Source organism: Chiloscyllium punctatum, chromosome 1 (genome assembly GCF_047496795.1).
Source record: "Chiloscyllium punctatum isolate Juve2018m chromosome 1, sChiPun1.3, whole genome shotgun sequence".
In the NCBI taxonomy this organism is placed as follows: Eukaryota; Metazoa; Chordata; class Chondrichthyes; order Orectolobiformes; family Hemiscylliidae; genus Chiloscyllium; species Chiloscyllium punctatum.
Window position 1 is genome coordinate 145,305,557 of NC_092739.1, and position 264,168 is coordinate 145,569,724.

Here is a 264,168-nt window from a genome sequence, read left to right on the forward strand (position 1 = left end):
ATGACTACCTGGTCAGGTCCACGCCCCCCTACGACTCACCCTCCCATCCTGGCACTTTCCCCTGCCACCGCAGGAACTGTAAAACCTGCGCCCACACCTCCTCCCTCACCTCTATCCAAGGCCCTAAAGGAGCCTTCCACATCCATCAAAGTTTTACCTGCACATCCACTAATATCATTTATAGTATCCGTTGCTCCCGATGCGGTCTCCTCTACATTGGGAAGACTGGGCACCTCCTAGCAGAGCGCTTTAGGGAACATCTCCGGGACACGTGCACCAATCAACCACACCCCCCTGTGGCCCAACATTTCAACTCCCCCTCCCACTCTGCCGAGGACATGGAGGACCTTGGCCTCCTTCACCGCCACTCCCGCACCACCAGACGCCTGGAGGAAGAACGCCTCATCTTGCACCTCGGAACACTTCAACCCCAGGGCATCCATGTGGACTTCAACAATTTCCTCATTTCCCCTTCCCCCACCTCACCCTAGTTCCAAACTTCCAGCTCAGCACTGTCCCCATGACTTGTCCGGACTTGTCCTACCTGCCTATCTCCTTTTCCACCTATCCACTCCACCCTCTCCTCCTTGACCTATCACCTTCATCTCCTCCCCCACTCACCCATTGTACTCTATGCTACTTTCTCCCCATCCCCACCCTCCTTTAGCTTATCTCTCCACGCTTCAGGCTCACTGCCTTTATTCCAGATTAAGGGCTTTTTCCCAAAACGTCGATTTCGAAGCTCCTTAGATGCTGCTTGAACTGCTGTGCTCTTCCAGCACCACTAATCCAGAATCTGGTTTCCAGCATCTACAGTCATTGTTTTTACCTTATCCATACATTCAGCTGAGGTGTCAGTGGAGCCCACTTACTGCGTGGGCCCCCTGTTCTTAAGCAGGCAGACGGTACACGGTGGTCTTTCCCCACCGCACCTTGGCGGCAGCTGCCCCAAGCTTCAGCGCGTCCCTCAACCCGTAATCCTGGACCTTGGAATGTGCCAGTCCGCACCATTCAGTTGGGGTCAACTCCTTCAACTGTAAGATCAACAGGTTTTGGACAGACCACAGAGCGGCTTTCACCAAGTTGATGATCCTCCAGGCACAGTTGATGTTCGTCTCGGTGTGCGTTCCAGGGAATAGACTGTACAGCACAGAGTCCCATAACGGAGCTGCTCGGGACGAACCTCGACAAACACCACTGCATTCGTCTCCAGACTTCCTCTGCGTAGGCACATTCCAGAAGGAGGTGCGTGACAGTCTCGGCCTCCCCACAGTCGCTTCGGGGGCAGCGTGTGGTGCGGCAGAGAGTCCAGGCCTGTATAAAGGATCTCACTGGCAGAGCCGTTCTCACCAGCCAAGCCATGTCTTGGCGCTTGTTGGCACCCTGACCAAACCTGTGCTTGCAGGAAGATCACTGAGAGTCTCACACTCCTCAGGGACACGATCGCCCATGCGCAGGACAGGGGGTTGGACACCTGCCTCATCAGCCTGGACCAGGAGAAAGCCTTTGACAGGATATCACATACGCATTTGAGAGATGTTCTCTCCAAAATGGGCTTTGGGGAGGGAATCTGTAATTGGATCAGACTGCTCTACACCAACTTTGTCAGTGCAGTCTCAATCAATGGGTGGGAATCAGATAGCTTTCCAATCAGATCTGGAGTCGGGCAGGGCTGCCCTCTCTCTCCTGCCTTGTTTGTGTGCTGCATACAGCCATTTGCCGAGTCCATCAGGAAGGATGCAAGCCTGAGAGGGGTGACTATTCCTGGCAGCGGGGGCCTGCAGGTTAAGGCCTCCCTGTACATGGACGATGTCGCTATTTTCTGCTCGGATCTGCTGTTCGTGCACAGACTCTTGTGCATATGTGACCAGTTCGAACGGGCCTCGGGGCCAAGGCCAACCGAGGCAAGAGTGAGGCCATGCTCTTCAGGAACTGGGCCGACCAATCCTTCATCCTCTTCACCGTCAGGACTGACCACCTGAAGGTACTGGGTATTTGGTTCGAAGGGCTGGGGCATGCGCCAAGTCTTGGGGGGAGCGTATCAAGAAAGTGAGGCAGAAACTAGGCAGATGGAAGCTATGGTCGCTGTCCATCATGGGTAAAAACCTGGTCATCAGGTGTGAGGCACTGTCAGTGTTATTATATGTGGCACAGATCTGGTCTATTCCCAGAACCTGTGCCGCCGCAGTCACCCGGGCCATCTTCCATTTTATATGGAGATCAAAGATGGCCAGGGTCCGAAGGGTCTCGATGTACAAAGCTCTGGGCAACGGGGGACAAAACACACCAAATGCTACCCTCACCCTGATGGCCACCTTTGTGTATGGCTGCATCAAGCTATGCGTGGATGCCTGGTAAGCAAACACCATGTACTGAGGTTCTACCTGTCCCCTGTGTTGCGAAGGATGGGCCTGGCCTCGCTGCTGCGGAACGCTCCAAGTAGTTGGACCGTTCCATATCACCTGTCATTAGTGGAGAAATTTATGAAGAAAAACACCTTTGACCACAAGTCCATCAGGAAGTGGTCAGCACGTAGTGTCCTTGAGACCCTTCGGGAAAAGGAGAGGGCGGATCCTGTTGAGCGGTTCCCTGGGCAGACTGTCAAAGTCATTTGGATGATGCAGGTAAATTTGATTCAACAAAATGAAAAATTATCTAAAAGCAATCTAAGGAAAATGGAAGAATCTTGCTTCCTATTTTGTTCTATTACCTTTAAATATGTGGTGACTAAAGCATCTTGCATTGTAGCTCAGGCATACCACAAGAAACAGGATAAATCCTTGCTGGCCCAATTATTACAATGGCCTGCTCATATTGCTGGTTTGGTCTCTGAAAGACCACACAGCTCCTAACCTCATTACACCTTGTTCCAAACATGGACAAATGAGCTGAGCTCCAGAGATGAAGTAAAAGTGACTGCCCTTGATGTCAAGACATTATTGAACTAAGCAAAACTGAAGTCAATGAAAATCAGGAGGAAAACTGGTTGCAGTCATACCTCACACATAGGAAAATGGTTGAGGTTGATGGAGGTTACTCATCTCAATTCCAGGACACCTCTACAGTTCCTCAAGGAAGTGACATAGGCCCAACTATCTCCAGCTGCTTCATCAATGACCTTCCCTCCATCATAAGATCAGAAGTAGGAAAGTTCGACGATGATTGCACAATGTTCAGCAGCATTTGTGACTCCTCAGATACTGAAGCAGTCCATGTTCAAAATGGAATAAGACATGGGCAATATTAAGATTTGAGCTGACAAGTGGCATGTACCACTTACCATCCTGACTTAGAAATGCATTACCATTTCTTCACTGTTGCTGGGTAAAAATCCTGGAACTCCTCCCTAACGACACTGTGGGTGCACCTACAATGGTACAATGCCAAATAGATCACCGCCATTCAACAAGACAGCTCACCACCACTTTCTCAAGGGCAAGTAGGGATTGGAAATAAATGCTGGCCCAGCCATTGAAGCCCAGATTCCCTGAATGAATCAAAAATACCCTGGGCCAGAAGGGCTGCATACCAGAGGTGAAAGTAATGGTGATTGTCATTCTGAATTCTATATATTCGGGAAATTAACAAATGTAACTCCTGATTTGGAAGGGAAGGACAGACAAAAAATAGAAAAATGTTAAACTATCAGCTCTGTAGAGTCATACAACATGGAAATAGGCCCTTCGGTCCAACTCATCCATGCTGACCAGGTTTCCCTAACTGAACTCGCCCCATTTGCTTGTGCTTGGCCCATATCCTTTAAACCTTTCCTACCCATGTACCTGTCCAAATGTCTTTTAAATGTTGTAATTTTACCCACCTCTACCACTTTCTCTGGCAGCTCACTCCATATACACACTATCTTCTGGGTGAAAGACACTAGAAGATGATAAAGAATATGGTAACTGCACACTTAAATATTAATGATACGACTGGGCAGAGGTCACTGGATAAGGTCCCACACAAGATGCTAATAAAGATAACTCGTGGGATTAGATAGTGAGTATGGAAAGAGACAGACAGAAAGCAGAGCGCAGGAATAAATAGATTGTTCTCAGGATGGCAGGCTGTTGCCAGTGGGGTGCTGCAATGTTCAGTGTTCAGGTCTCTTGTATTCACAGTCAAGATAAATGATTTGGCTGTGGGGGTTAGTTGTTATTTATGTTCCCTGTAATTATTATTCCGCTGCACCTTGTCTTCCAGAAGTCAATGCAAAATCTCCATCTTAGAGGAAATGTTGGTTGTAATATTACCTAACTTTCTAATACCACAAAACTAGGTGGGAATGTAATTTGTGAGGAGATTGCAAGAAGATTGTGAGGGCTTGAAGAAGAGTTTTATTTTATAATGTTCTGTAGTAGCATTCTGAAGAAGAAACATACCAGATTTGAAACATTAATTCTGCTTCTGTCTCTACAGACCCGCTGAGTTTCTCCAGCATTCTTTGTGGATGTTTCAGATTTCAAGCAAATGCAGCACAGAGGAACCTTGATTATCTGGCATTCGATTACCCAGCAAGATCGCAAGGTCCCAATGCTTGATTGTCCAAACATTCTATTATCTGACAAAATGCTCCCTGTCTGTGTCTTTCGAATAATTGAGGTTCCTCTGTATTTTGTCTTTGTCTGACAGTATGTATGCAAGTTGTTATCACCATTGATGGTGGAGATTATCTGCGCACATTAGGATACATAGTGATGTTGCTGCATGCATGAACACAAGGATCAGAAAAGTATGCAGCAAATATTTAATAGTCATAACGGGATATTTACATTTTCACAGATGTGGAAAAACAGGCAGCTCACATTGTAAAGACAGCAATTTGTTAGATTGTATCAAGGACTTTTTTTAATGGCGACAATGAGCTGGGTTTTGCCAGAGTCAGGCACTTCTTATTGCATCCTATTGGTTAGAAGTGTTCAGCTCAAAACTAGTTTGTGTTGCACCTTACTAGAAATGTGAGCTGATACTGTGTGGTAACGACAATGGGACATCTGGAGATACATATTCCCTTAACCAGTGCAAGCTATTGAATCAGGAGAAAATCTTTGCTTTGATTTGATTTATTGTAGTCACATGTATCGCAGTACAGTGAAAAGTTTTGTTTTGCTAGTGGTACAAGCAGATTATAGCAAACAAGGATAGACAGATTATAAGGTGCTTAGACAAGGCAAGGCACACAAGCTTACAACTGTATAGGAGGAGGTGCACAAAGAACAATCAACATTAGCAAGATCAACATTATTTGAAATTAGAGAGTCCATTCAGCAGTCTAATAACAGCTGGGAAGAAGCTGTTCTTGAACCTGTTAGTGAACGTGATCAAGCTTCTGCATCTTCTCCCTGATAGAAGAGGTTGGAAGAGAGCATTACCAGGGTGGGAGGGTTCTTTGATGTTGGCAACCTTTCCGTGGCAAAGAGAAGTGTAAATGGAGTCCATGGATGGGAGGTTGGCTTCTGTGATCGTCTGGACAGTGCACACAACCTTCTGCAGTTTCCTACGATCCTGGGCAGAGCAGCTGCAGTACCAGGCCATTATGCACCCAGATAGACTGCTTTCTATGGTGCATCTGTAAAAGTTAGTGAAGGTCCTCATGGACATTTGGAATAGTTGAGGAGGAAGCTGAATAAGATCCAAATCAGGAGTGCAAACAGAAATAAATAGGATAAGAAAGATTGAATTAAGTTATAAAGAAACTAAAAGGAAAAGTCAGAAAAATCTCAAATTTAAAACTTGACATGTTTAAAAATCTCTGCATACAACTGAACAGCCAAATTAATTCACTCCCACTGTTTAGATTTTTGTCTTTTTGGATCAGCAAGTTGACCAACATTGCATTAGCTATTGTTAAAAAGGTGCTACACTGTCAATTACCAGACCAATCTTTCTGTGGAAAGGTTTTTGGGAAATTAATATGCGAATCTTGCAAACTATTGAAAGCAATTTTGAAGCTAATGGCAAGATATTGTCTTGCACATTCTGAAGATCCGTAACTCATTAAATATCTTTAAACTCTTCAATTTGTTGGATGATTTGCATATAAATGATGATGTATATCATGAATCCAAATACTTTAGGGTAAACAAGGGAACAGGCTATAGTCAATTTAATGATAAACCAAGACAATAAGATAAAGGGGAAAACACCTTTCAAACCGTGAACATGACATGGTAACAAATTGAGGGAGAGCTGGGAGAGTCAAAAACAAAGGTTTGAAATTTAAGAACAATTTTGGAGGAGTGAGAGTGCTTTAACTGAGATCAATGGGTTAACCAATAGACAGCAATTGGTGGCATTCAATTGGTGCAACACATTGTAGATAGTCCTAAAAAATCTAAAAACTACACTTGTACAGGTAAGTAACTGTGATCACTGAGTGCAGCAAGAGACATTATCAAGCTAACAGAAAAGGATCACACACAGTCAAAAAAAAACAAATGTAATCCAGCAGACTGGGAGACATATAAAAATAACAGAGTGACACAAAGAAAGCATTAAGTGTTTCAAAACGGAACAGAGAAAAACTTGCAAGAGATATCAAGGCTGAACGACCGACCAATTGGATAAATTTGTACTGATCAGAGAATTAATATAGAATGTAAAGGGTACATCATTCCTGCATAATTAGTTACAATTTAGTGATGAAGTCACTAATATGGCGGATAAAGGAAGGGATGTGACAGCATTATGACAATGCAACAACTGGACTAGTAATCTGGACCAGTAATCTGGACCAGTAATCTGGATACAAGAAGTCAGAAGCCACTTGTTGTCACCTGCAAAAATCACTTGCTAACGAATCTGATTGTTCACCGAATAAATTTCATTTCACTGGTAATGAGTTCTGTGGGTCATACAGTTATAGAGTCATAGAGACGGACAGCACAGAAACAGACCCTTTGGTCCAACTCGTCCATGCTGACCAGATATCCTAAGCTAATCTAGTCCCATTTGCCAGCACTTGGCCCATATGCTCTAAATCCTTCCTATTCATATACCCATCCAGATGGTTTTTAAATGCTGTAATTGTATCAGCCTCCACCACTTCCTCTAGCAGCTCATTCCATACACGCACAACACTCTGAAAATGTTACCCCTTAGGTCCCTTTCAAATTTTTCCCCTCTCACCCTAAACCTATGCCCTCTAGTTCTGGACTCCCCCACCCCAGGGAAAAGACTTTGTCTATTTACCCTATCCATGCCCCTCATGATTTTATAAACCTCTACAAGGTCACCCCTCAGCCTCCAATGCTCCAGGGAAAACAGCCCCAGCCTATTCAGCCTCTCCCTATAGCTCAATTCCTTCAACCCTGGCAACGTTCTTATAAATCTTTTCTGAACCCTTTCAAGTTTCACAACATCCTTCCAATAAAAGGGAGACCAGAATTGGCACTTGTCTGTTCTTGTGCTGTGAGCTCTCCCGCACAGCTTCCTCCAAAGTCAGCTGTGAATGTCGCTGTTTGATAATTTTCCCAGACGATCTCTGATGTCCAGTGATACTTGAACTCAAACAGCAAAGGCAGTAACTATGCAGATTCACTGCTGTGTCAGTTAGCAGTGTAGGTTTCTTTCTCTCACTCCCTCCCTGACCATGTGGTTGCTACCTTTTGTCTGTCTTCCTCCTTTTAAAAAAAGTGTCATTGTTTGGATCTTTTTTCTCCAAAGTTTCAAAACAATTCAACAGTTTATAAAACAGAAATCACTGCTCCCAGAATTTGAGGAAATCACCTCCAACATCTAAAGTACTTCAAAAAAGGAGCAGCTCTTACAGCGGCAATTTTTTCTCATCCTCCATCTTGATCTTTGCGGTCCTAGAATCTGATGAAGCAACGCTCCGAAAGCTAGTGCTTTCAAATAAACCTGTTGGACTATAACCTGGCGTTGTGTGATTTTTAACTTTGTCCACCTAGTCCAACACCGGCTCCCCCACAACATTTCTTGAGGGAAGTCTTCTTTTTTAGATTAGATTCCCTACAGTGTGGAAACAGGTCCTCCGGCCCAACCAGTCTACACTGACCCTCCAAAGAGTAACCCTCTCAGTCCCATTTCCCTCTGACTAATGCACCTAACACTATGGTCAATTTAGCATGACCAATTCACCTGACCTGCACATCTTTGGACTGTGGGAGGAAACCGGAGCACCCAAAGGAAACCCATGCAGACACAAGTAGAATGTGCAAACTCCACACAGACAGTCGCCCGAGGTTGGAATTGATCCTGTGCTCCTGGTGCTGTGAGGCAGCAGTCTTCAGGGAATCTTTGAAACACTTCCTTCTCCTCCTCTCATTTAAGGGCCTTCCTTGAGCTGGGCAGAGAAGATTTCCTTTGGCATTTGGAACTCAGGTATCCTGAGCACACGGTCTGTCTGGAGTTGGTTTCGGTTGATCATGGCCCTGATGCTGATTAGCTGCTTCAAGGATGCTGATGTTAGTCACTGTAGGCTACTGGGAAAGTTAAAGTCACTTAATTAAATAAATTCCAAATATTCTTTTGAAAAGTAGAATCTGTCTTGTGAGCCATATTTGTCATTAAAATCCATTTTGGTTTGCAATTGGCCTTTAGGGAATGAATCCTGCCACATTTACCCAATGGGTATGGACAAGAATTCAGACCTACAGCAATGCGGCACAAGACACTGACTTATATCCCAAGCACCTTCTTAAGGGGAAAGTGGTGATGGACAATAAACATGGCTCTTGCACAATAAATGCTGTACTCACCCGTCACATCACCTCCCATGAATGAACAAAATCAAAAATGCAAAGGGATTTAATAACAACATAATCATGAGGGCAAAACTGTGGCAAATGAAGCTCAAGGTAAGAAAATGTGAGTTTGTTCATTTTTGATCTGAAGAAGATCAATCAGGGTGTTTTCTAAATGGTAAGGAATTGGATGTAGGTTTGCTGGCTGAGCTGAAAGATTCGTTTCCAGATGTTTCATACCTTACTAGGTAACATCTTCAGTGGACTTTATGCAAAGCAATGCTGAAATTTCCTGCTTTCTATTTATATGTTTGGGTTTCTTTGGGTTGGTGATATCATTTCCTTTGGTGATGTTATTTCCTATGATGAAGTCACTTCCTGCTCTTTTTCTCAGGGGGTGGTAGATGGGATCTAACTCGATGTGTTTGTTGATAGAGTTCCGGTTGGAATGCCATGCTTCTAAGAATTCTCGTGCATGTCTTTGTTTGGCTTGTCCTAGGATGGATGTATTGTTCCAGTCGAAGTGGTATCCTTCCTCATCCATACGTGAAGATACTAGTGAGAGAGGGTCATGCCTTTTTGTGGCTAGTTGGTGTTCATATATCCTGGTGGCTAGTTTTCTTGGGAGAAGTAGAGGAGGAGAGCAGCGAGGAGGGGGTTTAGCAGGGTGCTAGTTCATCAGATTGATCTTGGGATGCTTAATTAACGGGTTAAGTTTGCATCAACTTGATATCTTGAATAGTAAAAGGGTTCAATGGGGTAGTGCAAACAGAAACTATTATCGGTGAGTTCTAAATATAGAAACATCACCTTAAAATTACAGTTAAGCCATTCAGAGGTGATGAACTCAGATAATTGGAATAACAGTTCAGTCTAGGACCAAATGAGTATGGTTTGTTCCCCTTTCTGACTCAGGATAACAAGTGGCTTGTCTCCTTGCTCTATCCTGTATCACGATCACAGTGGAGGCCATGATTCAGTGATCTGGAATCGTCAAGAACGCTATCTGGAGAAGCAGTCTTTTTCCCACAAAGGGAATTAGAAATCTGGATCCCTTCCTCTTAAAAAGCTGTGAAAACTGGGATAATTAAGGTATTCAAGATAGAGATCGGTCGAATTGTGTTCAGTAAACAGAGTGAGTAAAGGCAGGTAAAACTGGCTCTGTGGATCCCTTCGTTGTCTTGCTGTCATTTTTTTCTCATTCTGTTGTCACATCTCTGGAGCAGTCAAGCATGCCAAATCCAAAAACATGTTAAAAGTATCAAGCTGCTTCTGTTGTTAGCCTTTAGGGCACTGCCAAAAGGTAGCAATCCCTCTTCTCTCTCCTTGCTTTCATCACTTTTCCCTTCTGATTTTTCTTCTCTTCCTTTTGCTCTCTGGAGTGTCTTATTAAATGAGAAAAAAGATTAGAAGCAGCAGATTCATCGCTGACCTATGCCACAAATTGAACTGGGTTGAAAGGAATTGCTCCTTATTTCCTGATGAAGGTCAGTTCTGATGGATGTTCCCTGCACAACACAACATGACCTTTCCACTTGACAGACGCAGGAGGACATGCACTGTAGTTCCAGTTATTGTTTTTTTCAATCGTCAATTTTCTTTTCTCTTTTGATGTCCTTTAACAATCTCAGATTTAATTTACCTGGGCAGGACAGATGGTCAGGCTGCTCGGTTATTGGAATGATTTGATCGTACTAGTTGGAAAGTCCCATATGTCACTGGATCTGTTACATGTTAAGCTGAGGTAGATTTCTCTACCATTGTGACAGTTTATTTCATAGGGAGCTATCTCATTTTAAATGAGCAGTCTGTTTATCACAAACCCGTTCACATAACATATTGTAGCAGCCGTTTTCATTGAGATATAGACATGTGCTCTGCAATTAGCTGAAATCCACTTTAAGCTGTGATGTCGATAAAGTGTTGCGGCAGATGTTACGAATGTAAATTGCGATCTTAATATTTGATTTGTAGCAGCCTGCTCTGCTGAGATGGTCAACTCTCTAACACAGTGTTTAATTTATTTTACAATGCATCATTTTGCCCCCACCAACTTTCTCCTTCCACTTCCCTCTAAATTTACTGAGCAACAATTCATCAAGGTGATTGCAACTGATGATGTCCTTCTCTTGACCGAACCTCCAAACCCATTAGATTGCAATCTGCAGTAGGAATCTGGAATGTTGTTCTTTTCACTCCTTAAAGGAGGGAGCTGACACCAATAGTGGGCCTCACAGGCCCCAGGTAAGAAAACCTAACACAGGCACAGTGCAAAGAACTGAACCACAGACTAGGATCATAGTGGTACTATTACTGGACTAGTAATCCAGAGATCCAACTAATACATGGCTTTAAATCCAACCACAGTAGGTAGTGGAATTTGAATTCAACAATATCTGGACTTGAAAGTCCAATGACAAACAGGAAAACATTGTCAATTATCAAAGAAAAAACCATCTGATTCACTCATGTTCTTAGGGAAGGAAATTTGATGTCCTTACTTGGTTTAGACCACACGTGACTCCAGGTCTACAGTTTACCTGCTCTCTGAAATGTGAGAAAGTGAGGACTGCAGATGCTGGACATCAAAGTCAAAAAGCACAGCCTGTCAGACAGCATCTGAAGAGCAGGAGAGTCAACGTTTCAGGCATAGGGTCTTCATCAGGAGTGTGGGAGGGGGTGGAAAAAGGGGCTGAGAGATAAATACGAGGTGGTGGAAGGTAGCTGGGAACACAATAGGTGGGTGCAGGTAGGGGTGATGGTGATAGCTCAGAGCAGTGCATGCAGTGGATAGGTGGGAAGGAAGATGGACAGGTAGGACAGTTCAAGAGGGTGGTGCTGAGTTGAGGGATTGGAGATGCATAAACAGGTGAAATCGACATTGATGCTGTGTGATTGGAGGGTCCCAAGGTGGAAGGTGAGGCGTTCTTCCTCCAGGCGTCAGGTGGCTAGGATTTGCCGCTGGAGGAGGCCCAGAACTTATCCTCTGAGATAGCTTAGCAAGCCTCTCGGTTATATCAAACTGCTATAAAGTTTCAACAGGAATGAAACCCAACAGGTCACCTAACATTGAGCACTGGAAATGACAATGGACCAACATCCAATAGATTGTGGCAGATTAAGAAGCAGCTCCTCAACACCTTTTCTTAACAAATTTAGGATGAGCAATAACAAATTGGGATAGAGACATGAGCCTCAAAATGCAGTGGGATGGGAATTCTGCTCACTGTCCAAGGTGTCTCAAAGACTGATCCAGAATCTGTATTGGGTAGGTACCACTGTTGCATCCACTGCATGAACTGAGTGGGAATGAGTGAATGCCCAGCCAGCAAAGTCCATAAATGAAAAGCAGGTTTGGTTCACTTTCAAACCAGGCAGTGGACTTAACAATGGAGCCAGGAGGATATTTCTGATTAAATATCTCAAAGGAACAATGTTGAGTAAAGTTTCATGGACTGGGGTTATTTTGACACCTCCCCCCCCCCCCCCACCCCACCCTCTGGTCCTCACCTTTCACCCTACCAACCTTCGCATAAACTGCATCTTCCGCCAACATTTCCGCCACCTCCAAACGGACCCCACCACCAGGGATATATTTCCCTTCCCATCCCTTTCCACTTTCTGCAAAGACCATTCCCTCCGTGACTACTTGGTCAGGTCCATGCCCCCCAACAACCCACCCTCCCTTCCAGGCACCTTCTCCTGCCACCACAGGAATTGCAAAACCTGCGCCCACACCTCCTCCCTCACCTCCATCCAAGGCCCTAAAGGAGCCTTCCACATCCATCAAAGTTTCACCTCCACATCCACCAATGTCATTCATCGTATCCATTGCTCCCGACGTGGTCTCCTCTACATTGGGGAGACTGGGCGCCTCCTAGCAGAGCGCTTTAGGGAACATCTCCAGGACACCCGCACCAATCAGCCCCACCGCCCCGTGGCCCAACATTTCAACTCCCCCTCCCACTCAGCTGAGGACATGGAGGTCCTGGGCCTCCTCCACTGGTGTTCCCTCATCACCTGACGCCTGGAGGAAGAACGCCTCATCTTCCGCCTCGGAACACTTCAACCCCAAGGCATCGATGTGGACTTCACCAGTTTCCTCATTTCCCCTCCCCCCACCTTACCCCAGTTCCAGCCTTCCAGCTCAGCACCATCCCCATGACCTGTCCTACCTGCCTATTTTCCTTCCCACCTATCCACTCCACCCTCCTCTCTGACCTTTCACCTTCATCCCCACCCCCACTCACCTATTGTTCTTTATGCCACTTTCTCCCCACCCCCACTCATTTATCTCTCCACCCTGCAGGCTTCCTGCCTCTATTCCTGATGAAGGGCTTTTGCCCAAAACGTCAATTTTCCTGCTCCTTGGATGCTGCCTGACCTGCTGTGCTTTTCCAGCATCACTCTAATCCAGACCTGGAGGTACTTTCAGTACAAGAATAAATGGGGACTCCACTCTGAAAAGTGGCAATTAATCCAAGAGGAATTTGGAAAGGAGTCAATTATCATTGATGTATCAACATTCTGTTTCAACAACTCCTCTGAGGAACAACAAATTGGATGTAACAAGGCCAGAACATTCATTCCCACTCACTCAGCTCATGCAGTGAGTGCACCAGTGGTGCCTACCCACTACATACCTTGTATTAATCTGTGGGAGAGTGAGCAGAATTCCCACCCCACTGCATTTTGAGGCTGATGTCTCTATTCCAGTCTGTTATTTGCAGATAGAAATCATGACCATAACTCGTTTATGCTTTTTTTTTGCTATTTGCAATGAAACTATAATCAAGTATATAACCACATTTCAGATTTGGATTCATTAACATACAGAGAAAATCGGTCCCTTCATCCACGATTAAAAGGTGAAATCAAGATTGTCAAGAGAAGTGTTTTTGAAAATGAATGAGTGCAATGGTCTGTAACTGAAAATTGGTCTATTATTACATAGTTACCTAACAGGAGTATTGACCAAACATTATGAATCATAACTATGGTAACAACATTCATAAATGGTGTTTGTATTTATGTAAGCATTCTGAGATGCTTTACAAGCATCTTTGCACTATAAAACAAAACAACAATGAAAGCAGAGAATTACTCTTGGATGCCACAATGGTTAGTGCTAGGAGCACAGAATTCAAAATCAATAGAACGGATTTAAATTTGGGGACATTGTCATACTTCTAAATATACTAATGTCACAAAACTGGGTGTATTTGAGGCCCTCTCGAGGCACATGGTAGTGTCCCTACCTCTGGACTGAGATACTCGAGGTTAAGTCGCACCTTCTCCAGAAGTGTATAATAATATCTCTGAACATGTTGATTAGAAAAGTATCAGGTAATGTTTAACAGTGAGCAACAGGAGATGAGGTTGATTATGCTAATCAAGCAGCTGGGCATCATGGTCGAGTAGTTAAGGTGATGGATTTGAAATCCATTCGGGTCCCTCCACGTCAGTGTGAATCTTGCTGACTGCGGTTGTATATATGTGGAGCTTTTGTGATGGTAGTGGCAGTGTCCCTCCCTACCTCTGACCAAGAACGTCTAAGTTCAAATCCCACTTGTCATAACATGTCTGAACAGGTTGATTAAAATACCTACCACAGTTTGATGCCAAGTTCATTGATGCATGTTTTGAGTACAATATGTCGGGTTCTTGTAGCACAGTGGTAGTGTTCTTACTTCTGAGCCAGGAGGCCTGGGTTCAATTTACACCGGCTCTGGAGATGTGACGTATCGTGTTTGCACTGATTGATTTTAAAATATCTCCATGTAAAGTAATTGTGGAACATGGGAGGTACGTTACGAGGACAATGCAGCAAGATTTCAGAAAGACTTGGATGGCTAAGTCATTGAGCTGGAACATAGCAAATCGAATATAAATTGGGAGAGAAAATAGACACTTGTTACATGATGAGAGGCTGGGAAGTGCAGGTGATCTTGTTGGTGAATCTTTCAAAGTTAGCATGTGGGTGCAGCAAGCAATCAGAAAGGTAGATGATATGTTGGCCTTCATTAGAATGGCAATGAAGAATAGAATTTGCTTGCGGTGTATAGACCCTTGGTGAAATCTTGCTTAAGTCTTGAGTATAGTTTTGATCATTTTATCTAAGAAAGGATATACATAGAGTCATAGAGATGTACAGCATGAAAACATACCCTTTGGCCCAACCCGTCCATGTCGACCAGATATCCCAACCCAATCTAGTCCCACCTGCCAGCACCCGGCCCATATCCCTCCAAACCCTTCCTATTCATATACCCATCCAAATGCCTCTTAAATGTTTCAATTGTACCAGCCTCCACCACATCCTCTGGCAGCTCATTCCATACACACACCACCCTCTGAGTGAAAAGGTTAATGGAAATGAGATGCTTTGGTGAGAGAGAAAGAGTGAGAACACTGACCACAGTGAAGAAGTGAGCTGCAGAAACAGTTGGGAAATCTCAGCAGGTCTGTGGACAGAAAACAGAATTAACATTCGGGTCCAGTGACTCTACTTCAGACTTTGGCAATGAATTTTGCGGAGTGAAAATCAACGAGCACTTCGTGAAAATGGGAACACACATGAACGATGTAGGGGTCCTGTGTTGTTTGACTGGGAAGGCGGAGGGTGGGCAAGTGCACAGGGAGGGAGCAGAGGAGGTACCTGCCTTGAGCAGCCAGCCGGTAACAGCGAGCTGGCCTCTGGAGCCGCTGATAGGCTGGTGCTGCCGGGGAGGCAGTTCCCCGAGCAGCGGCGGCGGCGAAGTGACAGGAGCCGGCTGCTTCCAATCCTTCCCCGGACAGCGCCGGAGGAACCCAGCGTGGCGAGCTCTGCAATAACCCCCCCCCTGCTCTCCCCGGCTGAGCTCTCAACAACTCTCGGCACAATGAATGGTGAGTGCACTGCTCCCTCTTTAATCCAGTTTCTCTCCCCATCTCCTCCTCCCGTTTAACAAAAGACAGTGTCTTGGGAACACCTTCTCCAATGTGTAGCAGCTTCGCTGCAAGTGGGAGATTTAAGTTGCTCCTAAGTTTAGCGGCGAAACTCTGACTGAGGAACGGCTGCAAAGCTGTGATAGGTGGAAGGCATTAAGAGGTGTGAAATATATGCACAGATATTCAGGGAGGGAATCAGACCCATTTGCAGGGGTTGTAAGTTGCACGCACATTTACCCCTGCTGAATGTGTGCATTTTATCCAAAATAAAAATCATTGCTGTGATGGAGACAAGGAAATGCAAAGATTGGACGCAGCAGGTAATGCATGGTTTATTTCTAATGTGGTTGTCAAATGTATGTGAGGTGAAGTTTGGCTAAATGCCTCGGTGATGTAAGCGGCCTGTGTACGTGATATGATTTAAAGGACTCTCAACTTCTTCATTGCCATTTCGGGAAGGGGAGGGGTTGACTGCACTGCACTGCACCAGTAACACCGCTGGCTTGAAAGGGGGAAAAAAAAAGCTTGAGTTTGTCTCTTTTTTTTCCCATATCAATCGTTCCTGAAGATTGTTCTGTTGTTGCAGCAATTGTTATTGCTTTGGGCTGATCCTCCTCCAGTTTTGTAAATATATAAACCAGAGGTTACATCAGGTTACAGCAGTAATTTACTACTCTTTCTCTCCCCTCTTTCCCCCCCCCCCCCCATCCTTTTTGGGAATTAAACTAAACTAAGGAAATTAAGCTGTCTCTTTGATAGTAAAATAAAGTTGGGACTGTGACCATTTCCTCGTCTCCTTACCGGTTTTTATGTGCCTGAAATGTTGATTTATTGGGAGGGGCTGCTGGTTTGGAGTGACGTGAGTTTGGCGGCTGTCAAATCCCTCAGCGAAGTCAGCAGACCGTGTGGAATCATTTTTCAGGAGGAAAAGAAATCTAGGGCAAGATTTATTTTCAAAATAGAAATTTAGTTAATTCATGGAATGTGTCGGGTTGTCTTTTGCAAGTTTATTACCCATTTCCCCCAGAATGGGGTGCTCTACTCTAGAAAGTAGCCAAGGATGGAATATTATAGGGAGGTCTCTGTGATGTGGGCTAATGGCAGGAACAGGCAAGAAGTCCTTTCTGATACGAGGAGCAACTCGTTGCATGTTTTAGTTATGATTTGGAGATGCCGGTGTTGGACTGGAGTGGGCAAAGTTAAAAACCACACAAGACCAGGTTATAGTCCAACAGGTTTAATTGAAAGCACTAGCTTTTGGAGAGCAGTAGCCAGTTCTTCCAATTAAACCTGTTGGACTATAACCTGGTGTTGTGTGATTTTTAACTTTGTACATTTTTAATCATCCTTTTAAGACACGCAGGAGGGACTTGAACAGAAATCTTCTGGCTGAGAGGTAGGGACACTACCACTGCACCACAAGACCATACCTAAACTACAGTATGGTGAGGTGACTGCTAATGCAGAGACCCAGAGAATGTTCTGTAGACCTGGGTTGGAATCCCGCCATGGCAGATGGTGGAATTTGAAATCAGTAAAAATTTGGAATTAAGCATCTAATGATGGTCATGAATCAATTGTCAGAAAAGCCCATCTGATGTTCTTTAGGGAAAGAAATCTGCCATCTTTACCTGGTCTGGCTTACATGTAACTCCAAACTTGCAGCAATACGTTTGACTGTAAACTGCCCTCTGGGCAACTAGGGATGGGCAATAAATGCTGGCCTAGCCAGTGACACCCTCATCTGTGAATGAGTCTTGAAAACCTTTACTGTGGTGCCATTTGAACTCATGTCCCCACAGCATTGCTTCATCTTTTATGAACGGCGAGATGGGTTTCTCACTGTCACCAGTGAGCTGCTAATTCAGTCAATTTATTGCTTGTTAGACACCTTGTTGATGATCCAACTCACCTCATTATTAATCATTGTTCTATCCTACCAAAATTGCCAAGCAAGGCACATATTAAGCAATCTCAACATGGAAATCAGAACAGATACCTGGTGAGTTCAGCTAGCTGCTTCCTCTGATCTTCCTCCATGTTGGACACTAGGCACCAATATCTTGGCATGAACCATCTGCATCAGCTATGTCCCTAGACATTTGCATCTGCTATCAGCTGGTCTCTTAAGAATCCTCATGGCTCACCATCAGTTCACTTTTACACTTCAATCATCAGTTATTGTTGTAATGCTTCAGCAAAGACACTGTCCGCACAGGGACATGCACCCAGCATATGGACTGGACCAGGCAGCATCTTCAGATATAGTGCTGTTTATGTGCTCACTCTCACTGAGTTTGCACATCCCTGCTTTGCAGTGTCTAGCCTTGCCCTTCTGAATCCACAACTCTGACTTAGCCAAAACAAAAGCAGCAAGGTTCAATATTAAACGTTCAGCAGATCAGTGTGGGTCTGGAGTCTTCCTGAGTAACAGCTTAGACTCCCTTCTGTACATAACATTAGTGAACCAGATGGGTTTTGACAACAATCCAATAATTTAATGGTTACCAATATGGTTTACTTTTTTAAAATTCTGAATTTTTAATGGTTGAATTGATGTTCCTAGTTATGGTGGGATTTAAACTCATGTCTCTTGGGTCATTAATGCAGGTTTACTCAGGAGCATAACCAGTCCTCCAAGTTCATATTGTAGTTTCTTCAGTGAAAATTGAAATTGTGCAAGTCCACATTTGTCAAGGATTATTTAAGGTGTAAAATTGATTTCTTTTGACAAATAGGTAATGGCTGGGCGAATATATTTCAACTGCATTCTTGCCTTTGGTGTCACTTTGACTTGGCACATAATGTGTTCTACATATTGACAATCTCTGTTACTGTTGATGTGTGAACATTCAGCTACTGAGGAACATCTTATTTTTTAATGTCAAGGAAATCAGTGAGATAGGGATATTCAGTAAAATTGGAGACAGACAATGGTATGTCTGGTTTGAGCAGTGTTTACTTTCAACTCATACTTTAGAGAGTTGAGGAATAGAAATTGTTTAGGTGGAAAATGCAAGAGGATTATGATGTCTTAAAATATTTGCTTTGGACACTAAAAGTTTTGACGTGTGGCTGAGATCATTGGTTTTCATGGCCAACTGACACTGAAATATCTACCATGGATTTCATTTGCTTTCCTCTCCTCTACCCCCTCCAACCAGCCCTTCATCGGGATGCTACCTGGCCTGCTGTGCTTTTCCAGTGCCACACGTTTTGACTCTGATCTCCAGCATCTGCAGTCCTCACTTTCTCCACATGAGTCTTCCCCCAACCTTCTTCATCAAATCTCATCAGTTCAATTTTCTACCCTACTCTCACTTGTGCACTTATCTAGCTTCCCTTTAAAGGCTTGTGTTCCAACTGCCTGAACTGCTCGGTAGTAGCACATTTCAAATTCTAACCACTGTCTAGGTGAAGAAGTTTCATCTGAATTTCTTACTGAATTTGAGTGTTTTCTCTTATAAGAGAATCTGAGGGTATGATCCAGAATTTTTGAGACCACTACCCATGCAAGTAGAAGGTTGTTAATTACTAAATCTGTTTGAATAGTTCCTTTGTACTTGATATCATATTGCTCATTGCACATTACATTGATACTTCTCTACATATATTATCAACGTTATAATGATCCATGGTCAAGTTATCCTCTATATTGCTTTCCTGTTTTGGAGCTTTGTTTTGAAACTGCCATATGTGACATGATTGCTTTCATGGTTTTAAATCTTCTTTTCTCTTTTTTTTTGTGTATACTGATTTATATAACAACTTATAGCCATCCGACTACTTCATCTAACCCTATCAGTCCCCTTATTTCTATCTCCTTTTGAATGTTTATTTACATCACCCAAAATGCTTTTGTGCTCTGTCTCCACTACTTTGTGTTAGCAAATTCCAATATTTTCACATTGAGTAAACCTGTATGCCCAGTTGAATCTATAAACAGCTTTCTGATACTTATGATCCTTAGTATGGACTCTCCCTACAAGTGGAAACATTTTCTGTATATCTACTCTTTTTATGACTTATAAGAGCCCCTATTTTGTCACCTCACAGCTGCCTGTTTTCTCAAAGGCTTTCATGAAAAGCATACCATTTACCTTATGGTATTGTTCCTGTGTATCATTTTTGTATCTTTTGTATTCACTATCTCTATATCCTTCTTGTAAAGTAAGACTGGAGTGCTGGATAGAATACCAAGTGCTGTCTAACAAAGGTTTCATACAATTTTAACATCACTTCTTTGGTCCCTATCTAGAGGGTTAGAATATAACAAAGGCAGTGCTGGTTTCCTTTCTAATTTATTGCCTTATTAATCTGCACTGTTACTTTTGTGTATTGATATTCCAGATTCATTTCTCAAACACCCCATCCAGGCTGTCATTTTCCACGCAGCATGTGGCCTCCTTACACTTGTAACAGAAATAAACTACTCTCAGTTATCTATGTGGAAATTAATTTACCAATAACGTAGCTGTTCTCCAAGCTTATTTATAACTTTATACATTCTATTGCAACCATATTTTCTCTTAAATATATGCCCCAATTTGAAGTCATTGACAAGTTTTCGGTCTTGATCCCAAAGACCAAATCATTAAATTTGAACAATGGTAATCCCAGTATCAATTCCCATTTATGCAGAAGCTATTTTTAGTCTCTTGGCCTTTTATTTTGTTTTGGAGCAAGCTTGCCATCAATTCTGCTATGTGCCCCCTGACTACAAGTGCACTGGCCATTATAAGATGTGCATAGACTCATAACTAATGCTTTTTGAATACATTTGAAGTTTCAATCTCGCCCCTGTCAACTTGTTCTGTTTTTACTTTGAATAATTCAATAAGGTTGGCCGAGAATGATCATCCCCTTCAAATCCACATTGTTTACTTCATTTTGGATTTTCTAATTTCTGTTATATGTTTGACATTCCTACCGTTGGCACGAATCGTTTGATGATTTCCTTAAGGTTTTCCCGTTTTTAAATATTGGAACATCATTAGCTGAACAGCTTTACAAATGAATTACTTAATTTGTCTTATTGCTGGCATGTAAACCAGCATTTATAGCATGTCCCAAGTTGCCCTTGAGAAGGTGATGGTGAACAACTTTCTTGAACCCCTGCAATCAACATAGATCCACAATGCCATTAGGGAGGGATTTCCAGGATTTTGACCTAATGACCGTGAACAGTGGTGATATATTTCCAAGCCAGGGTGGTGGATGGCTTGGACGGAAACTTTTATGTGGTGGTGTTCCCAAGTATCTGCTGCCCTTGTCCTTCTAGTAATGGTCATGCATTTGGAAGGTGTTGTCTAAGGAGCATCAGTGAATTTCTGTAGTGCATCTTATGGATGGTATACACAGCTGCTACTGAGGGTCAGTGGTGGAGGATTGGATGTTTATGGATTGTTGCCAATCAAGTGATGTGTTGGTGTCCTCGATGGTGGTAAGGTTCTTGTGTTGTTAGAACTGCACTTATCCAGGCAAGTACTCCTTCATACTTCTGACTGTGTTTTGGAGATGGTGGACAGGCTTTAGGGAGTCAGGAGGTGAGTTAATTCCTGTAAGACTCCTAAGACTCTGACCTGCTCTTGTAGCCACTATGCGTATAGTTGTTCATTTTCAGTTTCTGGTCATTAACAACCCCTGAGAAATTGGGGGCGGGGGGGGGGTTGATTCAGTGATGGCATTGCCATCACTGAAGACAAGGGGAGGGCGGTGGTTAGGTTGTCTATTATTGAGATGGTCATTGCCTGGCATTTGTATGGCGTGAATGTTTCTTCCCACTTGTCAGTTTAAGTCTGGATATTATCGAGATGTTGCACTTGAACATGAACTGCTTCAGTATCTGAGGAATCATGAATGGTGCTGAACATTGCACAATCATCACTGAACAACCCTATTTCAAACCTAATGATGGAGGGAAAGTCATTGATGAAGCAGCTAAAGATAGTTGGTCCTCTGGCACTATCCTGAGGAACTCCTGCAGAGATGTCCTGGAGATGAGAGAGAGCCATAGAGGTATACAGCATGGAAACAGACCTTCTGTCCAATCCATCCATGCCGACCAGATATCTCAACCCAATCTAGTCCCAACTGCCAGCACCCAGCCCTTGGCCCTCAACCCTTCCTATTCATATACCCATCCAAATGCCTTTTAAATGCTGTAATTATACCAGCCTCCACCACTTCCTCTGGCAGCTTATTCCATACACGTACCACCCTCTGCGTGGATATAAAAGCTGCCCCTTAGGTCCCTTTTATATTTTTCCTCTCTCACCCTAAACCTATGCCCTCTAGTTTTGGACTCGCCCACCCCAGGGAAAAGACTTTGTCTATTTATCCTATCCGTGTTCCTCATGATTTTTTAAACCTCTATAAGGTCACCCCTCAGCCTCGGATGCTCCAGGGAAAAGAGCCCCAGCCTATTCAGCCTCTCCCTATAGCTCAAATCCTCCAACCCTGGCAACATCCTTGTAAATCTTTTCTGAACCCTTTCAAATTTCACAACATCCTTCTAATAGGAAGGAGACCAGAATTGCGCACAATATTCCAAAAGTGGTCTAACCGATGTCCCATACAGCCACAACATGACATCCCAACTCTTGTACTCAATACTCTGACCAATAAAGGCGAACATACCAAACGCCATCTTCACTATCCTATCTACCTGCGACTCTACTTTCAAGGAGCTGCACTCCAAGGTCTCTTTGTTCAGCACCAGTCCCTCGGACATTACCATTAAGTGCATAAGTCCTGCTAAAACTTGCTTTCCCAAAATACAACATTTATGTAAATTAAACTCCATCTGCCACTCCTCAGCCCATTGGTCCATCTGATCAAGATCTTATGACTGACCTCGAATAACCATAACTGGCTTCCTATCTCTCAAGTCTCCAATCAGCAGTGAGTTTTTCCCATGATACCCACTGATTCCAGTTTTGTTTCTCGATGCCACACTTGATCAAAGGGTCAGTCACTTTCTCCTCACCTCTGGAATTCTGCTGTTTTGTCCCTGTTTGAACCAAGGCTGTAGTGATGTAAGGAGCTAAGTGGCTCTGGCGGAACCCAAGCTGGGCGCTGCTGAGCAGGTGCTGCTTGATGGCACTGTTGATTATATTCTATTACTTTACTGATGATCGGCAATAGACTGGGGCAGTAATTGGCTGGTTTGGATTTGTCCTGCTTTTTGTGTAAGGACATACTTGGGAAAATTTCCATTCTGTTGGGCAAATGCCACTACTGTAACTGTACTGGAACAGCTGGGTTAGGGGAGCAGCACATTCTGGAGCACAAGTCTTCACCGCTATTGCTGGAATGTTGTCAGAGCCCATAGTCTTTGCAGTATCCAGTGTCTCCAACCATTTCTCGACATCACATATAGCGAGTGAATCGGCTGAAAACTGGTAACTGTGACTTGGGGACATCTGGAGGAGGCCAGAATCTTCAGCCTTTGTCTTTGCTCTGAAGTGTTGGGCTGTTCCATTATTGATGATGGGTATATTTGTGGAACCACCTCCTCCAGTGAGTTGTTTAATTGCTCACCATCATTCACAACTGGGTGTGGCAGGATGCAGAGTTTAGATCTGATCTGATCTGTTGGTTGTGGGATCATTTTGCTCTGTCTATCACCTTGCTACATATGATCTTTGGCACACAGGTAGCCCTGTTTGGTAGCTTCACCAGGTTGATGCCTCATGTTTTGTTCTGCACTTATCAATATTCTAAATATAGAAATATGAACTATTATATATAAAATATTAAAACATGAACTATATCAAAGCCGAACAATTCGGGAAGCTTTACTCCAGAAGCACAACAGTAGTTTTGTTTTTAACAAGACACTAATCCTTTTTTTTAAATTCATTCTTGTGATGTGCATATTGTTCAAGAGACAAAGAATTGTCAATCATTTCTCATTGTCCTTGCGAATGTGATGTTCTCATGAACTATTGGAGTCTACATGGTGTAGGTACCCTTGGTCCTGTTAGGAAGAGATTTCTAAGCTTTGACTCAGTGACTGTTTTCCAAGTTAAGAAAGTGAACTGTTCCTTGCTTCTGCTGCCCTCCACTTTCTAAGTGTTAGAGGTCACTGGTTTGGAAGTGCTATCGAAGGAGTCTTGGTGAGTTGCTACTGCTTGTTGTAGGTAATATATATTACTGCCTCAGTATGTCAGTGTTAGGTGGCTTATATAGTTCACATGATTGTTGAGGTGCCTATCCAAGATTCTTGTGTTGCTGAAGCTGCACACATCCAGGCTACTGGAAGTATTCCATCACGCCCATGACACATGCCTTGTAGATGTTGTTTCTACAGAATGTTTAGTCCTGTCCAATATTTACATGGAGTCCAGTTTGGATCTGATCAATGATAGCTCTGTGTTAAAGTTGGGGGCGGGGTTCAATAATAGCAATCCTGTTGAACATCAAGGAGAGTTTGTTAGGTTCTTTTTGTTCTTTATTATGAGACATAGATAATTTCTCATTGGTCAAAGGGAATGTGCCTGTTTATAGAGGGCTTAAAGGAAACATTACCGCACTGCAAAATGTCACTATCGGATTTGCAATAGTTCCATGACATTTGGCCTCTGCTTATACAATCCAGGATCAATTGAAGGTTGTTTCGCTTGGTAGCGGATAGAATCATAGAATCCCTACAATGCAGAATGAGGCCAATCGAGTCTATATCAACTCTCGGAAGGATGTCGCACCCAGACCCAGTTCCCTACCCCAAGTCCATAACCCAGCTTTAACCATGGCTAACATGCCTACCCTCTATATTACAGACAATTTTACCATGGCCAATCCACTTAACCTGCACATGTTTGATTGTGGGAGGAAACTGGAGCACCCAGAGGAAACCCACATTCACCCACGGGGAGAATGTGCAGACTCCACACAGACAGTCAGCTGAGGCTGGAATCGAACCTGGCTCCCTGGTGCTGTGAGGTAGCAGTTCTACACCTAAAACCACGTAGACCCCCTTGTGAACTGACATGTTGTTAACATCACTCACAGACGTTGGGGACTGGGAATGAATTTAAATTATGATGGCTTTTCCCCTCCCAAGCCCTTCAGTGAGGTATTATTAGATTTACTCCTTTTTCCCTTTTTATTGCTGGCACTTAGTGATATAGGGTGTTCTCCAAAACCGGTTTCCAGATTCCAATTATTGAAATAAACTCACAGAAAAATTCCTTTACGTTTACTAAATCAAGAATTAAAGTGCAGGGGATTGCTTTGGGACTCCACACAGAAGTAATCAGGAAATTAAAGATGACAAGTGATGAGATTAAAGAATCATAGAATCCCGACAGTGTGGAAGCAGGCCATTTGGCCCATCAAGGCCGCATCGACCCATTGAAGAGCATCCCACCCAGTCTCAGCAGCCTTCCCTATCGCTGTAGCCCTGTATTTCCGACGGCTAATCCATGTAGCCTGCACCTCCCTGGACACTGTGCAATTTAGCATGGCCAATCCACCTTCTCTCTGTCTCTCTCTCTCTCAACATTGGCAAAACTAAAGAACTGATCATTGACTTCAGAAAGAAAGGAGGAGAACATGTCCAATCTACACCAATGGAGTGGAGGGTGAGAGGCTGGAGAGCGTCACGTTCCTCAGAGTGACGATAACCAACGACGTGTCCTAGACTTCCCACATAGATAAGACAGTCAAGAAGGTACAACAACCTCTCTGAAGTTTTCTGAGCTGCCCAAGGAAGCAAACTTTTACAGCTACCCATTTGAAATCCAGGTGCATAGCAGCTGCTGTGTCCAGGACTGTACAAAACTACAGAAGGTTGTGTGCACAGCCCAGACCATCATGGAAGCCAACCTTCCATCCATGGACTCCATTTACATGGCTTGTGCTGTAGAAAGGCTGCCAACAACCTCAAAGACTGATCACACCCAGTAATGTTCTCCGACTACCTCCTTGATCAGGCAGAAGATACAGAAGACTAGATTAGAGTGATGCTGGAAAAGCACAGCAGGTCAGGCAGCATCCAAGGAGCTTCATTCCTGATGAAGGGCTTTTGCCCAAAACATAGATTTTTCCTGCTCCTCAGATGCTGCCTGACCTGCTGTGCTTTTCCAGCACCACTCTGCTCTCCAGCATCAGCAGTCCTCATTTTTGCCTAGAAGATATCATAAGACCATAAGACATAGGAGTGGAAGTAAGGCCATTCGGCCCATCGAGTCCACTCCGCCATTTGATCATGGCTGCTGGGCACTTCAACTCCACTTACCCGCATTCTCCCCGTAGCCCTTAATTCACCGAGACAACAAGAATCTATCAATCTCTGCCTTGAAGACATTTAGCGTCCCGGCCTCCACTGCACTCTGCAGCAATGAATTCCACAGGCCCACCACTCTCTGGCTGAAGAAATGTCTCCACATTTCTGTTCTGAATTTACCCCCTCTAATTCTAAGGCTGTGTCCACGGGTCCTAGTTTCCTCACCTAACGGAAACAATTTCCTCGCGTCCACCCTTTCCAAGCCATGTATTATCTTGTATGTCTCTAAGTCTCCCCTTAATCTTCTAAACTCCAAAAAATACAATCCCAAGATCCTCAGCTGTTCCTCATATGTTAGGCCTACCATTCCAGGGATCATCCGTGTGAATCTCCGCTGGACACATTCCAGTGCCAGTATGTCCTTCCTGAGGTGTGGGGACCAAAACTGGACACAGTACTCCAAATGGGGCCTAACCAGAGCTTTATAAAGTCTCAGTAGCACAACGGTGTTTTTATATTCCAACCCACTTGAGATAAATGACAACATCGCATTCGCTTTCTTAATCACAGACTCAACCTGCATGTTGACCTTTAGAGAATCCTCGACTAGCACTCCCAGATCCCTTTGTATTTTGGCTTTATGAATTTTCTCACCGTTTAGAAAGTAGTCTGTGCTTTTATTCTTTTTTTCCCAAAGTGCAAGACCTCGCATTTGTTCACGTTGAATTCCATCAGCCATTTCCTGGACCACTCTCCCAAACTGTCTAGATCCTTCTACAGCCTCCCCACTTCCTCAGTACTACCTGCCTGTCCACCTATCTTCGTATCATCGGCAAACTTCGCTAGAATGCCCCCAGTCCCTTCATCCAGATCATTAATATATAATGCGAACAGCTGTGGCCCCAACACTGAACCCTGCGGGACACTGCTCGTCACCAGCTGCCATTCTGAAAAAGAACCTTTTATCTCAACTCTCTGCCTTCTGTCAGACAGCCAATCCTCAATCTATCCCAGTAGCTCACCTCGAACACCATGGGCCCTCACCTTGCTCAGCAGCCTCCTGTGTGGCACCTTATCAAAGGCCTTTTGGAAGTCTAGATAGACCACATCCACTGGGTTTCCCTGGTCTAACCTACTTGTCACCTCTTCAAAGAATACCAACAGGTTTGTCAGGCATGACCTCCCCTTAGTAAATCCATGTTGACTTGTTCTAATCAGACTCTGCTCTTCTAAGAATTTAGAAACCTCATCCTTAATGATGGATTCTAGAATTTTACCAACAACAGAGGTTAGGCTAATTGGCCTATAATTTTCCATCTTTTGTCTTGATCCTTTCTTGAACAATGGGGTTACAACCGCGATCTTCCAATCATCCGGGACTTTCCGTGACTCCATCGACTCTTGAAAGATCTCAACCAATGCCTCCGCTATTTCCTCAGCCACCTCTCTCAGAACTCTAGGATGTAGCCCATCGGGGCCAGGAGATTTATCAATTTTAAGACTTTTTAGCTTTTCTAGCACTATCTCTTTTGTAATGGCAACCATACTCAACTCAGCCTCCTGACTCCCTTTAATTGTTGGGATATTACTCCTGTTTTCCACTGTGAAAACTGACGCAAAGTACTTGTTAAGTTCTCCTGCTATTTCCTTATCTCCCATCACTAGGCTTCCAGCATCAGTTTGAAGTGGCCCAATGTCTACTTTTGTCTGTCGTTTGTTTCTTATGAATTGAAAGAAACTTTTACTACCGTTTCTAATATTACTGGCTAGCCTACCTTCATATCGAAGCTTGAACACCAGCACCAGGCATTCTTCCCTCTTATTAGACTGATGAATGCACTCTCTAACTTCTAATAATGCTGATCTTGCTAATGTTGATCTTGCCTGGTGCGCGCACTGTGCGATGTAACCTGTATGCTTCTAAGTTTTTTTTTCACCCTATGCTCTCTACATTCCTGCTGACTATGATCTGTCTGTACTGCTCGTAAACAGACCTTTTCGCTGTACTTAAGTACACGTAACAATAAATCAATCAAATTGAATCAAACCAAATCAAAGCACCCAGAGGAAGCCCACACAGACACTGGGAGAATGTGTGCAAATATCACACACAGTATCCCGAGACTGGCATTGAACCCAGGTTCTGTGAGGCAGCAGTGCGAGCCACGGAGTCACCTCCAGCCACTGTGACACACCTGGATAGGTTATAAATTACATGTTTCGGTAAATCGATTAGTTTAGGTGAGTGGCAATGTCCTGAGGTTTCAGTCTACAATAATAGTGTCCTCAGTGAGTTGGGCCCAGTAGTTTCCCGTCTCGTCGACAAAGTGTAGGCTCCTTTCCTGCCGGTGACTTGGAGACAGAGATGGACGTTCCAGGACGGACTACCAACTCTACCTGAAGTCCTGCTCTCCCTCTGGAGATCAAACAGCAACTGATTTGAGAATCCCTGAATTGTATATTGAAACAATTCAGCAAGCTCAGGTCTGTCATATGACATTGCCAGGTATTTCAGCCTGTCACCCTGTGCTAAGTGGGAGGTCATTAAGCTACAGACCTTTACCCATTTCTCTCTCTCTCCCACCCAACTAATCGTCTTAGCACTCATTTTAGCATGATGGATGTTGATGTTAACTCTGCTTTCTCTCTACAGATGCTGCCAGATCTGAGGTTTTCCAACAATTTCTCTTATTGTTCGTGAGTGTTGATGTTCTCCTGTGCCCAGAATTGACTGGAGGTTGACACCTCATCTCCAAGTTCTATGTCTTGCTTTAGCTGGAATGCAATGGGTTCAGAAGTTTCTGGAAAGGTGATCATGTGATCAGCTTCAGCCATTTTGAGTCTGGCACGGGTTAACATTTTTAAAGGAAACAGGGATTAAACATAGAAATGGAGAAGAAGGTACAGTATTCTTTGGGAGTTCTCTTCAACCCTGTTGGCCACGACACATCAAAAATAACTTATATTTACTTAGCGCCTAATTGTGCGGTAGCTTTAAATTGTGGTCGATGGTGTCAAGCAGGTAAAGCAGCAAGGTTCTACAGATAGAAAATTAATGAGTAATATGTAATAACAGGTTGAGAAAATATCTACAATTATTGACGGTAACAGTTGAGAATGAGTGTTGTCCTAGACTACAGACAAAACTCTTGAACATGGGCACTGCCACATCCCCCGGAGTAGATAGCTGAAAGCTTGGAGGAAGGCCGCACCTGAGTGATAGTAGCTTTCCCTCTCCCAACAAAAACATTGAGGCGCAACATAGAACATTACAGCGCAGGATGTTGCCTGGTATGGTAGGAAGATCATATGAGGAAAGGCTGAGGCACTTGGGGTTGTTTTCATTGGAGAAAAGAAGGTTTAGGGGTGACTTGATAGAGGTGTACAAGATGATTAGGGGGTTAGATAGGGTTGACAGTGAGAACCTTTTTCCACTGGAGTCAGCTATTACAAGGGGCATAGCTTTAAATTAAGGGGGGGTAGATATAGGACTGATGTTAGGGGTAGGTTCTTCACTCAGCGAGTCGTAAGTTCATGGAATGCCCTGCCAGTAGCAGTGGTGGACTCTCTCTCTTTATGGGTATTTAAGCGGGCATTGGATAGGTATATGGAGGATAGTGGGTTAGTGTAGGTTAGGTGGGCTTGGATTGGCACAACATCGAGGGCCGAAGGGCCTGTACTGCGCTGTATTCTTCTATGTTCTATGTTCTAACTGGCCTTTTGGCCCTTGATGTTGCGCCGACCTGTGAACTATTCTCAGCTTGTCCCCCTACACTATCCCATCATCATCCATGTGCTTATCCAAGGATTGTTTAAATCTCCCTAATGTGACTGAGTTAACCACATTGGTAGGTAGGGCATTCCACGCCCTTCCCACTCTCTGCATAAAGAACCTGCCTCTGACATCAGTCTGAAATCTATCACCCCTCAATTTGTAGTTATGCTCTCTCGTACAAGCTGACATTATCATCCTAGGAAAAAGACTTTCACTGTCTACCCTATCTAATCCTCTGATTATCTTGTACGTCTCTATCAAATGCCGTCTTAGCCGCCGCCTTTCCAATGAGAACAGACCCAAGTCTCTCAGCCTTTCCTCATAAGACCTTCCCTCCAGACCAGGCAACATCCTGGTAAATCTTCTCTGCACCTTTCCCAATGCTTCCAAATCCTTCCAAAAATATAGCGACCAGAACTGTACACAATATTCCAAGTGTGGTCAAACCAGTTTTTTGTATAGTTGCAGCATGATATTGCGGCTCCAGAACTCAATCCCTCTACCAATGAAACCTAACACACTGTGTGCCTTCTTAAGAGCACTATCCACCTGGGTGGCAGCTTCCAGGGATCTATGTACATGGACTCCAAGATCCCTCTACACATCCACACTACCAAGAATCTTTCCATTGACCTAGTACTCTGCCTTCCTGTTATTCTTCCCAAAGTGCATCACCTCACATTTAGCTGCATTGAATTCCATTTGCCACCTCTCAGCCCAATTCTGCAGTTTATCTAAGTCCCCCTGCAACCTGTAACATTCTTCCAAACTGTCCACTACTCCATCGACTCTAGTGTCATCTGCAAATTAACAAATCCATCCACCTATGCCTGCATCTAAGTCATTTATAAAAATAACAAACAGCAGTGGTTCCAAAACAGATCCTTGTGGCACACCACTAGTAACAGGACTCCAGGCTGAATATTTTCCATCAACCACCATTCGCTGCCTTCTTTCAAAAAGACAGCTTCTAATCCAAACTGCTAACTCGCCCTCAATCCCATGCCTCTGCATTTTCTCCATCAGCCTACCATGTGGAACCTTATTGAAAGGCTTTATTGAAATCCATGTATACCACATCAACTGCCCTACCCTCATCTACATGCTTGGTCACCTTCTCAAAAAACTCAACGAGGTTTGTGAGACATGACTTGCCCTTGACGAAACCATGTTGACTATCTGAAATCAAATTGTTGCTTGCTAGATGATTATAAATCTTATCTCATATAATCCTTTCCAAAACCTTTCCTGCAACAGCAGTAAGGTTCACTGGTCTATAATTACCTGGGTCTTCTCTGCTGCTCTTCTTGAACAATGGCACAATATTTGCAATCCTCCAGTCCTCTGGTACTAAACCTGTAGACAATGTCGACTCAAATATCAAAGCCAAAGGCTCTGCTATCTCCTCCCTAGCTTCCCAGAGAATCCTCGGATAAATCCCATCCGGCCCAGGGGACTTGTCTACTTTCACTCCTTCTAGAATTGATAACACCTGTGCGTAACTAACCTCGATCCTTTCTAGTCTAATATCTTGTACCTCATTCTTCTCTTCCACAATATTGTCCTTTTCCTGAGCGAACACCGACGAGAAACATTCATTTAGCGCCTCTCCGATCTCTACAGTGTCCACACTCAACTTCCCACTTCTGTCTTTGACTGGCCCTATTCCTACCTTAATCAACCTTTTATTCTTGCCTTGCATATCTTCTTTAAACTCTCTCTCTCTCATCTTAAACCTATGTCCCCTAGTATTCCACATTTTCACTGAGAAAGAGCCTCCGACTATCCACTCTATCTAAGCCTCTCATAATTATACACCTCTGCTTTTGTCCTTTTCGATATCTTCCATGCGATACTCCTCTCCATTAGCGGTTTGTTTCTCCTTTTGTATGATATTCCCAGGAAGAAGAAAGCAGGCAATGCTAACATGATTCCTGATGAAGGGCTTTTGCCCAAAATGTTGATTTTCCTGCTCCTCGGATGCTGCCTGACCTGCTGTGCTTTTCCAGTACTACACTCTCCACTCTAGTGTCTCGCATGTGCAGCCCTCACTTGCACCCAATGCTAACCATAGTCTAGACAGCACATGCCAGCACAATCCAAGCATCATTCCTCCTGGATTGTGACTCCAATGGTGGGAAGAATATCACTACAATGTCACTCCTATACTCTGAGCCTCTTGTTGTTTTCCAAGAGACAAATGAATATATGATTGCACTGAAGCAAACACAGGTCTGGGCAGAGGGGTGAGTTGTGGCATGCACACTCAGGTCTGCTATGTGCATATAGTTCCTGGTGTGTTTTTGGACCGGTACACGATGCGCCAAGCATCCCACACAAATTATGCCTTTGTTCAGTTCCTTCAAACTGGATGAGTCATACCTGGTGTTATGATTGCTGCTGGCTGTGTTTGGAAGCCCACCTCAGAAGCAGAATTTGATAAAATCTACCCTTAAGTATGTGGTATCCCTCTAAGAGTTACTTTGAGATAGATTTTAGGCCCATATTTGCTCATGACCAAACAAACTTATTCAATTATCAGTCCCTGCATTTATTAGCAGTTCAATGAGGATGACCACTCTGTGGTACAGTCTCAGGAATACATTAACTAGACTCCCAAAAACAGCAGCTTTGTAACATTGCAGATATCAGCTAATTAAACCCCTCTGGACATACATAATTAAATCCAGGCTGGATTTTCAGGAGCAACTAAACAACATAAACATTGCTTCTGAATCGGGTCACTGCACTGTTTACAAATATTTTTACTACAAACATATCGTTGATAACTTATATTAACTGTGACATAGCTAGAGTGCCAAAGTGTAGATATAAAGACGACATAATTAGTCTGCATCATCCAGATTTAATTGGACAAAGGCTAGTGACTTTCTCAAAGCTGGCTTCAATAACATCCAGACAAAGCACCTTCAAAATCAACTTCCATGGACTGCCTGGAAGGCTTAAAGTGCCTCACCTACTAGGTCCTTTTTCCGACAATTCTCAAATAGCCAGTGACCCAGTAGAAAACAAACAAAAATGCTAGATAGCATATCTAAAGCTCATCTTGACACACAGAAGCAATGAGGCTAATGGGTGAGAGGATTTTGCTACCAATCCTTCAAAATCACAACAACTTGATCATTGAGCTACATCATCTTCTTTGAGATGGTGACCAAACAGGTGCATAAGGGTAAGGCAGTTGATGTGGTCTATATGGATTTCAATAAGTCATTTGGTAAGGTTCCCCACAATAAGCTATTGCACAAATTACAGTGGCATGGGATGGAGGGTGATTCGGATCAGAAATTGGCTAGATGAAAGAAGACAGAGGGTGGAGGTTGATGGGAAATATTCATCCTAGAGTTCAGCTACTAGTGGTGTACCGCAAGGATCTGTTTTGGGACCACTGTTACTTGTCATTTTTATAAATGACCTGAATGAGGGCGTAGAAGGATGGCTTAGTAAATTTGCAGATGACACTAAGGTCGGCGGAGTTGTGGATAGTACTGAAGGATGTTGCAGGTTACAGAGATACATAGATAAAGGTGCAGAGCTGGGATGAGAGGTGGCAAATGGAGTTTAATGTGGAAAAAAGTGTTAGGTGATTCACTTTGGAAGGAGCAACAGGAATAAAGAGCACTGGGCTAATGGTAAGATTCTTGGTAGTGTAGATGAGCAGTGAGATCTCAGTGTCCAGGTACACAGATCCTTGAAAGTTGCTACTCGGGTTGATAGGGTTGTTAAAAAGGCATACAGTGTTTTAGCTTTTATTGGTAGAGGGATTGAGTTTCAGAACCATGAGATCATGCTATAGCTGTACAAAACTCTGGCGCAGCCACGTTTGGAGTATTCCATACAGTCTGGTCCCCACATTTTAGGAAGGATATGGAAGCTTTGGAAAGGGTTCAGAGGAAATTTACTAGGATGCTACCTGGAATGGAGGGAAGGTCTTAGGAGGAAAGGCTGAGGTACATGAGGCTGGTTTCATTAGAAAGAAGAAGGTTGAGAGGCAATTTAATTGAGACAGAAGATAATCAGACGGTTAGACAGGGTGGACAGTGAGAGCCTTTTTCCTCAGATGGCGATGGCTAGCACGAGGGGGCATAGCTTTAAATTGAGAGGTGATAGATATCGAACAGATGTCAAAGGTAGTTTCTTTACTCAGAGTAGTAGGGGTGTGGAATACGCTACCTGCAACAGTAGTAGACTTGCCAATTTTAAAGGGCATTTAAATGGTCATTGGATAGACATATGGATGAAAATGGAACAGTGTAGATTAGATGGGCTTCAGATTGGTCCCACAGGTTGGTGCAATATTGAGGGCTGAAGGGCCTGTATGTGCTCTCATGTTCTGTGTTCTAAGATTTTGAAATCCAAAATCCTTAATGAAGAAAAAGAGTGTTAGCAGTTCTGAAGAAGTGATACTTGAGTCAAAATGTAACTCCATTTCTCTCTCTGCCAATAATGCCAGATCTACTGTGTCTCTACAGGACTCTCTCTTATTTAGAACACCAGTATCCACAGAACTTTGCTCATTTCTTTTTTAATTCATAGGATATGGGTATCACTGGTTCGACTAGCATTGAGCCCTATTCCTAATTGCTCAGAGGACAATTAAGAGTGAACCACATTGCTGCGGTCTGAAGTCAGATATAGGTCAGACTAGGTAAGGACAGCAGTTTCCTTCCCTAAAGGACAAAAGAGTATAGAATTGAAAAGATTGAGTGTAGAAAGCAGACATGGACCATACACAGGCAGGTGGGAATAGTTTACCTTGAGACCATGGTCGGCATATACTGGTTGGACCAAAGGGTCTATTGCCACGCTGTAGGAGAATATGTCTGTCTCTCGTGTTTAGTTTAGCTTTGACATGGACAAGGCTGAGATTAAGGACTTTTCAATTTAGGTGATATTTAATGCTCACACCAAATGGTAGAAAGTTAAAAATCACAACACTGGCTATAGCCCAACAGATTTATTTGGAAGCACTAGCTTTCGGAGCACAGCTCCTTCATTAGGTGGTTGTGGAGAATAAGCTTGTAAGATACAGAATTCATAGCAAAAGTTTACAGTGTGATGTAACTGAAATTATATATTGAAAAAGACCTAGATTGTTTGTTAAGTCTCTCATGTTTTTAGAATGACCATGTTGGTTTCAGTTCTTTCATATGTAAATTGCAAAACTTTTTTTAAAAGTTACATTCTCAACTGAACTTTCACAATTGGTGTCATGTCAGACCAGATAATGTATTGAAGGTGTGAGCTTCCCTGTGTGAGGTTGTCTGTACTACAGTGGGCATACGGATTCTAATTCTAATCTAAAAAATGGATTTACAGAATCTTACATGGATTCATGCAGTTTTTCAGCAAAGTGAAATGTAATTCTACAAGTACAAATTCACCCCACAAACTTATAAGTGTATATGTGCATGTGGGCGGGGTGGGGGGGGAAGTTTGAGTGTCTGTGAGAGCGTGTATGTATAATGTGTGAGAGTGAATGTAAAGGGGTATAAGTCGGTGAGAGGGTGTGTGTGGGAGTGTATGTGTGAGCGTATGAGTGAGGATCTGCGTGAGTGAGGGTGTGTGTGTATGTAGGCGTGTGTGCGTGCACATGAGCTATTTGGAGACCTCTTTTCCCCCCCCCCCCCCCCCCACCCCCACCCCAAAAGGCAGCAACTGCAGCAGTCTTGCTGTTGGTGTCCAGTCCGGCTGCCCCACAGAGAGGGTGCGGGGATGGAGGTGGATGGAAGGGCACACAGGGATGGGGGTAGCATTGGACAAGGTTGGAGGCGGTTGGAAGGGGGGGCTGTTTTGGAGGGCCGGGTGGCGGAGGGGGGGGGGGGGTGGTGTTGGACCGGGGGGGTTTCATGCACTGTGTGCTGCTACCTAGTCTCCTGAACGGGGAAAGACTTAATGGAAAACTCCGAGCTGCAGGAGAGGCTTTGAATCAATTAACCGAATATTCAATTACCCGAATGAAATAATGCCCCCCATCTCATTCAGATACTCAAGGTTCCTCTATATCGGACTCCTATCTAACCCAACACATAAAAATAGACAGACAAAGGAAGAACACAAACTGGGAATGAATTAAAGAATTAAAGAAAGAATTAAAAGTAGGGAACATGTAGGAAAACTTGAGTATACAGACAAATGCAAAGCAGCTGGATTAGAACATGGATAAATATGAGGTTTTCCACTTTGGGAACAAAAATTGAATGGCGATAGACAGGGAAAGGGGAGGTGCAGTGAGATCGGTGTGTTCTTGTACACCAGTCGCTGAAAGTAAGCATTCAGGTGTAGCAGGGTGGTAAAGAAGGTAAATGGTGTGCTGGCCTTCGTAGCAACAGGATTAGAGTACAGGAGCAGCGATGTCTTGCTGCAATTGTATAGTTTTCATTACCTCAGTTGGCTGGACAGCTAGTTTGCAATGCAGCGTGATGCCAGCGTGGCTTCAATTCTTGCATCAGCCGAAGTTGCCAAAACAGACTCTCTATCTCAAAGGCATAGATACTCTCTGGTTAAACCACCACAAACTGTCTCTCTCTTGAATGAAAGCGCAAGACCGTGGCAACTTTATCTTTGACAGGGCCTTGGTGAGACACCATCTGGAGGATTGTGCACAGTTTGGTTTCCTTATGTGTGGATGGATGTTCTGGCTATAGAAGGAGTGTGACAAAGGTTTACCAGATTGATTCCTTGGATAGCAGGAATGACTTATGAAGCAAGACTGGATCAGTTAGGACTACTGTCACCAGTGGTTGGAAAAGTGGTGGTGGAGGAATCTCTAAAATTCTGATCAGGGTAAATGCAGGAAGGATATTTCTGATGGTGGCTGAGTCCAGAACTGCTTGAAGGATATAGGTATCCAGTTAGGTCTCAGACGAGAAACGTCTTGAGCCGGACAGTGTGCAGCCTGTGGAATTCTCTGCCATAGAAGGTGGTTGAGGACAAACATTGCAGGTTTTCAAGGAGGAGTTAGATATAGATCTTATCGAAGGAATTTACATTTGAAGGGCCATTTAAGAGCAAAATAAAGAATGCACTTTATTCTGCATTATTGGAAAATGATTAAGTTGTTTCAAACCCAAATGCACAGTCTATTCCTGTATTAGTGGTCAAACAATTCTATCACCCACACAAACATTCCTGAACTGGTTCTGAATATACTTCAGTCTTACTACTGAACTTGCGCATTGTAGCAAGTTAATGATGGTTTAAAATTATATATTTATTTCTTGCTGTTCTGTAATACTTTTTGAGTTTCTGTAGTTAAGTTGCTCTCAGCTCTGATCAAAAGTGGCAATACAGGGTTGATTGTAATGATATAGATATTGGAAAATACCAAAAATGCACACTGAAAAGTAACGCAGCATCTGATGGATTAACATTCAAGGTATGACCTCAGAGCAGGTGGCTCAATAGTTAGCACAGCTCTCTTACAGCACGATGGATCCAGGTTCAAGTCCAGCCTCAGGCAACTGTCTGTGTGGAATTTGCACGTTCTCCCGGTGTCTGCATGGGTTTCCTCCTGGTCCTCCCATTTCCTCCCACAGTCCAAAGATGTACAAGCTAGGTGGATTAGCTATGGGAAATGCAGGGATACAGGCACAGGGTAAGTTAGTGAGTCTGGGTGCTCTTTAGGGGTTGGTGTGGATTTGATGGGCTGAATGGCCTGTTTCCGCAATGTAGGGATTCTATGAACCAAAACCAAAGGAAAGGAAAGAAAAGGAAATTGGTGTAGGATTGCCTTTTATAGGACTTACATCCTGTAAGTAGATATCTACATCATCTCTTGGCATTCTTCTATTCTCTGAATCAAATAATGATGATGAATTTGAGCATCTACTGGAGTCATTACATAATAAGACTTGTTGCTTTGCACAATGTTCTGTTGTAGACAAGGTTTTGGAAAGGATTATAAAGGTAAGATTTATAAGATAAGAGATAAGATTTATCATCATCCAGCAAGCAACAATTTGATTTCAGATAGTCAACATGGTTTCGTCAAGGGCAGGTCGTGTCTCACAAACCTCATTGAGTTTTTTGAGAAGGTGACCAAGCATGTAGATGAGGGTAGGGCAGTTGACGTGGTGTACATGGACTTCAGTAAAGCCTTTCAATAAGGTTCCACATTGTAGGCTGATGGAGAAAATGCAGAGGCATGGGATTGAGGGCGAGTTAGCAGTTTGGATTAGAAACTGGCTTTCTGAAAGAAGGCAGCGAGTGGTGGTTGATGGAAAATATTCAGCCTGGAGTCCTGTTACTAGTGGTATGCCACAAGGATCTGTTTTGGAACCACTGCTGTTTGTTATTTTTATAAGTGACTTAGACACAGGCATAGGTGGATGGATTAGTAAATTTGCAGATGACACTAAAGTCAGTGGAATAGTGGACAGTTTGGAAGAATGTTACAGGTTGCAGTGGGACTTGGATAAACTGCAGAATTGGGCTGAGAGGTGGCAAATGGAATTCAATGCAGCTAAATGTGAGGTGATGCACTTTGGGAAGAATAACAGGAAGGCAGAGTACTGGGTCAATGGAAAGATTCTTGATAATGTGGATGTGCAGAGGGATCTTGGAGTCCATGTACATAGATCCAGCAATGCAGCAATATCATGCTGCAACTATCGAAAATACTGATGTGACCACACTTGGAATATTTGTGTACAGTTCTGGTCGCTATATTTTTGGAAGGATATGGAAGCATTGGAAAAGATGCAGAGGAGACTTACCAGGATGTTGCCTGGTCTGGAGGGAAGGTCTTATGAGGAAAGGCTGAGAGACTTGGGTCTGTTCTCATTGAAAAGAAGAAGGCTAAGGGGGGATTTGATGGAGACATACAAGATGATCAGAGGGTTAGATAGGGTAGACAGTGAAATACTTTTTTCTAGGATGATGACATCAGCTTGTACGAGAGAGCATAACTACAAATTGAGGGGTGATAGATTTAAGACCAATGTCAGAGGAAAGTTCTTTACGCAGAGAGTGGTAAGGGCGTGGAATGCCCTACCTGTTAAAGGTAGTCAGCTCAGCCACATTAGGGAGACTTAAACGATCCTTAGATAAGCACGTGGATGATTTGGGAATGGTGTAGGGGGACAAGCTGAGAATGGTTCATAGGTCGGCACAACAATGAGGGCCGAAGGGCCTGTTCTGCGCTGTGGTGTTCTCTAAGAATTTTTTTTAAAAATGATGGTAGGTGCCTGGAATGCACAGCCATGAGGGGTGGGAGAAACAGATATGATAGCGACATTTCAGAGGCTTTTAGACAGACACATGAGCAGGCAGGGGATAGAGGAATGTGGGCTATGTACAGCCAGGTGGCACCATGGTCAGCACAGACATAATGGGCCAAAGGGCCTGTTCCTATGCTGTGCTGTTCTATATTCTGTATTCTAAGCTCTGTGATCCATGCAGTCAGTGTTGCCAGGAAAACAGGAACTGAAAACTACATCCAGGAAAAGACACCTCCTCCCACCTACAAGTACCATCTTTTATCACATTCTCAGCCTCAAAGTAGTGGTTGCTTCACAAACACCATATTCGCTGATGATGTGCTAAATTGGCAATTTGCTTTTTGCTGCTGAGCTTATAATCTTCCTACAGCTATGCTTTCCCTTGGTAACCAAAACCTCATTTGTAGATGTATTCCTTCCTGACAGATTGCTCAGGGTGTGGAGTGCTTTGGAGGCCGTGATATCATTGAGTCTTAATCTTCTGAATTATGGTTACCTGGTCTGTTCTTATTCCCTTCCTGCCACTTCATGCAGCTTTGGCATAATAATGAAGGTATTTTCTTCAAGAAACATGTTTGCAGCCAAAGGATGGATTGCAATGTGACTTCCATTGAAAATTTCATAATTACACTAAGATGTCAGGTTAACATGGTTCAATTATGTGATAATCATACAATAACAGAAATAGACTAGCAAATTCAAAAGGTAACAGCGTGTTTGGGATATTTATAAGAAGAAATCTTGAATAAAGTTATACTAAAATTACAGATCAATACAACATCCCATGTTATAGATAATTACAGATAAATGTCATGATTTTAAGTATTTCACTGAGGACCCAAAAGTCTTATGAGGTTGGATATAGTTATATCTCAGAGGTTTATAAACTCATGAGCATCCTGGATAGGATGAATAGCCAAGGTTTTTTCCCTGAGGTGGGGGGAGTCCAAAACTAGAGGGCGTAGTTTAGGGTGAGAAGAAAAAGATTTAAAAGGGACCTAAGGGGCAATGTTTTCACACAAAGGGTGGTACATGTATGGGATGAGCTGCCAGAGGATGTGGTGGAGGCTGGTACAATTGCAACATTTAAAAGGCATCTGGATGAGTATATGAATAGGAAGGGTTCACGGGGATATGGCAAAATGCTGGCATTTAGGATTTCTGTTTGTCATGGGCGAGTTGGAGTAAAAGGTTTGTTTCCGTGCTGTACAGCTCTATGACTTTTGAGAAGTCTTGACTTCACTGGGCTTGATGGTGGTAATCCGTTCTGAAATTGAATAGTCTGCCTAGACGAGTTAGGTCAAGTACTAATTCTTGTTTGTGTGGTTTAAAATGTTGAGGCTTTCACCACTGTCAGGGTGTAATTGCTTAACATTATAGCAAGGGGTGCCTGTTCCTGTCCACTGAGGTCCACCAGCTTGGCATTCCATTCAGGAGCATTTACCTGCATAATGTTTACATACCATGGTATCTGACTCTGTCAGCAAAGATGTGAGCAATCCATTGGACAGAAATCTCTTGTACTTTGAACTTAGTCAATTTCTTAACTACATCAGAATGATCAACAATGCCAGACATCTTTGAAAATATTGTTGTACTAAGGTTGAGGTTGTACACAGCTTGTTGGTGTTTCTGCAAAGGATGTTCACAGCCTTGATCAGACAGTCGGCTATCAATCATCCTGACAGGCAAATAGGCCTTTGATGTCTGATAATCACTTAGTTGTAGGCTGCTGCACAGTCTTAGCTCAGTGACCTGTCAGGATGATGGGATGGCATTGTCCTCTGTTGTTGATTGTTGCTTTGGGCTGGATTTGCCAGTCACTTGCTTCATTTGACATGGAACACTGGCTAGCTATGACTCCCCTGAAGTCTTGTTTTATCACTGAATGCTGGCTTAATAACAAATCAGTTGAATCCTTTTCATTCAATGGGTTTCTTCGTTTTTCAGTGTTGCTGCGCTCAAGAAGTGTAATATTGTGCTCGTACAGCATTCAGGAACTTGCATAATCAGCAACTCAACCCTGCCTCACTTAACAACACTATACATTTCTACCAGATCTATGAGGGAGTCTGGATCCATCTTCCCCCATTAGCTCCGATATGTCTCAGGAATTGTTTGCATGCACTCAGCCCCTAGTAACACTAAGGAATCTGAGTTAATAGAGAACCCGATCAATATAAATGAGTGAAATTCAATTTCACCACCCAGAAGATGGGTGATTTCAGTCAAGTGAGTGGTGACCTGGTAGGTAGTAATATGAGCTGTCAACAGTTAGTGGATTAACCTTATGAGATAAGTAGCATCTATCAATCCTATCTGAAGGATGTTGTGAAACTTGAAAGGGTTCAGAAAAGATTTACAAGGATGTTGCCAGGGTTGCAGGATTTGAGCTATAGGGAGAGGCTGAATGGGCTGGAGCTGTTTTCCCTGGAGTGTTGGAGGCTGAGAGGTGATCTTGCAGAGGTTTACAAAATTGTGAGGAGCATGGATAGGATTATTAGACAAAGTCTTTTCCCTGGAGCGGGGGAGCCCAGAACTAGAGGGCATACGTTTAGGGTGAGAGGGGAAAGATATAAAAGGGACTAAGGGATAATTTTTTTCATGCAGAGGATGGTGCGTATGGAATGAGCTGCAGACGAAGTGGTGGAGGCTGGTACAATTGCAATGCTTAAAAGGCATCTGAATAGGTATATGAATAGGAAGGGTTTAGAGAGATGTGGGCTGTGTGCTGTTAGGTGGGAATAGATTGGGTTGGGATATCTGGTCGGCATGGACGAGTTGGTCCGAAGGGTCTGTTTCTGTCCTGTACATCTCTGACTCTATGACTGCAGCTATAATTCTCAAACTTTACACCTCCCTCTAATTATGACAAGAACAACAAACTTTACCTTCAAACATGCCTAAATGTTGTACTTTTGTTTAGACAACCCATTGTTAGTCCTTTTCATTGATTTTTAATTCTTTATTCATTGCTCTCCCCCTGTTCTGTACCTCACTTGGGCTGCTTGTAATAACATGTGTTTATAACACTTATTACTGGCTGCTGGGAATCATTTGGATTTATGAGGCAGTGACAAGTTATTTTGTTGATAAATGAAGTGAGTTGCCTTCGATGCTTTAGCAGTGTTATTGAAAGCCTCATCCAGGTTGAATCATGTCACTTGTTGTCTACATTTTCATTCGACGCATGGACTGGTCTTTAGCTCGTGTGATGAGTGACATCTAAACCTGCAACTGCTTCATTTCTCAGTGGCACAGGATCAATATGCAGACACAACATTCCAAACCCGTCAATCAGCTGAAAACCACCTCAGCCAATGTAAGGCGTAACTCCTCTGGTATTGGGGGCGTTTGTATTGCAATAAACTGCTTCCACTTAATCTGGCTGGAATTATTAGCATTGTGCAAGCAGCCATCCCACTACAAATTCAATCCGATTTTTACATTGAGCAGACTATGGCTCAGTTCCCAAACCTGTGCTGGTGTCCTGCTGTCCATCAGTCTGCTTCCAGGTCAGTTGGAATAATGTGCAAATCTCAATGTGTTGTTACTAGCGCACCACTTTGGAAACATAATCGACTTAATTTAAATAGAACAGCCCAGTTTCTTGAGGAAAACTGAATAAATTGCTGCAGCAAGACACTCTCTCTTTCTTCTGTGTTTGTCCAAGTTCAAAGGGGGAGGGTGGTTGCTGGACAGATTACCATTCTGTTAATGCAGTGTATTCATTGGTAGCTCCTAAGGAACTGATAGTCAATATGTCAAGTTGACAACTGTTTCTCTCCCCACAGGTGCTGCATTTCTTGTTTTTTTTTTTCAGAATTCCAGTGTTCACAGCATTTTACTTTTACCTGAAACATGTCTGATTCAGTTTTCCAGTCAGTGTGATGGTATCGAACATGAAGTCCCCATTATTCTAACTAGCTTGAAGGCAGATTCAAGGGAAGTGGGACCAAAGCAGATCAGGGGATTTGTACCTAATTTGTTTTCAATACCAAATCGCTTTATACAAGATGATCTTTGTAAATCTGAGCCCTTCAAAGAATGAGGAAGCATTAACACAAACTGCACAGTTAAGGTCTCTAAAAGTCAAACATAAGTGGTACTCAAACAGAACATTTGCCTGGTGTTAGGGACAACAGCAGATTAATCACCCACATAGATTGAAATATTGACGCTGTTTTTCAGATGGGCTGCGGTACAAATTTCCATTGACTTACCGATTAAGCCACAGAAAACAGAAAAACAATTGCCATAATTATTGATGAAATTGTTGTAGTCCGTTACTGATTCAGTCACCATTAATAGCCAACAAAACCAATAAGTGATGTATTGGCCATCACAAATCTGTTAGGTCCTAAGCTTCAGACCAAACTACAACAGTTACTGCTGTGTTACTATTGTAAGACTAGTCTGAGATTGCAGTACCTGGTTTATGCACCACAAATGAAAGGTGCAGGATCAGACTGTCGTTTTATTAATTGTAAAGGGACCAAACTTATTAAGAAACCCCTTAATATTACTTATTAGTTTTATATCATATATTAGAGATGTTGAACTCAACTTGCTTCACCTTCCAACTCCAATTACAATCTCACCCCTTTTTAGTTTGAACAACATTTTATTTCTCAACCTTCAGATGTTTTGCATCAGTTCCTTTAGTCAAGCCATTTGAGTCCAGTGACAAGACTGACATTGAACTTGTGGTGTGGAAAATTGCTCACTGGTATTCAGTGTATAGGGTTGTTAAGAAGGCATACAGTATGTTAGCTTTTATTGTTAGAGGGACTGAGTTTCTGAACGGAGGTTTTGCTGCAGCTGTACAAAACTCTGGTACGGCCACATTTGGAGTATTGCATTATAGGAAGGATGTGGAAACTTTGGAAAGGGTCCAGAGGAGATTTACTAGGATGTTGTCTGGTGTGGGAGGGAAGGTCTAATGAGGAAAGGCTGAGGGTCTTGAGGCTGTTTTTGTTAGAAGAAAGTTAAGAGATTACTTAATTGAGACATATAAGATAATCGGAGGATTAGGTCGGTTGGACAGTGAGAGCCTTTTTCCTCAGATGGTGATGGCTAGCATGAGGGGCCATAATTTTACATTGAAGGGTAATAGATATAGGACAGATGTCAGATGTAGTTTCTTTACTCAGAGTAGTAGGGCGTGGAATGCACTGCCTGCAACTGTATTGGACTTGCCAATTTTAAGTGCATTCAAACAGTCATTGGATAGGCATATGGACAAGAATGGAATAATGCAGGTTAGGTGGGCTTCAGATTGGCTCCACGGTTCGGCGCAACATCGAGGGCAAAAGGGCCAGTACTGCCCTGCAATGTTCTATGGTCAAATCTAATTCCAGCCATTGCCGCCCCAGGAGTCGACCGCAATCGTTGCCAAAGTCATGGAAAGTTTCATTGGCACCAAGAAGGTAGGATTGAAGCATGAGCAGAGTTTGGGTCAACTTAGCCAGTTCTCACAGGAGTGCAAGGAGACTGAGAAGGTATCTCATTGAATCTTATAAAATCCTAACAGGGCTGGACAGATTGAAAGCAAGGATGGTATTGCCCACTATCTGGGGTCTAGAATAAGGGATTCCTTTTCTCAGAATATAGGTTAGGGCATTTTGGACTGAGATGAGGAGAAATTGCTTATCTCCAATGGGGGGGTGAACCTATGGAGCTCTCTACCACATAAGACAGTGGAGGCCAAGTCACTGAATATATTTAAGAAATAATTAGATTTCTGTCGGGAAAAGGAAATGGGAAAAGAGAGGGAGATACAGGTTCAACCAAGATAATGTTGAATGGGAGCACTCACTCAATGGCTAACTCTTGCTCTTTGTGTTTTCATCAAGTAGCACTTGCTCAGCAAGAGCCTGCTCCATGATGCTCAGTTTGGGTTCTACCAGGGCCACTCAGCTCCTGACCTCCTTACAGCTTTGGAGAATACATGGACAACCGAGCTGAATTCCAGAGGTGAGGTGAAAATAATTGCCCCAGTCGTGAAGGCAACATTCGATCAAGTGTAGTCCACAAAGAGCTCTAGCAAAAGTGGAGACGATGGAAGTTGGGGGAGACTCTGTGCAGGTTGCTGGGGTCCTACCAGGATTGAGAACACAAGGGCACAGATTAAAGTTAATTTGCAAAGAAGCAATGGCATTGTGAGGCTGAATGCAGTGCCTGAAGAGTGTGGTGGATGCAATTTTAATCGAGGCATTCATGAGGGAGTTATTGAATATTAGCAAGGTATTTAGAATAATCCTGTAGCTCTGTGGTAATTATCAATGAAAACATCAATTTCTCTGAGGATTAACTGAATGTATATCCACTCCCCACCTCCCCACCCCAGCCAATACAACTTCTAACTGGCTGTTGTGGTGAGATTTGAACTTGTGGCTCTTGGACATTTAATTTGAGCTTCTGGGTTGCTAAAGTAAAGCGGAGTGTGGATGCTGGAGGTCTGAAACAAACAAAAAGGAGATGTTGCTGGAGAAACTCCGCAATTAACTTGAAACATTAACTCTGCTTCTCTCTCCATAGAATTTGCCAGACCTGCTGAGTTTCTGCAGCAGTTTCTGATTTTGTTCGCTCACCTGCAAACATCATAATGCTGCTCCTTGGGATTATCTTGGCAGCTACAGCACAAAGTCACTTTCATCCTAAGCTTGTGTGGTAGAGATCCCAACTGTGTTTTTGTAGAACTTGAAACATATTTTGAACATTACAAGAAGATACAGTGTTGAATTTTGCATAAGGTGACATTTTCTACTGCTGGAAACTGTCCATAAGGCTTACAATCAACAGAGCAGTGAGTGTTACGCTGAACCAATGTGGACAAAGGGACAGTCTGTCTGCGAGAATGTGTGTATTAAGAAGGTTTTGTCGAGCTAATGTCTGGGATCAATGCTGTTGTATATTTTACATCTCGGAGCTGTGCATTGATTTTTACTTGTCCCACTGGATTTATTGTGCTTCAAAATGTTTACTGCATTTCTTTTACTATTCACTCATGGGACACAGGAATAACAACCTGGGCCAGTATGTATTGCCCTTGAAGAATTGGTGGTGACCTCCCTTCTTGGATTGTTTCTGTCCACAGGCTATAGGTAGAACACAGGGAGGGAGGGAGTGCCAGGATTTTGACCCAGTGATGGTGAAGGAACAGCGATCTATTTCCAAGTTAGGATGGCAAGTGACTTGGAGGGGAACTTGCAGGTGGTAATGCTCCCATGTATCTTTGCTGCTCTTGCCCTTCTAGATGGAAGTGGTCGTGGGTTTGGAAGGCGCTGTCTGAACTTTGGTGGACTTCTGCAGTGCAACTTGGAGATTGTACACGCTGCTACTGCGTGTTGGTGATGGAAGGAGTGGATGCTTGTGGATGTGGTGCCAATCAAATGGGCTGTTTTGTCCTGGATGAAGTTGAGCTGCTTTAGTGTTGTTGGAGCTGCACCCATCCAGAACAAGGGGGGGATATTCCATCACGCTCCTGACTTGTGCCTGTAGATTTGGAGAGTCAGGAGGTGAGTTACTTGCTGCAGTATTCTTAGCTTCTGACTGGCTCTTATCCAACAACCACAGCCATTTAAAATAAAACAAAGATCTCTGGATGTTGGAGATCTGAAGCAAAAGCAGAACTTGCTAGTGAAACTCAACAGGTCTGGCAGCATCTGTGGAACGAAAACCGAGTTAACATTTCAAGTCCAGAAGGGTCACTGGGTCCGAAACATTAACTCTGCTTTCTGTCCATGGATGCTACCAGACCTGTTGAATTTCTCCAGCAATTTCCATTCCTAAACAGCATCCACCTTCCTATGTGCCAAGCAAGTCTCAAACGTCCAGCTTAATGGCTTTAATTTTCCTCCGTCCAAACCTGGGCTTAACCACTCAAACATAGTGAACACCAACAGACTTGCATAATCAAAGACAGAACAACTGATCACTACAGAAGGACCAAGAAACGGTAATGCGATCCAACAAATCCATTCCTTCTTCAGCTACTTTGGCATTGCAAGCAGCCTGTATTATAACAAATCAAACTCCATAAACTGCTGAGGAATGTTTGTACAGGGTTTGACTCTGCTGCCTTCTTTTCCACACACACTGAAAACTTCTGAAGATCATTAACTTAGTGCTTTTTTAACTGGCTGTCTTTCTTGGCATGGAATTTCATGAGGCACATGACTGTGCAAGTTGGCCAGCACATAACACCAAAACCAAATAATGTTTAATCTCTAAACAGACCAGTTGATTTTATGATCTTCCACAGATTGGCTGGTTTTCTTCCACTGGATCACAGGTGGTTCTTCCTGAAGTATCCACAAGGTGACCTGCGTTTTATTTCATTCCTTAGATGGTCAACTAGGTTGATCTTGTGCAAGGTTTGTTTGGCCTACGTGTGGTATATCTGAGGCCAGCATTTCTATAAGTACCCTTTGAAATTGTAGTGTTCCACATAGTAACAAGAGTAGGCTATTCCCCTTTCCATACTGTTCTGTTTGTAAAATCTTCAGTAGTGTTCTGTTTTAACTTGTGATTAATCTCTCTACCTTAGTTTATAGTTTTTGATTGTTACTTTTTGGTTGGACCCTCACCATGTAGTTCTTATACCTGTCATGTTATTCCAGCCATTTGGTTTGTCTCCAGCACCATCTTGTTTTTGATTTTTTTTTCTCATTATCTCTCTGCCTTCATTAATTGGATCATAGGTTATCCCTTCACTTGCTATTCAGCTGTTGACACTTTACTCACACCATCTGACACTCTTGATCACTTGCACTTGTTATTCAGCCTGTTGACTCTCTCTCTCCACTTACACCATTTGTACTTATCTGTTGACACTCTTAATTACCTGGAATTATCTTGCCATTCTCTCTCTGCCTATATATTCTGTGCCTGTGCACCTCCTTCCACTTCACCTGGTCTAAGACCAGCACTCAAAATCCTGTTGGACTATAACCTGGTGTCGTGTGACTCCTGACTTTGTCGGCCCTAGTCCAACACCGGCATCTCCACATCATCCCCTCCCACCTCATCAAGCCTGATCTGTGATTAGTTCAGATTGTAGCTGATCTTGATCTTCTCTCTCTTTGATCTCTCTATGTCCCCAGAGCATTAAGCAGGACCTTTGATCCCTGAACAGCATTTGACTTTTGCAAAGGATTTCAGAACTTGGTATGAAAGTCCATGCTGGCTCTAGCACACGCAAGGACATCACTGAATGAAAGACAACAAAATTGAGTGTTTAATGTAAATCTTTGACCCCATCAGCCTGGATTTTGTGCTCAAGATAGAGGAAACTTGGATATGAAACATCCAGTGTACTAAACAGTTTCTTCATAGTCTGCGCTGTTTACTGAACCATTCTTACCAAGGACTGCTGACTCTGTGTGTGTGTGTGTGAACACACTATGCTTTGCAAACCTTGTAGTGTACAGAGCTCGAAGCTGTGACCCACAATCAGTTCAAATATTCCGTCCAGTTTAAAAATTGATTTCTGATCTTCCAGCATACAGGGGCGTCAGCCATGAAAAACAAGAGGTTGTCTACCACCAAAAGGTGTTCTCTTTACAGCTGAATAGATCTGTACTGACTTTCAGTTGGAGTTATTCAGGCACAGCAGATAGTGTCATGTGCTTGAACAGATCTGTCCTTTCCTTGGAACACTGAACAATTTTTAATTTCTTTTGAGCTGTTTATGTAAATCAGACCTGCTGAACACATTTGTTTGACTGTGGGCAACAAGGTTCTGGTTTCTAAGAATGAGGTGGGCTAGGTAGATCCAGTATCAATCAGCAACATTCAGGCAATAGTGCTAATGATGTCATAAAGTTTAGGTTGTCCATTGAGAATAGAACGGGCAATCCAGCAACAACTGCTTTCCTGATGAAGGGCTTGTGCCCAAAACATTTGATTCTCCTGCTCCTCGGACGGGGTGCCTGACCGTTTTTCCAGCACCACACTCTTCGACAGCAACAGCGACAATCGAGGTAGGTTCCTGCAAAGGTTGAAGGCTGGAGCAAACAAATCAAGAATTCCCTGCCAAAGGAGACAGACGTTAAAATGACACCCATTGGATTTCAGAAGAATAAGGGTGATCTTATAGAAATGTGTAAAATTATGAAGGGAATCGATGAGATAGAAGCGGGGAGGTTGTTTCTACTGGCTGGTGATACTCCAAATAGAGGGCATAGCCCCCAAATTAGGGGGAGCAGGTTTAGGGCCTGAGTTGAGGAACTTCTTCACCCAGAGGGTTATGAATCTGTGGAATTCCCTGCCCAGTGAAGCAGTTGAGGCTGCTTCATTGATTTGTTTTTAGAACAAATATTTTTGAACAGTAAGGGGATTAAGAGTTACGGTAAGAGAGTGGGTAAGTGGAGCTGAGTCCACAAAAAATGGGGGTTTAGATTAGAGTGGTGCTGGAAAAGCACAGCAGGTCAGGCAGCATCCAAAGAGCAGGAAAATCGACGTTTCGGGCAAAAGCCCTTCATCTGGAATGAAGGCAGGGAGCCTCTGGGGTGGAGAGATAAATGGGAGGGGGGGTTGGGGCTGGGGAGAAGGTAGCTAAGAGTGCGATAGGTGGATGGAGGTGGGGATGAAGGTGACAGGTCAGAGAGGAGGGTGGAATGGATAGGTGGGAAGGGAGGTTGGCAGGTAGGACAGGTCATGAAGATGGTGCTGAGCTTGAAGGTTGAAACTGGGATAAGAGGAAATGAGGAAACTGGTGAAGTCCACATTGATGCCCTGGCGTTGAAGTGTTCCGAGGCGTTCTTTCTCCAGGTGTCGGGTGGTGAGGGAGCGGCGGTGGAGGATGCCCAAGACCTCAATGTCCTCGGCAGAGTGGGAGGGGGAGTTGAAATGTTGGGTCACAGGACAGTGTGGTTGATTGGTGCGGGTGTCCCAGAGATGTTCCCTAAAGCGCTCTGCTAGGAGGCGTCCAGTCTCCCTAATGTAGAGGAGACCACATTGGGAGCAATGGATACAATAAATGATATTAGTGGATGTGCAGGTAAAACTTTGATTGATATGGAAGGCTGCTCTGGGGCCTTGGATGGAGGTGAGGGGGGAGGTGTGGGCGCAGGTTTTGTAGTTCCTGCGGTGGCAAAGGAAGGTGCCAGGAGGGGAGTGTGGGTTATTGGAGAGCGTGAACCTGACCAGGTAGTCACGGAGGGAACGGTCTTTGCGGAAAGGGGTGGGGAGGGAAATATATCCCTGGTGGTGGGGTCCGTTTTGGTGGTGGAAATGTCGGCGGTTTATGCGAAGGTGGGTAGGGTGGAAGATGAGGACCAGGGGGGTTCCGTCCCTGTTACGGTTGGAGGGGTGGGGTTTGAGGGCGGAGGGGCAGGATGTGGACGAGATGCTTTGGAGGGCATCTTTAACCACGTGGGAAGGGAAGTTGCGGTCTCGAAAGAAGGAGGCCATCTGGTGTGTTCTATGGTGGAACTGGAACTGGTCCTGGGAGGAGATACTGCAGAGGCAGAGGAATTGGGAATACAGGATAGCATTTTTGTAGGAGGGGGGGGGGCACGAAGAGGCGTAATCCACGTAGCTGTGGGAGTCGGTGGGTTTTTAAAAAAATGTCAATGCCAAGTCGGTCAACATTGGACATAGGCCCATGAAGGGGAGGGAGGTGTCAGAGGTGGTCCAGGTGAATTTAAGGTCAGGGTGGAATGTGTTGGTGAAGTTGATGAATTGCTCAACCTCCTCGTGGGAGCACGAGGTGGCGCCAATGCAGTCATCAATGTAGCGGAGGAAGGGGGGGGGAGTGGTGCCAGTGTAATAATGGAAGATCAACTGCTCTACGTAGCCAACAAAGAGACCGGCATAGCTGGGGCCCATACGGGTGCCCATGGCTATCCCTTTGGTCTGGAGGAAGTGAGAGGAATAGAAGGAGAAATTGTTAAGGGTGAGGACCAGTTCAGCCAAATGAATGAGTGCGTCGGTGGAAGGGTACTGTTGGGGATGTCGGGAGAGGAAGAAACAGAGGGCTTGGAGGCCCTGGTCATGGCAGATGGAGGTGTAGAGGGATTGGATATCCATGGTGAAGATGAGGCATTGGGGGCTGGGGAAACGGAAGTCTTGGAGGTGGAGGGCGTGGGTGTCTCGAATGTATGTGGGGAAATCCTGGACTAGGGGGTGTAGGACAGTATCGAGATAGGTGGAAATGGGTTTGGGGCAGGAGCAGGCTGAGACAATGGGTCGGCCGGGGTGATCAGGCTTGTGGATCTTGGGAAGGAGGTAGAATTGGGCAGTGCGGGGTTCCCGGACTATGAGGTTGGAAGCTGTGGGTGGGAGATCTCCTGAGGTGATGAGGTTCTGTATGGTCTGGGAGATCTTGGTTTGGTGATGGGGGAATGGGGTCTTCGAGTTGGCATCTGGCTTCAGCGGTGTAGAGGTCAGTGCGCCAGACTACCACTGCACTCCCTTTATCCACTGGTTTGATGGTGAGGTTGGGATTGGAGCAGAGGGAGTGGAGGGCTGTGTGTTGTGAGGGTGAGAGGTTGGAGTGGAGGAGGGGGATAGACAGGTTGAGCTGGTTAATTTCTTGACGGCAGTTGGAAATTAAGAGATCGAGGGCGGGTAATAGGCCAACGCGGGGTGTCCAGGTGGATGGAGTGTGTTGGCAAGAAGATCAGCCATGATCTTATTGAATGGCAGAGCAGGCTCGAGGGCTGGATGGCCTCCTGCTGCTAGTGCTTATCATCTTATGATGCACAAAAATGATGCTTGTGACAGTCTTAAGATAATAGACAATAGGTGCAGGAGTAGGCCATTCTGCCCTTCGAGCCTGCACCGCCATTCAATATGATCATGGCTGACCATCCTTAATCAGTATCCTGTTCCTGCCTTATCTCCATAACCCTTGATTCCACTATCCTTGAGAGGTCTATCCAACTCTTTCTTAAATGAATCCAGAGACTGGGCCTCCACTGCTGTTTGGGGCAGAGCATTCCACACAGCCATGACTCTCTGGGTGAAGAAGTTTCTCCTCATCTCTGTCCTAAATGGTCTACCCTGTATTTTTAAGCTGTGTCCTCTGTTTCGGCACTCACCCATCAGCAGAAACGTGTTTCCTGCCTCCAGAGTGTCCAATCCTTTCATAATCTTATATGTCTCAATCAGATCCCCTCTCAGTCTTCTAAACTCAAGGGTATACAAGCCCAGTCGCTCCAGTCTTTCAGTGTAAGGTAATCCTGCCATTCCAGAAATTGACCTCGTGAACCTACACTGCACTCCCTCAATAGCCAGAATGTCTTTCCTCAAATTTGGAGACCAGAACTGCACACAGTATTCCAGGTGTGGTGCAGAATGAGGCCCAATATAAACTCCCAAGGGAATTTGGGAGAAGCAAAGAGAGTGAGAAAAGACTGGCTAACATATAAAATCTTGGAGAGATGTAGAAATCATTAAAAGGCTCATTTAAAAAGGAGAACTGTAGTCAATTAGGAACCAGAAAGGAGACTTGCGCATGGTAAGCACTTCGACACACAAAGGGTTGTATAGGCTTCGAACACTCTTCCAAAAGTGGCAGTGGTTGCTGGATCAGTTGTTAATTTTAAATCGGAGATAGATACATTTTGTTAATCAAAGGTACTAAAGGATATAGGCCAAGGGATATGGAGTTAGGCCACAGATCAGCCATTGAATGGTGGAATAGACATGAAGGGCTGAATGGCCTATTCATGTTCCTGTGTTCCTATAAGAAGTGGATATGAAATTAACACTTTGCGTCTGTCTTTACTGAGGCAAAGATCCTACTTGGGTCATAGCCTGATTGGTTAGATCCACATCCACAAATATCCACTCCCACTGCCACTGAGTAGCAGCAACATCTCGAAAATATAATTCATCAAGGCTCCTTGGACAGCGCTTCCAAACACGGCCACTACCATCTCGAAGGATAAGGACAGCAGATACACCACCTCCTGCAAGTTCCTCTCCAAACCACCTTACGAATGAATTTTTAAAAAGTAGGTCCGACCTTCAGCTATAAAATTGATGAGGAAGGTATATTGCATCGACTTTCTGTATTTAGTGGACAAAGTACCAGGACTGGATGAGGATGCTGCGAGAATGGAAGCTGTCAAGGCACTGGCCATAATTTTTTAATCCTCCTTAGACAGAGTGGTGGCGCTAGAGAGCTGGAGAATTGCAACTGCTCCACGCTCCTTCAACAAAAATAAAGCTCCACAACTCCAGGCTAATCCGTTCAATGCCCGTGGTGAGGAACCTTCTAGAAAAAAAATAGTTTGGGACAAAATTAATTATTATTCGAGAAAATGTGGTGTCATTTTAAAAAAACAAGCATGGAGTTGTGAGGCCAAACTGTGTTTAACTAACTTGCTTGTGTCTTTTTGATGAGATGATAGTGAGGGTTGATGAAAGTTTGCTATTGGTGTGTGTGTACCTGGACATCCAAAAAACATTTGGTAAAGTGCTGCACAATAGACTTGGGAACAAAGTTAGAGCTTATGGATAAAAAGGATCAAAGTTAGCTGAGTGACAGGAAATTACAGCCTGAATCTTCTTAATGTCTCGCCAGCTTTGCAAAAATGGTCTGGAGGCCGGAATCCACAAGCTACGTCCATGAATCTGGCAGCAGCCATTTTCGAGGGTAGGGGCCAGAGGGAAATATGGGAGAAAGGGGGTGCATTCCAAATTGTACATGCGTGGTTCACAGAGGGCCACTGCTGTATAAAACAGAACCTATTTCCAATCCATTAGCTTGAAATGGGGAACCTATCATGCACAGATTAGACCAGATAGAAGCATATCTACAAGGAGTTGCTTAAAATCATAGAATCCCTACAGCGTGGAAGCAGCCCATTCAGCCCATCAAGTCCCCACTGACCCTCCAAAGAGCATCCATCCTGCGCCCCCCCCAACCAGCCTATCCCCATAACCCCACGTTTCCCATGGCTAACCCACCTAGCCTGCACATCGCTGGACACTGTGGGGCAACTTTGCATGGCCAATCCGCCTAGCCTGGACATCTTCAGAATGTGGGAGAAAATCAGAGCACCCAGGGGAAACCCACGTGGGTATGGGTAGAACAGGCAAACTCCACACAGACAGTCGCCCAACGGTGGAATCGAACTCTGTGCTGTGAGGCCGCAGTGCTAATTACTGTGCCACCATCCCACCCATTGTGCTTAGTTAGGTGTGTTATGCTTTTGGAGAGGTAAAGTATACTTTTGATGATCTTTTTGAAATTATTATAACTAGACATGAATGTGTATATAAAGAGGAGAAATGCATTGGAGCTGTTAATGGGAGTTGTCAAAGGGAACTGTCAAGTCATTCAAAACTTATGCTTTAAATATGTGAAAGCGAAAATCATTTCAACACTGTTTAAAATAAAATCAGTCCTTGCTGTTTCGCTGTATCTGATGCTGAAGGATTATTGATGCTGGATGACTGCTGCATGACTGACTTTAAAAGTTACAGTGGAGTCCCTTTCAGTTCATAGTTTGATGGACAGTTCCAAATGGTTGGAAACTTAAATTCCAATATGAAAACCAAATGCTGGAGAAACCCCAGGTCTGCCAGCACCTGTGGAGAGGGAAACCTAGTTAACATTTTGAGGTTGCTTGGAATCTTCTCTAGAACTCTGACTTGGTTTTTCCTGCAGCAGCTTCTGTGTTTGTTTCATATTTCCAGAATCCAACATGTTTTGCTTTTATATGCATTCCAATGCTTTTTTTTAAAAAATGGAATCAGAAGGATTAGATTGACTGTTATGTTCCCTGTTTCAAGGTAATTTTATTTTGTATGGACACCGTGGAGTGAAAATTCAAGCTAGGGCAGCAATTTGTTATTTTAGTTTTTTTTAACAGAGGGCAATTAATACTGGAGTTTCCTTGGGATCAGCATGAGGACCTTTATCATCATCATATTTATGATGGTCTGCAGAACACAAATTCAAAATGTGCAGATCGCATAAATTTTGGGAATATTGTTAACTCTGAGGAAGATAATGTCAACATTCAAAAGGTCATAGACAGGTTGGTAGAATGGGCAGAGAAGTGTGATTCATTTTTGTGGGAGATTGCAGAGGGAAAAGGTTTGTATGTGTTTGAGAGGGAGCAGAAAAGTTTCAGAAGAATGGTTTCAGGGATGTGGAATATCGAAACGTTGGCAAAGTGGGAAGAGTTGAGAACCACAAGGCACGGATTTAAGGCAAACACATCAATAGTGACCTGAGGAGGGATGTTTTCACACAGCTACTGCTCAGCACGGTGCAATGCTTGAGAGAATGGTGAAGGCAGGTTTCGTTGAGGCTTTCAGTGGTCATTTGTGGCATTGGGCTGAATTTTCCAAGTTACTCACAACTCTAGCCAGCTTACTTCTCCCTGCCGTTCTATGTCATGGCTTCCAGTGACCTTTGAAAATGGTTCCTGTTAACCTGACCTTTCCAGGTGTGAGGTCCATCAGCAAGGTCCAACATGGCAACTCCTTATTCCTTCACCCTCCAGGCATCCTGTTAGTTTTGATCGCTTCTGTTGAATTGAATATGAGCAGGAGTTAGCTTGACCTCTCGAGCCTACTTCGCGATTCAATGTGCTCATGGCTGATCATTGAGCTAAATACTCTAATCACACCCTCCCTATTATCTTAATCTCTAGTCATAAGAGCTATATCTACATCCTTATTGAAAAACACGGCATGTTTTGGCCTCAGAAACCTTCTGTGGCAGTGTATTCCACAAGCTCACCACTGGGTGAAGAAATTTCTCCTCACCTCAGTCCCTTATCACTAAACAATGACCCCTGGCCTGGACTCCTCCAGAATCAAGACCATCCTTCCTGTATCTAGCCTGTCTAGTCCTGTCACAATTTTATTGGTTTCTGAGGGCCACCAGATTTTTTTAAACCCCAGTGAATACAATCCTAACCAACTCAATCTCTCCTCAAAGGTCAAGCCTGTCATCCCAGGCATCAATTTGGTAAACCTTTGCTGCACTCCTTCTATATTAAAATCAGATAAGGAGACCAAAACTGCGCACCAAATTCCAGGTTTGGCCTCACCAATGTCCTGCATAATTACAGCAAGGCATCCTTGTTCCTGGACTCAAATCCTCTCACTGTGACAACCAGTTTACTTTCTTTACTGATGAAGGGCTCCGGCCTGAAACGCCGATTTTTTTTCCTGCTCCTTGGATGCTGCCTGACTGGCTGTGCTTTTCCAGCACCACAGTCTCTCGACTCTGATCTCCAGCATCCGCAGACCTCACTTTTCTCCTTACCTCCTTTTTACTGCCTGCTGCACCTACATGCTTACTTTCTGTCTCTAGTACATAAGGACACCCAGGTTTTGTTGAAGATTCCTGCTTCTCAAGATAACAACCATTCAAACAATCCCCTGCTGCCTTAATTTTGCTACCAAAGTGAATAACCTCACATGTATTCACATCGTACTTCACCTACTTGCCCACTCACTGAGCCTGTCTAAATCACACTGCGACATCTCTGCATCCTCCTCACACCTCACCCTTCCACCCAGCTTTGTGTCACCTGCAGACCTTGAGATATTACATTTAGTTCCTCGTCATTAATCATCGTGAATAGCTGGGGTCCAGCTACCGGTGCCTGTGGTACATCATGGGTCACTGCCTACCAATCAAAAAAGACCCATTTGTTTTTACTCTTTGTTTCCTGCCTGTTAACAATTCTCTATCCATCTCAATATACCACCCCAAACCCAGCGCTTTAATTTCTTGTGTGGGACAGAACAGCAACCCTCAGAAACTTTGATGACTAACTAGAAACAATCTTTCTTTAGCCTTCTCAGCTTTAACTACTTTGTTCTAACGTATAGCAAGAGGTCTTTGTTTCTCTTCCTGCATGTTATGTCAAACTGTGAAAATTCACTTGGTTTCAGTTGATTTCTGCTCTAATTGCTTCCCCGCAGAACCAGACCACGTGGGTTTGCGCTGCTCCTGGGAATTCAATTATTTGAATTGAAATATTGTGCAGGAATACAGGGAAAAGGCAGGAGGTTGGCATTAAGTAATAGCGGGGGCTGAAAGTCTCCTCCTGCAACAAAACAATTCTGGGATTCTCTGGTAAGTGTTGTGGGAAAAATATGGGGGCATGGGGACACTTTGCAGAGAGGATGTTGGCATCTATCAGTAGCGTGTTGTTTTCACTATTTAATATTTTGATAATTTAAAAGAGTACGTATCTTCAATTCCATTCCTAAAGTGGTGCTGTTCTATTGGAAGCGACACCTCTCAAGTTCCACATCAAAGCAATGCCTTGTTGGCCCACCTAGTTGGATAGAAGAACAATCCCATTTTGAACAAGGAATTAAGAAGAAGAAAATATATCAATACAATGAGAAACAAATTACACCTGAAACAAATTATCTGGTCATTAGCAAGCTCCTATTAAAAACAATTTGATATGTGCAAATTGGCTGTTGTACTTCCCATATTACAGTCACCGCCCTTTTAAGGTATTAAATTCTCTATAAGACTCTTTGAGATTCTGAGAGGTTGTACCCACACTCAAGACTTCCTTTTCTAGAGGCACATTTCTACAAATATATTTTTTAAAAACCCAGAAAAACATATTGGAGTGAAATATTTCAGATGCAATCTAACAGCTTACCAGCTTACTCTGCTTCCTTAAAAATATGAGGTTGTTTTAGATTTCTGCTTGCCCTGGAAATGCTACCAGCAAGTGTTGTCCATCTTGGAGATGGCCGTAGGTCTTCTGTTTCAGCTGTTGCAGTTCTGGTGCTGTAATTGTCAGGGAATTTCTGGATTTTTTTCACCCAGTAAAGAGAAAAGAGGTGTAATTACATGTCCATGTTCAGAGGAAGATCACTGACAATACGGTGTTTACTTTCTGTGGCCACCACGTTTCTGAGGTGACAACAGTGAGTTTACTTCAGAAATGATCTCTTTAGTTATAAATTATTTTGAGAGACCCTGAGGTCATGAATGAATGCAAGTAATTCAAGCTACCTTCTCTAAGTCAGAGGGATATTGGAACAAGTTGTCCAGATAATAACTTAGGAAATCTATCTGTGTTCAGCTCTTTGCTTTAATCTGTTTAGTCACCTTGATCTATAACATTCATCCATTGACTTTTTTACATGCCAATTATTGTGAGCCTTTGTGTTCTGAATACTGAATAGAAAACAAAATGGGCAATTTGACAGCTGATGTGAAATGGTTAACTTGGCGAAACTTCACTTTCTATTACTGATTGTTCAAGAGAAGATAAAATAACATGACAAAATAAACTGACCTCAGCACATCTGTGTCCTTAGTGAGCAATAGAAAAATACTTTATTAACATAGTTCTGATGTAACATGCTCTGTAACTCTGCTTGAGGACAAGTAATCTTTGAACTATTATCATAAACACACAGAGTTTTATGAGATTTTAATGTGTTGAAATGCACCTTTTAATTGCAATGAAAACCAAGAATTCATGGTAAATGTCTCTTCAGAGACTTGCCCATTTAATCCAGTAACATTAGGGAGAGACATTCAAACAGAAACATACTGAAATGTGATGATCTTTGAACTAGGCGCAGCAAGGAAATATTTTAATACTTTAAAATAGTTGTAAAGGGCTTCAAAAAGTTTGTATCACCTATAAATGCATCTATTAAATATTTTGGATAATAGGAAACATTGATCCATGACCCTTGAACCTAAAAGTAGGACCAACAGGAGAGAAGTTAAATATGGAGGTACTATAGCAGACAAATGAGAGCTGGTGTCAGAAACCAATCAGTGCAGAGATTCAGACAGAAGAGTATGCATGATTTATAGTTCAGACTGTGTATTAACTCATGTTAAATCTAACCAGAAAACTCAGAGGGGGGAGTTTGGAGTGTTTTTCCATCGATTCCTGAAGGCAGCAGCAGAGGTTGACAGTAGTTCAGAAGACACATGAGAGACTTACCTTTATCAGTCATGACATGGAGTATAAGAGGAGGGAGGTCATATTGGAGCTGTGCAGGACTTTGGCTAGGCCATAGCTGGAGCACTGTGTGCAGTTCTGGTCACTGAAATATAGGAGCGATGTGATAGCACTGGAGAGGATGCAGAGGGGATTCACCAGGATGTTACCTGGCCTGGAGCAGTTTTGATATGAAGAAACGGTACAAGATACTTCAAACATTTCATAAATGCTAAAGAATAAGGGGAGGAATTAAATACCATCACCATTACCGAAGAACGTGTGGGGCTAAAGGTAGGTAAATTCCCTGATGCTGATGATTTGGAGACGCTGATGTTGGACTGGGGTGTACAAAGTTATAAATCACACGATACCAGGTTATAGTCCAAAAGGTTTAATTGGAAGCAGTAGCTTTTGGAGCGCCACTCCTTCATCAGGTGGTTGAAGGAGCAGCGCTCTGAAAGCTAGTGCTTCCAATTAAACCTGTTGGACTATAACCCGGTGTTGTGTGATTTGTAATCTGATGCTGATGGTTTGCATCCTAAGATCATTGAAGAAGTAGTTACAGAGGTAGTGGATGCAATTTTCTGAAAATCGATGGATTATGGAGCATTCCAAAGGATTGGGAAAACTGTTAATGTGACATTGCCATTCATAAAGGGAGGGAAGCAAAAAGCGGGTATCTATAGGCTGATTTGCATAACATCCATTGTTGGAAAAGTATTGGAATCAATTATTAAGGAAGTAAGAGCAGAACAGGTTGTAACGCAGAGTCAGTATGGCCTCCTGAAAGGAAAATTGCATCTGACTAATTTATTCGAGTTTATTTGAAGAAGACTCCGAGTGGACAGAGGGGGACCAATAGATATTTGTGTTTGGATTTGCAGAATGTATTCAACAAAGTGTATCTCAAAAGTCCGAAGAGCTTACGGTGTTGGAAGTAGCACAAGGAGTGAGAATTGGCTAATGGGCAGGAAGCAGTGAGTGGGAAAAAGGGTTCATTTTCAGGTTGGTGACCTATGACCAGTGGGGCCTCCATAGGGATCAGTGCTGGGACTGCACCTGTTTGAACTGAGAAAGCTGGGGGGAAACCTGATCGAGGTGGGTAAGATTGTGAGGGGCATGGACAGAATGGATAAAAAGCAGCTGTTCCTCTTAGTTGAAGGGCGAATAATGAGGGGGCATGATTTTATGGTGAAAGCCAGGAGGTTTAAAGGGGATGTAAGGGATTTAATTTTACCCAGAGGTTGGTGAGAATTTGGAATACACTGTCTGGGAGAGTAGTTGAGGTGGGAAATCTCACATTTAACAAGTACTTGGATGAGCACTTAGTGTTGTAACACTCAAGGCTAGGGCCAAATGCTGGAAGATGGGACTAGTGTAGATTTAAAGTAGTTTTTGTTAGTGCAGACTTAAAGTCATAGAGATGTACAGTACGGAAACAGGCCCTTCGGTCCAACTCGTCCATGCCAACCAGATATCCCAAATAACCACCTGCCAGCACCCGGCCCATATACCTCCAAAACCCTCTTATTCCTATGCCTTTCCAGATGCTTTTTGAATGTTGCAATTGTACTAGCCTTCACCACTTCCTCTGGCAGCCCATTCTGCATATGCACCACCCTTTATGTGGCCAAAGGCCCTCTTCTGAGCTGTGTGGTTCAATGATTCTGATTCATGATTAAATAAAAGATATCAAATTTGAAATTTTATTCTGATTTCATCAGGGGTGGGGTGGTTTAAAGGGAAATTTTGGTTATTTTAGGAAATACTAAATATAGGTTTGTATATCTGTCTACTAAACATGGAGCACTCTGTTCATTCTTTAGGATCCTCGATGCATCCATTTAATTACATAGCTGTAAAAGAATTCTTAGACATGTCCTTAACAGAAGTAAGTGGGTTGATGAATCTTTGAAATGAAGCCTGGTTCCCAACTGGAGTAAATTAGTCAGGAAGGTAATCCAATGCATTAAAATAAATTCTTGTCTCTCTCATCTTATTGGTTAAATCTGTGTCCTCTGGTTACACATCCTGCCATCACTGAAAACATTTTCTCACCATTTACTGAGTTGAAATGCTTCATAAATTTGAACAGCTTTATTAAATCTACCCTTGACGTTCTCTTTGATACTCGCATAACTGAAATCCTTCAGTGCTTTCACCAAACTAGCACATTTTCTTCGTGACCACCAAAGCCTTTAGATTAGACCAGGGAAACCCAGTGGATGTGGTCTATCTAGACTTCCAAAAGGCTTTTGATAAGGTGCCACACGGGAGGCTGCTGAGTAAGGTGAGGGCCCATGGTGTTCGAGGTGAGCTAATGGTATGGATTGAGGATTGGCTGTCTGACAAAAGGCAGAGAGTTGGGATAAGAGGTTCATTTTCAGAATGGCAACCGTTGACAAGCGGTGTCCCGCAGGGTTCAGTGTTGGGGCCACAGCTGTTCACGTTATATATTAATGATCTGGATGAAGGGACTGGGGGCATTCTAGCGAAGTTTGCCGATGATACGAAGTTAGGTGGACAGGCTGGTAGCACTGAGGAGGTGGGGAGGCTGCAGAAGGATCTAGACAGGTTGGGAGAGTGGTCCAGAAAATGGCTGATGAAGTTCAGTGTGAGTAAATGCGAGGTCTTGCACTTTGGAAAAAAGAATACAAGCATGGACTACTTTCTAAACGGTGAGAAAATTCATAAAGCCAAAGTACAAAGGGATCTGGGAGTGCTAGTCGAGGATTCTCTAAAGGTAAACATGCAGGTTGAATCCGTGATTAAGAAAGCGAATGCAATGTTGTCATTTATCTCAAGAGGGTTGGAATATAAAAGCAGCGGTGTGCTGCTGAGACTTCCTGAGGAAGGGCTGATGCCCGCAACGTCGATTCTCCTGTTCTTTGGATGCTGCCTGACCTGCTGCGCTTTTCCAGCAACACATTTTCAGCTCTGATCTCCAGCATCTGCAGTCCTCACTTTCTCCTCGGAGACTTTATAAAGCTCTGGTTAGGCCCCATTTGGAGTACTGTGTCCAGTTTTGGGCCCCACACCTCAGGAGGGACATACTGGCACTGGAGCGTGTCCGGCGGAGATTCACACGGATGATCCCTGGAATGGTAGGCCTAACATACGAGGAATGGCTGAGGATCCTGGGATTGTACTCATTGGAGTTTAGAAGGCTAAGGGGCGATCTAATAGAAACGTACAAGGTAATACATGGCTTGGAAAGAGTGAACGCTAAGAAATTGTTTCTGTTAGGTGAGGAGACTAGGACCCGTGGGCACAGCCTTAGAAATAGAGGGGGTCAATTCAGAACAGAAATGCGGAGATGTTTCTTCAGCCAGAGAGTGGTGGGCCTGTGGAATTCATTGCTGCAGAGTGCAGTGAGGCCGGGACGCTAAATGTCTTCAAGGCAGGGATTGATAAATTCTTGATGTCGCAAGGAATTAAGGGCTACGGGGAGAATGCGGGTAAGTGGAGCTGAAATGCCCATCAGCCATGATTAAATGGCGGAGTGGACTCGATGGGCCAAATAGCCTTACTTCCACTCCTATGTCTTATGGTCTAAAGCCTTGACTCTAATGAAATGTAGTACCTCAATAGAGTGGAAACTCCTTCTTCATACAGTGTCCATAGTTATTCAGTGATGACTGAACCGTGGTTTGTGTAAGGGAGCAGAGAGAGGAGACAGGTCCCAAGTCTACCTCACTTAGAACAAGGTCGAACCATCCACTGTTGACATTATTTGGAATTCTGCACTAATCCTGAATGAATGAGCCTGCAAATGAAGCATAATCAGTGAGTTCAAAGATGTATAATTTGTTTGTGTTCAGCGCTGCTATTCTAAAGCCCAAGATCCCAGGTGCCAGTTTTTAAACTGGAATAGAGTGACTCTCAGTGGATGCTATCCCAGATAGTGGGTTGATTATCTGTCCACAGTGGGTGACCAGTGTCTGAGTAAGTTAGTGCTCAGTGTGGCTGGGATGGTGCATGATACATAATGACTTGCAGGGACGAGCAACCGACTACAGCCCATGGCTATGGATCAGGTTAGTTCAGACAGGCGAGGGAGAGGCGTGTATAAGGTATAACAAAGAACAATACGACACAGGAACAGGCCCTTCAACCCTCCAAGCCTGTGCTTACATATTTTGCCCTTCCATCCAAATATAGAATCCGCATCCTCTATTCCTTTCCTAATCTGACATTTTCTGACAAAGCTGCCTTCCTCTCCAAAGAAAACCTTGCCCGTAGAAATTGTGTTAGCTATTTTTCAGTCAGCCTTTGATCAGCTTGTGTGTCCAGTTTTATGAAATTGTTCGTTTGAATTATGAGTGTCAAATCCTTCTGTCGTGGAACAAAGTTAGACCCCAACATCTGAACAATGTGAACACAGTTCATAGCTTGTCCTGAGGTTTTGGGGACTGTTGGCAAAGGTGCTTGTGTTGTAGTAAACTTTAATTTGTTTGGAGGAAGTTGCTGCAATGTAAAAATTCCTTTGAAGGGCTAATATTTCAACAGCATTTTATGAAGATGATTTTCTCTGCAAAGCTTTTCCAGATGCTAGGCTTGTTTTGTGGTACATACTGGCCAAAGAGGGTCAATGGTGTGTTGAATAGTGAAGCAAGGGTAGCAGAAAGTAATTGTTTTTATGTCAAACATGCCTGAAGGAGCAGTCATTAATTTAAATCTTAAATCTTGGATAATTGTCAGTCTTCAAAGCAGGTGTGTGGAACATGTTGGAATAATTTCTTTTGTATTATGTTTTAGGCAGAGATGAACAGAAATCTGCCAGTAAGTGTCAATTTTGACAGGTTTCATGGTGTGCTTCTCTAGTCCAAAAAAGATTTCTCGTACTATTCTCTGAAACTTACTGGATCCTCCGTTTCCTGACCCACAGGCCACAATCAGTGAAGACTGGGGTCAATATTTCATCCTCACTAACACTCAACACTAGAGCCTCCCAGGGGTGCGTACTCAGTCCCCTACTGTACTCACTGTATACCCATGACTGCGTCACCAAATACCAAACGAATGCCATTTACACGTTCGCTGATGACACCACCATAGTCAGTCGAATCTCAAATGTTGATGAAACAGACTACAGATGGGAGGTGGAAGACCTGGAAAAATGGTGCACTGAGAACAACCTAGCTCTCAATGCCGGCAAAACCAAAGAACTCATTATTGACATTTGGCGGGATATAACTCATGCCTCCCTAAACATTAACAGCACAGAGATGGAACGAGTAGAGAGTGTCAAGTTCCTGGGAGTGGTCATCCACAACAAGCTTTCTTGGACTCTTCTTGTGGATGCATTAGTTACAAAGGCCCAACAACGTCTCTTCATCCTCAGGCAGCTGAGGAAATTTGGCATGACGGTGAATACTCTTGCCAACTTTTATAGGTGCGCCATCGAGAGCATTCTGTCTGGATGTATCACTACCTGGTATGGCAATTGTACCATTCAAGAGCAGAGATGGTTACAGAGTGAGGTGAACTAGGCCCAGACAATCACAAAGGCCAACCTCCATCTATAGAATCCATCTATCAGGCCCGCTATCAAGGAAAGGCCACCAGCATTCTCAAAGATCCAGCTCACCCTGGCATTGTTTTCCTATAACCTCTACCATCGGGGAGAAGGTACAGAAGCCTGAACACACACCAGCCAGTTTCGTAACAGTTTCTACCCTACTGTTGTTAGAATACTGAATGGACTCACAAACTCTTAACATTCACCTGTACCTGTATTTTTGTTTTTGCTGCTGTTTTCCTATTATTTACTGTCTATGCTACTTAACTCTGTGATCTGCCTGTATTGCTTGCAAGAAAAAGCTTTTCACTGTGCCTCAGTACACATGACAATAAATTCAATTCAATTCAATTCAATTCAATTCAATTCAATACCTGTACATCATGTCCATATGTTCCCTCTCACTGGTCAGGGGAGCAGACGGGGAAGATAATTGCCAACGCTGGGAGGCACCAAGTGCAAAACAAACCTCCAGGTTTAGTACAATTGGGGATTAGATGCAATCTTCCTGGGAGCTATAGGTATGGACTCCTGATGTACGTTTCCAATATTGAATGTGTTGAACTGGTGTAGGAGATCTGGAGGAAGAGGATGTGACCTCCCTTGTAACCACGGTGGGTGAGGATGCCATTTGCTGATGCCCTCCAGCGAGAGGCTGGAGTCCTGTGTATCTCCATCTTCACTCCATCACAAGTGGCAGCATCGGAAGATGAGCCAGGACCCCGTCGGATGACTCTGAGCCAGGACCCAGCTGATGGATGTCCAGTGGCGGAGGAGGTGTGGGACCCGTGCAGTGTGACCGTCTCCAGGCAACAGAAAAGGATCACGTTGTCAGGATCCTGGGGGACGATGTCAGAGGAGCAGAGAGGGTGAAGAGTATGGACAGGGAGAGATTAAGTTGATATTACTAAATCCGCTTTAAAAAATTAATGTGTTCAGTATTTTACCATTTGAAGCACTTATTCAGTCATTTATTGATGAGCGCAAGACTGTGGCAACATTATCCACTTTTCACGTACCTAGCTACGAATGCACATTGCTAATGTTGTGACTCAGATGGGAAGACGGATGGGTAGTATTTATGTGAGTGGGGCTGGCTTATGCTATGGAAGAGAATTTGCAGGCATAGGGTCATATCTCTCCTTTGTCCTTCTCTGTGGTAAAGGTGATCCCAAAGCTCACTCCAGGGGTGCACATTCTTAACATGATGCACTAGTTTAAAACCTCATGGACAGTGTGGAGTAGTGCAACTGATTCCTCTTGTATCCTTGGCAATCTAGCTACATCATGAGCTGAAACTTTATTATTATTATTATTATTAATTATTCCACTCGTTTTTCTTGATGGAATCTTGCTGTGCTTGGTTTACTTGCTACATTTTATCTACAGCGCCACACAGTTCATTTTGTTGTTTGTGAAATGCATTGAAATATCCAGGGATTGGTTGGAATAGATGATGTTCCATTCGTTTGTTCAATTTGCATAAGGGATCTGTGGCTTGACCTCTTTGCAGCCAGGCGAAAGTGAGGACTGTAGATGCTGCAGATCAGAGTCCAGATTAGAGTGGTGCTGGAAAAGCACAGCAGGTCAGGCAGCATCTGAGGAGCAGGAAAATTGACATTTTGGGCAGGAGCCCTTCACCAAGAGTTCAATCAGAATTTCCTGATGAAGGGCTCCTGCTCGAAACATTGATTTTCCTGCTCCTCGGATGCTGCCTGACCTGCTGTGCTTTTCCAGCACCACTCTAGTCTTGACTCTTTATAGCCACCCAATATCAGCAGTCAAAGTACTGTCATGGCATTTTGTTCAGGCTTAAGGTGTAATTTTCTGACATTGTGTTCCTACTGGGGAATCTCATTCCTTGGGAGTTCGCGATAGAAACCCGTGCATGGGTTGCAATTTAATTGTACGTAAGATGGTGTGAACAGGGACTTGTGTTTCTGATCTGCTCAGATTCACCGCTGACACTAACCAATCCAAAAAAACCAGTCAAACTGGACTCAAAATTCTAACTCTGTTTCTCTCTTCACAGATGCTGCCAAACCTGCTGAGTTTCTCCAGTACTTTCTGTTTTCATTCCAGATATCCAGCATCTGCAGCATTTTGCTTTAATTTAAGTCAGAAAATGCCAATTTGAATCCTCCGTGTGGACGATAGGAGAGTTCCATCCTGCTTCCTAAACTGGCATTTGAGGAAATGGGCAGATCAGTTTTTCCTGAAGGAGTTGCCGTTTTGCTCCGAACTTATGATTAAAGGGCCTCGTGTCAGCTTTGTGGGATTGTGTGAAAATCATGGGAAAGCATTTCCACAACCTGTCTGATTTCACAGATTGACTGAAATCAACTGTTTTCAAGAAGGAGTTAGGTATTGTTCTTAGGGCTAAAGGGATCAAAGAGAATGGGGAGAAAGCGGGAACAGGGTCTTGGGTTACATAATCAGTCATGATCATCATGAATGACAGAGCAGGCTCGAAGGGCTGAATGGCCTACTCCTCTTCCTAGTTTCAATGATTCACTGTAATATGTGCACGTTCTGCAGTAATTCAAATAAATGATAATCAGAAGGAAATAGTCATAACAAGCAGAGTGTCCATACCAAGCCCAGCATGGAGATAAAGAGAAGATTAATGATGATTGACACTGGATGTTAAGACAGGCCTATGTACATTTCCTTCTATTTGTGAATAAAAATGTTTTTCAAGAAGGGCTCACATGACCAAATCTGGTATCATGTCCTGGATCTTTGAAAGAACTGCAATAATTTAACTTGAGCATTTTCTTTAGCTCTGTAATATCATTTTAACTGAAATTAAACTTCTTACAGTTCACCTGGAAAGACAGTATTCATTGATTGTGACAAAATGCACACACTGTATTTTTGAATGTGTCCTGGATTAGAGTGTTGTTCGATAGGGGAGAGAGAGTAGTCTACCCTAACTCTTGCTTTTTAATGTCAAGTTTACACCAAGTCCGGATTAACCCCTTCCACCAGAAGCAGTTCCGAAGACTACGTAATGCCTACAAAGGGTAATGCTGATCTTTTCTCCTCCACTTGTTTTTGTTTGCCAGTCACTCAATTATTCTTCTGTTCTTGAGCCACTCTGACATGTCAGAACCTAACTGGACTTGGGGCAGGCTTTATGCTGAGGTACATGAGACTGACCTTGGGAGTGACATTGATTTGCTAGCTGTCTGGGACTGCCCCTTAACCTTCAGGATTCAAAGCTGAAAATCCAGGACGTTAATGCAAGGAGCCCAAGATAAAAGAGGCAATGTGTTGTTTGAAAACGAAATAAATTCTTGCAATAATTTTGTTAGTTGGTTAGAAAAGTGAATCGGGGGAGAAATGGCTGTTTGATTGGCAGTCTGGTGGTTGGGTTGGAGTGGGAGTGGTGTGAAGTGTGGGTCTGGATGTTCCAGAGGGGAGAGGGGGTGGGGTGGGCTAGATGGAAGCAAATGGTCACATAACTTGTTGGGCGGCCTGGATGTCAAACTATCTGGACTGAGAGGGGTTGATAACCTGTCTATCCATTTCCGTAGGGGACTCGGAGTGTAAATTGATGGGAAACCCTGATGTCATGATAATGTCACTGGACTAGTAACCCAGAAATCCAACTAACTCTCTGAGGGCATGGGTTCAAAACCTTACCTGACAGCTGGTGAAATTTGAATTCACTAAGTGTCTGGAATAAAACAAAGAAGATTAGTGTAATGACGATTGTGTAATCATTGCCAATTGTATGAAATCCCATCTGGCTCACTAGTTCCCTTTTGGGGAAAGAAATCTGCCATCCTTACCTGGTCTAGCCTCCATGTGACTCCAAACCCATAGCAATGCGGTTGACTGTGAAGTGCCCTCTAGGCAATTATGGGTGGGCAATAAATGCTGGTCTGGCCAGCGATGTCCACGTCTCTTGGAAGAACAGAGAGAGAATATCCTCTAGTGGCTACACTTCCAAACCACTTCACTGCTTTGTTGTGTACTTTTGGGGCATTTGTGAAAAGTGTGAGAGGAAGACAACAACATTATCCAGACTACTATCTCCAAAGGCCTCATACTGATTCAAAGCTCACTTTGTAGCGATTGTGAATATGTACTTACAATGGACCACGATAAAAATGAACCTTTTGAATACATTTTAAACCAACTTATTTATACATGTCATGGCTCACTCCTGGGACTGGTGGGCCTTCAATCTGGGTCTTCCATCTCAGAGGCAGGGATGGTAACACTCTGCCACAAAATTGTAAACTAATATTTACAGGCCTAAAGCCTGCTCTCAGCTGTCCTCAGAGAGGTGGGTTGCTCACCCAGTTGGAGATGTACCACGCCAGGACTGCTCTGCTTCAATTTGCTCCTAATGGCAAGTAAGGGGCAGCCAACAGTTGACAGTCCACCCTTGGCCTGTTGTTTAGGTTGACATGTGACTAATTGAAAAGAAAACCAACCCTGTTCAGTCAAAAGAATGCTGAGTGAGCTCTCTCCTCCTTTGCTGATAAAAACGAGATCAAGAAAGCCATTTCTTATTTCTAAAACAAAAAAAACTCAATCTGTTGAGTGGCCATGTGACCTCCCTGCTGTGAGAAAGAAGGATGCAAAGTCTTTCACACGTTGTTAAATTCCAAGTTGCTGTCCCCAAACTTAGATCGAGTTTAGAGTCCTAGAGATGTACAGTACAGACACAGATCCTTCGCTCCAACTCGTCCAGGCCGACCAGATATCCTAAGTTAATCTAGTCCTATTTGCCAGCACTTGGTCCATATCCATCTAAACCCTTCCTATTCATATACCCATGTAGATGCCTTTTAAATGTTGCAATTGTACCAGCCTCCACCACTTCCTCTGTCAGCTCATTCCATGCACACACCACCCTCTGCATGAAAACATTGTCCCCCCCAGGTCCCTTTTTAAATCTTTTCCCCTGTCACACTGAACCTATGCCCTCTAGTTCTGGACTCCCCCCACCCCAGGGAAAAGACCTTGTCAATTCATCCTATCCATGCCCCTCATGATTTTATAACCTATAAGGTTACCCCTCAGTCTCTGGAACTCTAAGGAAAATAGCCCCAGCCTATTCATCCTCACCCTGTAGCTCAGACCCTCCAACCCTGGCAATATACTTGTAAATCTTTTATGAACCCTCTCAAGTTTAACAACATCCTTCCTATAGGAGGGAGACCAGAATTGCAGAAAGTATTCTAATAGTGGCCTAACCAATGTCCTGTACAGCCACAACATGACCTCCCAAGTCCTATATTCAATGCACTAACCAATAAAGGCAACCATACTAAACACCTTCTTCACTATCCTATCGAACTACAACTCCACTTTAAATTATGAACCTGCACTCCAAGGTCTCTTTCTTCAGCAACACTCCCCAGGACCTTCCTCTAAAGGAAGAATTTCCCCTCATTTCAGTGTGAATGGACAACCACTTATCCTTCGAAATGTGGGTTGGATTCTCTCAGTGTTGCAAAGACAGTGTGTGCCTTTGAAAATGGCGTACTAGTCCCTGTAAGATGGAAGGTCGGCAGTGTAAGATAAGGCAGCCGCTCAGTTAGAAGTTAATGCCCAAAGCCTGATGCTACAACCTTTGGGCTGACGTACAGTGAAATGAGTGGCCATTCTGAACAGGGGTGATTGTTAATGACTGGGAAGAAGCAACAAAAAAAAGAGATTTCTAAAAGGGCGGCACAGTGGTTAACACTGCTGCCTCACAGTGCCAGAGATCCGGGTTCAGTTCCCACCTCAGGCAACTGTTTGTGTGGAATTTGCACATTTTTCCCAGTGTCTGTGTGGGTTTCCTCTGGGTGCTCCGGTTTCCTCCCACAGTCTAGGTGGAGGTTAGATGAATTGGCCATGCTAAATTGCCCAGAGTGTTAGGTGAAGGGGTAAACGTAGGGGAATGAGTCCTCAGAACTGCCGAGCAGAAACTGATCGCCAAGTTCCTTACTCATGACTATGGCCTCAACTGTGATCTTGTGTCCATGTTGTGCTATGTGTAACCCCCACCACACTGTACTGTATCTGTAAAATCTTCCTTATGTCCTGTTTTGACACCATCACCTTGTTAACTTGTTATGATCTCTCTAATTTGTGCAGTTTTGGAATGCAACTCTTATACCTGTCATATTATTCCAGTCATTTGGTTTGTCTCCAAGCACCACATTATTTTTAATTTTTTGAAATTATCTCTCTGCCTCATTTAATCAGATTATCGGTCATCCCCTCACTGGTTATTCAGCTGATGACACTTTACTCACATCGTCTGACACTTTTGATCACCTGCAAAGACTTATTATTCAACATTCCACTCACACCATTTGTATAATCTTTTGATCTCTCCGCCTATAAATTCTGTGTCTGTGTGTTTCTCTCTCACTTCACCTCATAAAGGGGCTTCGCTCAAAAAGCTTGTGATTTCAAATAATTCTGTTGAACTATAACCTGGTGTCATGTGACTTCTGACTTTGTCAACCCAAGTCCAACACTGGCACCTCCACATCATAAATTGTAGTGTGTTGAGGTTCAAGCACTGGCCACTGTGGCACACCACATGTGTCATCCTACCAGGACCCACTTATTCCTCCTTTCTGTTTCCTGTTAGCAAGCTAATCTGCTATCTGTGCAAAATGTTACCCCCTACCTCATGAGTTTCTATTTTCTGCAATAACTTTTGCTGTAGTGCCTTATCAAATGCCTTCTGGAACTCAAATGCAATACTGTATATCCACTGGTTTCCCTATTATCTACAGCACAAGTTGAACTCCAATAAATTAGTTAAATATGGTTTCCCTTTGACAAACCATGTTGACGCTACCTGATTACCTTGAATTTATCTAAGGGTGCTGTTATAAAATCTTCTGACATTTTTCCTGTGACATATGTTAAGCTAACTGACCTGTAATTTTCCATTTTCAGTCTCACTTTTTGAATCAAAGTTATATTTGTGATTTTCCAATCAAAAGGAACCTTCCCCAAAACTAACGAGTCATGGAAAATTAAAACCAATACATTAGTTCTCTCATTAATAACTTCTGTTTAAGACTTTAGGATGAAATCCATCAAGATCCGGCAACCTGTCAACTTGTAGTTCCAACAACTTACTGAGTACTACCTCCCTGGTCATTGCAATTTTCTTGAGTTCCTTCCTACTTTTCATTTCCTGATTTGCAGCTATTTCCAGACTGCTGCCTGTATTCTCTCTAGCAACGATTGATGCAAAATATCTGCTCAGTCCATCTGCTATTCATCCTCCATTGCAAATTCCCTAAATTTTATTTCCATTAGAGCCAACACATTACCTTGTTAAATATTTTTAAAATAACTGAAGAAATTTCTCCTATAAGCTTTTATATTTTCTCTCATCCTCTAGTTGCTAATAAGATTGTTAAAACATTGGTTTCAATTTTCCACAACTTGTTAAATTTGGGGAAGTTTCCCTTAGATTGGAAAATAGCTAAGGAAACTCATCATCTAATTTTTGGCACTTTACCATTCTTTTAGTAATCTTTTGCTTTCTTTATATTCAGTCTAATGTTTTGATCTGCCACCTATATTGCACACTGGGGCAGCACAGTGGCTCAGTGGTTAGCGCTGCTGCCTCTCAGCACAAGCAACCTGGGTTCAATTCCAACTTCTGGTGACAGTCTATGTGGAGTTTGTACATTCTCCCCCTGTCTGTGTGGGTTTCCTCCACAACCCAAAGATGTGCAGGTTAGTCCAAAGATTGGTAAATTGCCTATTGTGTCCAGGGATTTGTAGGCTAGGTGGATTAGCCATTTGAAATGCTGGGTTATGGCGATAGAGGAGGGGGATGTCTCTAGGAGGAATGCTCTTTGGAGGGTCAGTGTGGACTCGATGGGCCGAATGGCATGCTTCCACATTTAGGGATTCTATGATTATATGTCTTTTCTTTGAATTTGATATTATCTTTGACTTTTTTAGTTAACCACAGATGATGGGTCTGTCCCTTAGAATTTTTGGAATTTTGCACTTTCTAAAATATCCCCTTAAATGTTTACGATTGCACCTCAATTGACCTATCACTTAACCTAAATTGCCAGTTCACTTTCACTAGCTCTGCTTACATGCTCTCAAAATTGCCCTAGTTTAACTTCAAAATAGTAGTGATCAACCCACACTTCGTCCCTTAAACTGTATGTAAAATTCAATCATATTGTTTTCACAGGTACCCAGGGTCGCTTTCACGGAGGTTAGTCATTAATCCCATCTCACTGGTGAAAACCAAGTCTAGTATAGCATGCTCTCTGTAACAAAATAAAGCAAACAACTGCAGATCCTGAAAATCTGAAACAAAAACAGAAATCGTTGGCAAAACTCAGTAGGTCTGGCAATGTCCATGGGAGAAAGAAGAGTTAGCGTTTTAAGGTCATGCTGCAGCTGTACAAACCTCTGGTGTGGCCACACTTGAAGTATTGCGTACAGTTCTGGTCACTGCATTATAGGAAAGATGTAGAAACTTTGGAAAGGGTTCAGAGGAGATTTACCAGGATTAGATTACTTACAGTGTGGAAACAGGCCCTTCGGCCCAACAAGTCCACACCGCCCCGCCGAAGCGTAACCCACCCATACCCCTACATCTACATTTACCCCTTACCTAATACTATGGGCAATTTAGCATGGCCAATTCACCTGGCCCAATTCACCTGGCCTGCACATCTTTGGACTGTGGGAGGAAACCGGAGCACCCGGAGGAAACCCACGCAGACACGGGGAGAACGTGCAAACTCCACACAGTCAGTCGCCTGAGGCGGGAATTGAACCCAGGTCTCAGGCGCTGTGAGGCAGCAGTGCTAACCACTGTGCCACCGTACCGCCCTCCATACCAGGATGTTGCCTGGTATGGAGGGAAGGTCTTAAGAGGAAAGGGTGAGGGGCTTCAGGTTGTTTTTGTTAGAAAGAAGAAGGTTGAGAGGTGACTTAATTGAGACATATAAGATAATTAGAGGGTTAGATAGGGTGGACAATGAGAGCCTTTTTCCTCAGGTGGTGATGGCTGGCACGTGGGGGCATAGCTTTAAGTTGAGGAGTGATAGATTATAGGACAGACGTCAGAGGAAGTTTCTTTATTCAGAGTAGTAGGGGTGTGGCACGGCCTGACTGCAACAGTAATAGACTCACCAACTTTAAGAGTATTTAAATGGGTATTAGATAGACATATAGATGAAAATGGAATAGTGCAGGTTAGACGAGCTTCAGATTGGTTTCACAGGTCGGCACAACGTTGATGGCCGAAAGGCCTGTACTGCGCTGTAATGTTCTATGTTCTATGATCTAAGTGCAATGACTCTTCATCAGAACTGATAGGAGCTTGAAAACCATGGTATTTATGCTGATGATGAGATTGGGGGAATAAGGGAAAATAGGTGGAAACAGAACCCAGAAAGATATGAAACAGGTAAACACAGGGATTGTAGCCTGCTCTGTGGTTGGTGCCAGAACATGCTGGTCTAAGAAACTGTCCTGAAAACATTTTCAATGAATTCCTCATCCAGATGACTTTTTCCCATCTAAGTTTTCCATATTGCCTGGGATTCAAAATGCCTTTGAGACACTTCTTAAAACCTGCCTCTTTGACCCCGCTTTCTGAATATCTCTTTATCTGACTCATATTCTTTATAAAGCTTTGGTGTATTGGCACACTTCTGGACAGAGTAATTAAAGTAGCTGTAAAACATCACTTCCTATATTTAATGTATTAGACAAGGTGATGTTTCAAGTGAGTACTGGGGGAACGCAAACTATTGGAGATGTTGCTTTCAGGTAGGATAACTATGAACACTATGGATTATTTCCATTGTGTTGTACAGTGATTGTTACAGTGTCGGCACACAGAGCAGCCATTTTGTATGCAGCAAGATCCCTCAAACAGCCATAAGTAGCTATTACAAGTTTGAAGTACCAACCTAAATTATGTGTTGAGCACAGGATGGTGGTCTTGAACCCATAGCCTAATTGCTGAAAGAGCTGTACTGAGACAAACATTTTAAAACGATTTTCCTATATTAAAATAGTCACAAAAATACTTTGGCTGCTGCTATGTTAATCTTTCCAAGTCAGGAGGTGAGTGTCTTGGGGATGGGGGTGATGACTTCCACTTGCACCAAGCCAGCATCCCCCAACCAGATTTGGAAATATATCGCTGGGTCAAAAATCCTGCAATTCACTCCCCAATGTCATTGTGGACACAAAGGCAGCTCACCACCACCCCCTCAAGGGCAACTAGGGGTGAGCAGTAAACGCTGACCCAGCCAGCAATGCCCACATCCTGTGAAAACACTTTTTGAAAAGTACTTTAGGTCATTAGTGGTATAATGAAGTAGCGACTATTGTAGTTAAGTGTCTTGAGCGACAGGAGATCCATCCAAGTAAGTGGAAAGTGTCGATGAATGTAGGTGGAGTGCTTGAACACTCTGAAAAGCATTGGCACCAGCTGGGGCATTGTGAAGGTTCTGACAACCCATTTGTCTCCTCTGTGTAAAGACAGCCAGAGATTGAGGGCTGTGGGCACTGTATGTGCAGACTGCCTTCGAGCAGCATTTCAGCCATTTTATATTCATCACAGGTTGGCCACCTGGGTTATTGTCAAAGGGCACACAATGTGTTTTATTTTCCTCTTGTCTAGCCACCTATTGTGGACCACTTGGATGTGATCCTCCAGCTAACAGGGATGTTAGTGCTGAGAGATTGCTCCATTCAGTTATAGGTTTGTAGAGTGCTGGTGTTAACCAGGTCACACTCAATGCAGCAGCAAACTGCTCCAAACTGACCTTACTACCAAAAGCTCGCCATTCGTTTACCTTGTTTCTACTGTTATAACTAGTAGTGCAGTTAGTTCCTGACATTATTAGATGGCAATGTCATCGTTTCTGTGCCTAGTCATATGAAGACCATCGGGCTCAGTAAGTTGAATAGAGTCAGGTGTGGTGAACTGAAATAACCCTGAAGAACGGTTCCACCCAAAACGTTCACTTCTTCACCACCTGATGCTGCCTTGGCTGTGTTCTTCCAGCCTCCTGCATGTCTACCTTGAAATACTGTAACTATAAGCCAACCTCCTATCCATGTAAGAGAATGATTTGCTATAACTATGAACCTTCCTCTTCTCTATACAATCATTCTCTATACATTACAGCCAGCTAAAATGGGCACAGGGAAACATCTCATCACTGAGTTATGTTTGGCAAGGGCCCATTTCCCCATGGTCCTTCCACATTGCCAGTGAATATGAAACTTTAAGAAGCGATCTGCCTGGCACATTCTGTTCAGTGAAATCCCAACATTGAGGAAATGGAAATAAATCCTCTGACAATTATGTTCACATTGGCGAGTGGCATGAATGATTGTGGGAGTATGGTTTTAACTGGCTAGAACGCTTAGCCAACATCCAGCATTGGATGAGCAGATAAGTCCTCCAAATAAATATTGGGAAGACTAATTCCATTGTTTCCAATGCTCATTCCCAAAGCCTGATCCATATTGACTGACTCCTACACTCTCCCAGGCCCCCAGTCTGAGGTGAGGCTAGTCTGTACAACACCGTAAATGACAGAAACCTTCGAACACGTCCTTTGGCTCTGTCTTTATAGAACAGGGCACAAGTATGTTAGGGAACCAAGTGACCAGTGAGAGGGCAGAACTGAAAGAAACCAGTATTCTTGAGAAAATGGTGCTGGGAAAATTGATGAGTTAAAGCTGACGAATCGTAAAGACGTGATAATCGACATTCCAGAGTGCTAAAGGATATAATGGATGCGTTGGTGGTCATCTTCCAAAATTCTACAGATTAGTGTGAAATTTAAGAAAGCTGGGAGAGAAAAACAGAACAGCGTTACAAACTAGTTTGTCTGATATCAGTAGTGAGGAAAATGCTAGATTCTGGATTAGTGGTGCTGGAAGAGCACAGCAGTTCAGGCAGCATCCAATGAGCGATTTTGCTGCTTCTCGGATGCTGCCTGAACTGCTGTGCTCTTCCAGCACCACTAATCCAGAATTTGGTTTCCAGCATCTGCAGTCATTGTTTTTACTCAGGAAAATGCTAGAGTCCATTGTAAGAGGAGTGATAAAAACAATGACTGCAGATGCTGGAAACCAGATTCTGGATTAGAGGGGTGCTGGAAAAGCACAGCAGTTCAGGCAGCATCCGAGGAGCAGGAAAATCGACGTTTTGGGCAAAAGCCCTTCATCAGAAATAGAGGCAGAGTGCTGAAGGGTGGAGAGATAAATGAGAGGGGATGGGGGTGGGGAGAAAGTAGCATAGAGGACAATAGGTGAGTGGGGGTGGGGATGAAGGTGATAGGTCAGGAAGGAGTGTGGGGGAAGGTAGGAAAGAGTACAATGGGTGAATGGGGATGGGATGAAGGTGATAGGTCAGAGAGGAGGGTGGAGTGGATAGGTGGAAAGGAAGATAGGTAGGACAAGTCATGGGGACAGTGCTGAGCTGGAAGTTTGGAACTGGGGTGAGGTGGGGGAAGGGGAAATGAGGAAACTGGTGAAGTCCACATTGATGCCTGGGGTTGAAGAGTTCCGAGGCGGAAGATGAGGCATTCTTCCTCCAGACGTCGGATGATGAGGGAGCGGCGGTGAAGGAGGCCCAGGACCTCCATGTCCTCGGCAGAGTGGGAGGGGGAGTTGAAATGTTGGGCCACAGGGGGGTGTGGTTGATTGGTGCACGTGTCCTGGAGATGTTCCCTAAAGCGCTCTGCTAGGAGGCGTCCAGTCTCCCCAATGTAGAGGAGACCACATCGGGAGCAACGGATACAATAAATGATATTGATGGATGTGCAGGTAAAACTTTGGATGTGGAAGGCTCCTTTAGGGCCTTGGAGGAGGTGAGGGAGGAGGTGTGGGCACAGGTTTTGCAATTCCTGCGGTGGCAGGGGAAGGTGCCAGGACGGGAGGGTGTGTTGTTGGGGGGCATGGACCTGACCAGGTAGTCACAGAGGGAACGGTCTTTGCGGAAGGCGGAAAGGGGTGGGGAGGGAAATATATTCCTGGTGATGGGGTCCGTTTGGAGGTGGTGGAAATGTCGGCGGATGATTTGGTTTATGCGAAGGTTGGTAGGGTGGAAGGTGAGCACCAGGAGGGTTCTGTCCTTGTTACGGTTGGAGGGGTGGGGTCTGAGGGCGGAGGTGTGGGATGTGGACGAGATGCTTTGGAGGGCATCTTTAACCACGTGAGAAGGGAAATTACAGTCTCTAAAGAAGGAGGCCATCTGTTGTGTTCTGTGGTGGAACTGGTCCTCCTGGGAGCAGATCCGGCAGAGGCGGAGGAATTGGGAATATGGGATGGTATTTTTGCAGGAGTTAGGGTGGGAAGAGGTGTAATCCAGGTAGCTGTGGGAGTCAGTGGGTTTGTAAAAAAAATGTCGGTGTCAAGTCGGTCATGATTAATGGAGATGGAGAGGTCCAGGAAGGGGAGGGAGGTCTCAGAGATGGTCCAGGTAAATTTAAGGTCAGGGTGGAATGTGTTGGTGAAGTTGATGAATTGCTCAACCTCCTCGCGGGAGCAAAAGGTGGTGCCAATGCAGCCATCAATGTAGCGGAGGAAGAGGTAGGGAGTGGTGCCAGTGTAACTATGGAAGATGGACTGTTCTACGTAGCCCATGGCTACCCCTTTGGTCTGGAAGTGATAGCAGTAAAAGGAGTTATAGCAGAATATTTAGAAAGCATTAATAGAAATGGGCAAAGCCAGCATGAGCGAATGAAATGGAAATCATCTTGAACCAATCTAATGGAGTTTTTGGAGGCTGTAACTAGTAGAATTGATTAGGGAGAACTAGTGGATGAGGAGTATTTAGATTTTCAGAAGGCTTTTCATAACATCTCTCACAAGGTTAATGGGGGAAATTAATCATACGGAATAGGGGTAATATATTTGTATGGATTGTGATTTGCCTGACAGACAGGAAACAGAGCAGGAATAAATGAGTCTGATTTAAAGACTGTGACTAAAGGGCTGCTGTGTGCATCAGTGTTGGTCCCCAGCTATTCACAATACAGGTAGTTCTCCTATAACATCGTCATTGTGTTCCAGCAAAACCTTGATGAATAGAAATAATGGGGCCTATGGGAAAACTGGGATTAGGGGCAGACCAGCAACAAACAAAAACTCACAATCGCTCAAAAACCACCCAAAAGTCTAACACAAAGTTTGGCACTGCCTAATCATAGTTATTGACAAAACAAAAGTAAATTTAACACAGTACATTTAAAAAATATAAGAAAGTTGCTCTCTGTACAGTAACTCTCACAGAAAGCTGCTCTGACTGTAGCTGATATTGGCACATGTGCAGGACAGCACAAAGACCGACGCTGACATTGTGCATGTGCAGAACAAAGCTGACATCAGCACATGCGCAGGATGGAGCTGACATCAGCACATGTGGAGAACAAAGCACACGAACCGATTCCTGCTGGAATCACGCTATTGCGAATGGAGGTAAGCCTTCTCCAAAATACCACTCCCTAATTCTTCAGTGACATTACAGCCAAATCGAGCTTCTGAAACACATGTTATCCCAGAATGACCTGTACATGTAAATGAGCTGGTTGAGGGAACTAATTGCACCATTTTGAGGTTTGCTGATGACACAAAACTGTATGGGATTGAGTTATGAAGAGGATGCAAGGAGGCTTCATGGTAATTTAGACAAGTTGAGTAGTAGATAAAGACATGGCAGATGTAGTACAATGTGGTTAAATATGAAGTTATACATTTCAGTGTAAATCTAAATAAATGACACATAGGGAAGTGTGGATGTACAAAGGGATGTCAGTGTCCCCAGTCAGTGAAAGTAAACAGGCAGGTGCAGCAAGCAATTAGGAAGACAATTGATATATTGACTTGCATTGCAAAAGAACTGGAGTCATTGAGTTGTACAGCATAGAAACAGATCCTTCAGTCCAACTAGCCCACACCAACCATGTTCCCAGACCAAACTAGTTCCACTTCCGTTTGGCCCATCTCCCTCCAAACCTTTCCAATTCTTCCACCACTTCCTCTGGCAGTTCATTCCACTCTCTGTGGAAAGAAAAGAAGTTGCCCCTTTTTAAATCTTTCCCCTCTCGCCCTAAACATATGCCCCCTGGTTTTGAAATCCCCCACCCTTAGGAAAAGGCCCTTACCATTCACCTTATCTATGCCCTTCATGATCTTATAAACATCTATAGGGTCACCCCTCAACCTCCTACGCTTCAATGTAAAATGTCCCAGCAAATCCTGTCTATCTTTATAACTCCAACCTTTCATTTCCAGCAAGCTCCTAGGTACGTCTTACAGACATTATGTAGGGCCTTGGTGAGACCACTAGGAATATGGGTTAGAGTGGTGCTGGAAAAGCACAGCAGGTCAGGCAGCATCCGAGGAGCAGGAAAATTGATGTTTCAGGCAAAAGCCCTTCATCAGGAATATTCCTGCTCCTTGGATGCTGCCTGACCTGCTGTGCTTTTCCAGCACCACTCTAATCCAGACTCTGGTTTCCAGCATCTGCAGTCCTTGTTTTTATCACACTAGGAGTATTGTGTGTAGGTCTGATCTCCCAACCTAAGAAAGGATATTCTTGCCATAAAGCTGTCCAGTGGTGGATTGTTAGGCTGATGCTAGTGTTGGCAGAACTGTCCTGTGAGGAGAGATTGTTTTGACTGGGCCTTTATTCAGTAGAGATTAGACAGAAAGAGGGAATCTGATTGGAGTGTAAAACATTTTACTAGGTTGGACAGACCAGATGTAGAGAGGATGTTTACTCTGTGGAATCTAGACCCGGGGACACAGTCTCAGGATACAGGGTAGGCCGTTTCACACTGAGATGAGAAAACAATTCTTCACTTAATGAGTAGTGAGTCTGTGCAATTCTCTATCACAGAAGACAGTGGGAGCCAAGTCACTGAATACATTCAAGAAAGAGATTACATAGAACATTACAGCGCAGTTACAGGCCCTTCGGCCCTCGATATTGCGCCGCCCTGTCATACTAATCCGAAGCCCATCCCACCTACACTATTCCATGTATGTCCATATGCCTGTCCAGTGACGACTTAAATGCACTTAAACTTGGCGATTCTACTACCATTGCAGGCAAAGCATTCCATACCTTTACTACTCTCTGAGTAAGGAAACTACCTCTGACATCTGTCTTCTACCTATCTCCTCTCACTTTAAAGTTGTGTCTCCTCGTGTTTGCCATTCCCATACTTGGAAAAAGGCTCTCTCTGTCCACCCTATCTAAGCCTCTGATTATCTTGTATGTCTCTATTAAGTCACCTCTCAACCTTCTTCTCTCTAACAAGAACAGCCTCAAAGCCCTCAGCCTTTCCTCGTAAGACATTCCTTCCATACCAGGCAACATCCTAGTAAATCTCCTCTGCACCCTTTCAAAAGCTTCCACATCCTTCTTATAATGCGGTGATCAGAACTGTACACAATACTCCAAGTGTGGCCGTACCAGAGCTTTGTACGGCTACAGCATAACTTCCCTCGATTGATAATGTTTTAGATTTTAAAAGTATCAAAGGGTATCAGGAGAAAGCAGGAATATGACACTGAGAAACACAACCATATTGAATGACAGAGCAGGCTCTAAGGGCTGAATGACCTACTTCTCCTCGTAGTTTTTGACACTTATTAAAATTGACCTCTTTTAAAGGCCAGCTAACATACTAACCACATCGGAGGGTAGATCTGAATCCAGCTGTGATACCTGCAGCCCAGTATAATGCCTGCGTAATTGAGACCAGCACCAACCCACTGATTCTAGCCCACCTCACCATACTGTGGACAATAAATTCATTTTGATTTGCAAATTAAAATAAATGAGAGCAAGTTGATACCTGTGTGTTCAATGAATGTTTGATAACATCAGTGATGTTGATGGCTATCTCTGTATCGTTTTCAAAATGTGAAAAATAGACAGGTACTTCATCATTCCTTTTTTATTAAATCAAAGTCTAGGGCGAAAGGTGCACAGAATACAGCGAACATTCCAATCATCTGCACAATAGGCCCTGCTTACACAGACTCACTTCACCCATTGTTAGTAGATTTATGAAGTCTGGTGAAAAGTTGTTCTTTGTTAGAAGAATGAAGGAGGAGCTTTCTGGCTCTGAATTCTAAAAGGATTTAAGTGTTCCATTGCGATGAGTGAGGGAGGTATGTATGATTACTGTAAATGCACAGAGCAACCTTAATTATTAACTAACTCAATGGAATTGCTTGGCAGACAACAGTGACAGCTATTCAGCATGTTATATTTATTCCACTTGACCTTGTTTTTTTTGAGTTAGGTTTTGTACAAAATAAACACAAATGTTGTTATCCACTTCCCATCAATACGGGCTTAAAGAGATTTAAATGAGAAACTTTGATGCCTATTGGCAACATGTCTTGTTGTTGTCTTTGTTTTATAGAGGTCATTTAACCCACTTCACTAAGGTCTGAGCAGGGAGGCGTAGGAAAGCAGTAGATCATTTCCACAGGGTATGGATGCGTTTAAGGGAGAGTAAGATAAACACGCAAGACAACAGTCTCAGTAAGGCTGGATGAAGAGGGGTGGGAGGAAGCTAATCTGGCCTGTTGAGCTGAATGGCCTCTTGCTGTACTGTAAAATGTTTCTAAGTATCTCTGTCTTGCACCACTGCTTAAATTCTTAAGAATGTTCAAACATTTCATTGCAATGGATATATCTGGAGGACAGTAATAATGGGAGAAGTTTTCAACATGTCTCTTTTAGCTGGCACATGTTGATGAACCTCTTTAATTGGAGCTAAGATAGATGCAATCAACTTTCACATCCTCATTCCAATATTTGATGTGTAGAGCACTGTATATGTTGACTGCTGTACTAACAGGAGAAAGTGAGGACTGCAGATGCTGGAGATCAGAGCTGAAAAATGTGTTGCTGGAAAAGCGCAGCAGGTCAGGAAGCATCCAAGGAGCAGGAGAATCGACGTTTTGGGCATCTAAGATATAAGTCAAACACTCTTCATATGTTTACGTCTTCTTGGGCCTCAGAGCAAGGCCATTTCTGACCACTCACTGTCCTGTGGTAGGTATTGCATGCTTTGTGAGGGAGTTTTGATCGAAGTGATTCGCTGTCTGAAAGTTCAGATGGTCCTGGGACTGTGTTGCAGAAAATCATAAGAAATAGGAGCAAGAATGGGTCATTCAGCCCTTCAACAACACCCTGCTGTTCACCAAGTCTTCTAGTTCACTTTCACATGCTGCACTATCCCCAAATGCCTGAATTTCCTTTGCACACAAAACCGATCATCTTCTCTCTCAAGTATACCCAATGACTGAGTAACCACGGCTGACTATGAGAGAGAATTCTGAAGATTCACAACCACTTAAGTGAAGAAATTTTTCTTAACTCAATGACATAAATAATTTAATTATTTAAAACAGCGAGGCAGAGAGAAAGCCAGTAATTATAGACCAGTCAGCCTGACATTGGTAGTGGGGACAATGATAGAATCCCATTATAAAAGATTTAATAACAGAACACTTGGAAACAGTGACAGGATTGGACAGAGTCAGCATGAATTTACAAAAGGACAATTATGTTTAACAAATCAATTACAATCCTTTGAGGATATAACGGTTAGAGTTGGTGAGGGAGAGCCAATCGGTGTGGTTCATGTGGACTTTCTGAAGCTTTTGATAAGATCCCATATAAAGGAGTAATGTATAAAATTAAAGCATGTGGAATTGAGACTAGTGTACTGACATAGATAGAGAGCTGATTGACAGACAGCAAACAGAATAGGAATAAATGGATCTTCTTCTGAGTGGTAGGCAGTGACTAGTGGCACACCACAGGGATGCTTGGACCCAGCTCTTTGCAATAAGTATTAATGATTCAGGTGAGGGAACCAAATGTAATGTTTCCAAGTTTGCAGCTGACACAAAGCTGGGTGGGCGGGTGAACTATGAGGAGGATGCAGAGATATTTCAGTGTGATTTAGACAAGCTGAGGGAGTGAGCAAATGCATAGCAAACGAAATACAATGTGGATAAATGCAAGGTGACTCATTTTGGTTGCAAAAACAGGAAGGCAGTTAATTGTTTGAATGACAATGATTGAGAAAGGGAGATGTTCAACAAGACCTTGGTGTCTCCATACACCAGTCACTGAAAGTGAGCATGCAGGTGCAGCAGGCATTAAGAAAGCAAATGGCATGTTGGCTTTCATAGTGAGAGGGTTCAAATACAGCAGCTGGAGTATCTTGAGACAATTGTATAGGGCCTTGGTGAGACCACATCTGGAGTACTTGGTCTCCTTATCTGAGGAAGGATATTCTGGATATGGGGATAATGAAACCAAGGTTTACCACATTGATGATAGGGACTGATGTAAGAAGAGAGAGTATATCAGTTTGAACTACATTCACTGGAGTTTAGATTAGATTACTTACAGTGTGGAAACAGGCCCTTCGGCCCAACAAGTCCACACCGACCTGCCGAAGCGCACCCACCCAGACCCATTCCCCTGCACCTAACACTACGGTCAATTTAGCATGGCCAATTCACCTGACCTGCACATTTTTCGACTGTGGGAGGAAACCGGAGCACCCAGAGGAAACCCACGCAGACATGGGGAGAATGTGCAAACTCCACACAGTCAGTCGCCTGAGTCAGGAATTGAACCCGGGTCTCTGGCGCTGTAAGGCAGCAGTGCTAACCACTGTGCCACTGTGCTGCCCACTAGTTCAGAAGAATAAGGAGGGATCTCTTAGAAACCTATACAGTAGCAAACAGGTAATGGCCAAGTGGTATTATCGCCAGACTATCAAACCAGAGATGCAGTGTACTGGGGATGGGAGTTTGAATCCTGCCATGGCGGCTGGTGGAATTTGAATTCAATAACAATCTGGTATTTAAAGTCTAATACTGACTACAAATCAGTTGCTAATTGTTAGGAAAAACCCATCTAGCTCACTAACACCCTTCAGGGAAGGAAATCTACCATCCTCACCTGGTCTGGCTCCATGTGACACCAGACCCACAACACTGTGGTTGACTCTTAACTATTGCAAATGGCTGGAACACAAGTAAAATAGTGATGAAGACAAGCTTTTGCCCAAGCTGAATGTCAGTCACCTTTAACTGGTGCATCCTCCGTAGCAATGCCTCTGCCAGTGTCATCCCATTTCCCACCTCTGTTGAAGCAAAATGCTCAGAGACACAATATAGTTTTACCTCCTTCATCTTTATTCATGGCCCTGGATGGAGACAGATCAATTGCCCACGTGTGCAGGGACATGACTTCATGGTCTTCTCTGGAACAGCAGTTTCTTAATGAACTATATAGTCATTTTACAGGGAGAAGCATCCAGACAAAGCAACATACATATTAATTGGGTGACCATTACAATCAACGAGTATCAATAGCAGAGATCAAGCTCTTTACTGTTATACAATGAATGTTCTTAATCTTGTCAACTGGATTCATACAACGGATACTTTTCCCCTTGTTAGCTGACCTTGCATACTGAATGCTTCAAATATTGTTCAATAGCTCTACATAATGATTGCTTTTCCACCTTGTTAACCCATTACCCTTGCCTTCAGCACCCCATTGTTAACTGTAAGTTCTTATCTGATCTGAGTAATGCTCAGCTGAACCTCTTGTTTCACAAAACTTAGAACTTTACTCTTTCCCTGTCCGATACACATTCTCACCAGAGTTCACTTGCCAACTACTGTGTTCTGATACAGTATAAATGTTGTTTTCTATTCACTTTGGTATTCTTGTGAAATGTCCTGATGAGTGCAAGATAAAAAGCTTTGACAACATGTGCCTTTATCAGCAATACTCCAATTCTGTTTGTTCCAATGACTACAAGTTACTGCAGAATAGAGATAAGGATTCATTCCAAACATTGTTTTGCATCAAGCTTCATAAACTGTGGCAGGCAAAATAACATAGAAAGGAAGATATTAGATACAGTCATCAGAATCTGCTTTAGCCTTACGTTGTTCATCTAGACTTTTCCAACATGACTTTCTCTGTGACTCTTATATGACTCCTGGTGTCTTCACTTAGCGATGTTCGCAGGTTGGTCTGTGCAAGGTTTCATGGTTTTTCATTGTGAAACCATTTCTTCACCATATGTGGCAGATTGTGTTCTGTCACCTTTTCATATCCTTCCTTTTGGTTGGGTTGGCAGGCTGGTGAATGAACTCCAAGAGCACTCCCTGCTAAATTGCCAGATGTTTGCTTGGCCTTTCCAGTTTAGATTTTTAACCAGCGAGTTTGGTGAATGAAACAGTTTGCCTGTCCAAGGGATCCTTTCTTGATGGTTAAATTTACGAATATCACGGTTGTACCTGAGAGCAAGTTGATCAGTTCCCAGTAGAAGTCACACTACCGACTGATTCTTGCTGCAGGTAATGATGTTGTGTGTCAGGAAGTAAAATTTGCTCCATTTGTCACCGATAAGAACAGCACATAGGGATTCACCAGCTCTTGGCTACAAATTGTCCAAGTAAGAAAAAAAAGACTGCATTTCTGCAAAAGTTAAAGATTATCTTAAGGTATCCTTGTGTCACCATAACAGTGTGAGGATAATGTTAATAAATGCATTTGGAAGCTGTTGAGCAAAGTGGAATCCTTTCCCTGGGAAATGGTCTGTGAGCTGGTGCAAATTGCATTTTGAAATAAAATGCCTTATTGACCCCAGTCCTCAGTGTGCCGCCTTTCTCCCTGACCTGTGTTTAATGGTACCAGTTCTCATCTCCTGAGGCAATTACTTTGATATTTGATGTACATGTGGCACCAACATATGTGTGAAAAACGGCTAAAGTAGTTAACTTCTAGCAGCTTCCGTAGATTGATCCCTGTCTCTGCCAGCTGCATTGTCAAAAATGTAGAGACATATGTCAAGGATTGAGAAGACCAGGCAGAACATTCAACCTATAGGTGGGTGAGCCTACTTCACATGTTGGTGCTTTTGGAGTGATGGTAGCATCTCGCCGAAGTGATTTAATTTGATGACTAACTACAGCTTGGGGCAGTGCTGTCTGCTCCTGATACTTTCCAGCAAATCTATAATTAGACCATTAAGTTTATTGTGTTCATTCAATTTGCATCTGGCATTGTTTGTACTGAGCATTCCAGCTGTGTTCAGGTTCCCCAGGGAAGAAAGACTTTCTGTGTCGTATGCCCACACAAATGCATTCCCGGTATTTCACTTTTAAAACTTCTTACCATTTTAAGTTGAGTAATTAAAAGAAGCGAGCATTTTGATTTCTCTGTTCATTGTGTGGGTGTCATTGGCGGAATCAGTGTTTATTGCTGATGCCTAATTGCCCCTGAGTGGGGTAACTGAGCTGTACCCCTGTAATATTGTGGTGTTGATTATTCATAATGATGTAAGGAAGGGAGTTCATTTTAAATATTTTGAATATTTTAAAATTTGAAATATTTAGGGAGGTGGGCACATCCTGTTGGGCCCATTTCTTATTGCCCATCTCTCATTTCCCAAAGTGCAGTTGAGTGCGTCACCCACATTGTAGTGCGTCTGGAGTCACACGTAGGCCAGACCAAGTGGGGATTACAGCTTCCCTTCCCGAAAGGATCTTAGTGAACCAGACTGTTTTTTAAAAGATGATTAACGCTGGTTACATGGTCACTGTTAGGCTAGAGTTTTATTCCAGATTTTAACTGAATTCTCATTTCACTCCCTGCCATAGTGGGATTTGAACCTGCCCGCAGAGCATTACAGACTCTCAGCTGCTTACAGCACAGAAGAAGACCATTCAGCCCATCATGTCCAAATCAGTCCACAAAGTTCTGAATCACACTAATCCCGTTTTCCACCTCTTTACCTACAGCCCTGGAGATTATGACATTGCAAGTGAACACTTAAATGCTGCTTAAATGTTATTGAGAATTTCTGACTCAACCACTCTTTCAGTGAGTGCTAGGCTTCCAACCCCTCTGGGTGATTTGACTTGATTTGATTTGTTATTGTCACATGTACTGAGGTACAGTGAAAAGTATTATGTTGTTGTGCTATTTAGGCAGATCATATCATAAATCTGGGTAATGCAACAGATCCAGAATATAGTGTTACAGCTATGGAGAAGGTGCAGAGAGAGATTGTGGGAGAAGCCGGTCTTGAATCTATTGGTACGTGTTTTCAAATTTTTTAATCTTCTGCCCAATGGAAGAGGGTGGGAAGAGTCCTTCATTATTTTGGTTGCTTTTCTGAGACAGTGGGAAGTACGGACGGACCCGATGGATGGAAGGCTGGTTTTTGTGATGATCTGGGATGCATTCACAACTCTAATGTTTTGCTGTCTTGGGCAGAGCAATTGCCGTACCAAGTGATACATCTAGATAGAATGCTTACTATGGTGCTTCTATAAAAATTGGTTAGAGTCCTTGTGGACATGCACAATTTCCTTAGCCTTCTGAGGAAGTAGAGGCCTTGGTGTGCATTTTACGCTGTCGCATTGATGTGGGTGGACCAGGATGGATCATTGGTGATCGTTACTCCAAGGAAGTTGACTCTCATGACCATCTCCACCTCAGCTCCAATGATATAGATTGAGATAAGTCCTCCACTCAGCTTCCTGAAGTCGATGACCAGATCCTTCATTTTGCTGACATTAATGGTGACTTTATACCGTGCTCTCTCTCTTAATGACTCTGTCTCGTCATTGTTTGAGATTTGATCCATTATAGTGGTGTTGTCAGCAAACATGAAAGTATTTGTTCTGAACTTTCTTTGAAGCCTTCTGCCACTTGCCTTAAATCTATGGTACTTGGTTTTTGACCACTCCAGGAGTAGGCTATTCAGCCCCTGGAACTTGTTCCACCATTTAATGAGTTCATGGTTGATCTGTGGCCTAATTCCATGTATATGCCTTTGACCTATATCCCTTAATACATTTGCTTATCAAAACTGTAACAATCTCAGAATCAAAATTAACAAATTTAAAATTCCAAACCTCTACCATCCTCTGTTATGCAGAAGTACTCCCTGACATCTCTCCTGAATTGTCTGTCCTTAACCTTTAGACCATAATCCCGCCCCACCACACCCTCCCAAGTTTGAGACTTTCCATCAGAAGAAATAGTTTATCTTTATCTACCCTTCCTTTGCTGGTACTATCTTGAAGACTGATCAAATTATCCCTTAACCTTCTAAATTCTAAAAAAAATGTGCCTTATTTGTATAATCTGACCTCATAACTTGACCTCTGAAACTCAAACAGGGGAAAAGAAGCCCTTACTGATGAAGGGCTCTGAAATGTCGATTTTCCTGCTGCTCGGATGCTGCTTGACCTGCTGTGCTTTTCCAGCAAATACTCTCAACTCTGAAGATCAGGTATCATTCTTGTAACCCTATTTTAGATTCCCTTCAAGGCAATTATATCCTTTCTAACATGGTACCCAGATCTGCTGACAGTGCTCCAAGTGGCATCTAACTAAGCTTTGTATAACTTCAGCATTACTTCTCCATCCTCATACTCAAGTCCTCTAAATCTACTATTGTATTGAGTTATTTCCTATCCACACTATCTCTGCCTCGGATAACCTTATACATATCTCTCGAGTCCCTCTCGACCTACACTGCGCCATGAAAGACAATCCTAGTCTTTTCAATTATTACTTATATCTCTGATCTTCCAGCCCAGGCAGCATCCTGGTAAATCTCCTTTGCACCTCGTCACACTCCTAGATAGCTCTTCCAAAAATTCAATCAAACTTGTCAAATATGACCTTCCCTCAACAAATCCATGTGGACTATCCCTGATAAACCTGTGTCCTTCCAAGATATATTCTGTCTCTCAGAATTCTTTCTAACAGTTTTCCCACCACTGAGGTTAGACTGACTGGCTTGTAATTACCAGTTCTATTCCTTCCTCCATTTTTGTTTTAGTATTAGGACAGCATTAACAGTCTTCCAGTCCTCTGGGACCTCACCTGAGGCCAGAGGGAATTGGAAAATTACTGCCATGTCCCCTCTGTCTCCGTCAACAGCTTCATATACAGAGGAACCTTGATTATCTGGCATTTGACTATCCGAATTTAGGATTATCCAAACAAGGTTGCAAGGCGCCAATACTTGGCTAAACTGTGTTATCCAGCATTCCATTATCTGAACATTCGATTATCCAAACAAAATACTCCCCGCCCTTGTTGTTCGGATAATCGAGGTTCCTCTGTACATCCCATGTGGGCCTGCAGATTTATCTACTCTCATGGCTGGTAAACCCATCAGTACCTCTTCTGTCTCTGTGAAAATACCTTCCAATATTTCACAGTTCTCCAGCCTGATGTCTGTACCTGCGTTATCCTTTTCCATGTAAAGTTTTTATTGAGAATTGTGCTTCCATCTGCTGGACCCACACAAAATGAATGTTTGATTTATTGTCACATATATCTGGAGAGATATAGTGTAAGGTGTTCTGGCATCACAATCTGGTACCATTTTAAGGTATAAAAGTACTTAGGTAGAGTTCACCTTCATCGGCTGGGGCCCCAGTGTGGCCCCAGGACTTACACAAGGTCTCTGCAAGGTTGCTGCTCCGGGCCTACCACAGCCAGGAGTACCCGCCCTGCCATCACTGCAGCTGTAGCCTCACTCCCAATTCCTGGAGTGCATGCATTGGGCCTGCGAAGCTAGGACTGCCCATTCTGGTCACCACAAACACAGTTCCAGCCTCCTTGTGACATCAGGAAGATGAAGAAGAAAAACAAAAAAAAATGAAAAGGATAGAGAAAAGAAAGAAGGCGGCCAGCTTGGAATAGATGGGCCTACAGTGCTGGTGCCACCATCTTCAATTTTTCTCCATGGTTTCGAATGCATTCTATTCTTCCACAGTTATTCTCCTGCTCTGTATATATTTAAAAACGCCTTTGAGTTTTCCTTTATTCTATTCACTTCTTAGCACTCTCTTAACTTTCCAATTTGTTTTTTGAACTTTCTTTTGTATTCCTGCAGACAGTCTGCTCGATTGAGATTTTGGTATCTGTTATAAATTTCTATTTTTTTTTCTGAATGTTAACCTTTATCATCTTTGGCATCCATGTTCTCTAGTCTTGGTCCAAACCTCTGTCTTTATGGGATTATTTTTGAAATGTATTTTCTCCCTGAATGCCTCCCACTGGTCTGACAGATTTAATTCCAAGTAACTGTTCCTTGTTCGCTAGAGACAAATGTTATCTTATGTCAGAAAATTACCCTTTCCCCAGTTTAGAACTTTAATTCCTGGCACATCCTTATCCTTTTCTATAATTGTTCTAAATCCAACTGAGTTATGGTCTGTTCACTGTCCCCAAAATGTTCCCTGACTGATGCACCTCCTGCCTCTCACGCTTAGTCAGTGGTGCCCTCTATCTGTAGCTCCAAGCCTAGAGCTTGATTTGCTCCAGCTGGTGACAACTCCTCATAGAGTCATAGAGACATGGAAACAGACCCTTTGGTCCATGTAAAAACAAGGACTGCAGATGCTGGAAACCAGATTCTAGATTAGAGTGGTGCTGGAAAAGCACAGCAGTTCAGGCAAAACCCATCCATGCTGACCAGATATCCCAACCCAATCTAGTCCCACCTGCTAGCACCCAGCCCATATCCCTCCAAACCCTTCCTATTCATATACCCATCCAAATGCCTCTTAAATGTTGCAATTGTACCAGCCTCCACTGCTTCGTCTGGCGCCTCATTCCAAACATGTACGACCCTCTGTGTGAAAAAGTTGCCCCTTAGGTCTCTTTTATATCTTTCCCCTCTCACCCTAAACCTATGCCCTCTAGTTCTGGACTCCCCGACCCCAGGGAAAAGACTCTGTCTATTTATCCTATCCATGCCCCTCATAATTTTGTACAACTCTATAAGGTCACCCCCTCAGCCTCCAACGATCCAGGAAAAACAGCCCCAGCCTGTTCAGCCTCTCCCTGTAGCTTAGATCCTCCAACCCTGGTAACATCCTTGTAAATCTTTTCTGAACCCTTTTAAGCTTCACAACAATGATCCCACATTGCAAAACAAAGAATAAGTATGACCAGAGGATCAGGATCTTGTTGACGGCACTAGAGAACGCTGACCTTACAATAAGTGGGAAAGGAACCATTGTCCAAGAACAAGGCATCGGCAGTAGATCCAAGGAAGGATAGAGTCATCAGTGAGTTTCTGGCATCAACATGCGTAGGGCTGCACAATGCTGCTTATGCATGGTAATCAAGTGGTAAACTTTATCGCCAAGCTAGCCTGCCCCACTCAACCCATAGAAGAGATCTTGAGGAAAAGGCCAACGATTCATGTCAGGAACAGACAGCAGTTTTTCAAATTTTTAAAGGGTGGCTACTTTCCACTCATATTTTAATGCTTGATAATCCAGGCCAACTCAGTGTAGTAGCTGCAAATACATCACCCACAGAACTAGACGAAGTGTTTATTCAAATTCAAACTGACGGAACATGAAACCTAGTCAAAATAAATTCCAGAGCTTTGCTAGGCACTGCACACAGGCACACAACCATAGAGCAGGAAGTGTTAGCAGTAACATGAAGACGTGAAAGGTTTGCAGTCTATTTTACGGGACTTAAATTACACAAAGTTCCTTCCCTTAGGTTCATTTGAGCCACTTGTATGTTTCTTCTAATGGACTGTGTAAATGAATAGGAAGCTCTAATTTAACAAGACATGTTCCCAAACTTATAATCTGTTATTTATATATACACTGATCTACACTGACTGTTTGACTTGGGCATAAATTTACTTTTTCTTGTGAGCAACTGTACTAGACCTGGACCTTGTGCTAAATCAACAATAAATTGTCATCAGTTTAGTTTCTGGTGAGTTCAGTAAACGTTTTAACTGAATGCAAGTTTAAAAAGACACATTGAAATCGGAGTAAAATTGTACTTACATGCCAGTGTATTTATTTTTCAAATCAAAGACTTATTCAAATTTTGAATCTTACATAGAATACAACTCCACACATTAGTCATTAGCTACTTAAGGTCAAAGAATTACTTATTCATTTATCGGCCAACCTGAGTACAAAATATTAAATGCCCTGGCATTGAATTGGTCTTTCAGACAATTTCATCCAAACCCATGAAAGAAGTTCGGTTTTGTGCTGTTTCATTACTTAACAGATTAACATTTTCAGTGTTCACATCCCTTCACTAGATGCTTAGCTGTTTAAGAAATTTGAAGCTAACATAATTATAGGTATTCTGTGATTGACCAACTTGTTGTTGTTGTTATGGTCCTTCTGGTTTATATCATAAATGGCTGACATTCAAATTGATTATCTTTAGAATTTACTAAGGAAATTAAAATTGACTCCTTGAACAAAAGAGAAAATATGTATTCTGTTGCCTGATTATTTGCAATAGTTGATGGTCGTACAGTGTGTGAAATGGAGTGAACAGAATGTACACTAGTTTTCATGGTTGGCATTTGATATAGATTACTGAGTATTAGCAACATCGGTAATGGCATCTCAGGAGATTAATCTCATTAACCATCTAAGGCCATGCAGAGACTTACAAAAAGTACTCAAGCCTCCTCAGGAATGAAACTGTTTGTATGATATTGATCAAAACTGATGGCTCCAATCGTGCTGCTTTATAAATTTAGCACAGTGTGTACTCAAGTCCATTGTTGGCTGCACTTTATTAAAAGGCCGTTGTCTGAAAAAGGGACTTTTCCCAATGATTTACTTTAATAGTTATAGGATTATAGGAATTAAAATCCGATCTAACTTCCAGGTAAATATTTAACAAATCCCCTCCCCAGCCCCTTGATACCATCCGACATTCAAACCCATTCCATTGGAGCTGACCTAACTCCCATCCCCACCCTTCCTCCCTCTTGACCTGACTCCCATGACCTGATCAGAAGATCTGGCCTAGTGTTTGTGCTCCTAAACCCACAGTGATACCGTCACCTGCACTAGGAGAAGGGACAGCTGTTGTGTTACTCTCCTGCGTTGTCAGTTGTCCTGCTGAATGATTCACGGTGGCCCACCAACTTTGAGAATGGATATACATTGACAGTTAATGTGCAGAAACAGCTCATTCGAGTTCACTGGCAGCTTTAGCCCACTGACATCATCATTCATTCAGCCCCTGGAATCTGAGCTTAATTGTCATTTGGAAAGCAGCTAACATAGAAAATAGGTGCAGATATAGACCAAGCAGATCTTTGAACCTGCTGTTTGACTTTATTCTCCTGTCATGTGTAGCTGAGTTGTGAATATTTGTGGGATGTGGGCGTCGCTGACAGGCAGCATTTATTGCCCACCCCAGGTGCCCTTGAGCAGGTGGAGAAGATACCACATGACCAGAGGCAGGGGTGACTAGGGATCAGCAAAGTCATGCGATTTATTTAATTTACATTTTACATTTATTCCCTTGCTTCCATTTTCTAGGATGAGATGAGGGATGGGAATTTTTCCTGTCGCAATCAGTCCACGACTTTTACTTTGGTGAAGTTAAGATCTGATTGAGGTGAAAGGTCAGAGTGCAGGAGGCTAACACCAGCACTGACATGCCTGAGTCAGTTATAGCACAGGCCACAAGACCAGCTCCCACTTGTTCACCACCAGGCATTTGTAAGCAAGCCAGAAACATTTGGTATTATTCAAGCCAATGGATAGCTTGATTTAATGACCACCAATAAATGATGTCAGACCCAGCAAGATTCTCTCATTGGAAGTCACCATCATTTCTTTGGTATTCATAGTGCAATTTACTTTGATGCAACTTACTGAAGTTCAGAACAAAATATTGTGAGTATTGGCAAACGTAAAGTCAGCAATGAGTTGGGAGCAAGACTGGGACTAATGACAGACTGACAGCAGATAAGGTCTGTTTCCAAGTTGAGTCTATTTAAAACAGAATTCACCACAGAATCACAGAATTGTTACATTGTGTCTGTACCTGCTCTCCATTGAGCATTGTGGCTTAGTGTCACTCTGCTTTTTTCCAGAGCCCTGTGCATTGTTTCTGTTTAAATAACCATCTCTTGCCCTGTTGAATACCCCATTTGAATCTGCCACCAGCAGTGCATTCCAGATCCAAACTACTATCTGTGTGCAACGGATTTTCTTACATCACTCATTGTGTGAAAATATTTTTCTTGCATACACTATTTACAAACCTGATTGTAAATATTTACAAATTACAAACCTGTGCCCTGTCATTACCCTTTTATGACTGGCAACAGTCTCCACCTGTCTATCCTATTCAGACCACCATTTTGAAAAGTTCAATCAGATCTCGCCTCAGACCTTCTTCCTTCGAGAAAAATAGTCCCAGATTCTCCATTCTGTTCTCATTGCTGAAGTTCTCAATCCTGGAGCCATCTTTGTCAATCTCTTCTGTACTCTTTCCAGTGCGTTCACATTTCTTAGAATGAGGCCTAACAAGTGTCTTCTATAAGTGCAACATCATCTCTTTGCTCTTGTATTCTATTTTCCTACTAATAAAGCTGAGGATTTTTCCTGCTGTATTAACCTCAGTCTCTACCTCACTTACTCTCCTGCTCCTCGGATACTGCCTGACTGGCTGTGCTTTTCCAGCAGTACACTCTTTGACTCTCACTCTCTACCTATCTTGCCACCTTCAGTGATCTATGCATCTGTACAACCAGGTTCCTCTAAAGTGTTGGGCTAGCTATTTTCCACTGTCTGTTCATGGTTTTCATACCAAAATGAGAACCCAGCAGGTATGGTTAGTAAGTTTGCAGATGGCACCAAGTTTGGTGGTGTAGTGGACAGTGAAGAAAGCTATCTGGGAATGCAGCGAGATTTTGATCAACTGGGTCAGTGGGTTGAGGAATGGCAGATGGAGTTTAACTTAGATAAATGCAAGGTGATGCATTTTGGTAAGACAAATCAGGGCAGGACTTATGCAGTCAATGGCAGGGCCCTGGGCTGTGTTATAGAATAAAGAGACCTAGGGATAGGGGTTCATGGCTCCTTGAAAATGGAGTCTCTGGTAGAAGAAGGCAGTGAAGAAGGCTTTCATTGGTCAGAGCATTGAGCGTAGGAGATGGGATCGAGGGTGTGGTACTGGAAAAGCACAGCAGGTCAGGCAGCACTGAGGAGCAGGAGAATCAATGTTTTGGGCATAAGCCCTTCATCAGGAATCTGATGGATGTTGGGATATTTTATTGCAACTGTGCAAGACATTGGTGTGGCCACATTTGGAGTACAGCATGCAGTTCTGGTCTGGTCACCCAACTATAGATCGGATATTACTAAATTAGAAAGAATGGAGAAAAGATTTACTAGGATGCTACATGGACTGGAAGGTTTGAGTTATAAGGAGAGGTTGGATAGGAGGAGATGTTTTTCCCTGGAAGGTAGGGGACTGAGGGATAACCTTGTCGAGGTATAAAATATTATGAAAGGCATAGTTAAGGTAGATAGCCAACAGCTTTTCCCCATGGTAGGGGAGTCTAAAACTAGAGGGCACAGGTTTAAGGTGAGAATGGAGAGATCCAAAAGAGTACAGAGGGCAATTTTTTCAGACCAAGTGGTGAGTGTCTGGAACAGGCTGCTAGAGGTAGTAGTGGAAGTGAGTGCAGTCTTTGTATTTAAGAAACATTTAGACAGGTACATGGATGAGATATGGTATAGAGAGATATGGACCAAACACAAGCAAACAGGACGAGATTAAACTGTGAAAACTGGGTGGCAAATTGGGCTGGAGGGCCTGTTTCCATGCTGCAGATCTCTATGACTCTATATATCACATCACACTTCTCTGAATTGAACTTCATCTGCCATTTATCTGCCCACTTTACCAACTTGTGTCCCACTCGTTTTGAAGTTCTATACTGTCTTCCTCATAGTTTCCAGTGTATCTAATTTTCATATCATATACAAACTTTTGAAATTATTCACTGCACACCAAGATCCAGGTCAATATATATCAGAAAAAGCTAGGGTCCATATACACCACTACTAATCTTCGTTCAATCGAAAAATATCCATCAACATTACTTTGTTTCCTATTACTCAGCCAATTTTGTATCTGTATTGCTACTGTTTCTTTTATACCATTGCTTAAAACATTCCTCATGAAGGGCTTATGCCCGAAACATCCACTCTCCTGCTCCTCGAATGCCACCTGACCTGCTGTGCTTTTCCAGTGCCACACTTTTTGACTCAAGAACTTTCCTCACAAGTTTGTTGCATGACATTGTATAGAATGCCTTCTGGTGGCCCATAACATAGTTGTAACTCATAGACACAATTACCTTTATCCTTGGGATTACAAGCTTGTACTGAAGAATCATAATTGAAGAATTTGAGAGTACACAATGAGGCCATTCATCCCTTTGTACTTGTGCTGTGTCTCTAGAAGACCAATGGATGTAGACTTTCTCCTTGCCCTTCTCTACATTTCTTTACTTCCTTGAGCACCACACTTTTCAAGAAATGGGAAGTTGGGTGAGTATGAGAGAGATGAGTCCACAACCTCCAAGTCACACTTCAGCAGAGCCTATTGCTTATCGTCATGTTTAGGAATGCAACCATTTTCTGAAGGCATTCTCAAAATGATGGTAATAAACCCATCTCTATAGTCAGTCAGCTAATGTTACTTCAGGTAGTGAACAAAATAGGGTGCAGCATGATGGATAACATTCTAACGGATATGCTTTCCCACCAACAACTCATATTCCAGCAAAATCGAAAGAATGTATTTGGGTCATTCAGTCAGGAACCATGGCATATGTTCGCTAACCTCCAAACTATTTATATGTTCATCAGATCAAAGTGACGGGGTTGTGAATGGTGAGAGGTTTTTTTGTGTATTTGGGCCAAGGCTTTCTTATTCCTGCTGGTTAATGTTCAACTGCAGGAATGCACAAAAGGTTAAAGATTGTCAAAGAACTAGGCATCGAGAGGGAACTATTCTAAATCACTTTGATTATCTGAAAGGTCATTTTTGTATTTGCATAAATTTCTGACATGAGAAATGAAAGTGATTAATGGGTTCGAGTGCAGGTAGGACATGCTAAATCCTGTTTTGTAAGCCTTTGCTGTTATGTTCTTGTTAGTGCGTCGATCTTCTTTGCTGAGTATCCCTTATCGAGGACAAGGAATGTGTGTATCAGCTAAAAACTGACCCAATTGAATACAAGTATACAACATTGTGTCTACAGTCTCAGATATTTGAGGCTGCAGTCTGTTCTAAGATTTCCAATAACAGGTAAATCATGATTTGTAGTGTTACATGAAGCCTACAAATTGGATTAGTATTGACACAAATAAATCTGTTTTTTCTTGTATAACTGCTTTTAGGATAGAACACTTTGGTACCATTTTGTTATTGTTTGTGTCTTGGGTTTAACATTTAACTTTGAAGGGCCTCAGTTTCTGCAAAATGTTTTCTGATGAGTTTTTCTGTCAGGCTGGGATGCTTTATCTTCTCTCATGGCTTGTTTGCGAAACGTTAAGGATGTTTTTCTGTGGCTGTGTTGGGTGTGCTTTCTTGACCGTAGCATCGATGTGGATAGACCAGGATAGATCGTTGGTGAAATTTACTTGTAGGAACTTGAAGCTCTTGACCACTATGACTATTTATCAGAACTGAAGAGGTAGAAAAATGTTTTTGTTATAAATAGAAGTAAAAGGCAGGGAGGAGCATGTGGAATAAAAGGCGAGATCAGCAGGTGGTTAGAAGGTGAGGGGATTAGAGATCACAGGTATCACAGAACAAAAAGGAAAGAGGATGCTCATGGTTATAGAGAAGAGTGCAAGGTGCTGAATGGAGCTCAAGATGAGGGGTGGGGGGGGCATTGAGGCAGACTGTTTCATCCCCCCTCCGCCAGGAGACCTGATGGAACCTGGCTGCATTTTGCTCGAGGGTACTGGGTTAGGAATGCTTACATAGGGCGAGTGAGCTGCCGACTTTGGAGCCTGCCCATCCTCTGCATGGGAATGAGCTCTGAGAGGGAGTGGGCTGGTCACCTGACACAATGTTCCTCTCCCCCCCCCCCCCCCCCCCCCATGGCCAAATTCACCCGCTGGGGGCACGTAATGTCTCAGCCTTGGTCTTACGAGCACAATTGACTCTATAAATATGGCTTAACCATGCCATAAGCTAAAGTCAAGAAAAACAGGTACTCAGAGTTTGGGGGTGTTGGGGAATGTCAAAATAGAGGACAGCATTCCTCCTCTGACATTGTTGAACTTGATGTTGAGTCTGGAAGGCTGTAAAATGTCAGATTTGTAATTGAGGTACAATCCCTGCAGCTTGCGCTGGCCTTCACTGGAACACTGCAGCAGAGAGCATGATGGGACAGTAAGCAACTGGAAAGTCAGATATACTGGCAGACAGAGCAGAGATGGTCTGCAAGAGGTGTCACTCAGTCTGGGTTTGCTCTTCCCAGTGCAGAAGAGGCGGTGATGTAAGCAGTGAATACAGTGGACTAAATAAAAAAAAACGAAAGAACTGTGGATGCTGTAAATCAAACAAAAATAGAAGTTGCTGGAAAAGCTCAGCAGGTCTGGCAGAATCTGTGAAGAGAAATCAGAGTTAACGTTTTGGATCGAGTGACCCTTCCTCAGAACTTCCAGTTCATTTAAACTCAAAACAGGTGCTGCCAGACTTGCTGAGCTTTTCCAGCAACTTCTGTTTTTGTTTCTGGAATACACTAGACAAGGTTGACAGCTATAACAGTCGTATACTGCCTCAGCTGGAAGGCATGATTTGGAGATGTCGGTGTTGGACTGGAGTGTACAAAGTTAGAAATCACACAACACCAGGTTATAGTCCAACAGGTTTAATTGGAAGCACTAGCTTTCAGAGCACCGCTCCTTCATCAGGTGGTTGTGGAGGACACAATTGTAAGACACAGAATTTATAGCAAAAGTTTACAGTGTGATGTCACTGAAATTATACATTGAAAAATACCTTGATTGTCTGTTGAGTCTTCCATCTGTTCAACCACCTGATGAAGGAGCGACGCTCCGAAAGCTAGTGCTTCCAATGAAACCTGTTGGACTATAACCTGGTGTAGTGAGATATTTTAACTTTTCAGCTGGAAGGAGTGCTGTGCCATTGGGTGGAAAAGCATAAGACACAGGAGCTGAAGTAGGCCATCATCGAGCCTGTTCCACCAATCAAATCCAATCATGGCTGATGGGATAATCCTCAACTTCACATTCCTTCCCTTTCCCAACACTCTTTGATTCCCTTAATGACAATGAGAAGGGAGTGAGGGTTAAAGGTTTATTGCATGGGAAGGATAGGCTCTGTGACCTCTGTCAATGGTAAGGTGGTAGCAAAGTAGAAAGGAAATGCTTTACTGGCCTTGGTTGTGCCTCATCAGCTCAGAGTGTGAGACAGCAATGGGTTCTTCAATAAATAAGAAACTGGTGTTTTTAGTATCTCTCACATGTTAAGTCACTCATTTTCTCACCTTTCTTATTGTTGGTCTGGCTTGAGAAAACACTAAATGAGGTTGTTTGACATGTTTAACCTTGTTTGTTTACATAGTGACTACTTCCATTGACACAACACTAAAAGTTAATGAACAGCCTGTCACGGTAGCACTAAATGTGATGAGAATTACCAACCATCAGTGGGAATTCTCACAAGAAATTTGTGGGGTTTTTTTAAAAAATGTTTACATTTAAGACTTTTTTTTACCTCATCCTCTTCCCTGAATCAGAAGTGAAACTATAGTCCATGAAAGAGTACAGATTTTAAAGGGACACTGGCTAAAAGAATCAAAAAACTTTGAGACTTTGAAACACGTTGAGAACTTTAAACACAATTTAGGATGCTGTTCGGTGACTCCATCAAAGATGTTAGTCGGTAGCTGTCCTCCTACTCAAAACAGTTTACATTTCTGCCAAACAATTTTTTTCGTTTAATGTAATACCCCTTTAAAATCTGTGAAAACACACCTTAAATAAGTAAACCATTGCTTATCTCAATTCCAAATCAGTACCTTGAGTTTCATATTTACTTTAATAGATAGGGTGAACAGTGCAGTTATTATTTAATCAGATTATGTTAGTGCTCTGAGACTAAAGCACAATGAGGACACATTCTCAGGGCTGTGACTATAATCACTCGTCCTTTCAGAGTTATATATATTGTATTGAAGGTCACAGTGAACCTTGGTCAGACCCGTCTTTTACTGCACTATTTTTATCCCAGTGCCTCCTTCCTTCTCCCACTCCTTCCCACCCTGAGAGTTACATAACAGTGTGAATGAGTGTGTTGCAATAGACTTTTGCAGCTGATCACTAGAACACTATTTCGCTCTGGTGGAGGTGTCAGTGTATAAACACAACCCTGTCTTCACAATCAAGTTATTGTGTTTAGAATTATTTGGGCTATCAGATTCAATGTTAACAATTTTGCTTGTTAGTGGCGTGTGATGAACTTTAATAAATTTGAGGAAGTGATGGCCTTATGGTATTATCCCTGGACTGTTAATGCAGAGACCCAGGTAATGTTCTGGGGGCCTGGAGCGGCCCAGTGGCTCAGTGGTTAGCACTGCTGCGTCACAGCACCAAGGATACATGTTCAATTCCACCCTCCGGGTGCCTCTGGGTGCCTGTGTGGAGTTTGCACATTCCCCCCTGTGTCTGCATGGGTTTCCTCCCACAGTCCGAAGATGTGCAGGTGAGGTGGATTGGATGTGGGGAATACAGGTTTAGAGGGATGGGGTGGGGTGGGGGATGGATCTGGGTAGGATGCTCTTCGGAGGGTTGGTGTGGACTTGATGGCCAAATGGCCTGTCCCCACACTGTGGAAATTCTATGAAATCCCTCCTTGGCAGATGGCAGATTTTGAATTCAATAAAAATGACCATTAATCAGTTGCCAATTGTTGGAAAAACTATAGGGTTCACTAATATCCTTAAGGGAATGAAACTGCCATCCTTACCTGGTCTGGCCTACATGTGATTCCAGACCCACAGCAATGTGGTTGACTCTTAACTGCCCTCTAGGATATCGACGTTTCAGGCATGAGCCCTTCTTCAGGAATGAGGAAAGTGTGCCAAGCAGGCTAAGATAAAAGGTAGGGAGGGGGGACTTGGGGGAGGGGTGTTGGAAATGCGATAGGTGGAAGGAGGTCAAGGTGAGGGTGATCGGCTGGAGTGGGGGTGGGGGCGGAGAAGTCAGGAAAAAGATTGCAGGTTAGGAAGGCGGTGCTGAGTTTGAGGGATTTGACTGACAAGGTGGGGGGAGGGGAAATGAGGAAACTGGAGAAATCTGAGTTCATCCCTTGTGGTTGGAGGGTTCCTAGGTGGAAGATGAGGCGCTCTTCCTCCAACCGTCATGTTGCTATGGTCTGGCGATGGAGGAGTCCAAGGACCTGCATGTCCTTGGTGGAGTGGGAGGGGGAGTTGAAGTGTTGAGCCACGGGGTGGTTGGGTTGGTTGGTCCGGGTGTCCCAGAGGTGTTCTCTGAAACGTTCCGCAAGTAGGCGGCCTGTCTCCCCAATATAGAGGAGGCCACATCGAGTGCAGTGGATGCAGTAAATGATGTGTGTGGCGGTGCAGGTGAATTTGTGGCGGATATGGAAGTATCCCTTGGGGCCTTGGAGGGAAGTAAGGGGGGAGGTGTGGGTGCAAGTTTTGCCTTTCTTGCGGTTGCAGGGGAAGGTGCTCCCACGAGGAGGTTGAACAGTTCATCCACTTTACCAACACCTTCCACCCCGACCTCAGATTCACCTGGACTGTCTCCGACACCTCGCTCCCCTTCCTAGACCTTTCCATTTCTATCTCGGGCGACCGAATCAACACGGACGTTTACTATAAACCGACCGACTCCCACAGCTACCTAGCCTACACCTCCTCCCACCCTGCCCCCTGTAAAAATGCCATCCCATATTCCCAATTCCTTTGTCTCCGCCGCATCTGCTCCCAGGAGGACCAGTTCCAATACCGTACAACCCAGATGGCCTCCTTCTTCAAAGACCGCAATTTCCCCCCAGACGTGATCGACGATGCCCTCCACCGCATCTCCTCCACTTCCTGGTCCTGCACCCTTGAGCCCCGCCCCTCCAACCGCCACCAGGACAGAACCCCACTGGTCCTCACCTACCACCCCACCAACCTCCATATACAGCGTATCATCCGCCGTCATTTCCGCCACCTCCAAACGGACCCCACCACCAGGGATATATTTCCCTCCCCTCCCCTATCAGTGTTCTGAAAAGACCACTCCCTCCGTGACTCCCTCGTCAGGTCCACACCTCCCACCAACCCAACCTCCACTCCCGGCACCTTCCCCTGCAAGGTCATGCAGGTCCTTGGACTCCTCCTTCGCCAGACCATAGCAAGACGACGGTTGGAGGAAGAACGCCTCATCTTCCGCCTAGGAACCCTCCAACCACAAGGGATGAACTCAGATTTCTCCAGTTTTCTCATTTCCCCTCCCCCCACCTTGTCTCAGTCAAATCCCTCGAACTCAGCACCGCCTTCCTAACCTGCAATCTTCTTCCTAACCTCTCCGCCCCCGCCCCCACTCCGGCCTATCACCCACACCTTGACCTCTTTCCACCTATCGCATTTCCAACGCCCCTCCCCCAAGTCCCTCCTCCCTACCTTTTATCGAAGCCTGCTAGACACACTTTCCTCATTCCTGAAGAAGGGCTGATGCCCGAAACGTTGATTCTCCTGCTCCTTGGATGCTGCCTGACCTGCTGCGCTTTTCCAGCAACACATTTTCGGCTCTGATCTCAAGCATCTGCAGTCCTCACTTTCTCCACTTTGCCCTCTGGGATAATTAGGGATGGGTAATAAATGCTGGCCTAGCCAGTGACACCCCGTGAATGATTAGATAAAATTATCGCCTTCTAAGTTAGGCTGCTACAGACTGGGCTGAGCTTTACCAGAAATTGGCGAAGTGTTAATTTCAGGGAGTTTCACTTCATGAGCCGTGGTGAGATTTCTCCACTGCTCGCGTCTATGGTGCTGCTTTCATGCTCTCTTGTACTCACCAAAAGCAGAGGTAGTCACTACTGCCAAGACCTTGCAGGATTTCTTCCACTAGTTAGTGGGCGGCACGGTGGCACAGTGGTTAGCACTGCTGCCTCACAGCGCCAGAGACCTGGGTTCAATTCCCGCCTCAGGCGACTGTCTGTGTGGAGTTTGCACGTTCTCCCCGTGTCTGCGTGGGTTTCCTCCGGGTGCTCTGGTTTCCTCCCACAGTCCAAAGGTGTGCAGGTCAGGTGAATTGCCCGTAGTGTTAGGTAAGGGGTAGATGTAGGTGGGTTGCACTTCGGCGGGGCGATGTATTGGGCCGAAGGGCCTGTTTCCACACTGTAAGTAATCTAATCTAATCAGTACCATATTTAAGTCTTGCTGTGCATCAGGTCAATTGCTGCCAATGAAGAAAAGCTGTGGTGTATGGGAACTGAAGAAGAAATGCTTCTAAAGGTGATGGTGACAAGGAGGACATACTCTAGTGGAAATAAAATGTCACATTGGCAAATATTTTATTTTACATCTTCACCAACTGATCAACTCTCATTGTAACAGCAACTACATGAATCAGACTACGCAGGCTGCTGGCCTTACCACTATGCTATATTAGGACACTGACTGAGGGAGTCCTAATGCCTGGCACAGCCTAACACCTTGTCATTGTTGAAAGTGGGGGCATTGCATCCTGGAAAGCCTTCAAATTGGTGAAAATGCGAACCTTGTTTTGAACAACAGCAAAAGTAAAGAAGAAAACAAATCAAAAAAAAATCTGCATTTGGTCTGGGAATGAATAGAGGATGCTTCTTTGTCTTGTGTAAATTAATGACGAGTCAGTGACAAAGTAAATCACTGAGAAGGAAGCTTGCGAAAATTTCAGTCAAGGAATGTTTTTCCTTTATGCACTTGTGCATTCAGGTGTTAGAAAGGCTGGCTGTTAGAAAGACTGAAAGTTGGTAAGTCACCAGAACCCGATCAGATGCATCTGAGAGAAGTAAGGTGGAAATTATGGAAGCACTGGCTTTAATTTTCCAATCCTCCTTGTGTACAGGCCTGGGGACTGGAGAATTGCAAATATTACTCCCTGCTCGAACAACGTTACAAGGATAAGATCAGCAAGCCATTCAATTTCATCTTGGTGGGGGTGAGGAAGCTTTTTAAAGTAGTATTCCTGGATAAAACAGCCTCATAGACGAATGTTGCTTAATTGAGGAAGGCTTGGCTTTATTTATTATATGCTGTAGATGTGGTACACATTGTCTTCCTAAAGGAACCTTGCAGGGGCCACAAAACAGGTTTGTCGACAAAGTCAAATCCTTTGCTGTGAAAGAGTGACAGGAAAGCTATGAGGTTGGCTAAGTGTCAGGAAACTGAACATGGTGGGGACTGCATTGCAGGGAATTTAAGAGAACAAGAAGAGACTTTTTTAAAAGAAGTCTTTTTACTGAGGATTTACTGTTGCAGATAGAGGATTGTCAAAGGATTCAGCAGGATATAGATACATGGCAGATTTGGGCAGAGAGATGGCAGGGGGAGTTTAATCTGGACAAATGCGAGGTGATGCATTTTATAAGATCATCTTCAGGTGCAAATTATACAGTAAATGGCTCAGGAGCATTGACACACAGAGAGATCTGGGCGTACAGATCCACAGATCCTTAAACATGCCAACACAGGTGGATAAGGTGGTCAAGAAGGCATGCTTGCCTTTATTGGCCAGAACATCGAATATAAAATTTGGCATGTTATGTTATAGCTGTACAAAGGTTTAGTTCAGCCATATTTGGAATATTGCATGCAGTTCTGGTTGCCACACTAGCAGAAGGGCTTGGATGCTTTGGAGAGGGTGCAGAGAAGGGTTGCCAGGGTGTTACCTGGTCTGGTGGGTTTTAGTTACAAGGAGAGGTTGGATAAACTCTGATTGTTTTCACTGGAAAGATGGAGGCTGAGGGGTGACCTGACAGAGATCTACAAAATTATGAGAGGCATAGATAGGGTGGATAGTCAGAAGATTTTTCCCAGGGTGGAATGGTCAAGATCAAGGTAAGAGGAGGAAAGCTTAAGGGAGAAGTGCAGGGAAAAGAGGGTGGTAGGTGCCTGGAATGCACTGCCATTGGAGGTGGTTGAAGAAGGCATGTTACCAATGTCTTTATAGACACATGAATGGGAGGCAAATGGAGAGATAGAAACTGCGTATGGGCAATGTGCAGTGGGTCTAAATAAGGAGCAGGAATCGGCAGGATGAAGGGCCTATTCCTTTGCTGTATTGTTCTTTGTTCTTCAAAACATGTAAGATTCTTATAAGGCTTGACAGTGCGGGCACAGAAAGATTACTTCCTCTGGTCTAGGACCAGAGGGTTTAATCTCAGACTAAAGGGTCACATATTTAAGGCAGAGATGAGGAGGAATTTCTTTCTGAGGGAAGTAAATCTGTGAAATTCTTTACTACAGCGGTCTGTTGAGTTGTGTCATTAAGTATGTTCTGCGATAGAAAGACTTTTAATCAGTAAAAGGAATCTAGGGTTTTGGGGAAAAAGCAGGAAACTGGAGTTGAGGATTATTAGATTAGCCATAATCTCATTTGAATGGTAGAGCAGATTTGATGGACCAAGTGGCCTACTTCTGCTGCTTATGATCTTAATTGAGATGTTTACAGTGCCTTTAGAAACACAGAGAGAAAGCCTGGTCTTATTTCTTCCTATTATGGCTGAAGGGATTTATTAAACAGAGACATTTGTGTCACCATTTGTGAGACATTTGTGAGCTGCTTCCAAAAATGCAAGAAAAGGAGGAAGAGGACAAAGTGAATGTTTGATTCAGATGGTGCGCAGATAAAACTGTAAATCAAATTGGTAGTTAATGAAATTTTATTGCTGGGTCATACCTTTTCTGAATCAAAAAGTGTGGAGCTGGAAAAGCACAGCTGGTCAGGCAGCATCCATGGAGCAGGAGAGTCGACGTTTCGGGCAAAAGGAATGTGGAAGTGGCCCAAGGGGGCTGAGAATTGAATGGGAGGGGGCTGGGGCGAAGGGAGTTCGGACTGTGGTAGATGAATGAAGGTGGGGGAGGTGGTAATGGTGATAGGTTAGAGTGGATGGTGGAGCGGATAGATGGGAAAGAAGATGGAGAGGTAGGACAGTTCAAAAGGGCGGTGCCGAGTTGGAAGGTTGGATCTGGGATGAGGTGGGGCGAGGGGAGATGGTGAAACTGGTGAAATCGACATTTATCCCATGTGGCTGGAGGGTCCCAAGGCGGAAGATGAGCTATTCTTCCTCCAGTGGCTCGGATTTGGTGGTAGAGGAGGCCCAGGACTTCCATGAGGAGTTGAAGTGATCGCGCACTCTACATTGGGGAGACAGGATGTGGACCATACCTCCTATAAAGTAGATAAGAAGGAGTTACAGCTAACCCTTGGGCATGTCTAATATGTAGTGAAATCGACATTTCGGACAAAAGCCCTCCGCTGCTCGTTGGATGCTGCCTGAACTGCTGTGCTCTTCCAGCACCACTAATCCAGTATTTGGTTTTCAGCATCTGCAGTCATTGTTTTTACCATGTCTAATATGTCACTGGAACATGGAACCTGAAACAAAAGAGGCTGAAGCAAGGCAAGTCTGTGAAGAAGGCCCGAGATACAATGGTACTGTGGGATATAGGTAAATTAATGTTACTTCTGCAATTCTGCAATTCCATCTTACAAAGTAAAATGAACTCACACCAGTGTGTAATTGTTTTAGCCAAGAGCTGAGTCAACAGGAATGGAAACGATGTGGAGGAAATATATAATTGTTTTTGTATTAGCTAAAACTGTATGTCAGAAGGTAGACATTATGGGCAAGTAGATAAGATGTTGTGAGGGGATGAAGTTAAGCTAGATACGCCTGTACAAACAGTAGATATAAACATGTGCTTCCCACTTTTACAAAAACACAGGAACAAACCCCAATTAAAAGGGTCATAGGGATCAGAACGGCCTCGGGAAAGGCACAGATGAAGGGGGTAGATAATGATGAAGAAAGAATATGCCTAACAATGACCTACAGCAGGATGAGGTCAAACAGCCTTGTGAGACCAGAAATAAGCATTTTATCACAGACAAGGCCGGATAAGGCAAGAGGTAAACAGGGGTAATGGGGGCCGGTCTTAGGGAAGTGGACGATGTAAGCAGGGGAGGGAGCAGTGTAAAACAATAGACATCAAATCACATAAATGTTATGTATGAATTGAATTTGATGTGTATGTCCTCTGCCTTTTTAGACACTGGACATCACACCCACTTGCAAGTGTAAAATAAATGACACTATTGATTCAGATCTTGTCTCGGACTGAAATTATTGAAGTGAGTGGGCTTTGTTTCTCACAGTACTCACTGTTTTCTCTCTCTGAACCAGGCACAGTCAAAGGCAACACAGATTAGCAGACTCTGCCAGAATTTGTATGATATAAGGGCAGGAACCCCCTCCCAGGCCCAGTGTGATTCTACAGGCAGTAGCTGGCGGGGGGTCCTGCTCTGAATGCCTTGTGTTTTGACGCAGGGAACTGTCCTATTGTCTGGCTGCTCTCAGGCCTTGGGCTCTGGACAGTGTCCCCAAGTGGCTGCATCAGGCTGGCCTGGCTGGTTTCCAGCCAATCCTTGCCACCCATGACCACTGTGGTCATTCAGGTCATCTAGCCCACTACCAGAGTGTGACTCTGCGCCAGGCCAAGGCTCCCTAAAGGTGAGACAGCTCAGCAAACGAGAGGTCAGCAGGAGGCTGAAACCTGGCTGTAGTAGCAGCACAGACCAGCTGAAGGCGGTGCAGCCTGGCCCCTGGAGACCGGAGATATCATCAGCATAAAGGACTGTCAGTTCACTGGGCAGCACATCCGAAAAACACAGGCAACTGTGAACGTGAAACTAGATACTGGGATCCTTCTGATGGGAGATTTCCTCGAGCTGTTCGGGAGGATTTAAACTAGATTGGCAGGTGGGTAGGAACCAAAGCTATGGATCGGATGATGGACTAGGTAGTAAACAACCAAATGCAGCATACAGAGAGTCAGTGAGAAGGGATAGACACTTGAAAAGCCAAAGATGCAGTCAGTGTATGAAGTATGGGGTAAAAACAATGACTGCAGATGCTGGAAACCAGATTCTGGATTAGTGGTGCTGGAAGAGCACAGCAGTTCAGGCAGCATCCAAGTAGCTTCGAAATCGACGTTTCGGGCAAAAGCCCTTCATCAGGAATAAAGGATTGAAGAGCTTCAGGGCAGAGGAAATGACCTGGGAGTTGCAGTGGGAGAGGGACTCCCTGAGATTCTTGTAGAGAGAGGAGGAAAACTTCTTCAAGGCAGGCATCCTTGCAAGAGGATTTGCAGTAGGGTTAAAATCAACGAGGTAAAAACAATGACTGCAGATGCTGGAAACCAGATTCTGGATTAGTGGTGCTGGAAGAGCACAGAAGTTCAGGCAGCATCCAAGTAGCTTCGAAATCAACGTTTCGGGCAAAACCCTGAAGGGCTTTTGCCCGAAACGTCGATTTCGAAGCTACTTGGATGCTGCCTGAACTGCTGTGCTCTTCCAGCACCACTAATCCAGTGTATGAAGTATGCCTATTTTAATACAAGAAGTATCAGGAATAAAGGTGATGAACTCAGAGAATGGATCAGTACTTGGAACTATGATATTGTGGCCACTGCAGAGACGTTGGATGTTCTGGGATTTAGATGTTTCAAAAGGAATATGGTGGGGGTGGGAGTTGGGTGAGGGTAAGAGAGCTGGAGGAGTGGCATTGCTAATCAGGGATAGTATCACAGCTGCAGAAAAGGGGGTCGTCAAAGAGGATTTATGTACAGAATCAATATGGGCGGAAGTCAGAAACAGGAAAGGAGCAGTCACTTCATTGGGAGTTTTCTACAGGCCCCCAATAGCAACAGAGACATGAGGAGCAGATTAGGAGGCAGATTTTGGAAAGATGCAGCGGTAACAGGGTTTTTGTCATGGGTGACTTTAACTTCCCTAATATTGATTAGAACCTACTTAGTTCAAATAGTTTGGATGGAGCAGTTTTAGTCAGGTGTGTCCAGGAAGATTCCTGACTCAATATATAGATAGGCCGACTAGAGTGGAGGCCATATTGGATTTAGTGCTTGGCAGTGAACCATGCCAGGTGTCCGATCTCTCAGTGGGAGGGCATTTCAGTGATAATGATCACAACTCCCTGACATTTACTATACTCATGGAGAGGGATAGGAGCGGATGGTATGGGAAACTAATTAATTGGGGAGGGAGAATTACAATGCTATTAGGCGGGAACTGGCGCGCCTCAATCGGGAACAAATATTCTCAGGAAATGCACAACAGAAATGTGGAAGCACCTGCTGATGGTGCTGGGCAGGTTTGTCCCACTGAGACAGGAAAGGGATGGTAGGTTGAAAGAACCTTGGGTGACAAGGAATGTGGAACATCTAATCATGAGGAAGAAGGAAGCTTGCTTAAGGTTAGGGAGATTCAGATCAGACAGGGCTTTAGAGGTTTACAAGGTAGCCAGGAAGAAACTGAATAATGGGCTTAGGAGAATTAGAAGGGGGCATGGAAAAGCTTTAGTGGATAGGATTAAGGAAAACCCTAAGGCATTCTACACTTTGGTGAGGAATAAGAGTGAAGGTAGTGCCAATCCAGGGATAGTGGAGGGTGCTTGTGCCTGGAGTCAGAGGAAATAGGGGAGGTCCTTAATGAATACTTTACTACAGTATTCACTACTGAGAGGGACCTTGATGTTTCTGAGGACAGTGTGAAACAGACTGATATGCTGGAATAGGTTGATGTTAAGAAGGAAGATGTGCTAAAAATTTTGAAAAACATATAGATAGATAAATCCCCTGGACCAGATGGGATATACCCAAGGTTACAACAGGAGGTGAGAGAAGAGATTGTTGCACCTTTAGCGATGATCTTTGCGTCCTCATTTCCAATGGAGTAGTACCAGATGATTGGAGGGTGGCAAATGTTATTCCCTTGTTCAAGAAAGGGAATAGGGATAAGACTGGGAATTATAGACAAGTCAGTCTTCGGTCAGTGGTGGGCAATTTATTGGAGAGAATTCTGAGAGACAGGATTTATGATTATTGAAAAACCATAGTTTGATTAGAAACAGTCAGCTTGGCTTTGTGAGGGGCAGGTTATGCCTCACAAACCTTATTGAAATCTTTGAGGATGTGACAAAACACATTGATGAAGATAGAGCAGTGGATGTTGTATACATGGATTTTAGCAAGGCATTTGATAGGGTTCGAGGAGAAAGTGAGGACTGCAGATGCTGGAGATCAGAGCTGAAAATGTGTTGCTGGAAAAACGCAGCAGGTCAGGCAGCATCCAAGGAGCAGGAGAATCGACGTTTTGGGCATGAGCCCTTCTTCTGGAAAGATAGGGTTCCCCATGTAAGGAGGCATGGGATACAGGGAAATGTGGCTGTCTGGATACAGAATTGGCTGGCCCATAAACGACAGAGGGTTGTAGTAGATAGAAAATATTCAGCCTGGAGTGGTGTTCCTCAAGAATGTGTCCTGGGACCTCTGCTCTTTGTGATTTTTATAAATGACTTGGATGAGGAAGTGGAAGGGTGGGTTAGTAAGTTTGCTGTTGACACAAAGGTTGGTGGAGTTGTGGATAGTGTGGAGAGCTGTTGAAGATTGCAACGAGACATTGACAGGATGCAGAGCTGGGCTGAGAAGTGACAAATGGAGTTCAACTTGGAAAAGTGTGAAGCGATTCATTTTGGATGGTCAAATTTGAATGCAGAATACAGGGTGAAAGCCAGGATTCTTGGCAGTGTAGAGAAACAGTGGACTCTTGTGGTCCTTGTTCATAGATCCCTCAAAGTTTGCCACCTAAGTTGATAGGGTTGTGAAGAAGGCATATTGCTTTCATTAGCAGGGGGATTGAATTTAAGAGCCATGAGGTTATGCTGAGGCTCCAGAGAGCCCTGGTTAGACCGCACTTGGAATATTGTGTTCAGTTCTGATCGCCTCATTATAGAAAGGATTTGGAGGCTTTAGAGAGGGTCCAGAAAAGATTAGATTAGATTCCCTACAGTGTGGAAAAAGGCCCTTTGCCCAATCAGTCCACACCAACCCTCCGAAGAATAACACACCCAGCCCCATTTCCCTCTGACTGATGCATCTAACACTATGGGCAATTTAGCACGGCCAGTTCACCTGACCTGCACATCTTTAGATTGTGGGAGGAAACCCACGCAGACACAGGGAGAACGTGCAAACTCCACATAGACAGTCACCCGAGGCTGGAATTGAACCTGTGACCCTGGTGCTGTGAGGCAGCAGTGTTAACCACTGAGCCACCATGCTGCCCACCAGGGTGCTGCCTGGACTGGAGGGCATGTTTTTTTAAGAAAGGTTGAGGGAGCTAGGGCTTTTCTCTTTGGAGCAAAGGAGGATAAGAGTGACTTGATAGAAGTGTACAAGATGATGAGAGGAATAGGTAGGGTGGATAGTCAAAGACTTTTTCCCCAAGGCGGAAATGTCTCTCACGAGGGGGCATAATTTTAAGGTGATTGGAGGAAATTTTGGGGGAGATGTCAGAGGTCGGTTCTTTACACAGAGAGTAGTGGGTGCGTGGAATGCACTGTTGGCAGTCGTAGTAGAGTTAGGTACATTAGGGACATTTAAGCGATAGGCACATGGGAGATGGTACAATGAAGGGTGTGTAGGTTAGTCTGACCTTTGAGTAAGATTAAAGGTCAGCACAAAATTGGGGGTGGTGAAAGGCCTATGTTCTTAATGCAGGTCCAGTAATAACTTTTGGGGCGGCACGGTGGCACAGCGGTTAGCACTGCTGCCTCACAGCGCCAGAGACCTGGGTTCAATTCCTGCCTCAGGCGACTGACTGTGTGGAGTTTGCACGTTCTCCCTGTGTCTGCGTGGGTTTCCTCCGGGTGCTCCGGTTTCCTCCCATAGTCCAAAGATGTGCAGGTCAGGTGAATTGGCCATGCTAAATTGCCTGTAGTGTTCGGTAAGGGGTAGATGTAGGGGTATGGGTGGGTTGCGCTTCGGCGGGGCGGTGTGGACTTGTTGGGCCGAAGGGCCTGTTTCCACACTGTAAGTAATCTAATTAATCTAATCAAAAAAAAAACTTGACCATCGTGCTAAATCAGAAATTGAGATCATGGCCTGCAGTCCTTTCAAATCCCTTACTTTGTCCTCTAGCCTCGCAATGCAGTGTATTTCATCTCCACTTTATCATGCTCGATGGGGTCTGAATGGCCTACTCCTATTCCTCTGTTCCTCTATTCCGATCTCCATCTTGTTTGATAGCTGCTCCTTCAGTTGTCTAGGCCCCGTGCTCTTTCTCTAAACCAATGCTGGAGATCTGAAATAAAAACAGAAAGAATGCAGATCTTCAGCAGGACTGGGAGCTCGCTGTATGCCTCTCTATTAGGTCATCTCACCCAACATCTCCTGATGTGATTCTGTGTTATGTATTGCTTTAAAATACTTTTGCGAAGCATTTTGAGGTATTTTGTTACATCAAATACATTATTTAGATGTAAGTTGATGTTGAGTTGCCAATTAGCTTTTATTGCAATTAAATTAAAATGACTGAAGGAGTCACATGACAGATTACTGTAACATGGGGAAATGCTCCAGTGTTATAGCTGTGGGAAGCTGTAGCATGGTGATAACATCTCTGGGCTAGGATCCCAGCGGCTAAGAATAATGTTTGAGAGGTAAGAGTTCAAATCTCACCACAGTCCTGTTGATACAAATATCCCCCTCTTTGCAGTTCCTGTTTTCCTGTAAATCCAAAGACGATTTATGCTTTTATGAAAAACCACAAAATTTTTGCCACATAAATCCTGCATCTTCGCATTACGCCATTTTCGGTTTACAAAAGGTTTCCTGGGAATGCTCCACTTTCGGATAGGGGGGTATCTGTATTAGAGTTTGATTAATAATTCTTTTAGCATCATTATTGGTTGTCATCATGAAAGAAAAATCTGGTTCACTTCTATCCTTTGGAGATTGACTCCCAACTGCTCTCTGAAATAAGCTGAGCACGGCACTCCATTTAAGACAAGTAGGAATGGCCAAAAAAAATGCAGGCTTTGCCAGTGAGGTCCACATGGCATAAAACAAAAAAAATCATAAAATTTCATTTGAGAGAAAAATTCTCCTGTTTCAAAACAGAAGAAAAATCTTTTTTTTGTGTGTGGAGAATCAAATTATGTGGATTCAATTAAATATCTATTAAGGCAGAGCTCGTGAACAGTAATTATATGTTCCCAACCTTTAATTTGTAATGTAAATGGAAGAGGCAGAACATTACTCATACTTTCTATGTTTGAAAATCTGTGCCACCATTTAATATTTTCTCTGTTCTGACAATAAAATTAACCTGATAATTTCGGTTTGAATTATCACTGTGTACGGATTAGATATTTAATTATTTTATCTTTTCAAGGCCTCTCACAGGAATGTTATTTTTTAATAAAAGCGCAATTTAAGATAAATGTTGTGAAGCAAAATGCATAAATAGGAATAATTCAGTGAGTTGGACTGACTCGATCTGCCTGAATATATTTAGAGAGTCCAGCTGGCATTCTGTAATTTCTGCATCGATGCTGTGATCTGCTCAGGTAATGCTAGGAGCTGCCAATGGCCTTGCTCAGGGATCTGAGTCTAAACTCTGGGCTCCCATTTCTGCAGCACAGCGGCTCTGACAGAATTCTTAACGAGAAACTCTTGCTGCTTGGAGAAGATTTCTAAATAACCATAGTTCACGGTTTCAGATAATTGGCAGAAACTACCAGAGGAATGATGTAGAGGATTGGTTTTACGTAGCGAGCTGTTACAATGTGGAATGCACTCAATCTTGCTGCACTCAGACCCCATGCTTCTAATCTTGCCACTTGCCCCTCAATGGCCAAGGTCACCCACTCCACCTCCTATCCAGCTGCTATATAGTCTGATAGGATGATGCAGTCCATTCATTCCTCCACACGGCCCAGAAATAGGTAGGAAGACCCAATTAGTGAGACTGCCACTAAGGCTGGAAGCTTATTAAAGTCTGAGTGAAGTGGGCTACGGCAGGAATTGTTGATGAGAAGTCCAACAAGGCCCGTTTCAATGTTGGCAGCAGATTGCTCCACCTTTTATGCCTCTTCCAAGTGGTGAGGCACGTTTCTTGCTTGATAGTGGCGAGTTACCAAGTAAAGGGGATTATAGCTCATTAAGTGCATTGTTAATGGCACAACCCCACCTTGTTAATATCCAGCTTCATATCTCACCAAACAGACTAACAATCTCAATGTTGAGAACTAACTGGAAACCAGAGCAGTTAGATGGAAACCAAAGTGGATACTTGGAAACCAGAGCAGATACCTGACAGATTCAGTTCACCACTTGCTCCAAATGACCTCCATGATGAATATGACCATACAGCATGTGAGGGCATGACCCATAAGCATAGACTACCTGCACGCCTTGTCTCAAATATTGGCATCTAGCACTTGGCAATCCCTCACGACCGTCATGGCTCCTCTCTGATACACTAGCGGTCCGCTCTGGAAGCACAGAGTTGCGTTGATGCACCAGCAATTAGCTGCTGCAGGTCACTTTATTCACAAGGACAGGGATCCAATAATAACATTAGAGTAGGCTCCATTTCAGGGCACCTTGTTTGCTGTCCTAATGCCCACTGTCTTAGTACCTACCTACCTGCATGCTTGCACCATCCATGCCTTGTGCTAATTAGTGCAGTCATACAAAGCAGGCAATTTTGTCAGGGGGGGGCCATACATCTTGCGACATCAATCTCAAAGCTGCAACATGTGTTATTAGCTTCCACAGCTAACACACGGCATGGGCAGCAAGCAGGCAGCTGTGTCTCACTGTCTCGGGGAGCAGTCCTCACCAAAGTCTGTGGAGACACGCACCAGTGGAGGGTGCCAACACTGTAGGCCCAGCACAGCCTCAGATACCAGTCCAGGGGACACAGTCTGATGTCTGCACGTCAGAAAGATTACAACCACTTGTCTGGGGTCCGACGATGTGGTGTTTGGAAAGTTTGCTTCAGGGTTGTGATGTGGTCAGTCCGTTGGGTCTATCCACAGAAACAGAGGGGAAAGGGGTTAGGATTAGGAGGGTAAGGTCAAGGGAGAGTTAGCAAGTTATTCTTCAGGACTGGGGCTTGCTGGGAGGTAAAAACTGTGAAGCGTGTCTGCAAGGCCAGGATAAAGTACAGCATGGATAGGAAGGCAGCCATACAAGAGGCGGTTTGTCCGCAGACAAAACTGGTAAAAACAATGACTGCAGATGCTGGAAACCAGATTCTGGATTAGTGGTGCTGGAAGAACACAGCAGTTCAGGCAGCATCCAAGTAGCTTCGAAATCGACGGGAAGGGCTTTTGCCCGAAACGTTGATTTCAAAGCTACTTGGATGCTGCCTGAACTGCTGTGCTCTTCCAGCACCGCAGACAAAACTGCCTGGCTTCAAGGTGAACACACTGTATGACCCCAATTGGCATGGTGACCTTGTCTGCCAAGGCCTGGGAGAAAGTTGGGCAGGGGCAGGCTCAAGGAGATGGGTTGGGTGGGAACCTGGAGAGGTGTGAAGCCTATGGGCTCCACAGGAAGGGGATCCGATTGTTGGGATCTCATTAACATATAGCAGCGGAACCTGAAATGATTGGCCGATGAGTGCTCACTGTCTCCTTCCATTGTGCTGGAGAGTGAAAGTGCAAAATGGGGAAGGAAATGGCTGTAACACACTCAGAACAAGGTGGGGGGGGTAAGTGATTCAAGCTGTGCAAGACCCACCGACATGAGGGCTTTTAAATGGGAAGTGCGTTGCACACAGATCCAGGAGACAGGCCTGCGGGCCCCTAATCCCTGGTCACCCTCATATATCTCCCCACTAGTACCCAGAAAGTTCTTACCTAAGAAGACACTGACCAACCCCCTCACACCAATAGTTGAGGCTGGGGAAGAAGACGGATGATGTAGGGTTGGTGGCAAAGGCATTAGCAGGACCCATTGGCCTCGAAGAATCTTGTTGCTCAGGCTTCCAAATGATTCCAGCAGATTTCCTGAATGTCACAGATGCATGGTCCACCCTGGGTCTAAGCCAGAATGTGTAGCTTCACGCTGGGACAAGGTCATTTGGAGCTAAAACAAAAATGTAAGCTGAAAGCAGTGCACTGCAACAACTCACAGGGCTCCTCTGACAGCACCTTCCAAACCTGGGAAACGTGGTGGCATTGGAATAAATATTTGTGTGGTTTAATAGTCTAGAACTCCCAGGCTCTGGAAATTTGGGTTTGAATTAGAGGGCAAATTCAATAAAAACCCAAAGTTAAATTAGCCAGTCTAATAGCAACTGTGTAACCACTGCCAGTTGTCATAAAATTCCATCTGGTCCTTTGGTGAAGCAAATCTGCTATTCATATCTGGACTGGCTGACATGTGACTCTTAATTATACTCCGTGCATTAAAAATCGATCCATCCAGTGGAAACCAAATTCATGAATGAATAAAGCAAAAAAAATTGTAAACAATTAAAAGGGCATGTCGAAACACTGATGCTTTCTTTGTACATTGTCTTAACACAGCATCTGAAAGGCAAGTTAAGAAGCTGTTGTAACATCTGCACCTTTGCAGCTTTTGTGATGGCAGTGGTGGGAAATTTCCCTGGGTAACTTCAGGTTCAAAGACAATGTGAATCATCGAGAAACACAATAACCCATTGAGTAGTGTGGATAAAGAAGCATGGCCCATAGCATAAAGTTAACTAAAAATTAGCGAAGTTGAAAAATGTGATGCTGGAAAAACGTAGCAGGCCAGGCAGCATCCGAGGAGCAGGAGAATCGACGTGTCGGGCATAAACCCTTCTTCAGGAATGCTCATTGAAGTCCCTGGTCAAGAAAGAGTCAAGCAAGAGACAGTTGGTGGGTTGTGCTGACTGCACAATGAGGATTCATTGGGAATGAAGATCTGGACACTGGAGATCTGAAACAAAAACAGAAAGTGCTGGAGAAAATCAATAGGTCTATGGCAGAAAAAACAGATTTAATATTTCCAGTCCAGTGACTGGAATCTTTCCAGCAATGTTTGTTTTTGTTTTAGATATTTGTTCATGCGGTCTTACTTCTACTTGTGCTACAGAGTCTAACTTTGATTCTCTGATGGCAAACAGCCTCACAACTTGCTAGCTGTGTGGTCCATTTTATTTGTTTTTCGTTGATATCATTGAATAATGTCTGACTGGCATAGACATCAGTGAATTTAATCCCCATATGTTACATTGTCACACCCGAACTGCACCAGCTACATCAGCACCACATAATATCACATGTGAGATACAATGCATCACCATTAACACTTCCCATATTAGGTTTAATTTGAATGATGTGATGTATCTTTCAGTGAGTAATTAAATTGGGTTTAACCCTGACATGAGACAAATTATTGCTGAGCTAATTTCTGCTAAGGTGTGTTCATCTAAAGGAAAATTAACCAGTTTTGAAAACAGTTGCTAAGTGCTTTGCTAGCCGTGATTGCAGCTCTTGCCAAGGCAGCGCAGCTAATGGAATCTCACTTAAATAGTACCTGATATCAGAGGAAAGTACTTAGCTCTGTTGGACCTGATCTCCAACAGAGAGTAACCTTTTAAAATCATTCTCAAGTCTTGTTGGAATATATCCAAGGAACTGCATCTTGATTTTAGCCAGCTTGGATGTAAAGCCAAACAATTCCAGACAGGAGACTTGGCCACCTAATTATCACCCTGACAAAATTAAAAGCGGTAGAAACACAAAATAAATTGGACGTGATCCGATAAATTGTTGAATTTATCCTTCAGTTTGGATACACTGGTTCTGCTTTCTGCTTTAAATAAAAAGGGGCTTTGTTTAATCTAAAATTTGATGCACTCTCTTAAAGGAAAGTAATAACAGCAGACTAAACGTTTAGAGTTAGGGCTTATCCTTGTTTGACCAGGAGCCAATATAAGACAGCAAGTACAGTCGTGATAGATGAATAGGACCTGGGTTAATCTGGACATGGGTAGCAGAGCTTTCAAGTTTACCGTGGGTAGAGTGTATGAGGCTAGACAGGGGTCCGTTGGAACAGACAATGATCCACAGTTGGTATAGATTCAAACTAAGGAAGCTACAAATGCTGGACTTGCAGGAATGCAGCTACCTGGAGGATTGTATGTTTTTGGAAAGCAAAATAAACAAAGCGTTTGCATTTATACAGCGCTGACAATGTCCTAAGAGTGCCACAAAGCACATTACTCTCAATGGAATAATTTTGAAGTATAGTCAGTGATGGAAAGTGCAGCAACCAATTTTCATGTAGCAAGTTCAATCAGAAATGTGATACTCTCCAGAGACTCAGTTTGTTCTTAACTTCATTCAAGGATAAATATTGGTCAGCATACTGTGGAACATGCCCATTCTCTTCTTCAAAATAACAATGTGCAATTTTTCAGTCTACCTGATAGGACAGCCAGCATATCTAATTACCCTGTATACCTTCATGTTGCACTGGAGTATTTCACCCCTTTGTGTTTAGGAAGTCTCAGCTTAGAGCTGCTGAACAATCAATAGCGAGGTCATTGACCTTTTGGGTCTTCCAGTAGGCCTTGGGGACCCATAAAGGAGACCTTCCCATTTGCCTGAGAAAATGTGAGAGAATCAATTTTGGCAGGAAGAATGGAAAAGCAGAATATTCTTCAAAAGGAGAGATAATGTAGAATGCTACCAAGGAATCTAGGTGCCCTATGTGTGAATCAGAAAATGTTAACGTGAAAGCAACTAATGAGGAACACAAATGAAAATTGACCTTTTTTTGCAAGGAAGATGAATTATAAAAGTGGAGAAGCCTTAATAAACTCTGCACAGCACGAGTAAGGAGTGCAGATGCTGGAGATCCTGATGAAGTGCTTATACTCGAAACATCGATTCTCTTGCTCCTTGGATGCAGTCTGACCTGTGCTTTACCAGTACCACACTCTTGACACAGCACTGGTAAGCCCTCATGAAGGGTACTGAGTACAGTTTTGCTTTCCTTCTTTAGGTAGGGATATAATTCCATTGGAGGAAGATTAAGGAATGTTCACAAGGTGGAACAAGGTCCTGAGATGAAGGATTATCGTATGCAGAAGGGTTGAACAGCTCGGACCGAAATCAATTGGCATTCGGAAGAATGAGAGGTGAACTCGCTGAAGTGTAAGACTCTGTGGGAGTTTAACAAAATCGATGCTGTGAGAGCATTGGTCTTTATGGAGGGATCGAGAACTGGGGGGAATTGTCTGAGTAAATGAATAAATGATTTATTGTCTCGTGTAATTTGAAGCTACAGTGAAAAGTGTTTTATCGTCACAATCCAGTGCCATTCTGAGGTACAGTGGGATAAAAAGAAATCACTGAAGTAAGTGTTTATCTTTTGTTCGAATCACATTGGGGTCTCGAACACGGCTTCAGGACTCTGTAAGATGTAGGATCTTGCATTTAAGATGAGGACAAGTTTCTACTCTCAGGGGACCTTAAAGCTTGAACATTCTTTGCCCCAGAAAGCAGTGGGAGCTGAGTTGAGATTATTTAAGACAGAGTCAAACAGATTGTGATCTGCAAGAGAATTGAATTGTTATGGGGGACAGGCAGGAATGGAGTTGAGGCCCTAATCAGATCTGCCATGATTTTATTGATCACTGAGGCAGGATTGAGGGACAGTATGGCCTCTACTGCTCCTGATTTTATTTTTGCCAATGTTGTGAAGGAGTGATAGCACATTTCAGACAGCAATTTCTGGATTTTTATGTTTTCCACTGGTTGAAAGCTGTCACTTTATTTACACATAAACTGGGTGATTGTGGGTAACCTCGCTGTCATTTTCAAAACAAATGCTCTGGGACATGAATTCGAATGGCACAATGGAAAATGGTGAAATTTGAACTCAATACAAAAGGACAAACTGAGAAACAAAGCTACCCTAATAGTAATCGCTGTCATGAAAAACTCACCAGTTTCATTAATGTCCTTTAGGGAAGGGAATCTGCCATCCTCATCTGATGTGGTCTGCACGTGACTCCAGGTCCCCTTTGTTGCTGACTCTGAACAGCCTGCTGGGTAATTAGGGGATGGGTAATAAATGCTAGCCTAGACAGTGATGCCCATATCCCATGAAAGAATAAAAAAAAAGACAAGGACATTACGTACAACTTGGACAATATCTAATTCTCCAGCTATGGTCGAACAAACGTACAAGATAATTCTGGGTGCCATGCTAGAGAAAGATGTGAATGCACTGGAGGGAGTGCAGGAATGGTTCCAGGATGAGAAACCTCAGTCACTAGGATAGATTGAAGAAGTTGGGACTGTTTTCCGTGGAGAGGCGAAGACTGAGGGGAGATTTGATTGAGGTTTTCAAAATCATGAGCAGACTGGATAGAATAGACAGTGAGGAGTTGTTCCTGTTTCGAAAAGATAAAAGAATGAGAGGCACAGATTTAAAATGATGTGCAAACAAAGCAAGGTTGACGTGCAGGAGAAGGTTTTTCACACAGTGAGTGGTTAAGAGTATGAAATGCACTGACTGGAAATGTGATAGAGGCAGGTTCAGTTAAGACATTCAAGAGGTCACTGGAGTAATTATTTGGATATTTAAAATTCATTTGTGGGATGTGGGCGTCACTGGCTGGCCAGCATTTATTGCCCATCCTTAGTTGCCCTTATCGAGACAGTGCAGCAAGTGAATGGCTTGCTCAACCATTTCAGAGGGCAGTTGAGAATCAACCACATTGCTGTGTCTGGAGTCACACGTAGCCCAGACCAGGTGAGGATGGCAGATATCCTTCCCTGAAGGATATTAATAACCTAGACAGGCTTATCCGACAATTAACAATGGTTTCATGGTCATCAGTAGACTCTTAATTCCAGATATATTTTTAATTGAATTCAAATTCCACCATCTGCTGTAGCAGGATTTGAACCTGGGTCCCCAGAACTTTAGCTGAGTTTCTGGATTAATGATCTAGCAATAATACCACGAGGTGATTGCCTCCTCATCGAAATGGTCTACAAGAATGTGAGGAAAGGGCAAGAGATTGGCACTAGATAGTAGAACTGGTGCAGGCACGATGGACCAAATGGCTTTCTTCCAGGTCATAACAATTCCGTGATGTTCGATGTTCCCAACTATAATAACCTATGCTATAGTGTCTCAGACTTAGAGGAAAAATCTGCTCATGTGGTTCTTGTGGACCACATCATCTGGCACCAATGAATAAACAGCTTTCACTGTTCTAATCAAGACTTGCAGCCTTCTCAGTCTTCAGTGCTAAGCAGATGTCAAAACGTTTGATTTGAGTTTGAGTAAGAAACCACCTTGTGTTCAGCTTGAAAATACTGATAACTTCTGCTAAGCAGCCAGTGCAAATGTATCCTTTATTGTAATATTTGTCAAGTTCACACAGGAAGCTGCTTTGGGCTGCTAGCATTTTGGAATCTCCAAAAATTGCAGGTAAGGAAAGGTAGAAAAATAACACTGTCTCAGCAACTTCTCAGTGCAGTAACCTTCAGGCAGCAACATTTTATTTCTGTAATATTTCATACTTCTGTAATATGGCCTACCACAAAAATCAGTGCTGGGTTCCATTCTAATTGGTAATGTATATAACCAATACAGATGAGAGTGTGGTTGGGTGTTAAGTAAGTTTTTGGATGACACAAAGACTGGCTGGGAGTTGACAGCAAGAGAGAGGTTACAGGAGGATATAAATAGATTGGTCAGATGGACAGAACAGTGGAATTTAACTCTCCCAAGTGTGAGATGATGTACTTTGGAAGAAGTAACAAGAGTATTCAATGAATGGCAGGACACGCGTCAGCTAAGAGGAATAGAGGGATCTTGGGGTGTTTGTCTGGAGATCCTTGAAGACAGCAGGACTGGATAATAAGATAATTAAGAAAGTATATGGAACACTTTCCTTTAATAGTCATTGCATAGATTGTAAGAAGAGGAAGGTTACACTGGAATTGTAAAGGACTTTTGTTGGACCACAGCTGTGTGCAGTTCTATTCTGTGTACTATAAGAAGGATACACTTGCACTGGCACGGGTACAGAAGAGATTCACCAGGATGCTACCTGAGATAAGCATTTCAATTATGAAGAGATACTGGATAAGCTCAAGTTGTTTTCTTTGGAGCAGAGGTGGATGATGGGGGAACCTGATAGAAGTGTTTAAGATTATGAGTGGCAAGGACAGCATGGATGGAAGGCATCTGTTCCCCTTAGTTAAAGTCAATAACAAGGACGCATAATCTTAATGTGAAAGTCAAGAGGTATGGAGGGGATTTGTGGAAAAAGAATTTCAGCCAGAGGGCAGTGGGGATCTGGAATGCACTGCCTGGGTAGGTAATTGAGGAAGGAAATCTCACAACCTTTAAAAAAGTTCTTGGATGAGCACCTGCAATGTCATAACTCTGAAAGCTATGGGCCTTGTGCTGGAAGGTGGGATGGATATAGCTTTGGCAGTACAGACCTGATGGACCAAAGGGCCTCTTCTCTGCTGCGTGATTCTGTGAATTTATAATACATGCGAAAACTGGACTGATTGGTTGACAATGCTAACTTTGATTGATCAAAGTGCTGTCATGGAGAATGTACCAGAATGTTTTGTTTTTGTGTATTAGGTGTCGAGATTGGACAGCATGTCTCCTTTTTTTCAGTAATAGTCACGTTCTGTGCTACCAAGCAATTATTTCTGATTATAATAACATCATGTTTTAACCAGAAGCTGACAAATAAAAGTGGTTAGTGCGGAAATTTGCTTTTCACTCTTATTGGCTGATACTAGATCTGACCTCTGGAGTAAATGGTTTTTAACATAATCATATTTATAGGTACAACTGTGAACTTAAAATTCCACAGGATATAAAGCACAGTAACGAGGCCATTTGTCCTAACCAGTCCATGCTAGCTTCCCCGTTCCACTCAAAAGCCCTCCCACCTTTCCTCATTTAAATTTAACATCTTAGAGTGAGTTAGAGGAGTATAAGAAAACATGAAGAGGTTCATGTTTTCTTATAATCCTCTAACTCACTCTAAGATGCATCTGTATAATTTATTTCGACCACTATGGTAACAGGTTCCATCATCTTAGTTATTCTGTGGTAGAGTTTTCTTCTGAATGAGCTATTGAGTCATAGTCATACTATCAACCTGATTAAAGTAATCTATTAGAAACAGAATGATTCACTGAAACAGTCTGAACTCCATGGCCCAGATGAAAGTCTCAACCTCATTGTGATAAACAAGGTGAAATCCACACTAGAATTACTCTAGCATCATGGTGCAAACTGAATATCTTAATCCTCATTCACAGGAATGTAGGGACAGGACATTCAGCCCCTCTAGGCTGTCACCATTCAGTTAGCTCAGAGTTGTTTCTTACCTGATGCCAAATAACGTGAAGAAAAAAGGCCATGCTGATGAGCCCTGCATGTTGTAGCCACATTGATGAGGCTTGCATTGATGAGGCTTGTCATGTTGTATTGCTAACTGAGAGCCTGAAGTTACAATTCAACAATCAGAGTGGGGGCGACATAGAAACTTAGTAAATTAACTCTCCCTCAAATAAACTAGCCTTGATTGTCAGTTTGTAACATTTCCAATTCCCTCTCCCTCTCATGCCGGATGAAACATCTGTTTCTCACTGAAGCATTCAAATCTGAACACCCTGCTCTTTAAATAGTGGTATTCAGCATTTAGTTTTGCTTTTAAACCCTGATCTTCCATCTGTTCGGAACCACAGTTCTGTATGTGACCAGGAGCTTACAGTGTAGTCCTATGTTGCACAATCTAGACTTAAAAAGTTCTCTATGCATTCTGAAAGAGTATTCTCATTGTTTCCATGTAATCATATAGCACAAAGGGAAACCATTACTTTGTTAGAGAAATGCAAAATAAAGTGAGCATCATTTCTGACACAGTGGTGTCAAGTACAAATAACAACTCATTTTTAATCAATGTAGATGACACTGTCATGTTGGTTCGTTATGAGGGCTCTGTTGAAAATGTGGCTCATTGTCATATGATGCTTAACCCTGAGCTCCTTACTCAGCAGTTTTTTTGTTAGTGGTGATTTGCGGTCATATTCAACTCTAAAGGACACAGTGAGGGGGCAGATTCCTAGTCTATCTCAGCTAGAATGGGAATCGATGCCATCCTGTTTGCTATATTCTGAAACACGTGCTAGCCAGCCAGCTGTCTGAGTTACCCTGTTCTCACTGTCACCATGTGTGTTAGATTGGAATAGAACCATTACAGTGTAGAAACGGACCATTCAGCCCAACGAGTCCACACTGACCGTCCAAAGAGCATCCCACCCAGACTCACCTCCCCACCCCCAACCTCCCCATCCCTGTAACCCTGCATGGACTCATGACTTATCCACCTAATACACGTCCCTGGACACTATGGGCAATTTCCCATGGCCAATTGGCCTGCACATCTTTGGACTGTGGGAGGAAACCAGAGCACCGAGAGGAAACCCACGCAGACACAGGGAGAATGTGCAAACTCCACACAGACAGTCACCCAAGGCTGTGAGGTAGCGATGCTAACCACTGAGCCACAGTGCCACCCTTGCATAAACTGATGGGCAGTGTAGAAATTTTTTAAAAAAGACCTAATGGTTTCCAACTGGCCTTGTTCTTCAGTATTGAAGAAGGAATTCTGACCCATCCATTCTTTTTATGTTTAGTTGATCACTGATAGCTTTACTCATGTGTATTGGTGTCTGGGTTAAAGTTGTAATGCTAAGCTATTAAGGCCTGGCTTGATATTTGTGGCATCTTGTAAAGCATTTGCCCCTAAGGAGAGACCACATTAACAATGACAATACAAGCCATTCGGCTGTGAAGGATGTTAAATGCTGACTTTGCCTTCTGAGTCCATGCATCCCATGAGGTAATAAAAACAAGATGATGGTGGGAGTAAAAAAGTAATTGAGCAGAATGTAATTTCAGGTTGGATGTGGAATTTCACTCAAGCTGAAATTTGTGCTGTTAGAATTTGGGAGAGAGTTTGGGAAAAATCAAACCAGACGTAACAACGATGTGGTTGAGAGAGATAGTAGTTCTTGATTTGCAAGAGTTGGCGATACTGCAGTGGTGGAAACAGACGGTCTTGGTGCAGAATAGTAAATCTTTGCAAGTCGCACAGGATAAAGAGTTTACTGCGTGATTGATATCCAGAAATTCCAGGAAATTTACAATTCCAAAATTTGAAGTTACAGTAAATCCCTTACCGTTTCCTAAAAAAGCTCAGATACTATTGCCAGTCTTACATCATGAGGAATTGCTTTCACTCAGTGAACCATATTTCCTATCCCCACCTTATTATTGGCTCCATTATTAACAAAGCAGGCCCAGCATTCTCTTTGCTTTGCTGCCTGGCAAAGTACTTGTAGTGCACATAAAATCTGAGAAAACCTCTCGCATTGCAATTTCCAGTTAACTATCTGTGAGTGAGATTGACCATTAATGCAGAATTGTGGGAAATCCTGCGCTGTGTCAATTGTAAACCTGACTAGAACTGCCCTAATCGCGACCACTTAAAATCTCTTTCATCTTCACTGGGTGGAAATTACAATCGCATGAGCTTGACGTGAATTGAGCTGGAGACTTGAAAGTCAAGTGTTGTAGCTCAGTACATCACCCAGATCCCAACCCATTCCACTCTCTACATTCAAAGAGGCCACATACCATTGTTAATCCATTCCCTGGGACAAAAGCAGACTCATGTCTGAACAAACCATATTTCAGGCCGTAATAACCTTTGATTACTGTTTGCGTTGCTATCTGCTTGTTCTAGTTGAACCAATATTACACCTATTCACTGATAAGGCACAACATGAGCCTTGTCTTATCTACATTCAGCAGCTGTGTTTTGTATTTCTTTTGCATTATTATATCAGTGAACAAAATCTATTCCTTTGAATGTGCTTTATTATATCGTACTCCACGACCAAAGTATTGACTACAAATGATACCTTGAGAAACCTATGGTTACCAACACCATTGACACTGCAATGTAAATATTATGCATCAACAGAGTACTTGCATTCACTGACTGCACAAAGGAGCCACTCCCCGAATAAAAGCAGTTAATCAGAATGGGATTGATCCTAACATTAAAGTTCATTCGGAACGACATGATTGCCTTTTAGTTGCTCATGTGATGACATAATGCCAACTCGCTCGACTCTCCCTGTTCTGGATCTGTGGTGGCGTTATCCAAATGGATCCAACTCACATCCCCATGACCTCCACTGTGGGCTGGGCAGGGAGATAGGGCCTGGCACTGTGCCAGCAGAAAGGAGCTCCGTACTGTTGTCATCAATTCCACAGAATCATAGAAGTTTTACAATTCAGAAGGAGGCCAGTCAGCCCATTGTGCCTGCATCAGCTCATTAAATGAGTATCATTACCTAACCAAGAATCATAGATTACTACAGTGCAGAAGAAGGCCATTTGGCCTATCAAACCTGCACTGGCTCTCTTATCCAGTCTGGCTCTATTAGCTAGTGCCATCTTTTGCCTTTAGTCTCAAAGAGACCTTGGAGTGCAGGTTTTTAGCTTCTTGAAAGTAGAATTGCAGATACATAGGATAGTGAAGAAGGCGTTTGGTATGTTTTTCTTTACTGGTCAGAGTATTGAGTATAGGAGTTGGGATGTCATGTTGTGGCTGTACAGGACATTGGTTAGGCCACTGTTGGAAAATTGCGTGCAATTCTGGTCTCCAGAAAGGATTCAGAAAAGATTTACAAGGATGTTGCCAGAGTTGGACGATTTGAGAGGCTGAACAGGCTGGGGCTGTTCTCCTGTGGAGTGTCAGAGGCTGAGGGGTGATCTTGTAGAGGTTTATAAAATCATGAGGGGCATGGCTAGGATAAATAGACAAAGTCTTTTCCTTGGGGTGGGGGAGTCCAGAACGAGAGGGCATAGGTTTAGGGTGAGAGGGGAAAGATAAAAAGGACATAAGGGTTAACTTTTTCACACAGAGGTGGTGTGTGTATGGAATGAGCTGCCAGAGGAAGTGATGGAAGCTGATATAATTACAGCTTTTAAAAGGCATCTGGCTGGGTATATGAATAGGAAGGGTTTAGAGGGATATGAGCCAAGTGCTGGCAAATGGGACTAGATTAGGTTTGGATATCTGGTCGGCATGGACGAGTTGGACCGAAGGATCTGTTTCCATGCTGTACATCTCTGATTCTTACCATTTGTTCAACCCTGGTTTCCACTTACTGCAGAAACATACACTTTTACATATACGATGCAGCTGAGGACTATGGATAATAATGGTAGAGACTCACCTGGTCCAGACCAGGTAAGGACAGCAGATTTCCTTCCCTAAAGGATCCTAGGGTATTTTATAAGAGTCAATGATAGATTCATGGTCACCATTATTGGTAACAGGCACCTAATGAGTTTAGCTTTCAAGTCCAGAATTAGTTTATTGTATTAAATTCTACCAGCTGCCATACTGGCAGGGGCCTCAGGAATTCCAGTCCAGAAACCTTACTAGTATGCCACTATCTCCCCTGCTTTGAGGCAAATTAATAGAATTGCATTGAAATAACAGGACAGAGACAGACCCTTTGGCCTATCAGGTGCATGCTGGTATTTCAGTTTCATCTGTACCTCTTTCCATGTCTCTCCATCTGATACTGTCAGTGTGACATCACAAAAGGTTTCTTCACCTTCTTGGGCAGCTCCTTGAGATTGAGGTTGACTTGTATCGTTCTAGGTCTTAAGGGCTTTTGTGGCACAGTTTTGGTGTTTGTACGTCTGTGCTGGGAGGCCTGGTTCCAAGTCCCACCTGCTCCAGAGGTGCGTTTGTACCATCTCTGAACAGATAAATTAGAAAATATCGCCATTCCGGTTCTCCCATAGCATCTGAAACAGGTGGATGAAAGGTGCCAATGTGCGATTTATCTTAATATGGAGAGTTTATTGCATGCCATAGTCATGATGGAACAGGACCTCAATCCAAAGGCAAAGTTTGAGAAGCTTGGAGGTCAGAATCTGAGGTGAAACTTTAGCCTGATGTGTGTGTGATAATATATTAGTGCTTAACCCTCCAGTGTACTTTGGGATTTATGTAAAAACCCACAGAGTTCACAAATCATTATTTAGGAAAGACTATCTGTGTCCTTAGCCAGTCTGACCTATGTGTGACTTCATGATCAATGCAATAAAGCTCTCTGAAATGGTACAGCAAACCAAAGGAGAATTGAGTACAAAAATAGGGAGATAATGCTTCAGTTATAAAGGGTATTGGTGAGACCACATCTGTAGTACTGTGTACAGTATTTGTCACCTTGTTTCAGAACAAAAGTCTAAATGCATTGGAAGCAATTGACAGATGGTTTATTGAACCATTACCTGCAATGTCTTTATGAAGGAAGGTTGGACAGGCTCAGCTTGTATCCACGGGAGCTTCGAAGGTTAAGAGGTGACCTATTTAAAATGTATAAGTCTGGGCACGGAAGGTGTACAGAGGGTGGATCCTTTTGTGGAAGAGTCCAGAACTTGGGTCACTGCTTAAATATCAGCTGTTGACCACTAAAAACTGAAATGAGGCATTTTGTTTTTCTCAGAGGGTCATGGGCCTGTGGAATGGTCTCCCTGAAGCAGAGTTATAAGGCTGGAGTGGATAGTTTAAAAAGGGCTGAAAAGGTTATTAGGGGCAGGGAATGCAAATTTTGAGCTTACATTCAGATCAGCCGCCATTTTATGGAATAGTGGGGCAGACTAAAGGGGCTGAATGGCCTATAGCTGCTCAGGTGTTCTTTTCCACCCATTTTGTATCCAATGGCATATGAATTCATCCCTGCCCTATAATTCTTTTTGCCACTGAAGAATGGTTAGTTGAGGATGTTAGTTGAATTGGCCATTTTGTATGTGAGCCCAAGGTGTCAGGGCACCGTTCAACTGCAGAAAGCTTTGAGCCAAACTATATCCCGTTCATATACATGTGCTTCCAAGAGTGACTCGTTGGATCAGGAGGGGGGAGAAACAAACACAGAAACAGAGAGTTGGTGCAGGAGTCGGCCATTCGGCCCTTCGAGCCTGCACCACCTTTCAATCTGATCATGGCTGATCATACAATCTCAGTATCCCATTCCTGCTTTCTCTCCATACCCCTTGATCCCTTTGGCTGCAAGGGCCATGACCAGCTCCCTCTGAATATATCTGTTGGAGAGAATTCCACAAGTTCACAACTCTCTGAGTGAAGAAATTCTTCCTCATCTCAGTCCTGAATGGCTTATCCCTATTCTTAAACTGAGCCCTAGTCCTGGACTTCCCCGACATTGGGATCTTTTTCCCACATCTAACCTGTCCAGTCCCATCTGGATTTTATATGTTTATATGAGATCCCCCTCATTCTTCTAAATCCAGTGAGTACAAGCCTAGTCAATCCAGTATTTCCCCATCTGTCAAGCCTGCCATCCCGGGAATCAGTCTGGTGAACCTTTGCTGGACTCCCTCAATAACAAGAATGTCCTTCCTTAGACTAGGAGACCAAAACCACACGCAATACTCAAAATATGGCTTTACCAAGGCCCTGTATAACTGCAGCAAGACATCCCTACTCCGAACCTCAAGTCCTCTCGTTCTGAAGGAGAGCATGCCATTAGCTTTCCTCACTGTTTGCTGCACCTGCATGCAACTTGGGACTGTGCCTGATTCTTTTCGTTCCCATCTTTCACTGTCTAACCGACCGAAACATGCCAATTAGGGGAGGCGACAGCCTGGCTTGATAATCCAGAGACCCTGGTGATGTCCTGGGGACCCAGATTTGAATCCTGCCAAGGCAGATGGTGTGATTTGAGTTCAATAAATATCTGGATTTAGGATTCCAATGATGACTGGATTTAGGATTCCAATTGTCGATTGTTGGAAAAACCCATCTGGTCCTTTAGGGAAGGAATACGCAGGCATTACCTGGTCTGGCCTACATGTGACTCCAGACCCACAGAAATGTGATTGACTCTGATTCTGAACTGCCCTCTGGGCATTAGGAAAGGGCAATAAATGCTGGCCCAGCCAGTGACGCCCACATCCTGTGAATGAATGAAAGAGAGCAGTTATCAAACTCCTGCTCCAATTGGGACCAGTCCACTTTGTAAAGGTAGCAGGTCAGTCTTCAGGTCAAATAGCACTGTGCAATAGCACACTATGGGTTTACCCTCTCTAAAACCGGGCTTTGTGATAGCTACAGTCAATTACCTATGAAAGGCCCAAATAATGCAGTTTCTGCCTGATTTAGCACTGCTTCCAGCTTATACATAATTGAAACCTGCTTATCAGTAAAACAGATCCTTGAATTTCTTCCGGACTGTATAAATCACTTCCAGATAGATGTTAGGACCATGCAGTACAACAATGATTCAGTGTCACTGCCAAGAAATCACTTTATAAAAGGCCTTTCTGTGTCAGGCTGGTTGTTTGGACTCGTGCCCTCAGCTGCCAAACTGAAGCAGTCCGAATTAAAGCAAAATGCCAAAGGTTTTAATTCAATAATTTACGCGGGGTGCCAACTCCCATCACCCTGGCACAGGCAGTTCCAACATTTCAGCATTTCACTGTTCAGGCCTCTTGGTGCCAAGAACCCGCAGGTAACAACAGCAACACTCTCCATTTATGTAGCTCCTTTAATAGACTGCAACAGCCAAAGTTTAGATTAGATTAGATTACTAACAGTGTGGAAACAGGCCCTTCGGCCCAACAAGTCCACACCGCCCCACCGAAGCGTAACCCACCCATACCCCTACCCCTACATCTACCCCGTACCTAACACTACGGGCAATTTAGCATGGCCACACAGTCAGTCGCCTGAGGTGGGAATTGAACCCGGGTCTCTGGCGCTAACCACTGTGCCACCGTGCCGCCCAAGAATTGGTAGGAACATTAATCAAGCAAAACTCAATACTGAGCCATGTCATGAGATGTGACCAAAAGCTAGTCAAGGAGTTGTGTTTTAGGGCGCTTTTGTTCCGATATTGTTGAGGCACAAAGTTGAGATGTGTCCTTTATTTTGCCTCTGGTTTTTGTCTTTGTGAAGCCGATAACTGATCTGCATTGCACAGTTTAAAAAGTACAGCAGGGAAGGAGCTACAACAAGGCTCAATGGTTTTAACACCCTCTCGAACTAAAAAGGTGGAAAAGGGATGGGTTTAAAGACAATCCCAAACTGGAAGAGAATGAGAATACAAATCAGATTCAAGTTTGGTGGAAGTCAGAACCACAAGAAAGGTGAACTGCACTCCCTGAGGGTTGATGTGCACACATTGGGAAGAGTGCAGGAGGCCAGGCACAGTGCCAGAATGTTAAGCTGGGGCTGATCCACAGCAATGTAGGAATCAGGCCTTCGGACTGAGTGTCTGACAATGCTGTCAATAGTTCACTCAGGAGGAAGGGGTTGGAATGGCAAGTCTGAAAGGAGATTGCACTTTTTTCCTTTCGAAGAAGTAGCCTCTCCAAACTGACGACTAATCCTCTTTCTGCTTGTGTCCTTCCCCTGGAGAAGCAAAACAAAAGATAATTGGGTATGACACAGAGGCATCAGGCTTCCTGGAAGCGGAGTTTGAATTCCAGCTGCGACTGGCAATGAACTCAGCTGGCCCCTTGCAGGAGCATTGACAGATCCAGGTCAAGTTGCTCACATTGCTGCCCTCTTCAACAGCAGACAGTAGGTTAAGTGCAAGGGGGAAGCTGCAGTGCTTCATCTGTGTTTATGTACAAGTGCAATCAAATTTGAATCATGCCTGTCCTCTCCTTTCTTTAGTGCCCTTTAAGGTATTTCTTAAAACCTATTTTCTGCCATTTCCAAGGACGCCCATTTGTCAGGTTGGAGGTACTTCACAATCATTTGGAGAGACATCTTTCCTGCTGATGAAAATGATGCTTGGAGTTCATTCACCAGAAGTACTTTGATAATTTCAGTATGAGTGAGATCTTTCACTGGCTGATTTAAAGGTTCAGTGATAGAATGGCTGTTACTGACAGAAGGGAAACAGAATGGGAATGTGCCATGATTGTTCCTATTAGATATTTTTAATTAATCTGTTCAGACATGTAATGGATACACCTTTGGAGCAGGTGGGACTTAAGCCCAAACCTTTCTGGCCTGGAGGTATGGACGTTATCACTATGCCAGGAGATTGCTACCCTTTGTTTCCTTTAGTACTTAGGTAGATATACCATGTCTCACATCTTCACCCTTTTTAAACATTAGTATAATCAAAGTTACTATCTGTGTACTAAGTTGCACAAAATCCCATTAACCGGTCATATTTGTGATCAGTGATGACATTAGCTCTCAATCTGGAAATGCCTCAAAATTAAAACCCCTTTTCTAATTTCAACTCCCTTTTGGCCTTGCCCTTCTCTCTTGTTGTAACCTGCTCCAGCTCCACAGACACTCTCCAAGAGCTTTCCACACCTCCAGCACTCTTGTGCATTTCCAGTTTTCTTTGCTTCATCATTGGTGGCTGGAATTGCCAGAAATTTGCTCTCTTTGCCTCTTGACATCCTGCCCTCTGCTTCCTTGACCTGATATTCATTAAAACCTTTATACATTTTTACACACCTATGTTTTTTTGACTTCTGACAACTTTTTTTTCCCGAATGACGCTCCTGTGAAATTAAGACGTTTAGCTACGTTGAAAGCGCTATAGGAATAGAATTTATTTATTTGTTGTTGCGGGTCCTGCTACCATATTTACTGATGTAGCTGGACTTGAAGCCCCTTTACAATGTGAATGTGGCAGTGTTGAAGAGTTACACAGCACAAAGTGACCTGTAAAACAGTTGAAGTATTACTACGCTCCTTCCTGTTCTTCTCTCCTGTAATGAGAAATGCCAAAGATGTGTGCTGTTGTGAGCTGTTTAATTCTCCTGCAGTGAAACTAATTAAGCATTAGCTTTATTTATTAAATGTTCCAGATGCTGCTTCATTTAACTTTTTCAGTAAAAGTGTGTTTTCTACCAACGGCACAAGCTGCTCATAAAATTGGATGGTTCCAAAACAATCTGCAATTGCTTTGAAGCAATATCTGCTTAAAGCTGACTGACTCTTCAGAGCATACCAACTTTCTGAGACATTGGGTTCATTTTTACTTTGATAGGAAAGGGATAATGGAAATCAGGCATTTTCTGCCCTAGAAGATATTGAGGTTTGGTCATTGAAACTTTAAAATCTGAGACTGAAAGGTGTTTGTAATTCAGAGAGACAGAATATGGGTAGATGGGAGTTCACAGAATTAGAGAATTATTATGGTATAGAAGGAGTCTTTGCAGCCCATTGTTTCTGCACTGACTTTCCAAAAGAACATCGTGACTTAGTGCCTATCTGTCATACCCATGCACATTGTTTCTTTCTAAATAGCCATCTTGAATGCCTTCAGCCTGCCTCCACCTCACATCCAGAAAGTGTGTACCATAGCCGAACCACGAACTGTGGGATTAAGATAGCTAAGATGCAGATCAGTGAAGGGAATGACCCTTCGGAACTGAGATGAGGAGGGGTTTCCTTTGCCAGAGGGTGGTGAATCTGTGGAACTCATTGCTGTAGAGGCCAAGTCATTGAGTGTCTTTAAGACAGAGATAGACAGAGTCATAGAGATGTACAGCACAGAAACAGACCCTTCGGTCCAACTCATCCATGCCGACCAGATATCCCAACCCAATCTAGTCCCATTTGCCAGCACCTGGCCCATATCCCTCCAAACCCTTCCTATTCATATACCCATCCAGATGCCTTATAAATTAGGCTTTGGATTGGTGAGGGGATCAAGGACTATGAGAGGAAGTGATTGGGAAATATAATTAGCCATGATCGAATGGTGGAGTAGACTCGATGGGCTCAATGGGCTTCTATAACTTATGGAGTGCTGTAATAAACTCAAGGGGCAGACTGGCCTGTTTCATTCCCATGTTCAGGAAAGTTTTATTTCTTACATTCACACCTGACCAGCCCACCTATATGGTCTAAAATTTTTCCTCCTCACTATTTACCACACCACTAATTTTCATGCCAGCTGCAAGCTTGCTGACCATTCCTCCTATATTTATGATTGTTAATGATCATATATAGATCATTAATGTTCTTTACAAATAGCAAGGGATCCAGCACCAAACTGAATACAGGTTTCCAGACACAATCAACAATGCCATTAAGTCAATTTTGGATCCAATTTGCCAATTGCCTTGGTTCCCATGGGCTCTTACCTTCTTGTCCAACCTCCCATGCGACACCTTGCCAAATGTTTTACTAAAGTCCGTGTCAAATGCACACACACCTAGTTACTTCATCTGAAAACTCAGCCAAACCTGTCTCCCCCTGATTAAGTAATGCTGGCTATCATGATTTCTCCTTGCTCCTCCAAATGAAGATTAAATTCTGTCCCTCAGAAGTTTTTCCAATAGTTTCCCTACCTCTAACTGGCCTGTGATTCCCTGATTTATCCTGACCACATGGTTGAATAATGGACCCACAATAGCTGTCCACCAGTCCTCTGGCACCTCGCTTGTGTCCAGAAATGATTTGAAATCTAATGTTAGGGTTTTTGCAATCTCCCCCCACCTCCCCGCCTCCCCTGGCCTCCACAGCAGCCTGGGATAGACATTGTCTTGGCCTGGGGTCTTATCCAATTTTAAGCCCTCAATTCTGTTAATACCTGCTCTGCTGCAGTGCTAATTTGAAGGGCTTTTGCCCGAAACGTCGATTTCGCTGCTCGTTGGATGCTGCCTGAACTGCTGTGCTCTTCCAGCACCACTAATCTAGTATGCAGTGCTAATTTGTTCTAGTGATTTCTATCACATGATTTCTATACTTACACCATTCTACTCTATCATGAACACAGATGTAATGCACTCATTTAAAATCTCACCAATGTCTTCCAGCTCCACACACACATGCCACTTTAGCCTCTAATGGACCCTCTTCTTGATCTGATCCTCCTGACCCTAATCTACTGAAAAGTACCTTTTGTTTTCCTAATGTAATTTTTACACAATTCCTGCACTTTCTATGGTCCACCTTAGCCTCCTGCTGAAGAGGATGATGTTTTCCATCACTTTGTAATGACCAAGAATGAATCAGATCAGATTGGATTTGTCCATTTCCTGTTCCTGCAAATATGTAAAATTGCATTTAAAATTAATTATATTACACATAGCAGACTGTTTTTATGACAATGGACATGAACAATTGAAGACTCTCTAAATGTAATTTAGTTTGAATATAATGTACATCTTGATCTGTCTCATCACTCAGTCTACTACTTTTTCAACCATGATATTTTGCATGCCGGATATGATCTCAGGTTGTTATGAAACGTGACCTCAAGCTTTTAAGAAAAGAATTAGAAAGGGCATTTAAAGTGCTGTCAGTCTACTCCTTGTGATTTTCTACTGGTGTCAAAAGAGGCATCTAACCCACTGTATAAGAAATTGAAAAGAACATGACTCTGATTGTCCCACAGAGCATGGTGCCAGAAAGCATTTAGGTGCAAAAGAACCTGGTTTTGTTTATTTTTGTCACCTCCTCCCTTAGAAATAGCCTAGCAAAGAGGATGATCGATGCCATTTTGAAATACCATTGCTACCAAAGGGGTGGCCATCTCTGATGTCGCCCAAATGCAAACCTGTGACTGCGAGACAGCTAAATCAGATAGGGACATAATTTATGAGCGGCACGGTGGCACAGTGGCACAGTGGTTAGCACTGCTGCCTCACAGCGCTAGAGACCCGGGTTCAATTCCCGCCTCAGGCGACTCTCTGTGTGGAGTTTGCACATTCTCCTCATGTCTGCGTGGGTTTCCTCTGGGTGCTCCGGTTTCCTCCCACAATCTAAAAAATGTGTAGGTTAGGTGAATTGGCCATGCTAAATTGCCCGTAGAGTTAGGTGAAGGGGGTAAATGTAGGGGAATGGGTCTGGGTGGGTTACGCTTTGGCGGGTCGGTGTGGACTTGTTGGGCCGAATGGCCTGTTTCCACGCTGTAAGTAATCTAATAATTAAACACCTTAAAAATCCCACTTTGATAAGAATGTAAGGCCTTGAAAGGGACAGGGAGCTGAAGTCCAAACTGAGAGCTGTGGTTATCAGATGGGAACAAATAAATCCACTAGGACATTAAAGTAAACCTTCTCTTCTCAGAGGATCTGGGAGTCAGCACCATATGGGATCAAGACAGATTACATTAGTTCATTGAAAGGGTGAGGTAGGAGCCTTTTGTAGAACAACATAGCGTTGGCCTATAGAGTCCAATGATAATGTCTCCTGTGGAAGGAGTACAATTTAATTCATTAGGTTTAATTAATTTAATTGTTGAGTAATCTTCTGGGACTGCTCCACAGTGATCTTCTGACAAACGCATCGTGGCATTATTAAACCGTGGAGGGAGATCAGGGTGGAATTTTTCACCATTTATAGTTTACTTTTTCCAGTTGATGTAAACACAACCATGGTTCGAGAAATCAACACTGGAGCTCTTTGTGTTTTAGGGGCAGAATGAATGAGTTGGCAAAGAGAGGTCTCCAGGGACTTTCATGCTGGGCACAGGTGATAGAAGGTGTTAAAAGGAATGTGAGAGTTAAAGTCACTGTGTGTTTCTTATATTGCTGTTTTCACTTTGGTAGGAGAATGACCCATCCCTATCTTTGGACTTTCTGATGAGCTATCCGAAAGGGTGGGTGAGGATTGACTGTTGATGTGTGGTGTGGCATGGATTTAAAGGGTTCTCTGATCAAGTGCCATACAGAAGGCGAAGCAGCAAAGCTGAAGCTCATGCTATGAATACACAGCTGCCTGAGTGACAGACACAAAATTTTACTCGTGTTTAGCCCACCGTCCTGATTTATTAATCGATGAAGAGTTCACCCAGGAAATAAATGCGGCCCTGCTGACAGCTGACAGTTGATTGGCTGAGAATAGCCTGGAGGCAGGATTTCTGCCCCTCCTAGAGACAAAGCCATGCATTGGGGAGTTGCAGCCAGTTTGATGGTCGGCAGTCACAGCAGTGCCATGGAGGAACGGTGGCCACTGTTGGGACTGCAGGCAATCCCCATGACGCCTGTCATTCAGGTCCAGTACCAAGGAAAGTGGGGGACTTTCGACAGACCTGGCCTCAAAGGCCCCAATGAAGGAGAGAGGATGACGGTGGTGGGGAAGGGGTGGCTGTGGAGGGTTTTCTTGGGATTCCCCAATGGGTGCAGCAAAGACATTTTGCTGACAGCAGTCACCCCCGACCTGACGTTCCCATTAATTGTCTGAATAAGGGGTTCAGTGGGCCCAGTGATGTGGTGTGGCCATGCACTGGATTTTACAAAGCACTCCCCTTCAAGCATACTACCAGGGAAGCGTAAAACAGACCAAAATGGTGAACATGGTTTTTCAGGTTGGCAGCAGATGTATAGTGGGGTTGCCCATGACGTAATACCGGGATCTATAATATCTCTTGCTATAGTATAGTAATGAATAAGACTTGGGTATAGGGCACAATGTGCAGAACAACAAAGAAGGATAGTGCTAGATTTCACATGAGCTAGTGAGATGGACAGACAACTGAAATGTAGAGAAGGGAAGTGTGGAGTGTCACATTTTCACCCAGTGGATGATACGCATTGGACGGAAGGATCTGTTTCTGTCCTGTACATCGCTATGACTCTATGAAGTTAAATTTGGCATGTGGGCTGCCAGTTTTGGTACCGAACAACACCCCCTCCCCAGTGTCTTTTCTGAGTGAGCTGAGGGGTGTGTGGGCATGTATTGACTAGCCCTGACCTCCTTTACATCCCCTCCCCACTGAAACATCCAATGAGGGATATTTAAAAGTCAGCTCTTTGTTTCCAAACCTGAGCATCACGTTTTATAAAGGATGAGAAGGCATTGGAGAGGGTCGCGAGGAGATTTATGAGAATGGTTCCAGGGTCTTCAGTTACTTGAATAGACTGGTGACATTGTGATTGTCTTCCTGAAGGGAAGGCGATGCTCTGTTGGTATTATTGCTTGACGATTGATCCAAAAAACTGAACTAATGTTCTGGGGACCAGGGTCCGAATCCCACGATGGCAGATGGTGGAATTTGAATCCAGTATCAAAAAAATCTGGATTAAGAATCCACAGATGACTATGAAACCATTGTCGATTGCTGGAAAAATCCATCTGGTTCACTAATGGCCTTCAGGGAAGGAAACTGCCATCCTTATCTGGTCAGGTCTATATGTAACTCCAGACACAGCAACGTGGTTGACTCTCCTAAGCACTCTCTGAAATGGTCTATTTAGCCACTCAGTTGTATGAATCTCTTCGAAGTCTCTGCAAAGAAACGAAACCGGACAGATCACCTGGCATCCACATAGGTACTGGAAAAGACAATGGCAAAAACAGCCCTGACCACCCTGCACAGTCCTCCTCACTAACATCCGGGGCCTAATGCCAAAATTAGTCTCACAGACTAGTCAAGCAACAGCCTGTAGTCATTCTGATACCTTACAGACAGATAGACTGTCCCAGACACCATGATCACCTTCCCTGGATATGTCCTGTCCCAGCATATATTCAGGACCGAGTTGCCTTGGGATCCTCAATATTGACTTCGCACCCCATGAAGTCTCAAAGCTTCAGGTTAAACATAGCAAGGAAACCTCCTCCTGCTGATTACTACATACTGTCCTCCCTGTGCTGATGGATCAGTGCTACTCCATGTTGAACAATATTTAGAGGAAGCACTGAGGGTGACAAGGACATAAAGTGTACTCTGGGTGGGGGTTTTCAATATCCATTACCAAGAGTGACTCGGCAGCAGTATACAGGTTGAGCTGATCAGCTCCTAAAGGACATAGCTGCTAGACTGGGTCTGTGGCAGGTGGTGAGGGAAAGATAAAGTTGACCACATCCTTAGTAATCTGTCGGCTACAGATGCATCTGTCCATGACAGTATCAGTAAGAGTGACCACTGCACAGTCCTTGTGGAGACTAAATCTCCTCTTCATGTTGAGAATACCCTCCATTGTGTTGCGTGGTATTATCATTGTGGTAAATGGGACAGACTTCAAACAGATCGAACAACTAAAGACTGGGCATCCATGAGGCGCTGTGAGCATCAACAGCAACAGAATTGTACTCCAGCAGAAGCTGTAACCTCATGACCCATCATATCCCCCACTCAACCGTTACCATCAAGCCAGGGGATCAACCCTGGTTCAATGGAGAACACAGGAGGGTATGCCAAGAGCAGCACCAAGCATACCTGAGAATGAGGTGTCAACCCAGTGAAGCCATCAAACTGTATTACTTGTATTCCAAACAGCATACGCAGCAAGTGATAGACAGAACTAAGTGATCCTACAACCATAAAGATCAGATCTAAGCTCTGCAGTCCTGCCACAGCTAGTCCTGAATGGTGGTGGATGATTAAACAACTCACTGGAGGAAGAATCTTCACAAATATCCCCATCCTCAATGATGGAAAAACCCAGCACATCAGATAAGGCTGAAGCATTCGCAGCAATCTTCAGCCGGAAGTGCCAAGTGGATGATACATCTTGGCCTGCCCCAGTTGTCTCCAGCATCACAGATACCAGTCTTCAGCCAATTTGATTCACTCCATGTGATATCAAGAAACAGATAGAGACACTGCATACTGCAAAGGTTGCATACCCTGACAACATTCTGGCAATAGTACTGAAGACGTGTGCTTCAGAACCTGCCGCTCCCCTAGCCCAGCTGATCCAGTACAGTTACAACAGTGGCATCTACCCGATAACATGGAATGTTGCCCAGTATACCCAGTGCACAAAAAGCAGGACTAATCCATCCCGACCAATTATCACCCCATCAGTCTACTCTCAATCATAAGGAAAGTGATGGAAGGTGTCAACGGTGCTATCAAGCTGTTTAGCCTGCTCAGGGAATGAATGAATGAGTGAATGAATTTAAATGAATGATTTTATTGCCGTGTGTGTTTTACAGTGAAAAATATAGTGAAAACTTCCACCATTGTCATGATCAGGTACGATTTTGAATAGTTTAAGAATAATTCTTTTAGAAAATTATAGCTTAAAAAGTGTCCGTAACATTTCCATCACTGGTTCGTCACTGCGAACGCTGGATCCAACCAACATCGAAGTTGCCAATCCTCAGATGCCACCTTTCGCTGCTGGGCCTACCCTCACCATCATTGCTTCCACTGATGTAGCAGCTGATACCTGCTCCCATGCTTGGCTCTCAGCCAGCCGCCTCCTCACTGCTGTCTACCAGGGTCCTGTTCCGGGCTGATCAATTGAATCACCACTGTCTACCAGGGTCCCGCTCCGGGATCAACAATTACCCCACCACTGTCTACCATGGCCCTGCTCTACATTCACCAATCACCTCACCACCATCTACCAGTGTCCCATTCCGGGATCACCAATCACCTCTCTACCATCTACCATGGTCCTGCTCCAGGATCACCAATCAACTCACCACCATCTACCAGTGTCCCATTCCGGGATCACCAATCACCTCTCTACCATCTACCATGGTCCTGCTCCAGGATCACCAATCAACTCACCACCATCTAACAGGGTCCCGCTGTGCGATCACCAATCACCCTCCCACTGTCTACCAGGGGCCTGCTCCTGGATCACCAATCGCCTCACCACTATCTACCAGGGTCCTGCTCTGGGCTCACTAATCGCCTCATCACCATCTACCAGTGTCCCGCTCCGGGATCACCAATCACCTCACCACTATCTACCATGGTCCTGCTCCAGGATCACCAATCACCTCACCACTATCTACCATGGTCCTGCTCCAGGATCACCAATCACCTCACCACTATCTACCATGGTCCTGCTCCAGGATCACCAATCACCTCACCACTCTCTACCATGGTCCTGCTCCAGGATCACCAATCACCTCACCACTATCTACCAGGGTCCCGCTCCGGGATCACCAATCGCCTTATCATTGTCCACCAGGGTCCCACTCCGGGATCACCAATCACCTCACCACTGTCTACCAGGATCCCACTCTACGCTCACCAATCGCCTCACCACCATCTACCAGACTCCCGTCCGGGGATCACCAATCGCCTCACTACCGTCTACTAGAGTCCCGGCTCGGCCTCACCAATTGCCTCACCACCGTCTACCAGGGTCCCGCTCCGGGCTCACCAGTCACCCCATGCTCTGGACCCCAATGAAACCACCTTCTGTTTTCTACCTTCTCTGTCGATACTGTCGCTGTCGATGCCGCCACGATTGAGCTCTCTCTAGAAGGTAAATAGAACGAAAAGCTAAATAGGAAACGAATGAGAAAAGAAGCAAGAAAAGAAAAGCAGATGGAGTCAACAAGTCCTGGGCACCGGGTTTGAACAGTTTGGGGGTTCCTGATTGGGATTTGATCAGTTTGGGGGTTCCTTGCTGGGATTTGAACGGTTTGAGGTCTTCTCGCTGGGATTTGAACAGTTTGAGGTCTTCTCGCTGGGATTTGAACAGTTTGGGGGTTCCTGACTGGGATTTGAAGAGTTTAAGGGTTCCTTGCCGGGTTTTGAACAGTCTGGGGGTACCTTGCTGGGATTCGAACAGTTTGAGGTCTCCTCGCTGGGATTTGAATAGTTTGAGGGGTTCCTCGCTGGGATTTGAACAGGTTGGGGGTTTCTTGCTGGGATTTGAACAGTTTGAGGGTTCTTTGCTGGGGCTTGAACAGCTTGAGGTCTCCTCACTGGGATTTGAATAGTTTGAGGGGTTCCTCGCTAGGATTTGAACAGTTTGGGGGGGGTTCCTCGCTGGGATTTGAACAGTTTGAGGTCTCCTCACTGGGATTTGAACAGTTTGAGGTCTCCTCACTAGGATTTGAACAATTTGAGGTCTCATCGCTGGGATTTGAACAGTTTGAGGTCTCCTCACTGGGATTTGAACAATTTGAGGTCTCCTCACTGGGATTTGAACAGTTTGGCGGTTCCTCACTGGGATTTGAACAGTTTGGGGGTTCCTCACTGGGATTTGAACAGTTTGCGGGTTCCTCACTGGGATTTGAACAGCCATTCATCTTGAGCCTATTCTGCCATCCAGTCAGATTGTGACTGATCTAAACAACTCAGACCATGTAAAACAACTCATTGAGATTTGGACTGAATTGTAGCCCTGTTTCTTTGCTTCATATCTCTCTGTATGCACCTACCCTTTGCTTGCAAACAACATTTGCTGGAATTATTGCTGTGAAATCAATCATGACTTATAAACGCAACAGCAGTACTTTCTGGAACAAATACCTCAATCACTTATCTTGATTACAAATTGAACTAAAATCATTCCTCTTTATTCCAATATAAGGAAGAGTTTAACAGGGTAAAATTCTCCATTACAGTGAGCAATAATCTTTCACAAAACCACCCACATGATTTTTGGTTCAGTTAACATTTGATCAAACTCTGGTAGTGAGGGTTGCACAGTGGTGAGCACTGCTGCCTCACAGCACCAGAGACCCAGGTTCAATTCCCCGCCTCAGGCAGCTGTCAGTATGGAGTTTGCACATTCTCCCCATGTCTGCATGGGTTTGCGCCGGTTTCCTCCCGCAGTCCAATAATGTGCAGGTTAGGTGAATTGGTCATGCTAAATTGCCCATAGTATTAGGTAAAGGGGTAAATGTAGGGGACTGGGTCTGGGTGGGTTGCTCTTCGGAGGGTCGGTGTGGACTTGTTGGGCTGAAGGGCCTGTTTCCACACTGTAAGTAGTCTAATCTAAAAAATTGTTCCTCACCCTCCTGCAACCTGATCAAAGGGCTTGGCCAGAATCTCTGGGCCATTCTGTCAAACAAATTGAGAGTATGTGGGGACATTAGACACAAAGTTGAGAGTGTGTTGCTGGAAAAGCACAGCAGGTCAGGCAGCATCTGAGGAGCAGGAAAATAGACATTTTGGGCCAGATCCCTTCCTGATGAAGAACAGTTGAATCAAAACAGCTGAGAAGTAAGTGAAGGGGATTGATTTAATTTAGTTACAGAGATAATTACAAGAACATTAAAAATAAGACAGTGCTGGAGACAAATCAAATGACTGGAATAACATGCTAGGTATAAGAGTCTCATGCTGAGGACCTAACCAAGGTAACAAGTAATCCAAAACTGTACAAACTAATTAAGGTAGAGAGATCATGACAATTTATCACGGTGATGGTGTCAAAACAGGACAGTAAGGAAGATTTTACAGATACAGAACAGTGTAGTGGGGGTTACATGTAGTGCAACATGAATCCAAGATCATGGTTGACACTGTCTTCATGGGTAAGGAACATGGCTATCAGTGTCTGTTCGGCGATTCTGAGTTGTTGTGTATCTCGAAGGCCGCCTTGGAGAATGCTTACCGGAAGATTGCAGAGTGAATGTCCTTGACCACTGAAGTGTTCCCCAACTGGGAGGGAACATTCCTGTCTGGTGATTGTTGCGCGGTGTCCATTCATTCATTGTCATAACATCTGCATAGTCTTGCCAATATACCATACCTCGGGGCATCCTTGCCTGCAGTGGATGAGATAGACAACACTGGCCGAGTCACATGAGTACCTGCCATGTATGTGGTGGGTGGTGTTCCCATGTGTAATGGTAGTATACTTGTCGACACTCTGACATGTCTTGCAAAGGTTGCCATGACAGGATTGAGTGGGTGTCATGAGCGATGTTCTCCTGAAGGCAGGGTAGTTTCCTGTGAACGGTGTTCTGTTTAAGATTTGGCAGTTGTTTGAAGGTAAGAAGTGTGTGCATAGGGATGATCTTGGTGAGATTTTTGTTGTCATCAATGATATGTTGAAGACTATGAAGAATATGGCATAGGTTCTCTGCTCTGGCAAAGTATTAGATGATGAAGGGTACTCTATCGGTCATGTCCTGTGTCTGTCTTCTGAGGAGGTCATTGCAGTTTTGCGCTGTGGCACATTCGGCACTGATGACTGATGGGTTGAGCATTGTATCTGGTTCTTATGAGGGTGTGTTTCAGCATCTGTCGGTGTCCGTCGCATTCCTCCTCGTCTGAGCAGATCTTGTGTACACTCCAGGCTTGTACAAGGGGATGGCTTCTTCAACATGTTTAGCATGGAAGATAGAGAAGTGCAGCATCGTGAGGTTATCTGTGGGCTTGTGATAGAGTAAGGTACTGATGTGTCTGTCCTCGCTGGAGATGTGTGTATCTAAGAATGAGACTGACTCTAAAGAGTGGTCTATGGTAAGCCTGATGGTGTGATAAAACCTGTTGACATTGTTGTGAAGTTGTTTCAGTGATTCCTCGCCATGAATCCAGAGGAAGAAAATGTCGTCAATGTATCTGGTGTATAAGTGTTGTTCGGAAGTCCTGTGCAGCAAAGAAGTCTTGCTCGAACTTGTGCATGAAAGTATTGAAGTACTGGGATGTAAATGTTATCCCCATGGCTGCTCTGTGTGTCTGGATGAAGAACTGGTTGTCGAAGGTGAAGTCATGGATGAAGAGAATGAGTTGTAGAATGGTGTCTGGAGATTGGCAATTGTTGGTATTGAGTACTGAGGATGTTGCAGTGATGCTGTCTTTATGGGGGATGCTGGTGTAGAGTGCCAAAATGTCCACTGTCACGACGAATGTTCCTGGTTTGACTGGTCCATGGGTGCTGAGTTTCTCTAAAACATCTGTAGTGTTACAACAGATCTGCCCATTGATATCTCTGCCTATAAGTTCTGTAATTTTGTTCACTTCACCTGATGGAAAACATCCCCCAACACCTTCCCTTTAAGCCTCCCCCCACCTCAGGACTGTACTTTTCAATAAAATCACCTCTCATTCTTCTAATGTCCAATGGGAATGGGCCTAACCTAAGCAACCTGGTGATTGTTGCGCGGTGTCCATTCATTCATTGTCATAACATCTGCATGGTCTTGCCAATATACCAGCCAGCACTATGAAAGTTTTTAATTTTTAGTAAACATGTTGGACTGTAACCTAATGTCGTGTGACTTCTGAATTTATTCACCCCAGTCTAACATTGGCACCTCCCACATCAGATTGAAAAATGAAAACTTAGACCAAATAACTCAGTTTCTTCCTCCAGAGATGCTTCCTGACTTACTCAGTGTTCCCCAAAAGTTCCCCATTCTTGTTTCTGTTTCCTGCATCCATGATATTTTGGTTTTATTTTACAGGAAGCAAAAGTATTCTGTTTGTGTTCAAACAGAAAATACAATTCCACTTTGTTTCTCCAAACATGAAAGCACTCCAAACATCAGCCTGACCCTGCTTTCTTTTTTCAGTTCCCCCATGGGAGCTGCACCCATTCCTAGTTGCCCTTGAGAAGGTAGTGGTGAACTGTCTTCATGAACTGCAACAGTTCATTTGGTGCAGCTATAGCCACAATGCTGTTGGGGAGGGAGTTCCATGACTTTGGCCCAAAATTCTTCCAGTTCCTGTGTGACAAAAGACAGAATTGCAGACTTTGTGGGTAACTGTTTCTTTGGAAGAGGATTGCTTGTGAAAGACACATTGACTGAAAGGATGATGGAAATGTTTAAGTAAAAATTTTCAAAAGGGAATTGTCCATATAATGAAAAGGAAACCGTTATAGTGCTGTGGGTGAAGAGCTGGAGAGTGACCCAAATCTTTTCAAAGAGGCAGCACAGATGTGATGGGATGAATAGTCTCATTCAGGGATAAAGGGTATAAAAAGAGGGCAGTCTTGCCAGTGTTATAAAAGGCGTGGGTGAGACCATACTTGGAGTACTGAACAGATTGGTTACCTTCCTGGGATGAGAGTTGTCTTATGTGGAAAGGTTGCTCAGGTTAGGCCCATTCCCATTGGACATTAGAAGAATGAGAGGTGATTTTATTGAAAAGTACAGTCCTGAGGTGGGGGGAGGCTTAAAGGGAAGGTGTTGGGAGATGTTTTCCACTTTGCAGTGTTCTAGAAATAGGGCTCAGTTTGAAAACGTGGTCTCCCATTTAAGATAAAGATGAGGGGGAATTTCCTTTCTCCGAGGATTATTGGTGTTTAAAATTCTGTACCACAGGAGCGTTGGAGACTGGGCGATTGAATATAGTCAAGACTGACTTAGATTGATTTTTGATCAGAGGAGGCAGGAGTTACTGGGGGACAGGCAGAGAAGTGGAGTTAAAACCACAACAGACTAGCCATGATTGTATTGACGAGCGGAAAGGGTTCCTGGGGTGGACTGGCCTTTCATTCTGGTGTATTGTGCTAGTGTGATACCAAAAACAATGTCAATTCCGCATGTCAAGTGGTTATATTGCTGCCTGAACTGCTGTGCTCTTCCAGCACCACTAATTCAGAATCTGGTTTCCAGCATCTGCAGTCATTGTTTTTACCAAGTGGTTATAATGCTGAGCATTGTGAACTAGTGAAGACGAGGGTTGGTCTGTAAACCTATCTCAGTGCAGGCACTTTGCATCTGCAGTCATTGTTTTTACCACTACGAAGAGCTGTGCAATTGGTGGTGAAACTTGAGCTGATCAGTTCCCCAGTGACAGAGCTGTTTGAAAGGAGAGCAGGAACAGGCAGTCACCAAGTCTCTCTTGGACGTTACTGCCTTCAATGAAAGCCAGGGCTTTTTTTCAGAATGAAATCTAATGGACAAAAGTGACAGTGGCGAAGTAGTTAAATGTGAATGCACTGTAATCTTTCCTGATCCTGACCGACGAGCAGGGTGACGGAACAGCGTAATATAGGGTTGGAGTTTTGTTTTTAACAACTTGAAGTGGGGATCCCACGAGTGAGTGCAGCGACAGCAGTAAACAGGGCTGCTAGATGCAGATGAGGATGGGGAGGAGAGCCAATAGCGTGAGGGTGAGCGCATCGACATGGGGAGAGCGGGCCAATGGGAGAGTATCAGGGCGGGGCTGGGGCGCTTGGGCTGTGTGTGTCCAGGTGAGTTTCTGTTCTCAGTGCGGGAGCCGGTGCTGGCAAAGGGCAGCGCTGGGCTAAGGCTGAGACTGACATACAGACACAGAGTGGCACTGAGAGTAGGAGAGCGCTGCTATAATTGACCGCCTGCCTCACACTCCGCGAAGATGTTGCAGGTACCGCTCCTCTATAATGTGCTTTCTGATCTAAATCATTGTTTGGAGCAGATTTTTAAACTCACTTCACTCAGATTAGAATTGGCATTATTGTATGGATTGGCAGTCTATTGCGGATCGTATCTACTGTATGCATTTTTGCTTTTCTTTGAACATTTCTGATACCTTTCGCTTGCCTTGCTCATTTCATAATCATATTTTTTTAAAAAAACAATTGATTGTCTCATCGATGGTTTTAGGGAGGTGCAAAGCACTGCTGCTAAAAGCTGCAGGAAATTTTAAAAATCCTGACAGACTGACCTAGGGGCAATGTGACACCAATACCCTTCAGATAGGGAGGACAAGCAGAATGCAAAAGCTGCAACCGACGACAAATCTGAAGACAAATTTTCATAGGAAAATATGGAGTATATTAGGAATATAAAAGTTTAGTGTCTTATGTTTTAATAAAAAGGTTGCGAATAAGGACAGCGATCTGAAAATGAAGTTAGAATCCAGCCGTAAAATCTGTGCTGGAATTGATGTTCCAACAGTGTTCACATTTGTAATATTACCGCCGTTGACGACGTGCATTTAAATAGCACCCAGAATGTCCCAAAACGCTGTGCAGCCAGTAGGGTCTTTTGAAACATACTCGTTGTTGTAATGTAGAATATGCAATCACCAGCGCAAATGCAACTAGCTCCCACAAACAGCAAATATCAAATAATATTTTGATGATATCATAAAAACAGAGTGCTGTAGATGCTGGAGATCAGAAATAAAAACAAAACAAAAATTGTTGTTAGGCCGGTGCACAGCATCTGTGGAGAGAGAAACCGGGTTAATGTTTTCAGTCTGCTGTGACCCTTCTGGAGGATTGTGGGGATTGAGTGGCTATGTGAACTTGAGGTGGAAAATCAGCCACGTATTGAATGGCAGAGCCTGCTTAAGGGGGCTGATTGGCCCAGTCTTGCTCCTATTGAATATGCTGTCTTGTAACCCACAAATGTTTCACTCAGAGCTTCAGAGTGTTACTTATAGCTGAACTTTGACCCCTGTCTCAGGGTCAATATTGTCAAATGACTGCTACAGGCAAAGGATGTAAATGTGCCTGAGAATCAGTACTTACTGTGGATTTAAAGTTGCTGAAGTGAATTCTGTAGCTGGTGAGGTATCTTCCTTTGAATGCACAATGGCCTGGTTGCCCCAGTTGGTCAGGTTCCATGGTAGTGATGAGCAGTGAGTCGGAGAAATGGCTAATATTTCAAACAAACGGCATCCAACTCTCCTGTCATCAAGAATGACTTGTTTCCATTATGAAGCTTACTTGCATTGGTACACCTGTCAATGTATTTGTATTGTGGTCATAAATGTGATGATGATAATGTAGTGTGCAGCAAGTTAGGTTACTTTATTATTGATTCATTTGATTTATTTATTGCCCTGCGTATCTTGTTACAAAGTACGGTGAAAATTGTTGACAGAACTGCTCAATGGGAGGTGCTTAGTGTGTCTCAGCTATATGGTCAAGTTTATTTTTAGCAAATCAGAGTAAGCAACTAAGGATAGGAGGGATTGAAAACAAAACCAAACAGTGAAGTTTGCACCTGCTGGCTGTTGGTCCTGTTGCTGCTATCCATCATCTTCACCAAAGGGGGACTTCGGACTGAAAAGCAAATCTTCAATTCCTGAATCCTCTAGGAATATCTGGGAAGATTTGCAACCCTGTCCAGGACTGAATTCAATTCGGCCAATGATTTGAACTGAAGTAAACTGCTAAAATCCATCTGTGTCTTCTTTCTTTGTTGCTGCCGAGTATATTCTGCATTATTTCCCTTCTGGAAGGGTACTGTTTGCTTTGACGCAGTTGTCGTGGCGATGCCTGTGGTAACAGATAGGATCTGAGATGATGAGGCTGCAGGAGCAAGCAGGAGAATGTTGGGTTGGATGGGGGAATAGGGTTTTGGGGTTTTGGCAGCCACCAGGTGGAGAGAGGAGACTGAGAGAGTTGCCAGGAATCCAGGGAGGAGGCGGTGTTTCTGCAGTGGAGCCTTTACTGTCAGCAGAGGCTGTTTACTGAGCAATGGGGTTGCAGGAGCTGAATAATGATTTCAGATCCTTCAGCTGGGTGGCAGCTTCCCCTTCAAGCCCAATGGTGTAATTGGAGCACAGTTTGTATTTCTAGAGATGGACCCCTATCCCAACCCAGAATCTGAATTTCAGGTTGAGCAGGTTAGTTGCATTTGCCTGATATTGAATTTCTTGCTCAATTTACTCTCAAACCTTAGACACTGCTTATGAAAAAGAGAGGTGAAGGGAGAGGTACAATACGATTGATGGCTAATTCACCATCACCCACTTATGCCGTCATCCCGATGTTAAAATTGTCCTTACTGGGTTCGTACCAAAGCTGGGATTTGCACTCTCTTTCAGTCTGTATGGCACCATTGGATCATTAGGAGACAGAGTCATCAGAGCATGATATTCTGTTCACCACCTTTCATTGTATTTCTGCCTCTAATGACGTTGAGGTCTTTGTTCCGATCAACTGCTTCGTAAACACCAAACAGCAGTCAACACCAGTGGCAGAGTGGTAGTGTCCCTGCCTCTATGCTAGGAGATCTGGGTTCAAGTCCCACTTGCTCCAGAGGTGTTTCATTACATCTCTAATCAGCCTGATTAGGAAAAAATACACACCATCTACCATGAGACCTTGCTAGACCTGTGTGGTAATTCAAGATACAGTATTATATGCCTGGATGTGTGCTCACACCAATGCTTAGCAAGGTGTTCTACCCTTAAAGCCCAAGACATTGACATGGCATAGTCCAGCCAGATTGAACAACTGTTCCTGCAGATTAAAATCGGTTTTGTTGCATTTTCACTGAAACAGCCTGAATATTCAATTATTTGGCTGATTGGATCCTTACAACCAGTACAGTAAAGAAAAGCTCACACTTGTCCAATAAGCATTAACTTTAATCAGTGTTTACACAGTAAAGGTACCATAGTTACAGAGAGCTGCTGTCTCTTTTAAGGGTTCTGACTGGTGGTACTTCAACCTGAGGGGGAGGGGTGAGGTTCAGAAGACAGGGCCTTCATGGTAATCTCAGTTTATGGGTGGCACAGTGGCTTGTGGTTAGCACTGTAGCCTCACAGCTCCAGGGTCCCAGGTTTAATTCCAACCTCAGGTCACTGTCTGTATGGAGTTTGCACATTCTCCCCGTGTCTGCATGGCTTTCCTCCGGGTGCTCCAGTTTCCTCCCACAGTCCAAAGATGTGCAGGTCAGGTGAATTGGCCATGGTAAATTGCCCATAGCGTTCAGGGATGTGTGGGTTAGGTGTATAATTCAGGGGAAATGTAGGGGAATGGATCTGGGTGGGTTACTCGTCAGAGGGTCAGTGAGGACTTGTTGGGGCCAATGTTCTTTTCCACACTGTCGGGTTTCTGTGATTCAGCTGGGGATATGGGAATTAAACCTGCATGTTGGGGTCACTCTGCATCACCATCTGGCTAACTAGCCCAAATAATTTTGAGTCACCCTGATCAGAGATGTTATTGCACACCTCTCGATCAAGTGGGACTTGAACCCAGGTCACCTGGCTGAGAGATAGGGACACTACACAGCACCACAAGAGCCCCCTGCTAACAAGTCCAAACAACACAGCATGATTGATAACGTATGTCATGCTTTTAACTTATCACTTTGAATAATTCCTGTTACTATCACCATCACTGGCAGACTGACTGATAACCACAAGTATCACTCAAATGGTATAGAGTTCTGATATTTGCTCAGACTCAATAAAAAGACTCTTAAGTGGATGTTTTTCCAATTTATTTTTTAGTTGTGGGCCTCACTGGAAAGGTCAGTATTTATTGCCAATTTCTAATTTCCCTTCAGAAGGTGATGGCTTTTTTTTTCTCCTGGAATGGCTACATCCACGTGGGGAAGATATTTCCACATTGCTGCTCATTAGGGAATTCTTGGGTTTTGACCTAGTGATGAAATTGGAATGATTTTCCATATTTTATGAGGGCATAGTAGAAACATTTCACACCCAGTTACTTTGTTAGGGATATGCTAGTGATGACATTGGGTTGAGTTCGAGAGAATCTGGTGTTTTGCTGCAGCAAAAAGACAAAAGCTGATTCATTGCAATGTAAAAGCTGGGAGTTCCCCATCCCTTCTTTTATGGCAGTCCTTATTCCACAGTAACTGCTCAATGTTCTGGCTACTGACAATGGCCAGAATCCTGTTCCCTCTTCAGATGTAAGGAGCATTTCTTGCCCTACTTTAAAAGGAAGGCTCATTGTATAAACTGTATTGCTGTTGCTGCTCATGTTTCATCCACCTTGTCCTGACTTCAGTCATTTGATTTTCAGAGTTACTTTTTTTCAGGAATAATGCTGTTCCCGCTATTACATGAGCTGTTTGCATGCGATCTTAGTCTCAATCTTGGCTTTGTGATGATTTGTCAGAGCAGTGAGCAAAGTGACAATAGTATTGAGAAAAAAGAATACACTAGAAATAAGGTTGATTGAAATTGATGGTGTCACACTGGAACAAATAGATCAAATTATCTATTGAGGACAAATGATGTAGAAATTGGAAGAAGGATGGAGATGGCCAAAAGTAATTTTATGAAAATGAAGGTTCTATTAATAAGATAAGTCAAGCCTGTAAAATAAACAAAAAGCTCAGAGGTGCTATATTCTACCTACTTGAGCCTGTATGTCTCAGAGACCTTACACTAAGTAAAGATCTATGAAAGAAAAGAGTGGCATTTGAAAGCAGATGCTAAGGTGTATTCTAAGAATTTCATATCACAGAATATAGAGAACATTAGACAAATGAGGTCTTTGCGATTACAGGAGGAAAGTGATATCCAGAAAAGAAAATGTCCATATTTCACCATTGAACTCACGGAAAAACAATCTCTTCTAGAAGACAAAGAGAGGGGCAGCTGAAAGATGGATTGTGATGGGGCAGTTCGATGGTGGATGTCACAGAGCAATTATATATAAGCTGCAGTACATGTGTGAGGATAGCATAAGATGTATGACGCTGGTATACTTTGACAGCAGATCCCCTGGCCAGAGCAGTTACATATCGTAGAAGAACAAGAGGAATTCGGGAATCCTCATCCGTGAATCACAAGAAGCTAACATCCAAGTTCAGCGGGTAATAGGGAAGGCAGATGGAATGTAGCCCTGTATTTTAGATTAGATTAGATTCCCTACAATGTGGAAACAGGCTCTTCGGCCCAACAAGTCCACATCGACCCTCTGAAGAGTAACCCACCCAGACACATTTCCCTCTGATTAATACACCTAACACTATGGGCAATTTAGCATGACCAATTCACCTGACCTGCACATCTTTGTGACTGTGGGAGGAAACCGGAGCACCCGGAGGAAACCCACGCAGACACGGGGAGAATGTGCAAACTCCACAAGACAGTTGCCCAAGGCTGGAATCGAACCTGGGACCCTGGTGCTATGAGGCAGCAGTGCTAACTACTGAGCCCATTTCAAAGGGAATAGAGTATAAAAATAGGGAGTCAAAAAGTGTGGTGCTGGAAAAGCACAGCCAGTCAGGCGGCAAATGAGGAGTAGGAGGGTCGGCATTTCAAGCATAAGCTAAATTCCTGTTGAAGAGCTTATGCTCGAAACGTTGACTCTCCTGCTCCTTGATGCTGCCTGATCAGCTGTGCTTTTCCAGCACCACACTTTTTGACTGATCTTTACCACCTGCAGTCCTCCCTTTCTCCTATAAAAATAGGGAGGTTTTGCTAAAACTACACAAGGCACGAATCAGACCACAGCTGGAATATTGCCAACAGTTTTGGGTCCACTATGTAAGGAAAGATATGCTGGCAACGGAGGCAGTCCAGAGAAGGTTCAATAGGCCAATACCAAGTTTGGAGGGACTGTCTTATAAGGAGAGGTTGCACAGATTGGACCTGTACTCAATGAAGTGTAGAAGAATGACAAGTGACATTATTGAAACATTCTGGGTTTTTAAAACATGCTCTTGCTCACCTCACGACTCGAGTATGGACAAATCCCCAGCTGACAGTGAAGGCAAAGAAGTCAGTCTACAAGTCTGCGTCACAAGCACACTGCTGTACGACTGAGAACTGTGGACTATGTATTACCAGACAGGAGAGAAGACCTTCCACTTGAGGAGTATCTGCCGTATCCTGGGCATATCTTGGCAAGACAGAGTGTCCAACACAGCAGTCCTATCTCGCGTTGGTCTTCCCAGCATCTACACTATACTCAGGCAGTGGAGATGGCGTTGGCTGGATACATCCCAAAGGATATCCTCTATGGAGAGCTTGCATCCAGGAAAGACCCACCGGGTGTCTTCAGCTGCACTACGAGGACGTTTGCATGAGGGACGTGAAGGCCTTTGCTGCTGTTACGGAGTCCTGGGAAAGGCTTGCAGCTGACCGCACGAGATGGAGAAGCACCCTGAACCAATATCTCAAAACAGGGCAAAATAAGCCATTCCTGATGGAAGGGCTTTTGCCTGAAACGACGATTCTCCTGCTCCTCAGATGCTGCCTGACCTGCTGACTCTAATCTCCACCATCTGCACTCCTCACTTTCTCCTCGGGGGAAAAGAAGCTGATGAGCGCTGCAGCAGACAAGCGGCTCGAAGGAAGGAGTGCAGCAGCTCGAGCAGATCAACGACCACATGTGACCCCTGCAACCAGGACTGTCACTCCAGCATTGGTCTCTTCAGTCACAAGCAACATTGCTTCAGGGAAGCAGAAAGGCGGAACGAGGATGTAACCCATAGACAGCCATGACCGAAAGGGGCCTCACACACTCACTTACAGGGTTTTTAGAGGACTCACAGGGCAGATGAGGAAAGGTTGTTGCTCCTTGAGGGAGAGATTTGGACCAGAAGGCATAATCTCAGAATAAAAGGTTGCATATTTAAGACAGAGACGAGGAGGAATTTCTTCTCTGAGGGTTATGAATCTGTGGAATTCTTTACTACAGAGGGCCATCGAGGCTGGGTCTTTATTTATGTTCGCGGATTTGTGGAAATCAAGGGTTATCGGGAAAAGGCAGGGAAGTGGAGTGGAGGATTATCAGATCAGCCATGATTTCAGTGAGTGGTGGAGCAGGCTTAATGGGCTGAATGGCCTGCTTCTGCTCCAATGTCTTTTGCTCGTATGGTCTTCAATAGTTAGGCATGGTCACTTAGCCAACCTCCACCCCAAGTCTGTTCCACCTTTCATTGAGATTGTGGCTAATTTGTAAACTAACAACACCTATCACCTTGTTACAGCTTAATGCCTTTGCTGAGCGCAAATCTATCATGCTCCATTTCAAAAGTCTAACAATGGATCCGGTGAGCTTAAATTGGTTTCAGAGCAGCAAAACTAGTGAGGGACAAAAGAAAAATTACACTATGCGCCTGCTTCTGATTGCAAGGCCACAAGACTCCCCAGATTTGATAGAGGTTGACCAGAGGGAATGAGACTCATTTATTCCAGAAAGGACAGAGAGAGAGAAAAACCAGTTAGCTTAAGATTTAATGCAGCTAAAATTTTAGAAGCTACTATTGAAAGGCACTTGGATAATTTCAAGGCAGAACCAATGTGGTTTTATAAAAGGGGACGTTGTATTTAACCAATTTAATTATGTTATTTGAAGAAATTAGCATCTGCTGTAGATAAAAGGGTGGATGTATCGCCCTTAAATTTCCAGGTGGCATTTGTTAAGGTGCCACAACAAAGGTTACTGCGGAAAACAAAGGCGTATGGTATCCAGGGTGATATATGGGTGCAGATAAAAGCTTGGCCAGCCAATAGGAAACAAAGCATAAGCATAAATAGGCAATTTTCTGGCTGGCAAGATATAAGTGGAGTGTCACAGAAATCAGTGCTGGAGCCTTTTTACAGTTTGTACAATTTACTTGGATGAAGGGGTTAAAGGTATTATTGCTAAATTTGCATACGATATAAAAGCAGGTCAAAAAGTAAGTTGTGAAGGAGCCCTAACGAGACTACAATGGGGTATAGACAGGTTACATGAGTGGGTAACGATGTGGAAAATGGATATATTACGGAATAATGTGAAATTGTCCAGTTTGGCAGGAAAAATAAAAAGAACATTTTTAAATGGTGGGAGATCTGAGGTGCAGATAGATTTGGGCATCTTAGTGCATCTTTTGCAAAAGATTAGAATGTAAGTATGGCAAATAATATAGAAGGCTAGGAGAATATTAGAGTTAATTGCAAAGAGAATTGAACACAAAAGTTGAGTAGTTGTGAGTCAGATCTGTAGATCACTGATGAGACTGTATCTGGAGTATTGTGCACATACAGGTACCCAATCCTTTATCCGAAATCCAAAAAGCTCCGAAATCCGAGATTTTTTCGTGGAGTGTGGAGCGTCATTTTGACATGTGAACAGGTGACCCAAGTCCACACCCACATGAATCACTTCACTCAGATGTGACATGGTGGCGTGGCCTAGCACTGGCAGGCATTAATTCTGTCTTAGCACTTGTACTTTTCACACATGCATCTGTTGTTAGGTACTTTTTTAACAATTCACTATGAAAATGTCATTTATTCTGAAATCTGAAGAATTCCTAATTGCGAGAAACAACTGGCCCCAAGGATTTCGGATAAAGGATTGTGTACCTGTATTGGTCTCCTTATTTAAGGAAGGCTATAAATACATTGAAGGTAGTTCAGAGAAGGTTTACTAGAATAATACCAGGAATGGGTAGATTGTTTTATGAGGTGAGGTTGGACAGACTAGGTTTGTGAACATATTCTCTGAATGGGTGGTGAGTCTTTGGAAATTTCTTCCTGAAAAGGTGGGGGAGGCAGAGTCCTTGAATATTGTTAAGACAAAAGTAGATAGTCATTCCACCCCTTGCTTATCAATAATCTATCAGGGATAGGCAGAAATGTGGATTTGAAGTTACAATCAGGTTAGCCATGATCTTATTGAATGGTGGAACAAGCTCAATCGGCCAAGTGGCCTCCTGCTACTCTTAATTCATACGTATGTTTGAGTACTGGATGCAGGCTGGCATCTGTGGGTTGAGCAGAGAACAATGTCAGTGGTCTCTCAATGTCTAGGTTAACACATGCTATCAGGTGACCAAATACTGCAACACTTCCAGAAGAAAGAAAATGCCATAAATTGAGAAGAGTCAGCTTGTGTGAGTGGGAACATGGTAGGGAATGACATGAGAGTGGATAAACTTCAGCAGGGCCAATTCTGGCATTTGAAGAGTCACATTCCCTTTCTGTTGGCTCTCTAGTGCAATAACCAGTATGGTACGCTGGTGCAAAAACAGAAATTGCTGGAAAAGCTCAGCGAGTCTGGCAGCATTGGCGGAGAGAAAGCAGAGTTAGTGTTCGGGGTCCAGTGACCTTTCCTCAGAACTGGTGTTCTGTGCTGTGCTAGGAACACCTTCATACAGTTAGTAAGCAAGCTGAAAAGTCTCTCTTATAGTGAAACACAATTTCCGAGCCCTGATGTGCATGCTTTGTACTCTGCTCTCATGTAAGTCACTTTGAGTCCTTTACTTAAACAAGTACTTAAATTTTAGCCTCACTAATGTTTTTATTAAACCAGAAAGGTATCATTGCAATGCTCATCCTTGGAGTTGACCACAGTTAGATCCATTATTACAGCAGCTTCATAAATCAGCTACTCTGTATATAGATAGGTTGCTGTGCAAATGACATTGGCTGCATGTTTGGGCAGCCTAGGTGGTAACTAAATGTTTTACTGCTGTCACACTAAGATATTCCACCAATATGTTGCCCCAAAATAGTAACATGTTGTAAACGGAGGGATATGCAATTAGTTACAGAAGTTGGGGAAGGAAATTCAAGTCTCCAAGAATGTGCAAGTATACTTTGGCTTGTGGGGTGACTCATTTTATGATATTTTGATTCGCCAACAATAGATTGAAAATTAACAGTGTGTAGAAAACGATGCCAGGCTGTTCTGCCTTTTACTTGTAAGACATTTGCAAGCTGTGAGTTCGCTTACATGTGAGAAAGTTCTCAATGAAATCCTACCTTAAAGATAAAGTCAGCAATGCATGAAAGTCTCATGACAGCTGTCCAGGGTGGCACACACAAGCTGATTTTGTTGACTGTATTTCTTTTGGGGAGGCCGCTTGTTTGGTAGCAGTTTCTCTTGTTTAACCTGATGACATGAGAGCTCATGTGGAAGCTTGGGACTAGCAGGGGGCAGTGTGGTGAGGGTGAGTGTGCAATGAGGGGTTAGGAGGCGTTGTAGAGAAGCTGGAGGTGAAGGTAAGAAAATAAGGGGCCGAAAAGGCCAGTGTCAGTCCTGTTGAAATGGAGGAGCTTGCATTGTGACAATTATTGCTGTTGCATGTGCCCTCCGATAGTGTTCTTCACTGATCGCTGAGTGTCAGCTGAATCTGAAGGTTCAGTCACTTCCAACCAAGTGGGCAGGGCAACTCTGAACACTATCATAAATATTTAATAGAGAATGAACCAAAACAAAAGCGCAATATTACTTCTTCCACATCAAAGAAATGTCCCAAAGACCCCTGTAGCCATCAATGTGTGCCAACCATGAGGTATGTTGACACAAGGACAGGTAGGAAGGTTAGTTGTGAAGAGTACATAAGTTACAAAGAGAGGTTGATAGGTTGAGTGAGTGGACATAAATCTGTTAAATGGAGTCTCCTGTGTGACAATGAGAAATTCTCTATTCAGCAGGATAAATAAAAAGGAAGCATATTGACAGAATGGTGACAGATTGCAGATCTCAGGTGCAGAGGGATCTAGTGTCCTTGTGCATGAATTGTAAAGGTTAGTATACTAATCCACCAAGTAATTAGGAAAGCTATTAGAATGCAGCATTTATTGCGATGGGAAATTGAATATAAAAATGGGAGGTTATACTTAAGTTTTATAGGGTGCCAGTGAGGGGACTGTTGATACTGTATCTGGAGTACTGTGTACAGGATTGGCTTTCTCTATTTAAGGAAGGATGTAAATGCACGTCAGAGAAGGTTTATGAGACTAATTCCTAGAATAAATGGGTTGATTTACAAGAAATATATTTAGGCTGGTCAGTATCCACTGGAGGGAAAAGTAAGAGGTCACTTGATTGAACTACATAGGATTCTGAGGTTTTTTTTTAGTGTATGTGGGGGAATCTAGAAGACGTGGTCATGGTTTGAAAGTAAGGGATTGCCCATGTCAGACTGAAATAAGGAGAACATTTTTCTCAATAGGCCTGTGAGTCATTTAACTCTCTTCCTCAAAAAGCAATGGAACTAAAATCCTTGAATATTTTTAAGACAGATGTAGATAAATTCTTGACAAACGAGGAGGTGAATGGTGGCTAGGAATGTAGAATATTGAATGGCCTCGTGCTGACTATACAGAGTCACTTTCCTTATCCTGTCTGTGTTGATTATACTTGCATTGCAGCCTCACTGATTATTCTCATTATCTCTCGATCTCATCTCCCTTTCAAAACACCTATATTTATCTTTTGATCTCATTTATGTTGTCAACATATGGAATTAGGAGAAAGTGAGGACTGCAGATGCTGGAGATCAGAGCTGAAAAATGTGTTGCTGGAAAAGCGCAGCAGGTCAGGCAGCATCCAAGGAACAGGAAAATCGGGAAGAAGGGCTTATGCCCGAAATGTTGATTCTCCTGCTCCTCGGATGCTGCCTGACCTGCTGCACTTTTCCAGCAACACATTTTTCAGCATATGGAACTCCTTGGTAACTGCTTGTATATTTCCATAACTGACCCACTAAATGAGACAGATTCCCCCTCTTCTCTGTCTCCTAACTTCCTAATTGTGAGCTTAGTCCCTGCTATTTGACCTCCTTTAACACGCCAAATGCATTGCTCGGACTAACTTTGGCAATGCCCTTTGTTATCTCGAAAACATTCTCTTCAAAGTCCTCGTTTACTTGTGATGAGAAAGCCCAGCTTGTCCTTGCACAGATGTAAACTCCTGTGGGTTGGGAATCTGAAATAAAACAGCAAATATTCAGCAGTGTCTGCAAGCTAATCAGGATCAGAGTTATTATTTTAGGTGGCTATTGCTCCATGCCCAAAGGTTCCAGACCGAACATAAGAGGCTGGATTATAAGCCTTTTTAATCAACCAGTTCAGTCACATCATGACACGTCTCTGGAGCAGGTAGGATCTGAACCCAGGCTTTCTGACCCAGAGGTAGGGGCACTACCACTGCACCACAAGTAGAGACCTCTTGGGCTGGACGATATGCTGAGGACAAACTCCCTGCAGCCCAGTATTAGTGTTACAGTGCCTCTTCCTGGCTGGCTCATACTTTAATTAATTTTTCACCCCTTTAATGTGTGTGAGTTGGGATATCTGTCAGGCTTCAGAAGGGTTTCCTATTTACAAAGCTCACAGTCAGAGGTCAGCAGCTCTGTGCTGCTCCAGGATCGGTGGACACTGCCAGTACTGCAGGTGGTCCACAGGGAAGTGTGGCCAGATGCTTGAAAAACGGAGGGAAGTCCAGGACCTCGTTGCAACGTGGACTCTCCCACAGGGGAAACAACCTTTCTACATCTACCCTGTCAAGCTCTCTAAGAAACTTGTATTTTCAATAAGGGTGACTTCTCTCTCTTCTCATTTCTAATGAGAATTTCCCAAGATAGGTGTGTTATTGATTGTTAAGGGGTTCAATGTTTACTTGGAGAACACAAGAGAATGGGGTTGAGAAACATAACATGATTGAATGGCAGAGCAGACTCGATGGGCTGAATAACCTAATTCTGCTCCTGTAGCTTATGAATACAGGACTAAAAAGTAGCACATAGGAACAATTGGAGGGGAGACTGTTTTTAATGGGATAGCACAAAGATCAGTGCTTGGTCCTCAAATAGTCACAATGATTTGAATGTGGGACCATTGCAATCTGTCCAGATTTGCTGATGACACCAAACAGGGTGTGAATGTAAGTTGTGAGGGACCTACAAGGAAGCTTCAAGAGGATTTGGACAGACCAAGTGAAGCTAGAGCATGGCAGCTTGGAGTCCAGTGTGAATCAATGTGAAATAACTGACTTTGGTGAGAAAAACATGGCTGAAGGTTATTGTTCAAAGGTGGGGAGGAACAAGTGTCCAAAGGGACCAGGGTGTCCTTGTTCATGAATCACTGATAGCCAGCATGCAGGAGCAACTATCCCTAAATAAGGCTATTGGTATGTTGGCCTTCATTGCAAAGGGACTTGAATACAGGAATAATGAATTATGTAGCAGCTTGGTGAAACCTCATTGAGCATATTGTGACCAATTTGCTCCTGTTATTTAATGGCTTTCTCCACAGGGAGAGTGCAGCAGAGGATCACCAAATTACTGTGATTGATTTTCAGAGTCTAATGAGTCAAGAATACGAACATAGCACAGGAAAGCAGTGTTGGAGTAGTTGATCAATCATGATCTAATTGAACAGTAGAGCAAGCTTGATGGCCTGAATGGCCTGCTCTTGTTCCCATGTTCCTATGATTGTGTACCTCATTCAAAATTCATTCAGTTTGAAGCATTTTGGGAAATAAACTACACAAATGCAAATTCTTTCTTTCAAACAGACATGGTAAAGGATGCCCCTCTCAGTAAAGGACCTGATCAGGTGTACCCTAGAACTCTGTGGGAAGCTAGGGAAGTGATTCCTGGGTCCCTTGTTGAGATATTTGTATCATCGGTAGTCACAGTGAGGTGCTGAAAGATTGGAGGTTGGCTAACATGGTGCCACTGTTTAAGAAGGGCGGTAAAGCCAAGTCAGGGAACTATAGACCAGTGAGCCAGACATCGGTGGTGGGCAAGTTGTTGGAGGGAATCCTGAGGGACAGGATGTACATGTATTCGGAAAGGCAAGGACTGATTAGGGAGTGTCAACAGGGCTTTGTGCGTGGGAAATCATGTCTCACAAACTTGGTTGAGTTTTTTGAAGAAGTAACAAAGAGGATTTATGAGGACAGAGTAGTAGAGGTGATCTTATTGACTTCAGTAAGGCATTCAACAAGGTTCCTAATGGGAGACTGGTTAGCAAGGTTTAGGTCTCATGGAATACAGGGAGAACTAGCCATTTGAATACAGAACTGGCTCAAAGGTAGAAGTTAAGTGGTGGTAGAGGACATTTTTCAGACTGGAGGCCTGTGACCAGTGGAGTGCGACAAGGATCGGTGCTGGGTCCACTACTTTTTATCATTTGTACAATGGTTTGGATGTGAACATAGGAGGTACGGTTAGAAAGTTTGCAGATGACACCAAATATTGGAGGTGTAATGGACAATGAGGAAGGTTACCTCAGATTACAATGGCGTCCTGATCAGATGGGCCAATGGGCTGAGAAGTGACAGATGGAGTTTAATTTAGATAAATGTGGGGTGCTGCATTTTGGAAAAGCAAATCAGAGTAGGACTTATACACTTAATAGTAAGGTCCTAGGGAGTGGTGCTGAACAAAGAGACCTTGGAGTGCAGGTTCATAGTTTTTTGAAAGTGGAGTTGCAGGTAGATAGGATAGTGAAGAGGTATTTGGTATGCTTTTCTTTATTAGTCAGAGCATTGGAAATAGGAGTTGGAGGTCATGTTGCAGCTGTACAGAACAATGGTTAACCCACTTTTGGAATATTGCATGCAGTTCTGGTCTCCTTCCTATCGGAAAAGATTTACAAGGATGTTTCCAGGGTTGGAGGGTTTGAGCTATAGGGGGAGGTTGAATAGGCTGAAGCTGTTTTCCCTGGAGTGTTGGAGGCTGAGGGATTACCTTATAGAGGTTTATAAAATAATGAGGGGCATGGATAGGATAAATAGACAAGGTCTCTTCCCTGGATTGGAGGCATCTAGAACTAGAGGGCATATGGTTAGGTTGAGAGGGAAAAGATATAAAAGGGACCTAAGTGGCAACTTTTTCATACAGAGGGTAGTATGTGCATGGCATGAGCTGCCAGAGGAAGTGGTGGATGCTGGTACAATTACAGCATTTAAAAGGCATCTGGATGGGTTTATGAATCCAAAGGGTTTAGAGTATTATGAGCCAAGTGCTGGCAAATGGAACTAGATTAGTTTAGGATATCTGGTCAGCATGGACGAGTTGGACTGAAGGGTCTGTTTCCATGCTATCCATCTCTGACTGTGATTACCAACAGTTGCGTGTGTCAAATATTTGTGTTTCTTTTCTTATGATGACTGGTTCCCTTTAAGAGAAAAACATTCTCAGGAATGTATTTCCAGTTCCACATTATTATAAAGCTCTGGGTGTAATTGTGAATGCAGATGGGAGAGCTATCTCTCCATTGAGCTTTTTTACATGGGTTGCTAGAGAGCCAGCACAAATAGACAGTCGAGCACTATTGACAGCTTTGACATATGTGCTGCAGTATCCTTTAACCACTCCAAGGTTTTGCGTGTGTATGTGTATTTGTGTGTGCCTGCGCGTTGTGTATTTGTGTGTGTGTGTGTGTATGTACATTTGTGCATGTATGTGTATTTGTATATATATATGTGTGTGTGTGTGTGTATGCATGTGTATATGTATTTGTGTGTGTGTGTATCTGTGTATATATTTGTTTGTGTCTCTGTGTATGTCTATGTATGCATATATATTTCTGTGTATATATATTTGTGTGTGCATGTGTGTCTGTATATTGTGTGTGTCTGTGTATATTTTTGTCTTTGTGTATGTGTGTGTGTTCGTGTTCATATATCTTCCTGCATAGCAGTTTGCCACTTGTACAATGCAAAGGTTAGCAGGTTATGAGAAAATCCTTCTAGAGTAAACTCCCCAAGTTTCTTCATTACAAGGATGAATTCCAACGTTGTGCAGTGCTTGCCAGCTTCCCAGGAATCTAATTTTCCAGTCTAACCCTAAAGACACCTAAAGGTGAGCTACATTTTGTTTTTCATTTGTCATATACTTTTTAAAATAGTTTTGTTACCCGAGAGCTGAAATTATAGCTGCTAGTTGGTAAAGAGATACATCTTTATTACTGGCTTCAAGACATTAATGATTTTGTCCACTGGTGTGTGGAGTTCTGTGTGTAGATGCTGCAGCTTGTGTGGTTTCCCCTTGGCTAACCTCTGATAGGTATTTAGGAACTCTCTCTCCAGCCCTCAGTCTCACTAAGCAATAAGATCACAGCTAATCAACATCTGAACATTTCATTTACCATCATGGTGCTGTAACCCGTCATCCCCTCACCCAATAAACCTCTGCAAATCCCTGTACTCTTGAGTTCAATAGGTAGCAACCTGCAAGTGATTTGTTTCTACAATGTTTTCAAGAACAAAATTTGATGGGAAAAATTCCCTGCTTAAAATTTGTATTGAGGTAGCACCTTTTTATTGTGGTTCGTTCATCCCAAGATGCTTCAGTGATGTTATCAAAGAAATAATTGGCACCAAGCCCCATACTGATATGTTTCAGCGGGTGATTAAAACGCTGAGTCAAAGGGTTACATTTTCAGGAGTGTGTGAGAATCAGAGGAAGGTTAGATTAGATTAGATTAGATTACTTACAGTGTGGAAACAGGCCCTTCGGCCCAACAAGTCCACACCGCCCCGCCGAAGTGCAACCCACCCATACCCCTAACCTAACGCTACGGACAATTTAGCATGGCCAATTCACCTGACCTGCATATCTTTGGACTGTGGGAGGAAACCGGAGCACCCGGAGGAAACCCACGCAGACACAGGGAGAATGTGCAAACTCCACACAGTCAGTCGCCTGAGGCGGGAATTGAACCCGGATCTCTGGCGCTGTGAGGCAGCAGTGCTAACCACTGTGCCACTGTGCCGTTCTGTATGGTTCTCTCAGAGTTTGGGCCCTGGGAGTAGAGGCCTCACCACTGAGTAGACATCACAGAAAGTAAGGCCTGCCCATCCCTATACCCAAACCACTAGAAGGAATAGTAAACTGGAGCAGAGAGTTGTTTGTGATTCTGCTGTTTCTCACCGCTCTGTGATTGAAAGCAGCCCCTCCAGTGCAGTACTGAGGGAGCACTGCATAGTCACAGGTGCCACCTGACAGGTGAACCTGGAAACTAGTCCTTATCTGCTCTTTGAACTCATCAGAGATATTGCACAACGTTCATTGGCAGAAAAGTGAAGCTCTCCCTGCTACCCTGGCCAATCTTTACCCCTCAAACTATATTGTGAGAAGGAGATTATCACACAGTACATAACACATTGTTGATTAGAACAAAAAGGACAAAGAACATTACAGCACAGGAACAGGCCCTCCAGCTCTCCAAGCCTGTGCCAATCCAGATCCTCTATCAAAAATTGTAGGGTTTCAGCCGCCTTGTGCTTTAGAGGTCATAAAATGTCGATACAAAGGTTCTTAATATAAACTGCAAAAAGCAGCCCTGTCGCCCTGACTCCAAAGTCAAACTCACATTGGTGGATTTCTGATACTGTTGGTGAGCCAGAGGAATCAAGAGAGATAATTTGGGAAGCTGACATGTCAACATGGTTTTCTCATGGCCCCAGCTAGGAAGCCCAAAATACAGCCTTTATTTTGTCACATCATTCCGAAACATCAACATGCATTCAAGTTCCATTGGACTCTATGAATTGCAACAATTGGCCTCATTTAGACTTAACACAATGGCAGAAACAGCCCTCATTAACATCTCTGGGCAAGTGCCAGAATTGGGAGAGTTGTCTCACAGACCAGTCAAGCAACAGCAACCATATGACATGGTTATACTCACAAAAATCATACCTTACAGAGAATGTCCCAGGCATCACCATCACCATCCCTGATATGTCCTATTCCACAGACAGGTCAGACCCAGTAGAGGTGGCAACACAATGGTATACATTTAGGAGGGAGTTGCCCTGAGAATCCTTAATGTTTACTCATGGCTTTAGGTTAAACATGGGCAAGGAAATCTCCTGCTGATCACCACATACCAACCTTCAGTACTCCTCCATATTGAACAACACTTAGACTGGATTTTATTTGATTTAGTATCATCACATGTACTGAGATACAGTGAAAAGTATTGCTTTGCAAACTAACCAGACAAGCCATACCTTACATATGTATATTAGGGTTATCGAACAGAATGCAGAATATAATGTTACAGCTACTGAAAAGGAGCAGTGTATCAATTCTAATACATGGGAGGTCTGTTCATTAGTCTGATAACAGTAGGGAAGAAGCTGTTCTTAAATCTGTTGGTATGTGTTTTCAAACTTTTGTATCTCCTGCTGAATGGAAGAGGGTGGAAGAGAGTATAACAAGGGTGGGATTGGTCTATGATTATGTTGGTTGCTCTCCCAAGGCAGCGGGAAGTGTAAATGGAGTTAATGGATGGGAGGCTAGTTTTCATAATGGACTGGGCTGCGTTCACAACTCACTGTAATTTTTTGCGGTCTTGGGCAGAACCGTTGCCGTACCAAGCTGTGATACATCTGGATAGGATGCTTTCTATGGTGTATCTATAAAAATTGGTAAGAGTCCTTGTGGACATGCCCAATTTCCTTAGCCTTCTGAGGAAGTAGAGACATTGGTGTGCTTTCTTGACTGTAATGTCAATGTGGATGGGCCGGGTCATAGTTACTCCTCGGAACCGGAAGTTCTCAACTACCTCCATCTCAGCACCATTGCTACAAAGATGCCACTAAGCTATCTATCGCTTTCTAGTATTCTATCCCGTCGTTATTTGAGATTCAATCTGCTATGGTGGTGCCATCAGCAAATTTGTAAACGTATGGTAAGGGGCTGAATATGCAGCCATGTAGAGCTCCAGTGTTGAGGATTATTGTGGAGGAGATGTTGTCACCTGTCCTTACTGATTGCGGTCTGTGGGTCAGGAAGTCGAGGATTCATTTGAGAGCTAGGTCTCAAAGTTTGGTTGGAATTATGGTGTTGAAGGTGAAGCTAAAGTCAATAGACAGGAGTCTAACGTGGGTGTCCATGTTAACCAGATGTTGCAGAGATGAGTGTAGGGCCAGGGAGATGGCATCTGTTGTATGACCTTTGTGATGGGAGGCGAATTGTAGTGGATCAAGGTAATCTGGAGGAAGTACAGAGGCTGATGAGGGTACTCTGGCTGGGGGATTTCATTGTCTACTAACAAGAATGGCTCAGTACCACCAGCATATCCCCTGCAAGCCAATCACTATCCTGACTTGGAAATATATCGCCGTTCCTCTGGGTCGAAATTCTGAAATTCCATACCTAGGGACACTATGGGTCTACCGACAGCATACAGAATGTGGCAGTTCAAGAAGGCAGCTTACTACCGCCTTCTCAAGGGCACTGAGGAATGGGAAATAAATACTGGAGCAGCCAGTGTTGCCCACCACCTACGTGTGAATTAAAAATAAGAGCAAATGTTTCAGTATTACAAAATATAACCTCTTAATATTAACAAGAACTAGTACCTGTATACTATTACAGTGTTTAGTGAAATGTCTTGAGGTGCTTCACAGGAGCATTATGTTGGCTACTGGAGCAGTCACCAAAAACTTGACGAAGAGGAGCATGGTTAAAGGAGGAAGAGAGGTCAAAAGGTGGAAAGGTGTAGTCAGGGAATTTTGATCATTGTAATAAGACATGAATTATTCTTGATGATGGGAAAGAAATGCTTGCTTTTGTGATGAAATTCTGGTTTCAGTATGAGCTCATTGTGCGGGTGTTTTAGGGATTCGATCCTGAGTCATGGCCCTCTGGCTATCACTCAGGCTCCAATATATTGTCTATGGAATGTACACATGGGAAGTTTCTGCTAACTTTATGTTATGCACGTTTCCCATTCTTAGAAGTATTGTTTTATAACGAGGTAGTGAAATGTGTGCGTAATGGTGGTAACAGAGCAGGATTTTTCTGTCACACTCAGCAGCTCTTTGGCTGGTGGAACCATACTTACCTCTTTACCAGCACCAATAATAAAAATCAAAACTGGTTGTTGTTCTGCTGCTGTTTGTGGGATCTTGCTTTGTTCAAATTGGCTGCTGTAATGGAGTATCCAAATGCCTCATCCTTGCGACCATTCGCTGAGTCAAAACCCTGGAATTCCCTCCCAAATGATTCAGCACCTGGACTGCAATGGTTCAAGAAGGCAGTTCACCATCATCTCCCCAAGGGCTATAAATGCTGGCCCAGCCAGGCCCATGAATGTTTAATAAAAAACATTTTTGTAAACATTTTCTGCATCCTCTTCAGAACATTCAAATCCTGCCAATAGCATAACACACAGAACTTCGACACAATTCTCCAGCTGAGGTCTTACCAGTGTCCAATTGTGAACCTGATGATCTATGCCTCTATTTATGAAATCTAGAATTCTGAATGCTTCATTGACAGTTCTTGACCATTCATACCATCTTTAAGGACTTGTGCGCAGGTACACCCACGTCCACCTGCTCCTCTCTGTAGTTCAGAATAGAACTCTTTATATTATACTACCTTTCTATGATCAATGCATCATCTCCCACTTCTCTGCACAGAACTTCATCCACCACCTATCTACCCACTCCAACAATGTGTCAATGTCCTTGTGAAGCTCTATATTGTCCTCCTCACAGCTTATAATTCTTCCAAGGTTTACATCATTCACAAGCTTTGAAATTGTCCCTACACATTAAGTTCCATATCACTGATATATATCAGAGTGGAAATGGAGCTGAATCTCGGGGTGGAGTTCTGGAGGTGATGTCACAACTCAAAACATGACTTGGACTTGGCTGCTCAAGAACCAGGTTTGCAGACTGAGTGAATAGGGTCTGGAGAGAGATAAACTACTTACTTTTTGTAGTTGTAGTTTGCTAGGTATAGAGAGTGGGAGAGACCTGAGCTTAGTGATGAGTGTTTAAGATTGTGTAATCAGTTCTTGGATTATTGTCTATAGTTGATATTGATTTAGTTGATAATTTTTATAAAGGCGGGAGAACTGGGCCCTGTAGATAGCGTCTCCTGCAATATGTAGGAAATCAAGGACATTTCCGAAGTCTATGCTGACTACATTTGCACCAAGCATGGCCAGCTACAGCTCCTGCAGCTCTGCATGGAGTGCCTAGACCTGCTGATGGACTCACTCAGGAGCATCCATGAGACTGAGAATTTCATTAATGGTACGTTTAGTGAACTGGTCACACCACCAGGAAGAGTTACACAGACAGAGAAGAGTTGGGTATACCCCAGGAAGATGAGTAAGTGTGGACAGGCAGTGCAGGATTCCTCTGTGGCCATTCTCCTCTCAAGCAGGTATACCATTCTGGATTCTGTTGCGGGCAGGATGACCTCTTGGGAACAGCCAGATCAGTGGCACCATGACTGGCTCGGTTTTACAGCAGTAACAGTGGGAATGTAGGTGAGCAGTAGTGATAGGGGACTCTATAGTCAGGGGCACTGATAGGCTTTTATGTGGCTGCAAGTGAGACTCCAGGTGGTGTGTTAGTTCCCTGGTGCCAGGGTCAAGGATGTCTCTGAGCAGGCACAGGATATTCTGAAGGGGGATGGTGGGCACCCAGGTATTGGTATCAACAAATTTGGCAGAAAGAGAGATGATTCCTGGAAAGTGAGTTCAAGGAGTTAGGTAGGAAGTTGAAAAGCACGACCTCTAATCTTATCATCTTGGGAAACTATCCTGGACTACATGACAGTGAGGCTAGGAATAGGAAGATAGTTTAGTTAAATACGTGGCTAAAGAGCTGGTGTAGGAAAGAAGTTTGCAGGTATGTGAATCCTTGAGAGATGATCTGGGCAGGTGGGGCCTGTACAAGAAGGACAGCTTGTATCTTTATAAGGGTGGCTTATAGAGGAGCACTAATATACTGGCAGGGAGGTTTGCTAGTATTCTGTAGCTTTACTGCAATCATTTTCCATTTATTCAGCTCCTCTGTTCTACATCCAATCTGCACAACTTCACATTTCCCATGTTATATTCCATCTGCCAAGGTTTTGTCCACTCCTTTAACCTGTCTATGTACCTCTTCAGACTCTGTGTCATCCTTACCGCTTGCCTTCCAATTGATTTTTGTCACTGACCGACTTGGCTATAGTGCATTACTTTCCTAATCTAAGTCATTCATATATATTGCAAATAATTGTGGTCCGGCCCAATAATTTGGGACAGCATTGTGGCTCAGTGGTTAGCACTGTTGTGTATAGTGCCAGGGACCCAGGTTCGATTCCAGCCACGGGTGACTGTCTGTGTGGAGTTTTCACATTCTCCATGTCCCCGTAGGAGTTGCCTCCGGATGTTCCAATTTCCACCCTCAGTCTGAAGATGTTCAGCTTAGGTGGACTAGCCATGCTAAATTGCCCCATAGTGCCCAGGAACATGCAGACTAGGTGCATTAGCCATGGGAAGGATTATAGGAATAGGATAAGGGGTGGATCTGGGTGGGATAATCTTGGGAGGGTTGGTATGGACTCTATGGGCCAAATGACCTGTTTCCACACTGTAAGGATTCTGTGATCCCTGTAGCACTCCACTGGTTATAGATTACCATCCTGAAAAATACCCTCTTCTGTCTTCTATTAGTTATACAACCCTCTCGCCATGTCTTTATACTACCTCCAACACTCTCCGATCTTATTGCATAGCTCAACGTGCGGTCCTTATTAAACACCTTTTGAAAATCCAAATATATTACGTCCACTAATTCCCCTTTATCTATCCTGCCTGATAACTCCTCATGGAATTCTAGTAAATTTATCATTGTCTGATTTCCCGTTCATGAAGCCATGCTGACTCTGTTTAATTATTTTATGTATTTTTGAACAGTCTGTGATTAAAACCTTTATTGGTCAGTGCATTGGGTAGAGGAGTTGGGAGAGCACAGCAGTTCAGGCAGCATCCAAGCTGAACTGCTGTGCTCTTCCAGCACCACTAATCCAGAATCTGGTTTCCAGTATCTGCAGTTATTGTTTTTACCTATAGGAGTTGGGAGGTCATGTTGCAGCTGTGTAGGATATTGGTTAGGCCACTAATTCTTAGTTCAGTTCTGGACTCCCTGCTATACGAAAGATGTTGTGAAACTTAAAAGGATTCAGAAAAGATTTACACGATGTTGCCATGGTTGGAGGATTTGAGCTATAGGGAGAGTCTGAATAGGCTGGGGCTGTTTTCCCTGGAGTGTCAGAGGCTGATGGGTGACCTTGTAGAGGTTTATAAAATCATGAAGGGCATGGATAGAGTAAATAGATATATCTTCTCCAAAATTGCATAGCCAAGGTCTTTTCCCTGGTTGGGGGAGTCCAAAACGAGAGGATTTAACATGAAAAGGAAAAGATTTAAAAGGGACCTAAGGGTCAACCTCTTTACAGAGGGTGGTGCATGTATGGAATGAGCTGCCAGAGGAAATGGTGGAGACAGGTACAATTACAACATAAAAGGCATCTGGATGAGTACATGAATAGGAAGGGTTTAGAGGGATATGGGCCAAGTGCTGGCAAATGGGACTAGATTAGGTTAGGATATCTGGTCGGCATGGACAGGTTGCACTGAAAGGTCTATTTCCGTGCTGTATAATTCTATGACCATATAATATGCTCTAACATTTTCCCAACAACAAATATAAAGCTAATTATAATTACATATATTTTTCCTTCTTCCCTTTTCAAATGATGGTATTACATTGACAGTTTTCTAATCCTCTTAGAAAACACAAAAGAAAGGGCCATTGTGCTGCTCTCTCATTAAAGAGAGACGACTGGAGCTGGTCTAACCTGAGGGTCACCACGCCTCAGGTGAGGGAAGAGATTGGGAAGGAGAGTCATTCATGGTAAAACAGCTGGTGTGGGAATTGAACCCATGCTTTTGGTATTCCTTGGCATTATAAGCCAGCCATCCAGCCAACTGAGCTCACCTCAGGAAAATGCAGTTCTGTGTTAGTTACTTGGAATGGTCAAAGGAATTGAGTCTACACCTCAGCAGGTTATTAAGCCCTTTAACAGAAGCTCTGTAACACAGCCTTCATCTTGTGTGGGATGCTGAGTAATTGTAATTTTGAGGACACTGTTTTAAGCAAACCAGGAGATCAGGGGACAAGGGTTTTGCTCTTTGCTTTTTTTTGTTTATTTAAAAATGATTGGAGATTGGGAAAGCCCATTTCTTTGTTTTCATTGCTCCCCTTTCAATTGGCCACTTTACTGGTCTGCCCTATGAACAGAGGGGTAGCTCTTCTAATGCTGGGTTATCAACCTCAAAACATTCACTCTGTTTCTCTCTCCATGGCAACTGCCAGACCTGCTGAGTATTTCCAGAATTTTTTTGTTTTTATTTCAGGTTCCTGCCATCCGCCATTTTCTGTTTTTAATAAGATCATGAAACAAGTTGCCATTGACATCGCTGATGTTATTTGAAATAAAACTATGACAAAACCAGTCTGACAAGAGACTCATTTCCTGTCTGTGAATGCCCCAAATTTCCAAGTTAAATCAAGACAATTTGTTCCTTGTCAGTCAGACATGATTTTTAAAAAAAGGCAAGACACTCAACATCTTTTTGAAGTTTGACTTTGATAGGTTGGATGCAAACAACAAAAAAAGAGTAATGTTTTTATTTTGCCGAAATAGCAACAGGTTCAACCTGTTTCTGAGCTATCAGCTCCTGCGGTGAATAATGTAAATGTGATGGTGTGTGCTTAAGTGGCTACACAATGAGCCTTTTTCTGTAAGGATGGAGAGCAACATTGATGTTCTATTGTTGTAGCAACTCAGCCTCATTAATAGATGGAGAAGGTGCTGTAAACAGCCAACTTAGAGAAAAATAACAGAAGAAAGCAAAGAGGGTTCACAATGAAACAATTACAGAGAATGCTGGGGAAACTCAGTGAGTCTGGTAGCATTTGTGGAGAGAGAAAAACCATCAGAAGTCACATGACACCAGGTTAAAATCCAACAGGTTCTTTTTGAACTCACAAGCTTTCAGAGCGCTGCTCCTTCATCGGGTCAAGCGACGAAGAGGCTGCGAAAGCTTGTGATTTCACATAAACCTGATGGGCTACAACCTGATGCTGTGTGACTTCTGACGTTTGTCCACCCCAGTCCAACACCAGGACCTCCACATCACATCTACCATCGATGAGAGAAACAGAGGTAATGTTCTGAGTTTGATATGACTGTTCAGACAATGTATAATGTTTCTGTCAAAACTGGCCGATATTACAGGTGAGAAGTAATGGAAGTGAACCAAAGAGCATTTGACGTATTTCCCTTGACTTTTTGCTGTTTGTGGGACTTTGCTGTGTGCAAATTGAAGAACCCATTTCCAACATTAATAAGGTGCACATCGTAACGTCCTACTTGTTGCAAAGCATTTTGAGAAATCCCAAAGTTATCAAAAGCCCTATCTATATTCAATTCCCTTTCTGAACAAAACTTTATCAACCTTCATCTTTTTCTGTTCCTCCCTTTTGGAAGCTGTGGCCCAATTGGTAGCACTCTTAGCTCTTGAGTCAGAGTATTGTGCTCTCACGGCCGACTCCAGAAACTTGGGACACAATGTCCAAGGCTCACTGAGGGAGTGCTGCACTAGCTGGAGTATCTTTCAGTTGAATCTGTAAACCGAGATACATCTGCTTCTCGCTGTCAGCAACAAACGCAGCGTCATCAATGTCTTCTCCTGGGCATTAGTGAGACCAGACACAGCCTGGGTGACCGCTTTGGGATCTGTCCATAGGAGTAACCCAGACTTTCCAGCTGCTTGCTATTTCAGTAAACCATCTTGCTCCTGTGCTACCATGTCCAACCTCAGCCTGCTTCAATATTCCAATGAAGAACAACATAAGATTGGGGAACAACACCTCATTTCCCACTTGAGTACTTTACACTCTCTCGGGCCTTGATATTGTCTTCAACATCATCAGAATGTGACCTCTGACCTTCATTTTTATGCATCCACCCCCACCTCGCTACGCTTCCCAGGCTGTGTTTTATTTATGATTTGTGGATTTTGTTCTCAGGAGAATGGAGTCATCTTCTATTTAATTTGCATCCAATGTATTTCTCTATCTCTCGTTTACCATCATTAGCAACCCATTCTTCTTTTGGAGGGGGGGAGTTCCTCACTATCTGTTCCACTCACTCTTCTTCCTGCTTTATCAACAGCATACAAACCATCACTTTCCAAACCCTTTCAGTTCACAGGAAGAGTCATTTCAGACTAAACATGAACCCTGTTTCTTTCTCCACAGCTGAAGTTGCTGAGTTTTTCCAGCACTTTGCTTTGCAGCCTGGACTCTTGGGTGAATGTGAGAGATCCAGTGAGAGTGTTTGTGAAAAGCCAGGAGAACTCGTCCTGATGTCCTGACTCATATTCAACTCTCAACCAAGAGTCCCAAGGCAGAATATTTGATCATTTTTGCATTGGGATTTGTGGGAATCTATTGTGCACAAATTGAATGTCATTTTCAGATATTACAACAGTGACTAGAAGTCAAGAAGTACTTCATCTGCAGTCACATCTGCAGTTTGGGAATGACCTGAAGTTGTGAAAGTCAGTATATAAATGCAATTCATTCTTTGGAAAAAAATTCTGCTTCTCTTTGCGAATTCTTACTTCTCTGGTGACGAGGATTTTAGGATTTTAATCCCTGGTTCATTATTTCCCCAGCAGAGGAAATCTACCTTTTAGTGTGAAAAATTGCCCAGTTACGTCCTGTACACAGACAGCAGGACAAATGCAACTCGGCCAATTACTGCCCCATCAGTCTACTCTCTATCATCAGTAAAGTGATGGAAGGTGTCATCAACAGTGCTATCAAGCAACACCTGCTCAGCAATAACCTGCTCAGTGACACCCAGTTTGGGTTCTGCCAAGGGCCACTCCATTCCTGACCTCATTACAGCCTTGTTTCAAACATAGACAAAATTCCAGAGTTGAGGTGAGAGTAACAGCCCTTGACATCAAGGCTGCATTTGACCGAGTGTGGCATCAAAGAGCCCTGGAAAAACTGGAATCAATTGGTATCAGGGCAAATTCTATGCTGGTTGGAGTCATACCTGGCACATATGGAAGTGGTGTGGTTGTTGGAGGTCAGCCATCTCCATTCCAGGCCATCTCTACAGGAGTTCCTCAGCGTAGTGTCCTAGGCCCAACCAGCTTCAACTGCTTCATCAATGACCTTCTATCTATTATAAGATCAGAAGTGGGGATGTTTGCTGATCATTGCGCAATGTTCAGCACCATTTGTGACTCCTCAGATACTGAAGCAGTCCATGTTCAAATGCAACAAGATCCGGACTGTATCCAGGCTTAGGTTGACAAATAGGAAATATTATTTAGAGTCATAGAGTCACAGAGATGTACAGCATGGAAACAGACCCTTCGGTACAACTCGTCCTCACCGACCAGATATCCTGACCCAATCTAGTCCCATTTGCCAGCACCTGGCCCATATCCCTCCAAACCCTTCCTATTCATATTCCCATCCAGATGCCTTTTAAATGTTGCAATTGTACTAGCCTCCACCACTTCCTCTAGCAGCTCATTCCACACATGTACTACCCTCTGTGTGAAAAGGTTGCCCCTTAGGTCTCTTTTATATCTTTCCCCTCTCACCCTAAACCTATGCTCTCTAGTTCTGGACTCCCCACCACAGGGAAAAGACTTTGTCTATTTATCCTATCCATGCCCCTCATTATTTTATAAACCTCTATAAGGTCACCCCTCAGCCTCCGACGCTCCAGGGAAAACAACTCTCCCTATAGCTCAAATCCTCCAATCCTGGCAACATCCTTGTAAATCTTTTCTGAACCCTTTCAAGGTTCACAATATCTTTCGTTTCGAGCATAAACCCAGGAAGATTCCAGCTCCTCGGATGTTGTCTGACCTGCTGTGCTTTTCCAATACTACACCCTCGACTCTGATCTCCGGCATCTGCAGTCCTCACTTTCTCTTAGTCTAAGCATCTATTTGTTTTTACCTTCACTTGCCTTTTTGCCAGTAGAGACGTTGCGCTCTATTTTACATGGGCTTGTGCTTTCCCTTCCTTTTCTGAGTTTTCAAGCAAGCATGTAGATACCTCAGCACTGCCAAAGTATAGGCCTCTATTTATGTGCTCCATAATATTCCCAGATGAATAGTTGCAAAAATACTTCTACTGATTTTACAAGGATACAGGAAGGTCAATGCACAAGTTCTACTTGTCGGAATGACAAGACTTTAACTTTCAAATTACACTGTACTGCATTCGAGTCATATGATCCTCAGTCCGTGGAATTGAGCTGTCCATTTACTTTCATTATTCTCTCAGTTATTTTCTTCCTTCTATGCTGATAAACATTTTTAAAAAGCAAAGTTTATGGGTTTTACTTCCACCCCAATACTATCCAGAAATTATATTTCCTAAGAGCTCTCTGTTCAAAGGAATTTTCCCTGACCCCACTCTCTTTTCTATTTCAGAATAATCCTCCATTTATTGCTTACATTTTCAGAGTTAGCAACGGGTGGAACTCAATTCTCTCCCTTTGCTTTATGAAACTTTTATCGATTTGAATGGCTCTATCCAATGTCCTCATGATCGGTACCTCAAAGCTCCAGCCTCTCTACAGTGCAATAATAAGTGTCTTATTCCTGTATCCATGATGTTTGCTGATTGATTGTTTAATGAAGGCATCAATCTGTTTATGTTAACACGACCATAATTCTATTCATTTTAAAATAGTGATAGAAAAGGATAGACCAGATCTAAAAGTTGAAGTTCGAAATTGGAGAAAGGCCAATTTTGACGCTATTAGGCAAGAACTTTCGAAAGCTGATTGGAGGCAGATGTTCACAGGTAAAGGGACGGCTGGAAAATGGGAAGCTTTCAGAAATGAGATAACCAAGAATCCAAAGAAATCATATTCCTGTTAGGATGAAAGGAAAGGCTGGTAGGTACAGGGAATGCTGGATGACTAAAGAAATTGAGCGTTTGGTTAAGAAAAAGAAGGAAGCATATGTCAGGTATAGACAGGATAGATCGAGTGAATCCTTAGAAGAGTATAAAGAAAGTAGGAATATATTTAAGAGGGAAATCAGGAGGGCAAAACGGGGACATAAGATAGCGTTGGCAAATAGAATTAAGGAGAATCCAAAGGGTTTTTACAAATATATTAAGGACAAAAGGGTAACTAGGGAGAGAATAGGGCCCCTCAAAGATCAGCAACGCAGCCTTTGTGTGGAGCCACAGAAAATGGGGGAGATACTAAATGAATATTTTGCATCCGTATTTACTGTGGAAAAGGATATGGAAAATATAGACTGTAGGGAAATAGATGGTGACATCTTGAAAAATGTCCAGTTTACAGAGGAGGAAGTGCTGGATATCTTGAAATGGTTAAAGGTGGATACATCCCCAGGACCTGATCAGGTGTACCCGAGAACTCTGTGGGAAGCTAGAGAAGTGATTGCTGGGCCTCTCACTGAGACATTTGTATCATCGATAGTCACAGGTGAGATGCCGGAAGACTGGAGGTTGGCAAACATGGTGCCACTGTTTAAGAAGGGCGGTAAAGACAAACCAGGGAACTATAGACCAGTGAGCCTGACCTCGGTGATGGGCAAGTTGTTGGAGGGAATCCTGAGGGACTGGGCCCTCTACTTTTTGTTATTTACATAAATGATTTGGATGCGAGCATAAGAGGTACAGTTAGTAAGTTTAGTAAGTAAGAACAAAGAGACCTTGGAGTGCAGGTTCATAGCTCCTTGAAAGTGGAGTCGCAGGTAGATAGGATAGTGAAGGAGGCGTTTGGTATGCTTTCCTTTATTGGTAAGAGTATTGAGTACAGGAGTTGGGAGGTCATGTTGCGACTGTGCAGGATATTGGTTAGGCCACTGTTGGAATATTGCGTGTAATTCTGGTCTCCTTCCTATTGGAAAGATGTTGTGAAACTTGAAAGGGTTCAGAAAAGATTTACAACGATGTTGCCGGGGTTGGAGGATCTGAGCTACAGGGAGAGGCTGAACAGGCTGGGGCTGTTTTCCCTGGAGTGTCGGAGGCTGAGGGGTGACCTTTATAGAGGTTTACAAAATTATGAGGGGCATGGATAGAGTAAATAGACAAAATCTTTTCCCTGGAGTCAGGGAGTCCAGAACTAGAGGGCATAGGTTTAGGGTGAGAGGGGAAAGATATAAAAGAGACCTAAGGGGCAACCTTTCCACACAGAGGGTGGTACGTGTATGGAATGAGCTGCCAGAGGAAGTGGTGGAGGCTGTACAATTGCAACATTGGGTTGGGATATCTGGTTGGCATGGGCAGGTTGGACCGAAGGGTCTGTTTCCATGCTGTACATCTCTATGACTCTAACATAGAAAGAATGTTTTGTGTTTAGATGGTGCTCATCATCAACACTAGATGTCCCACAGCACATTTGCAATGTAGTGACAGCTCAAAAGACAAAGGATATTCATTAAGCTCTTTAAGCATTCACACACTAGTTAATTCCAAGATCATTTATACCTACCATTGTATTGATACCTCCTTCCCCTATCCCAAACCTACACAGTTTTTGATTATAATGAATAAAAACAAAAAAAAAAGTAAAAGTCAATATTCCAAGTCCATTGGGTCTTATTCAGAACTGTTGGCACAGTCTTGTTGGACTTGGAACATTAATTGTTTTTCTCTCTCTGCAAATTCTGCCAGACCTGCTGGGTTTCTCCAGGATTCTTCCTGTTTTACTTCAAATCTCCAATGTCCCCAGTACTTAGCTTTTGTTTCACCCTGTTGATTGTGACTGGGATATCATTGATTCCTTTGCTGTCATCGTGGGTCATGTCACTTTGACCAAATAAAATGGCTGGCATACAAAGATAACCGGGCCTTGTAAGTCCCTGACCTCAGATGCCACTTGTCAGCTTGGAAAAAAAAGTAGGCAATCGTGTAACCAGCTTCGACATGCCTGAGGACCCTTTTCCTCCTCATTCGATGTTACTTTCATGTCGGTGAGGAGGTACTAGGCCTTCCTGTTTCACGGATCATGATTTTGCCTGTGGAAAGAGCCGCAAGCATACATTTAGGAATTTGGAATTTCGCTGCACTGTATGTTCTTGTCCAGTGGGTTTCTGCTTTAAACAGCAGGAGGAACAGACTAACGTAAGAAAGCATGGAATGAGAATCAACCATTTGATCCATCAGAATCCATTCTTTCCCCTGACTCCTACAATCTAACCTGTCACTGACTTCAACCCTGAGTATTTCATCTCTGAAGAAAAGGCTGTCCAACTCTCTCCCTGTTCCAATTATATCTAGTCTGACATTAATCATTCGTGACTAGTTGCTTTTCTTGGCATGACATTGAATCTAGCAACTGAGGAATCATGTTCTACAAAGCACTCCGTCATCTCAAGTTCCTTAAATGCTTACAAGTCATTGGTGTATCCCCTGACCATATGTTCGGTGACTGAGCTCTGTTTTGTTTTAAGAGGTGTTAATCAGCCAAGTATTAGCTGCTTCATTGGGAGTGCATTCCACATCCTTGTTCTTCAGAGGCAAGAACACTTCCTCAAGTCTGATACTTCTCCAGAATCTGTGGATGCAACTACAGATATGTAGTTATAGCTAAAAGGCCTGAGGAAAGTGGACGTCTGTATTGGAGCAGAAAGAGAGAGATTCCATAATGGTATTCTATGTTATGAACAGTCCTGTGATGATAAATGGACTGTTTTCACCATTTAACAGGGGCGTTAGGAGTCAGTTTTGTTTCCAGAGGAATGAAAAGAAAACTCAGAAGTTAATTTTTCACAAAATAGGTTATTGCACTCCAGGAGAAATGATCGAAATTTAATAGGATTCACTTCCAATTATTGGTGAATGGAGAATCTGAGGTTGGTAAGAGTTGTAATGAAATGGCTCAAGGAGATGATAAACTAAGATGTGGCTAAGATCAAGTTCAGGTTGGGAAAGAGGAAATACAAAAAAAATCACAGATTGTGAAATTTATATTACATTAGAAGAATTGTATTAATAATGAATTCTGCTCTTGTGAAGGGAGGGTCATCAATCCTGTTCTGCTTATTTTGTCCTTTTTTCCCACCTTTACTGGCTATGGTCCAGCTGCCAAGTGTCGATCTCTGGAATTCTCTCCCTAAACATAGCTGCATATCAACTGCTAACCCCTCTGTAAGACGCGAGTTAGAACCTCCCACTTTGACTATGCTTTTGGTCACCTGACCTAGTATCTCTCTACCAGGTTGAATTTCCTAAATCTTATCTTTACTGCTGGATCCATTCAACCAGCCAATGTGGCTCAGTAATTACCAATCAGTAATTACATTCACATGAGGTACTGGCAACAGAGGTGCTGTACAAATGCAAATTGTTGTTGGCGATGTGGTTGTGAGAGTGATGAGTTCATCAGACTGAACTCTGAACATTCGGGACACTGACCAGAGATTTTCTCTGATCTATGGGAAGTGAGAGGGGGAATTGCAGAGGCCCCAGTAGATATACTTTGGGGCTCTATTGGATGTGGAAGTGTGCCAAAGAAATGGATCACCACTAATGGACATCTATATTTAAGGAGGGAGAGTGTTACTGCTGGTAATTGAGGGCTAGTTAGTTTAATATCTTTGGTAGTAAATTAGTTGGATACAAAGCAATTGGGGTTGGTCACTGACCCCAATACCAGGGTGAGTAGACAAAGTTAAAAATCACACAGAGATTCAGCATCAGCTATACCCCTTACCGACCCATCCTTTGAAGATGCCGGTGTTGGACTGGGGTGGACAAAGTTAAAAATCACACAACACCAGGTTATAGTCCCACAGGCTTATTTGGAAGCACTAGCTTTCGAAGCGCTGCTCTTTCTTCAGGTAGCTAGTGCTTCCAAATAAACCTGTTGGACTATAACCTGGTGTTGTGTGATTTTTAACTTTGTCCACACCAGTCCAACACCGGTTTCTCCAAAGGATGGGTCGGTAAGGGCTATAGCTGATGTTGAATCTCTGGCCTGGTTTAGATATGGGCAATGAATAGGCCTAACCAGACACTCTCTGATGAATTGGCATTGAATTTCAGACAGGAGTGTAGCTAACAGTGGCCTTTTGGTGATCAGGAATGGGGAAGGAACTGAGACAGGCCAGCAGGAGGGGAGATGGTTCGGTGAAGAAGGTGATGGTTTGCAGATCAAGCTGAAGCCAACAAAAATCTTTCAGCTCCAAAACCAAGGTTCTCTTTTTAAAAAAGACAGTACCTTTTTCTGATGCCCACCTCCAGTTTGGCCTCTTTAAAATGGCAGTGGTTTCTCAAAAGCATTTGATTTCCTGCTGTAACTCCAATATATAACCTGGAATACTGCAATCTGGAACACTTTACTTCAGGATGTCACTGAGAGAGTCTGTAACATCTGTTAAAATGGAATGAGGTATGGATTTGAAAACAAAGACAGGATGTGGAAAAATGTGCAAGGTAGAGTTCAGGCAAAATTCGCCAGACTGCTGCCTTCTGTATTCACAGTACCACCAAAATATTATAGCATAGGATGAGATCATTCAGACCATCACGTCTGTACTGATATCCAACGAGGGCAGCACGGTGGCTCAGCAGTTAGCATTGCTGCCTCACAGCGCCAGGGACCCGAGTTTGATTCCAGCTGTGGGCGGCTGTCTGTGTGAAGTTTGCGCATTCTCCCTGTGTCTGTATGGGTTTCCTTCAGGTGCTCTGGTTTCCTCCCATGGTCCAAAAATGTGCAGGTTAGGGTGGATTGGCCATGCCAAATTGCCCGCAGTGTCTGGGATTTTGTAAATTAAGTGGATTAACCATGGAGAATGCAGGATTATAAGGTAGGGTCTGGATGGGATGCTCTTTGGAGGCTCAGTATGGGCTCTATGTGCCAATTGACCTCTCCCTGCAGTGCAGGGATTCTATGAATGGGCAATATGTCTTAGTGCATGCTTCTGCCTTTTTTCCTTGTCCCCTTCCAATCACTCTTATACTGTGACTCTGTTTACAGACCAAATGAAGGAGATTATAATTAGAACCTGGAGTAGTATCGTTCAAGAAGTGTGATCAGAGATTTGAGTTTACTGCTTTAACTTTCCGGATCATTGCAAGGAGCTTTATTATGCAGTGTGATAGGTACAGGGTTTGGAGTGGGGCTTGCAAACTGATTTGTTTAAAATCAAACAGCACTGTCAGGTTGGGGAAGCTAGAAGCAGCACTTGTTATTTGTACAGAGAGAGCATATTCAGCAGGGAGATGGAGGGGAAAATATGAGTGATGCAATTGCTTTGGAAGCAGATGCTTTGTAAAATCCCACAGGAAATTTTAAGAAAGAGAACCTTGATGTTTTATTTCAAATAGAAACATTACACACAGATAAAATACACAGTGGAAAAGTTTCCGTCAATCTGTTGACTGTCTTCGTGTTTGTTGATGTATCTTTTGATTGTCATGTAAGTACATGACAGCACGATGTGCTCCAACACCACTAGTTTGTTATTCTGAAGCACTCTACTTGGTGATTGGCGTGTTCCAAATGTTGCTTTCTGTATTGCAATTGGTGTCCTACAACCTCTCAGTTCTCTGTGTACAGACAGTTCACCAGCCCCTGCTCTGAATCTTTTACTCTTTAAAGTGTCAGCTGGGGCTCAGCTGATGTACTCTCCCTTCTGAGTCACGAGGTTGTCGGTTCAAGTCCAGCTCCAGAGGAAGAGGTGAATAGGAAGAAAATCAAAGTTAGATATTCATCAAAAGACTCATCAAAATTCATGAGCTCCCAGAATCAGTTCTGTGCTTTTTATTTTCAACTTATAAGTAACCACAACTTGAAGATAGGAGAACAAAATGAGGAAATAATTGGAGCATGCTTTAAAAAAAAACGTAAGTCAACCATGATTGAAAACATCGCAATGAAAATGTCACTATTGTAATTGGTGAGGGATGTACCTGAGTTCAGAGTTCACCCTTTCTTGAAAGTGGCATAGAATCAGCTGCTGAGTTACTCGGTTACTGTCTAAATACCACATGTCCACTTTTGTTAGATTCAATCTCTAAGCTAGATGAGCAGCAGCCTGTATATATACAGATATTCTGGCTTTACAGAAACGTAATCAGGCTAAAGCTGAGAGTGGATTAAAGGCAGAGACTTTTGGACAAGTGATTAAAATCTTGGATGAAAATGTAATTTTTAAAGAGTCCATTAATATGAAGCAATCAAGCATGGTGAAGCAGCCCCCAGGCCTTGAGAGGGAACTGCGAATCCAGCCCTTGATACCAATGGAGCCCAGGTTTTCGTGGCTTTACTAAGAGCAGTAAACACTGGGTCTGGGGCTTAGCCCTCTTGACCAAACCCAACATGTTACCGCACTCTGGTGGGCCCCTAGCAACAAAGTAGTGCCTGGTTAATCAGTACTTAGATGTAAAACATGTTCTATTTATATCAATGGCTTGGAGGAACAGATAGAATGTATGGCTGAAGATATGGAGGTAAGAAATTGTGAAGAGGACAGAAGGAATCTGCAATGTGCTTTTAGATAGGTTAAACAAATAGGCAGCTGGGGTATAGTGTGCGAAAACGCAAACTTTTGTCCACTTTGGCAGGAAGAATAGAATAGCAGCATATTATTTAAGAGGAGAGAGGATGCAGAGGGATCTAAGCGTCCTGTTATGTGAATTACCCCAGGTTGCAACAAATGTTCAACAAGTTAAATGGTCTGTTGTTGGTACTTAGCCCATATAAAAGTGTTGGAATGTAAATGTAGAGATGTTTAACTGTAGTGCACCATGACTTGTCACCAATGGATAAAGTACAGACCTAATGCATATGCAAACTGGGGTCAAGCAAGGCCGTGTCACTGCACCGATGCTGTTCATTATCTTCCTCATTGCAACAATGCACTTCTCCATCCCCATGAAGCTCATTGCTGAAGGGCGACTGCTCCACAGGACACACGGGAAACTATTCAGCCTGTATCTCTTCCAGTTCAGAATCAGGACCACCCCATCAAACTGCTGCACACAGGTACACTTGTTTGTGCACACACTCGGAGGCCAAGATCCAAACCATTATCTGTGCATTCATAGCGATTAAGCCTTAGGCTGAATGCTGGAAGACAAATATCCACCACCAATAATGAAAATAGAAAATGCTGGAGAAACTCAGCATGTCTGGCAGCATCTGTGGACAGAGAAACAGAGTTAATTCCACTTCTTCAGAAAACCACTACTTTTAATATTACATTAAATTTGCAATCTTGTTGATTAGATTCCCTACAGAGTGAAAACAGGCCATTTGGCCCCACCAGTCCACTCCGACCCTCCGAAGAGTGACACACCCAGACCCATTCCCCTCTGACTAATGCATCTGACATTATCGGCAATTTAGCATGGCCAATCCGCCTGACCTGCACATCTTTGGACTGTGGAAGGAAACTGGAGCACCCAGAGGAAACCCACACAGACAGGGGGAGAATGTGTAATCTCCACACTGACAGTTGCCCAGGGCTGGAATTGAACGTGGTCCCTGGTGCTGTGAGGCAGCAGTGCTAATCACTGAGCCACCATGCCAATCACTGAGCCACCATGCCAGCAATCTGACCCCACCACACAGCACAGCTCCCTTGACGATTGCACAGCAAGCCTCTGGATAACATGAATCTATTGCCATACATTGGAAGACTTCTCTTGATGAGGGGAACACATTGAACGGAAGCTGATGGTTCACAGACCAGTAATCAGCTCTCCCATGTGCGTCAGTAACATGGACAATGCATAGCAGATATCTCCAGTCCCTTACAATGCCTGTGGAGAATTCTCCAAATCCAGCGTTAGAATAGGTGCTCCATTATCAGTGCCCTCTGTTATCAGGCCAACGTGCCCAGTTACAAAGCACAGCTTCGGGGCAAGAAGCAGCCCTCGGCAGGCTACATCATTCACATACCTGACACCAGATTCTGAGCATTGTCATGGAACATGGGCACCAGGAGGACAGAGGTAGCACTTTACAGGACGTCCTCAAAGCTTCCCTGAGAAAATACAGCATTAGGAACGACTTGTGGGATCTCTTGTCCAAGACCACCCAGACTGGAGAAGAGCATCCACGCTGGTGAATTTTGAACTTCTCTGACAAGCCCAGATGGAGGCCAAGCACAGACACTGCAAAAACCTGAGCATCTCACCCACCCACTTCAACAACAAGCACCAACTGCCCAACTTTGGCAGGGTGTGCTGTGCCAGTATTGAACCATTCACCTCCTCAGCACCCACAACTCCACATTGGAGGAAAGTCATCCTCAATCAATAAGGATTACCTCCCAAGAAGATGACCATCTATTTCTGACACCACACCTGGAGTACTTTGTACTGTTTTCATCGCCTTCTTTAAGGAAATAGTAGCAACTCCAAGAATGCTCACTTGCCAGGGACTTTTGTGATGTTTCCCTTGGGAGGAAAGGTTGGATAGGCTGGGCCTGTATCTATTGGAGTTTAGAAGAATGTGACACAATTTTACTCAAACATACAAGAACCTGAGGGGACTTGACAGAGTAGACACAGAAAGGATGTTTCCACTTGTGAGAGAAACTATGGGCTAGGGGTTTAAAAATAAGTGGCCTCCCATTTCTGACAGAGATTAGGTTCATTTTTCTTTTCTGCAGTTGGTCAGCATTCGGAACTCCCTCCCCAAGGGACAGTGCAGGCAGACTCATCGAATATCTTTAGGGCATTGATTACTTGAGAAGCCAGGGAGTTGAGGGGTATTGAAAGTAGGTAGGGGAGTGAAGGTGAAGTCATAAACAACTTCCCCATCACCTCATTAAACAGTGGAGTAGCATTGAGGATCTAATGGCCTGTTATGGCTCCTAATTTGTTTGTTGATATAAAAGTTAAACTTTTGCCTTTCTCCTGTCTGATGTTGTGCATTCCATTTCCATGAGTAGGCCATTCAGCCCCTTGTGCCTGTTCCATCATTTTAGACACCTTTTACACCCCACCTTTAATTGAGAGGAGATGACAGTGTGATGGTTGTGTCACCGGGTTAGTAATCCAGCAATGATTCTCACATCATTCTGGTTTTACACTTGGTTGGAGAAGTTGCGTCTGAATTGCAGAGTAGAATTATTGGTGACTGCAGGAGAGGTTGAATGGTTTGAGAGATTAGAAGAGTGAGATACGGCCTTGTTGTACAGGGTTTGTTACAGGGCATGACAGGATGGAATTGGGAGGGTTTTTTCCCTTTGAGGGAGAATCTGGGACCAGAGGGTCACACATTTAGACAGAGATCAGGAGGAGTATCTTCTCTCAGACGGCAGTGAATCTGTGGAATTCCTTACCACAAAGGGACATCATGGTTAGGTCATTAAGTTATTCAAGGCTGAGGCAGATGGATTTTAATTCAGTCAAGGAATCGAGGGTTATGGGGAAAAGGCAGGAAAATGGAGTTGAGGATTGTTGGATCGTCCATGATCTCATTGAATAGCAGAGCAGACTCGGTGGGCTGAACGGCCCACTTCTGATCCTGTATTTTGTGGTCTGATGATTTATTGCTCTGGGGAGAACGGTTTATGTCTCACAATAGTAACTCTTGGAAGTTAAATTCAATGAATAAAATCTGGAATTGATAGCTCGATGATGGTATTCATGCCAACAATTGTTTTAAAAACTCCATCTGATTCACTAGTGCCCTTTAACGGAAGGCAGGCTGCCATTCTTACCCAGACTGACATACACGTGACTCCAGACCCACAGCAATGTGGTGGACTCTGAAGTCCCCTCTGAAATGGCCTTAGCAAATCACCCAATACAATCTGGAAAAGGGATGAGAAAATGATAGGTGAGTAGGTTACACTATTCATGTGGAGTGCTGAGGTTGGAGTTATACAGTGGGTGTGTAGGGGAGTCACCGCAAGTAGGTTTCTGTGCTCATTTGCAAAACTTCAGGATCCTTGCTGACCATAGAACAAAGGTCTCCAGTGTTCAACTCTCCAACCACCACCGCGCCCCCCCCCCCCCCACTATCCCATTTTGATCATCATAAAGTGGATGTAGTATTGGCATCAGCCACCATTTCGCTGGTAATGTTACGGAATGGAGGAAGAGCTGGCTGGCAATACCTCTGTCCTCCCTGTATGTTTGAAAATGTGGCATTTGAAAATTTCCTCTCATACTTTTAACCACTGAATCCAGTCATGACAAACCAGGAAACTGCCTCAGAGCTAAAGGCATTCCAGCTTTTGTTAATCAGAATAGAATCATAGAATCCCCACAGTGTGGAAGCATGCTATTTGGCCTATCGGGTCCACACTGACTCTGCAAAGAGCATTCCTCCCAGACCAACCCATCCCTGCAACCTTGCATATTCCATAGCTAATCCACCTAGCCTTCACAGCCCAGGACGCTATGGGCCATTTAGCAAGGCCAATCCACCTAGCCTGCACAGCCCAGGCCACTATGGGCCATTTAGCATGGCCAATCCACCCTAACCTACACATCTTTAGACTGTGGAGAGAAACTGGAGCAACCAGAGGAAACCCATGCAGACGCAGGGAGAACATGCAAACTCCACACAGTTGCCCATTGCCATTATACTCGCTCAGAAGTCTCACGACACCAGGTTATAGTCCAACAAGATTCACCTGATGAAGGAGCAGTGCTCTGAGAGCTTGTGATTTCAGATAAATCTGGTGTTGTCTGACCTTTGACCTTGTCCACTCAGTCCAACACCGGCACTTTCAAATCATAACATTCACTGCCATTAAGAGAGAAAAAAATCATTTTAGGTGTCTGTAGCTGTGACCTAAATTGTTTGTTTAAAACTCTGTTTTAAATCATTCACCAACAATTCAGCTTTCCTGTTCCTATCCCAGGGTAAGGGTCAGCAGAGCCAGTACAGGTATGATGGGCCAAGTGGCCTCCTGCACTGTAATGAGGACAGGCCTGTTTGAAGAGGCAGTCTGATTGATGCAGCCCACAGTATTCATGCCATTCAAGGCCTGGAGATGTGCATTGTGCCGTGGCTGCAATTGGAGGTCACAGCACAGCGAATGTTAGACCACATGTTGTACAGGAGTGAGTCACTGTCAGGGAGAATCAGACCAGGGCTGTCCACCCAGTGAGGAGAGGGGTTACGGGCGTGTGTCTGATCTGACCTGAGATTTGCAGTCACCGCACCCCTTCCGTTCCCCAAGACTTTGTTGAACTGTCAACCGTTCTGTGTGGCTGTGGGCACTTACTGGTTTCTCTTCACCTTTCAGTGTCACTGACCGATGTCACTCCACTTCTGCTGAGGCAACATGGCAAAGCTGCAAATGCTTTCGGCGACCAGTGAGGCCGGTTACCACGGCTACGAGGTGTACCCTGCGTTCTCCCCCCGATCCGCTGACCCAGGCTACACCCAGGCCGGGATGGGAAGTGTTGGCAGTGGCGTGGCAAGCGAGCAGGAGTTTGCGATGAAATGCGTGAACGGCAATAATCGAGCAGGGCACAACCACATCGCTGGGCGGCAGCACGAGGGACTGAGGAATGGCTACATTTCCCGGGAATTCTCCAAACGCTTCTCGGCCGACGACCAGGGCTACAAGCCCGAGAAGGTGTCTAATTCCTTGTACATTAACGGGGAGCATCGCATAGGCGACCGGACGAAAACAGACGTGACCAATAACAACGAGAGGAACCTGCCCCCGCAGTACAAGGAGCCGAGCAATCCACCAAAGATACTGCCCGTATCCGGCAAACTGGAACAGGTAACAACAACGCAGGGTGGGACCTGACTAACACGAGCAAGACCAGCCTAATGCAACGCTTCTGACAAAAAGAGGCTAGACTCCATCAGAACAGACTCTCTCCCACACCCTCCACTACCCTCCCCCCCTCAAAATGAGCCATCAGTCCACTTGAGGACTTCTTTGTTTAGCATACTTTTCCAAACCCGAAGCGGGAACGCCGTGGCTGCGCTCACTCAAAATTCCCTTTAATGTGTTTAATTATTTCTTGTTGAGGGCAACTGTGTAATGATTTTGAATCCTTAACGATTTCTGAAGACATTGTATCAACCACAGAGTGTGAACTTCAGATATCTCTGAACCGATGGGTTCCTGCAGCATTCCATTGACTTTCGTGATTATTTTAATGCATTGAGCCTGTTCTTGTCAGTCTTGTTGAACTCAATTTCATAATCGGGATTCTAAATGCATATAACTTTCAGGTCTTTATCCCAATACTACGATCACTGTATTGCTAAAGATCAACAACAGTTTGCACTTACTCAGTGTTTTTGAACCTGTCGTAGCTCATCGATGCCAGAATTTGACACGGAGCCGGTTGATACCCAGACTAAGTAGGTTGTTTTATTGGGAAAGGTTGGACAATCTTAAACTGGAGTTTAAGAAAACTGAGGGCTGATTTAATTGACGTGTATAAGATCCTAAACAGTCTTGACAGGATGGATTATAAACAATGTTTCCTCTCATGGGTAACTCCTAAATTAGGGGACAGTGTTGTAAATTTAAAAAAAACATTGAGGACATAGACAAGGAGAATTTATTTTCTCTCTGTCTCTGAAGGCAGTTGTGGCAAGGCAAGTGTCAATGTGAAGGTGGGACCTTGTCTCCACAAGGACTGTGCAGTGGTCTCTCTCACTCACTGATATCAATCTGCTGGCTGCAGATGTAAGGATGAGGTCAAGTACATTTTTCCCTCTTGTTGGTTTCCTCATGACTTGCTGCAGATCCAGTCTAACAGCCATGTCCTTGAGGACGTGGACATAGCAGTTCAAGAAAGCAGCTCAATATGACTTTCTCAAAGACAGTTAGGGATCAGCAAGAAATGTTGGCCCAGCCAGAGAAGGTCACATCCCACGAATGAATTTGACAAAAAAAGCGCTCAACTGATTGGTCAGTCGTGGTTCTGCCGAGCCACATTTGGTGATAGATATTGAAGTCCCCTGCCCAGTGTACATTCTGCACTTTATTAGCCTCAGTGTTTCCTCCTAGTGATGCTCATCATACTGACATCAGCCAGGATAGGGGTGCAGAAAGAATGTGGCGATCAACAGGAAGTTTCCTTACTCATGTGTGGCCTGGTGCTAAGACTTCAATATTGAGGACTCGCAGGGCAACTCTGTCCTGACTGAATACTGCTGTGCTGCCACCTCAGAGCATATCCAGGACTGTTGATGGTGGTGTCTGGGACATTGTCTGAAATGGGAATTTAAAATTTCTGTTCAACACAGGAAAGAGCTGTTGTTTTGTTTGTGGGATCCTCCTATTATTATGTGCTTGAGGTCAAATATTTATTCAGTAATTTATCTTCGAGAGCATACGTTGTCAAGTGTGCAAAGCTTAAGCAAGTCTGTTTTCGTGCTGTTAAGCCACACATTGAGAGGCAGGTGTAAAGCAAAAAGGAATGAGAACATGTGGCAAGAATCCTTCAGTAGTCACATGGCCAGGGATGGGATCTGTGCTAAGTGACTAAATATGAGATGAACCTGAACCCATCATTCACCTTTTCTTGGATCAGGAGCCATTTTCACTGTGGCTAATTCCTGAATGCCAACGTTAAATTAATATTGGAATGTGGACAACTGAACAACAACTTGCATTTGTATAGCATCTTCAACATGCCAAGGGTTTCTCACAGGTGTGGAATGAGACAAAATTTGACAAACGGCCAAAGAGAGAGAGAGATATCGAGTGAATCCTTAGAAGAGTATAAAGAAAATAGGAGTATACTTAAGAGGGAAATCAGGAGGGCAAAACGGGGACATGAGATAGCATTGGCAATAGAATTAAGGAGAATCCAAAGAGTTTTTATAAATATATTAAGGACAAAAGGGTAACTAGGGAGAGAATGGGGCCCCTCAAAGATCAGCAAGGTGGCCTTTGTGTGGAGCCACAGAAAAATGGAGATACTAAATGAATATTTTGCATCCGTATTTACTGTGGAAAAGGATATGGAAGATATAGACTCTAGGGAAATAGATAGTGACATCTTGCAAAATGTCCAGATTACAGAGGAGGAAGTGCTGGATGTCTTGAAATGGTTAAAAGTGAATAAATCCCCAGGACCTGATCAGGTGTACCCGAGAACTCTATGGGAAGCTAGAGAAGTGATTGCTGGGCCTCTTGCTGAGATATTTGTATCATCGACACAGGTGAGGTGCCGGAAGACTGGAGGTTGGCAAACGTGGTGTCACTGTTTAAGAAGGGTGGTAAAGACAAGCCAGAGAACTATAGACCAGTGAGCCTGACCTCAGTGGTGGGCAAGTTGTTGGAGGGAATCCTGAGGGACAGGATGTACATGTATTTGGAAAGGCAAGGACTGATTTGGGATAGTCAACACGGCTTTGTGCATGGGAAATCATGTCTCACAAACTTGATTGAGTTTTTTGAAGAAGTAATAAAGAAGATTGATGAGGGCAGAGCAGTAGATGTGATCTAAATGGACTTCAGTAAGGCGTTCGACAAGGTTCCCCATGGGATACTGATTAGCAAGGTTAGATCTCATGGAATACAGGGAGAACTAGCCATTTGGATACAGAACTGGCTCAAAGGTAGAAGACAGAGGGTGGTGGTGGAGGGTTGTTTTTCAGACTGGAGGCCTGTGACCATTGGAGTGCCACAAGGATCGGTGCTGAGCCCTCTACTTTTTGTCATTTACATAAATGATTTGGATGTGAGCATAAGAGGTACAGTTAGTAAGTTTGCAGATGGAGAAGCAGATGGAGTTTAATTCAGATAAATGTGAGGTGCTGCATTTTGGGAAAGCAAATCTTAGCAGAACTTACACACTTAATGGTAGGGTCCTAGGGAGTGTTGCTGAACAAAGAGACCTTGGAGTGCAGGTTCATAGCTCCTTGAAAGTGGAGTCGCAGGTAGATAGGATAGTGAAGAAGGCGTTTGGTATGCTTTCCTTTATTGGTCAGAGTATTGAGTACAGGAGATGGGAGATCATGTTGCGGCTGTACAGGTTATTCGTTAGGCCACTGTTGGAATAGTGCGTGCAATTCTGGTCTCCTTCCTATCGGAAAGATGTTGTGAAACTTGAAAGGGTTCAGAAAAGATTTACAACGATGTTGCCCGGGTTGGAGGATCTGAGCTACAGGGAGAGGCTGAACAGGCTGGGGCTGTTTTCACTGGAGCATCAGAGGCCTGAGGTGACCTTATAGAGGTTTACAAAATTATGGAGGGGCATGGATAGAGTAAATAGGCAAAGTCTTTTTCCTGGGGTTGGGAGTCCAGAATTAGAGGACATAGGGTTTAGGGTGAGAGGGGAAAGATATAAAAGAGACCTAAGGGGCAACCTTTTCACACAGAGGGTGGTACGTGTATGGAATGAGCTGCCAGAGGATGTGGTGGAGGCTGGTACAATTGCAACATTTAAGAGGCATTTGGATGGGTATATGAATAGGAAGAGTTTGGAGGGAAATGGGCCGGGTGCTGGCAGATGGGACTAGATTGGGTTGGGATATCTGGTCGGCATGGGCGGGTTGGACCGAAGGGTCTGTTTCGATGCTGTACATCTCTATGACTCTATGACTCGAAGTGGCTAAAAGCAAGGTCAGAGGTAGGTCTATCGAATGGAGCAGAGAGACCACGAGGAGTTTAGGAAGGACCTCCCAGGGCTATGGGGCTATAGGCTGAAGATCCCCCTTGGCATTAGTTGGTAAAGATTGCCAGGGGCACAAGACCAGAATGGGAGGCATTTGGAGCTCTCAAAGAATTTTAAGGCTGGAGGAAATTCAAGGTAAGGAAGAATGTGAACATGAGGGTGCAAATTTTAATGTTGAGATGTACAATGACTGGGAGCCAGTACAGATCAATGTGTATCCAAAAATACAAAATAGGTATCTAATCCTATTCTGGATTAGTTTATTTCTTTGGCTAAATGTTTCTATGCTCCCAATAGTTTGGGTGTCACTGATGTGTTTGTTGTCTGCTCTTATATCCCAAGTGAACTAAATATCCTCCTGACTCCTTTCTCAAAAATGTATTCACCAACACAGCATCAGGTATAACATTTGGAAGTTTGTAGCATATGTTCCTATTTTAGTCAAAACTCAAGCTCATCATCTTAATTCCTGCTGGATGCTGGTCAACATATCATGTCCTCTAGCTGTCTGCCTAAGGTTAAAAATCACACAACACTAGGTTATAGTCCAACAAGTTTAATTGGAAGCACTAGTGTTTGGAGCGCTCCGAAACCTGTTGGACTATAACCTGGTGTTGTGTGATTTTTAACTTTGTACACCCCAGTCCAACACCATCATCTCCAAATCATGTCTGCCTAAGGTTTAAGGTCCTCCGCCTCCACCGTATCTGCTCCCAGGAGGACCAGTTCCACCACAGAACACACCAGGTGGCCTCCTTCTTTAGAGACTGCAATTTCCCTTCCCACGTGGTTAAAGATGCCCTCCAATGCATCTCATCCACATCCCGCACCTCCGCCCTCAGACCCCACCCCTCCAACTGTAACAAGGACAGAACGCCCCTGGTGCTCACCTTCCACCCTACAAACCTTCGCATAAACCAAATCATCCGCCGACATTTCCGCCACCTCCAAAAAGACCCCACCACCAGGGATATATTTCCCTCACCACCCCTTTCCGCCTTCCGCAAAGACCGTTCCCTCCGTGACTACCTGGTCAGGTCCACACCTCCCCCCTACAACCCACCCTCCCTTCCTGGCACTTTCCCCTGCCACCGCAGGAACTGTAAAACCTGCGCCCACACCTCCTCCCTCACCTCTATCCAAGGCCCTAAAGGGGCCTTCCACATCCATCAAAGTTTTACTTGCACATCCACCAATATCATTTATTGTATCCGTTGCTCCCGATGTGGTCTCCTCTACATTGGGGAGACTGGGCGCCTCCTAGCAGAGCGCTTTAGGGAACATCTCCAGAACACCTGCACCAATCAACCACACCGCCCCGTGGCCCAACATTTCAACTCCCCCTCCCACTCTGCCGAGGACATGCAGGTGCTGGGCCTCCTTCACCGCCAATCCCTCACCACCAGAGCCTGAAGGAAGAACGCCTCATCTTCCGCCTCGGAACACTTCAACCCCAGGGCATCAATGTGGACTTCAACAGTTTCCTCTTTTCCCTTTCCCCCACCTCATCCTAGTTCCAGACTTCCAGCTCAGCACTGTCCCCATGACTTGTCCGACCTGCCTATCTTTTTTTCCACCTATCCACTCCACCTTCCTCCCTGACCTATCACCTTCATCCCCTCCCCCACTCACCCATTGTACTCTATGCTACTTTCTCCCCACCCCCACCCTCCTCTAGCTTATCTCTCCACCCTTCAGGCTCACTGCCTTTATTCCTGATGAAGGGCTTTTGCCCGAAACGTCGATTTCGCTGCTCGTTGGATGCTGCCTGAACTGCTGTACTCTTCCAGCACCACTAATCCAGAATCTATGCCTAAGGTTCAAGTTAAGTCACGTGTAGGAATCTTGCTTCTTAAAAGTCGGATTATGACCACTGCTGCTATGAATAGAGACCGGATTTCATAACTCAGAGTTTCATAACTGGGACACACACAGTACTTTTTCGGAAGTGGATTCCATGATTGCAGAGGAACAGTGTTAGTATTTCGGCGGTCCACAGTCCTTTTATGTTTTCCTTTGAAACCCTGAGTGTTGGTGCCTGGAGGGGAAATGAGCTCCATCAATGCTGTAACAAAGGATCCCTTTACAGCTCCATGGCTCTTAAAAACTAGTCCACGTTGAAAGCAAATTGTGTTCATTCAGCTCAAAGATTGAACTGAGGTGTGATTTCCTGTAATCTCACCTGAGTCAAAATACGATCCTTTGCTTGACCCTCACTTCCTCTAATTTGACATTATTTCCAAGCACTTGTCTACGTTGGAAGGTACTGACTGCATTTAGACATCAGAAGTTTTTATTTGAGATTTTATTGAATTCCAATTTCACTTACCATGGTGGTATTTGAGAATGTTAGCTTGGGAATCCAGATTACTAGTTCAGTGATTTTGCCAGAATGCCGATGCCTCTCCTTTTGCTGCTTCTAAGTTGCTTGTTAGACTCTCTGAGAGGGGAGCTGGAGTCATTTAGACATATACAGACCAGGCTGGGTAAGGGTGGCACTATTCCTTTCTGAACGGACGTTAGTGGAACACTTGAGTTTTTAACAATTCCATATTTTCTGCAGAAGGGAAGAATGAAGTCCTTTAATGGGATGTTGATGAAGTAGAATTGGAAACCAGTTAAAGGTTCATCATTACTGTCATATTCCGCTGTTGCACTTCACATACAGAGTTTGGCCACAGATCAGCCATGATCTCATTGAGTCGTGATCCAAGCACGAGGGGCTGAATGGCCTACTTCTGTTTGTGTTCAAGGTTAAAAGATTAATCTCCTGCCCCCTGCTACAAGCAAACCATGGGAAAAATCATAGCTGCATTAAAAATTGTGTTTTTCTTCCTGTTTTTTTCAAACATAAAAGTCATTTTATTGGTTACGTTAATATTGGAGATGGAATAAAAAGGTTGTTTGACCTGTTGGGAGGTCATATGATTCAAGGACCTGGAAAACATATAAGGAAAGTTGGGAGTGATAATGAATCATCGGGTTTTTCCAGCTTCCCATAAGAATGCTGAACAAACTCGTCCAGAAGCCTAATTTAGCTGTTTTATTATTAGACAATGAAAGTACGCAGCCCACATTATGTATGGAATGCAGCAATTGCAATACATCTCACCAGACAAGTTTGACAGCATGTATAGCATAGTCTGGAAGTGGTTATTAATTGCTGATATGCCAGTGCATGCAAATTTGCCAATTGTTCAATATTTGTGGATTGATTTACAGTTTGACGTGGCAGTTGGTCTAACCACTGGAACCGGAGGCTCGTTCCTATGGTAAACATAATGATAGTAATGCCTCTGACTCTCTAGAAACAATGCAGTGGCTTGTAGAAAACGAAGAGTGGCTCCTGTAAGACCTCAATGATGCCATCACTGGAAATAGTCTGAAAAAGCAGAGACAGGAACTAAGACCACAGGTGTCAAATGTCCTTCAGTCTGCCCTGTATAGGGAACAGACTCACTTGTAGGGTGCAACTAAGGAGATCAGATAAAATAATTCCATGCACAAACTGACAACTCTCTGCCTCACTTTCCTCCTTTTATAAACCTTCTTTCTCCAAGCTTCCTGTCATCTGGCATTGTGGAATGCTGTCAGACTTTGTTTGATGACTTTCCTGTGTCTAAGGCTTTTGCTGTGCAAAAGGTGCTATCTAAATGAAATGTTTTTTTGTCGTCATTTGCACACTGGGGCAATTGCCTCTGAATAAGTCTTTATTTGCTCTGTCAAGCGGGTGCGACATCACTGGGTGTGAGGGTGAGCCAGTGATAGGAAAAGCAGGAATAGATTAGCAAAGCAGAGGTGACAGGGGAGTTTATAAACTAACCTCTTTGTGTGGTAAATGATGGATGGGCAGCAGTGCTGGTGGGAACACTCCATCCAATTTTTATACCCCACCCGAACCTTGCTCACATTTGTCATCAATGAACAGTCTCATTGTGCAAGGTGTAAGACAGACATTCCACACAAACCTGTGGGTTTCCCACCCAGCATGTGTGCTGGAAGTTAATCCTATATGTTTCTGGCAGTCTGCAAGCTGCCTACTGTGTGTAGGGAAGTAACTGCAGAGCTGATAAATTCAGCAGTGAAGCCTAACAATAAGTCCATCACTGTTTGAAATGAAGCAGATCTTTGGAAGAATTCCCGGTTTGTGTTAAACGAAACGACTTTAATTCTTGCAAACCAATATACAGTTTAATTAATTAATCAGGTGCCACTGTAATTAACTAACTAGTTTGGATAAGTGATGTTCAGGTAGAGACATCCAATTTTAATTGTAGCCAATGCATCACTCTCAGTGCTTTTCCATAAGGGAATAATGAGGGAATTCCTATCAACAGAGCATTTACATTAAATCTGGTCACCAGAGATCTTCAGAAACTGGCATTCTGATCTATCATGCTAATGGATTATTTGGCAGTGAAGAAATATTTGCATTGTCAAAGCACCAAATGTGATCACATTCCAATGAACCTCTGGTCACTGAAGTACTTGTGTAGTGTCAAAGTGATGAAGGGCTTTTGCCCGAACCTGCTCCTCGGATGCTTCCTGACCTGCTGTGTTTTTCCAGCACCACTCTAATCTAGACTCTGGTTTCCAGCATCTGCAATCCTTGTTTTTACCTACTTGTGTAGTGTAGCCACCGTTGTGATGTCAGCACATGGTAGCCAATTTGTCCACAATAAGCTCATGCAGAGAGCAGTGTAATTTTTAATTTACTCGTGGGATATGGGCATCACTGGCTGGACCAGCATGTTATCACCAGCCACCTTGTGAAGGTGGTGCTGAGCTGCCTTCTCGAACCGCTGCAGTCCACCTGCTGTGAGTTGACCTACAATGCCATTAGGGAGGGAATACCAGGATTTGACCCAGTAACCGTGAAGGAACGGCATTATATTTCCAAGTCAGAATGGTGAGTCATTTGGGGAGGATCTTGAAGGTTCCATGTTATATGCTTGCCTTGTCCTTCTAGGTGGGGGTGGTCATGTGTTTGGAAGGTGCTGTCTGAGGATCTCTGGTGAATTTCTGCAGTGCATCTTGTAGATAGTACACACACTGCTGCTACTGAGCGTCATGGGTGGAGGGAGTGGTTGCTTGTGGATGTGATGCCAATGAAATGGGTTGCTTTGTCCTGGATGATGTCATGTTTCTTAAGCATTGTTGGAGCTGCACTCATCCGGGCAAGTGGGGAATATTCCATCACACTCCTGACTTGAGCATAGCAAGTTCCTGCAGAGCACAATGTACTAATGTTCCAATAATCTGTTTTAGAGATGTCTAATTGAGAACGAGAATGTGACTAAGACACTAGGGAGAACTCCCCCATTCTTCTTAACAGTGGCATGGGATCCTTTACATTTTTATGAGCCTCAATCAAGGAACTATTATTCATATGTTCTACATTCCTATCCCTAATCCCCTTTGAGAACATAGTGGTGAGCTGTCTCCTTAAACCTTGCAGTTTGTACTGAGTGGAAATATTCAGAGGGTTGGCCAAGGAAGGAATCAAATCCAGTGATGGTGAAGGCGTATGCATTCACCTTTCCCACGGTGACTTATTAGGACATTTCAGGGGGTAGTTCAGAGTCTACCACATTCTTACAGGCTTGAAAACACATGGAGACCAAGCCAAGCCAGGACAGGAGAGAAGGTTATCTTCCCTAAGGGATCATAGTGAACCAAAATGACAACAACTGGTGCTTTGATAATGTCTTATGGCACTCCATGGAGTGGTTAGAAATCAAGATTGGACATCAAACTCCAGAAGATGAAAGCCAAAGAGAGGTAGGTTTTAAGCTGCATTCTAAAGGGTGAAAGAGAAGGAAAGGAGAGATTTAAGGAGTGAATTTCAGATCTTGAGTACTCAGAAAGTAAGATACAAACACAAATGGTGGTAAAATTAAAATCAGGGAAGTTCAAGCTGCCAGAATTTGAGGAGTGCAGATAACTTGAAAGATTGTGTGTGACTGGTGGAGGTTACAGATGAAGGGAACAGAGAGAGTGCATGGAGGAACCCGAAAACCAAAGATGAGGATGTTAAAATGAAGGCTTTACTTGGTTGGGAGCCAGTGTAGCTCACTGGGCAGGACTGCTTGGGAGTTAATGTGAGTAAGGGCATGGGCAATAGAGCTTTGGGTTGTCTCCGTGTTTAGAATGGGAGACCAGGCAGGAGAGGGTTGGATGGGTCAAGTCTAGAGGTAACAAACAGATGAACGAGAGTTTCAGCAGCAGACCAAGGGAGGAAACTGGTGTGGCAGAGGAAGAAATAGTCGGGGGCAGTGTTGGTGTGGGAAATGGAGGGTCTAGCTATAAATCATTGGAAAAGCCAGAGTGCAGTAGCAGGAAGAGAAACCACTGCTGGTTTAGATTAATAGCTTAAGATTGGAGCCAGTGATCCCTCACCCTCATCGTGCCATATGCCAGTTCCTGTAATTTCCTCATGTGGTTGTGGGAACACAGTTAGCAGCCTCTCTGAAGGATGTCAAACCTATTGGATTAAGCTTTAAATTGCTGATATTCCCTTCCAAGTGGCCCAATGAAGAGCTGCCAGTGCTGATGGCTCACCCATAAAACGGTCAATTGCTCCCAGACTTGTCCAGAGCCATGGTAAGCTAGGAATAGATAAGAAGACAATTTTTCGACAGAAAATACAGGTGCACTAAGGTTAGATCCTTCGATATGGAAGGTTGGTATTAAATTTCATTGCAATCTGTTCATGAAATACTAAAGCTAATTGATTCTGCGAACTGAATTTGATGGCTGAAATTTCAATTGATTTGAGAATTCCAAGTGCCATGTTAAGTGCCTGTTCAGTCTCAGTCAAAGCAAGAAGCTCATCGACAATTGTAAATTTGATCATCAGGACTGTTTTTTTTAAATCACCAGATATTATCTATCAAATGGATGGAAGTAGCACCATCTCCTGGGAGATTTTGTAACATATTTAGCTGGGACTGGAACTACTGATGGAGGGCATTAATTTCTGAAACAGCAATAAAAACAGACTGGGGCAGAGAGTCATATCTACAAAACAGGACTTCACTCCTTAATCACAAAAATTCAGTGTTAGCCTGGATTAAGTTCTCGAACCTTGAGTAGTAGCCTCTGAGTCAGAGGGCTATAGGCAGGCAAGTGAGTGCTGAGGTGCCATCTTTCAAACATGTTAAACCAGTCAATGTCTCCACCTTACAGAGTCCTAAAACATCCTACGTGGTTAATCTTTATCCCTCAATCAACATCACAAAAATAAACAGATCATCTGGTCACTATTATATTGCTGTTTCTGGGACCTTGTTTTGTGCTTCCAACATTTCAATATGTTCCACGTTGACTGTAAAATAAATGCTGACTTGAAGTTGTGACTGGCCCTATATAAATGTAAGTTGTGTCTTTTTTATGTCACTAGATTTGATTAGATTACTTACAGTGTGGAAACAGGCCCTTCGGCCCAACAAGTCCACACCGCCCCGCCGAAGCGCAACCCACCCATACCCCTACATCTACCCCTTACCTAACACTACGGGCAATTTAGCATGGCTAATTCACCTGACCTGCACATCTTTGGACTGTGGGAGGAAACCGGAGCACCCGGAGGAAACCCACGCAGACACGGGGAGAATGTGCAAACTCCACACAGTCAGTCACCTGAGGCAGGAATTGAACCCGGGTCTCTGGTGTTGTGAGGCAGCAGTGCTAACCACTGTGCCACCGTGCCGCCCACAATCAGTGCCATCCACATCCCCGAGGAGTGACGTAGTATAACACTTTACAAAGTACCTCAATTATATTAAACAAGGAATACAATCAGCAACTAAACAAACAGAAGTTCATCACAGAACTAAAACTTGTTACTGCCCCCAGCTCACTTCAGCATTTTGAAGACCCTCTTGCTCTGTATGAAATCCACATTCACCTGCTTGTACCTGAAAAGAGCTCGCTAACTGGCATAGCCACCATGTCTTCGGCCAAGAGGTAGCTGTAGTTATTTTGGCATTGAAGAGTCCTGGACTGTCAGCACCAGCCCAGCATATTTGTGATGGCAAGTCATACAGCACGAAAACAGACCCTTTGGTCTAACTTGACCAAACATATATCTTATCTGAACTAGTCCCATTTGCCTGCATTTGGCTCATATCCCTCTAAACCTTTCATATCTGTGTACCTGTCCAAATGTCTTTTAAATGTTGTAACTGTACCAGCCTCCACCATTTCATCTGGCAGCTCATGCTACATACGAGCCAATCTCTCGCGAATAAGTTGCCTCTTAGGTCCCTATTAAAACTTTCTCCTCTCACCTTAAAATTAAGCCTTCTAATTTTGAACTCCCCTACCCTACGAAAAGACCTTTGCTATTCACCTTATCTATGCCTCTCATGATTTTATAAACCTCTATATGGTCACCCCTCAAACTCTCATGCCCCAGTCAAAAAAGTCCCAGCCTCTCCTAATAACTCAAACCCTTCAGACTCTGTAACATCCTTCGAAATGGTTTCTGAACCCTCTCCAGTTTAGTAAAACCCATCCTATGGCAGGGCAGCCAGAACTGTCCACTTTACTCCAAAGGTGGCTTCACCAACGTCCTGTACAACTTCAACATGATGTCCTAACTTCTGTACTCAATGGTCTGAGCAATGAAGCCAAACATGCTAAATACCTTCTTTGTGGCAGCTGTAATGCACAGGAGACTTCTTTATGTGTGAAATGGACATTAAGGATGTGAGTAAAACAGCTATTTCAGATGAAGCTTTGATGTAAAGGGCAGTTTCATTCATTCGATCTCACACTACCCGAAGTGACCGTTCAGTCCATTATTCCCCGTACTGGATTAGTGGTGCTGGAAGAGCACAGCAGTTCAGGCAGCATTCAACGAGGAGCTGCTCGTTGGATGCTGCCTGAACTGCTGTGCTCTTCCAGCACCACTAATCCAGTATTTGATTTTCAGCATCTGCAGTCATTGTTTTTAACATCATCCCCGTGTCAACTCATTGAAAACTAGCCCTTTGCTCTTTCCCCACAGCCCTGCAAATCCTCCCATTTTAAACTTTTGAAAGTTTTTGTTGAAACCTGTATAGCCACTCTTTCAGGTAGTACATTCAAGATCATAACTTGCTATGATTTTAAAAAAAAAGGTCCTCATCTCCTGACTGGGTTTTTTGCAAAGAGTTTTTAATCTTTATTTTTAAACATTTGCTCTCAAGCTGTGGTCATTGTTGTCAAGGCCAGTATTTTGTTGTCGGTCCCTCATTGTCTAATGGTCAATTGCTGCCTTCAATTGCTCTAGTCCACAGGGTGGTAGCTACCACTGCAGTGCCCTTACGGGAGGAGTTCTGGCATTTTGACCCAATGACAGTGAAGGAGCAGAGATATATTTCCTAGTCAGGATGCTGAGTGCCTTAGAGGGGAACTTGCAGGCGCTGGTGTTCCCATGTATCTTGGCCTTCTAGATGGAAGTGATCGTGGGTTTGGAAGATGCTGTTGAAGAGGATTTAGTGAAATTCTGCATCTTGTTGATGGTTCTGGATTAGTGGTGCTGGAAGAGCACAGCAGTTCAGGCAGCATCCAAGGAGCAGTAAAATCGACGTTTCGGGCAAAAGCCCTTCTTCAGGAATAAAGGCAGTGAGCCTGAAGCGTGGAGAGATAAGCTAGAGGAGGGTGGGGGTGGGGAGAAAGTAGCATAGAGGACAATAGGTGAGTGGGGGAGGGGATGAAGGTGATAGGTCAGGGAGGAGAGGGTGGAGTGGATAGGTGGAAAAGGAGATGGGCAGGTAGGACGAGTCATGGGGACAGTGCTGAGCTGGAAGTTTGGAACTAGGGTGAGGTGGGGGAAGGGGAAATGAGGAAATTGTTGAAGTCCACATTAATGCCCTGGGGTTGAAGTGTTCCGAGGCGGAAGATGAGGCGTTCTTCCTCCAGGCGTCTGGTGGTGAGGGAGCGGCGGTGAAGGAGGCCCAGGACCTCCATGTCCTCGGCAGAGTTGGGGGGGGGAGTTGAAATGTTGGTCCACGGGGCGGTGTGGTTGATCGGTACGGGTGTCCCGGAGATGTTCCCTAAAGCATTCTGCTAGGAGGCGCCCAGTCTCCCCAATGTAGAGGTTGCTCCTGATGCGGTCATTGTTTTTACCTCGTTGTTTTTATCTTGTAGGTGGTGCTCACTACTGCCACTGTGCTGCAGTTATAGCTTAAATCATAAGATTCCTCATCCACTATAGGGATAATCCTTGTCCTTCCCATCCCATGGGATGGTTTGAGCTGTTGATTGGGAGTCAGTTATTTGTTGATGTGTCTGAACCATTCCTAAGAAATCTTTCCATTCATGGTTTGAAAAGTATGGTGGGGTAAGTAGGACATTTTCCTTGTAAAGCCTGGGCTTTAGTTAAAGTGTTAAGTCGAGCAGAATCTCAAACGGGGTCCAACCTGAAACTGGGGTAAAGTGGAATCTCTGTCTTCTGATCCTTCCTGACTCAGGGCATACGTTCACTCTGCATATCTACTCCAGGGGTTTACAGTAATGTAAAGGCAGTCCTCCTGCATGATGATGCTACAAGTGTATGGTTGACATGATAGTGCAGTGAGGACCCTGTTGCTTTGATATTTCTCTCCATTGGGGGTTACATTTGCCATTTTCTGTCTCTGACAATGAGACTGTACACCCGCAATGCAATGCACAAAAACGACCTTACGGTATAAAGGCTAAAGAAACGCCCGTGATGATTGACCATGATGGGTTCAAGGTGAATGGATTCATTCAGTGATAGAAAGTAACAATGTCTCTAATCTTTCTCTGCAGAACAGTGAGTCATTGATTCGACCCTCTGCATTCAAGCCAGTTGTCCCCAAAAACTTCCACTCTATGCAGAACCTCTGCCCACCACAGAGCAATGGAATAATAGACAGTAGGAAAAGCCTTAATGCCCATCATATCAGTAGCAGCAGCCCTTCAGCTGGGAGAGTTGGACTGGAAAAGGCAGGTCACAGCAGGACTATAAACCACGGAGGTGGAATGTCCGATTCTGGCCGTAACTCACTGACCAGCCTTCCCACGTACGGAACGGGCTACAGCCAACACATCGGGCCAATGAGTGCTTCGACAAGCCACATAAACCGTCTAGGAACCTCATACGGAGAGAGGGGAATGCTGGGCTATAATGGAATATCTACCTCCGATAGTGGACGGTCTTCCAGCAAAAGCGTGGCCTCTTTCAATAAACTCAATCACATGCAGGAAACGCTAACCTATCACTCACCATCGAACGACGATATCATTCAGGACCTTGAAGACCGGCTGTGGGAGAAGGAACAGGAAGTTCTCCAAATGAGAAGAAGCCTCGACAAGAGCGAGGCGGCCATAGTGCAAGTCTTTGAGGAGAAGCAGAAAATATGGGAGCGTGAGATGGAGGACCTGAAGCAGAATTATGCCAACAAGCTCCAACAGGTGTCCAAGAAGGCCCAGAGAGCTCAACAGGCCTTACAGCTTCAAATCTTCAAACTCCAACAAGAGAAGAAGAAACTGCAGGAGGATATTGGGCAGCTGCTGCAGCAGAGAGAAGACCTGGAGAAAAAATGTATGACTTTTAAGAAAGAGCAGTCCGAACTTCTGCCCAAACTTGAAGAGACTAAATGGGAGGTAAGGTGCAGTTATCTTGAAATTCCTTTGACGTTGTTAATGATTTCTCATTATATGTTCACGTCCTCTGATTGATGCCCCCACTGAGGGCCATCCATGCCTGAAAGAGCCATTGACTGAGTGACTGCAGGTGCTTTACTTTCTGAATTCTCCTGATATAAAGGTAATAACTGAGAATGATTGATATGTGGTACCCTAGTTGTTTTTATCCATTTGTGGGACATGGATGCCACTGGCTGGCTAGCATTTATTGCCCATTGCTAGTAGCGATTGATACAATTGAGAGGCTTGCTGGGCCATTTCAGAGGGCAGTTGAGAGTTGACCACGTTGCTGTAAGTCTGGAGTCATAAGTAGGCCAGACCAGGTAAGGACGGCAGTTTCCTTTTCTGAAGGACGTTAGTGAGCCAGGTGGGTTTTTTCACGAAACACCGGTTTCATGGCCATCAGTGGATTCTTAGTTCCAGGTATTTTTATTGAATTCAATTTCTACCATCTGCAGTAGTGGGATTCAAACCTGGGAGCCCAGAACATTAGCTGAGTTTTTAGATTAATAGTCTAGAGTTAGTAGCTTCCCCATTACCTCTAACTAATGCAATATTTCATCTTCTAGCAGGCCACACAGTGCAATAAACTAGAGAGTGGCTGCTATCAGTGTAAGTATGAGATTCATACAGTTCCATGCTCCATAAGATTGGTGTTGTTGACAACTGCATTATGAAGACTCAAATCCATTTGCTCACCGCATGAGATTGATGCTGAAATAGGCCAGCAAAGCCATCCAGCAAGAGAAAGTCTTCCTTGATTAGATCAGTACCCTCATTATATATTATGTTAACTCATGGATAGGCCTAAGCCCACCAGCTTTGGGAAAGTGCCCACCTCCCTCTGATGACTGTGGGTGGGAGAGCTATCTCAAAGTTGCAGCAGCAGATGAAACTAGCTGTTTCATTCCTGTCGCAATAGGAGTGGGGTTCACCAATAACAGGACCCGAGCATCAGGTGCCAACCACACCAATCAGGAATTTAATATATAATTTTCAAGGGTTGTTATTTTGGTGCATGACGGAGTGACTATTCACAGTGAATGGACATAAATTGAGAAATCAGTGTAGAAGCAAGCCATTCAGCCTATTGAGTCCACACCAACCCCTCCAAAGAGCATCCCACTGAGATCCGACCCTCCTCTATCCTGTAACCCTACATTTTCCTATGGCTAATCCACCAAACCTGCACACTATGGAACAATTTTGCATGGCTGATCCATCTAACCTCCACATCTTTGGACTGTGGGAGGAAACTGGAGCAGGACTTATACACTTAATGGTAAGGTCCGAGGGAGTGTTGCTGAACATAGAGACCTTGGAGTGCAGGTTCATAGCTCCTTGCAAGTGGAGTTGCAGGTAGATAGGATAGTGAAGAAGGCGTTTGGTATGCTTTCTTTTATTGGTCAGAGTATTGAGTTGGGAGGTCATGTTGCGGCTGTACAGGACATTGGTTAGGCCACCGTTGGAATATTGCGTGCAATTCTGGTCTCCTCCCTATCGGAAAGATGTTGTGAAACTTGAAAGGGTTCAGAAAAGATTTGCGGGGATGTTGCCAGGGTTGGAGGATTGAGGCTATAGGGAGAGGCTGAACAGGCTGGGGCTGTTTTCCCTGGAGTGTCGGAGGCTGAGGGGTGATCTTTTCGAGGTTTATAAAATTATGAGGGGCATGGATAGGGTAAATAGGCAGAGTCCAGAACTAGAGGGCATAGGTTTAGGGTGAGAGGGGAAAGATATAAAAGAGACCTAAGGGGCAATGTTTTCACGCAGAGGGTGGTATGGGTATGGAATGAGCTGCCAGAGGATGTGGTAGAGGCAGGTACAGTTGCAACATTTAAAAGGCATTTGGATGGGTATATGAATAGGAAGGTTTGGAGGGATATGGGCCGGGTTCTGGCAGGTGGGACTAGATTGGGTTGGGATATCTGGTTCGACATGGACGGGTTGGACCGAAGGGTCTGTTTCCATGCTGTACATCTCTATGACTCTATGACCTGGAAGAAACCCGCACAGACACATCCTTATAAATCTTTTCTGAATCCTTTCAAGGTTCACAATATCTTTCCGATAGAAAGGAGACCAGAATTGCATGCAATATTCCAACAGTGGCCTAACCAATGTCCTGTATTGGGCTGGAAAAGTGCTTGTTTCGTGCTGCATGACTCTCTGACTCTCTACTAGGGGTCACTAGTTCAAAGTGAGAGGGGAAAAACTTAGGGGAGATATGCGTGGAAAGTTCTTTACGCAGAGGGTGGTGGATGCCTGGAATGTGTTACCTGCAGAGGTGGTAGGTGTGGGAACGATAGTGTCATTAAAGATGTATTTAGATCGATACATGAATGGGCAGGGAGCAAAGGGATACAGATCCTTAGAAATTGGCGGCAGGTTTATAGAGAGGAATTGGATCGGAGCACGCTTGGTGGGCCAAAGGACCTGTTTCTGTGCTGCAATGTTCTTTGTTCTTCTAGGTAACATATTGGCATGGGTAGAACTCTGGCTCGCCAACAGGAAACAACGTTTGCACTTGAACGAGTCATTTTCTGATTGGCCAGATCTAATGTGTGGATTAGTGGTGCTGGAAGAGCACAGCAGTTCAGGCAGCATCCAAGTAGCTTCGAAATCGACGTTTCGGGCAAAAGCCCTTCAGAGTGACAGATCAATTCTGGGGGCTCATCTTTTTTTAATTGATATCAGTAACTTGGATGAAGGGATGGAAGGCATGGTTGCTAAATTTGGTCATGCCACAAAGATGGGTAGAAAAGTAAACTTTGAAGAGGACAGAGGGAAAGCTACCTCTGTAGAATGACTAAGTGAGTGAACATAGATCTGTCAAATGGAGTATAATGTGGAAAAATATGATATCTCAGCAGGAAGAGTCCAAAAGAAGGGAGTTTATGCTTCAGTGATATGGAGTATTGGTGAGACCATATCTGGAATACTGTGTACAGTGTTGGTACACTTATTTAAAGAAGGACATAAGTGTATTGGCAGAAGTGCTGAGGAGGTTTACTGGACTACTTCTGAGGTACAGTTGGGCAAGCTGTGTCCTCGGGAACTTTGAAGGTAACTTGATTCAACATACAACATCCTGAGGGGTTTTGACATGGTGGTTGTGAAGAGGATGTTTCCTCTTGCTGGACAATGTAAAACTAGTGGTCGCTGTTTGAAAATAAAAAGTTGCCTATTTGAGACAGCGATGAGGAGAGGTTTTCTTTTCTTTTCAATTAGATTAGATTACTTACAGTGTGGAAACAGGCCCTTCGGCCCAACAAGTCCACACTGACCCTCCAAAGAGCAACCCACTCAGAAACATTCCCCTACATTTACCCCTTCACTTGGCAATTTAGTATGGCCAATTCATCTAGCCTGCACATTTTTGGACTGTGGGAGGAAACCGGAGCACCCCCACGCAGACACGGGGAGAATGTGCAAACTCCACACAGACAGTTGCCTGAGGCAGGAATTGAACCCGGGTCTCTGGTGCTGTGAGGCAGCAGTGCTAACCACTGTGCCGTGCGAGGATCATGTGTCTTTTGAAACTGTATCCCACAGAAGGTCTCAGAAAAGAGTCCTTGACCATTTTAAATGCAGAGGTAGATAGTCTCTTGATATGCAAGGCAGGGGGCAAAAGATTATTGGGGTAGGGGTGAATGAGCAGTAATCGGATCAGCCGTGATCTTACAGAATGATGAAGCAGGCCCGAGGGGCTGAGTGGCCTAAATAAGTGTCCCCGTTTATATGTTTGCTCATAGCCCAAGAGATCTTTCCATTTCTGATATTTATCTGATTTCCTTTTGAAAGTTTAAATTTGTTTCCAACAAGTAATGCATTCCAGATGATACCTTCTCCTTCACTGTCCCTCTGTCACCACTTCCATTGTGAACATCACCCAGGCAGGAGCGACGGGTATAGGGACAGGTCCCCCTGTACCTTTCATTATGATGCTGCCTGATTACCCACTTCAGGGCAAGGTGTGGAGGCTGGGGTTCAGCTCACTCTGTTGTTTAAATGACCAGACTATAGTTCAGAATGAAGCTAAAAGGGTGGGTTCAGTCATTGTTCTGACTGTGGTAGCTCTGCCTCCTCACCATACCAAATTCTTGTGGAGTGGTAACCCTCAAGTCATTCATAACCATTCATCTCTCTGTAATGGAGAGAGATTATAAATCATAGAAATCATACAATCCCTACAATGTGGAAGCAGACCATCGGACCCACCCCTCTACCCTAGCTCTGTAACCCTGCATTTCCCATGGCTAATCCACCAAGCCTTTGGACACTATGGGTAAGTTAACATGGTCAATCCACCTAACCTGCACATCTTTGGATTGTGGGAGGAAACTGGAGCACCTAGAGGAAACTCACGCAGACACAAGGAGAATGTGCAAACCCCACGCAGTCAGTTGCCCGAGTTGGGAATCGAACCTCGGACCCTGGTGCTACCATGCAACTCCTGATATTAGAACCTTTAAACATAATGTAACAAATAATCTGTGATCCTTTTAGTTTGCCTTATTCCCCTGACTCAAAATAACAGCAAATTTCCAATTTACATAACAATCAAAGTCAAGGCACTTCACATGAGGGTTGTGATGCAAAATTCAATACCAAGCCATCTCAGGCAATATTAAGACATGTGACAAAAGTCTTGATTGAGGGAGGGGGCTCTGCTGGTGTAGGGTTGAACATCTGACAGTCGAGAGGCAGAGAGGTGTAGGGAGCAAATTCAAGATCTCTGGGTCCACACAGCTACAGGCACAGCTGTCAAAGGTGGAGCTAAAATAGGCCAGCGTGGGATGAGTGTAGATATCACTGAGGACTCGCTGGAGGAGTTTGCAGGGATAGGCAATGGGAAAGTTGTGGAAGCATTGGCAAACAAGGATGGGGATGTTTATAAGATTGAGGTATTGCCCGGACTGCTGTTCTCACAGGTTCTGTATTTGTCTGGTAGGTGTGTCAGAAAGCCGGTGAGATCTCCTTAATGAAGCAGCAGATGAAAGATTCCCAAGCTGACATGGCCCAGAAACTGAATGAGATGGTGGCTCTAAGGACACAGCTGAAAGAGGCAACATCAGCGTTGAGGGCCAAAGAGGAGCAGGTCCTCATTCTGAAGGACTCGGTCAACGCAAAGGGCATTGAGCTGGAAGTGTGCGAGAATGAGCTGCAGAGGAAAACCAGTGAGGCCCAGCTCCTGCGGGAAAAGCTAGGCCAGAACGAAGCAGAGATTTGCGGATTAAAGCAGGCGCTGGCCTCCAGGGCTCACCAGAGCTGGGACAGCCAGGAAGCAGTGGAGGAGCCCAGGGAGGAGCTGGCCTGTGAGAGCGACGAGGCGAAAATGCAGCGGCAGAACGAGGATGCGGTCAAAGCACTGAAGAAGCAGATCGAGAGGCTGCAGGGAGAGCTGAGGCTGGAGAGACAGCAGCATGAGCAGCAGGTGGCGCAGTTTGAGGAGGAGAGGCAGACGTGGCAGGATGAGAAGGAGAAAGTCATCAAATACCAGAAGCAGCTGCAGCTGAACTATGTGGAAATGTACCAGAAAAACCAGGCGCTGGAAAGCAAACTGGGCGAGATAAGCACAAAGGCTGGTTCACCCACCGCCGACGAAATCAAGCAATGGACACCATCGAGACTCGAACGGATTGAATCCACTGAAATATAATTTGTGATGCTGACTGTACTTTATGTTGATATACAAAGTGGGACTATTGCCATGTTCTGTCTCAACCTATTTGTCTGTTTAATTCACAGGCATCCGGTAGCTTGTTTCCGTTTTAATGCAACGTTGAGGTTGAACACCAGAAATTTAGCCTTTCTTTTCTTTGAAATTGGTTGTGGATTAAGTCAAATACTGTTCTCCCTCCCTCCAACACCTACCCAACCATCCTTTGCAGTGAAGCCTCATTATGGTTCAGTTTCTGTTCCACATTATCTGCTGACATGGATTAGAGGGGTCAGGCTACCTCTAGACCACTCCATCTTGGTTTGTACCAGTGTTCCTGGTGGCATATACCAGTGCAGTCATTTCCCTGCTTGGCACTCTGCCAGTGTTGAGGTCGGAATCTCACATTCTATCACAATAAAACAAAAGAATGTGGAAAGCAGAAAGCTGACAAGCTGCTCCTTGGGCAGATAGTGTTCAATCCATCTGGCAGTGAATCACTCCTGCCCCTGTTGGTCTTCCCCTTTCGTTCAGTCCTCCAGCAGCTCATCACACTTTCACATCCACTTACTGTGCAGTCGTTTAATAATCAGTTCATTCTCTAACATCTTCTAACCCTGGTAAAAGAACCATGAAACTTTAACTCAGTTTTCCTCCTGCTCAGATATTGCCGCTTGCACTTCTGAACTTTTCTAAACTGTTTCTGTTTTTATGTGATGAATTTCAGTCAGGTCTTCCAGTGACTTGTAGACCAGAAACATTGTTGAGGCCCTAAAAAGTGGTCAATTAATAGACACTGACAGGCACACTTCACTTGCTGCTGGTATTTTACCAACAATGCAAGGAGACCCATGCCATGTTACCAGGCCGCTGGGTAAACCTGTTCCTGTGAGCTTATGGTTGATGGGGGGGGGGTGTCCCTCAAGTACTAGCAGTGCCCTCATCTTTTGTCCCTACTCCCCGACCTCTCAATTGTGGCTCACCATCCCCCTTAGGCCTACCTGACAGGTCTGGACAAAACTGCCTTTGTCTTGCTTCCATGGGGGACTTGCTGCAGTCCCAGCTCTGGCCACCACTGCTGGTGGCGCTGCTTTGACTGGAGAACTGCTGGGAATCTGCTATGTCCGTAGCTGTTGGGACAGCCTCCAAGATGGGATGGTGGAGGCTACATCTTGAAATCAGTGATGTTTATAACTAAGCCATTCCTTCTTGGCCCTCTGGAGATGTGCTCATTCCACACCACCCCCACCTTGGGTCCCAACTGGGAGGGGAGGAGTGGGTGCAAAGCCATCAGCTCCATGGACACTTGCAGCCAATGACAGAGGGCCTCACACTCGGCTCGTATCACGGTCTCACTTTCTATTGTCATGTCTGACCACGGCAGACCAATGAAGTTAGAGGTCAGCTATGATCGAATTGAATTGTGAATGGGCCCAAGGTGCCAATTAGCTGACCCCAGTACTCCCTGAGCACAGTGGCTGGGACATGCATCCTGGGCCCACGTGCAGCCAGTCAGGAAATGAAGAGGCAGCTTGAGATGACATGGATCTTCTACCTGTAGCACATTCTGTGTGAATGACCCCTTGCACACTGCAGCGGGGAAGTGCAGCAACTACCTGTACAATGCATTCCATTTCTGTGAAGGTGACACAGTGCGTCATAGAACCAGATACAGCACATTGCTCCACAGTGAGGTGGCACATCCATCAGTTTCCCATCTTGTGAATGCTGCCATGGAGATTTTCGATTTCAATCAATGAAAGCTGTTCAATTAATCCTGGAGCTCACACCTTCATTTAGAGCACCAAGACAAATTTCAGATCGAAGCATCAAGCTACAGTGTACTTTGCAAATACTACCATGTTGTGCATTAACAATCTCTGAGGCGTTAACCATTCAGTTTCCTGTGTCCTGTTTAGTTCTTCTGTATGTTTCCTATGAAAAATTGCTTACTAAAGATCTTCATCCTGATTTTGACACTTCAATCCTAATTTCTGCCTTTCAATACATCCCACCAAACCTTTACCTTACAGAAACAAATCTAATTATCTCCTCAGCCCTATGGCCATTTGCTTCAATGGCCTTCACTGGGAGGTTTCTCACCAAGTCTGTTCCCCCTCTGGGTAGAAAGGAACAAAGTTCCTGCCGTCATTCCTTCCTTCTAAGTTCTGCCTCTACCATGATGAAGAATTTTGCTGGATCAGTTTTGTTCACAACTCTTGCTATGTTGAAAGGTCAATACCAAATTTCATATCAGAGTTAAAAAGTCCAAACCATTTTTCCAAATACAAAAGCCTTAATTTTTTTCCCAAAATGTAAAAAATTTGCATGCAAGTCTTATAAAAAAAAATCAGCTTTAATCCCAGTGTCCTGCCTTTTCTTCATATCCTTTTTTAAAAATTTTGCCTTCTCTAAATATACACAGAACAACATAGAAATTAATTCTTACTCCAGTTATATCTTACTCTATATTACATGAGAAATAAAAGTGTTTGAGTAAAGTCTGGAGATAACAGCATATCTGATAATCTGTCAGACACCTGTGCCTCAAACACATAACCAGCAGGTTTACATGGCTTTGTAGAATGATATTAGAATTGTGAAACTTACCCAGGCTGTTCTAAGTTGAGTGGAGCCCTAAACTTTAGTAGTTTTCTTGCATCTCTTCTTTTTCCCCTCTCAGAATTCTTCGTGGTAAAAGAGAATTGATCAGAATCACCCAACCTTTTAATGGAGAATTAATCCAGGAAATGTATAGCATGGGAAGAGGCCATTCAGCCTATTGCACCTATGCTGACGTTAAAGACAGGGAAAGAGTTAAGAAGCAAAGAATTGTGGTTCAATCATTTGCATTCAATTTGTATTACGGTACTAGCAAGAACAAAAAAAATGAAACCCTATCATTTAAAAACTGTGCATTACTACATCAGCCTTCAGAGAATCACTGGCTAATCACTGTTATTGTATTATCCACTTGAACAATGAATTTTCCATTAATTTGTTCATTTGTAAATATTGAGTCGAGCTTGTGTAGTTTCGTGTAACTACGTGTGCCTGTGCTGTGTTTAAAGGTAAACATTATCCATTCTAAAGTTACATGAATTCTAAGGATTTCCTGTACAACTAGACAATGCAAATTCTCAGTTGCTGCACATCTTTCTCCCAGCACTGTGTAACAGTTAATTTAATGCATCACCAGGTAACAGTGATCCTGAACTGGCAGAACTTAATAAGGTCATTGAAGAACCTGTCAGATTTATAAGACAAAGTAGAATTTGCAGGTGTGTGACTAAACATTGAAAGCTGTACAACGTCACCAATCACTCTTGTTTTTGCTTTACCTAATTCCCTCCTAAAGCAATGGGTAAGATGCTATGAATAGGGAATGCTACAAGATCAAGAATGGTTGTGACGGTTGTGTGCACGTTGGTGGGTGCTTGAATGTAGTGGTGGGCTTTGCATTATATCTGATACACTGTGACTTGTTTTAAAATTGCGATTTTCCTATTTGTTGTCATGCCAGTGGGTCACGGGACAGGTACAGAGCATGAAATTCTTAAACAGGCCTATTTTGCGCATCGAAGTGGGGAGAGCCAGAATCTGTCCCACACTGTGGGACTGGGGTAACTTGAACACTCAGGACTGGGGCCCATGTATCTTTAATAGTGTTCTGTTCGATGTCCAATGCAATCCATTTTCAACATATGCGGAATGTACCTATGAGACCTCACTGGAACACTCGCAGGAAGTTAGACCCAGGGTTTATTGAGAATGTTTGCTGGTGAGTTTACACACATAATGTGAACTATAAAAAGAGGTAGGCCATACAAACCAGTGAACCTGCTCCATTATAGAATCCCTACAGTGTGGAATCAGGTCCTTCAGCCCAACAAGTCCACACTGACCCTCCGAAGAGTAACCTACCCAGACCCATTCCCTTACCCTATTAACCATCATTTCCCCTGACTAATGCATCTAATCTACGCATCCCTGAACACATGGGCAATTTAGCATGGCCAGTTCACCTGATTTGCACATCTTTTGGATTGTGGGAGGAAACCGGAGCACCCAGAGGTAACCCACGCAGACACAGGGAGAATGTGCAAACTCCACACAGATAGTCGGCTGAGGCTGGAATCAAACCCGGGTCCCTGGTGCTGTGAGGCAGCAGTGCTAACCACTGAGCCACCCATGATTCAGTAAAATCATAACCAAACATTTACATTGACCCCACTCTTCCCCTTGACCCATATCCCTTGATTCCCTTATTGGTCACAAATCTGTCAATTTTAGTCAAGAATCTGCTCATTGATTGAGGATCTACAGCTCTCAGGTTGGAGAATTCCAAACACTCATCATCCTCTCAATGAAGAAATTTCTCCTCATCCTCATTTTAAACGGCTCCATTTTTATCCTGAAGCATGAGCCCTCATTCCTAACTTCGTGGCCAAGCAAAGCAGCCTCTCAACAATTTCTTTACTCATTCACAGGATGTGAGCATGGCTGATTAGGTCAGCATTACTGCCCATTCCTAATTATCCAGAGGGCAGTTAATAGTCAACCACATTGCTGTGGAGCTGGAGTTGTATGGAGGCCAGATCAGGTAAGAACTGCAATCTCCTTTCCTAAAGGGCATTCATGAACCAAATGGGTTTTTTTCCGACAGCCACTCTTAATTCCATATTTTTAAATTGAATACAAGTTCTCCCATCTACCACAACAGGATTCGAACCTGGCTCCCCAGAACATCGCCAGGGTCTCTGGATTAATAGTCTAGTGATAATACTACTAAGCCATTGCCTCCCTCATATTGCCTCTATAGGCTACTAACAAATTTATCAACTTTATAGGCTTCAATTAGGTAATCTCTCATTCTTAAAAATTGCTGAGAATATAGAGCTATTCTACTTAATTTCTCCCTGTTGGACAGAATTCGTATCTTTGTTGTTCTCCCTCTTGAGCAAATATTTCTTCAGTTAGGAGAGCAGAATGATGGACATTACTGAAGTGTTGTCTTACTAAAGCCATGATATAGTTTATCTGCCGCTACCTTGTCCAGTAGTTGATCTTTGCAGCCATGTTATGTCATCCACATCACCCGCCTTTCCACCTAGCTCTGTCTCTCCAGCAAACATGAATGCTCTACACTCTATCCTCTTGATGCAGATTTTAAAAAGCTGAGGTCTAAGCATGGATCCCAGCATGAATTATACCCTGACATCCTGTAGGTGGTCCCTTTACACCTGCTAATTTCTTTCCAATAGGCCAATCTCATTTTGGTAGTTCACGGATCCTGTCTCACTTTGGGATAACTTTATGAGTAGTTAGCTGGCAATTCACTTTACAGCATTCGAAGCTGACACAATGTCCAATTGTTTCTGCAACTCTGTACATGTTCTGTGCCTATTAGTAAACCTTATTTTCTAAAGTATTGATTGTTGACTCTATAGTAAGTTACAGAAAAGAAAAAAAACAGTGGAATATCCATACTGCAAGTATGTTTCTGGATTCTTTTGGGTTCTCCCTCTTGAATTATCTTGAGCACTTTAGTTTATACCAAAGTTTATTTAGTTGTGTCAACATGTATAAAGAACTGTTTTTCCCCATTGATGCCTCAGAGCCATTTGTTTCAAACATTAGGAATCTAGAGGACCCTTTGAGCCATGTGCACATGCATAAGATGTTCTGTACTTCAGAAAACTTAGCTTTGGCTGTCGACCTGGATGTGAGTGTGGCTACATTGCCAGTTTTGCACTCACCCAAAACAGCTTTGGGTGAAAATCAATGCCAGTAAAACTCGGAAAGCGACTACTGCCTGTGAACCATAAGACTTACGTTCTTAAAACCCACTTGAGTTTACATTGGGTGCCACTCAAGCCTATGGCACTGCCAGTGCTGAACTTGAAGTCTACTTTCCCAGAGGGGAGAATATTTTGTAATGAGACAGCCAGAGTAGTCATCTTAGAAACAAAGCAATAAGCATATAATGGCACACTTGTAAAAATACTATTTCTTAGCCGGCAGTGTCTACTTTTACAGTAAATCCCTCAGCATAGATCTTACAAAGTTGCTCTGTGATTGTTTTGCCATTTTGTCCAGAATTGACTGCTGTATTTTTTAGATATATATGGTTAGGAGGAACTGCATGAGGATCAATGAGCTGTGATGTATAGTGAAACAACTTTCCATTTGGAAACTGATGAAGAAACACATTTCAGTCAATATTCTTCCAGTGGGTAATGACATTTAGGTGATCAAATCAAGGTCCCACACAACAAAACATAGAGATAAACTTGTTCATCAGGAGCTGTTACAATAATTGTCGCTGGAAAGTTTGTTAGTTCTCCCATTGTGTTTTGGTACAAACTCAAGTGTATGTCAAAACTCAGGAGAGATATTTGGAACGTGGTGAGTGTGAATCTAGTTAAAAAGCTATTGCTTAAATTTAAAGACATGTGACAACGGATGAGGGTTCCAATCTGCTATAACACATAATTGATCAGATGCAGGTTTGTCCCCTCAATTTCCTCATGTTATTGTAGACATAGGAAGGTAGCTGCCTTCCCACAGAATAATAAAGCACTGAAGCAGGCCATTCAGCCCATTGTAGCTGTGCTGACACTTTTAAAGGACTATCCAATGAGTTTAAATGCCCTGCCCATTCCCCAAAACCCTTCATTTTCTTTTCACCTGGTATGCATTTTCCCAACTCCCTTTTTCTAAAATACTATTGAATCTGGGACCACTTCCTCGTCAGGCTATCTCCACCCAAGGAAACAACTCATTGATTAAACAAAACTTCCTCAGACTCTCCCTTCTGAGTCTTTTGCCAACGTTCTTCAATCTGTGTCCTCTGTTTATTGGCCCTTGCTTGTGGAAACAGTTTCTCTTTAAATTGTCTAACAACACTCATCCTAATTTTAAACATCCCTCTTCAAAACAAAAGGGCAAGTTTAAGGAACAGCTTCCCGGTCACTATTGGACTGTGAGCAGGACAGAATTTTAGTTTGAAGCAGGGACGATTGAAAAGAGAGAAGTAAAAATGTGTACACAATGAAACTATCCTCAATCATATGTGTGGTAAACATTACCTTGACAGCTGACATGTTGTGAAGCCAGTAGATCTTGCTGTGCTGAAATTAAAGCAGAACAAAATGGTTTTATTGAAAAGCAGTTATCCAGTTTCAAATATTCCTCCTGATTTCTTTTTTGTTGTATATGAGCTTGACGCGCCTTTGAGAGTACTCCTCCAGAGGTCACATTTACAAAAATGTCATGTTTTAATTTTCTGAACGTTGACTTATCTGTATAATATATTAAATTAAAAGTTGATTCTTTTGTATCATAAAATACTCTTGTATACTGTTCATGAATTAAATTTTAAAACAATAAACGTGAACATATAATAGTTCTTCCCAGTGTCTTGATGATTTCCCACTCTTCACCTTTAGTTAATGTCAGAATTCAAGCAGAAAGTGGCTATAGTAATTGATGCACATCGTCAGAAAAGCACATGTATACAGGACCTTGGGTATCATCTACAGGACACTGTTGAGCTGAGAATATCCTTTGCTGAAAATGTGTTGCTGGAAAAGCGCAGCAGGTCAGGCAGCATCCAAGGAGCAGGAGAATCGACGTTTCAGGCATGAGCCCTTCCTGAAGAAAGGCTGATGCCCGAAACGTCGATTCTCCTGCTCCTTGGATGCTGCCTGACCTGCTGCGCTTTTCCAGCACTGATCTCCAGCATCCGTAGTCCTCACTTTCTCCTGAGAATATCCTTTGGTGTATTCAGGATGAACATCTGGCCAGGGTCCTATTTGTAGTTAATTGAGGCTATTTGAATCCTAAAGGTGAGGTGGCAAACAGGGAATCAGTGAGCTTGGGTGATTCCTGATGAAGGGCTTTTGCCCGAAACGTCGATCTCGAAGCTACTTGGATGCTGCCTGAACTGCTGTGCTCTTCCAGCACCACTAATCCGGAATCTGGTTTCCAGCATCTGCAGTCATTGTTTTTACCACCTTGATGCCAACAGTGTTAATTTCAAAGTCCAAATGTCCCTGCTCTTTCCCCATGTCTTTCACATATTTAAACAATTCTCTACTCTGGCAGATGCTTGTTCTGAAAAGTGGAACACAATGTATGCAGATCAGTGAGCTCAATGAGGGGGAAGGTGACAGTGAACAGAAGTTGGTGTAAGTCAGGATGTATACACAAAACACTAGCCACCGGAGGAGCACAAATAGACCATCAAGACTGGTCTGTCCAGCAATACAATATTGTAGGCCAAGGATTCAGTTCCATTTTCCATATTCCTCAGATAAAAGCAAATTATTGGAAATCTGGAGCCATCACAGACAATGCTGGAGAAACTCAGCAGGTCTGGCAGTGTCTGTGGGGAGAGAAACAGAGTTTCAGAACAAAGAACCAGTATCATTAGCAACTTATTTGTCTTTTGCATTGGACTTCAATGCAGTTGACCTTCCTCTATCTCTGTTGAAAGTATAAAACATGCCTTTTTTTCAACAGCTTTCCAATTTCAAGCACTCACTGTGTTTTCGCCATCAGCACTGCCATCCTTCTGCCACTGCTTCGCTGCTGTCTACACCAGACCCAACCAACATCGAAGTCGCACATCCTCAGGCACCATCTTTGCCACTGGGCCAATTCTCCATCATCACCAGCACCGGACCCAAACAATAGAGAGGTGTATTAGAGACATTAATGAAACACAGATATGTAAGTATTAAAGCAGTAGAAGTCAATGGAATGCATGAAAATAGCAAAGAAAAATACTCAGGTTTCTGATCAAAACAGAAGCTGCAGCAAAGCACAGTTAATTCACAAGCTTCCAAATGAGAAGAAATGCATGGAGTCCCATTTTCCATTCTGGGCATTTACATCAGGAGTGTATGAGCATGCAGCTGCTCCCACTCACCTTTAACACTTCATTGTGTGGCTAAAATAATGAAATTGACCTTTGATGGTTCCTGACACTTCCACCTTATTTGTGCCATGGAGCTGAAGTGTTGATCAAAGAAGCAAAAGAAAAAACATATTCATTAAAAAAGGGAACCATTGGGATTTGGAAAGTTGTAAGTTCCAGAGAAACAGTAAATACAGGACACGGTTTGAAATCAAACACTAGAACTGGGATCCACAAGGCATTGGGAATTATCAGTATTTTTATACATATATACTGTACTGTTCTGATACTATACCGTGAATTATCCAAATAACACATATGAAAGGACACATTGAAAGGTTTATTTACTTGGAATCTCATCTGAATAAAACATGTGGAGATGTATGTCCATCCAAATTCCAAGATATTAGTTACAGTCATGAGATAGGGACAAAGAAAATCAAATCAGATCTTCAACAATTAAAATTGCTTTTTGTGGCTATTATGCATTGATTTAATTGAAATAGCTAGACTGTTGTTTCTCAATAGCGGGCTCCTGCCCAAAACGTCAATTTTCCTGCTCCTCGGATGCTGCCTGACCTGCTGTGCTTTTCCAGCACCACTCTAACCTTGACTCTGATCTCCAGCATCTGCAGTCCTCACTTTCGTCTTGTTGTTTCTCAATAACCAAATCATCATCTTCAAATGTGAAGCAATGGAGGGAAACAGAGCTGTGATTGCAGAAATGAATTGCTAACGGTTGGAGAGAGATTTGATTTTCTGGACCAAATGATTTATTTTCCAGCACTTTAGTTTGAAACACTGATATTTATATTAATAGAGGTTGGCAATATCATCACATTACAGCATTTACCACCACAGTGATTTTTCAACAAGTCAATAAACTCATTACCTAACAGGACAAATGAATAAGAGCCTGTTACTTCATGGAGATGTAGATGTCCATCAAAGATTTCGTAGATGTTAAGATACAGTCAGGATTGGTGTGTAGTTTCATCACATGTATATGTGCGCGCCTGCACTGAGCAGTTTTCTGTGGTGATTAGCCTTCCCCGAATTTAGTACTTTCACCAGAGAGCTACACTTATTCTTATCTATCAGTAACTTAAACCTTACAGACTTATGGGCCCTGGTCCTGAAATTGCACCCCCACTGAAACTACAATCACCTGGCTGGGCTCATTATCCAATACCAGGTCTAGTGTGGCCCCTTCCCAAGTCAAAACTGTCCTGGACACACACATCAGCTCCCCACGCTGCATCCAAACCCCTGGCATTAAGCAAGTCCCAGTCAAAATCAGGGAAGTTAAAATCACTCACTGCAACAACTCTGTTGTGTTTACATTTTCCATAATCTGTATTCATATCTGTACCTTGATCACCTGTTAGCTGTTGGGAGGCATGTAATCCAATCCCATTAAAGTGATTGCACCCTTCTTATTCCTGAGCTGTACCCACATGACCATGATGGATGAGCCCTCCAAGGTGTTCTCCCACCACACAGCTGTGATAGTCTCCCTAATCGGTAACATAACTCCCCAACCCCTTTACAATCCTCTCATCATGCCTGAAACATCTAAATCCTGGCACATTAAGCTGCCAGTCTGGTCCTTCTCTCAACCAAGTCACTGTTATAGCTAAAGAGTTGAAAAGTATGGCACTGGAAAAGCACAGTAAGTCAGGCAGCATCTGAGGAGGAGAAAAGTCAATGTTTCAGGCCTATGTCCTTCATCAGGAATGTGGAGGGGGAAGGGCTGCAGGGATGGTAGGTGGAAAGACGATAGGTGGATGCAGGTGATTGTGATAGGTCGATCAGGAGGATGGAGTGTATAGGTGGAAAGGAAGATGAACAGATGGGACAGGTCAAGAGGGTGGTGCCGAGTTGGAGGGTTGGATTTGGGATGAGATGAGCGGGCGGAGAGGGGAGATGACCAGCTACAGGAAGGTCAGAGTCTTGCTTGCGCATAGACCGGAGGTGTTCCACAAAGCGGTCACCCAGTCTGTGTCTGGTTTCTCCAAAGTAAAGTAGCTCGGTCAATCCTGCTCTCTATTTCTAACAAACTACAACTACAAAAAGTAAGTACTTTAACTCTCTCTCTATTCACTCACTCTCAATTCCTTAGCCAAATTCAAATTTCCTCATCTCACAGTGGGGCTCTGAACTTATATCCTTGGGACAGTAGCCTGGGGGTCTTGTTTACTAGCCCAAAGGCATTAAGACTCTGCCCATCTCTGTGTATGTGTTTGGATGTTTGAGATGAATAAACTGGGCTTTTGGAGTGTGTGTGTGCGTGCATGAGAGAGAGAGAAGTGGGTTCTTTGCTGAGAGTGGGTGTGATTTGTGTGTGTGTGTGTGTGTGTGTGTGTGTGTGTGTGTAATATTTGGATTACACTACAAAGACTTTCAGAGCCCTCAGTTTAACAAATAAAAGCTGCGCACAAAACCATAGTCTGAGAAACATTTATAAATCACTCACTCGCCCAGCCACCAGCTGATATAATCTAGCCAAGCAGGAACGACACCCTGTGGGAGAGAGGTATCGAGGCTTTGTAGAGCCTGCAGAGACGATGGACGAGAACTTGGCCAGTGATGAGGTTCCTTGGTTACAAGGAAAGTCTGGTTTTTTTCGTTGGAGCACGAAGGATCCAGGGATATTTGACAGGGGCATTCAAAATCATGATGTGTTTTGATGGAATATGTGAGGAGAAATGGTTTCTGGAGGAGACAGATTGAGAGGAGATAGGAAAATAACTAGAGGAGTAATGTGGGGAGACCATTTCCTACTGTGAATTCTTGTAATTGTAGAATTCACTGGCTGAACGGTGATTGAATCAGATTCAATGATAACTCTTAAAAGGGAAATTGGATAAATATTTGGAGGGGAAAAAATAACTTGAAAGCTGTTGTGAAACTTCACAGCAGTGAAACAGAGAAACATAGAAAATAGAAAAAGGAATAAGCCATTTAGGCCTTGAGCCTGCTCCACCATTCAATATGATCATGGCTGACCTTCCAACTCAATATCCTGTTTCCATTCCATTTTTCTCCTTTAGCTCTAAAAAAAAATTCAAACTCCTTGAAACATAGAGGTAATTGTTTGACTCTTTCAAAGGGCTGGCACATGGCAATGGGCTGAATGATATCCTGCCATGCTATGCCACTCTCGGATTCTGTCTCTCCCAGTTATTCTCAGAAGAGTGCAATGGATTGTTACATCCTCCTGCAGGGAGCTTTGCTTAACCCCCGGCTAACAGCATATCACTCTCAAAGCAGAGTATTACAGTCTCAAAATAGATTACAAGCTCAGTACACGCCTGGGACTCGAACCCATGACCTCAGTGGTGAGAGTGCCAGCAAGACTGACACCTTGGAGTGTGGGAAAGGTGGAGGATTAATAATGCATTTCAGCAAGAAAGTGGATCCTCACCTCAATGCACTCCATTTTAGGAGCATTAAACGAACTTGTCCCTGAAGTGAACTTGGCCAATTTCACAGTCTCATGCCTTATGTGCTGGAGACACTCATGTCAGATTGCTGCATTGCCAGACATTCTCTGCAGCTGTCTCCCCAGTTCTATGTCAAACAGATGCACACTATACCAAGCTCCCTGATTCCCCAAGCTGATACATATTTTAGTGTGTATTTCTAGCATTAGCCACTGAAGACAAGTATTTTCTGTGCAGCCATTGACAGTTACGCTTTGTGACAATAACATAAGACTTTCCACCAGCACTGCAGAGTTAACTTTCGCTCCTGCGAGGGGAAGAAATTCCAAATGTTGTAAATTTGAATCATAACCAGAACATTCCACAGAAACCTGACAGCACAAAAACAGGCTATTTAGAGTCATAATCATTGAGTCACATAGCATGAAAACAGACCATTCGGCCCATTTCATCAGTGTTGACTAGGTTTCCTGAATTGAACTAATCCTATTTGCCTGCATTTGGCCCATATCACTCTAACTTGAAAAGTGTGGTGCTGGAAAAGCACAGCAGGTCAGGCAGCATCTGAGGAGCAGGAGAGTTGATGTTTCGGGCAAAGCTCTTTATCACATCCCTCTAAATCTTTCCTATCTATGTACCTGTCCAATTGCCTTTTAAATGTTGTAATTGTACCAGCCTCCACCACTTCCTCTGGCAGCTCATATACTCACCACCCTGTGTGTGAAAAAGTTGCCCCTCAGGACCCTTTTAAATCTTTCCCCTCTCACCTTAAACCAATGTCCTCTAGTTTTTGCCTGCCCTACCCTGGGGAAAAGGCCTTGGCTATTCACCTTACCCATGGCCCTCCTGATTTTATAAAACTCTATAAGGTCACTCCTTATGCTCCAGGCTATCAGGCCTGTTCTTACACCTCAAACATTCTGGTCTCAGTAACATCCTTGGAAACCTTTTTTGCACCCTTTCCAGTTTAATAACATCTTTTCTACAGCTGGGCAACCAGAATTGTACGCAGTACTCTAAATATGTCCATATCAATGTCTTGAACAGCTGTAACATGATGTCCCAACTTCTGTACTCAATGATCTGACTGAAGAAGACAAGTGTGCCAAATGCCTTCTTCACCACCCTGTCTACTTGTGACACAACTTTCAAGGAACTACGTATTTGCACCCCAGGCATCTCAGTTCAGCAACACTCCATAAAGCTCCACTATTAACTGTAAAAGTCCTGCCCTGATTTGCCTAAACAAAATGCAACACTTCACATTTATATGAATTAAACTCCATATGTCATTCCTTGGTCCATTGGCCCAGTTTATATAAATGACAAACAAGACTGGACCCAGCACCGATCCTTGCAGCACGCCGCTGGTCATAGGCCTCCAGTCTGAACAATAATCCTCTACTACCACCCTCTGTCTTCCACCATCGAGCAAACTTTGTATCCTATTGGCTAGCTCTTCCTGGATCCCATGTGATCTAACCTTACTAAACAATTTACTTTGCAGAATCTTGTTGAAGGCCTTGCTAAGGTCCATTACACAATGTCCATCGCTTTGTCTTCATCTGTCACTTCTTCAAAAAGCTCTATCAAGTTTGTGAGACATGATTTCCTACACACAAAGCCATGTTGCTCATCTCGAATCAGGTCTTGCCTTTCCAAATGCATGTAGATCCTGTCCAGTCCTTTCTTGGAATACTGCATTCAGTTCTGGTCTCCCTCCTGTAGAAGAGATGTGGTGAAACTTCAAAGGGTTCAGAAAAGATTTACAAGGATGTTGCCAGGGTTGGAGAGTCTGAGCTATAGGGAGAGGCTGACTAGGGTCGGGCTGTTTTCCCTGGAGTGTTGGAGACCATATATAGGTTTAAAACCATGAGGTACATGGATAGGGTGAATAATCAAGCTTTTCTTCCCAGTAGAGGGCATAGGTTTAAGGCGAGAGGGGAAAGATTTAAAAGGGACTTAAGGGGCAACATTTTAATGCAAAGGGTGGTGCATGCATGGAATGAGCTGCCAGAAGAAGTGGTGGAGGCTGGTACAACTACAACATTTAAAAGGCATCTGGATGGGTACATGAATAGGAAGGGTTTAGAGGGATATGCTAGCAAATGCTAGCAAATAGATCAAGATTAATTTAGGATATCTGGTTGGCATGGATGGGTTGAACTGGAGGGTCTATTTCCATGCTGTACATCTCTATGACTCTCAGAATCCTTTCTAACAACTTAACCATCACTGACATCAGGCTCATTGGTCTGTAGTTCCCTGTCTTTTCCTTGCAGCCTTTTTAAAATAGTGGCACAACACTAGCCACTCTCCAGTCTTCCGGCACCTCACCTACAGCAGTTGCCGATGCAACAATTTCTGTTAGGGACCCCGCAGTCTCTTCCCTAACTTCCTACAATGTCCTTGGATACACTTGATCAGGTCCTGAGTTAGCCCAAGGGGTCCACACTGGTGTTTCTGCTCCACAGTACATTACCTAACCTGAAATGAAAACAGAAAGTTCTGGAAATACTCAGTAGATTGGGCAGTATCAATGGAAAAAGAAACAAGAGTTAACATTTCAGGTCAACGACCTTTCTTCAAAATGAAATATTTTCAGCATTTTCTGATTTTATTTCAGATTTCCAGCATGAATAACATTTTGGTTTTTGCATTCCACACCGAAGCTGATATGGGTAGTTTTATGTTCATTTCTCACTCATTTTCTCATCTAGCTTCCTCTTAAACAGATGGATATGTTTCTTCTTGTCTAGCCTATAAATTCCTTAATCTAACTACACTGTTTTGATATATCTTTGATCATGTGATGTGACTGGCTGAATCAGCATTTACTGCTCATTCCTTTGTGGTCTTTTAGTAACCATTTTCTCTTTACAGCATCTCGTTCTGGAATCCCCCACAAGAGGAATTTTCTGTCCACCTCTGAAAACAAGCAAAATAAAGCTTAGATTTCAATGTAGTTCTCTGGAGAACGGTTACATTGACCTCTCCTACAATGTGACACTCCCTCACAAAATGAAATGAGGCAAAAAGCTGGCAACTATAGGCTGATGAGCCTAACATCTACTGTTAGAAAAATGTTAGAATCAATTATAAAGCAAGTGATATCAGAACATTTGTAAAATCATAATCTAATCAAGCAACTGAAAGGGTTCAGAAAACATTTGCAAGGATGTTGCCAGGGTTGGAGGATTTGAGCTGAACAGGCTGGGGCTGTTTTCCCTGGAGCGTCATAGAGGTTTATAAAATCATGAGAGGCATGGATAGGATAAATCAATAAGGTCTTTTCCCTGGGGTGGGGGAGTCCAGAACGAGAGGGCATAGGTTTAGGGTGAGAGGGAAAGATATAAAAGAGGCCTAAGAGACAACTTTTTCACTCAGAGGGCGGTACATATACGGAATGAGCTGCCAGAGGAAGGGTGGAGGGTGGTAAATTGCAACATTTAAAAGGCATCTGGATGGGAATATGAATCGGAAGGGTTTGGAGGGATATGGGCCAGATGCTGGCAGGTGGCACTAGATTGAAATGGGATATCTGGTTGGCATGGACGGATTGGACCAAAGGGTCTGTTTCCCTGCTGTACATCTCTATGACTCTATGACCAAGCAGAGTTGACATGGCGTAATGAAAGGGAAATGGTATGTGACTAACTTATTGGAGTTTTTCAAGGAAGCCTCAACTAGAGTGGATAGAGGAGTTCCAGTAGGTGTGTTGTATTTAGACTTTCAGAAGGTGTTCGGCAAGTTACCTCACAAGTGGGAAATTCAGGATACAGGGTAGAGGGGGTGGTCTGAGTGGGATGCTGTTCAGGGAGCATGTGAACACGATGGGCCAACAGCCTGCTTCAATACTGTAGGAATTCTATGATTCTATGAAAGGTTAAACCTAGGGTGCTGGAGGTAGCATATCGGCATGGATTGTGAATTGGCTAGTGGGCAGGAAACAGCAAATGGGGAGAAGAGATTCTTTTTCAGTTTGGTGACCTGTGACCAGTGGGGGTTACACAGGGATCAGTGCTGGGACTGCAACTATTTACAATATGTACTCATGACTTGGAAGAAGGAATTGAAGGTACTGTAGCCAAATTTGCAGATTGCACAAAAATAGGTGAAAAGGGAAAATTATTTTAGAAGGGAGAATGGAAGAACAGAGTACTATTTAAATGGAGAAAAAAAGGAATGGAAGGCTAATGGAATGTTGGCCTTTAGTTCAAGGAAGTTGGAGTATGAGATTAGGGAAGTCTTACTGCAACTGTATAAGGTGCTTGTGGGATTCAATGGAAGCCCACAGAACAAGAAAGGGTTAAATTGGACCTTAATCAGATCAGAGAAAACATAATGTGACTTGATTAGATCAGGGATGAGTTCTTAGCAGATTCTTACAGTACAAAGAATAGCAGTTTTGTATTGTTAAATGGGAAACCGATTATAAAGGGAACATGGGACCTTTACGATGGTTGAAGCACTGAACTGAACAGCAGGGGGTAACCGCAGAGATCAGTTTCAAGTGCCACTGCTATAGAAATTGACATTGCTATAAAAATTAATATTGCTATAGAAATTGACATTGCTACAAACTGAACAAATACAGTTACACTCAAAACCACAGAAATACAAGGGTATAAGAATGTGAGCTGTGATTGGACCAGAGTAGCTGCCTTATAACATCTGTGAAACTGTCACGTCTTTACAGCAGTTGTACCATCTATTTAACTGCCACACTTTAGAATTAGATTCCCTACAGTGTGGAAACATGCACTTTGGCCCAATAAGTTCACAACGACCCTCCGAAGAGTAACCTACCCAGATCTATTCCCCTACCTTTACCCTGACTAATAACCTACACTATGGGCAATTTAGCATGGCCAATTCACTTAACCTGCACATCTTTGGACTGTGGGAGGAAACTCATGCAGACACAGGGAGAATGTGCAAACTCCACATAGATAGTTACTTGAGGCTGGAATCGAACCCGGGTCCCTGGTGCTGTGAGGCAGCAGTGCTAACTGCCGTGCCACCCTAAATAAACTTCTGCAATAAAATTTAAAGAAGACATTGTGTAGTTCCAGTGCTTGATTATTCTTATAATCGGAGAAAACAAGGACCCAACAATGTTGGTGAGACTAGTGCTGTGGGCTGGTTTGTCACTTTAAGACATGATATCATTTCACTGGAGGCAATTCGGACAAGGAAGATCCCGAGTGTGGACGGATTATCTTATGAACAAAGAGATAAACAGGTTGGGACTCTACTCATTGGAGTATGAAAGAATGAGAGATGATCTCAATGAAACATATAGGATTCTGAAGGGGTTTGACAGGGTAAATGCTGAGAAGATGCTACCCCTCCTGGGAGAATCTTGGACCAGGGGCACAGTCTCAAAATACTTTAAGACTGAGATGAGGAGGAATATCTTCTCCCAGAGAATAGTCTTTAGAAGGCCTTGCCGCAGACAGGTGTGTGGTCAGGGTCCTTATGTATATTTAAGATTGAGATAGATAGATTCATGATCAGTTGGGGAATCAAGGGTTATGGGGAAAGTGTGGACGTGAGGATAAGCCATGATCCTATTGAATAATTGGACACACTTGACAGACCGAATAGCCAACTCCCATCCCTTTTCCTTAGGGTCTTACAGCCTAAATTTTCCTTCTTCCCCAATGTTGAGAGATTTTCACGTTTTCTATCTCTTATCTTTACAAGTCTTTCCATTTGTCTAATGTTGAAAGGATTCAATATAAGCTTGAGGAACAGCATCCCAGTCTCGTATTTCCGTAAACTCGATACTGAGTACTCTGTTCTCATTTTGTTTCCTTTTCTCTCAAACCTCAGTCTAATCTTGTTTTTCTGGTGTCTGTTGACAGGCGGTAGCTGTTTACACACCTTCTGAGCATCTTGTTTTACTTGTCCCATTAGCACTCCTTTTGTTTCTGACCTTGCAATTTGTCTGTGATTTAATGTCACCCATTGTCCACCCTATCAAAGAACGAAGAATACAACTAACCCACATTCTCACTCTCAGCTTTTACTATCTCTTCTTCAGCATTCCTGGCTTGCTCTCCTGAAGAAGGGCTTATGCCCAAAACGTCGATTCTCCTGCTCCTTGGATGCTGCCTGACCTGCTGCGCTTTTCCAGCAAAACCTTTTCAGCTTTGCTTTCCATAATCCCTTGTTTACCTCCCATATTGTTACCGACCATGTGTTTCATATCTGTCTCACTCTGAGCTCCATCCCCAGTTATCTGCTCACCTCTCCCCTTCCCACCTGCCTCGCCCACTTTAGCTTTAGCATAAATACTAGCTTTTCCTAGTTATTAACAGTTCCGAGGAAAAGTCACTGAACTTGAAACGTTAAGTCCTTCTACCCACAAATGATGCCAGATCTGCTGAAAATTTCCAGCAATTTCAGTTTTACTATCAAAGTACTTCCGTCTTTGATAGGATTTGAGTATCTGAGTAAGGATGTCTTGCTGCAGTTATATAAGGCTTTGCTGAGGCCACACATTGAGTATTATGTGCAGTTTTGGTCTCCTAGCCCGAGGAAGGACATTCTTGTTATTGAGGGAGTCCAGCGAAGGTTCACCAGGCTGATTCCCGGGATGGCAGGGCTGACATATAAGGAAAGACTGGATCGACTGGGCTTGCAACTGGCTGGAATTTAGAAGAATGAGGGGGAATCTCATAGATACGTATAAAATCCAGATGGGACTGGACAGGTTAGATGCAGGAAGAATGTTCCCAATGTTGGGGATGTCCAGAACTCAGGCTCACAGTCTAAGAATAAGGGGTAAGCTATTCAGGACTGATTGATGAAGAATTCCTTCACTCAGAGAGCTGTGAACTAGTGGAATATTCTCCAACAGGAAGCTGTTGGAGCCAGTTCATTAGATATATTTAAGAGGAAGCTGGACATGGCCCTTGCAGCTAAAGGGATCAAGGCATATGGAGAGAGGGTGGAAATGGGATATTGAGATTGCATGATTGGCCAGAATGGTGGTGCAGGCTTGAAGGGCTGAATGGCCTACTCCTGCACCTATTCTCTATGTTTCTGTGTTTCCAATCTCTCCCAGTTCACCTGATTAAATGTTTGTAGCTTTTCCCAGTTCTGACGAAGGGGCACGACCTGAAAACTTTGTCTGAATTAGACAAGGTCATGGAACACTTGTGCCCCAGATGAAAAGGCAGGATGGGTCTGCCAAGGGGAATGTCAGCTGTCCCACAGCCAAGTGGCCATTAACAGATTTCCACACCTCAGGGACAGGAGTGCCACCTGCAAGATGCCAACCGTTCAGAGACCAGCTTCTCTCCAGCACAAGATAAGGTTACGGTCACTGAATCATGAGTGTGTGGGTATCTCACCAAGCTTCAGGCTGGCACACCCCAGTCGGATTTAACTGGCTCCCACACTGGGGTTTTGACAGGCCATGGATGGAAGGCAACATGGCAGATGATAAAACCTTCGTGGATGCTTCAATGGGCAAAAGGTGCCTGTAAAGGTGTCCCCCCCACTCCGACCGGCAGCCCGTGTCGGGAAGACTGCCTACTGAGTGTGGACTTTCTCTGCCGCTGGTTAATCCTGGCAGTCGCTGTATGAAGTAGGCATTAAGTGACCACTCAAGCAGTTTAATTGGTCCCACTGGAGGGAAGGTGGGCTGCTTGTGCCACCCTGCTAGCTCATGTAAAATTGGGGTGGGACGGGGAAGGCAGATACGCAGCTGGCAGTGATAGAGGGGGCCAGTGACTGGATTGAACATGCCCCTCACCTTCAAATCCCATCAGCAGGGGAGTGTTAAACCCAGTTTGGTAACTCGGCTTCTCTCAGCGCGGCTTGTACCTCATCAGATGTAGTTTGCTGGCACTGCGCCAGGAATGGTAGACTATTGCTCCTTTTGTCAATTTGCAGAGAAAATCTACGTCTAAGGTTCCAATTCAAAGCCAAAAATTGGATGAGGTCAGTTTATTTCAAGTAATTTCCCACTTTTTTTGTGCTGCTGAAGAGCTGTCGGGTGGCTGTGAGATTGTAAGCGAAAGGTCGAATCAAGGCTTGTTAGTCCAAAACTTGGCGATTACGTTACAGTGACAGCTACTGCAGTTACAACACAAATTTCTAATGTAATAAATCAAGGTACATCTGTACAGACAAACAGGGATTGGGGTGTGGGGATCCTGCACCCACACACTATCTAATCTCTGTGACTTGTCAGTGTTGTTGACTTTCTCTGGTTTGATGTGGACTTACCTTGAAACAACAACCCAGGCCTGATCCTACTACAGTGAGAGATAAGTGTCAAAACAAACCCATTTCCACCACGCAGAGCTTCAGTCTTGTTGGTTTAGGAGAGGGAATCTAAACATTCCTGTTACATTCTGTACAATCACTTGCACCTTTCCTTAAAAACTGGCTAAACTTTGTTCTTATCGGAATGACATCAGTTCTGGAAAGCACTGCATGGTGTTGTTCAAATCGCTCAGCATCAAACTCTACCCTTGATAAGCCAACTTACCTCCCTAGTTCATGCTGAATTGTCTTCTCTATCAGCACTACAATGTGGAAGCAGGCCATTCAGTCCATCGAGTCCACACCTGCCCTCTGAAGAGTATCCCACCCAGACCCACCCCCTCTATCCTATTCTGGTACCCTGCATTTCCCATTAGTAACCCATCTAGCCCACACATCGCTGCACATTATGGACGATTCACAATGGCACGGTGTCTCCATGTTGCCCAAGGCCAGACCAGGATGGGCATGGTGGCTCAGTGGTTAGTACTGCTGCCTGACAGTGCCAGGGACCTGGGTTCAATTCCATTCTCTAGCAACTATCAGCGTGGAGTTTGCATATTCTCCATCGTATCTGCATAGGTTTGCTCCGGGTGCTCCAGTTTCCTCCCACAATCCAAAGATATGAAGGTTAGGTGAATTGGCCATGCTGAATTGCCCATAGTGTTCACGGATGTATTAGTTAGGGGTAAATGTAGAGTATTTGGGTGGGGGAATGGATTTGGGTGGGTTGGTGTGGACTTATTGGGCCGAAGGGCCTGTTTCCACACTATAGGGATTCTATGATTCTGTCTTTTCTGCCTGACAATCCAATTTCTATCACTGGCCTCAAACGTTGCATCTTACCTGTTCTCTGCAATAAGTCATCAGTTCATTTCAATCTCTTCTCAGCTCCTTTGCTTTACAGATGCTCCTGTAAGTCTTCACTTACCCCTTTGGAACAAGTTGTTAATAAATACTCCAAACATTGATCTCAAGAATTGCATCTCATTGGGATTTAGTCATTGTTCCTTTCTTTTTGATGTTGCCAAGTTTGTGTAAGACCAGGTTCACACCTGACCTGTAGACTCTTCCTTTTAGTTTCAGTGAAAGAAGCATAGAAAACAGCAGCAAGAGTAGACAATACAGCTCTTCAAAGCACTTCAAAATATCTTTCTATCACACAACACTCCATTGCATTTCTTCCAATTACTCCAACCAGAGTTTATCCATTTGCTATTTTTCATTTTCATTCTCCTACCTTCACTATCTATGGATAAAAATCCTGGAACTCCCATTGTAAAAACCCCATGAGTATTCTACACCAAATGGGCTGCAGCAGTTCAAGGACATGGCTCCCCACCACCTTCTCAAGGACAATTGGAATTGGATACCAAATGCTGACCTTGTCAGAACTATAACTGCATATTTAATAAGCAACGTGTTCCATCGACATAGTTTGAATTTAACTGTAACATCTTAGTCCAAAGCTCAGAACAAGATACATTGATGGAAAGTAATTTCAGTTCAATTATATGAATTTATCAGCAGTCAGGGTGTGGGGCAATAACTCACAGTGTCCGATGTTCTTGCATAAGAACCTGGGTGGTCACATGGAGGCCTGGTTTTCCTGAGTGCAGCTGATATCCCAGGGCAAATATGGAGTGAGATTTTAAACAGCCCCAAGGTTTCTTATTTGTATGTAAAGGATCTAATGCCAATTTCAGCCATTGGCCTGGAATGAGCAGTTGAGTTTTCTTTCCCAATATGGTGGTAGGCACAATTCTAGCTCATAAATGGCTATGTATCGGCATTTGAAATCACAGAAGTGAACAAGGAAATTAAATAAAACTGTGTAGAGTTTGCACGTGCTCCCCATGTCTGCGTGGGTTTCCTCCAGGTGCTCCAGTTTCCTCCCACAGTCCAAAGATGTGCAGGTCAGGTGAATTGGCCATGATAAATTGCCCGTAGTGTTAGGTAAGGGGTAAATGTAGGGGTATGGGTGGGTTGCGCTTCGGCGGGGCGGTGTGGACTTGTTGGGCCGAAGGGCCCGTTTCCACACTGTAAGTAATCTAATCTAAAACTTAATGAGAATTCTCAAAGCACTTTTAACACCTCAACAATGATATCTTTGTATTACTGACATTTTAGTAATGCAAGTCATTCATAAAGTAATAAATGAGCAACAAAAGCTGAACTGTAATATGAGAGCCACAGACTGAAAGGCAGGCTGGCCTCATTATAAATGGATAGTTTATTTCCTTATAGTGTTCATGTATAGAAGCTTGCCTAAATTTTCAAAACTGAAATAACGAAACCTAGTAGCAAACCTCTAAAAAGGTTTTCCAGGTTTTCTATTGTTCTCTCTGGGTTGGAATATTGAAGGGAATACATTCTATCATTGTGTTCTAAACTTTATAGAGACTATTCGAAATTCCGTGGTGAGAAAAAGATCAAATAAAAACAATCTGATAATGGAAGGACAACTCCAAAATTGGTCATGAAAAAGCAAAAATTTCATCAAGTACAAACTTCGTACCTACGAACTATGTTGAAGATAATGGGGAAAGAATATTTAGCTGAAGTAATTAAAATGCATCCAGGACTGAGTTTAACATAGTTAAAAATCACACAACACCAGGTTATAGTCCAACAGGTTTAATTGGAAGCACACTAGCTTCCAGAGCGTCGCTCCTTCATCAGGTGGTAGTAGAGGGCTCAATCCTAACACGCAGAATTTATTGCAAAGATTTACAGTGTGATGTAACTGAAATGATACATTGAAAAATTGACTGTCTGTTAAGCTTTTCATCTGTTGGAATACCATGATAGTTTCACTTCTTTCATGTGTAAATCACAAAACCCTTTTTAAAAAAAGTTGCATTCTCAGGTTAGCTGTTAACAATGGGTGATAGCTAGACAATATGTTGAAGGTGTTAGCCCCCTGTGTTCTCTGTCTATGCCATGATGTTTAGATTGATTCTAATCTAAAAAGTGAGATAACGGAGTTTTACATGAATTCATGCAGTTTTTTAGTTCAGAGTTCTACATGAATGCATGCAGCTTTTGAGCAAAGTACAATGTTTAACAAATTGGCAAATTCAATTGCTGAAGATGTTTAGAACAGCATTGAATGAAGCTACTCCAAGACCTTGGGCTCTGCTCCCCACTCTGAAATTAGATCTTGGACTTCCTGACCTGTAGACCGCAATCAGTAAGAATAGGCGACAACACCTCCTACACAATAATCCTCAACACCAGTGCTCCACAAGGCAGCATACTCAGCCTCTTACAGCTTCTTATACACTCACCACTGTGTGACCAAATTCATTTCTAATTCCATTTACAAATTTGCTGATGACACCACTGTAGTGGGCTGGATTTCAAACACTGACGAGATAAAGTACAGGAAAGAGATAGAGACGTCAGTGGTGGTGTAAAGATAACAATCTCTCCCTCAATGTCAACTAAATGAAGAAGCTGGTTATTGGCTCCAGGAAGCGGAGTGGAGGACATGCCCCTTTCTGTGGCAATGGTGCTAAGATGGAGCTGGTTGAAAATTTCAAGTTCGTAGGAGAAAATATCTCCAACACTCTATCCTGGTCCATCCACATTGATACTACAGTCAAGAAAGCACACCAAGGCCTCCACTTCCTCAGAAGGCTAAGGAAATTGGGCCTGTCCACGATTACTCCTACCAATTTTTATAGATACACCATAGAAAGCATCCTATCCAGATGTATCACAGCTTGGTCCGACAACGGCTCTGCCCGAGACCACAATGCCTCAGGAAAGCAAGCAACATAATCAAAGACCCCTCCCACCCTGGTTATACTCTTTTCCATCCTCTTCTCTTGGGCAGAAGATACAAAAGTTTGATGACACATGCTAACAGATTTAAGAACAGCTTCTTCCCCATTATTATCAGGCTGTTATCATATATTAGAGTTGACCTTTCTCTGCACCTACTCTGTAGCTGTGACACTTATATTCTGCATCCTGCTCTATTACTCTGATGTACTGATGTAAGGTATAATTTGCCTGTTTAGCACACAATAGAATACCTTTCACTGTATCACAGCACATGTCTCAATAATAAATCAAACCAAGAAGATATGAATGTTTGATTTATTCTAAGTGAGAAATTCTTCTGGTTAGGAAGATTGGATGGCGTTGAATTACTACAGATGGTTCTCCCAATTATCTACCTTGAATTGTAGCCTAATATACATGGCGAGATAACATATATGCTACCATGTGACAAATCCTGAGAAGGTAGCAGTGCTTGTGATACTGTCAATGAACTAATTAAGTAAGTGAAGGTACATAGGAACAGAGAGCAAGGTAAGGATCTAAAATCTTGGTTTAGGCTGTTGTCAGGAGCTGGATTCATCAACTTCACCAACACATTCCACCCTGACCTTAAATTTACCTGGACCATCTCTGACACCTCGCTCCCCTTCCTGGACCTCACCATCTCCATGAGTGACAACCGACTTGACACTGACATTTTTTACAAACCCACCGACTCCCATAGCTACCTGGATTACACCTCTTCCCACCCTATCTCTTGCAAAAATGCCATCCCGTATTCCCAATTTCTCCGCCTCCACCGTATCTGCTCCCAGGAGGACCAGTTCCACCACAGAACACACCAGATGGCCTCCTTCTTTAGAGACCGCAATTTCCCTTCCCACGTGGTTAAAGATGCCCTCCAACGCATCTCGTCCACATCCCGCACCTCCACCCTCAGACCCCAACCCTCCAACCGTAACAAGGACAGAACGCCCCTGGTGCTCACCTTCCACCCTACAAACCTTTGCATCAACCAAATCATCCGCCGACATTTCCACCACCTCCAAAAAGACCCCACCACCAGGGATATATTTCCCTCCCCACCCCTTTCCGCCTTCCGCAAAGACCGTTCCCTCCGTGACTACCTGGTCAGGTCCACACCCCCCTACGACCCACCCTCCCATTCTGGCAATTTCGCCTGCCACCGCACGAACTGTAAAACCTGTGTCCACACCTCCTCCCTCACCTCTATCCAAGGCCCTAAAGGAGCCTTCCACATCCATCAAAGTTTCACCTGCACATCCACTAATATCATTTATTGTATCCGTTGCTCCCGATGTGGTCTCCTCTACATTGGGGAGACTGGGCACCTCCTAGCAGAGCGCTTTAGGGAACATCTCCGAGACACCCACACCAATCAACCAAACCGCCCCGTGGCCCAACATTTCAACTCCCCCTCCCACTCTGCCGAGGACATGGAGGTCCTGGGCCTCCTTCACCGCCGCTCCCTCACCACCAGACGCCTGGAGGAAGAACGCCTCATCTTCCGCCTCGGAACACTTCAACCCCAGGGCATCAATGTGGACTTCAACAGCTTCCTCATTTCCCCTTCCCCCACCTCATCCTAGTTTCAAACTTCCAGCTCAGTTACTGTCTCCTTGACTTGTCCGGACTGGTCCGACCTGCCTATCTCCTTTTCCACCTATCCACGCCACCCTCTCCTCCTTGACCTATCACCTTCATCTCCTCCCCCACTCACCCATTGTACTCTATGCTACTTTCTCCCCACCCCCACCCTCCTCTAGCTTATCTCTCCATGCTTCAGGCTCACTGCCTTATTCCTGATGAAGGGCTTTTGCCCGAAACGTCGATTTCGCTGCTCCTTGGATGCTGCCTGAACTGCTGTGCTCTTCCAGCACCACTAATCCAGTATTTGGTTTTCAGCATCTGCAGTCATTGTTTTTACCTTGTTGTCAGGAGCTACCATTTAATGCATGCTTTTACTAACTATAAAATAGCTTTGGCTTGCAAATTAACACTGTGTTTAAAATGGCTTCAGGCTGCATTCCTAACTGAATTAAAGATAAAGCAGAACAATGGACCCTTCACAGCATGGAATTAACTAAACTAGATAGGACATTATTAACTATTTTAGTCAACCTTGAAGTGCAGGTGGGAAGAGATAAATGTGCAATAAACAACTTTGTTTTCCAGAAAATATCATGGGGTTAACCTGCTGTCCATTATGTCATTTATTACATTTTATTGGATTTATTCTGTAATTAAGGCTCTACTATTTCTTAAGAAACATATAAAAAATTGTCTTATTCTAAGTGAATTTGTGCAGTTTCTCCAAGGAACACAGGAGCTGTTAACTTCTGTGTTGCTGGACAAACCTGTGCCCAGCATTGAGAATAAACTGCAAAACTTACTGAAACAGACTGAATTCCTGTTGACCAATCACGGAGCCGGGCGACCCCTCTTGAAGGGTCAAGATCTACAATAGGAGCACATTGACCATTTGGCTCCTCAAACCTGTTCCACCATTCAATAAGGCCATGATTGATCTGATTGTGGACTTAGCTCCAGTGCCCTGTATAGCCTTATAACCCTTGAAATCCTTGTCAGTCAAAAATGTATCAAACTCAACTTTGAATAAATTCAATAATGCAGCCTCCTTTGTTTTCTGAGAAAGGGAATTCCAATGACTAATGACCACATCAGGGAAACACATTCTCCTCATCTCAGCTGTAAAAGGGAGACCTCTTAACTTTTCAATAGTCGAGAGGACATATCCTGCTTGTATCAAGTCCCCAAAGTATCTTTTATTTCAACAAGATTACCATTTATCTTTCTAAACTCAAATCTGTTTAGGCCAGACCTGTCCAATCTTCGTAAGGTAAGATCCTTATCCCAAGAAAAAGTCAAGTGAACCTTCTCTGAATTGAGTCTAATGAACTTACGTTCTTTTATAAATAAGGAGACCAAAGTGTGCACAATACTCCAGATGTTGTCGCACCAACAAAGTATCTGAAAAGTAGTAATAAATCTTCTCTACTTATATATTTCATTCCCTCACAATAAAAGCTAATATTCCATTTGCCTTCCCAATCATTTGGTGTATCAGAACACTAAGTTATAATGTTTCATGTAACACAACATCAGTATTCCTCCATACCACTGAAGTCTGTAGTCTGTCTCCATTCAAATTCCATACTTTTTTTCTAGTCTACCTGCAAAAGCAGACAGGTTCCAATTTTCCCATTGTGTACCTTATCAGCCAGTTATTCTCTCCTTACTTGTTCTGTCTATATACACCCTGAAACAGATGATATCAAATTAATTACTTTTGAAATGTTGTTATTGTTATAAGTTAGGGGAATACAGCAGTTACTTGTACACACAACATGCTCCAATAAGCAGCAATGAGATCAATAACTAGATCACCTGTGATTAGTAATGCTACTCCTGGGGGTGAAGTATTGACTTGGATTAGTAATTGATTTGGACACATTTGGATAGAACTTCACAGTTTTGTTCTAAAAAGTGCAATGAGTTTTTTTTATGTCTAACTGATGAGGCCTTCATTCAATGTCCCATCCAATAGGGCAGGACTTCCTCAGCGCTCTACTGGAGAGTTAGTGTTGACCACATTCTCAAATTGGGTCTGTACAGGCCTCCTGACTCAGAGGAAGAGAGCTTCCAGTGATGTAAGGCTGACACATAAAGGCAGGGCTCACCCAGAAATCTTAGAAGGGTGGATGGGAGGAGTTTAATAGGTAAGTTTTCTGTTTCCTGATAACATGTTCAAACTTTATCTCTCGAAGCCTTTCAGGCAGATTAGCTTTCCCGACTGTGAATCTGTTTTGTATTCATTTGAACGGCAGAACTCCTTGTTAACACCCCAGTGTTCAGGAGTTACATTCACAGGCACATTTTGATAGCCATAAACAGGAAATACAAGCTCAACTACAGATACTGGATGAATATCAGGCCGGCTACACTTCTTCCTTCCAGCTCCAGTGAGTAAGACATTAATGTTGGCTCCTACAGAAACAAGCAGCTACATTGTACAAATAATTCCAGTGTTAGAGCTGATGTACAGCTAGGTGGGAGGATGTGCATCATAAGCCATCATGCTTCTTGTAAAAGGATTATTACTGTGTTGTGGTGAAAGGCCCACTACCTGTCCAATCAATGGGATAGGGCCACACTGACTCAATAAGAACAAGCTGACCAAGTGGGCAACTGGGCCTTAAGTCAAATGGAGCATTAATTGGGGTGTGTTGTCCTCCTTTCTTTCTGAAGTTAATGCACAGTTCTTTAGTTTTGCCGACATTAAGAAGAGGTTGTTCTCATTGCACCACACCAGCAAGCCCTACGTCCTTCTGTATTTTCACTCGTCATTGTCTGATATCCATCCTATTACAGTGGTATCATCAGCAAACTTGTAGATGGTGTTTGTTTGGAATTTGGCTACACAGTCGTGGATGCACAGGGGGTACATTAGGGGGCTGAGGACGCATCCTTGGCGGGGGCTTCAGTGTTGGGTTTTATTGTGTGGGAGGTGCAGTTACCTATCTTCACTGATTGCAGTCTGTGGGTCAGCAAGCTGAGGATCTAGTTGTAGAGGGTGGAGCCGAGACCAAGGTGACAGAGTTTTGAGATCAATCTGAAGAGGATAATGGTGTTGAAAGTGGAGACGTAGTCAATGAGCAGGATTCTGACTTAGGTGTCCTTGTTGTCCAGATGTCCAGGGATGAGTGCAGGGCTAATGATGTGGCATTCCCTGTGGACCTGTTATGTTGGTAGGCAAATTGAAGGGGATCGAAGCAGGCTGGGAGACTAGAGTTGATGTGGGCCATGAGAGTGAAATAGGTAGATGAAAGTAGGGGGTAATGGTGATAGGTCAGAGCGGAGAGTGGAGCACAGAAGTGGGAAGGAAGATGGACAGGTAGGACAGGCCATGAGGATAAGGACCATGTGCAGGCAGATGGGAATGGTTTATAATGGCATCACAGTCAGCAGAAACATGGTAGGCCGAAAGGCCTGTTCCTGTGCTACGCTGATTTATGTTTGATGTTTAACTTAGCCAGATAGTGGAGCCAAATGTTGGCAACAAAATCACTTGCTGGACAATGGACCACCTTCAAAGAGGAGATGATTCGAGTGCAAACAACATACATTCACTCAAGAGGAAACGTTAGAGTAAACAAATGCAGTTCTCCCTGGATAACAGAGGAGATAGCAATTAAGTTAAAGAAGAAAAATGGGATCGAAGCGGGATTTATACTTGAGACCAAAATGGAATTTGTACTTAGAGACAAGAGGCATAGCTGAGGTATCAAATTAATATATTTCATCTGTTTAGAGGGAGATAATGCCCAGGCAATGATGACCGAGGAGCAAACTCAGATTACTGTTACATAGCTAGTGTTACATTAGAACTGCATCTCTTACAACTAGTTAACAATTTCTCCTTTGACACCTCCATCCACCATGACCAGGGCCTCCAAGCCCTCCGTTTCTTCCTCTCCAGACATCCCCAACAGTACCCTTCCACCGACACTCTCATTCGTTTGGCCGAACTGGTCCTCACCCTTAACAATTTCTCCTTTGAATCCTCCCACTTCCTCCAGACCAAAGGAGTAGCCATGGGCACACGTATGGGCCCCAGCTATGCCTGTCTCTTTGTTGGCTACGTAGAACAGTTGATCTTCCGTAGTTACACAGGCACCACTCCCCACCTCTTCCTCCGCTACATTGATGACTGCATTGGCGCCACCTCGTGCTCCCACGAGGAGGTTGAGCAATTCATCAATTTCACCAACACATTCCACCCTGACCTTAAATTTACCTGGACCATCTCTGACACCTCCCTCCCCTTCCTGGACCTCTCCATCTCCATTAGTGACGACCGACTTGACGCTGACATTTTTTACAAACCCACCGACTCCCACAGCTACCTGGATTACACCTCTCCCCACCCTACCTCTTGCAAAAATGCCATCCCGTATTCCCAATTCCTCCGCCTCCGCTGGATTTGCTCCAAGGAGGACCAGTTCCACCACAGAACACACCAGATGGCCTCCTTCTTTAGAGACCACAATTTCCCTTCCCACTTGGTTAAAGATGCCCTCTAACGCATCTCGTCCACATCCCGCACCTCCGCCCTCAGACCCCACCCCTCCAACCGTAACAAGGACAGAACCCCCCTGGTGCTCACCTTCCACCCTACCAACCTTCGCATAAATCAAATCATCCGCCGACATTTCCGCCACTTCCAAAAAGACCAAACCGCCCCGTGGCCCAACATTTCAACTCCCCCTCCCACTCTGCCGAGGACATGGAGGTCCTGGGCCTCCTTCACCGCCGCTCCCTCACCACCAGACGCCTGGAGGAAGAACGCCTCATCTTCCGCCTTGGAACACTTCAACCCCAGGGCATCAATGTGGACTTCAACAGTTTCCTCATTTCCCCTTCCCCCACCTCACCCTAGTTCTAAACTTCCAGCTCAGCACTGTCCCCATGACTTGTCCGGACTTGCCCTACCTGCCTATCTTCTTTTCCACCTATCCACTCCACCCTCTCCTCCTTGACCTATCACCTTCATCCCCTCCCCCACTCACCCATTGTACTCTATGCTACTTTCTCCCTACCCCCACCCTCCTCTATCTTATCTCTCCACGTGTCAGGCTCTCTGCCTTTATTCCTGATGAAGGGCTTTTGCCCGAAACGTCGATTTCGCTGCTCCTCGGATGCTGCCTGAACTGCTGTGCTCTTCCAGCACCACTAATCCAGAATCTCTTACAACTATCCAAGGTATTCATGCAAGTAAAAGCAAAATGCTGTGGATGTTGCAGATTGGAAATAAAAACAGAGTGTGCTGGAGAAACTCAGTAGCTGTGGCAGCATCTGCAAATTGATGTTGTGAGTCCAATGATTCTTCTTTGGAGCTGCTGGTCATGCAGATTGAATGCAAGACATGATTACTTTAGAAAAGACAGGCATCCTTACAGCATAGATATAGTTAACAGAGCAAGGCATTTGAAAACCTAAATCTAATGAAAATTACGTGGTTTTGGTACAACAAATATCAAGACTAACTTTCTACCTTTTTCCCAGAGTGGAGGATTCAATTACTAAGGGTTACGAGTTCAAAGTGAGAGGGGAAAGGTTTAGGGGGGGATATACATGGGAAGTTCTTTATGCAGAGGGTGAGTGTCTGGAATGCGTCGCCAGGAGAGGTGGTAGGGACAGGAACGATAGCATCATTTAAGATGATGTATTTGGACAGATAGATGAATGGACAGGGAGCAAAGGGCTATAGATCCTTAGAAAATGGGCGGAAGGTTTAAGTAGAGAACCTGGATCAGCGCAGGCTTGGAGGGCCGAAGGGCCTGTTTGTGTGTTTAAGACAAAGAAGCTGTTTAGTGATCTCACTCAGCAGATGTACACAGTATATCAAACTGGAGTATTTAAAATATAGTTAAGATAAAAATTCATTAATATAACTCCCAAATTAATAGTATATTAGGCAACAATTGGTGGTGCTAGCCCACATCTTGTATGGAATAAAGAACAAACTAGTTTGAAAGAAAGCTGTTATTTTCATATCCTGAGGAATTATGGAATTACCTGTGAGGAATGTGGAGAGTTTGATACAGATTAAATGAGAAACTCACAGAAAAGCTCACTGCCACTTCAGGAGGATCCAAAGTGAGACTCACTGGGTTCAACTTTCAACGCTCTCCCAGGTACCTAATGAGTGTTGCTGATTGGTCACCAGGACAAGAAACTGTCCGGTTATCATTGCCATAGAAACTGGGTGGCTGATCTGCTGCACAAACTTCCCACGAGTTGAAATTCAAATTGGTTTTTAAAGAGCCGGTTGAAAAATCCTTCCACAGAAAGTAATTGGGCCCGAGGAGGTTACAAGGACTTTATTAAATTCACCACTTGACGCATCACTGAGAAAATCAAACAACAGGTTTATTCTTCTGAGACGGGAGAGTCAGCTCGAGCAAGCTCCTCTGCCATCAGCTGACTATCCTCTCACGGCAGTGGGAGCTGGTCTGGTTAATATTGCTGGCACCTCATGGCATCTGTCATCTCTGCTGGCATGTACCCCAGGGAATGGGGAGCTTCACGTTGTTTGCTGCCACCAATCCTCCTTTACCTACACTGAGTCTAGGGTACATCAAGTGATCAATGGTAAAGGTCAGACTACTGTAGAGACTTTACAGAAGAGGCACTTGCTTTTGGTAAAAAGCCGGCTTATTGCATTATAGCCATAAGTACAATGACAGGGCTGCTCAGGTATAATTACAAGAACTTTCAAGAGCTAAAGAGTGTAGATCTGCTCCTTGCAAAGGCTAGTGTAGAACTCTCTGTCTTCATCAATGCTGTGTTTGACATTATCAGATGGGGTGGAATTACTCAACATGAACTCTTTCAGAGTCATTAACTTAGACAACTTCATCCAGTCATATAGTACTGGATTTCCCATACTGCTGGACACATATTATCATAGAATTATAGAATCCTACAATGTGGAAACAAGCCATTTGGCCCATTGAGTCCACACTGACCCTCCAAAGAGCATTCTATCCAGATTCAACCCTATCCTCTTGTCAGTTCTGATGAAGAATCACTGACTTGAAACATTAGAGCATAGAACATAGAACAGTATAGCATAGTACTGTTTGTCCCTCGATGTTCTGCCGACCTTTTATCCTACTCTAAGATCAAAGTGGCCCACATACCCTTCATTGCACTATCATGCATGTGTCTATCCAAGAGTCACTTTAATGTCCCTAATGTATCTGACCCTACTACCACTGTTGGCAGTGCATTCCATGCACCCACCACTCTCTGTGTAAAGAACTGACCTCTGACATCTCCCCTAAACCTGCCTCTAATCACCTTAAAATTATGCCCCCTCATGATAGCCATTTCTGCCCTGGGAAAAAGTCTCAGACTATTCGTTCTATCCATGCCTCTTATCATCTTGTACACCTCTATCAAGTCACCTCTCACCTTTCTTCACTCCAAAGAGAAAAGCCTCCCTCAACCATTAGACATGCCCTCCAGTCCAGGCAGCATCCTGGTAAACCTCTTCTGCACCCTCTGTAAAGCTTCTACATCCTTCCTATAATGAGGTGACCAGAACTGAACACAATATTCCAAGTGTGGTCTAACCAGGGCTCTATAGAGCTGCAACATAGCCTTGCGGATCTTAAACTCAATCCCCCTGCTAAGAAAAGCCAACACACCAGATACCTTCTTAACAACCTTATCAACTTAGGTGGCAACTTTGAGGGATCTATGGTCATGGACCCCAAGATCTCTCTGTTCCCCCACATTGTCAAGAATTCTGTCTTTAACCATATATCTGCATTCAGATACAATCCTCCAAAATGAATCACTTCACACTTTTCCAGGTTAATCTCCATCTGCCACTTATCAGCCCAGTTCTGCATCCTAAAAGCGCAGCAGGTCAGCAGCATCCAAGGAGCAGGAGAATCGACGTTTCAGGCATGAGCCCTTCATTGGCTCATGCCCGAAACGTTGATTCTCTTTCTCCTTGGATGCTGCCTGACCTGCTGCGCTTTTCCAGCAACACATTTTCAGCTTTGATCTCCAGCATCTGCCGTCCTCACTTTCTCCCTCAGCTCTGCATCCTGTCAATGTCCCATTGCAACCTACAACAGCCCTCCACACTATCCATAATTCCACCAACCTTTGTGTCATCGGCAAACATATTAACCTACCCTTCCATTTCCTCATCCAAGTCGCTCATAAAAATCAGAAAGAGCAGAGCCCCAGAACAGATCCCTGCGGAACACCACTGGTTACTGAGCTCCAGGCTGAATACTTTCCATCTACTACCATCCTCTGTCTTCTATGGGCCAGCCAATTCTGTATCCAGACAGCCAATTTTCCCAGTATCCCATGCCTCCTTACTTTCTGAATGAGCCTACCACGGGGACTCGTATCAAACGCCTTGCTATAATCCATGTACACCACATCCACTGCTCTACCTTCATCAATAGGCTTTGTCACATCCTCAATAATTCAATAAGGCTTGTGAGGTATGACCTGCCCCTCACAAAGTCATCCTGACTATCTCTAATCCAGCTGTCTTTTTCCAAGTAATTATAATTCCTGTCTCTCAGAAACCTTTCCAATAATTTGCCCATCACAGACATAAGATTGACTGGTCTGTAATTCCTAGGATTATCCCTACTCCCTTTCTGAACAAGGGAATAACATTTTCCACCCTCCAATCATCTGGCATGACTCCAGCGGACAGTGAGGATGTAAAGATTATTGCAAAGGTGCAGCAATCTCTTCCTTCGCTTCCTGTAGTAACCTTGGCTATATCCATCTGGCCCAACCTTGGCTATATCCATCTGGCCCAACCTTGGCTATATCCATCTGGCCCAACCTTGGCTATATCCGTCTGGCCCAACCTTGGCTATATACGTCTGGCCCAGGGGACTTATCTATCCTTTTGTATTCCAAAATTTCAACATATTCTCCTTCTTAACGTCAACATGTTCAAGCATATCAGTCTGTTTCACATTGTCCTAACAATTGACAAGGTCCGTCTCAGTAATGAATACTGAAGCAAAGTATTCACTAAGGACCTCCCCTACTTCCTTCGACTCGAGGCGCAACTTCCCTCCACTATCCTGGATCAGCCCTTCCCTCACTCTGGCCATCCTCTTGTTCCTCATATAAGTGTAGGTTTTCCTTAATCCTACCTGCTGAAGCTTTCTCATGCCTCCTTCTTGCTCTCCTAAGTCCATTCTTCAGTTCCTTCCTGGCTACCTTGAAACCCTGTCTGATCCTTGCCTCTTCAACCTTGAGGCAGCTTCCTTCTTCCTCTTGACGAGATGCTCCACATCCCTTGTCACCCAAGGTTCCTTCCCTTCTTTGCCTCTGTTTTCCTTGCATTAACTCTGCTTTCTTTTCACTGATACTGCTCGCCAGCAATTTCTGTTTTTGTGCCAGCCTTTGTTGGCTTCCTTTGTGTTGCCTTCGATTGTAAATGGAAGTTCATATCTAGACGTAGGCATGCATGAGGTATTCTCCTTCATGGACAATAACAAACTGGGAGCTGTGCAATGGGAATGGAACCCGATAATACTAAAGAAAAGGGCATTCGTGAAGGGTGTATTTTCAGATGGGGTAAGATGAGTGGCTTGCAGGTGAGGGAGCAACTAGGATGAGAGAACGGGGTTGTTTATGCAAGGGAGTGTCAGCCATGCCAGTGATGTGCTACAGAGAGTGTGATTTTGTGGCTACTATGCTTTTAAATTGGCGGCAAAAGGTTCCAGCAAATTGCCACAGTCCTCCAGTACACAGTGGCCTTTCACAGGCACCGGGTGCATGCCCTTCAGCAGATGTCCAGTCGGTGCTGAGTTGTTCTGGGAGTGGTGCAAGATGGAGTTAGATTTGGTCATGAGAGGTGCATGGAGCAGGACAGGTAGTTTATGAGGGAGGAAAAACTAGAAGAACTGCTGATGCTGTAAATCAGGAACAAAAGCAGAAATTGCTGAACAAGCTCAGCAGGTCTTGCCCTGTTCTCTCTTCAGGCACCATATGTAAATCCCAGCTGCCAACCACTTCAAGCTCTATAAGCCAGGGACTGCTCTTCATATTCTGCTGCTGCATCACTTCTGTCCACGAGTTCAGTTGACACCCAAATTCAGTGGAACAGATCTGGAAGTGCTGTGTAGGCTGATGACGGGTAGGGGGGTGGGGGGTTAGGGGTTGTGGCATCCATGCTCTTGTTGATCGGTGAAGAAGGTCACAGTACAAGACCCAATCAGACTGGACCCAGACAGTGGCCCAGGTCAGCACTAATCCATGTAACAAGAGAAATGCACAGCAGTTCCACAAGGAGACAGATGATTGTCCACCCTCCACAAGGCTAAATGCCACCATCCTCTCACTCTCCGATAACTCATTCTCTCAAGGTCATCATTATTCATCTCATTGTTGCCACTGCATACACCTCCCACCAAGGTTCATGGTCTATAACTCTCACTACTGCTTGTAGTATCCCACTCAACATCTCCAACCACCACATCCTCCCAAACTACCAAACCCTTGCTCCCCTCTCTGCTTCATACTCATTCATTCACTTGGGACACTTCACCGCCCCTTGTGATCCTGCACTAACACCAACAGCTCTTCTATCCACTTTCACCTCCCTAAATCTCTCATAGGAAGACAGAATGTCACACTATAGGGCAAGAGGACCAAAATGAGTAGCTAGGGTCCCCAATAGAAGAACTTGAAGAATCTTTTTTGAGACTTCTCTGCACTGGCAAGGCTTTCTCCTCCAGCCTCGACATCCTCCGTTTATGTAAGCACATGATCACTTGTGAGTGCACACTCCTCAAGAGGCAAAGTTTCTTTCACATGTCTTTAATAAGGGAGAACCAACTCATCCAAGGATGTGGGCCTTGAGCTGGGGCCTTCTCTTGAGATGAGGAGAAATGTCTTCCCTGAAATCATGGTGAGCCTATGGAATTCTCTATCACACAAAGCTGACGAGGCCAAAACATTTGACGATTCCAAGAAGGAGTTTGGTATACCATTTGGGGTTAAAGGGATTAAAAGATATGTGGAAAAGTGGGAATGGGCTACTGAATTGGAAGATCTTAATGAATGGTGGAGCAGGCTCAAACAGCGGAAAGTCCCACTCCTGCTCCTATTTTCTATGTTTTAATGATGGGTGATGGCCAGTGCTGAATTACCATCTAGTAACATGGAGACATAAGGAAGTTACAGATGGATATAGAGAGGTTGAGTGAGTGGGCAAAATTCTGGAAGATGGACTATAATATGGGGCAGTGGGAAGTCATTCATTTTGACAGGTGCAATAACAGAGTGGGGTATCAGCAAAGTGGAGAATGAGGCACAGAGGGACCTAGATGTTACTATGCAGGTACAGCATGTAATCAGGATGCTAGCGTTTATTACAAGAGGAATTGAACATAAATGTAAGGATCAAAATCAGAAATTGCTGGAAAAACTCAACAGGTTAAGTTCTGAGGAAGGGTCACTGGACCTGAAACGTTTTCTCTCCACAGCTCCTGCCTGACCTGCCGAGTTTTTCCAGCAATCTTTGATTTTGTTTGTGATTTCTTGAAGACCCCAGAAACTGCTACTGAAAGCTAAGACTAAAACTTTTGCTTCTGTGGGAACTTGTTCCCACCCATTCAGGCTACATCCGTTGCTCCAACTTGAATAAAAAAAAAGAGTGCCTCACAATCTGTTTACTTCATTTGCTTTGGAGCAGATCTCTGTCTCAACTTTTCTTCATTAAATAAGGGTCAAAATACATCTCTTAAAGCCATATTATTGTCACAGCTCATAGAGTTAGGTACAAGTATATAGCAATGGAACTTGTATCCCAGTGCTTTCCAAAGAAGAGAAATATTTCTATTTGATCCAGATGCATGTTAAAAGAGAATTTGGAATCAAACATATACAGGTACACAGTGTGGTTAATTAAAAGTGTATTAGTCATAGAATCATAGAGTCATACAGCATAGAAACCTACTCTTTACCCACTATGTAAATGCCAACCAAACTACACTAGTCCCATTTACTTGCATTTGTTCCATAGCCTACAATAATCTGGCATGTTAAGAGCTCATCCAGACATTTCTTAAATGTTGCAAGACTACCATCTCCCTCATCCTCTTCGGCAGCATATCCCATATTTCTTTCATCTTCTCAATGACCTTTTTTTCTCCGATCTCCTACAAACCAGTTGCTCCTCACTTTAAAAATGTGCCCTCTGCCGTGGGGAAAATTCTAACAATCTACGCTGACAATGCCTCTCATAATTTTGTATATCTCAATCAAATCCTCCGTCAGCCTCCTCTGGTCCAAGAAAAACAAACCCAGCCTATCCAGTCTCTCAATATAACTCAGATTTTCCATCCCAGGCAATATCCTGGTGAAAATCAAAAGAACTGTGGATGCTGTAAATCAGAAACAAAAACAGAAATTGCTGAAAAAGCTCAGCTGATCTGGTAGCATCTGTGGAGAGAAATCAAAGTAGCTAATAGGTTGTGTATAATAGTGTCAAAAAGTGCCACGCTGGAAAAGCACAGTCAGTCAGACAGCGTCCGAGGAGCAGGAGAGTCGACGTTTTAAGGATAAGCTCTTCATCAGGAATGCAAACTATATGATAACAAGACCTGGTGTGTGGGGAGGGAGGAAATAAATGGACAGATGTTAGACTTGCTCTGGTTGTAGTGGAAGATGCTGTGAGACTGTTGGTGGTGGGGGGTCTGGGGTTGTTGGGAATGAAGGAAGAGTAGACCAGAGTGTCCCATTTAACACCAGCATCCTCCATTTGGCCAAACATGTCTTCACCCTGAACAACATCTCTTTTAACTCCTCTCAGTTTCTTCAGGTCAGAGGGGTGGCCATGGGCCCCCGTTATACTCGTCTCTTCGTAAGGTGTGGAACATTCCTTGTTCAAGTCCTATTCTGGCCCGCAAGCACAACTCTTTCTCTGATATAACGATGATATCATCAGTACTGCTTCTCTCTCATGTCCGGAATTGGAAGAGTTTATCAATGTCGCTTCCAATTTCCACTCGGTTTTCATCTTCACCTGGTCCATCTCCAACTCCTCCCTTCCCCTCCTCAACATCTATTTCCATTTCTGAGGATAGACTGGCCACTAATATCCACTACAAACCTACTGACTCCCACAATTACTTGGACTATTCATCCTTGTATCCTGTTTCCCCCAGTTCCTCTGTTTCATTTGTTCCGATGATGCCAACTTCGAAAAGGGAGCCTCCGAAATATTCACCAGCTTCCTCAACCAAGGATTCCCCAGCACTGTTATTGGCACGGCCTTCAACCGGGATCCAACCCATCTCCTGCACTTCAGCCCTCACCCCGTCTCTTCTCTCCCGCAACAGCGATAAGGCGCCCCTTGTCCTCACCGACCATCCCACCATCATCCACATCCAGAAGATCATCAGCTGTCATTTCCACCATCTCCAGCGAGATGCCACCATCACATATTCCTCTCACCTCCTTTGTCAGCCTTCTGCAGGGACCATTCCCTCTTAGACATCCAGGTCTACTCTTCCTTCACTCCCAACATCATCCCACAGTCTCATGGCACCTTCTGCTGCAACCACAGAAGGTGTAATACCTGCCCATTTACCTCCATACTCCTCAGTATCCAAGGGCCCAAGATTCCTTCCAGGGGAAGCAGCACTTTACCTGCACTGCACTCAATCTAGTCTCCTGCATTCGCTGCTCACAATGTGGTCTCCACTACATTGGGGGAAAAAAATAAAGACTGGGCAACCACTTCACAGAACACTTGCATTCTATCTGCAAAAACAACCCCTGAGCTTCCAGTTGCCTGCCACTTTAACACACTACCCTGTTTCCTGACCAACATCTCTGTCTCAGGTTTGCTGCAGTGCTTCAGTGAATCTCAACACAAGCTGGAAGAACAGCATCTCATTTCCTTCTTGGGAACATTGCAGCCTTCCGGACTCAATACCAAATTCAATAACATTAGGGCTTGAACTCTCCCATATCCTTATCCCAAACCCCCACACACCAGGCCTTGGTATCACATAGTCTGCTATTACACACAACCCATCGGTAGCCACTAACAATCTCCATTAATTGTTAGTCACTCTCCTAGCCAGGTTGCTATTCACTTCATTACCTGTCCAACTGTTCTTCTCTCTCATTGGGCTCTATCCCCACCTATCATTTTCACCTTGCCCCCTCTCCCGCCACCATATCATTTTCTTCGCTACCATCAATTCTGAGGAAGGGTCACTTGACCCGTAAAATTAACTGATTTCTCTCCACATACACTGGCTGACCTGCTAAAGTTTTCCAGCAAGCTCTAGTTTTATTTAACCTCCTGGTGAATCTCCTTTGCACCCTCTCCAGTGCAACCATGTCTTTCCAGTAGTGTGGTGGCCAGAGCTGCATGCAGTATTCCATCAGTGCCTTCATCAACATTTTATAAATTTGTAACAAGACTTCCTTGCTGCTATATTCTACACCCTAATCAATGAAGACACGCATCTGGTATGCCTTCTTCATCAGGCAGTCTACCTCTGCTGACACTTTCAGGGATCTAGGGATTTGTATATCAAGGTGTCTTTGGTCTTTAGTACTTGTTATTTGTGAGGGCAGGTTGATACACTCAAACATGTTGATGTCATGAAGGAGGATATGCCAGATGGAATTTACCCAAGGTTACTATGGGGAGCAAGGGAAGAGATTGCTGCGCCTTTGGCATCTTTGCATCCCCACTGTCCACTGGAGTATTGCCAGATGGTTGGAAGGTGGCAAATGTTATTCCCTTGTTCAAGAAAGGGAACAGGGATAACCCTGGGAATTACAGAACAGTCAGTCTTATGTCTGTGGTGGGCAAATTATTGGAGAGGATCCTAAGAGACAGGATTTATGATTATTTGGAAATGCATAGAGTCATACAATCATAGAGTCATAGAGATGTACAGCATGGAAACCGACCCTTCGATCCAACCTGTCCATGCCAACCAGATATTCCAACCCAATCTAGTCCCATTTGCCAGCACCCGGCCCATATCCCTCCAAACCCTTCCTATTCATATACCCATCTAGATGCCTTTTAAATGTTGCAATTGTACCAGCCTCCACCACTTCCTCTGGCAGCTCGTTCCATACACGTACCACCCTCTGCATGAAAAAGTTGCCCCTTAGGTCTCTGTTATATATTTTCCCTCTCACCCTAAACCTATGCCCTCTAGTTCTGGACTCCCTTACCCCAGGGTAAAGACCTTCTTCACTATCCTATCTACCTGCGACTCCACTTTCAAGGAGTTATGAATCTGCACTCCAAGGTCTCTTTGTTCAGCAACACTCCTTAGGACCTTATCATTAAGTGTATAATGGTACCATTACCATTACCATTAAGTGTATAAGTCCTGCTCAGATTTGCTTTCCCAAAATGCAGCACCTCGCATTTATCAAAATTTAACTCCATCTGCTACTTCTCAGCCCATTGGCCCATCTGATCAAGATCCCATTGTAATTGGAGGTAACCTTCATCACTGTCCACTACGCCTCCAATTTTAGTGTCATCTGCAAACTTACTAACTATACCTCTTTTGCTCACATTCAAATCATTTGTATAAGTAACAAAAAGTAGAGGACCCAGCACCGATCCTTGTGGCACTCCACTGGTCACAGGCCTCCAGTCTGAAAAACAACCTTCTACCACCTTGATTACAGGTAGTCAGCATGGCTTTGTGAGGGGCAGGTGATGCCTCACAAACCTGATTGAATTATTTGAGGATGTGACAAAAGACATTGATTAAGGTCGAACAGTGGATGTGATATGTATGGACTTTAACAAGGCATTTGATAAGATTCTCTATGGTGGGCTCATTCAGAACGTCAGGAGGGATGGGATAGAGGAAAATCTGGCAGTCTGGGTACAGAATTGACTGGCCCATAGAAGACAGGGGGTAGTAGTAGATGAAAAGTGATCAGCCTAGAGCTTGGGGACCAGTGGTGTTCTGCAGGGATCTGTTCTGGGACCTCTGCTCTTTTTGATTTTTATAAATATCTTGGATGAGAAAGTGGAAGGGTGGGTTATTACGTATGCCAATGGCATGAAGGATGGTGGAGTTGTGGGTAGTAGGGAGGGCTATTGTAAGTTGCAATGGGACATTGACAGAATATAGAGCTGGGCTGAGAAATGGCAGATGGAGTTCAACCTGTGATTCATTTTGGAAGGATGAATTTGAATGCAGAATATAGTGTTAAAGGCAGGATTTGTGGCAGTGCGGAGGAACAGAGGGATCTTGGGGTTCACATCCATAGATTCCTCAAAGTTGCCCCCCAAGTTGATAGGGTTATGAAGAAGGCATCTGGTGTGTTAGCTTTTATTAGCTGGGGGATTGAGTTTGAGACCCACGAGGTTATATTGCAGTTCTATAAAGCTCTAGTTAGACCACACTTGGAATATTGTCTTCAGTTCTGGTCGCCTCATTATAGGAAAGATGTGGAAACTTTAGAGAGGGTGCAGAGGAGATTTAGCAGGATGCTGCCTGGTCTGAAGGGCATGTTTGATGAAGAAAGGTTGAGGGATGCTAGGGCTTTCCTCATTGGAGTGAAGACAGATGAGAGGTGACTTGTTAGAGGTGTACAAAATGATGAGAGGCACAGAAGGAGTGGATAGCCAGAGACTTTCTCCCAGGGAAGAAATGGCTATCACAAGGGGGTGTAATTTTAAGGTGATTGGGGGAAGGTTTTGGGGAGATCTCAGAGATATGTTCTTTACACAGAGATGGTGGGTGCGTGGACTGCACTGCCAACAGTGGTAGCAGAGTCAGATACATTTGAGACATTTAAGTGACTCTTGGATAGGCACATAGCAAAATGAAGGTTACGTAGGTCAGTCTGATCTTAGAGTAGGACAAATGGTTGGCATAACACTGAGGGCTGAAGGGCCAATATTATGGTGTTCTATGTTCTATGTTTTACTCCCTAGGGACCGAACATTTATTGTATGCCCTTCTCTTATTTGACCTTGGAACATGCATCACCTCATACTTATCAGTATTAAGTTCTGCCATTGCTCTGCTCAATTTACCAGCTGATCGGTATCAAACTGTAGTGTGAGACCTTCTGCCTCACTATCAAGAAAACCCCCAGTTTTCATGTGATCTGCAAACTCATTGATTAGATCTTCTACATTCACATTTGTGCCATTAATGTACATTAACAAACAGGAAGGGTCCTAGCACCAACACCTGTAGTACACTACTAGTCACAGACTTCAAAATACAAAAACATCCCTCCACCATCACCACCCACCTCCCCCTCCCCTCCCCCCCACCTCATATTCATAAACCAATTTTGGATCCAGTTTGTCATCTTTCTCTGGATTCCATGGTTCTTAACTTTTGGACCAGTCTTCCATCTACGACCTTGGCTAAGGCCTTATTGAAATCCATAGGCAAAAGTGAGGACTGTAGATGCTGGAAACCAGAGTTTATATCAGAATGGTGCTGAAAAAGAACAGCAGGTCAGGCAACATCCCAGGAGCAAAAGCCCTTCATCAGGGATGGAGGCAGGGACCCTCCAGGGTGGAGGGGGGGACCTGGGGAGAAGGTAGCAAAGAGTACAATGGGTGGGATGGAGGTGATAGGTCAGAGAGAAGGATGGAGCGGATAGGTGGGAAGGGAGATTGGCAGGTAGGACAGGTCATGAGGACAGTGCTGAGCTGGAAGTTTGGAACTGGGGTAAGGTGGGGGGAGGGGAAATGAGGAAACTGGTGAGATCCACATTGATGCCCTGGAGTTGTAAACTGTGGAAGATGGACTGTTCTACGTAGCCAACAAAGAGACAGGCACAGCTGGGGCCCATATGGGTGCCCATGGCTACCCCTTTGGTCTGGAGGAATTGGGAGGATTCGAAGGAGAAATTGTTAAGGGTGAGGACCAGTTCAGCTAAACGAATAAGAGTGTCAGTGGAAAGATACTATTGGGGCGTCGGGAGAGGAAGAAATGGAGAGCTTGGAGGTCCTGGTCATGGCGGATGGAGGTATAGAGGGATAGGATGTCCATGGTGAAGATGAGGCATTGGGGGCCTGGGAAACTGCAGTCTTGGAGGATGTGGAGGGTGTGGGTGGTGTCTTGACCGTATGCGGGGATTTCCTGGACTGGGGGGATAGGACAGTATCGAGGTAGGTGGAGATGAGTTCGGTGGGGCAGGAGCAGGTTGAGACAATGGGTCCGCCGGGGTGGTCAGGCTTGTGGATCTTGGGAAGGAGGTAGAACCGGGCAGTGCGGGGTTCCCAGACTATGAGGTTGGAAGCTGTAGGTGGGAGATCTCCTGAGGTGATGAGGTTGTGTGTGGTCTGGGAGATGACGGTTTGGTGATGGGGTTAGGGTCATGGTTGAGGGGGTGGTAGGAGGAGGTGTCTTCGAGTTGGCATCTGGCTTCAGCGATGTAGAGGTCAGTGCACCAAACTATCACTGCACCCCTTTAATCCACTGGCTTGATGGTGAGGTTGGGATTGGAGCAGAGGGAATGGTGAGCTGCACGTTGTGAGGGTGAGAGGTTGGAGTGGGGGAGCGGGAGACAGGTTGAGGCGGTTAATGTCTCAGCTGCAGTTGGTCAAGGGCGGGAAATAGGCCAGCACTGGGTGTCCAGGTGGATGGAGTGTGTTGGAGGTGGGTAAAGGGGTCCTTGGAAGGTGAACAGGAGTCCTGATTGTGAAAGTAAGCTCGGAGGCGGAGGCGGTGGAAGAAGTGTTCGACGTCACGGTGTGTATTAAATTCATTGATGTGTGGACGGAGGGGGATGAAGGTGAGTCCTTTGCTGAGGACTGATCGTTCATACTCAGTGAGGGGGATGTCTGGAGGGATGGTGAAAACTTGGCAGGACTGGGATCTGGGATCTGGTGTAGGTGTGGAGCTGTGAGTGGGGGCAGAGCCTGTAACTGGAGTGGCTGTGGTGGTAGGGGGAATGGGGGTGGAGTCATGAGCAGGGGGGATGTTCCCCTCAGGGTTCTGAGGAGTGGGGATGATGACAGTGGGATCTGTGGGGGGCCTGTCGGCAGAATGCAGGTGAGTGGCGTAGGTGGTGGCAGAAGTGGTGGCGAACATGGCAGTGGGGGGGGGGGGGCGCGGAGCAGAACTGCATCAACTGCATTACTCTCATCAATATAATTAAACACCTTTTCAAACTTCAATACACCCACCAGGGCCCCAGCAATCTCCCCCCTTGCCTCCCGTAGCAGCCTGGGAGATATCTCACCAGGCCCGGGGGTATATGCAGCTTTATGTCTGCTAAAACATCTAATGCCTCCTCTTTATTAACCTTAACATCCAATTGATACCCCTGTCTTTCTACAATGTCTTTCTCCTTTGTGAATCCAGATGAGAAATATTTATTTAAGACCTCATCCACATCCTCTGGCTCCATGCACAGATTGCCCCTTTGGTCTCTAATAGTTCCCACCCTTTCCCTGGTAATCCTCTTATTGTTAACATAGTTATAAAATACCTTGGTTTTCCTTAATCCTTTCTGTGGCTCCGCATCACTCTCCTAATTTATTTTTAAAGGAACCTCCTAAGCTGTCTATCCTCCTGTTCTTAATGAGCTGTATCTGACATGTGCTTCCTTCTTTTTCCTTATCACACTCTTGATATTGTCTTGACATTCAGGGTTCCCTGGGCTTGCTGCTCTTGCCCATCACATTTAGAGAACCCATTGGCCTGAATTTTCATCATACTACTTTTAAAACACTCCCACTTTCTAATTTTAAACTTACCTGCAAGGAGCCTCTCTTCATCTACATACGCCAGATCCAGTGCAGTGATATTGAAATTGACCTTCCCCCCAGTTTAGACACAACTTCTGCACTATCCTTATCTCTTTCCACAATGACACTGTCAGAGTTATGGTTACTATTCCCAAAATGTTCACTCACAAACTTCAACCATTTGACTGGCTTCATTCTCTAGCATTAGATCTATCACTGTCCCATCTCTAGTAGCACTATCTTTATGACTGCATAAATGTAAGATTATGCATGCAGATATGATTTGAAAAAGAGACATCCTTCACAGATTTTTATATACAGTGAAAATTGAGTCTATCTATAATGTACATGAAGGTCATCTTGTTTAAGTGCTTCCTTTTCCTCCCATCAATCAATTATGGCAGTGCTAGTTTACACAGCTTCTGTATTTTAAAAAAAAATAAGTAATTGAATATGAATGCAGAAAAGGAAAGGAGACTCAGAGGTAGCAGCAATGAATATAACGGGGCACAGTTATGATTAACACGCAAAGTCACCAGCCACAGAAGGAACTATTCTTAGACTGCAAGGTAATGAATTAGGTCATTTTCCGTTTTACATTTAATCAGAGAGCTCTTATTTTACTGAACTTTATTACACTACTAATACTAAATTAAGACACTTAATTTAGTTATAATCACTTTGGAGAGGGGCAAAGCTAATAATTAAATTTACCAGAAGCCCGCCAATGAAGAAAGTATCAACAGGATTTCACATTTCGTAACTCTCACTTTAATTTACAGCAGTCATAGGTCATTACTATATTTGGGGAAAAGATATTTACATTTATATCATGCCAAACTAGAATTCTGCAGTTCAGCTACTGGTGATGTTTCCTTGTAGTTGGCTCTTTCCAGAATTATTCAGAAATTGCTGCAATGGTTTTTCTTATGGTGACTAACATAGACTGGACATCATTTTAACCTCTTACTGGATTAGTGGTGCTGGAAGAGCACAGCAGTTCAGGCAGCATCCAACAGCAGCGAAATCGACGTTTCGGGCAAAAGCCCTTCATCAGGAATAAACATTTTAACCTCACCCAGCAATCAGCTGAAAATGCACATCGACAATGGTGCAGCTACATCGATGTTGCTTCAGAGACCCTATGAACTACTTTCCAATGGCAGCAAATTATAGCAAAATAAGTACTTTCACATCAGGAGCTGAAGGAGAAACAAAGAGGGGGAGGAAATAAATGTTTTGGAATAAGAGTGAGAAAAATGTGACTGACAGGTTGTGTAAGAAAAAAATATATACCAGCTGAAGAAGAGGTGAATGTCATCAATTTGTTTTTGGGAAGTGTTGTATTTGTCCTTGAGAAGCAATGAGTACAAGTGGCAGGATAGGAATGTCAAATATTAATAAAACCCTGAGCTTTGAAGAATTCAACCAGCTTGATCAGCACAATCAGGAACTGTGGAACTATTTTCAGCAGAACAATGAGACAAGTCAAAGACCAAGATCTGACTAATACACCTTCTACCATCCTGGTAATCAGATGCAACAACAATAACGGAGTTATTAGTTAGTCATAGAAATTAATCAATATCAATTACCCGACAACAGACTCAGACCGGCACAAGGAAAACTTCAGGAATCGAACATTTTAGGAGCCAAAGGGGAAATGGTAATGTGGTCATTTTATTGGACAAGTAATCCTGACACCTAAGCTAATGTTCTCGTGTTATGGGTTCGTATCTCACCGTGGCAACTGGTGGAATTTAAGTTAAATTAATCTGAATTGAAAGTTTGTCTTAGTAAATGTGAAAAATGAAATTTTGTTGTAAAAACCCAACTGGGTTTACCAATGTCATGGTTTGCAAATTCCATACTATCCAATAATTTCTTGGTGAATAGTGCTTTTACTATATAGCCCCTGTTCATGGTTAATGATTACCTCATCAGCAATCCTCGAGTGGATATTAATTAAACTGCACCACTGAATGGATTATTCATCTTTGCACTGAGCAAGAAACCAGAGAAATATCTTGGTCTCATTCACTTGCCTTGAGATTGATCACAGGTCATAGTGCATTACACATTACACAATAGCATGCTTTTAAAAAAAAGCATTCAAGCTCTCATGGTAGGTGTCAAGCAGTGCAGTATTTAAATAGTGTGAGACATTTTCTGAGACTTAGTCCTTGGTTCATTAAATCTAGAGCTAAATTCAGACACAACTTTTCTTTTTTGTTTGTTTGCAATAAAAGGCAGAGTTACATGAACCTGTGGAGATTCAAGGGTTTTGAGGGCATTTTTCATCATCAGCTTTATTTAAAAGTACTGCTCCAAAAATGGTTACAAGCTTTCTAAGATGGTCTTCATTTTTATAGACTCATCAAGATCAAGGCAATACAAGTGAATATCTAATTAGTGCTTAAATGTTACCAGAGTTTCTGACTCAACCACCCCTTCAGGCATGGAGTTCCAGGCTTCCAGCACTCTTGGATGAAAACAATTCTCAACTTTCACTTTGCCTTCTACCTCTTAAATCTATAGCCCCAGGTTATTATATAAGCTTCCCTACAGTGTGGAAACAGGCCCTTCGGCCCAACAAGTCCACACTGACCCTCTGAAGAGTAACTCACTCAGACCCATTTCCCTCTGACTAATGCACCTAACATCATGGGTAATTTGGTATGGTCAATTCACCTAATCTGCACATCTTTGTGACTGTGGGAAGAAACCGGAGCACCCGGAGGAAACCCACGCAGACACGGGGAGAATGTGCAAACTCCACACAGACAGTCACCTGAGGCTGGAATTGATCTGGCGCTGTGAGGCAGCAGTGCTAACCACTGAACCACCATGCCACCCACAATTGCTATTGGAAAAAAAATTCCTTACTTTCCACTCTAACTACACACCTCATAATCTTATTCATTTTTTTATCAGGACTCCTCTTTATCTTTGCTGCTGTAAGTAAAATAACCCCTGCCTGTCTAATCTTTCTTCTCAACTCAGACCCTCCAGTCCAGGTAACAGCCTGGTAAATCTTCCCTGCACCCTCTCTCGTGCAGTCACATCCTTCCTAAAGCATGGTGACCAGAATGGCATACAGTAGTCTGGTGTGGCTTAACCAGAGTTTCACACGTTCCAGCATAGCCTCCCTGCTCTTGTATTCTATACCTCAGCTAATAAAGACAATTATCCCATATGCTTTTGTAACCTGCTCTGTTGTTTTCAAGGATATGCACACTAAGGTCCCTCTGATATTCAGTTCTTTCTAGGGTCCTACCAGTCATAGTGTAATCCCTTGCTTTGATAGCTTCCTCTGTACATTACTTCACACTTTTCAGGTTGAATGCCATTTGCAACTGCTAAGCAATCTCTTGTTATCCTCCTGCAGCTTATGGGTATCCTCCCCATGATTTACCACCCTGCCAATTTTCATGTTATCCAAGAACTTTTTGATCACACCCCCTACATTTGAGTCCAAATCATTGTCTTGGATCCTATGGGCTCTTACTTTCTTGACTTACCTATTATAACTGCCTTAACAAACTCAGTGCTAAACTCTGTGTATTACTTACTCAACAATCCTCAAAATATTGCATCAAATTTGTCAAACGTGACCTTCCCTTAACATGTCCATGCTGACTATCCTTGATTAATTTTCCAAGTACAGGTATATTCTGTCCCTTACAATTCCTTCCAGCAACTTCTGCAAATTGAGATTAGACCGATTAACCTGCAATTTCCTGGTTTATTCCTATCTTCCTTTTTGAAATAACGAACATTGGTAATTCTCCAGTCCTCTGGTACCTCACCTGTGGTCAGAGCTGATGTAAATGTTACTGCCAAGGTCCTTGATATCAGCTTCCCCTGTAGCATGGGGGATACGTCTCTCCTGGCCTGTGGGTGTAGAGGAATCAAACCAAAATGACAACCTTGCATTAACCTGAGAACCAGAAATATTAATGACACACATCGACCAATGGATCTTTCCTGTATTTTCTGTTCAGGTTAACAACATCACAGAGTTTACTTTTGGTTTTTGATGTTCAGAGAGCTCAGTGTGTACTCATAGAAGGAAGATTTTTAAAAAAAAAACTTGCAGAGCATCAAACAATTAAACAGGCAAATAGCGTGCTGGCCTTTATTGCAAGGAGGTTGGAGTGCAAGAACAAGAAAAGTGTGCTGCCGTTGTATAGTGTTTTGGTGAGACCTGGAGTACTATGCACATTTTTGGTGTCCACATCCATGGAAGTATATTATTCTGCCCAGATAAAGAGGAATGGATTGATTCATTTCTTTACAATCTCTACAGTTGACTGCAACAAAAATTTATGTTCTTCTTAGCTTGAAGCCACACCTCTCTGTCAAAAAATAAAATTACCCAATGTCTATCGTAATACTAAGGAGTCAATAACCATTTTTTTCTTGAGTGAAAGAAAAAGCAATTTCATTAATTGTGGACAGAGAAAAGGAGTTAACTTTTCAAGTCCAGTGACCCTTCTTTAGATCCTTCTTCTGAAGAAGAGTCACTGGACTCAAAGGGTTTACTCTGCTTTCTCGCCAAACAAGCTGTTCGACCTGCTGTGTTTCTCCAGCAATTTCTGCTTTTGATCCAGATTTCCAGCATCTGCAGTTCTTTATTTTATTTTAGTGAACTAGATGGGTTAGCATGACAACCAAGGATCGTTATTATTACTAAGAATTACTAAGAATATCCTCTAACCTTAAAAACCAGGAATGCATGAGGTAAGTGTTTCTTCTTTTTTACTTTGTGATAAGGGGACGAGCAGGGATTGCAGTGTAAGGAGAGCAATGTTCCTCCTGTCTGATGTTTGAGGTCAGGGACGCCATTAGTGTCCCATCCAAGTACATCTGCAGGAAGTGCACCCAATTCTCGCTCCTCTAAGACTGTGTTAGGGAACTGGAGCAGGAGCTGGATGAACTTCAGATCATTCGGGAGGCAGAGGCTGTGATAGATTAGAGTTACAGGGAAGTAGTTACTCCTAGGCATGAAGAAAGATAGGTGACTGTTCGAAGGGGGAAAAAACAGTCAGTGGAGGGATCCCCTGTGGTTGTTCCCCTGAAAAACATGTATACCGTTTTGGATACTGTTGGGGGGGAATGATTTACCAGGGGTATGCAGTGGGGCCCAGGTCTCTGGCACAGAGCCTGTCCCTGTTGCACAGAAGGGAAGGAGGGAAAGGAGGACAATCTTAGTCATTGGGGACTCAGTAGTTAGAGGGTCAGATAGAAGGTTTGTAGGGAACGGATGAGACTCGCGGTTGGTGTGTTGCCTCCCAGGTACCAGGGTCCGTAATGTCTCGGATTGTGTTTTTGGAGTCCTGAAAGGAGAGGGTGACCAACCTCAAATTGTTGTCCATGTAGGTACCAATGACATAGGTAGAAAAAGGGATAGGGATGTAAGGCAGGATTTCAGGGAGCTATTGTGTAAGCTGAGAGCTAGAACAAACAGAGTTGTTATCTCTGGATTGTTACCCGTGCCACGTGATAGCGAGGCAAGGAATAGGGAGAGATATCACCTGAATACGTGGCTGCAAGGATGGTGCAAGAGGGAGGGTTTTAGGTACTTGGATAATTGGGGCTCATTCTGGGGAAGGTGGGACCTGTACAAATAGGACGGTCTTCACATGAAGCAGAGAGGTACTAATATCCTGGGTGGGAAATTTGCTGGTGCTATTTGGGTGGGTTTAAGCTAGCTCAACAGAGGGATGGGAACCTGAGGTGTAGTTGCAGTGCACAGGAGGATGAGAGTAGGGAGGGCATGGACAGGATTTCAGGCTCACAGGAGTTTGCTGGCAGATAGCAAGCTGGTTTGAAGTGTGTCTACTTCAATGCCAGAAGTATCCAAAATAAGGTAGGTGAGCTTGTGGCATGGCTAAGTACCTGGGACTTTGATGTTGTGGCCATTTCAGAGACATCGGTAGAGCAGGGTGAGGCATGAATGTTGCAGGTTCCAGGATTTAGATGTTTCAGTAAGATCAGAGAAGATGGTAAAAGAGGGGGAGGTGTGGCCTTGTTAATCAAGGATAGCATAACGGTGGCTGAAAGAAGTTTTGATGAGGACTTGTCTACTGAGGTAGTGTGGGTTGAGGTTAAAAACAGGAGAGGAGAGGTCACACTGCTTGGAGTGTTTTATAGGCCACCACAGAGTTCCAGGGAGGTGGAAGAGAGGATTGGCAAAATTATTCTGGGTAAGAGTGAAAGGAACAAGGTGATCATTATGGGGGACTTTAACTTCCCCAACATTGACTGGAAATGCTATAACTCTAGTTACGTCGGATGGATCAGTTTTTGTCCAATGTGTGCAGGAGGGTTTCCTGACACAGTAAGTTAAAGGGCTGACAAGAGGGGAGGCCACACTGGATCTGGTGCTTGGTAATGAACCAGGTAAGGTGCTTGATTTAGTTGTAGGTGAGCACTTTGGAGAGAGTGACCATAATTTAATTACATTTAGTTTAGCGATGGATAAGGATAGGTACATGCCACAGGTCAAGAGTTATCAATGGGGCAAGGGCAATTATAATGCAATTAGACAAGAATTAGGTTGCATAGAATGGGGTAGCAAAATGTAGGGGATGCAGACAATGGAAATGTGGAGCTGGTTTAAGGAACAGATATTGCATGCCCTTGATAGGTATGTTCCTGTCAGGCAGGGAGGAAGTGATAAGGTAACAGACCCGTGGTTTACTACAGAAATTGCATCTCTTGTTAAGCGGAAGAAGGAGGCTTATGTATTGATGAGGCAAGATGGTTCAGATGAGGCGATGGAAGGATTTAAAGAGAGAGTTAAGAAGAACAAAGAGAGGACACGAACAGTCTTTAGCAAATAGAATAAAGGAGAACCCTAAAGCTTTCTATAGGTATGTGAGGAATAAAAGGATGACTAGGGTTGGAATAGGGCCAGTCAAAGACAGAAGTTGGAAGTTGAGTGTGGACCCTGTGGAGATCGGAGAGGTGCTAAACGAACATTTCTCATTGGTTTTCACTCAAGAAAAGGAGAACATTGTAGAGGGGAAGAATGAGGTACGAGATATTAGACTAGAAAGGATCGAGGTTAGTTACAAAGAGGTGTTATCAATTCTCCAAGGAGTGAAAGTAGACAAGTCCCCTGGACCGGATGGGATTTATCCAAGGATTCTCTGGGAAGCTAGGGAGGAGATAGCAGAGCCTTTGGCTTTGATATTTGAGTCATCATTGTCTACAGGTTTAGTACCAGAGGACTGGAGGATTGCAAATGTTGTGCCCTTGTTCAAGAGGGCTGGAGAGATGACCCAGATAATTATAGACCAGTGAGCCTTACTTCTGTTGTAGGGAAAGTTTTGGAAAGGATTATAAGAGGTAAGATTTATAATCATCTAGCAAGCAACAATTTGATTTCAGATAGTCAAAGCGGTTTCGTCAAGGGCAGATCGTGTCTCACAAACCTCACTGAGTTTTTTGAGAAGGTGACCAAGCATGTAGATGAAGGTGGGGTAGTTGATGTGGTATACATGGACTTCAGTAAAGCCTTTCAATAAGGTTCCACATGGTAGGCTGTTGGAGAAAATGCAGAGGCATGGGATTGAGGGCGAGTTAGCAGTTTGGATTAGAAACTGGCTTTCTGAAAGAAGGCAGCGAGTGGTGGTTGATGGAAAATATTCAGCCTGGAGTCCTGTTACTAGTGGTGTGCCACAAGGATCTGTTTTGGGACCACTGCTGTTTGTCATTACTATAAATGACTTAGATGCAGGCATAGGTGGATGGATTTGTTAATTTGCAGATGACACTAAAGTCGGTGGAGTCGTGGACAGTGTGGAAGAATGTTACAGGTTGCAGTGGGACATGGATAAACTGCAGAATTGGGCTGAGAGATGGCAAGTGGAGTTCAATGCAGCTAAATGTGAGGTGACACTGGGAAGAATAACAGGAAGGCAGTGTACTGGCTCAATGGAAAGATTCTTGGTAGTTTGGATGTGCAGAGGGATCTTGGAGTCCATGTACATAGATCCCTGAAAGCTGCCACCCAGGTGGATAGTGCTGTGAAGAAGGCAGATGGTGTGTTAGGTTTCATTGGTAGAGGGATTGAGTTCTGGAGCCACTATATCATGCTGCAACTATACAAAATGCTAGTGCAGCCGCACTTGGAACATAGTGTACAGTTCTGGTCCCCATATTTTGGGAAGGATGTGGAAGCATTAGAAAAGGTGCAGAGGAGATTTATCAGGATGTTGCCTGGTCTGGAGGGAAAATCTTACGAGGAAAGGCTGAGAGACTTGGGTCTGTTCTGGGTCTGGAATGAAGAAGGCTAAGGGGGGATTTGATAGAGACATACAAGATGATCAGAGGATTAGATAGGGTACATAGTGAAAGTCTTTTTCCTAGGATGATGACATCAGCTTGTACGAGGGGCATAACTACAAATTGAGGGGTGATAGATTTAAGACAGATGTCAGAGGCAGGTTCTTTACGCAGAGAGTGATAAGGATGTGGAATGCCCTACCTGCCAATGTAGTTAACTCAGCCACATTAGGGAGATTTAAACAATCCTTGGATTAGCACATGGATGATGATGGGATAGTGTGGGGGGATGAGCTGAGAATAGTTCACAGGTCGACACAACATTGAGGGATGAAGGGCCTGTTCTGCGCTGTATTGTTCTACATTCTATACTCCAGAATCATTTGTTGAATTAAAATCCCTTTAGATTCAATGATAAGCTTTGAGTGCATCTATTTGAACAGCATAACATCCTTCTGGTGAGATGGCGGCAGAATAAGACGCTCCATGCAGAGATGGTCCTCTCCTTCTGTTCTTTTTCTTTTTTAGTTCTACCTCTTTTCCTCCCTTCTGTGGTTTTCTACTTCTCTTCTGTCTTCTTGAACTTTCGGCCTCGGACAGCTGACCCCAGCCCCTGAAGCAGGATTGGTGGCCCAATGTATGGACACCAGCACCCCCTTATCAATTGTAGTGGCAGTGGCCCAGTGCGGGAGCATGGCAACAGCCAACAGTCAGGCCATGTGGAGGCCGTTGTGCTGGCCTGCTGCAGACAGCCCTTAGAGAGAGAGAGAGACTGTGTGGTTTGTCTTTTAAACTTTGCATCAACTGGATTCATTCCTCTCATCCAGCAACCAGGTCGCACTGTCTACTTATGCTTATCTGTCCCTATCTCACCACTCCACCTCTCTCCCCACCCAAAA

At 43.8% G+C, this 264,168-nt stretch overlaps 1 protein-coding gene across 3 annotated transcripts; it reads left to right on the plus strand.

The window, feature by feature from the left end:
- The first annotated feature begins 15,380 nt into the window (after nt 1-15,380).
- On the plus strand, nt 15,381-216,561 carry LOC140481007 (leucine zipper putative tumor suppressor 3-like). 3 transcript variants are annotated; one of them, XM_072576624.1, is made up of 4 exons: nt 15,381-15,593; nt 187,529-188,017; nt 202,665-203,501; nt 208,495-216,561. In XM_072576624.1, the coding sequence occupies exons 2-4, from the start codon at nt 187,568-187,570 to the stop codon at nt 209,200-209,202; spliced, it is 1,995 nt and encodes a 664-aa protein (XP_072432725.1). In that variant the 5' UTR covers nt 15,381-15,593; nt 187,529-187,567; the 3' UTR covers nt 209,203-216,561. The 3 variants fall into 3 exon arrangements, with proteins under 3 accessions (XP_072432725.1, XP_072432727.1, XP_072432719.1); XM_072576626.1 differs by lacking the exon at nt 15,381-15,593 and adding an exon at nt 15,851-15,955; XM_072576618.1 differs by lacking the exon at nt 15,381-15,593 and adding an exon at nt 147,269-147,385.
- Nucleotides 216,562-264,168: the final 47,607 nt, after the last annotated feature.

Excerpts from the sequence above, each read along its gene's own strand:
- LOC140481007 (XM_072576624.1), top strand. The coding sequence starts at position 187,568 with ATGGCAAAGCTGCAAATGCTTTCGGCGACCAGTGAGGCCGGTTACCAC. Across the intron at positions 188,018-202,664 it reads TATCCGGCAAACTGGAACAG|AACAGTGAGTCATTGATTCG; the intron begins GTAACAACAACG and ends CTTTCTCTGCAG. Across the intron at positions 203,502-208,494 it reads TTGAAGAGACTAAATGGGAG|GTGTGTCAGAAAGCCGGTGA; the intron begins GTAAGGTGCAGT and ends TTTGTCTGGTAG.